The sequence below is a fragment of the Anomalospiza imberbis genome, chromosome 4 (assembly GCF_031753505.1).
Source record: "Anomalospiza imberbis isolate Cuckoo-Finch-1a 21T00152 chromosome 4, ASM3175350v1, whole genome shotgun sequence".
NCBI lineage: Eukaryota > Metazoa > Chordata > Aves > Passeriformes > Viduidae > Anomalospiza > Anomalospiza imberbis.
This window is the reverse complement of record NC_089684.1, coordinates 15241328-15529685: the sequence shown is the minus strand read 5'-3', so window position 1 is coordinate 15529685 and position 288358 is coordinate 15241328. Positions and strand designations below refer to the sequence as shown.

The 288358-nt window shown below is 37.2% G+C and overlaps 1 protein-coding gene and 4 long non-coding RNA genes across 5 annotated transcripts in view; 2 read left to right on the top strand and 3 right to left on the bottom strand.

The window, feature by feature from the left end:
* Window positions 1-54065: 54065 nt before the first annotated feature.
* LOC137472265 (uncharacterized) lies at window positions 54066-59769 on the top strand. The gene is made up of 3 exons (XR_010998091.1): window positions 54066-54123; window positions 55657-55800; window positions 57948-59769. It is a non-coding gene; the product is annotated as an uncharacterized lncRNA (long non-coding RNA).
* Window positions 59770-70818: 11049 nt separating this feature from the next.
* Window positions 70819-100621, bottom strand: LOC137473359 (uncharacterized). The gene is made up of 3 exons (XR_010998715.1): window positions 100370-100621; window positions 73152-73249; window positions 70819-70977 (listed from the first exon to the last, which is right to left on the bottom strand). It is a non-coding gene; the product is annotated as an uncharacterized lncRNA (long non-coding RNA).
* A 29942-nt stretch (window positions 100622-130563) lies between these two features.
* PDGFC (platelet derived growth factor C) lies at window positions 130564-255949 on the bottom strand. Its single transcript, XM_068187214.1, has 6 exons — window positions 255594-255949; window positions 187552-187747; window positions 169401-169581; window positions 138547-138754; window positions 132892-133109; window positions 130564-132222 (listed from the first exon to the last, which is right to left on the bottom strand). Exons 1-6 carry the CDS (start codon window positions 255709-255711, stop codon window positions 132106-132108), a joined length of 1038 nt encoding a protein of 345 aa, XP_068043315.1. The 5' UTR covers window positions 255712-255949; the 3' UTR covers window positions 130564-132105.
* On the top strand, window positions 211249-220332 carry LOC137473358 (uncharacterized). The gene is made up of 2 exons (XR_010998714.1): window positions 211249-211392; window positions 220145-220332. It is a non-coding gene; the product is annotated as an uncharacterized lncRNA (long non-coding RNA).
* Window positions 255950-270649: 14700 nt separating the features above from the next.
* The window catches only part of LOC137473357 (uncharacterized), a 23084-nt gene continuing 5375 nt past the window's right edge, over window positions 270650-288358 (bottom strand). Inside the window, exons 3-4 of the long non-coding RNA XR_010998713.1 lie at window positions 276564-276641; window positions 270650-271416 (exon numbers count right to left, since the gene is read on the bottom strand). This is a non-coding gene — a long non-coding RNA (uncharacterized lncRNA). The remainder of the gene's footprint in view (window positions 271417-276563; window positions 276642-288358) is intronic.

The window sequence follows — 288358 nt, the reverse complement described above, 5'->3', positions numbered from 1 at the left end:
GGCTTCCAAATCAAGGCATTATTGAAGAGTGGACTTATATTTTAAGAAAATTATTTTTCTTAGAAATTCCGGACTATTTAAATGTTCTTTGTAAGTAGGATCAATTTTAAAATGGAGGAAGAACCCAGACTTCAGTACACACACAGAGGTACGTGCTTTGATATATTTTTTCCCAAAACATACTCTTATGTTTTAGGTCATTTGGGCAGAAATCTGAAAATAGGCATTAAAGATTGTTTTTTCCCTCCTAAGAACTCAATTCAGCAAAAGCGTTCAGGCTGGAGTAGATCTGTAGAACACTGGGTTTCTACCTGTGCGTTTAGAGTGGTTAATCTTGTCAGTACGCTTAGCCTTCCAGTATAATTTTGGACAGAAACTTTCTGCAGTAGCTTTCTCATCTTTGACAAATATCTGAAAAAGCTCTATACTACATTCAGTTTTTACAGTAAAGTCTTCAGGCTTGTGCTTAACTTTATGCAAAATGTTGGGGGCTTTTTTTCTGATTTAAAGCTAGTACTTGTTGACATTGTTCAGGCCATTCCCATTTCATGCTTCATATTTGTATCCTGAATGTGCATCTACATTATTTCCCTTTCTAAATTTCTTTAAAATTATATGATAATGTATAACAAGTAGGGCTTAGAAATCTGAAGCTTGCTAATGAATGTGTATGTACTTTTTAGCCTATTAGACCTTACCTTTTATTTCTACTCTATTTGTTAATATGAAATTAGCTATTTCAGGTTAATTGAAAGAGGTAATAAAGTCAAGAGCTAGAAACATGCCAATCTAAAAATATTTCAGAATGAAAATATTAAATGTAAAGGCATATTAACAAAAACATCAGGATTGATAAAGAAACAAATGATAAAATGAGTTCCTTTCTTATTTATTTCATTTAGTAAATTTAAATATCCTGGTTTTTAATGTTTCATTTAAGTCCTGGCTCTCATCTCTTTGTGTGTTGCTGTGCATGTGTTCCTAGGAATACCACAGTGCTTTAGCAACAGAGGAACTAAATAGCTCACACTAGAATACTGGACATTATCTGGATTTGTATAAAGCTGGCTTAGGGAAAAATATTTTGTGATAGGGCTATAGCTATGACATCTGTTTTCAATCTGCTCATTGATACAAGTTAAATATTGATAGCCTTACTGAAATATCAACTACATAATTACTAGGGGAATGTTGCAAATTAGGTAGGAAGCTACCACTAAAATATGTGGTTGGGAGGTGGAAGATATGAATAAATTTAGAGCAATTCATAAATTTAGAACAATTTTTTTCCTTACACTTCACATGTAAATCCTTAAAATGTTTTTGTTTTGTTTCTTTGGTTGGAGGAATTTAATAATTTTTATAGAATTGTTGTGAAAAATAAGATTCTGATGATAATAGGCTAGGTGTATATTTTGTGTGAGCATGCCCACAGAAAAATATTCTTATTATTAAACAACTCATGCAAAGTCAAAGGTACTTGAATATGTAATGAAAGAAGGGCTCTGTTCTTGAACAGTTTCTTGCAGCAGAGGTCAGAGCTGCAGTAGCTTTAAAAACTGCTAAACCCTTATGTATCTTTGTAGTAAAGTTGATGTGTGAATTCAGATAGTTGCAAACTGACTTTCCAAGCCCTACCTAGCCTAAGCAGGGCTATTACACATATTTTGATGTTCCACTAAAGTATTGCAAAAGTCCAAAATTACATTTACTGCTTTCCTACCTGTCATTTGGATCTTATATCTCTGCTATATCTGATTAAAACCCAAAGATTTCTGAACCTGGCTGACTAAGCCCCAGATGAAAACTGCTGTTAATTGGTTTCATGATTATCTAGGTTTTTAGGTCTTCACCTTTGGCCATACACTTGCCTCTCAGTCTGAATTATCCTCCTGTGATTTCCCTTCCAAAATCAGTACACTTCCACAAAAAGACTGTATTTTGAAGAATTAGAATTTCTTGATGTTTGACCAGAAATTCCAGACAAGTTCTAACCTTTTTCAAGACCCACCCATTTTCTACTGATTATTGCTTGCCTAACATCACACTACAAATATGTGAAGGAGGACATGCCTGCACTGGCACATAGAGGCAGGTCTGTGCTCCCTTTGGTTGTGTTAGCCTGCAAAAGCCAGGGAAAGACTGGGCAGAGACACCTATGCAAGTACAACTTTATTCAAACAACCTTAGTGCTGCACTTTCAAACAGCCTAATCTAACCAGCTGAGAACTCACTGTTAGCTCTTTGTGTTCACAACACCGTGTAGAACGTGATAATTTCACGTGTTCACCATCCTCTGTTTAGGAACAGCTCCTCCCAACAAACATACCTTCAAAATGGCCCTTTTTTTCCATCCATTCCAACGAGTCACCAAACCAGTGGTGAATGGTGTTCTCTCTTATCTGTGTGTGACTCTTGTTTGTGGAACACTGGAAATGAGTGATTGTTTTCATTACTTGAATTTTCTTAAACTAATTCTATCCCCACTGATCTTAGCTGGTAGATCAGGAGAGGTACAGGGTAATTACACAAAACATCTACAGTAAATCCAAAGCATGAGGGGTTCTGAGAGTGAATTGTGCAGATACTGGCTACAGTGCCCATTTATCATGGCACTTTGGCTGGAGCTCAGATATCAAAAATCTCAGACAGAAGCACAGCACATTGTTGTGTTAATAATGGAGGCTAGGATTTCTTACATACTGGCTCCAGCGCCCCTGAGTATAAATCCAAGTTTGATTAATGAGAAAGTAATATAATTAACAAGTGGCATGTAGAGCTGCAGCATGAATGAAGCTCCATTTCCTATGGACTGGTGCCTTGTGGTTTTTTGGCCTTGATGGTTAAGGTATGAAAATTCTGTGGCTTTTCTTACAACTGAATATTTATAAGTGCTGGCATGCAGCTCCTTAGGTATCATGAAAATTGTGATCTCCTTCTGCAGCCTTTTCTTCAGCCACAAACTTACAGGATCTGATCTCAATCCTCAGTTTTATATTTCTATAGAATGTATGGAAACATAATCATCTTTGAGATCAATATCCTTTTGTATCATTTCCAGTGAAAGCAGACTGTGAGCTCCAAAGCCATTTAGGAAGCACACATGGGGATATGTATGGAGCGTACTCAGACAGTGTTTGACAGCAGAGCTAACTATGGCAGAAACAACACTGTATTTTTCTCGACTGCCATTAGTGAAAAGTTAGAGTGTATTTTTCTTAATTCTGGATGTCTGTAGGGGAAAATTGTTGCCTTAAAAATTTCTGTTTTGACAAGTTTGGACTAAATCTTGATTTGTGCCTTAGGAAACAATGCCAAATGAACTAGCTGTCTTGGAACTTTCAAGACACAGAAATAGGATGATGGACAATAAAGCAGGAGATTACAAGACTATAGACTTGCTAAATTTAGATTGGTTTAGAAGCTTCAATTTGGCACTAACCTACAACCCAATTGCCTGAAGGTCATAAGAAATGTTTTGTTTTCTTCTACAGTAAAGTTGTCTCTTCTTTCAAACAATAATTTGGAAGTCGGTTCTTAATATTTTATAATTTTTATGACTTTTAAGCCTTCCAAAGTAAATCCAGATACCTTGGCTAACTTTTAAAGATCAAAGAAATAACTTTTTAGGGGAAAGTAATAAATATCTCTGATTGTGTTTATAACATTGATTTGGTACTGAGTAAAAGAGAAAACCTAATTTTTCTCTGAGATATGTCTGTGATGCATATAAATTATGGTTTGAAAAATATAAGTTATCAGAGCCTTTAGCACCAGTAAAATATTATTCTTGGCAGACATCAATTTCAGTGAAATTTGAACCTCAGTTTATGCAAAGTTCTCATAAGAAATTATTGCATTCATCTGTGTAAGTCTGAAAAAATCAGACCAGCAATGACCTGTGCAAAACGTGAAGTGTGGAGAATGAGCCCATGGAAATGGCACTGATTACCTGCATCTCACTGCCTCTGCACAGCTGCTCACGTCTAACACGGCTCGCTTTTCCTCTGCTTTCGAATGTGACCACACAACAGCCCTTTCTCCCTGCCAATGTTGTCTCGTGATGCTGCCCCTCTGATTGCTGCAGATTTATGGAGAAATCTGCCAAGAGAGAGCTGAGTTATGAGGCAGTATATTTATTTCTCAGGGGAGTTACCTCATTAGGAACCCTCTGCATTTGCCAGTTCAATGCACGTTTGTTCACTGGACAGCGAGCAGGCACTTACACGTGCACTTACTTACACATGCATATGCACAGAGGAACAGTAGCTTTGGGTCTGCATCCTAGAAGCAAAAAGATCATATTTCAAACTCTGCATTTGTGAATTAAATGGCTGTTTTTACAGCTGAACCTAGTACTGAGATATTTGCAACTCATTTACCATACTCTTGAGGTATAGAACAGAGAAGTGGGCGTTTCTGAAGAGAGAAAGGGAATATGTACTCTGGTTGCCAGCAGCAATAGAAAAAAAAGCTATATTTTTGAGAAGAAAGAAGTGTTATTTATGCCTGTTTTTTTTTTTTTTCTTTTGCAGTATGACTTATATCTGTTTTAATTTCTAACATCCTCGCCCTTTTAATTTGATCTCAATGTTCAACCAAGCCATATTCCAAGGCTTACAATCTAATAACTATTAAAATTCAGGAGTGTAAAAGAAAGCTGTTAAAACTCATAATCAGAAACTAGTGATTTCCAGATTAGTATGCTACATCTATTCTAACTTCCAGCTATGGACAGTATTATCTTGTGGCCTTGATGAACAGTAGAGGATACTGAGGAACATGTGGAAATCAATTTTCTATGCCATAGGGTACTTCTGGAAAGCTGCACAAACCCATGAAGTCTCAGATGCATTCACAAGCTCTATCAGTAACTTTATTTTTTCTGCTGCAATTTTCAGATCTCACTGGAATATCTGAAATTAATGATGGTAGACTGATAATCACAGATAAGGTGCTTTGTTAGTCTATATCAAGGTACAAAAGAACTCTTTGAAGTTCTTTCAGCATGTCCAGATAAAAAAAAACTATTAAATATATCTGAACACTGAAGTTGTATAGTGGTGACTTTTTCTGATTGCCTTTGGAGCTGTCAAAAATATAATACATTTTCTGTGCTGTCTCGAGGTCCTGCTACTCTTATCTAAAAACCCTCTCAATTTTCATGTTATTGTCTCTTCTGAGTAATAGGATTTGCTAAAGTATCTCAATTACTTGGATTGCTAAGCCCTTTAAATAGTTTTGGAAAAGTTATCTAAATAAATTCAATTTCCTAAGGGTGTATATGAGAAAGACCTGTAGAAACAAAACAAAAAAAGATGATCGGGGTAGGAACACCTCTCCTGTGGAGTCAGGCTGAGAAGAGAAGGCTCCAGGGTGACTTTAGAGCATTTTCAAGTACTGAAAGGAGCCTACAAGAGAGCTGGAGATTGACTTTTTACAAGAGCATGTAGTGAGAGGACCTGGGGGAACAACCTTATGCTAAAATGAAAGAGGGTTCCTGGAAACATTCAAGGTCAGTTGTCCATGGCTCTGGGCTCTGATCTAGTTGGAGATGTCCCTGGTCACTGCAGGGGGTTTGAACTAGATGAGCTTTACAAGGCCTATGGCAAACCCAGAACATTTTATGACTCTGAATAATTTCATTTTTCAACACCTGAAATTTAGTCTGAATAACATGTGATATTGCATTCCTATGTTAACAATTACTGCAATGCACTTATTTTTGGAAAAACTTGAGTTGGTACTTTTAATCAATGTTTTCCAAAGGCTTTGGTGAAGTATATGGAAATGCTTTTGACGATCAATATAAATCTTCGTGAGACTACATTTTAGCTTGATGATTTAAAAGCATTGGGATTTTGAATTTATCTTGATTCTCTTTGTACAATAGTCAGACTATTTAGAAACACAGGAACCATGGCATCTGTGATTTAGGGCTGGAAGAAAACTCAGGGGAAGTATTGTGTGTACTTGCTCTGTTCTTCTGCTCCTCCTGGACCTCCACATTTGATCACTGTCAGGAGTAAAATATGAACTAGACAGACCTTTGGTATGACTCAGGTTCTTGTAAATACTTTCTGCCTTTTTTCTGTCACTTGAATTGCATTCCATTACAGTAGTGAAGCCTGTAAGCTCAGAGACTGTTGCATGTTTTTTTCACTATGCCCAGCATAATGGGGCATTAACCTTTGCCACCTGTTGATTCTGCCCTGGAAAAATAACAATAACATGACTAATATCATATACTGCATTATTTTCTCTGTCTAACATAAAACTGTAGGGGATTTTTTAATGAATTAAGAGAAATAAAGATGAACTTCCATGAAAGTGATGGGAGTGGACTTAAAGAGTAAGCTCAAACACTAAATCAATGTTCAGGTAAGTATGTGATCTTTTTGCGAGTTTACTGAACCTAAAATAAGCTAGGACATTTGGGCTGCACTTTGTATAAACCCATAATTCCAACCCCTGTATTCATGTTTTAATGCTGTTATTTTAGTAATCCCAGATCCTTCAACCAGATCATGACATGCTGGTATCCGCTGCTCTATCAGATTTCCAGTTAGTGTGGTGGTTTTTATAACTGTGTAAATAATTTGAAAATAAGTCTTGCAAAGTTAACTGAAAGTAAACCAAAATATGTGCATCAGCAATATGACTGACAATTTGGACTGAAGTCTAAAAATATCTCTGTAAGATTATTCTGTAATGAAGTAGTCTTTTGGCTTAGAGAAGCTCTTGAGGAACTGGACGGATGTGCCAGTGAAGTGTTTCTACATACTCACACTTCCCTTATGCCTTAGTTGGGGGTTGAAGATACAGGACTAAGTGCACATTTTCTGTGACTCAGAAAACCTGTTCATTCCCTAGACTGTAGCATGCCACTGATACATGCATCTCCTCTTTCCTCCCTGCTAATTTCACCAAATGAATCAAGGTTTCAGATTACAAGGTCCATTGCAACTTCTGATAGATCAGTGCATTATTTGAATGATTCAATATCACTGGCATAGGATTGGATGAGTTGTTTTAAGGATCAATGGAAGCATGCATAATAGAATAGAAATTAATTGCCATTTCTCTTGTTCATCTTGACTGTTTTTCTAGAATATACTCTATTGTTTTACTGTTGAAAGGCTTTGTCAACCCATGCTCACCTTTTAAAAATAATCATGCTAAAGAAAACAGAAGTAAGTTTTCTGTCACCAGGCTTGCTAATTAAGTGAAATTAATTTCACTTAATTACTTAATCACTTTCAGTTTTGTCTTGCTGACTGTTTTCAACAGTTAAGTGACATATCATCAAGTGTGGCCCATCTAAGTGTGTCAATTTCATTCTTTAGCAAGGACTCTTAGGACATACCACTGCTGCCAGTAATATCCTATATATCTATGAGAACTGGTGAGTGTAGTTTCTTCTTGAAAGACTTAAAATGCAATGCTTATGTCTAATTGTAAAGCATATTCCTAATAAAGTGCTTATCTGGCAAAGAGACACTTGAATATTTCTTCCACAATGACATGTGGAAGAAATACAAAACATATGTTAAATATATGGGCTGTTTTTTATTTATGGCTGAATGTATATAAATTAAAAAGTGTACCAATATTTTAAAATATTCCTGATTCTAATTGAGTTGAATTGAAACAAAATTTGGCACGTATTTTTGTATTATCTTACAGTAATATTCATGCTGCAGAACAAAATGTATTTCCCAAAGTTTCAGACCTTGCATCTGGCCTTTAAATGTCCTTTCTTGAATTCTTACATTTATTTAATCTTTTACAGTTCTCTAAGGCAGAAGAAAAATTATTGAAAAATAATTCAATTCAATCTGAGAGACTTTACCAGATGGGATGCAATGCTGGATCTGATGGTCAGCAACATAAGGGAGCAAATCAGGGACTTCAAGTCTGAAGGTGACCTGGTGGAGTTGGTGCAGATTTCAGTCCTAAAGAATATGAGTCAGGTAAGGATTAGAGTTTGGCGCCTGAGCTTTAGGAAAGTAAACATCTAGCTCTTTAAGGAGATAGTCGGTTGGATCCCCTGAGAGACTGCCTGCAGGGACAAGGGAGTGAAATGGAGCTGGCAGATACATAAGGATGTCTTCAGTAAAGTGCAAGAAGTCACAATTCCCAGGACCAAGAAATTAGGCAAGGGACGCAAGAGACTGGAATGGCTGTGTAGGGAACTGCTGATCTGACTGAAGGGAAATAAGCAAATGCACAAGCAGAGGCCGGGTGGCCTGAGAAGGGCACAGAGTTGATGTATGGTTCTGTACTTGGAAAGAATAGCAGGAAGTGCTTCTACAGGTATGTAAACCAGAAGAAGAAAGTCAATGAAGGTGCGTTTTCCTGATAAATGATACTGGCAAACTGGTAAAAATTGAGAAGGTTGAGGTACTCAACACGTTTTTTGACTGAGTCTTTCAAATCCTGTCTCCTCTGATATCTGTGGCAAAAATCGCAATGGAGACAAGATTTCACCATGTTTTTTCAGGCTCAAAGGTATTCCTTGATGTTTATGAGATCCCATTATGCAAACAGAATACTATAAAAGTTTCTTTTGACAGCAATTTCCTGTCCACTGGCATAAAAGCAGATCTGGTTTGGCACAATTATTAGCAACTGGCACAAGCCAGGGTTGCACCCATCACTTCCAACCCTAGAGAGGAAAAACATGCATAACACAACCATTTTACCACCTCTCCCTAGTCCTGACTTCCATAGGATAGATCTGAGCAGACACAGAGAACTGCATAATTTCTTCCAAAAAGTACTTAAACATTGATAAATTACTTCTCCAATATGCCATATGTTGTCTAGAGAATGCATGTGAATGTGAGGTATTGTAAGGTTTTATTAACACTCATTTAGGATGACCTTACATTTTTCACAATTGGCAAAACCACAGGTGAGTCACCACAACGCATGGCCATCCTAAATGTACACCAAGAAAGTCTTCATGCTGCACTGCACCAGAAAGGCCACTGAGTCATCAGTGAGGCACTTATTAAGTAGTTGACAATTGGTAGTACTTGGCTCATTATGGAATACCACAGGAGAAAAAAAAATGACACTTGCTTTTATTTCTATAATGTGAAGATGAAGATTTGATTTGCAGATATTTGAATCTAATCAACAAACTTAGGACAGGCCAGCTTAACAGACTTTTGAGCATGGAAAAAATAAAAACAACATACACTTTTTTGTACACTAATGGTGTGCTTATTTATCAGTCAAAAGCTTCAATAAAGATGCAAGTCATGGAACCACGTATTAAATAAAACAGTTAATTCTAGTCTGCAGCATTTTGCAGGATATAGTTGACTCTGGCATTATGCAAGTTGGCATTTTGCAGGATATCTAATATGTGAACTTATGCGACTTGCAATACGGCTGGCTTTATAATCAGAAGAAAAAATAGTTAAATTTATATCACTGTACAATTATGGAGGGGAAGACTGCTTCAGCAAATCTTTTACTTTCTGCTGTCCTTCTAAATTCTGTATGCAACTCTTCTGCTGACATCATTAATGTGACATACTGCTCTTGAAAACAGGTATCAGAATAGTAGTTTCAGTATATTTGTATTCTTTCCTTAGTGAGTCCCTCTATTACCAGCTTACATTTCCTGGTCAACTTTGATGTCCTATTTTGAGTCATGAGTTTAGAATATTCCACAGTTTTGTCCCCAACTGTATAGGTGCTAATATGTAAAAGAAAGATTGAAAGGGTTAGACCTGCAACTTGTTTGAGATGGAAAGAAAAATAAAACTTTAATTTTGGTTTACTATGGCCATACAATTCATCCTGTGATAAAAGGGAATAAATTGAATGTTGAGAATTGTAACTGTAGCTAGATCTTAGATAGTGAGACCATCCTGTGACAAAAATCTAATCTATTCACCTCCATGTTGATATTACTTGTGATTTACGCTTGTTCTTCTTTCCTACATATGTAGGGCTTCTTTCTTACTCTTTTAGTTTTCAGTTATTTCTGATTTTCTCACTTTTGCAATGTTCCCTGTAAATTCCCTTATGAAAATCTTGTTCAGACTGGTAAGTTTTGTAACAATGACAGTATTTTACTTTCAATTGCAGTTTCATCCAGAATACTTCACTTCATAGAAATAAGACACTTTTCAAAAGCAGACACCTCTGGGAATGCGAACAGGTGACAGTATAATGATAAAGATGCTAGACAGTAGCAAAGAAGAAACCATTATTATTAAAAAAGTTGTCACTAGACTGTTAATACTCATGCAAAAATTTACAAAACATATTTATTTTGTTACCTTATTTTAATGATGCTGCCATTCTGCAAGATTTAGTCACAATTGCATTCACAATATTGAATTTATTCCCCCTATGAGTATTTGGAGTGCCTGAATCAGTGAGAGCATTTGATTCTGTGGTGCCAGAAAGTCTAAGCTTGCTGTATTAGGATAACCCATTCCTGATTTCTTCTTGCTTTTTAATGGTGTGACTCTCTTTAGATTTACTTGGAAACTCCTATCTCTTATGGCAGAACATTTGGCAGCTACTTGGATGATTTACTTAGTTGTGAATTTACTATCTTGCTTTTAATCCCAGTCAAATGATCCACCTGCCTGATATTCACTTCCCTGTTACTTTCTCTAATAAATCTCAGAAATAGGATTGGTATATTGGTTTGTGTGTTATGGTGACTTATTTTTCCTAAAGTCTGCTAATGTTGTGTATTTTTTTAGCTTTGCAATCAAATAGTTTTGTTCAAATAATATGCAAAACCAGTCATACTCTGCCATTACAACTGCTATAGAGCATGAGATATCCATAGAGTGACCAAAGAACTCACATAACTTAGCAATAAGTTAAACGTCTATTGAGTTAGTATTTAATCAGATAGGCATAAGCCCACATATTAGGAGGAGAGATAGCATGCTCCAAATCACAGAGCATGTGCCATGCTACAGCATTCTAGAGCAGTTAGAGCTCTGCTGATGATCAGGGCATTGATGCATATCCATGCTTAGAGAGAGGAAATATTCCCTGCTCAGAATGTCAGAGATGCTAAGTGAGTGTATCACTGTTCAGGAGTGAAGCAGAATACTTCAGAATGGAGCATCATCTCCCTAAGAATCTTGCCAGGGTCTTGCCTGTGTAGCATTTGTAGCATTTATCTTAAGGTAGAAGATTAAAAAAAAAAAATCATTTGTGTATGTTTTTGTTATTTTCAAAAAAACTAGCATCCCAGATTAAGTAAAGTGCCTCAGAATGGTATTTGTAGCAACCAGTAAGTTGAATGGATGTAGTCTAGTAGCTAAACTGGAAGTAAGAAGAGATTTCTGCACCCTGGTTGCTTGGCACGTAGTTGTTGATTTTGAAGGAAATGCAAATCTATTACAAAGCTTTGGAGCTATACCCTTAGGTGATGAGATATTTTTTTTTTTTCACAAAAGTTGAGCAGTGGAGATATTTACGAGAATGAAAGTAATTTTGTTTCAATCACCTTCTGTTTGACATAGAATGGCTTAGAAGAGCTTGAAGTTATTTCTGTCATGTCTTAAGAAATGTCAGGTAAAGTGGCCGGTCTGGGAGCATTATTTCCCAGTCTCTCAGATTTTGTAGAAATAAAATTTCTACAAAATTTCATTAATTTCAGGAGTCACTTAAACCTTTCTTTTCCTTGACATTAAGTGTCATGGTTATGAAAATAAAGAACCACTTTCTCATATTTGATGGTGTGGGTGTTTCTGTCTGTACATGTCTGTCTCCTGCCATCATTCAATGACTGTTTTAGTTTGGGCAGAGGAGAGACAGAAAGTGTTGGATGAGCACTAAACCACTGAATTTTTGTGTAAAATTAGAAACAAAGCCTCTCCTAAAGCCGGTTTCATCTCAAGCTGTTTTATGGAGGTCTCACTGGTGAGTATGCTTTCAGAGCATCCTAAGGACTCCAAAGAACAGATGATTGCAAAATCTGTTGGAGTGATTCACACCAGCAACATCAGAATTTGAGAATTTCAAATATGTGATGACATAGGGAGCAAATACTATTTTAGACAAGTTGACCAATTTTGGATCACAGGGAACCAAAGTATTTGTTCTCCAGAGTAACTGTGCTTCAGACCTTCTGACAGGAATGCAATTTTTAAGTCGGAGGTGATGGCTTTTTCACTGCCTTCTTCACAGATGCACTGCTGTTAGTTTACTGGTAACTGTTTTAATCACAGTAGGTGGCTAACCTTGGACTATTTCATGTTATTTTCTCCAGTATAACTTCATAAAGCAATAGAATTTGGTAATTGGTAAGGAAAGATAACGTGGCACATGTATTACAGGAAAGAGCACTTAAAATGCAAGATGAAGTTTTCAAAATACTTAAACAGTAACATTTTCACACTTTTTTATTAACATCAGGGAGGTTTTTCAGATTATTCATTAGGATTTTTTTCTTTAAGTAGAGATCTTATTATTGCAATTAATTTCATTTTTTCTCTGCTGTTATTCATGAATAAATATGGTTGTTAGTTGGAATCCAGAACAACCTAATGTGCAGACTAATGGGAGTAAAATATATTCTGCAATGAGCACATCTCACATCTAGTCAGATGATGACAGCAATACTTCTGTTGTAATCCAGATTTTCTGTGCTTTTATCTCAACCTTTGTTTTGCTTTTCTATGCTCATGACAAAGTTGCAGCAAGGTTTGTGTCTTCAAAGGAGCTCCTTTGGTTTTGAAGTTCAGTCCACTTAGAAATGGATGACACTTTATTGATTTAAAGGCAGAGTTTCAAAGTTTTTATAATGAGAAGTTCTATGTTCAAAATATAAGCTTTTTTGGTGTGCTCAGAGAATCAAACATGTCCAAGAAAACTGCCACTTTTTTCCTCTTTTAGTGGTGCTTTAAGAGACACTAAATTATTTCAGTTCTTTCTGGAGGATTTTGTGTTGAAAAGCAGCCTTTGCTGAGGACAGAGTCATGTTTGCATAACTACATACCATATTTTTCCAATTTGCACCACAAGAGAAGAAATAAAGTTTATAGCATTTATCAGGCCCTGGGTAGAATGCTAAATCCCAGACAAGGTTTTTCTGAAGTCTGCACATGCCAGGAAGGTAATGGATAATGGATTGGTAGTAAAATGTTGATGCCAGGGGAAAATACTGGCCTGCCATGAAAGTCCCAAAAGGAAAAAGGAAAGCTGTAGCATAAGAAGTCTATTTCCAAAAAGCAATGAGATCAAGCAAATGAGTGCAGCTGCCAGGCAGCAACATGAGTGACATTTTTATGGTTGTGAGCCTGTTTTTCTAGTTCTGACCTTCCAAACTGAATAAAAACACACGAATGTTAATTCCTCCCATCAGGCCTGCTGAGGTGCTCTCTCCCAGTGGTACTGTGATCACTGAATGGGAGCCATCAGCACTGGCCCAAAGATGAAACTTCCCTCAGCAGAGCCACTCACAGGTTGGATAAAACAAAGGAGTCCTATGAAATAGACAAAATTTATTTTCCCTCCTTCAATAGTTCTGTCATAGAGAGCCTCATTTCTCTTCATGTTCACTGTTTACATGACACAATCACATTTCAGCTTTCATATTTCAGGTATGTTTACCATACCACATAAGAGACTGCTGAGCCTCTGCTAAAGTGGAAGGTTGGAGGTAGGTTGTTGTTCTCTGACTTATAGGTTTATGTCAGATCTGATCCATGACACTTCATTAAAAGAAATTGGAAAGACAGAGACTGCCAAACACAATGGGGCAGTAATTATTATTTTTTTTTAATTCTAGCTTGGTTCACTGTGATACGATAGTGTATAAGGTGTGAAATTCAGCTATTTTCTTAAAAGAAGACAGCCAGTATATAACACAGTTGGCTTTAAACAGTACTAAGAGCCAAATTTATATAAAATTGAAAAGCTGTAAAAACCAGAAGTATTTTTTCTCAAATACTACTTTTTTTTCTGTCCTTAATATTGTATATTTCCTAAAATAATGTAAACCACTATTATTTTGGAAATGAATTAAAATTTAGTCTTTATGGCATTTTACATGTGTTCCAAGCACAGAGGTAACTTTTTGGTTTGTTTTTTGTTTGTTTGTTTGGTGTTTGGGTTTTATTGCTTTTGTTTTTGTTTTTTTTTCTTTTCTTTTGCTAAAGAGAGAATTTAAAGGATTACTTAGTATTTCACCAGGCAGAAAAATCAGAGAAGAAAAAGCAAATTCCATAGGTAAGACCCTATCTGGAATTCAAGAGACAAACTAGACTTGCCATGCTACCGAACACTTCCAATACATTCCTGAATATATTGCTTGGTTTCTCTTGCACTTTAGCTTGGCTCAGCAGCACTCCCATACCTTGCAGGCCATCCTGAGTCAAAGCTGCAATAAAGGCTTGGGAGAGCTCAGCTCTACAGGCACAATGCAGACATCTTCTATTGAGTCTTGCAGGTCTTATGATGTGATAAGGAGAGACCTTGCTTAGGGGACAGATTACAGAGAAAATGCATCATAATCAGGTAGCGTGGGCTACAGAGCTTCTAAAACTCATTAATAGCATGGAAACAGGAGCTCAGGGTTCATAAAAATGAGTTTAATCTATAAATGATGGCTTTTGTCTGTATCTTGTTAGGTGTCCCAGCTGCTATTCAAGCTGGTGTTTGCAAAGGCCTCTGGATACACAAGTGTCTCCACAACCAGAAACCAAATAAAGGAGGTGATTGCATGTTGGTTTTAACAGTGAGGAGTGCCTAAATTGTGATAGGAAATCATATTTTTTTAACATTTAACCAGATAATGCAGATATTCTTTGCTGTAAATGAATCTTGCATGTGCTAAAGATGCCGAGTTGAATGCTCTACAATATGATGCGCAGGGGTCATTCTACTTGTATCCAGAGATGCTGAAGGAGCTCAGCTCCACCAATCCCTCTCCCTGAGAGGCAGAAAGAAAGGAAGGTTTCTTGTTTGCATGCTGACCCTCATTTGCATGCCTATGCAGATGACAATTTGGAAACCATGATTAGTTTACCAGAATAAACTACTTCTTAAAACTCTTCTGGGAACTGGTGCTGCTGTGTCTTGTTCTGAGATTTCCAAATAATAGATATTCTAACTTGGTTCTCTGGTAAGTAATTCTTTTGTATGTCTGTCATCTGCCTATATTTATTACTTTTTAATCCATAGTAGTAAGGATTTGCAGTGAATAGTTTTGTCTCTAATAGTTTTTGTCTCTAAATATCAGGATTAAATTTCTGCTGTATGTTCCTTCTCTTGTTGCTGTTGCTCTTAATTACAATCTTGCTTCGTTTGCTCTTTTAGTAGATATGAGTATTATCTGGGATTCTTTGATATATTCTAAAATAAAGAGAAAAAATGTATATATTATTATATTGTAATGCATTGTATTGATAAAATATTAGTAATGTAATTTACTCCTAACTAAGCAATAGTGGATCTAATTTTCTCTTAGAATGTGTAACATTGAATTGATATGAAAAAGAAATGTTGAATGTAAGTGATATATTTTTATGATAATTTGGTAGTCCCCACAGCCTGACCATAGCCTTGGCTGTACTTGAAACTGTTACATTACCTTAGCTCTTTCCTTTGCCCAAACATCTGCTATTTCATATTCCATGTTTGTTTTTAAACTAACAAAACACTCACTGCAATCTCTTTTATTTTCTTATGAATCATATTCCTCACAAAAGTAAAATTGAAATATTTTTTTGTGTAAAGTCTCAATGGGTACGCGAGAGTTGTTTTTATGTCTCTGAAACTGCCTGACTTCATTTTTAGGGATGATTAGGAACAAGAAATAGTGTAGAAAAAATACCACAGTTTAAAAAGATGTGAAGGATTACAATGTGTCTCATTTCTCATTTGGTTCAAGCTCAGGTGTCAGAGGTTACTGGTGATTGATGCTGATTAAGGCTTCAGGCTGGGGTAGTTTTTTCCAGCCTAGATCTGGGAGAGGTTTTTCTTCTCAGTCTTCTCTTCTATGTTGTTTTTTTGGATCAGCAGAAGTGAGGACTTGCAGTATCAAAATGTTTGCTGTTGAGAAGACCTAAGTTTGATTGGTTTATTTGTATGTGGTGGCAGCCTGTGTTATTCCTAGGAAGCAATGGTAAAAAGGAAGTCAGCTTTGGAGACGCATCCTGAGACTCACAGTAAACATACCATAGGTAAGAAGAAAGGTAGATCTAGGTTACACTCAGCAAGCATGTTCTGGAGGAGGGTGGCTTTCTACTTGGTCTGTGTAGTGCTCACGTGTTGGCAATACTGCAAAGTGCTGGAATGTGGAATTGTCTGGGAGAGAGGAATCCTGGCTTTTGTGTGTCTCTTCTTCTGGCTTGGAAAAACGTTCATATATAGAGTTGTTCTGATCCAAATATTGCTTTCAGTCAATATCATTAAGGGTAAAGGATGCAAATTGTGAAGGAGCATCCCCATACCAGGAACTGCTTGTTTTAACACAGAGCCACATATTTGCTCCTGTATAAGCTGTGTCACTGTTACTAATATTTGTTCTATAATTATAGAATTAGGGAAGGTTTTACCTTGTTTGTCCTAGAGCCAAACAATTTTACACAGTATAAATATTGATCTCCTCCCTTGCTTTATTGAATATTGAACATTCACTAATGGAACTGTACATATGATCTTCGAAGAGTATCACACTTTTTTCTTTTTTCACTTGGAGAATCTAATTTGGAAAGGATGAAGCAATAGGTAAAATTGCAGCTAAAATAAGTCTGTTAATACTGAAAACTCTACAGAAGAAAAACATTATTATTTTACTCTCTCTTCTCAAGTGTAAATCATATGCTTCATTGGGAATTTTGCTGCTTGGTAAAACTTTAAATAAATCCTTACCAATACTAAAAGCCAGAGATGAAAAATACCCTTCCTAATTCATGAGACTCTGAAATCAGCAAGTAGTTTGCTTGTTAGACTTTTTTAATCTATAAAATATATGACTTCTCGCTTGGTACATCTAGCCAAAAACACTGCACAGCTTCCCCTCAAGATGTAATTGCAGTTTTCTTGAGCTTTCTGATATAAATAGATTTTCTTTTATGTCTTTTAAGAGGCATTAAAATGGAATTATCATATTCATGGGAGGTAATGTGAAGTTAAAAAGCACAGGGAATAATTTCTTGGAGCTTCTTTGTTTCTGTGGGCCATGGTGACCCAGCAGGATCTGCGTAGCTGGTAAGTGAAGGCACCTGCTGCAAATTCCCTCCATAATGTAGTTCTGTTTTTTCCAAATCTGCTCTTTGGTTCTTTGCCAGGGGGCCTTCTCAGTCAGTCTGTTTTCATTCAGTTGAGACCAGACATGTTTATTTCACACATTTTCCATGTTTCAGTTGTTTGTTTGTTTTTCAAGATTGCCTGACTACTTGATGTGGGCACATGCTAAAAGAGCTGGCAATTGGGATTTGTTATCACTTTATGAGGAATTAAATATTAATTAGTGTTGGTGCTTTAGGTTACAGAAGGAAAAAATAATCAATATCTGGTTGTGAAGAACAATAATGAAGTTTTGGACGGTAGGGAATGTGTTTAGACATCATGTTTATCATGTTAATTACTGTGCTTTTTTAATAGTGATGGGGGAGCACATTATACTCGAAATAGCTCATCAAGGCTGCTTTGAGTTGTTTTAATTTAGAGAATTAAAAAACTTTTAATGGGAAAGTAGCCTCTCAACAGAGAGAAAAAATGGAAAACAGTAAATTATTTTGATTTTCTTTGTCTTGTTAAAGTACAGTTGTGTTGTGTTTATATCTGCTTATTTATATTTACACACTTACATGAATATGTACATATCATAATGAATTTTACCAGGATGTCAAGGGTTGGTGGTACTTTTTTTGGTCCTTCCAATAAGTGGCACAAGTAGCACCCAAAATACAAGTGCACCATTGGGCATATTTAGAAACTTTTAAGAACTTTCTCAAAATGACAATTTTTGGTCAAATGCTGCATCTGTAGGCTTTGGTACGGAATGATCTTAAGAATTTTCATGCTGTTTAAATAATTGCAGCAGCATGTATGGACCAATCAGTCACACATTTTCTTTTCAAGCTTGTAAAAGAATTTCAACAGCAGAAATTGAACTGTCACAACAGTGGCAGATGTAATAGAATTGAACTTTGCAATAATTTTCCCTTTGTACTATTACGACATTGGACATTGTGAGCCTCGGCAGGCTCAGTGAGTGAAAATAGAACATCAGGAAAACTAAATTCCAGAGCTGTCAAATCAGGACACAGAAATAATATTAACTCTTGTAGCACTTTACATTGTATAAGTCTTCTGTGTAGCACTCAACATGGCAACAACTTTGGTGATTGCTAACTGGAACTGTGTCTTGGTTCAGGCCTCAAAAAAGCAGTTATGACAGCCTGAGCAGAAAGAGGGGGGTTTGGAGAACTGGATCGCTTCATTTCAGAATTATTAGTTATTGTGGCAGTGTTAACTGAGATTTCCATCAAAACAATGCAAAAGGCATTCAAATGGAACTAATCTTAACTAGTCTAAATGTCACAGGCATTGTAGCCTCTGTTTGTTAGGAGTTACATAGCCTAATGAATTAGAAAAAAAAAGAGAAAAAATTAAGCATGTCTCTGAGTACAGGCTTCATTGATCTGTCCTATTAATTTGTGTGCAGAATTGAGAGCAGATTTAATGTTGCAGGCCTTCCAATTTGAATTTTAGGACAAGGCTAGACTTCCAAACAGATTCACTTGCAGCCCACTCCAAGAGCAAGAAAAATTCCTATTGCCCCTGGAGATGTTGTAAGAGGCCTCTAGATTTTGATCAAAATGTAGAGGTAAACAGGGTAGAACCAACTAAGTATAAGGCAGAATAATAGCCTTCAGCTGAATATTCAGAGAAGCTGAAGTATCTTGGCCAGTAAGGCTTTTGACAGTCTTATCTGTTTGTCAGCTTTGAATCTGTGTTGTCAAAATCTTGCAAATCACTTGCAAATGGGTATAGTTTTCAGGCAGGGCTCTTTAAAGGTAAGTGACTTTGAATTTCGTGATTGCAAACCAATCAACAAACACGACTGCAGTTGCCATAAAAATTTATCTGAAGATTTAATATGGTAGAAAAAGTGACAAAACTTTGGATTAAAGGAACTTAATGAAAACTATTTGTCATATACTGTTTTAAAAGATAGACATAAGCAAAACCAATAGAACAATCATACAAGCATTCATTTTCCTCTGGGCCATCTGCAGTCTACATAAGATGCAAAGAAACCAATATAGGCCTGGCAAAATTTCATTTGCCAGACATTTATAAAGAGAAGCCTTTTACTTTTAGATGAGGTATGCCCACAGTCTGGGGAGGATATCAGAAGTGTAAGCAAAAATTTCTGAAAGTAGACCAAGAAATTTGTTACACTGCTTTAGTCATTGGCCTGTCTTATTTGAAATACTTTAGTTTCCATAGAGCCTATAAATTCTTTCTTGAAAGTTCAGTAAAATTTTGTAGCCCTATAAACATCTGAGCTACAAATCAGACTTTGTTCAGAAGTTTGGGTCTGTGACAGGAAGAAAATAATTAAAACGATTCCCTGAGAAGAAAGGGCAGACTGAATATTTTGGCAGAGCCTAAGACATTTTCATTACTGGTATTAAGAGACGAAGGTTCCCCTTGTGGCAAGTATACCTTGGGCTCTCCAGCAAAAGTGACTGACAATGAAATTTATAAGGGAATGAGTCTGGCAAAAAAAAAAACCCAGCAAAAAAAAAAAAAAAAAAAAAAAAAAAAAAAAACCAAAGAAGGGAAGGCAGTAGAGAACATTTGAAATGCAGCTGAATATGCTTGTAGATATTAAATGACAGTAGAGGAAGTAGGGCTCTCATTACATCTGAATCTATTTGCCTGGGAAGGGCTGGCAAAAAAAAACTTTGGAAGTTCCTCACAGAGCTCTGATTGCTGTCATCCCACTCTCCTCACAGAGTCTAATGCTGTATTTCACATAACTTGATCTGGGACCTATAAAGTCTTTTGGAGAAAAGTGGTAAAATTACTTCAGCTGTTGCTGGATTTGGGTTTGCTAGTTTATTCTAAGTTTTGAAGAGTAGTGCTGCTACTGTGTGTAGATAATTTCAAGTGACCTGGTAGAAAAAAAGACTGGAGCCATTATGACATTACTGTTAGTGGTTAAAAGAGAGGGAAGTGCAAAGTAGCATCATTTGCCATCAAGATGCTTTCTAGCTTAGGAGACCTAACGTGATTTAAGCTAAAAATCCTTGCCTTGGGAAGTACTCTGCTTACTGTTGCCCTGAAGAAACATCCCTTTCAGTTCTGAGTTCGTTAACAAAGAACATAAGCTCCATCACCCAGCACATGTAGATCACCTTTTATGAAGTTAACAGAGCCAAATTGCTCTGAAAGGAAAATGGAAAATATGGCAGATCCTTTTGTAGAGTTACCAGTACTGGAGACAGTAGATGTATATGCTCTGACTCACACTAAATTGTTGCACTTCTGCTCCTCCCCACTCTCTGCAAAGCCATGATTAAGTGCTAGAAAGAAAGAAGAAAGGCTGTGTTTAAAAAAAAAAAAAAAAAGCAACTGGTGGCTTTAAAATGATTTGATGCTTTTGCATACATGACAATTTGAAAATAGCTTTTTCTGAGTCTGGAATGTGGAATGTTCCATGTAGGACAATGTGCACCTTGAATAACTCAAGGCATAGCCTCAAGTGTAGTGTATTTATGCTTAGCATAGCCTCAAGTGTAGTGTATTTATGCTTATGGTATCTGGGCTACATATCCCTTGGAAGACACACGTCTATAAAATCTGACCCTTCATCTGATACAGAAAGAAATCCCATTAAGATGGGTTTTTTTTTTTTCCAGATTAGCTGCTTTGGGCAATTGTACCACATCCAGGAGCTTGGAGAAACTAAAGAGATTGAGAAATATAGATTTGCTCTATTTGACAAGTTTGTTCCTTCCATTGTTAATAAAAGTTATCTTAGGAGTCTTTCTGTAAAAAACTGTACATTCCTGTGTTCTGTGTTTCAACATTTTAGAATGTGATACAGAAATGTCTGGTGTGGAGAACAACCTAGCCTGGTAGTAAGAGTAGCACATCTCAATGCTGTGCACTGTGGCTAAGGTAATAAGCATTAATTTCATGCTAAGAACACAGCATGCTAAATGCCTTTTTCTTTCTTCCCCCCCCCACTCCTCCCCCCTTTTTAAGTTGCTGGAAAACATGGCATTTTTCATCCTATTTTTGGGTCAGGACACAAGTGAAGATCTATTTGAAGGATGTGTGAAATAAATTATCTTTGCATGTAAAAATACTTATATAAATACTTTGGCATTAAGATTAAAATTTTAGCATGTTCCATCTCCCTGAATGTTGCCTTCCCCCTCACTTCTTCCTCCTCGCTACTTTCTGAATTTGCTTGTCTTCAGGTGACCTGAACTATGATACTATTCCATACAGGACTTTTGGGCAAGGCTGGTATCACAGGCTGAGCTCCTTCAGTAAAATGATACCTGTGGATATTTTTTTCTCTGTAGTAGCTAGCTCAACACAGGTCAGAAAGTATGACAGAGTAGTTTTTTTTTTTTTTTTTGTAATTCATAATAGATCCAATAGGCTTTTTATAATTCTTCTGCAGTTTGCTTTGTCTCAGAATAGATCTAATCTAGCCTCCACACACACCCCCACCCAGCAACTGAAATGGTTTTAAAAGAACAGATAAGGTTAAATTGGCCGTGTAAGAATGTGTTGATGTGACTTCAGAAAAATTTACGTGACCCGTAAGTACAAAGTGATGAAGTCTGTTTCCATCTGGAAAAGACAGTCTTTCCATGTGTGAGGTGGGAAAGGAAATGGCATTGAATGCTTTTTAACAGTAGTTTCCTTGAAATCCTTCAGATGCAACATCCCCAGAGACCATTTTGCTGAGAGGAACAAGTATTCAGTGACTTCCTAGGGAAAAAAAATAAGCCAATGTGTCTGTCTTTGAGAAGTTACACTGCAGTACATATGCCTTTTTTTCTCTCCTGTGTTTTCAAACTGCCTCCCAGGGAAGTAAAATGAAAATTTTAAAATATTTTTGTGCTGTCTTCAGTAAATATGATTGCCCAAGATATTAAACTCCAAAGGATGTTATTAATCAGTAGAAATGATATATTTAACGCCAAAGAATATTTGGTTTTCCTTTATGTTCACATTTTTCTCACTTAAAATATAAGTTTTGTGGATCATCTGGGACAAAACTATTTCCCACTTGAGGCCGTTTCAATTAGTTATCACAAATTTGCAATTTTTTTTTCTTCACAGAAAAATAATTTGATAAAAAAGTAAAAGGGCACCAAATGGAAGAAGCAATCATATTTTCTGCAACACTGCTAAAATTCAAGGTGGTATATCTTGATTTTGCCTACAGAAATAAGCAGTTTTCTTTGGACAAATATGTCTATAAATTCATGTTCTTATGTGTCATCATCAGCTTCACCAGATTGCTTCACATCAGGCAAGGCATTGAGAATCCTAGGGACGCAGGGTGAAAAAATGAGTCAACCATTCCAGAGACTGGAGAAGATGGGATCATGATATTTGTTGAGAAGCAGTTTTTAGAGGGACTTTTCCAAAGCCCCTGTTTTTGTCTTGTTTTGTTCATTTGGTATTTTGGAGACTCATTCTGTCAGACCCTATTGCTTGCAAAGCACTGCTGATGGGTTCCGAAACGCAACAGCGAGTGAGGTGAGCAGACTGTGCCAGCTGGGGAGAGGTTTGGTGAAGCCCTAGACTGTCCAGAGGCATCAAGGCATCGTTCTTGTGCTGCAGCTCTGTGTGAAGTGCACTGGTCTCTGAAATGTGAGTTGCTCCAAACAAGGTCTGGATTTCTTGCAAGGCTGTTCCCAGGCTGCCCAGGAGTGTGTGTCTGTGATGGGTGTGCTGCTGTGGGAACTAATGGAGTTCAAAAGTCAGCAGTAAGATTTCCTTCTGCTTTGATTCCCTGGGGAGGATGAGCAAGTCCTTTTCAAATGCAAATCTTCAGTGTGCAGCCTTAGTAGAGGGAATAAAGATGGGAAGGAGAATAAATCTGTATTAAGCTCTGGGCATTTTAAAATTGCTTGTGCTACTGGTGCCCTTTTATACCTTTCTTTTTTCATATCTGCAGAGCGTTACCTTGCATAAGCTCTGCTATGCTAAAATCAGTCTGATGTTTGGGAGTGATTTTTCTTCTCTGTGTGCAGGAAGTTGGTGGTTTTAGTGGGAGTCTACATTCTTCTCTCCGCAATGATGGGGAAGTAGAAAGCTTCCTGCTCCCCCAGAATGATCATGTGCAATTTTTGACCTTTTCCAGTAATGCACATTGTGGGTTTTTTCTGTTTGTTGATTGGGTTTTTTGGTACGGTTTTGTGGCTTTTCCCCCAATGTAAATAGAAATACAGGACGTGGCATGAATCCTGCCAGTTTCAATTCATAGATCTCTTCTAACTGGATTCAGGGAGTTACCATTGCCCTTGGTCCCTTCTTTTCCTCTGCCTGTGACAGCCCCTACCTTATGGTTTCATCATTGCCTAATACTGGCTTGCAGAGAATTAATTTTAGATTTCCTTTTTTGACTTGCAGAAATACTTTGTTCTGCAACTTGTCATCAGTGCTAAGTTACTAATTACAAAATACATTCTTCCAATGTTCGCAAAATATTTATTTCCTCAAAAGCCTGCAAAGTGTTCAGCACCTTTCCTGCAAGGATGTGCAGAAGCCTATAATTTGGGACCCAAGCTATGTTCAGTGGATGTTTAATCAAAAGTTGAAGCTAAAAGATGACTGTTGTTACTTGCAAAAAGATGTCTGCTTGATGCTTTGAAAGCTGCCTTCTCCCTGAAAGGCTTGCAATTTACATGCTTTAGGAAAAACTCTTAATAGCTAGGCCAAGATTGATGCTCCTGTTGGAGAGAAAGTACTTCAAGTGTTGCTTCTGTGTTCCCTTAACCTGGGACTGTCCAGTGAGTTCCTTTGAATAAACCAGCTTTTAGTACTCTCTGCTTCTGCCACCAGTGCCACTATGGGTCCTTGAACTAGAATCATGGGGTAGGGCAGTAACAGGTAAGTGCAAGAGAGGGCAGTGTTGCTGGGAGGTGCAATACCATTGAATGATAGAGAATCCAGGCTGAGGGCAGATACAGTTCTATAACTCTTCCCTGAATCACCCAAAACCTCTCTGAATAACCCCAGAAATGACCTGGATCAGTTAAAGGAGGAACAAATATTGTCTGTCTTTCAGATGGGGCAGTTTTGATGTATCTATTCAAATGAATTATCAATAAATTCAAATACAAGCTTTACTTATCCAGTAATCATTATCAAGGCTATTCAGCAGTCTTAATTTGGGGGTGCTGTTAGGATTTCACTGCTGTAGTTCCATTGACTTCTGCTTCTCAGGGGAGCAGAAAAAGTAGCTGGACTCATGTTTTCAAAGTTTCTTTTAATTCTAGTTACTAAGTAGGTCATGACTTTTGCTTACCATGTGTTTCCCATAAAAGCCCTGGCTGCCTTGAGTGCTATATGATAGGTTGTCTAGAAGCTGCAGACAAAGTGCATGCACTATGCTAGAAAGACTTTCTGAAATATTTTGTGTACAGTAGCTGAGGCTGCCACATGCTGCTTGTGCTGCAGTGTCTGCGTGTGGTCAGTTGCAGTGTTCACACCGCAGCATTCTCCAGAAAAATATCCAGTGATGAAAGGGCTTCAGTGCATACAGGATGATGAAAAAAAAAAAAAAAGTTAAAAAGAAATCTGTGAAACATCTAAGAAGAGGAAAAAGAGATTGCTTTAGGGACAGTGGCAGGGAGGGGAGAATTAAAAGCACATGCCAAAACAAATACATTGAAAGATACAAGAAATAGTCTCTCCTTTGAGATTTATCTTTTGCAACAGAAACCAAGACTGAGAGTTAAAAGAAAACTAATCTCTGTGTTATGTAGAATAGCATTGACATAACAAAGCCAGCACTTTACTGAGCTATTTTATTAAATGTGCCGTTTATTTGGCACGTGACAATACAAACTACCAGGGTTTTCATGCTGGGGAGGGTGTGTGGGAAGGGTTGTTTTGGGATTTATGTTGCCACTTTGCTAATGGTTATAAAATTCCAAGTCTGGAAAACTGATCATTTGTGTAAAAATCACCATCATGAAAGAAAAAAATAAGTTTGCTTGGTTTTTTACCTTTATTCCGTTCTTGAAAGACTATGCTTTTTTCAATCTTGCTGACTTCAATGCAAAATCTTCCATTTTCACTTATCATAGGACACTATTTGATGTTCACATCATCTCAGTCTTGTGGCATCGGTGGTCTTGCAACAACTGCTGTGGTTTCCTTTCATGGGGCAGGCTGTGCTGCATACAAAAGACGCATCCCTGGGACAGCATAGCTGTCTCCAGTGGTACTCCAGAAGGGACACTGATGACTTGGTAATATTTCTGGGAAGGGAAGGAGAAAGGTCTGCAGCAACGATTGCCCGCAGTGTCGTTGAGCTGCAGAGCAGACGGATGAGCTGCTGGCATCCAGTGTGCTCCCCCTCAGCAAAGGTTCAGTGCCAAGGTGTGACATCATGGACTGATGGATCAGGCTGGTGCTGGTGCATCAGGACTGCTGCTTCTGTCTTAAGAAACAGCTTCCTGCAAAGGCCAGATGTGACCTTTGATGAAGGATAAAGTCTAGGCAGACAAATTTTGGACAGAATCCTGCAATTCACTGCTTCTTGAAAGAGGCAACTGAGTAGCCACAGTCTGGGCTTTACCCTATACTGGTTAAAATTTGTGGACTTTCTGATGAAAAAAAAAAATTGAAATTACCAATGTTGTTGGAATTCTTAATGGCTTTGAAGGACAAAGATTTAGAAACCAACATTCTTGTTATTAAAAAAAAAAAATTAAAACAGCAGTGCTAATTCATGTCTGTGAGGGATCTCTTTTTGGTTACTTCTGTACAAAGTTTTAATAAATTGCTCTGTAATTTAGGAGAAGGGGAAGAGAATAATCCCTGGCATGGAAAAGAGAAATTCTGAATAAAGATGATGACAGTAATATCTTTCTGTCTGTGCTCTAGTGTGGCTTTCACCATCTGACATATAGATATGATAACTGAGGAAACTATGTGGTGGTTTAAGTGCCTTTTGGAATAAGGAGCCTTTCCTGAACAGACAGAACCTTGGATGGATGGATCAGGAAAAAGGCAAATGTCATGCTGAAAAATCTGTCTTCTCTGCATCTAAATGAAGTTGGGACTGTAAGGCTTTTATGAGGAAAATCTGATGATTAAGTCTTTTCAGTGCACATAAGCACATAATAAATCTGGATCTGAACTCTGCAATGTGACTGACTGTACAGCAGGGTGTATCTGAAAAGCTATAACTTTGAAATCTGTGGAAAGATTTTGCAGTCCATTCTCCAGTTCTGCACCTTGAATTAATCAGTTGCAATTTATACCTCTGTTTTGATTATGGAGCACTTGAGTAACTTACATAGCAGTGCAGGAGCCAGATTTATAGTGGAAATGTATTAATCCTTGTGAGATAAATATCTAAAATCCTATTTGTAGTCTGAATAGAAGGAAAATGTGTGGGAAGGTGAGAGGGATCTGGCTGTGTATTTAGACTTTGGTATCTGTTTAGCAGGGCTGTTCATAGATAAATAGGAGCAGTCTACTTTGTTGCAAAGAAAATTCTCACTGGATTATATGAATTTCTTTGTTGTCCAGGTTTGTTTTGTAGAATTATTCTGACTTATTCATCAGCAAGTTTACCCTGACTAAATGAGTTCCAGCTCATGTTTTCTGTAATACGGTAGATGTTAATGGTCATGTTATGGCCAGGTATATTTGATCTGAATTCATTATGTTAGTCAAACTCACTTAGTAACTGTTATAAACCTCAGGAAACTATTCCAGAGCATAAATGGCATATTTTTTTTTTTAGGTGGCTAAATCTGAATATTGATTAAATATCACAAAAAACTTAGAAGTAAAGTTGAAGGAGCTCCTCTGAACACAGAGGGGCAGAAAAACAGGAAAGTTTGGAGGGTGGTTTAGTTTCTACCTGAGATTTTGTTGTTGTTATTTTCTTTTTTTTTTTTTTTTTTTTTTCTTTGTTGTTGTTCTGGTTTTGCTTTGTTCTGTACCTCTGTGTCAGAAGACTTAATTCAAAGAAGAGATTGAATTTAAGACCCAAAAAAGGAAGGAAGGCAGGATGCAATTCTCTAGAATTTTCTGTTATGTAACTTCGAGAAGAAAAATGGATATTTTTCCAAAGATAAAAGGGTTTTCTTGTTTTTCTTCTTCAAAGAGTTAGTTAGCCTCCTGTCATTGTCAACAAATGAAAATAAAATATTCGAGTTTTACCTTGCTAAAGTGGCCCCATTTTTTTTTTTTCCTGGATTATTTGAACATTGATCAGGATTCTCTTCTGGAGCATTATCAAGAAACCTTGATGTATCTGTGGTAATGTTTTCTGACAGATGTACATCATGATGTGAGGAATGAGTTGATTGTACCCTTCCCTGTACTAAATTTCTCTTTACTCCTCTGCCTATGCCTCAGACATTTTACCATTTCTGTGTGGAAATTGAGGCCTGTCCACGTTTGTCAAAGCTCTTAAAGCTGTCCTCAAGGCATTCTCCCATGTCATTGGTAAATGTGACTGGTCTGGTGTGTAGAAAAAATGAGCATAAGGAGACAAGAAGGGGTTAGTGTGTCCCTTCCCATCTAAATTACTGCAAATCTACCAGAAAAATAACTTCATGGGCTAACACAATTATGCAAAGCAACTATTTATGTTGTGTACCCATCTCACTGGTTCTTTTCTCAATAGATACAAAATATTCCCCTTCCTGCAAATTACCATGTGGAACTGAGGGTCCACATGAGATGGAGCAGCATGAGATGTTGTACACCAAAGTAAATGTAGTCAGAATGTTTTGTAGCTGTGCAGCAAAGCTAAAAGATTACTTTTTTCTTTTTTTTTTTTTTTTGTGAGTGAAGAATGCTGCTCTATCAGTCTTCATTGTACCTATTGGATTCTGTGCACACACACACATCTAGTTGATTATGCAGTTAGGATATATGTGCTTCATTTTATTTATCTTTTGTCAGGATCAATTCTTTATGATTGTATTTATCCTTTAATTTATAATTGGTTTTCACAAATTTACATCTATCCTGAACAGACCTGTTAGCATTATTGGGTTTGAATGTCCTTTAATTTGCTTTATTATCAAAAGAGGATATACATATGACAGAAATATTCATGTCTCATCCTCTTTCATTTTCAGTTTAGGCTGCATCAGTTTTATTCTATTCACTCTTAGTAGTCTAAGGGCCATTATAGAGCTGTGAATACAGTTCTTTCAGCAAAAAAATTAGCCTGAACTTTGGCTCTTTTTTTTTGGTAGAGGTTTCTTTTGTGAGGCCACTCAGAAGTATTTATTTCTTTCAAAGCAAATTTTGGAAAAAGCAGGTTGGATGCTGGGAGCATATTGACCTCCTTGTCCTCACCACACAAGTTCTAAAGGATTTTTTCTCCCCAAAGTGTCTTGCTACATAAACAGATGACCTACCTGTTTACCAGACTCATTCCTGGATATGAAATAAATTTCAGTGACTCAGTGCTTCCTATTAAGCAATATTACCAGTGTTCAGAGGAAGGTGGTGGAATTTTCCATGCTCTCTGTGGCAAATTGTTTATTTCCAGCATGTCTGAAAGACTTACTGCAGATGCCTCTCTGATATCACTTCCTTTTAGAAACTAAAGAAGAGATATTTAGAAACTTTAGAAGAGACATTTTTGGTATCTCAGGACCAGGTAATATATGAGTTTTATACATTAATAATATTATATCAGTATTCATTTCCCCAGCTGTAAAATGAATGGAACAGATACAAACAGACAATTTTCAGATAGGCCATAAGAAATGTGAACACAATATGAACAATTTTCTATGGTCACAATATGAAAGTCTGCTGCTGCCAGTGGACGATTCTGTAGTACACTGTTATTTTGTTTAATCATAATATTTTATCTTTTGCAACACCATTCAGAAATTTTGGGTGGGGTCCTGCACTTATGTCTAAGGGATGACTTTGTTACTGCATAGATCCCCATGTGGTTGTTGTCGAGGCTGTGTCTATGTGTGGCCATTTACATGACAAAAATGGACCTGGGCATATAGGGAATTTTGATCCCATGTGTTACTCGTGAGTGCATTTTTGTTTCAAAGAATAAGAAATTAGTAGGATCCTAGTTTGCCCTTTTGTGTCTGCTTGGGTACTGCAGTTTCTTTTATCAACTTGAAAAAGAGGTAAAGAGCTCAGTAGGCAAGAAAGCTGAACTTTTAACATTTATTTTCTAGGATAAAGGCAAGCAGGAATGTAATATTTCTATAATCTCTATTGGTGAAGATTCCTCTGTGAGTCTTTCCTAAATTGTGTGCTAAACAGTTGGAAGGGCATGGGTGTGTATGTGTTTTTTATGTCTGTACTTAGATGAACAACAATGGATATTGGGAGCTATTTCCAATATATTTTGTCTGTTTGGTAAAAATTATACAGAGATCAATACTGGCTGGCTAATTCCCATGAATGCAGTTTGCAGAGGATTCATACCTGGCTGAATGTAATGTTGGTGTAGAAAAATAAGTGCTAAATCACCTCTTTGGTTAAAAGGTCTTACATAATAATCAAGTCCCTTCACATCAAACTAAACTACCTTTGCTTCAGGTGTGATTTAGAACTTACCAAACCCTGTGCTGGGAGTCAGTGAAGCTGGGTGAATTTGCCCTAGCTAAAGTATCAGAACTTTATCAGTTTGCATCATGTTGTGTATCATCTCCCAGTAGAGTCAGCATCAGGATTGGTTTTGGTGGAATTCATAGCTGTCCTGCTGTAACTGCCCTCCTCTCCTTCAGATTGTTTTCATAGATCCACTGAAGTGTGAAAGACAGATCTCGTTCATGATCTCCAGTGTAACTTGGAGTGATTTGCGTGGTTGAGTCGTTGATCTGACTTACAGTGACTTGAGGCTTGATGTTTAGCAGCGAATGGAGAATAACTGAACTGAGGGCAGTGGCACTGGATGTCAAAAGGGATATGGAAGACTAATAAAGTCCTGGAAAGCAGAATGAATGGATATCTTGAAAAACAAATTACAAGGCTGAACTAATTCTTTTGAAAAACAATTTGGCTGAATTCATCCTATAAAAATCTTGTGTGGCCATAGCCAAAGAAGTGGTAATTCTTGTCTTGGCCGTGAGTTTACAGTGCAGTACTTCTAATGCTAAGTATAGAGAGATATATTTAGCATGTATATATAACAGTAGCTTTGAATAATGTATTGTGCTATTATAGCTAAATGTTTCACCCAAGGATTAATTCACAATAGATTAGTTTTTCCTCCTCTAAAAATTTTGATTGAATGTCAACTTTATCATGAGTAACAAAACACTTATTTGATAATTTAAAATCTGGAAAGTGGATCTCAAGTGTCAGACATTGATTTTAGTGAGGGGTGCAATATTCTTAAAAAACGCTACCTCTTTTCCTCTGTGTTTCCTTGTGTACACCTGATTTACTTGATCATCACCATATTTTTAACCTGTAGTTTTATAGGTATTGTCTGTATTTCAGTTAAGGGATTGGAGGGCTACAAAAGACTGTCCTCTGGAATGTTTCCTAATTTTATTTTATTATAAAGTACTAGAGTGTAGTATGTGTTGCAGCATTCTGTATCCTAAACAACCTGAATGATAGGCAGCCATTACCACTATTATCATTATCATTTCTTCATGACTGATTTCCTTAAAGTGAAGCTGTGACCAGTTGGTCATTTATTTAAGGAGAAATACTGTTAATCTGTCAATTCTGTTATGCTCTGAGAATGCATGAAATTAATTCTCCTTGTATCTGCTTGCATACTTGCTTAGTACAATATATTTTTAAATCATGCTTGGGGTGTTACTGGATTTTTTGGTAGCTTACATTAAAATTCATCAAAGCTGTAGGCTTTTTAAGCCCATAGTCTCTTTTAATCAGTGAGCTATATGTATTTCAATTTACTGAGCAGTTTATTTTCTTCTAATTTATTTGAAAGGCCACCTTACCTAATTTTAAAAGTAAAAGTAAAGTTAATTTTATTTTCCATTAAAGGGTTGCAATTTCTTGTGAGCTGCTGCAATCTTGTTGCAGTGTTTCCAGGAAGAACTTCAACTTCAATAAATGTCAGATGTAGAATGCCATGATATATAATGACATTGCTTCAGCAAAGCTTGTAGACTTGTCACATGTGCCTTAGACCTTTGTCACCAAAACTACCTGGGGAAAAAAAATCCAGTGTATTTTTCATTTCTTTTACTTTCTTTCCTCCCCAGAGTGATCCCTTCTAGACACCATGCCTAATTCTTCTCATTAATATATTAAGGTAAATGAAGACTGAAAACATCAATGTCATACCTGTAGTAGTGTTGTTCTTGTTGAAGGAGAGAGGCTTTTGCCTGAGAATTGTGATGATTCAGCATTGGCTACTTTTTCTGGAAGAGTAATTTTTCATTGAAGTGTTTTAGTGTGTTTTTTTTTTTTCTTTTTTTTTTTTTTTTTTTTTTTTTTGTTTGCTTGCTTTATTGTTTTCTTTGTTTCGCTTTTGTGTGTGGTGGTGGTTTTGTTTGGCTCATTTGAATTTTTGCTGTACTGATACAGGGAAGGTATGAATTTCTTCAATTTCTCTGTACTCCATGTGTTATTCCCTTTTGGGAATGAGAATATTGTGTCTTCTCAAAATTAAATTAAAGTCTAGCATCAGTCACTTGGAACAAATCTCAGTAATTTCTGTCTGGAGAAGCAGCACAGACATGGATCACATTTACTCCAACCTGTTGGGTATTCTGAAGTTATATATAAATGCCTTAAAAGTCAATTTGATCACTCATGAGGTTGTCAAAGGGACTTGAATGACAACAGCCACCATTTAAGTATCAACAGCTGCCTCCAAGCAGTTGACTTCCATCTAATGCTGCTATCCATGAATCTCTGTGCCTTCACTGTGGCCTGCTAATAGCCAAGGGACAAATTTAAGTGGCACCTTTGCCTCCTAGCTTTGGGAAGGGGAGCTTTCACAGTGTGCTTGTGCTTCGTACTTCAGGAGAGGTGAAGGTTACAGTGGGCAGGACAGCCGAGCCTTTGGATGGAACAAGGGAGAAAAGGAGAGTTTAACTTCCTGCAGAGAGACCACCTCATCTGGATATTTGCCAGTGTTTTAGGACATCAGTGTGCCACCTTGGAGCTTTGTAAAGATAAGGGTGTTGTCTACTCTGCAGGCAGGCTATAGAAATGCATGCTTTAATTTTTGTATGTTGGTACTACTAAATTTTTGTATATTGGTACTACTACCTTGGTGCCAAGCTGGTGACCAGTCTCTGGGGTTCACCATGCATCTCCTCCAGGTTTTGTTTTATTTTCTTTGTGATATACATATGTATCACAAAGATGTATCTACATATATGTATATATGTATCAAGTGTTCTACATTAATTTTACAGGCAGCTGTAACACTTCTTCTACTGCAGAAAAATGAGCATAATGTAAGACTGGCTTTCCTGACCTTTTTAATCATGACTTTTCATGATTTTTCCCTGTAGAGTCACCATGGTAACACTTGTCTTTTAAAAAGTGGTAGTTGCATTTATTAATAGTAGCTATTTATAGAGTCATTGACCTGCTAGCAGAGGGGAAACAAGTGCCTTCAAATAAAACTTTATTTGCACAATCCAGATGTTCAATAAAACCCAATTTCCTATATAACTAACATTCCTTGACTTTTGCAATTTTTCATTTGGTTTATCCTACTAATTGTTTTAAATCCTGGGTTTTAACTTGTGCATCCTTGTTTCCAGAGCACCAGCAATTTAAATGACTGTAAGAAGAGGATATTCTGTTTCTGTTACACAAGAGGCAGTGTCTCTTTCACCTTGTATATGTGCATTTTTAAGTGTGTATAACTCTAAAGAACTTGCTTGCAGTGCAGTGACAACTGCATGTTTACTCTGTAGTAAAATCTGTAGCTATTAATTATTTTAATAACTTTATTTAAAAAAATTAGTTGAGCTTTTTCATCAAAAAAAAGATATGGTATTCATTTCTAGTTTACTTTTAGGGACAGGTGATGCTGGAAAATGATGTAGAACAAGAATGTAGAATGCAAAATTAATATTCTTGTCATCTCCACAAATGCATGTGAGGTTTTCTAATTGTATGAGGTGCCATGTTGGAGGGGTTTTAATTCCTGATATCTATTTAGTTGAGTTTCTGCATTGCACACATTGAATGTCTTTTGTCCTTGGACTCTTCACGTTTATGTGTATAAATATCTCCCTGCAATGTTTACAGAAACTTTGTATGGCAGCCACATTCATGTGGAGTAAGGGTGGGGTCTCTGCCGAGGATTTAATACAACTGTTTCTCAGTCCTTGAGAACTTTGTCATACCTACTTGACTCATTTGTCTTTTCTTCTCTCCTCTCCCTGCCATTAATAGAGTTTATTTGAATTTAAATATTATAAGTGCAATGTCATCAGCTCAGCTTAGAATAAAAAGAAAAGCATATCCTGGTGGGCAAACCAGAGACAGATCTCCATTGCATATTATCAGTGATGGTGGGAGGGTGTTATATGTAGCTTGGAATTACAAAGTTTATGCATCTGTTTAATATAGTAAAGTATTTTAAAGAACAGGAGATAATGTACAAATTAAAAAAAAAAAAAAAAAGGAGTTCCTAGACAATGGTGATCCTGTAAGAAAAGATAGAAGTAAATATGAGAGGACAACAGGAAAACTAAGTAAAGAAAATTATTTGGTTTGGTTTTTTGTGTTTTTTTTTTTTTTTTGTTTTGTTTTTGGGTTTTTTTTTGTTTTGTTTTGTTTTTTTAATTTATAACTCTAAATAACTGATGCTTAATCACAGAATAGTTAGGATTAAAGGGGCCCTCTGGAGCTCATCTAGTCCAACTCCCCTGCCAAGACAGGGTCACCTCAAGAAGGTGACACAGGAACTCTTCCAGTTGGGTTTTAAAAACCTCTTGAGAGGGAGGCTTCACAACCTCCTGGGTAGCCTGTTCCAGTGCTCTGCCACCCTCGAAGTAAAGAAGTTCTTCCTCAGGTTGAGGTGGAACTTCTTGTGGTCATTACACCTTGTCCAGTCTCTGGGCACCACTGAAAAGAGTCTGGCACCACAAATTATTCTGAATTATCCTGTAAGGAATCAAAATACATTGATCTTGTGCCTCTGTAAAAAAATATTTTGTATTGTGTCATGGAACGATAATTAAAAGCAAAACTGTGCTGAAAGGAAACAGCCAGAGGGAATTCTTTAAAACAAAATACGTGAACGAGCATTTGAGCCAGAGTTGCACAACAGTGAGTGCCAAGACTAACTATTGCAGTGTCTGTCAAATTTGGGAATGTATATGTTATGCCAAAAATGAAAGAAACCTTCACAAAGAAGTAAGAAATTTCACTGTTGCCAGAACTGCACAGGAGTTCATTTAGATGCTTTGCAAAATCTCACCAGGGTAATTCACGGTGAGAGTTGTTTAGAAAATGTGAGAGCTGTAACTGTTCAAACTATTGTAGAAAAATTATAATCTGAAGACAATTCTTTCACTAAAGGCAATCTAATGACCAAGCAACTGAACATCAGTAAAGATTTTACCTTGAATATTTAACATGAAGTGACTTTTTATGGTTGATTTCCCAGATAGCCAGGAGTTAATGAGCTAGGAGGACAGGAGGGATGTGACTGATGTGAGTTTTGCATTTGTCTGTCTCTTCTAGGTTTGGGGATGGTGTTTGCCTCTGTTTCTCTGCTTTTATACTTTCACTTCTGGAACCTAGGAGACTATCTTAGGATTTAGGGAGGAGGGCAAGACAGGTGTGCATAGCTGTGTCTGATTTTTCTCCTCTAAAAGACAGACATGATTTTGAAATTCACAGTGGAGAAGGGCAGGGAATTTGGAAAGTAAGAACTTGAAATAACATGCAGGTAGAATTTCTGTCACGTGGAACAAATTTTACTCCACAGTGGATTTAATGTAATATGTGAAAGAAACTACCATTGCAAAATACTGTTACTGAGATTGTTCTTGATTCTTTATGGGATTGTTCAGCCTCCTAAAATCAAACTGTTGGTCCAAAATCATAGCTCTTTTGACCCTAATACAGTATACATGTGGAGTCGTATAAAGATGACAACATATGCACAATGGTAGTTGGTCTGGGTGTAAATACATGAGTCTGAAATACTGTTTTGTGCCTTTTGGTACCCTTTAGCTGGTTTGTACTGATATTGTACATTTGTTGTTTTCCCGCACCTGATTCTAGGACAGTTAAAATATAATTTGGCTTTACATATAAATCTAACATGAGGGAGCAGGTGGAAGAGGGAGCACAAAATATAGTAGCACATTGGCAATTACTATATCTACTTCCCAGCTAATGAGTTTTCATTCTTCAGTGAACAGAGAGCAAGTGAACTTAAAAATTAAAAACTTTTCAACTGTTGAAAACCATGGCTGCATCCACTGAAAAATAAGATCAAAGGAGATGCTTGAACAGCCTCTCTCTGAAGACTGCTCAGTCACAGCCTTACTTGTGGAACACAGAGCTTTGAACCCCTGCTCAGTTCTGGCAGCTGGCAGCAGTTTATAAGGCTGTGTTTTTACCCTCCATCTGCCTTCCCAATGCTATCTTTGGTCTGGTTCCATGATATCTCAAGGATTAGCTGTGTGCATACTCCAACAGCTTTGCATGTCTCTCGGCAATATCCGGCTTTAAACTTAATACAGTAGGAGGTCATTCTTCCCATTGCTACGCTTCTTATTTGTTTAGATTTCATGCAGTCACTGGATCTGCCACAAGCTTTAAATTCTTGCAGGATTGGTTGGCCAGTGAGAGCACGTGTATAACTTACTGATAAGTGACACATTTTTGTCATTGTTTCCAGACTGGTGTAGTTTGTTACGCCTGTCGATTTGTGTTCAGTGGTAATCTCTTTCAGCTGTTGTATGCTAACGTGTCTTAATACACTATTGCTTCGGACAAAGTACCTGAATAATTTCATTATGCTTACATAAACAATTATCTTTGTTGTTTTAACAGTTATCTTTCTAAGTAGAGATGTTAAGGCACAGCTGAGATGAGAAAGCAGTAAACTGGTTTTCAGGGCTCAGAGTTGTAGAGTGTGGGTATGTGCCCACCACCTCCCTCACACCTGTTCCCAGTGAGGATAATGGTAAAGAGTCACCTAAGGAAGCTCAGAGTTGACATTGCCTTAAAAATTTTCATTATGCAAGGATGTCTGTGGAATTTTATTTACATGACTTTGTACTTACTAGAGAAAAAGCAGGTATTTGTCCAAAGGAAAAAAGGGAAAATATCTTCTGTGATACCCCTAGCTGCTATAAAGAGAGGTGTAAGGGCATCACCAGGAATTTTGACTCTGATCTAAGAGATAAAATAAAATATGTCAGAATTGACTAGTAATAAATATTCTGTTTCCATTTCACTTTGCCGAAGTCCTACAAACATAACACTGTAAAAATGGTACTGAATATTATCAAATAATTTTGACTAGGCTATTACTTAAGGAAAGCTCTGCTCTGACTCCTGTGGTATTTAATCAGAATGAAATGTGTCAAGAACCTCTTAACTCTAGCTGATGTTGCCAATTGTTTTTCTAGACCATGATTCCTTGCTTTAAACTTGATGACTTGCTGAAGCACTGTTACAGTTTTACTTTGTTCAAATTTATTTAAAGCCTGACATTGTCTCCCTCTAATTTGGATTTCTTCTTCAATAATTTAGTATTAAATAAATGCATTTCAGTCCTCTAATGTTTAAGAATAGATAAACTAATCTTCCCTACCTTGGAATAGCGGTTTTTGGTTTAATCTTGAATATGCACAGCCACACTTTGGAAATGCCACTCACCCACTGCTAGCTCTTTCCAGAATGGAACAAGAAATTTCATTCTGAGATTTCTGAAACCATTAGCCACTAGTCTCATGCAACTGTATAAAAAAGAAAAAAAAAATAGTGCATAATTAACCAAAACATTATGTCTTACTCAGATTTTGTATGCATTTCAATTTGAAATCCACACAGGGTTTCCCTGCGTTTTGCAGATTGTGTGGAGAATTTCCAGCTGATGCCTGGCTGTCACACAGTGATGGCTCATGCCCCTGAGCAGGGCAGGGAGGCTGGAGGGCAGGGATCACACCGTGCTGTTCGCTTTGGTGGCCACCGGGTGTCATTCTAGGAGCAGGCTTTGGCCAGCCCTGGAGCACGACTGTGGCAGCAGCGCTGGAGGCTTCACACTGGAAATTGCTTTGCACCAAATCAGCCTCTAAAGCAATGATTATTTACCTTCTGTATCTATTTTTTTTAAAGTAATTATTCTAAAGAATAAACAGTGTTGTTAACATCCATCTCTGAATTCAGAATGTGAAATGCTGGGATGTAACAAAAAGTACTGAGGGAATTAAAGGCATTTGTGTTAAAATGTTCTGTAAATGCTACACATGCAGCCAGGGAAAATTCTGCATCTACACATCAAATCTGCATGAGCTTTAATACAGAATTTGTGAAGATGTTAATATATATTTTCAATGACTATTTCATGGGTAACTGTTTTGAATCTGTACATAACTGACATTTAACAGTTAAAGTACAGGAAAAATGAGGAGGTAGAATGACTTTTGGACACAAAAAATAATCTCTTTAAAGGTTTTCTTTTTGGAGGGGGGAGTTTCCCCATTTCCAACAGAAAGGGAAATCCTAGAAAAGTTCCATAGCACCTTGTAAGGCACCAATACCGGCTTAGGTGGGTGTTACACTGAAGAAAGCCTGCTGAGTTCAGTGTTTAACATATTGTTGTGCTTGTTTTATGTAATTTTTAGGAGAGGTTCACCTGGAAGGATGAGCAAGAGCGTGCACTGGATATCTACAAGAATAGAAATTGTATCATGAAAAGAGCATGTGAAGAAAAGGAGATGAAAGGTTTAATGAAGTGGAGTAAGGTCCATGGCACGTAAGGCAATAAAGACAGATTTTGGTAGGGCAGAGTTATGGTGCTTTAAAAGTGAAAATGTGAAACCTGAACTTAAAGCAGAAGTATGCTGGAAGAAAACTAGGTTGCAAACAGGAGTAGGAGTTAGGATATTGGAGAGCACTTTCAATGTACTGTAATGAGGGGAAAAAATGGATTGTTTTGTCCTGTGTGTCCATGTTTATCTTCAGCTTAGCTTTATCTTCAGTGTATCTGCTTCTTTAAGTGATAAAATACAATGAAGTCGAAAGCACTGGTGTCAATCCTTACAAATAAATCTGGCGACCCATGAAGAATGCTACTAAATTGCTGAGAAGTTTTTCAGGAAAACTGGGAATGGATTCATAGTGAGGCTTTTCAAGTAACATGTACCAGAATCTAAGGTAGTACTGGAATTATTATTGCTCCATGTTGCATATGATCCTTAAAAAAACTCCAAACCCTCCCACTCTCCCCCACCCACCTGTGAAATGTTAGTTCCCATTTATTCCACTTGGCATTTATCCTTCCACAAATATACTTGGAGTTTAAATTTTAAACATATTTGTATATAATTATATAAAAAGTCACATATTTAAATGTTTTTTTCCTAGATGACACACAGAGACCTGTCATCTCCACCTTGACCTACCAAACTGAAACCATTACCCCTTGCCCTGTCACTATCTGCCTGTATAAAATTGCCTCTCCTTTTCATGAAACTCTTTTAGGTACTGGAAAGGTGCATTGTGGCAATGATTTCAAACTGGAAGAGGACAGATTTCGATGAGATATTTGGAGGAAAATCTTTACTGTGAAGGTGATGAGACACTGGAACAGGTTGCCCAGGGAAATTGTGCCTGCCCCATCCCTGGAAGTGTTCCAGGCCAGGTTGGGGCCCTGAGCAACCTGATCTAGTAAATGTCATCCCTGCCCATGGCAGGGATGGGGGTGGGCTGGAACTAGGTGATCTTTAGGAGTCCTGTCCAACCCAAGCCATACTATGATTCTATGAATGCCCAGAGACTGTCAAGGAGCAGATATTTTTGGGTTTGATAAGTGAGAGCAAGTTTTATGATGAGTTTATGTGATGCAGGGGGTTTTGGGGTGTTGGTTGGAGAAGGCTAGACACACTTGTGGCAGCCCTGTAGAGGCTGATGCTCCTCTTGCCATCTTTGAGCTGAAATAGTTCTCATTCTCATACTTAGAATTCCCAAATGCAGCTGGGTTGATGTGAAGATTTTTTTCTGAAGCCGTTGGACAACTTGAGATTGTGAGTTTTCACAAAAACTTGTGCGTTAAGTGAAATACAAATTTTGGTTTTTGGTTGGATCAGACAAAAGAGCATTAATTTTTTTGTCATTTCACTATGGTTGTATTTCTAGAAGTGTCGGATCTTGAAAACTTGCCTCCTTTTAAACCAACAGCTGTTTTAAAGACGGTCACATCTACAGCCAGTAAGTTTTCCTCTGAAGGTACTTCACAAAAATATGGAGTAAGGCTCTCAAAGAACTTGGTTCCATTTGAACTATTTTTGCATTAGAAAACAAGTAGTTTTTAAAATCCAGTAGTTTTAAATTTCAAAAAATGTTTGTGCCCCTATTCTTTATACTTTGCACCATTATTGTCTGTACCACACAATCTGAGCATCAGCTCATATTGGGTAAATCAAGATGATTACTCTCTCATGTGGTGCTTTTCTTTCTCTTCCCTCTTGCCTCCCAGATTTCTCCCCAGTAAGAAAATGGTGTATATTATATTCCATATGTATGTTTGAAAGGTCTTAAATACACATGCTCCTGTGCAGATGCTAGAGATGGCAAAGCTAAAGTGGTGTGTTAGTTTAATTCAGAAGAGACATTCCTTGCAATAGTTGCTGATGTGAGAGAATGCTGATTTCAATTCAGGTCAGAATCTGCTTTCTGGGGATTTTGGACATTTTATGTGTCAAGCTTTTGATGGTTTGAAGGAAAAAAGCTAGGGGACTCAAAACCAGCTGGATGGCAGCTGAAACAACTTGTCATCTCTCAACAGCTGAAAGTAGCAAAACTGATAAACATACAAGTTATACAGGAGTGCAATGTCAGTGGAACCTGAGGGACAAGAGGGTGAATCAGCCAGGTGTGGCTGAGCAGTTTAAAACTCAGTGGCACAGCACTGTGCTGCCAGCTGCTCCAGAACCTTTCCTGTGCATGATAGCATATTCCTCTGCTTCAAGTAGCTCATTTTCATTAAAGTTTGAAGTAATTTAAGTATTTCTTTGGCAAAAGCAACATGATCAGTGATTATGAATGATCTTACTGCTGCTATTTTCCAACTTTTAGAGCTCTATTAAAAATTATTTTGTGTCATTTCTAATCACTGCTCTAAAGATTGTCACTTCTATTGCCAATAAAGTTGCTTACTGGAATAATGCCATCGAGAAAATACAAGCCACGTCCATTCAATGGCTAGAGATAAGAGACTGGAGGTGGATTTCAGATTTTAAAATGCATGTTGGTGTTCCTGTTCCTTCCAGGGTTTTTAACATTTTTAGTGTTTTCTGCTGGATGCATGCCATCTGTTTGGGAGTGAAAACATTTGTCAGCTTCGTTTTGCCATGGGTTATAATAATACACAGTTCACCCAGAACTGTTGGTGTGTCTCTCAACCACCTTTCCTTCGCAAGAGAGTATTTATTGACTTATACCTGCTGGAGGGAACTTCTTCCCAAAAGATCTCATGGGCAGTACAATTCCCACCAGGACTCTTTGCAGGCTGATCCTTGACAGGAAACACTCCTTAGCCCCTGGATGCTGTTAAGAACTTTAGCTTTATTTTGATTCATCTCTCATCTTCCTCCTTCTCCCCGCCCTAGCTCTAGACAGGCCCAGCAATAAAACAGAACGATCTATATATGAAATGTTTACAAACAGGATTTTTGGTTACAGATTGAAACAGAAGATATTTGGGAAAATCTTTAAACTAGTAGTTTGTTTTATATCTCAGATTCATAGCTGCCTAGCTTTCTTAATCTTCTTTCTACCCCAGCATCAATGCTAAGAATTCAGTGTGCTGTGACACCTTATTTCACAATGGTTGCAGTTGCTTCCGAATTAGTGGTTCAGTTTGTTGCTTCTGCCGTAGTGGTAAATTTTAGGAAATGGATGAATTGTCATGCAAAAAAATGACAGCTAGAAAGAGAAAAGATGGATACTTTGCAGTGAATTCAGCTGCCTCAACTGATATGCAGTTTACTGGGCCTTTAAGTGAAGCACTTTTGACTGGATTTTTACTAAATAGCTAATCATGTTTTAGCCAGTTCAAGGAATTGCACAGCAGCTGTTCACTTTGACTTAGCAGATTCATTTATATTAAACGTCACCACACACATAACGCATATCCTATGAAGTCTGTGATTTGTAAACAAATACTAAATTTATCTTGTAAGACATCTTATTGACACAGATAACTGAAGTAGCCACGCACTGTAGACTTAGATGTATCTATGAGATCTAGTCTTGTTTTAAAGTGTGTTCCCAGTGTGTCTTAATCCTGTATTGTAGAAAAAGGGTTTGGTTTCTTTTTTATATCTTTTATAGCAAGTTATGCTAAGCAGTTTGGGGGGGTTGCAAGAGACCTAATTATACTATTGTGCTCTTAATGAGACAGAAAAATGGTATGTTGCATACAAGTAGTAATTACTGGAAGACTTAGAGGACATATTTGAAAAAAGATCCACTGGTAATAGCTTAAAATATTGTAGCTGCTGCAGAGTTTGCTTTTAATTTTAGGTTGGGTATATATTTATACACAATACATCTAGTTACCAAGTTTGACTTAACTAGTAGTTGTCTTGCTTATGATGTTGAACAAACAAAACAGAAAAAAAACTACATTTTTTGAGGTTTACTTTTAGTCTTGGTTTTGTTTGGTTGTTTGTTTTTTTTTTTCCTTCTTTTTAGAGAAATAATATTGTTGAAATCTAAGAACTATAGGGTTTGAATGTGTTATCTTGGGCTGGGTACTGCTGAAGCTGAATTTCACCATCCCTCTATCCACCTTTTTCAATGTGGAGCATCTTTAGAAGATGAGGCAGAGAAATATTAGTTTTACCAGAAGAGAATATTCTCCACCAATGTCTACCTATATAGAGGCACAAAGAGAAAAATCTGCTGCTTCCACAGTGATATCAGCCTTTTCTTGAATAGTTATGGGCCACAAGAACCACAGAAGAAGGGAGAAATTTTAGGCAGGCCCTGTTAAGACTTAATTACCATGTTTAGGCACTGTTTTTTACTCAGGAGCACTGGAAAGTAAATCTTACTTTCTAACCCAAAAACACTTTTTTGTTTCTTTCTGGTAATACAATTCCAAACTGGGACCCTGCATCTGTGCATGCATGGCTTGATCTGTTCTTAAACGACAGAGGTTCTTGGGGTTTCCTCAACAGGAGAAAACTCTGTAGTTGTTAATTGTTGCATGGGATGGATGCTCCTGGTAATCCAGTGTGATGCAGTGTTTTGAGTATTGACCATCTTTACTCAAATATATTTGAAAAAGAGAATGTATATTCACATGTAACTTGAAGCATGAAAATGCTTGAATCCAATGGTGACCACCTGTCTCTATTGGAAAAATAAGAATAATAAACATCAGAAAATTAGCTCTGTCCGTCTGCCTTTTTTTTTTTTTTTAGTGTCAGGCACAACTTAGAAACTGATAACTCTTATAGTAAGATCTGGTACTTGAGAGAATGTAAAACAATTATTTCTCCTTCCTCTAGTTCATAAGACAATGCTGAGGTTGTGTAACTAAAGACTAAAGCATGAAGGTTTGTGCTTGTTGGGAAAACAGTGTTTGGTGCAAGTCTTTCTATCCCTTTAGGTATAAATTAACTAAAAGTTAGCTGATGAACCTATGCAATAAAGTTCCATTCATATAGCATACAAAATAGCTGTATTTAGTAATAATTAATACTGTGTAAATATTCCCAACAATTAACTAAGGTATGAAAATCTCTTTAGTTTAAATATTACTTTGTATGGTCTTAGTTTGCTCGCTCCAAAGCTTTCACTTCTATCTCCAGCAAACAGCCAGAATCAATATGCAATCTAATACCACTGGATCTGCGCTTCCAACCCAGAAATTTACTGCTGCTCTGATATGATCATAGCAATAATGAATGAGCCATGTGCTTCATGGTTGTGCAATTCATGCCTTTCATGGTTGATTTTGCCCTAATCCTGCTAAGTGCTGTGCAATATTTGTAGGGAGTTACTGAGTGACTGGAAGGCAACAAGTTTAGTTACATGTAGCTCCATTTTAGAATTGATTTGGTTCTCTGGAGGTATTAAGTGAAGCTTTGTTGAGGGTAGTACAGATCTCCTTTGAGGGTTAATTGTCTAGCAACGTAGAAATTCTGAGTGGCACTCATTTTATTTTTTATTTTAGAAGATTGCAGATTCTTAATCATTTTGTACCACCACCTTTTTCTATTTCCATTGGAACAATTACTCTAGTTCATCATACTTAAAAGCATGGAGTTTCATATTAGTTTGACTGATTGACTCATCTCAAATATCTGTAAAAATCATACAAATTCTCTCAGCTTTAACAGTTTTTGCAACAATCATGGCACATCCACAAGGTCAGCTATAATACTTTGGAAATTAGGCCTGGAACATTTCTTTAAATTGTGTTAAAGTCTACAAAGAAATATCTTGTCTTTGTACCAAATGTTTGAAGACTTGATTTTACAGGCTGTAGTTGCAAATCATCACAATTTGTGTGTCTGAGGTGTGGAGGATCTGAATCTGATTCTAGAACCAGATGTTTTCTCCACACTGTTTCAGCAGACCACTGATTTTTAAACTTCAGATACAAAGCAGTAAGGTAATAATATGAGTGAGGGCGAGAAGGAGAACTTGATCAAAACCTATGTAGAAAGGTAGTTGCAGTTTATGACATTGAAAATAGCAAACCAAATACACAATAAAACAGGGTTGATCAAGATTTATTTCTTGAACCTGGTTTTTTTTTTTTTTTTTTAATTAAAGTCACCACTGGAATATTAAGAAATAATTTGGGCCTGTAGGTTTTAGTACGCACTGCCATTTTAGTAAGTTCTCTGACACTTGAGTTGGAGCCATACACATCTGATTTGTTTAATTTTTGTTTGTGTTTTTTTGTGTTTGTTTGTTTGTTTTCCTTGCTGTGATCACTTGTGACTGAGACAAAATGTGTTCTTCAGCATCATTGATTGTTTTATTAAAACAATAATAAGCTAGGTATTGCTTTCTTTGATGTATTTTGCATCTGTGTATGACATGTTTTACCAGTGTAGATCATAGGGTTGCTAAAAATTCTAAGTCTTTGCTAAGGAAATCCCAAAATCAATGTTTTAGGAAAATAAGGATCAAGGGGTGGGTAGACATAAAGATTCTTATTGGGGAGAGGGTAGAAGCAGTGAGGGAACAGAATTATTACCCTTTTATTTCTAGGAAGCTATTAAATTTTCAAACAGCTTGATGCATGCTTTGACTTCCTATATATATATTTTAGTAACATAGAATAGAAACCCATACAGATGTCTTTTACAATTAATTTTTGTATCATCCCAATGAAGCCAAAAACTTATTTTGTTTCTTTGCCAGGAACTAAGTGGATAATTCTGCAGATTGAACTTCTGTGGGTATACTGGAATAAAAATGGGCTTGATTTAGATGGAAGTTGAACCATGCATTCCCCCTAGTCACTGGGGACTTGATCTTTTTCTATAGGTGATGTAATTTGTATGACTGTTTGGAGAAACTTATGGTGTGACAATTTTGGTTATAGGGAATCTGGAGTTCAGTGACTTACAAAGTCACTAGGCTTTCAAGTTAAAATACAGCTTTATACAGTAATCCTCATTTCAAGGCACTAAACCAGATGTTGAATACTGAATTTGTCTATAGCTGTTGCAAACATTTAATTGATGTGATGGGTAGCTTGTTCCAGCAGACCACAGTACCGGCTGGCACCTGCAGAAAATGGCATTGACACTTGTGTAGGGACAGGTAATAACACTGATTACATTTTGTACTCATACACAAATATACTATGCATAAAAATTTAAAAAGCTAAAACTCTCCCCAGGTCAAGTACCATTCTCTGTTAGTTCAGCTGTGTCCTTTTACAAGCTGTCTTTAATGCTTTCATTGGTTGTGTTCTTAAAAGGCAAACACTGCTCCCTTTGGAGGCAGTTTCATAATCAATAGACTTCATTACAGGCAATGTTTTCCCTCACTTTGTTCTTTTTATTAACCCTAGATGACTCTTGCAATCTCTCAGGAATCTAATCCCTAACTCTCTTTGGATCACTTCCATTCTTCAGCCCCCACCCTTATCCCACATAATTTGGAGATACCACACAATGCCTCCTAGCAAAAAACTTCAGGAATTAACTTCTCTTTGCACTGTTGAACAAAGAGTGCACTTAATTGCTCATCTGATCTACTTGCCAAAACTATTGCTTTTTTTTTTCCTTAATGACTTTGTTTCCTATTCTCTTTTACTACGTGCTCCCATTAGGAACAAAAAATATCCTTTTTTTTCCCAAATGTTTGGAAGAACAGAATTGTTCACAGGACTAGGTCTGGAGGATGCAATGGACATATAGCTGTGAAGGATGTTAGATTTCCAATTGCCTTCCTAACCAGCACTTACAATCTCTTGCAATGAGAGACACAGAGGCTAAACTGATGCAATGTAGTGGAACACTTATTAACCTTTTTCTTTTATATTCTTTGTTTGCACAATTTGATGGAATGGGTACTTTTACAAGGACAAGATTTACAGGAAGTGATCCAATATTGGTGTGAAGTGAGTGATTTTGATTTTCTTCCTCAGTAGTATAGGAAATAGTTAATGTACGTGAGGATTAGTTCAACCCAGTATGTCTCCATTTATGAAAGATCTTTAAAAGGTGTATCCTGAGGTAGTTTGACACAAAAGTGCTGAGAGGAAGGTGAACATTAAGCAATTTACTTTTCAATTAGAATATATTTATTACTTACATAGGCCAAAATATTTACAGGAATGCATTGAAACTCTTTTTCTTTCTCTAACTTGCCTTAAAAGAATCTCTCAGCATAGTCTTATTCATGACTTTTGTTCTTTAATAGCATTTTTAAACCAGAAACCAGTATATCTTTTCAGATGATGGGGAAGATGGTGTTTTCTATGGTAGAAAACAGCTAAAATTGGAAACTGAAATCCTTGAATGTTCACCAAGATGAAACAAATTATTAGCCTCTCTTTATTTTGTTATTAGAATGTAAACATTGAACCCTGTGAGAGATGAGAGTATGAGAAAATTAAAAAACAGATTTCCTTCATGCTACTTGCTTCTGATGAGGTCAGAAAATGGCATAAGCTATTTGTGGCCTGGTAGAGTAGGGAAAAAAGCAGAAAGAACATGAAAAATTGATGGTGTCTGAAATATTGCATAGTTGCCACAGATGTATCATGACATTTTTTCAGAAGAGGGCAAGAACCTACCTGATTCAGCACTGCCAGACGGGGCCACACCCCATACATTCTGCTGCATAAAGTCAGATTCTACAGTTTTTAACATAAAAGCAGTCGTAATTTTTGATTCTTGTAACTCTTTATATTGTTTCAAAAGCAAAATATAATGTCGCAGAGGAATTAAAATAAACTCTCCCTGCTCACTCTGTATTCTGAAGTACTCATATCCCAGGACCTGAAGGAATGATCAGCACAGGATTCTGCCTGTGCTGTTCAGTGCCCCGAGGTTATTAATATTTATCAAGAACCAAGCCTATTTCATAATTTACTGCTTTCTCAGTGAACAAATAAAAGTCTAGAAGTATAACTATAGTTAGTGTGATAAGGAGAATTATGACTTCCAAGTTTCTACTATATTCCCAATTAACTACCAATATTTCTTGCTAATTTCAGTTTTCCTCTTGCTTAGAAATATGAATAATCTATCTTGCTCAGCTATTTTTCTGGGGTTTTTTTTGGTGGTTTGGTTTTTTTTTGTTTTTGTTTTTTTTTTTTTTTTTTTTTATTTTCAATGGGCAGGAAAGGGAAAAGGTTAAGATACGCCTTTATTATGGGATTTAATGCTTAGACCATTATTCCAGAAGTCACTTGTGGCTTTTCTTTCAAAGACCAATCTGCTCCTCAGTGACTGAATTCAAAAGGTCACTCAAGATCCTGTAGTAAGTAAGCTGTGTGCATTGATCCAGTTCATAAACTTGTACAAAATATGATTCAGTGTGCATGCTCCCATGAAATACATGATTAATTGTGTGGAAAGTCTTCACCCTGAAATTTGAACACTGCTGTGTGATGCAGGAAAGAACATTTTACATCTCTGTGGGCTAATAATTTATTTAGAACTTAGAGAAACATCTGTCTGAGGACAGCAGATGACCGTGGCTCATCCAGCCATGGGACATTAGCATTTCTAAAGAGATAGAAGCAGTTTATATTCCAAAAAAGAATATAAACCTTCAAGCTGTTCTGTGAATAAAGAACTGGCACCAGTTTTGGGTAGGTATCCCTCTTTCCTAATGTAGTCCTGGGAAGAACCTCAGCTTTTTAAATGGAGGAAAAAAAAAAAAAAGAAAAAGAAATGGGGAGGTTGAGAGGAAGAAGTGTTTGTGCACAAACTGTGCTTCTCCTTGCTGATAGCAAAATTGAAGAAAAAGTTTTTGCAACACATGGGATTGAGTCACATGACTGAAAAACATCAGAGCAGCTTTACAGTTCAGTACACAGAGTGAGAGACCATGGGATATGATCCAAAAACCTTAACATGATTTTTTTTTATTTAATACCTTTGGTTAACCTGCCTTTGCAAAATCTTGTGTATGTTTAGAATTGCTAATGAATAGTTTTCTTCTTCTCCCAATCCCTTTATGTAAGGTTCCTTCAGAATAAGAGTAATACACATAATTCTATTTTACTCAATGAGATGATAAAAAAGAAAATAAACCAACCAAGCACCACCAAAAAAAAAAAAAAGAAATAATGGATAGCTGGATAACTTTTACAGAGATCTAAGAAAATTCTTGTTGTTATGCAGAAGAGGTTCCTTTGTGAAGCTGGAAATACATGTATGGGCATTCATAAATAAATCTATGTCTGAAACTTTTGTGGTGATCAGAAATATATTTGACATAAAAATCATAACTTGGAGGAACAATAAAATATTTTTTTCACATCTGAATTGCAGTAACAATGAAATATTTTTTGAGGTTTTTTGCTTATATGTTTTCAACTCTCACCTCCAGCTAGACTATTATTTTTCTAGACTATTGCCTTAGAGATAAGCCTGAGTTCCAAAGGGACAATTATGATTTATTTCTTCTTTGCCCAGGCATTGGTCTGTCACACAAGCCTTCTAGAGACTGCAGCTGATCACTTTTCTAAGGTATATATCACTTCTAAGGCTGCATTTCCTCTAGTCCAGAGGGAGTAAGGCACTCATCTGCAAGCTACTTCTTTAACAAGCACCTTCTCTAGACCATTTTGACAACTGTAGTATCAACAGTGTCCTTACAGCCCACCATTACAATTGAATGCTTCATTGTTCAAAGTGAGATGGTAAATAAGCTAGTTGTAATGTTACAGCACTTCTGATTGCCCTGCTTGTTGGTAGCTTGTTCTATTCCACCTGATAGAAAAAGAGGAAAAAAACTTTAAACAGGCATGTTTTCAATCTAGTAATATCAGATTAAATAAATCCTGATTTGAAGTTTATTTAATAGTCATCATGTCTGGTGACACTAGAAATGCAAACAAGTGCTCCGGCAAAGCTGATGAATGAGTCATGACTAGAAAGGTTTATTAGTTAAATGGGGTTTTTTTGTAAGTATCAAGTATTTGTACTGCTAGGACATTGTTTTGATATCTCTATGAAGTCTGAGTCTCTGGTAAACAGTCAGACTGAGTTTTCAAAATATGTATTATAGAAAAAAGCAGGCTATGTGTAGGTATCTTACAGACCTACATCTCACCTCTCTGCTGTTTCCATGTAACTCTCACTGTCTATGCTACTCCTTGCTGCAACAGGTGGTCTGTGCATAATGTATATTTTCTTGGGGAAATAGCTGAAAATAATTCTATAATTGCAAGCTTAGAATGTGCCATCCACCCTCTGTCTTTGTTGTATGTGTGCATTATACTCCAATTTTCCCTTGACTGCCAGAGTAATTTCTGTTGTCACTATGAGCAATGCATTAATTTCTCCCTTTAGATGAATCACTAGACACTCTCAGTGTAATGAGGGAAGGATATGAGTCTGTGCTTCCATTAGGATTTGGGACCCCAGGATTTATATTACTATAAGAGCGAAGAAGGTATGTTTCCATGAGAGGGCAGAGCAGCAGGAGCTGCTGTAATAGTTAAAAAGAAGTATTCATAACAGTGCTAGGTATAAGAGTCAAGCCAATAAAAAGCTGAGCCCTGGCTTTAGATGCAGAGAACCTGCACCTGACACAGGAATTTCTGCCAGCAGTGCAATTTGGATTTCCTCTGCAGTCAGGAAGTTCAAGCAGCTGCATAATGATTACCTTAAATGCACGCACTCTAAGCTGGGGGCTACTGTTGGTTATTTCTTTCAGGTGTATCCAAGGAGGAGAAGTCAGTATTTGGTTTTCTCTGTAGCCAAATTGTAGATCTATCACAATTTACTGTACATTTTTCTGCTTTTAAGGTAAATGCTGAACCCAAGAGCAGTGTAGATACTTTGGAAATTACTTGCACAATAAGATTAGTACTCCCTAGTGAATATTCTGTTGGCTTATGTAGTATAGTATCTGTGATTTTCCTTTTTTTTTTTTTTTTTTTCATTTCTGGTGGATTTTTTAGTTTTGTTTAGTTTTTACTCAAGAAATTATCCAGGCTAGTGGCTGCTGCAGCTGCCAAGCCCACTCTGCCCTGACAGAGAAGAATGCAGAGCCCTTGAACTTTATAGATACAACTGTATCAAAGGAGCTCTCACTGTAATATATGATTTTATATATTATATATTAAAAGATAGCAAAATTTTCATCCTTCCTTCTTCTTACCATTACTAATTTTATCTGGTTTTATCAAGGATTAGCAAAATATGAGCCTGGAAAGAATTATCTACTGCTTTGTTTTGAAAAGATTCCTCCTCAGAAGAATACCTTAGAATTTTTTTGCAGTCTGTAAAACCTACAGAAAATCATAAATTTTCTTTGGCAATCTTTTATTTGAACTGAAGGAAAGTAAAACAAAGTCAATTTAAATGGAAATAAAAAAGAGAGTGAAAATGGTGGTCTGATGGGGTTTAATGGAGAAAGCAGACTAAAAGGTTTGCTTTGGTTTAGCTAAAATAGATTTCCTGAGTATTCCTAAATAGCTGTCTACTTGTGTTCCTTTATGAGAACTTTTTGCCTTCCAGATTGGATATTGCATATTTAAATGACTGTTTTAAAAAAATGGAGGTGATTTATAAATTCTTACCTTGAAGAAAGAATTTTAATTGGTTCCATTCTCGTCGTGTGCTTATCAGCTTCTTTTCTCTTTTTAGCTCTTAGATGGTTAAGCTACCAAAAGTATGCACATAACACATCCTGATTCTGGTTTTTTGACAGTTAAATTACACACAATTAATATTTTGGCAAATATTAGGTTTTATAAGTTCTGCATGCATCACCCCAGTCTAATATATAAGTTAATTATACAGTGAAGAGAAATGGGCAAGTGAGTAAAATCCTTTTTTATTTTGTTATGCTATTTCATGTCTAAAAGCAATAAGCAACTATTTGGACTTTTGGTCTAGAAATGAAGGCACATCTTTTATTTCAGCTTTTGCTAGATTATTTAGTACACAAGTACATTAGCATTTATATTAGATTTTGACTTATATTTCTTCCTATCTTGCAGTTTTCTTCTTCATGGCATGCTTTGGGCATCAGTTACAGTTCAGAATAAGAACTCTGCTTTATTGTGAACATTCCTTTCACAATTATATGCTGCAGTAAAAGACAACCATCATGGCAAGCAGTTTGAGGTAAAGATGAGTATTAAAAACATTGCTTGTCTATTTTTTTGGGGGTGACCATAAACATTTAGTCAGATTAGGAAGATGACTTTAGAACTGTGTCTTTTTTGAAATGATGTGTGGTTGCTGGGAAAAGAAACGTTTACAAATGTTTGTATTGCAACAAAACGAAATACACAAACAGCTAAGCTTTGCGTTTTCCCTTGTTACTACACCACCACAGAAAGTAGACCTTACACTATCAAAACAAGCAGGAAAAACCCCTCTGTTTTGGGGGACAGTGGGTTGTTTGTTCCTTGGTTTGTTTAAGTTTTATTTTATTAAATGGAAGAGAAAGAGCAGAAAGAAACTGAGTTTCTGGTAGGTGATGAGGTAGCTATGTTGACCTGTTGCTGAAAGAACCAAGGAGTGTAGAGGTGGTGGCTGTAGCAAAGGATTTTGCTTTTTAAATTGCCTTAAAACCAGGGTTATCTGGGAAGTTACTGCATCACACTTGTTTGTTCTCACTTATCCTTACTAAAGTTAGACCTTTTATCTACCGGAGATCTGACCATCTGAATGCTAAAGTTTCTAAGAAACTTGGAAAAAGCTTTATAGACAAGCTCTTCTAAACAGCCCAAACAAAAAACTTTCTGTGGTGAAAAGTTTTTAATCTTGTAAGTTTTGAATTCAAATTTTGTAGAGATGTAGAACTCCAAACTTATGTTCATGTAAAAGCATTCTGATTTTGCATTATGTTCTCTCTGTATAAATGTTTTTATATAAAATGACAATATGAGAGTCCACAGCCCAATTTCATGTGTGTAGAACTGTGTCAACATGATTTGGCAAATACATCCAAATATATGGTCTGTGCCTGCTTTAGTCAGATAACTGATAAAAGAGAGTCAGATCTGCTGTAGTATATGTAAGTACAGCACTGAAATCCATAAAGCTAGACTTCTGCAGCATTAAAAAAGGACCACATCCCATAGGATCAATGTTGATAGTTCATCTTTCATCTTGAGGGTACTGGAGCATATTTTGTAGTCAGTCTAAAGAATTGCTCTGTAAGGTTTGATGAGGATCCAGGATTTTTTCTGCTTTAAGGACCCCACAGGACCAAACATATACACAGAAAAGGGATATTAATATCTGGTCTTTTGGACATCAGGCACTCAGTATTAAGCAGTGCAAAAATTGAGGCAGGGTGGGAAGATTGAGGAACAAGATTTTACTACTATATTTTTATATAAAAGGATTTTGTTTACTGTTACATAAGAACATAGTACTAAAGGGAGTCTTAAGGGTGTGAAACTGGTGAGAGAGAATTTTCCTCTGTGTATTCCCATGACTTTCCTGTTTCTGTGTCTCTGAATATAATAGTGTCAATTAAGCCAGTTTGCATGCCAAAAAGCATTTATTTTATTTTTCTAACTTGGTAAATATGGTCTCTGCAGTGAAAATCTAGATCTATGTGAAACAGTGAAATGAGTTCACATTGTCATATTCCAGCTAGAGTCTTAAGTACCAGGCTGTATATATTCCTTGTTACCTTTCTCTTTTATGAGACTCCAGATTTAATGTCTGGGTATGAGGAACGTCCCAGTAAAGCTTACAGAGCACATCTCACTCATGAGTCTCATCAGGACTTTCACAGATGTGGCCTGAAGGGTGTTCAAGGTATCCTGAACTATGGGGCATTAGCAGTAACTGGTCAGCTCCTCTGTGCTTAGATGGCATCTTGGAAGTGCCCTGGTCTTCCTTGAAGGTCTGTGGTGCCTGCATGGTAGGATCAGATCCCATGAGATAGAAGTAGGTAGCATCTGCTGAGGACTTGAGCCTTGACATCTGTTGAAGAATAGTGCTGTGGCAGGGACAGCTGTACGTGCATTCTAGTATGGATTAATGGTAAAATTGGTTGAAGGCTTCTGACAGACATGTTAGGGTGGATTCATTGCATGCTTCAATTCTACTGGAAAATATTAATGAATCTTTCCAAGACATGGATCTGTTAGATTCCCTTCCTCGTTTGAAGTTTTGAGTTATTCATGTTACTCAGTCTGGATTTCCACTGATATTACATTGCAAGCAAGTAATTCACAAAAGGTTCCTGTAGAAGTGAATGAGTATTGAAAGACATTATCTATATAAACATTAACTCCTCAGCAGGTGGCTAACAGGAAAATTCAAGTCTAGTTCTTGACCTGAATTAAGAACTCTTTCTGTTGTAGCTGATGAGGGCCTGCTGCCATGTTCTCCATTGCTAACTTAGAGTAGAATCAGCAGCATGAGTGAAAATAAGAGCTTCAGAGATCTTTAGTAAAGATATTGCAATATATCAGAACTAGAATTCAATTGGCATTTATGATATGGGATTTTGTAAGTTAGGTTTTGAACCACTGTGACTAGAGAGCCTTTCACCAGAAAACTGTATTGGCAATTTCACAACAGTTTTGAAGTTGTTAAAATGTTTTTCAAAAGGGAAAACCAGTTAGATTTTGTTTCAAAAAATAAGCCTAAGAAAAAAGGCCTGTTTAAACAGTCTCTGCTGTAAGAATTTCTTATGACTGTGAAGAGCTATATAGACCCTAGAACTGAGAGAGGAAAAGGGCAAGCTTGAAAGGTGGATGGGCCATATTTCATGGTTCTGGGAGTCACTGTAATAGTAAGCCTGTTTGTGAAAATGAGGATGAGATGTAGAAGAACAGGGCAGGTAAATCAGCTTCTTGTAAAAGTATCTCAGCAGTAAAGGAAGAGCAACTGACATTAATATTGCACTTGGAAAAAGCCAACAAGCTTGGAGCCTATTGCATAAAGACTTGCAGAATTATGGTAAAAATGTGTTGCCCTTCACCTGATGTCCTACTGAAGCCAAAAAAACCTTTTAATCTGAATGATTGGCAATACAAGTTCATTTTCTTTCCTCTGTTTTTAGCTCTGGGAAGTGTACTCCAGAACCCTGTGTATCGACCAGCTAAAGCTGAAACTGAAAGGAGTGGGAAAGGGAGGGATGATCTTTTTTGTTTTTATGTTTCTAAGGCAACCTTCAATTAATGAAGATGATTTTTAAAAAATATAATCTCTTATTATAAAAGTCTATGCTTGTTTTTCAGGAAAAAAAAATGCCTAGTGCAGGGAAACTTCCTCGTGGGGGGTAGCATTTAAATATTTTGGGTTCCATAAAATAATGTAAAGCACAGCACAGAATGTTGGTAATAATGAGAACTGGCAAAATCCTTACTTTGGATCACAGACTGTGCTCTGTTTTACTGAATGTACTTGCAGAGGGCTACCTAAATAATCACCCCACCTTGCCAAGCCTCATGTTATTAAGTAGCAGATGCAGGACTAGAAATGAAAGAAAGTGTTGTTAAGGTTCTGTAAGGGTGAGAAATGCAGGCTCCATGCAGAAGCAGCTGCCAGCTGTTGCAGTTTGTAGGACAGTGGTTGAAGGGGTGGTTTTGTAGACATTTCTGATCAGGTTATCATTAGGAGAGGGTGTTATGGATGGATTTGAGTGTGCTATGTCCTATCTCCAGATTTACAGCATGACAAGTTCTAAATGAAATATGGTTGCTATAGGAGAACTAATATTTTTTACATGTCTTTGTAATGTACTGCAAGATTCCATTCTTTTATCAGCAAAGATAACCCAAGCAGTGCTAAAGACTGTGAACATGAGCAAGGAAAATTAATGGAAAGTTAATTTACCAGACATTTTGAAAACAGAAGAAAATGATGGTGAGTGATGCAAATTGCTGCAGGATGCTGCATCATAAGTTAGGAATTTTTCAAAAACTCAAATGCAGAGCATTTATTTAGTGTCTCTCCTGTTAAAAGATTTGAAGGAAGATTAAAACTGATGGACTGCAGTACTTCTGCATAGTCAGCTCTGGAGATATGTTTCAATTTCCTCAAGCCAATACACAAACCCACAGTTTTTAATCTTAGGCTTTGTATCGGAACAGACCTGGCAAATTCAGTTTTTCCAGGTCTGATTCAGCATCTTCATTTGGAAAGTCTGCCTTGCTCACAATCTGAATACATTATGGTTACATCCTATACTATCCCAGTGTCTGTTTTTGTCAGTTCAGTAACATAATGTTCCAGCATCGATGTGTGTAGTTGAGGATGAGGATCCTTAGGCAAGGTAGAGTCCTTAGAGCTAGGCTTTTTTCTGCATATTATTGCATATGGCACTCCATCCCCCACAACATGCACAATTCTATTTTTCTGTAAGGGAGGTAGTAGAAGAAAATGTCTAAATCTGAATTTAAATTTACAGTTGCATAAGAGATGCATGTATCAGAGATGTTTATTAGCAGTAACCAGTTCTTGCTCAGCCTGTTAAATCAAAGCTCTGCAATCTCTGAAGTCAGTTTGCCCATGCCCCTACTCCCCTCCCTGGAGCCTAGCTACCTGTCCCAGTCTTGCTTGGGACAGGTTTCTTGAACCACTTCCACTGAATTTGGACATATCAGGGAGTTGTTTTTTTTTTTCTCAAATCCTACTGCTTTCCATTCCGTAGAGCATACTTGCCATCTGGAGGGAAACAGAAAAGCCATAGCAGTTGGCTGCTGGATGTATAGCCAAAAGAAAAAGAATTTGTAAGTAATTGTGTCTGAAATCTGTTAATTGGAGAGAATAAATGGATAATGAAGAATACAGGAAGGTAAGTGATTGTTGAAGTCTGTAAATGTATAGGAAGTGTCAAGTGATAAAACATGACATAGCACTGAAGGGGCAGCTGTATGACCAAAGCTCATTTGAGAAACTTTGTACCTTTAGCCACTCACAGAAATAAGAATAATTTTGTGTAGAGTACATAAAATGCTCCAGAGCTCTGCACTTATGCTGCACAGTTCAGTCCCACCTGAATTCTGTTTGACACAGTTCAACCATGGAGACCTAACACTTGGCGTTTCTAAGTCGTGAAGGTCTGTTGAGGAACAGCTGCTTTAAAAAAATGAAAAATATAGATAACCCAGGCCTAGAAAAATATTGTGTTCTATTCTTAATATTTGGGTGATCATCAGATAAAAGGCTTTTTATTCAAAAACATTAGAGATTGTACTACTTCTATCTACTTAAAAATGGAGAGAAAACAACTAACAGAATAACCTATTATGTAACATCATGCAAGTAAGTTAGAATTGGGCAAAAAATAATTACTACAAAACATGTGAATAAGCATTATCTGTTTGAGTCCTGTCTTGAGCTGCCTTAGCTGACTCATAAAACACAAATGTAACCGTGGAATTGATTATTTGCTGCACATTTAGGTAACGTTAACACAATAACTGGTCATGAAGATTCCTTTTGCTAATGATTTTTATATCTCTTGTGTCTGTATATTACCATGCCTTGTGCTTTAGGACATCCTGGATGTACCAAAGAAATGCTGACAAATCAGATCATTCAACTGTAAAGTTCTCCTTGTGATCCCTGCTTCTCTGTTATGGCTTACATTATCACAGTACCTCTAATTCAAGCTCTCACAATTTTATGGAGGGGAGTAAGAAATCTTGCTTAAATGATACAACCCAAGGAAAGCAGGGAAGGAAAATTAGCTTGGGATAAAGCAGGATCTAAGACACACAACCACAACTGCTAATTATTTCTGTATAAATAGCAGGTAGGCATGGGCTAAGGTAGACCTCACAAGGTAACTGTGAGGACAGCTGCTTAATTGTTGTTAAATGCATCAAAAACTTTTAAAGTAAAGAAATATTTTAAAAAGTCCAACAGCTTTTCCCTGCTCCAACCCCTTTCTGGTAAGAGGAGAAAGGAGAATAGCATCCAAATGAAATAGTCTCATCATATCTGTAATACTAAGAGAAAAAAGAGGATTTTTATAGTTTTCCATTTTAAAGAATTTTTATGGATTCGAGTACCAGCAGATCTCTTGTTAGCTGTGTTTTCTGCCAGAAGCTTATACAATCAGTACCAAATGACTAACAGAATATAATTTCAGTATATGCTATTAAATGTGAATAAGTGTGCATTGAGGACTGTTCAAAACTAAATTTCACCAATGTTACTAAGAGCTTATAGAATATAGAAATAGAAACAACACTAGAAAATGGAACATATTCCTAGGATAAGAAGGCATGTAAGGAGACAGGGCTGGAATTGTAGCATTTTCCTCTTCTTCTTTCATTGATCTGACAAAAGCTTTGTATGTGATAAGATGCTGTGCTCTTTGCAGCCTCACAGAAAATCTTATCTGTTTAAGTCATTTGCAGTGGACTTCAGAACTGCTTCATATGAAGAGTACCAAATGAAGCTCAACAGATGAATACTTTCCATAGGATAACTCAAAGAATCTGTCTTGTAACTAGTCTTGTTCATGCTGTTCAGTACAGTGAGGTATATGATTGCTGTGACCTTCAAGTGAGCATTTGGATTTTTGAAATTCACGAGTGTCACTTATTCTCTCCAAATAGTCTAAAAAAGCTAAATGGACAAGAATTCTTGATTATAGCCACACATAGGTTTTCCACTCCAATTTCTGATTTACAAGTGCTGGAACAGAAATTTATTCTTCTCCAGACAGCTTTTAATTTGGCTGTCAGATGAAAAATTAGGGCTGCTAGAGGGAACAATAAAAAAAAAGAGTGTCTGTTGACCCTCTAAACTGAACTCCTTGTCTGAAAGCTGCTTGTTGTTTGGTATTTGCTGAGTAATAATGAATGCCTACTGAGAAACAGACTCAGAAAAACAAAAGGTATTCCGGACAGGCACTTTCAAGAAAACTGTAGTCTGGCATCAGGTTCTCCACCAGGTGTATTAAGGTTTTGAGCTTTGTTTGTCATGCAGGAGAACTCTTTGGGAGCTGGACAGAAGAAAAATCTGCAGACTGGAGTTCGGCTACGGAAACGACAGCTTTCCCTCTCTGGAGGACACTGTGCAATGAATTGATCAGTGCCAACATTCAGGCTTTACATTCACCAAGGTGTTACTGACTGAAGTCCAGCTGTGAGAGACCAGAGAAATTGTCCATTTGAACTGAATGCGAGAGCTCAGCTCCTGTGCAGTGAGGTCGGATGACTCAACAGAAAGCACAGTTACTGCCAGAGGGGCTCCAGGAGCTGCAAATGTGCTCCTGACTGCTTGCAGCACAGCACGAGACTCTTCAAGATCCCAACCACGTGTAACGGTGCAAGTGACCTGGCTTTTTGAGGGAATACATGGGTCCATCTAAACTCTTTCACTGGAAAATCATTCAAGTCAAAGGATGCACCCAGCAGCAGGGATTCCTTGGCCCACAGACTGAATGTTGCGTAGGTTATTTAATGCCTGTGTACTCACCAAACCTTGATTCACCATTGCCTCAAAATGCTCTCATCCTCAGCTTTAAGAATTTTCCTCTAGTGACATCAAGAATTATATTAACTATTATATTGTCCCTAATTTTAAACTTGCATCAAATTGTAAATAATAAGCTTTTGACTACTTGAGTCAGAGGTGAACCTATTAAAACCACATTTGCTTACAATCCAAGTAGGATTACAATTTTATTCTCCCTCATGAAATCGCCACAGAAATTTCAGGCTTGGGAGGAAAATGTGAAAATTAGATGTGAAATTACACAAGGTTCTCTGGTAGGTGTGTGTGCGGCTTTTTGTGAGAGATTAGTAATGTGAATTATCTTTTTTTTCTCTTCAGGACAACACTGCACATGCTTATTTTAATATGGTAATTGGCAATGTAAATAATGGACTTAAACTGACAGTGAATGTAAATGTGTGCTAAGATCAAACTATGTAAGACAGAAGTTTGTTTTTATGTGAGTAGTTGTCTGCAGCAAAGGGACGGTAGGAGGTAATTCAATAGCATCAGTGTTTTGAAGAGTTATAGCCAAATCTGCCAAAATTACTTCTGTCTGAGACCTAGGTCCCATAATTACTACTTTCTGTAAGTCTTGAGACAGTACTTTTATACCTTAGATTTTTTTTCCTGAGTTTACAGCCAAAAGCAACTTAAGTTTTGCAGAGCTCTCTGTATCTAATAGAATGAGACAAAAATTCTCCAATTATGTGTTCCTTAATATATTGTATTATGAACATAAAAGATGCCCACCATTGTTCAAACAGGAGAAAAACTTAGACTCTCTTCCTTCAAGTGCTTCCAATCTTTGGACCTTATCCCTCCTGAAGCAGAGTTCTGCAGTTGCCCACAAAAGGTGCAGGGCTCAATTCTATATCATCCTAAAAAACATTAAGGCTCTATTAAATAAATGTGCTTTTGCTAAGGAGCTGAAGAAAAAGCCACCAGTCTAACTTATTCCATATAACCAAGAGGGTGATTAAATGTTCCAAATATGCAGAAGTCAAATGTCCCATTTCTGCTTTAAATCTTTTCCTTTTATAGGCTGTGGGTTATACTCCCTGCTTTGAAAACCTGTGCTGTTTAAGAACAAGAATTTATTTACAGTTTTGAAAACTTGCAACTAATCTTGGATGAATAGTCTGAATTAACCTTTGGCAGAGAAGTTGTAATTTCTAAGCCAACACATAGCTGTATTTTGCATTAGTTTAGGAATATTGGGTACTTTGAGGGGTTAAGAATGAAATATTTTCCATGATTCATATCTCTTTTAGCTTGAAAAGTCAACAACTCCATTCCAGTGTAGCCAAAAGGGGTTTTCAGTCCAAAATGTCTCATTGCTTGCAATTAATTTCGGCTCTTGCAATTAGAGTTTTGTATCCCAATGCATTAATGCATGAAAGCAGCTGCACAATGAGTAGTGCCACATGTTTGAACTAAAAATAATCTGTGTACATTGTTGCTGTGCAAACAGTTGTACATTTTGGTCACTGAAGATAATCTCTGTGTTAGAACAGCAGAGACGCATACGAGATGCAAACTGTACAACTGTGAGGGAAAAATTGTGTGTGCCTGCTTGTGCCACTTACCCATGCCCTGTCCGTTTTTGTCTTAGCAAGTATGCTGAATCCTGTTATTTAAATCCATGGAAAAGTACATCAAAACTTTTAGTGATAAACATATTTAAGCAAATGGAAACTACTTTATTTTCCATGAAATAAGGATTTTGGATCTTAGACAACTGAAATGCTGCTTTAGGGAGGGAGGAAAAAGGCTGTGCTAGTTTAGAATGAATTCTGTCTTGCAGATGTATCCATGGGAGAGGGTAAAAAGCCCTCTCAGCTGAAAATAGCATGCTTTCCAACTTTATAAGCTCAATCCTTCTTCCACCGTGCTGGTTTTGGCTGGGGTAGAGTTAAATTTCTTCACAGTGTCTAGTACAGGGTTGTGTTTTGGATTTGTGCTGAACACAGGGTTGATGATATAGAGATGTTTTTTGTTATTGCTGAGCAGGGCTTACACAGAGCCAGTGCCTTTCCTGCTTTATTACTGCTATGATGGCGAAGACATTGGGGGGTGCATCAGATGTTCGGAGGGGACACAGCCAGGACAGGTGACCCCAACAAACCAAAGGCGTATTCTAGACCGTATAACATCATGCTCAATATGCAAAGTGAAAGGAAGAAGGAGGAAGGGGGGACATTTGGAGTGATGGCTTTTGTCTTTCCAAGTAACCACTACATGTGATGGGGCCCTGCTCTCCTGGAGATGGCTGAGCACCTGCCTGCCCATGGGAAGCGGTGAATTAATTCCTTGTTTTGTTTGTGTATGCTGCTTTTGCTTTCCCTATAAAACTCTCTATATTAACCCACTAGTTCTCTGGCTTAGACCCTTTCAATTCCCTCCCAAGTCCTGCTGGTTGGGGCGTGAGTTGAGTGGCTGGGTGGTGCCTGATTGCTGACTGGGACTAAACCACAACATCCGTTTACAGGTCAGTGTTTTGTGGCACTATTGAAGAGTCTTTGTCTTTCAAGAAACTCCAGAAAATGTATTCTGATCCCTATCCTCTTAACATTCATGAGTGGCTTACCAATGGGTGACTCCTTTATCCAAACTTAAGAGTAACCTTTGGGTCTCAAAAGCACTTGCTTCTACTTCCAGCCTTGCACCTTAATCTCTGCTCCCCATTCCAATATAAATTATACAGAGGAATAGATTATGTCTAAGTTGTTTTTCTTTTTTCTTTTGTTGCAGATTTGCAGCCTACATCTTACATTATGTACACTGGTGGGTGTCCAGTGCAATACTGCACTAGACCAGAGCCTGGGTCATCACACATGCTGGGAACTGCTGGCAAAGTGCACCATAATGAAGAAGACCATACCATGTTCCATTAGAGGATAACAGGACTCCAGCTATCACTGCTTTGTTGGTAATAACATCTTAGATGTGTTGTCTGTCTTTGTTTTCCAAGCACAGTGCAATGTGCTTGACTGCCAACAGCCATAACTGAGAGACTTTGGCTGCTGCCTTTCAGCATGGACCCCTGTCTCCAGTCAAACAGCTTGGATTATAAATTTCCAGTGGAAATTGTGAAACTCCATTTCTGCAAGTAAGTCATGATCTTATTTGATGGGATGCAGTTTCAGGTGGCTGCTGGTCACCAAGCAAAATCTGAACAGTCTGTGTGTGCCCTGTCTGAGCACAACAGAATGGCAACATTGGTAAAAAAAATGCCTAGTTATAGTACTAGCACATAATTTATTACAGAGGATAATATAATTCTGGTTAATAAACTAGGTGCTTTTAACAATTTACCTGTCATTAGATAAATATCTAATGTTTTCAATAGTTCTCTTATATCTGTTAAGTTAGGTTAATGACAATATATTATCAAGCTGATATATGCACTTTCTGGTTTTCTTTCTTCCAAAAAGGCAGCATCAATTGAATACTGAGAGTGGAGAAAGCAGGGCTGGGATCCTGCAGCTGAGCACACAAGAAATGCAGCATAGAGACAGAGAAGTGTTTAGTTTCCCATTCAGAAGGAGTAAAGAGAGGAAGTTTTTAAGTCCAGAGTGTTAGCTATAAAGAGACTTTGATTTGTGCATAAAGAAACTGATCGCTATTGCATCTGTACCTGAAAGAATGGGAAACAAAAGGGGATATATTCCCTCTAATTAGGATTACAGCTAAACCTGGTTATTAACTACTTCTAAAGGTGAAAAACGAGTATTGGGCCCAGAAAGAATGATGGTATTTGAGTTCATCTTTCTCTTATTTCAGACATGGTCTCTGCTTTTAACTCTGTGTTCATTTGTTCCTTTAATTTGTTTTTCTTCTTTTTTTCCCTTTTGAGAGTGAGACAAGAGTAATGTGTGGCCATGGAAGAACTTGCATTGTACAAGGTTTTGTACTGCATGTTGGCAGACAAGTAGATGTGGTTCTGGCATCTCATTTGTGCTCATTTGAGTTTGTTTACTGACAGTAAACACACAAAAAATAAACAAAAAACTGTGAGAGAGCAAATTTTTTACTTGTACTTTTGCCAAGATGTACTTGCGGACTCTATGCCAGGATTTTCAGTAATGATGGCATTAAAATTTACTCTCTACTCCCTTTGGCCATAACAACTAAGCTCATTTATTTTTATTTAAATTGGCTATTTTAGAAATCCTCTTATCAGTTAAACCAGCTTCTCTTTTCTAGAATAATAACATGGTTGTGTGATGAAATATAAAGGTCATACTGCAAAAAAGATCTTGTAATGTAGAGCTAGAGAAAATAAAGCATTAATTTCATAATGTTTTAAAGATTTCTGTGTTTCTCCCTCTCTTCACCATAATAGTTTGTTTGGACAATTTTTAAGGTAGGTTTGGCCCTAGAAATTTCAAGGTGCTGAACTCTGAACTTTTTTTTTTTTTTTTTTTGAGAGTGGCTTAAAGACCCTATGCATCCAGCATTCCTTTACCCGAGTTTTGTTCTTAAACTTTAATGTATAGACCATGAATAAAGCAATTAAAATATTTGTAAACACTGGAAAAAAATAAAAGGATTCTTCAAACATACCTAGAATTGCAGGTTGTGTGCTTTCCAAAAAAATGAGTGTTAGCTTATGAACCCATGAGAATTTCTCAGCTGATTTAGGTAGAAGTTTTGAGAACCAGCCCTAGGCTTCAAAGCCTGCCTTCAAGACCATGTACACTGAGGGAAGTACTCAGGGGAGTTTCATGATGAAAATGGAATCCAAACATTTACAAATTGTCTGTTTCAAAGCAGACACTTAAATGTGTCCAGTTAATAAACTTGTAAGCATTATTTTTTGGCCTCGAATCCTTCTCTTCACTTAGGTCTTTTTTTCATCAGAATCCACATCCTAGAAGCCTCTCTTTGTAGATTGTGGAAAGAATGAAAATCTCTTTTGAATATAAAAACTTCCTTGACTAGGCTGTCTGTCCAGCATGCCTGGCACACAAGGGAATTTCCTTCTCTGCTTGAAGAGATACAGAATCATGCCCCTTCTCTTTTTTCTTTTTCTTTTTTTTTTTTTTCAGAAGATGCACCAGCCTGAAGTGTGGGAATAAAAATGCATTGTCCAGTAAATCAGAGGGTGATCATCAGAAGGTATGTGACAATTTATTAGCTTATTGTTCATCATCTGTCTGGGATGGAGTACAACCCACGTATGTCAGTATTTAATGTTAAATAGTAGATAAAGAAATAATACATTTAGTGTTGGTTGTCCATGTATCAATGCTTTTGGCTATCCTCAGATATGGAATATTTTATCTTTATTTTAGTTTTGCTAGTAAATAAATAAAGGTGGGTGTTTAGTCATAGGTGCTTATACATATGAGCTACTGTTCTTACATCTCTCTTGTTTTTACTGCCTTATACTTCAGTGCTTATATGCTACCACCTGATTTGCACTTTTTTTATTTTTTTTCCATATGCTTGAAAAACTCAGTCTTGGGGAAAATTAGATGCATCTGGAAACATTCAAAAAGTCAAAATTCAGACACAAAGAGGGGGGTTAAGTACTGAGGCATTTCAGGTTCCAGGATAAAGCAAGTAATGCAGGGGTTTTAAAAATATCAGTTTTGGATTCAAATGCCTAAATTCCATTTCATGCCCACATTAGGCACCTAGGTCTTGCTTTTTTCTAAACAAATAATAAGGGTTTTTAAACAAGTATTCTTTATAGATATAGTCAAGTTCTTAGTATTGTAATTCTCTGTAAAATTGAACACAAAAATAAAGAAATGTTTAAGAAAGGTAAAATCCCTTTTTAGGAAAGTATCATAATGCCAAAACAAAATCTAGACCCCCCCAAAAAATGTTAATATCTATTATTTCTGGTGCATAAAGAACTGGACCCACTTAACTACTGATTCTTTTAGACTTTCAGAAAGCTGTAGTGTTCTAATAAAAATATATATACTGCTCATAGTGACTGGCACTAGAATGGCATTCATGTAGCCCAACTGCTGTATGAGAGGCATTTCTTTTCCCCAAGAAAATGTGGATACCTAAACCCAGAACAGAGGATGAAACTTGGCTGCTACAGACTAGCATTTATTCCCCTCGGGGAAAGTATTAGCTAACTTCTGGATATGAGCTGTGGTGAGAAGCAGAGGTGTGAGAAATCACAGGACAACAGTGGAAGCCCACAACAGAGGAGACCGAAAGATCAAAGAGGAGCTCTCAGAAATCTGTGAGTCCAGCCCTGCATTCTTGCTGAACAGGAACACTGAGGCAGTGTGCTGAAAGCTTCTGGTGAATTAGAGGAATTGGTATTGGAACAACAGACACAAATAATTAGCAATTCTGCTGTGTAGTGCACTATTAAAATATGATTCAAGTAATGGAAGACTGTTCAAGCCAGTGTAACAGAGTCAGAATGACCTGCACCTCTCCCACTTCAGAGAAGTGGGAGAGAAACTTGGGAGAGAAAAGAATGGAGAACAGCAGATGTAAGGAAAGATTTAAAATAGAGGGTTTAAAATACATACAGCTATTTAAGCTTTTTTTTTTTATTGAAAAAGTTTAATAAAAATGGGGCACTATCTGAACAATCTGTGATTGAGCTGAAGCTCTTACTTGTATTTTACATAAGTCATGCTATCAAAAAAGGAAGTTAAAGTAATTTAACTGAACCACCTAGCAATACTGCTTAGAAGTATAAATTGGACTAAGTAAGAAAATTAGTATTCTAAAACATGAAGTCTCCCTATGGGAAATATGGCATTAAAGATCAGTCTTGATTTCCAATGGCAGATAACTGTTTGATGAGTAGTATAGAAAGCTATTGATAGCCAATAGGAAAAAAAATCTATTTATGTTTGTTTGTTCAAGTGAAATTAATTATTTAGAGGCAATGGTTTTGCAGTAAATAAATTAGTTTCTATGTAAATATAAAGAGCAGTCATTGCAGCAACTCTTCACAGAGCATAATTTGGTGGGAGTTGTTTGGCTTGTGGTTGCTGTTTTGGTTTTTATTGCTAGAAATCCCAAAGGAATCTAAATATAGATATAATCAAAAATTGTTTCCTTTCCGTTTGGTGAATTGACACACTGCAAACAATTTATGAAAGAAAAAAGGCATTTTAACTTTAAAATGTAAGCTAGCCAATCCAGTGAAACCTGCTTGAAAGAAGGAGGAAAGGAAGCATGGAGTTCCATTACTAACAGTAATGCACATTATGGGGGGAAGAACGGAATATTCTTATGCTGATTAGAAAGTATTACCAGGTTGTTTACTTTAAAACTTACAAAGATTAGTGCTTTGTACAAAGGCACCAGTGGCTTTCTCCTGCAACACCTTGTTGCCTGAGCATGGTTTCAGTCAGCTGAGATTTTGCAATCCTTTCAGGGATTGTTCCTTTTTGTATTTGGGAAAGTAAATAAGGAAAAGAAATAGTTTTATTAAGGAGGCAAAAATAAATTACCCTTTCCCATCGAAACACAGTAATGAGAGTGAGTTGTAATGAAAAACAGGAACAGGAAAGAATTTTTTCCCTGTTTGGCCAGTCTTCTGACATCCATCTGACATGCATTTCTTTCCCTAAAGAAATATTGCTCGATTTTTCCACATTTTACATTTCCAGAGGATTTCTTTTGGAGAGAAAGGACCTACTCTCTGTGCAGTATAATGTCAGGGCCTAAGGGTACTGGAGCTTATGGTTCAGGGTGCTCTGGTGCTCTGAGATACTGAGGGAGAAAGCCCTATACCCATCCTCTCCTGTACTTGGGAAACTTTAGACCCAGTAATGGCCATAGAAGAGTAATAATCCTGATGATTGCTGTGCAGTAGAAGCTACACTAACCCTTTTACAAAAAGAAAGCATTAGTTTTGAGGCAGTAATTCCTCAGATTTGCCTGTGCTTGAGCAGTATATACTAAGGCAGCTTTTTTCAGCTTTATGCTATTTCAGCTTTTTTATATTCTTATTCTTATTTTTAATCTCTGACCAGAACAAGAAGGGATAACCTGTTGTCTGCAGAAGTTATCTGGGTGTGAACAGTGGCATATAGACTTAAAGATAACAAGTAGGAATGGAACAGTACTTGCCCAGAGGAGAGCTTAAGTCTTCTTCCCAGGAAAAAAAATTGTCCTATGAAATTGCTTTTTATGCTTTTTTCTAAATTGCTTTTTAAAAAATTGCTTTTATGGCCATATGTATAGTAGATAAGATTATGCCATTTCTGATACTTCCACCAAATAATTTCTTAACAACAACATATTTTTTAATAACTTTTTAATATTTTTAAATAACTTTTAATAACTGGAAATTAACTGCAACTTATTATAATGTTTTAAATAAACATAATTACAATCCATTAGCGAGAATTTTTAGTTGATTTAGTTGGGGCTTTTTTTTCCCCAAACAGAATTATTCCTCTTCCTCATTTCTATTTTAATAACATGTAAGAAAAACAGAAAACAGGAAATTCAAATTTAACCACACTGCTACAATAACTAATGACCCAGTTTCATTGCAAGATGCAAAAATATCTGCAAAGTCTATTTTATGTTCAATATGGCTTCTGTCATTCTTAGAAGATGCAGCCGTATCTGATAGAAATATTATACTTAAATGTAAGTAGGCTTGTTCCAGTTCAGCTAGTGGAGTCTGCAAAGCTAGGAAAAAGAAAAAAAACCCCACAAATTAACATGAAAAATTACTTACTTGACAGAAATTAAGACTTTTTTAGTGTGTCAGGTTACCATCGCTTTGAGCCATTGGTAGTAACTAGAGTTTTCATACTCAGTGTAAATTAATCCTTCAAATTTAGAAATCAGTATAATGCAGGTCAGGTGCAGATTTCTTCTGTCTGTTTCTTCACCAGCCTAGAAAGAGAAAGGCAGGGGCTTGAATAAAAGTCTGTAAAGGCAATGTTCTATTGCCAGGACACCTCACATGCTACCATGCATTGCTCCAGGTAAGCTGAGAAGTCAGTTACGTTTTGGGGAAAAGCATCTATGGTGTTTTAAAATTAATTTTTAAATTAATTTCTATTTTGCTTAGGAAAAAGTAGGTGGCTGATTGTCATGGTTTGATAAATGCAGTTTTGTTGTCAAAAACTAGGTGAGCACAGAATAATTCTTCATCATAGGTACAGCCTTTCTGTGTATTAAATTTTTAGTAAAGTAAGTGGTAATTAAAAACTAAAATTCCAAATGCTATCTCACTTACAAATTTAGGTCTGGCATATGGGTTTGGAAGTGCCAAGGCAACGTATATCTACAGAACCAGTACACACTGTTCCATTTGAGGCTTCACTGCCATCCCCTGTTGCATGGTGGGCTTGGCTGTGTAGGTATTCTTAATATTCTTTTTAGCTGTCCACAGAGAGTACAAAGAAACAGAATTCTTACACATTATTCTGAAGTCCCTTTTAGAAATACAGTAATCAATTCCTATTATTAATTATGGATACATGACTATATCATGAATATATATATTATTTCATATTAACTCTATTCTCAATATCACACAGAACAATGTGAAAATGAAGGTTCATTGAAAGGATAAAATAGGAGCAGTTTCAAGAGGGTAGTTATTGTAACTAACAATTGCCTTTTTTTTTTTTAATATCCATGCTGATATTGAAATACAAAGCTCAGGTTATTCAAATGAGAGTAATGGGATTAAATCTAGAGGACTCTGACCCTTTAGAGATGGTAGTTAAAATGAAGTACCAAAAGAAATTATCATATAAAGATTTAGTTTATAAGTCTCGCTACAGACTGATATTTCAGTCCTTTGTGTGCTCCATCATTGCAAACAGTATTTGTGTTGGCCCTCCATTGTCCTTTCCCACACAGCCTCACTAGGGTTTTTGGGAACAGATGCTATAAAAAGAAGATTTTTGTCTTTAAATATCTTCCTCTCTAAAACAGCTCATAACATAAGGGAAGGCCAAGCCAAGAAAACTAATATAGTTAGGAAAGAAAGCAGGGTAGCCAAGGCCAATACACACTGGCTATCAGGTCAAGTGGACCAACTCTCTATTATGGGACTGTGAAAAAAAAGTAGAAATTCATTCTGGTGCACCTTTCCCAACACTAGTGCTTAACTATCAGAGGGAAAGTATAAGCAATAATTTAAAAAGGTCATTTTGACTATACACATTACACAGGAGAATATTAGACTAAAGAAAACCCTGACCCCATGGAAATCACTAAATAAATATTTCCTTCACAGGGAAACACTGCTACTTATTGCTTTGAGCATTAGATCTTTTTTAAAATCAAGATTTTATTCTGGTTGCAAAGGAAAAAAAATAATTTGAGAAGGTTTATCCATCAAAAAACTGCTAGTGATATCACTACTACTCTGTCATTCTCAACAGAATTATTTTCATGATGTTCTTTGCAAGCATGAAGAACAAATTATAAGACCATCTGTTATTTTGTAGTACTACACCTGTTTAGTTGTCTTCTGGTGTACAATCTAAAAAATTAAATGTCATCACTGGTATTGCAAATGCCACAGCAAAAATAACAAAAATCTGAAATGAAGGTTGTGCTGAAGCTTTAATCTACAAGTAAAACACAAAAGTTTTCTTCTGGAAACTGGAAATGTTTCTCAGCTAGAGACCTCACACTTTGCTCTAAAAATTCTAGCCATTCTAATAACTCCTGCTCTGATGACTTGTGGGTTCTTTTGCTGTAATGTTACAGAGTAAATAATAATGGCTTCATTTTTTGGGTATTGTAGAGTTTAAAACAGCATTTATAGGGAATTAAAAATGAAGTAGTAATATTGAATATCTGTATCAAAGCATATCACATAAGATGAGCATCACAGCATTGCTAACTTGCAATGAGGTGCTCTCATAATCTGTAGCTTCCCCATCCCAAACTTCATTAAAAATGGCTGAAAATAGTCACTGTTCCTTCCAAATTCAGTCAGAAAGCCACACAATGAGAAAGGGCTGCTCCTTGTCACACTGAGAAACTCCCACATGGCATTAGTATACCCCATGACAAGGGAAGATCAGGGGACAATGCACATAGGAAAATAATTCAACTATGGGAAATGAGAAAGTATGTGAAAATATATAGTAAAAACTTCCTGAGAAAGTATGTGAAAATATATAGTAAAAATGTCTATTTGTATAGACATTATATATAAATATATATTATGTAGTAGAAATTGTAGAAATGTCTATAATCTGGCAGAAATAAATAACATAATAGTTTACACATATACTACTTTTACAGTTGGTTTTAATATACCTTTTAGCAATGCAATACAAAATGATGTTTAGATGTGAGTTGTAAGAACAAGATTTCATGATAGGCATGTTTTGTCTAATATTGTTATTTATATGGATGATGCTTCAGTCATTAGAATACACATTCATAGACCTGTGTCACATCCTAACAGATTGATTGGAAAAAAATATACCTACTCACTGATACACATTTTACAAGTGTTAACAACCTCTGTCTTCCATCTTAATAGACAGAAAAATACCTTCCCACTAGGTGAACATGTGTCAGATAGGATTATAAATGTTCCATTATTATTCTCATAGTAAAAGACTCCATTAAAAAATATTAGTTTTTAACAATGCTTTTGCTGTTCTTTCCTTGGCCATTTCCTACCTCATTTGTTGGTTTTGGCTACAAATGCAAACCCTGAACTTTTATTTAATTTATTTCATACAACAGGACAGATTTTGGTGACAGAAGCTTCCTGAGTGCCCAAAATTAAATAAAAAAATGGCATTTGGCCTGAAACTATTAAGTCTTTGTTTTAGAGCTGGGTAATGCCACGATGCCCAGAGAAGGATGTCAATTTAGTGTCTTCTTTCCCAGTCCTCCTTGTTGGCAGAAAAGAAGATTTGTTATTAACAGCCTTAGGGGCTTCCTCTTATAGAGCAGCCACTGGTCAGGCAGGTGTGAGCAGGTAGGGAACAGTGACTGTAAGGGCTGGAAAGGGATGGAAGTCTGGCACAGTGAGTCCACTCAGTGCCAGGCACATCCACATCCAGGCAAGAAGAGTGGAAGCACATCAAACAAAGCTTCATACCTCACCCACAAAACAGCTTTTGCTCAGATCCTTAAGATTTTGAATTACTAGATTCTTGTTCAGTCTTTGAATTCACTTTTAATTTTCTGAAAGACAGAATTTGTTCCATGGAAAGTCGTTCTTCCAGGAGGCATAGGTATAGGCTAGAACAGACCAGTTCATTGCTCCTGAGGCACTAAGAATGCTCTGCATGCATGTACAAATTTCAAGATCTATCTCCCTCATCACTGAAAAAAATACTAAAGGGGGAAAAAAATGTGAATACTGAAGGAAAAAAAAAAAGATAATGCAAAGGGTTTAGTCTATCATGCCACAAATATTGCATTGTTTCCCTGATGTGAAAGGTCTTTAGAGGAGTGAAGCTGCATCTACCACATCTTACCTTTAACATTGTGCCCCTTGGTGTAAGCATAGGAGGCAGAACAAGATTCTCATTCAACACAGAAAAGACTTATTGGCAAATACATTTTCTAAAACCTAGAATGGCAAGTTAGAAAACACATTTGGATTTTATGCTGATGTTGCTGAAATGCTTTGTTAGCTCTGAGTTAAGCCGCTTCATTCCCTGTGGCTCCAGCCAAAAAGAACCTCTAGTTTTTCAAAAGTCTTGACTGTGGTATAATTTCTTTCCTATTAATAATCAGTCAAACAACAGAAAATTAAGTATATCTACTGTGTGATGATGAGACCCTCTGATCTACTGCTACAGTATGGGAGCGATACAGCCCCTTGCTCCATAGCCATGAAGGGCCTTTACACCATGAATGAAAAACAAATTAATAGAAGCCTTTGATATCCTTCCAATTAAGCCTCACCACATTCAAAGTCTCATAAATTCTGTTACTTGAAAAGCAACAGAACATGCTCATACTGCTTCCAGTAGAGGAGCTGCTGGAAAGGGCTGTTTCAAGAACCTCTGTAGAAGGATTTATAAAAGCAATGGTAAATCTTCCCTTCGCATCCATTAAACAGCAGAGTATAAACCACTGTTATTTGATTTCTGTTCATGCAATGGTATTGAGTTTCCAGTGAAGATGCTGAAAACAGCAAGATAGTAGGGAAAACAAAACAAAAAAATATCACTCTCCTGAACAACCCCGAATGCAGAAACATGCAAGAATTGAGGTTTTACAGAATATTACAATCATCAAGGTTGGATAAGACATCCCAGATTGTCCAGTCCAGCCTTTGACAGAGCACCACCATATCAATTTAACCATAGTGTTAGGTACCACATCCAGTCATTCATTTCTTTAACACTTCACGGATGGTGACTCCACCACTTCACTGAAAGGGTGGTTAAGCATTGGAAAAGGCTGTCCAGGGAAGAAATCCTTCCTGAGGTCCAACCTGAACCTCCCCCAGCAGAACTTGAGACCATTTCCTCTTGTCCTGTTGCTGTCCTGAGAGGAGAGACCACCCCTCACCTGGCCACAAGTTCCTTTCAGGCAGTTGTAGAGTGTGGTGAGGTCTCCTCTGAGCCTCCTTTTAGCAGGCTGATTATGAACTAAGCATAATGTAGGAATCTATTTGGAATGCTGCTCTCATCTTGCGCCACATTTTAGGAAGGAATTCTCCTTTACTGTACCCAAGTCCTTTTTTTCATACACCCAACTGAGGACTGGGTATCCCTCTGCTACTACCTGAGAGCCTGTTGTTACCTGTGGATAACCAGAAGCGTATCATAACTTTGTTTTCTACTGTCTTTAATATTTACTGAAAAAGCTGCTACAACTTTTGGGGAATAGAATACGTTAAAGAGACGTGAACTCTACTACTTAAAGTAACATTTGAAAAACAACAATCAAAGCAACCAAAAAGCTTCACAAACCCAGAAGCATGTGAATTTCCTTACATAATTTTACTGTTATGTCTTTTGACACAGCAAATGCACAAAGCTATTTTAATGATACCCATAATAATATCTGAATATTAATATTTCTATAATACACATTTTTTTTAAACCATCACTTTTAGAAGCTTTTATAGTTGAATTCATGCGATGAAAAGCAATTCGCAAAATGTCTTTTTTCAAAGAAATATCAAACAAAATATCAAACAAAGTGCTAGGGAGGTAGATTTACCTTCTGAACCAAGATACAGGAGAAATAGATATAATAGAGAATTGATAGCAGAAGGATCCTCAAGAAGTCATAAACAGATTTTTTTTTTTCTCTACATCTTTCACTGCTTTATTTTGCGGCCAGACTCCCAGACTTGGGGGCTGGCTAGTGTATCATTCCTACACTTCAGGCAAAGCTTTCATTCAAAGATATGAATACCTGACAATATGCATCAGCTTTTGCTAATGAACTACATAAATTGAAGTTCACTACAAAAATAAATATCTTTCTAACATTACAGGCATTACCTATACTTGATACATTTGTGCTCATCACAGAATGAAGTATATAGCACTTCTACCAATTTTTAGTGTTGGAATAAAAAATAAGTCTGTTTCCATAATTTATTTTGTAAAACATTATTGAATAGCAGCCACTTAATTATTTTCATTGGAGAACAGAAAATTTTCTGAGGTAAATTACACATTCACTCTGCATAAGTTAGAGAGATACTTAATAATTTCCTTCGTGCAGACAGAAAAAAAATATATATATATAAATATATACATATCAATTTACCACACCTACAGCTGAGCATATCACCTACAGCTCAACAGCAGCACCTTCATGATGTGTTTACAACCCATTGCTCATATAGTTTATACCACTGGAGATCTAAGACAAGCCTTGAGAAAGAAAAACATTTTTAAAAGAAAATAAAATAATAAATTCAAGATGTAAAAAAAAAAAAAAAAAAAAAAAAGGGAAGAAAAAAGGGAAGGGAACTTAAAGAAACTTAGTCCAGCTTCTCTTTCTGTCTGAGGTTACTTATACAATTGTAATATTCATAAACGACACAGTAAAAGGGCAGTGGCTCTTAACATGGCAAAGACAAAATAAAGCAATTTGAATTTTCTCCGTTAAACCACCACTTGGGACTACAGTGTACCCAAAACAGACAGAATCCCAAGTTCCACTTCTGACACAGAATTTCACCTGATTGATGGCACCCTGTCTCCTAACTTGGTGCTTGTCTGAGGTAAAAATCACTTTTCAGGCCTGCCTAATCTTTGGTTCACATACCACAAATGTCCCTGTAGACCATATTTTATACAGTGGGCCTTTATGTAGTTTTGTGCAAGGTTCCAAGGACACGGTTATAAGATTTTTTTCTTTCCTTCTTAAATTTATTTTGTTCAGGTTAATCTTTAAACTTTACTTTGTTCCAAAGTGTCTGTAAGGATGACTGTTTGATTGCAATGTCTGAAAGCTCTTAACCATTTCCTTATTTGCACAGGAGAAGAAAAAAGAAAAAGGAAGAAAATTTCTTTTAATGAGACCATTCCCCATCATGAGAATATTTTGAAGGGTTGCAGGCATTACTGTAACAGTGGCCTAAGTCAAACCATACACCAAATGCTTCACAATTTGTAGTTTCCTTTGCTAAGCATAATGCCTTATTCTGTCTGGGGTTCAAAACACTTTTCTAAGATGTTAAGCCACTTCCCACAAACTTCACTCTCAGGAAGTTTGAATTGGCTGCTTTTCCAAAGAGGTTTGAAGGATGCCAGTGTTCTCAGCTTTGTAAACTCAAAATGAACTTGTATTTATGTTTCAGATCAAATGAATGGCTTGAGTTTTACATTTTATTTTTTAATCACTGTGGTGGCACTTTGGAATCCAAATATCCAGTTCTCCTTTTTTTTTCTTTGTAAGCATTTGCACTCATATTTTGCCTAGTCTGTTTGACAGAACCATTAGCTTCAGACTTTACACAGCAAGAATACTCAAACAAAGATACTGTATTTCTAAATCAGAGGCTGATGGAGAATTCAAAAAGGCTCTGTGACAATAAATAAAATAATAATCAACTTAAATAGATGATACACAGTGGTCTCAACATACCTGAAAAGATCCACCGAAACCATGTCTCAAATTTATTTTCTTTTTTAAGATTATGCTTATTAAATTTGTAAACCTTAGACATTTTGATTTGAATAATGTATTAAGTAGCAGTGATAAGAGCACTAGCAGCAATGCACTTTTCTTAGCTCTGGAGGAAAACAAACAAAACCAACCAACCAAAGAAACAAAATAAAATAACTCAGTAGTTATCCCAAGTACTTCAAGAGCAGTATCGGGTCAAAAGCAAATTTTGAGGTACAGCTGCTCATGAATACAACACAAGAGAATTTTTACAAGTACCCCACATAAACAGTAAGCAAAAATTAAACTAATAATACAAAAGAAAACACACTTGAAAGTTCTTGGCATAAAAATCTTAGGTTCAAATTCTATCACAGCCCTATGGACTACTACTCTGCCTGTAGAGTTAAGAGAGGGTTGTCTAAAGGCCCAGCCAAGGGCAATCTATTCTGAAGGTATGTAGGCTTATCAGCCACGGGGCCATTTTCTGCACAGAAATAATTTGAAGCAGTCACAGTTCCTATTTTCAGCCAGGAACTAACTGAAGACAAGAGTATTTAATGTCTCTAAGCACTTCTTGAATTGCCTTGCACCAGTTTACTCTTCCACAAGAGCACAGTCCTGAATTTCACCCTCCTTTCAGATCTTCTCCTCTCCTACTTATAAGTGTTCTCAATTTTTGAAAAAAAAAAAAAAAAAAAAAAGCCAGAATGACTCAACAGTCAGGTGTGGATTTAAAAGACTATAAAAATCCCATTCAGTCACTAGATAGAATTATTTAAAATAGAAAGTGGAAAATAGAATGAGAAAAAGCACAGGGAAGCAATGCTGCTGCCTATTGATTGTCAGCTGGTGCACACAGCCCATTACACCTTTGGAGACAGCCTAACAAACTCCTCTTAGTGACTGGAAGGATGGGCAGCTGAGCTGAATATATCGATTTTGCCTTCATTCCTCATGTGCACCAGACACCGCCCTGACATAGACAGAGCCTGGGTCCTTCTGAAACATACTTGGATTCAGCATATTTATTACAGTTAATAGCAACAACTGTCAATACCTAGAAATTAGACAGAAAGCTTTCCAGAAGCTCAAGGTGTCTCCCAAATTATTGAAAGAACTGTAGGGGTTAATGTTTTACACATTTTCCCTGTTCATTTCTTTGAAGGGTTGGATGTTCAGGTGCTTAAAACAAAAAAGAAGAAATGAAAAGGAAACCCTAGAAGTCTGCAAAGAAACACTGCTACTACTAAACATAAACAGACACATAATTTAAAATTTATTTTTCATGTAACTGAGCTACACTACAATAAATATTCTGGACAGTAGACATCCTAATTGTAACTTAGCAACACCTTTTGGCTGCACCAACATATTTAAATAAAGTGTCAGGCAGTTATTGAGTAAAATCCACCTTATAAGGCAAAGCAAATACTTCAACTGGAGATGTGCAATCAGCAGTAAGCACATACTACTAGGTTTTGCTATAGAAATAAAATCAACGTTCAAAATATGAATCTGATAAAAGTTCCACAGCTGTCGGGTTAAGGTTTTTAAAAAATATATTTGTGATGTCTTAATGATATGGACATGGAGAACAATCCCTGAACTGTATTAATGTGATGTTCCCCATCAGGGAATTTCTAAATAAAACTGGTGAATTTATTCACAGGATGAAAACAACAAGGTCAAAGATAACCTGCATCAGTGATCAGTGTTGGAAAGGCAAGTCCATCACACTACGTTAACACAAAGGTCAGATAAGCCCTTTTTTATACAAACAATAGGCAAAAGTGTTCTGAGACTCTGAGAGTCCATAAATCTGAGACAATATATAAAAATGGATTCAGATTGTCTTCAGGTACCACCCAGCCAATCAGTCCTACTCTCCAGACTAAAATTTTGTTGGCCAAATAAAGGCAAACAATAATTTTATTTACTCTACGGTAAGGAAGAAAAAGGTAAAGCATGAGGAAATTCTACAAGTCGCAGTATGAAGTATAAATAGGCTTTAGAAAATATAAGCCAGGGAACTGAGCATTTCTGGATAACAAAATAAGGGCTCATTTTAGACAAATGCATGCAGAAAATCTTAAATAATTGACAGTTTTACTTTGTTGTTCTACTTCAGTTTTTCCAAGTTATTTTGGAAACTTTTGAAATCTGCCTTTTCTGTGGGGAATAAATTTCAGTTGCAAAAAAAAAAAATCCACCTTTGCATGGGTTTTTTAATAGCAAGAGACAAGCTGCAGTGCATTCAGAGTATTACCTTATCATTGTCTACAATTATTCAATATATCCAAGAGAATTTAAGTGGGTTAAAGATATCACAGAACTAAACAATCGCTCAAAGTTTGAGAACTCCTTGCTTCTGGAAAATGCCAGACATGTCAAAAGAGCTTACACAGGTCAGAAGCAAAAATTCAACAAATTTTTTCTTGATACAGACACTGTAACAAAGAAAGAATCAGAGTTCTTGACCGGTGGATTCCAGAAGTTCAGGGAAACAAAATAATACAGGCCATCAAATTATATTAGAAAAAAAATCAATTAAAATATATGTCAAAGTTGGTACTAGAGTTCAGAAAAAGATTTGAGGGTCAGGAAAACAGTGAGGGTAAGAAATTTCATGTGTTTATCTGCAATTACCATGCAAAATGAATTAATGACTGAGTAGTTATTTCCAGCTACTAATATAACTCCAGTCTAAAGCTCACAGCAAGTGCACAGTGGTCAGCACATGTTAAATGAAAAGGTTTCTGCTCTATACATTGAATCAACTACATCTCTCCTCCGAAATACCTGCAACTGTTGTTAACTAAAGCAAAGCATGCCCTGAATAAGGAAAAGGGAGTGTTCCTGGACCTGAGCAAGGCCACTGGGATCTTTTGTTTTGAATCCAACCTAAATTAAACCATACAAGTGGACCATTGTGATGTCCCTTTCAAATACCTACAGATTTTAGATGTTAATTCAGAATACAATCCATTATAGAAGAAGATAATAAAACATGTGGCTTTTGGCTGTACATGCTTTTATTGCCAGGTTATACTCAGTATTTCAAGCTCTTAAGCCTTATCAGCTGAGATAAACAGGATCAGGGGGACTGGGGGTGGTGGGAAAAGGAAACTTTCTATGATGAGCTTTTGCCTTCCTATCCTTTCTGGTCATGTCTTTGTAGCTAAACAGTTCTCTCTTTCAGTAAGTCACATGACAGATGTTAGCTGTTAACCCAATTTAAACTATTTTTCTTTCCTTTCCAGTACATTCCAATCAGCAGCATGAACCACAGAGAGTGCCCAGCAATTGGTGAGTGGCAGATGCCCGAATACCACGTTTTTCATCTTCTTTCAAAATCCTTGACTCATGCATCCTGTCTGAGCTAATGTTAGTTTCCTGATTGCAGTGTATCTACCCTTGGACTCTAAACAAGGGCCTGAACCATCCCAGAAAGCTCACTCATCCTTGCTAGACTTCAGCTTCACTGTGCTTTTAGTGATTCTTTCGCCAATTCACATCTGGAATTTCTAGATTTGCATTGATTTAGTGCTCTATTTCTTTTCCTCTAATTTTAAAGTAATCCTAGACCATCATATTAAAAAAGCATTATTCAGTTCTGACTTTATTTGACCTCTATGAAGAAAAGTAGCTGCTATCACCAAGAGCTAAACTCACCATACTCCCATTATTACATTATCATATTCCTCCACTTGAACAAAATTCACCCAAAACTGCTATGAACCAGAAAAAAAAAACATTCCTTGTTTGTAATGTACTTGTACCTTTCTTTGCCCAATACTATGAAATTCTTTAAGTTACCGTCATGTTCTAGGTACTGTAGCAGCGATTTCACACTACTTAATATTATTTAAAACTTCTGTGAGTATGAAGTGCAATGATGCTTAGTCCAAGAACCCAAGTTTGAAAGTAAAAGGATGCCTGTTAAAATAGAAGACAAAATGGAGGGGAAAAAAAAAAAAAGACAAGGGAAAAGGTAGTTTATTTTTAGCTCTGATTAAGGAATATCCAGGAACAGAAAGAAAAGGACAGAGTTACCAAGTACCAAATTTTCTTAAGTACCCTAGCTGCGATTAAGGTGCAAAGAGTTATAGCTCTGTAGCAAACTCATTAATAGCATTAACTAAGGATGGAAAACAGTAGTCTTTCTTCATCCTTTCATGCCACAAAGATAATACAAAACTTAAATTACGGTCATTGCCTTTATTTTTACATGCGACAGCAGTGGGCCATATAAACTATATGACAGGGTTGGACAAATGCTTTATTAAGCCACTAATCTCAAACTTCAGCTGCATATACTTCCATGTTCAGTTATTTACCATGGAGTCTTTTTTCTTTACCATCTGAACTTCTCACTATTTCCTTAACAATAAAAGTATTTCCCCCAGACCTTTTGACAGGGAAATACTTATACCTCTATTTTACAGAAGGAACCGAGATACAAAGTCCATACAGAAAGTGTATGGCCCAGCCAAGATTTCCTGAGACTCACTCCAGCACTTTCTCCTGTGAAGCCTTTTAGACTTTTTCTTTCTTTCACAAATGACTAATCTGTAAAAGATTATGGGAGTCCGGGTTGAGAGGAACCAGGCAGGGATGCCTTGGGAGGATTCATATGTTTAAGTCAGGGAGAGTAACTGTGTCAATTGCCAGAGGTCCCTTGCTCCCACATGTTAATAGTTGCCTGCCGGTCACCCAGGGCTCACTCCCACAGTCTAGAGGGTTCTGTGCTCCTCATTCTCCCATTGGCTCCCAAGTTGCAGTTGGTCCTCTCCCATTCTATTATCGGTCAAGTACATGTCACGCCACCTCAACTCCTCCTTCTACCCTTATCCCCATTGGTTCTTTGTACCCTGTCCCCTCCTACCTTCCCCCTGTTTATATACTTTGTATCCACCCCCTGTTGGGGCTTCTGCCACTGGCTCCTGCCTTTGACAGTTGCCTGCCCTCTGTCCCTGGCTCCCTTCTGCTGTGGTTTGTGTTCCTCGCCTATTTCACCTGCCTCCCTCCCCGCCTACCTTCCTTCATCCTACCCTTCTGGACCCTCAAGCTGACCCCACAATAAAACCCAGTTGGATTACTACACAGAGTGCACTTCTGTCTGTCTCTGGTGAGAGGAATTACTACATCCGGGCACCGGGCACCGGCAGCTGATCAGCTGGGGGTTCAGTTCGTGAGATCTGGGGTGGAGACATTGCAAGCTCCACGGGTCACCCTACAGGACACGGTCCAGGGCAGCCCACAAAAGAGCTCTGTCTTAAAGAATAGTCTTTTAACAACAAATACACACTCTTCATTATTTACAAAAACTAATCACACAAGCATTTTAAACAAGACTTGAGTCTTACCAAATTCCACCTAGGTATTCGACACAGGCAAGCTTATATGAAACTACAGGCACCTAATATTGTACACCTGTTCAAAAGTTTCAGTAAATCTGAATTCATGGCAAATGAGTTATGCTCAAAGGGTTCACAAAAAAAAGTACATAGCCATTCTTAGTTTGCAGAAGATTGAGTCATGTATGTTATTTGAGCAATGAGACAACATACAAGGTCAGAAAACTACAGACTTCCAATTCAAATGTATTTACTCAAGTACAGACTGTACATCTAAACAATAATTGCCCCAATAATTACTGGGTGGAGGACAGGATCTCACCTTAAACTATGACAACAAAGGAAGAAATAGTAAAAACAGCAGCAGCTGCATAGTCTAGCACTTTGACCACAAACTTTAGGCAACAGATACAGCTTTTTTTCATCAGTCGTGTTTTTAAACCAAGAATAATGCTATTACCCCAATGTTGAGTCCACCCAAAAGAAACAAACCCAAAAGATGAGGAAAGTGAAGGGAGGAAGTTGCAAAGCATGTTTTGCAAGGTATAAAATCATACCTTCTTCATAGACTTCTAGTTGGGAAAGAAATGATCCTATTTTCCTTTTTCCCTGGGCTATTTTCTGCCGATTACTCAGTGTTTATTCTCCCTACCAAAGGGCTGCCAAGGCATTAGCCACTCTACCACTAGTCAGAGTGGTTGTACACAGAGCAGAATCCCACTACAGAGTTCTGGTTGAACAAGACTTTCTTTTGCACCAAAATAATCCAGTAGCAATGCTAACTTTGAGACATTCACAATATCTCCTATTGATGCTATGATGACCATGACAGGTAGCTTATCCTCATTTCTGTTTTAAAGCTGGGTACTCTCCTTTATTTGTGAAAACAAACAAGCACACAACCAGCCCAAGCCCAGATTTCAAATAATGTAATTTGTTTCTGATTGCAGTACCTTTATAAAATAGTACAGATTTACTTATGACACAGCTCAGTTTACAATAATGCAGTTCAACACTGATGAAATACTGAGGAGAGTAAGATGTTAAGTATCACAATCCTGTTTACCCCAAGAAACTGTATAATTGTGTAATGCACAGCAGATTTCTATTGTGATTTTCACTCTCTTGTTAAAAGACAGTGAAAAAACCTAAATGAGTGGGCATTCTCGTTTTTTTTTCTGATTTAAAATTGTTCAGAAAAGTCTATACTGGAATCCATCCTGTGAATCTGCATTATTCAGATGGCATTTAATTGCTCAGCTTGTGGAAGGAAATTATAGCTCACAGCCCTCTTAATAGCTGCAAGGAAGCTACCAAAATGTAAGAGAATGAACTCATTATATTCCTCACAGTATTTTTAAACTTCCCTATTCTTGAACCATAGCATAGACTGCTCTTGACTATCTGTTCAGCCCATTTACAATGCATATTGTGCAGATTAAGACAAGAAATCTCTTCTTCCTGTCTGTGCAAGCGTTGATTACAATAGCACTCCTTAAGACCCATAATTTTCAGCCTCATTCACAAATTTTTTCCAAGCTGTATTTTACAGATCTCATAGTTAGACACTTCAGAAATTGATTCTTTTCCTTCTGAAAAGAGAACAGCGTGGAAGTGATGTGCAGGCAGGGAATAAGTCTTCCTAAAATAAGCATAAAAAAAAAAAAAAGGTATCTTAACTGAGAAAAAACTATAAAGTTTACAAAAACTGCTTTAACATTGATATGTCTATCTAAATATCTTATTGTATAGGTTTACCATGAGAGATGTGATACCAAAATGGGTACAAAACCTATAGAATTGAAATATCTTCCTCCGGTTTTGGAAGGTTTTTGCTGGTTTTAGGTTATTTTGGTATGGGTGTGTAGAGTTGGTTTGGTTGGTTCATTTTTGCCTCTAGTACTACTATTGCTACACTACCTTGACAAATCTTTGCTGAAGATGTCCTTTGTATGTAGAAGTGTTTTGAAAGGTTTTGTGAGTCAAAACATCACAGTTTTAGTTCATGGACATATTTGGCAATCATATTTCTTCAAATCGAAGGTCAATTGTTTTTTCTTGGAAGCTGTTTACTGTCCAGTGTAGAGTTTTCCAGGAACTGAGTTGCACAGGTATTATAGAGATATTTATCCATGTCCAATGCGACTTACTAAGAACTCTATTCAAGTATTCTGCTATTGCAAGTGCAAAATGACAGAATGTGACAGAATGTGACATTTCACATTAGCTGAACTCACAACTGAGAATAGAGCACATCTGAAATAATTCTGAAATAGCCTGAATGTTATAACTGACCACAGTTATTTGTATTACCACTATCTTTTTAAGGTATATTTTATCAGAGAATGCAAATGTACAAAGATACAGAATGCCCACATTTGTTATATTTAAAGAGCTTACAGCATACATTTCTGTGGGTGGTTATGAAGTATTTGTATGTTGCCACACACCACACAGCTGATCTGATTGTTGTTAGAGAGTTGTATTTATAAACCGGTGGGAGACTGGTGGCAGTAGCACATGTCAGACTGAGAAAAGCTTACTGGATATGTATGTACATCATAGTGTATGCTGCACTATTTTATTCAGGAATAGCCCAAGCAGGCCTGAATATAAATTACTGTTTTCAACTTAGTCTCAAGAATGTAAAGAATTTAATTTTTAAGATTTATACCTCGTTCTTGTCCACAGGGAGCAGGAGCCTTAGCAATCTATTGCTCTGGATTCCAAGATTCCTCTCATATCATCTTATTAATAAAACTGTCAGTCACAAGACTGATCTTGGCTTTTTTTTTTGTAGATTTCTTTATTTTACTATGGCAAGAAGCTCACAAAGACTATTGACTGCTACTCTATGAAAATTAAATATATCTGTCTAAGGGAAAAGTGCATTTGAAATCAAATTATATTTTAAAATGCTGCTTGGAAAAAACGTGAAGTGGTTTGAGACAGTGAAAGTTTCTGCCACGTGAAAGACTAATCTGTGGTTGGTATCTGATATACATTCTTCATTGCTTATCACCAAATTCACTGAAATCTGTACAGAGATCTTTCTTTTTCTGTTTTACATAGACTTACTGCATTTGAAGAAACCTAAATGTCTCCTGTTATTGTCATAACCTCTCACCTCAGATATTTTATAACCAATTCACTCATCATTTTTTTTCTTTAAAACAACATTCATGAACTTTCAATTTAGCTAAATAAAATCAATTGGTATAGACAACAGGACAGAAAGCCTAAGACATTTATTAGGGCAATAAAAGTATTAGAGAATGTAATAGTATATATCCTTTTGTTAAAATGTCCAAGTACCTCAACTAGGTTAAGTCAGCAAGGTATACAAATTTTAATATAGGAACAAACTTATAGGCAATGATGGGCATTTGTTACATAGGTCCTCCTTCTTACATGGCTGGTAGATACAGTTAAAAGTGTAACATCAGATTTGAATCCAAATAGGACAACATTTGGTCTCTTCTCTACGTTCTGAGCTACCTTGTCTTCCACATCTTCCACCCACAAGGTTTATAAATCACTCCATCAGAACCTGTCTCATTTTGGGGAGAAAGGGGAGGGGCAAAGGGGAGGGTAAGGAAGATGTTTTAGTTGTCCCTGTGGGAATTATCTGTATCTCACATGATCTGCTCATTAATTTGGCTTGTGAGACTGAAGCAACTCTTGCTCCCCCTTCCCCACAGAGGAGTGACTGCCTCCTTTCCTTTCTCTCTGTATGTAGATGCAGTTTCGCAGCTCAAGCCCCAGCTGCTCTTTGTACACAACCCTGCAGAGGTTCATGACTTCAAGGCTTCAGTGACAGTGACATCCACTGAATAATCCAAAAGCCAGAAGTACACGCAATTATAATTCAGCTACTGTGAGGAATAGACAGAAGATTCAATTCACCATAACTTATGAGTTTTTCAAGACAGCATGATGAAGTTACATAGACATCTTGGACTGATTTTCATTGGGGGTGAAAGCAGAACTTCCTTAGAAAAGGGTAGGCAAATTCTTAGGGATTGTGAATTACCTGCTAGATTGGCCCTATAGCTATTCTTTCAAGGAGAAAGCTGATTTTTTGGTTTAATTGTTTTGGCTTGGTCTTTTTTTCATGGGTGGATGAGCACAGAGATCTAAGCACATTTAGAATCTTATCCCAAACAACCCAAGATTTGTTCTGAGTACTGGTTATCTACTGGGGTTTTTTTTTATGAAAAGAAAAAACATCATTAACTATGGTGAGGAAAGGAAATCTGCCTACCTTAAAAATAGTTTTTAATCCAATGGGTAGATGAAAATATTCTGTAAATGTGATTAGGAAACATGTCCTGACTTGTTATTTCTATCTGCTGGGCTTAAGTCATACTTTTACTTTTCAAGCCTTAAAGACAGTGTCAATGCCAAAATGTTTTTGTTGCTCAAGAAAGAATTAAACCATTTACTCCCTTATTAATGCATTGCTCCTATTCTGAAGAAACTGAATTTTAATTGGAAACCAACTGTGGATGCTATCTTTTTTTCAGTCTAGTGCTGACGCAAGCAATTAATCCATTCCTGTTCATTTTTATTTCCATTCTCATCAAAGCTCCCAATATTCTGACTATAGACTTGGAGTAATTTGTTATTAAAAGACTGCTTCTTATGCTGTTCCTGTGACTTCTGTGAGAAAGCTACATTAGGAGTTTCTGGGCAAGAACTGACCCTAAAAGCAGTGTCTTTTCTAATTCTTAAAGTGGGCTGCACCAGCATTATCAGAATCTAACAACAAAACACAAACAAACCTTCAAGGGAATAAGGTAATTATACCAAAAAATGTCTACAACATTTTCTGTGGAGCAGCCAAGTTACTATCCTAGGAAGACATATCTATAACACTTGCTAAATCTTCCAATTATCATCATGTTGGGTATTTTTTTTTTGTCTTGTGGACTTTTGCAATCATATGCTTTTTTATTTCCAGGGGAAACTGTAAAGACACATACATATAAAGTACAGATTATCAGCTAATATTAAAAACCATGAATTCCAATGGAGCAACATCCATTAGAAAGGATTCTGTCCTCTTAGCTCAGCCTATGTACTGTAACTATCACAGAGTATAACACAATTTGAAGTAATGGAGGTTTTATATACTATCTTCTCTTAATATGTTGCCAGCCTGAAATGTTCCTTATGACAAATATAAGGATTCCTATGCTACTCTTTTTTTATATGCTTTAATTTTGAGCTCTAAACATTAATGTTTCCAGCCTGTCTGCAGTTCCTTGCAGTTCTTTTTGCTGCACATAACTTGCATCTTTAAAGTCTCAAGCCTTCAGCCACAACACATCATCAAAACTTGCAAGACTACTGCTGATCCCACACATCTGGAAACCATAGCTTCAGGACAAAAACACAAAACCCAAATGAAATGAAACAAACAAAAACCACACAAAATATCACCCCACCAAAACCAACCAGAAATTCCCACTGCTGATTTTATTTGGTCATACATAACATATATTTAAGTAGCTTTATATATCAGGATTGCACTGCTAACTTTGCAGTCCATTTCCATTTTTTATGTAGTATGCATAATACTTATTTATACTGTCTCTCTATTAAGCAAACTAAAAAAACCTCAAACAATTTTCTGTAAGAAAAAAGGTGTTTTCTGCAACTAAAACACACTTTAACTTATGATAAGAATTATGATTTTTAGTTGGATTTTACAAATGAACTTTTTGTAAGAATAGGTTTTTCCACCAAACTTATAAACAACAGATGAGAAATCAACAGAAATCGGACAGTTCCAATATCCTTTTTTGGTGTTGTTTTGGAGTATGTTATAGTCTTAGACTCTAAGATCAGGATGGCAAGAATATTTTCAGTGATAGCAAGTGCTATCACTGAAGAGGAAGGACACTGATCATCAGATGAAAGCCTTGCTTGTACTCCTGCAGCAGTCTGCATTTCATGTCCGCACATCACATCACTGGTCAAATGTCTGTAGCAGTTTGGATTTAAGTACACTTCTGTGGAGTATTCTGATATAGCATGGAAAGAGGGATGCTTGCAAATGGTCTTGCATGTGTTGGCCCATAAATAACCCTAAACCAGAGTTCCAATAGATGCTGTAACCTGATCCGTCCAGAAAATATACTCAAGCAGATATTTCTGTATTTTGTACTAAATAAACAAGCGGTTGAATAGCTCCTGACACCCCAATGCTTGGTAGAAATACAAGCAGAAGTAGTCTCTGCCACCAAAAACCATATATATAGATTATTATGTGGGGCAGGAGCCAACCTCCAAAACTAGTCATCTTCCCCCCACTGTATTTATTCAGTAACATCAGCCCAGCGTTTGAGCTGGAAGCCTCTGCTGTGGCAGCAAACATGAATCCTTAAATAAGTCAGGCAAGGTTAATTACCAGTGTGTTTATGTATAAAGATGATCTGTGACAAGAAAGATTAAACACAGGTAAAACACCAGGTTGTTTGTATAAGATTTTCATTGCTTTAGAAGCAATTTTGTATCTCATGAGCACAGCTATCAGAGCACAGTTCTTTATTTTGTTTAAGAAGACTGTTCACTCAATGTTACCTAATTTGATGAAAAATCAGCATCCACACAGCACATATTTTCCCCTTCATAGGCTATCTATGTTGCTAGGTTGGGCAGTAACTGAACACTCTCATATGCAGACGTATTGCAGACCTATAAAATATTACCACAATTTACTGAGCCTGGTGAGGGTGCTTTTGTTACAGCTTTTGTTTTAAATCCAGTACTGTGTCTGCCTCCTAGGGCCATGAAGTAAGTCTGTTTAAAAAGAGCTGCAGATTTATTCTTCCACTTTGAATAAGTGAAAATGTGTTTTGTTGAAACCTCCTGAGAATAAATGGATTTCCTATAGAATCCCCTTTTGTTTATGGCTTTGATGAAAACATTTGGCACTTGATGGTTCCCAGGCTATCCCCAGTTTAAAAAAAGAAGAAATCAAGTGTGCTGAGTGTTAAAATATTTTCAACTAACCTCAAAGCAAGTGTAATATAAAGACGTGCATCAGGTGTCAAATTAGTATGGAAGGGTAATGCTTCCTGTCTTGCCTCTTCAACATTTACACTCAGTATACTGCCCCCTTTTGCTCTTAAAGCAGAGCTAAGGGGCTGAACCTATTCGCACAGCCACCTGAAATCCAAACCTTTTCCTCTCAGTTTTATCAGCTACTACTTCTTCTATTTCAATTTCCTCCCAAAACTGGGCAGAAATTGTTGAGATTACAGACAGGTGCTAACTCCCTGCAACCAGCCCTTTAACAGAAAGGACTGCAGATTGAAACTTATTTGAACACAATGAACTTCCATTACATTATTAAACTCCTCATAAGAGATTGTTTTATGTTCTACTAGCGAAGTGGTTCAGACAAAAATTTCTAACAGAGAGATATTTATACTATAAATAAACAGAAGACAAAATAAATTGACACTTCCAAAAAGGCTTTGTGTAGGGTTGGTTAACAGCAGTCCCAGCTTTTGGTGAGAAAACATTATTTACACTGAAGCAGAGAAATAAACAAACCTACATCAACTTTTGGGACAATAATAATTTTTCATCAGCAATAATTTTTGAATCAGCAAGCTCTTTAACACATAATACGTCACGTGCAAATCTCAGAACTAACTATTCCCATTTGGAATAGTCAGGATTTTCCCCATTAATTATTTTGAGAAAATAAATATTTATAATTCTAATCTAATTCATTGTAATTATAACATTGAATTTAGCTTTCTTCTTGCTTCATTGAACTTTTTATTACCATTCTTATAAATAGATATGACACAGACCTGGCAAATCCATCCTAACTAGCAAACATCCACCTGATTGAATCAACTGTCACTGACTGGTTAAAACATCATAGCTCAAAGTCATTGGTTTTACAGTCATTGCAAAAGTGCAAATGCTTTATCATTTCTTGTTAGAGGCAAGTTTCTATACTTCAATTATCCCCTGCTCTATGTCTAAAATAACTTCACCTTTCATGTGCTTTGAGACACAGCCACACAACTGAGCTCAAAATAACTGCTAAACTTCAAGAAATAAGCAAATTATGCATAATTTCTAGTTCATGTGATCTCATTTCACTCTCATATCTCCTTAATACAGTTCAAACCTCCTGCCCAGAGACCACTACCAACTCCCAACTTATGTTTAAGAGACGTGCAAAAATAATCATGGCTGCAGTTTTATGGGCCCAGTTGATAATCAAAAGGACTTCATCCTTCCCTTCAGAGTCTTTGGGTTCTCGTTGCTCCCTTCTGTGAAACACTGAGTCAGATATTGTGTAAAATAACTATTTCTTCAGCTTAGCTTCCTGTACTACCGAGTAAAATCAGCTCACAGGAAGGGCCAATATCCCAGTCCCAACACAGGCAATCAATGCGAGTGGCACTTCTTATTTATAGTGCAGTGAAAATGGTCCATAGTATAATTCTGTAAGATGCAGAAAGAGAAGAAAGCAAGCCAGCATCTTAAAGGTACAGTGAATAACCCTATGAAGACATCAGGTCAGTGTAAACATGCCTACCTTTTCATTTTGATGCACAACTACAAGGGAAGCACAAGAGTGTGAAGAGAATAGTAGAATTGGTAAGTGATAAGGTGAATGCAACAGGGATTTTCAGTATTTGTTTCCACGCAAGAAACTATTTGTTTTCATCCTGGCAAGGGCAACATTGAAGGGTAATGTAGCAGAGTCTCATAAAAACCCCTGTACTGTGACAAAATGAGGTGAAAAAAATAATTCACTGCCTGTTTTAAAATAAGGGTTAAAGAAAGATAAGACTAAGGTCAGAGTAGTCAAAATAAACCAAAATGAGACTTCTTCTTACAGTAAAATATGTACTTAAGCTTGATGCCACCAAACTGTAACTACTCACATGTATGCTTATTGCTGTGCTTAATTGTTTGGTTGGTTTTTATTTGGTGATTTTTCATAGATTTTTGTTTGTTTTGGTTGTTTTTTTCCTCCAATAATGTGTATAAGAAAATGAATTAAATCCAAAACCACTTCCTCTGCTTTGGGTGGTTTCTGAACCATGTGTTTTCCTAATCTGTAAGAGTGTTCCGAGAAATACCACCTCCACCACCACTATGCTCTTCTCTGATACTTTTCCATAGTAAAATTATTAGGGAGAGCAGAAAAAGCCTAGCACAGCTCTGACTGGTCTGAAACATCGCTCACTGTTGGCAGACCTATGCAGAAAAAAGTGCACTTTCATTGGAGGACATCCCCAAATCTGAAAATCAACAAGCTAAAAGTTCCAGTTTTCTACTGAAGAAAAGCTCTTATGGAACATTAATTATTTGCATCATCTTAACAAAAACTTATTAGTAATGGCTCCTTTTTCTTGTTTGTTTTCTATTACCATTTACTCTTAATTATAAAAAAAAAAAAACCTCCTCCTAATGCAACTGAAATCAGGGGCATACCAGATGCCCCGTATTGAAAAAGGAGCACACTAGATGCCTAGATGACATTTCTCGATTTGATGTTCTTGGAATCTATTTTATATGCTTGCAGGCCACCCCCTCTCCCACCATTTTCCCCATCCACCCCCCCAAAATTTAATTGAAACTGGGAACAATCCAGAGACTTGCTTCAAAAGCACATCTCTGATTTGAAATGCTAGGTCAGTCCAATGTGCCATCAGTATCAGGACCATTATAAGATAAGACTGTAAAAAAATAAGGAAAGAATTTAGAGGGTATAAAACTGGATTTTTAAAATAATAATTGGACTTTAAATAACAAGTGGCCTTTTAAATAACAACTTAGATACCCAAGAAAACACTGTCACTTCTGTTCTGTTGTCTTGTTTTTACATTTCATGTTCAGTCATGAAGCAGAACTGGGAGCAAGCTTATTCTGGTGATGCGTGAAAATATCTCAGCAAAGTTGGAAATACGAGCACTGCCCCTTTAGGAATCCTTTTTACTGGTGGTAGCAAAGGAGTGCAAGTAGGAGTGCAGGTCTCACTCACCCATCATCCCAATGTCACAGAGGACACAGACAAGCATAAACACAAGGTGAACTTTTCAGTTCATCTATTCTTTTATGTTTTGCATTAAGGTTAATGTTTTAAAGCAAATGGAATAGAAATGGGTTTTTCTGTACTTTAAACCAGTACTGAGTAATATTTCAATTTGTGTACCTTCTTAACCATGGTCTGAAAGTATCTGTCAGTATAGCTTTAAACAATGTTTAACAAATATTGCCTTCATGAATCAGGCTTATAGCCAGAATATTTTATCTACTGCTGACTAAAATTGAATATTTCCGAGGAAGGTACAAACTGGATACTTACAGAATAATATGTCCACAAGACAACTTTCCCTGGGCCCCATTAACATTTCAGCACTTAAAATCTAATCCATTTCTGTTCTGTGCCCCTTTGCCAAGTACCTCTGGCACTTTCATACTTGAGTGTGAGCTAAAGCATAGCTACTGGCTACTTTTGGGATAGTGTTTCCAGTCTCTGAGGAAAAGACTAGGGGGAAAAACTGCAAGAAATGCTTGCAAATAACTCTTCGTTTGTTGCACTAGCAGCACATCTGCTTGGGGAGCAGCAGCCACCATACCTAATTAGTCTTTTTTGGCATCCCATCTCTTCTTCCTCCTTTTTGCTGTTGCTTTTTCCCACCTAAGGAGAGTGCCATATCAACCTAACTTAAAAAATTAAATCCCATTATATCTTTTTGCCCTTCATGCTGTTCCTGTCTCCTCTTTCTCCATTTGGTTCTGGATATCAACATGACAAAGCAGCAGCTGCATACATTAGCTGAAAACATTTCAGTTGTAATTGATCTGAGACATAATAACTATACTAATGTTCTCATTTGCAGTGCACTCATCAGAGCTTCAGACACAAAAAGACTTTTACAATTTTACAGATGAATTCCCTTCAATCTTGGTGTAACTTTCCAAGTGGCTTCTGAGAAGTCAGTCTGTACATTTACTGAGGAGAGTCCTAGTACATAGCAGTAGTCATATGGGAAGGAGCAACATCAAAACAAAGGAGCAAAATGAACACAGATATCCCATATGGCAGGAATTCTTCTTTCCAATACAACAACACAGACAAAGCACAATAACCACAAGTTTTAACAGTCCCAAAATGTAAATTGCTGTTTGTAATCAACTTCCTGCTCACTGATATAAGGCTTTCCAGGCAGTTCTTAGGTTTTGATTGTCATCCTGGGCCTACTGCATGTGTAAGACATATTAAAGCAATTTTCTTCTACAATCACTCCAGTGACTTTAATACATTATTTATTTTGTTACATTTATCATTAAACACAGGTACTGCTTATCCTGTGTTGGCACTTACCCTCTTAAAATATTCTAGCTATAGGCTAATTACCAGACTACTTCTGTATCACTCAAGTCTGCAGTCATTACACACAGCTGTCATGGCAGAACAAGTTCAAGATATTAAGCGTGATGGTATTATTCATGTTCACCTCTACCAGGATACAAAGTCCAAACAACAGAAATGCTGGCAATTTTGGGATTTTATAGAGAGTCAGTAGGAAAATCTTCCCTCATGCTCAAGAGTGGCAGCAAAACCCCTATTTTCTCTATTTTGAAGGACTCCCATCTCTCCCTCTGACTGTGCACATCACAATGCTACCTGAAGGCACGGACAGGATGGCCAGGGACAGCCCCACTGATGAAGACATTCACTTCAGCAACACTGAATCAGCTCCACTGTCAAAGAAAATGGACCGGGTTCACTCTCAGAAAACCTACACCGGTGCCTAGGCCTCCTTGTCCAGACATGAAAGAGAAGTGCCACAGCTGGTTAAATAATTCTGCTCAGAAGATTAAGTACGTAAGGCGGGCTGTCATGCTTCCCGTTGTCCTGATAGCCATGCACTTTACAAAAGATGCCAAGCGCTATTGCAAACAGTTTGTACTTCCATGACAGTAAGTGCTTCTCTGTGTCTTTTCATTGCCACAGACCAGTGCTTTTGATCCATCAGCAGTTCTCAGGGCACATTCCCAAGGGAAATTCTTTGAAACGTACCTTCATTTTGATCACTGACCTCAAGCTGGTCTGCACCGCAAGCACTAGTGCAAAGAGCTGCAGTTGCTTTGTGCAGAACTTTATCTGATTACCAGATTTCAAAGAAGCTAAACCAGGCTAATCCACCACATAAAAGAGTCAAACTATTTTTAATGCACGTTTTCTCTTTTAAACCTAACAAGCAACCTAAAATACAGACCACAGTTTGGCACAGCTTTTTTTTGTCCCAGAGCCAGTCTACTACATTTATCACAGAGGGTCATGCTGTATTAAGAATATTATTCTAGAGATAATAGAGCATTAGGAATACTTAGGAAAAATCAAACATACAAACAGATCTAAGAATTAAACCCCCAAAAACACAAGCAGAAAATGAACATGTAACAGCTTAATCTATTCATAAAAAATTAGCTGTTATTACTTTATTCTGATACTACTAATATATCTTGCAAAGACATCAGGGTTTTATAATTTGTTCAAATTAATGACTAACAAAGACTTCATGTAAAGTAATTCATTTGTCTACTACATTTGACACAAGAGTTGCTTCATGGTAAGTTGTGTGAATTTTTTTCACAAACATCTGCAACACTTAAAAAAGAAAATGCTTATAATACATTGAGAGCCCCAGCTGTTGTGGGAATGAAGAAATCCTAATGATATCAGAAAGCAGGAATTAAATTTCATTCATCCTTTTTGCCATGGTGAAAAGTCAGTCAACATGATCCAGATGTTTGTTCTGAGTGTTAGAGAATGTCTATGTGGTAATTATTGCATGATACACAAGCTTTTTCTTTATAGTGCTGAAATAATTGATTTAACCCAGAGTAAGAAATTCAGAAATATAGCAACCCTCTTCCATTATTTTCAGAGTAGAGGACATGGTTTAACATTTTTTTCATACTTTGATACTTAACATGAAGTCTCATGAAATTTTACAGTGACCAAAAACAACCCAAAAGGATAATGATACAAGTAAATAATGAAGTATTAGAATGGCAAGTTAGATTTCCTACCAAGTTGAATGAAATTCTGGTTTTTGGTAATATATGTAATTTGTCACTAAATTTACAACAATCTTTTGTAATTATTTTCAGTTCTATGTGAGAATCATTCTACTTTTTTTAATGGGGTGAAAAATTGAAGTTTGAAGTGCAAAGCATATTGCAACTACCCAAAATATTTTTTTCTTTTAAACCTAGTGCACTTACTTGCATCAAACCCACTATATCTGAGCTCATAAATTCCCCAATTCCAGCCCCATGAGTGTTTATGAATATGGAGAAATAGAGCACCAAGGGAGGCGAGAACTCTCTCACCAGACCCAAGACAAGACCGTTGAGGTGATGAGCTATGAAAGCACACTGGTCCTCTAGACCAGCTTAGGCTTTTGTAAATACACCAAACAGAGTCAGAAATTTAAATCAGCCATCAATACTGACATTTAGGCTGACAGAGCTTTAACACCACTACTCTCAGAAGCATCAGGTGAAGTGACAAGTATTCCTGTGTACCACAAAAGACGGGAGCAGTAAATAGCTATATTTGCACTTGCATACAAGTTTCCATCATTATATTTTAGTAGAATGGCAGAGTGTATGTTTACACCACATCCCCTTTCTTAATGTTTTACAATACCAGCTGTGACAAAAAAAAAAAAAAAAAAAAAAAAAAATCACATAACATTTTTCATTGATTTCCCCAGCTGATGATCAATGTCTCTGTGACACAGACAACCATCACATTGCACAGCTCATGCAAAGTCAACAGCAGCATAAAAACAATTATACTTGCAAAATTATTGGAGCTCCTGAGGCAGGAGAAAATGCAATCTTGCAAAAGGCCTGCTTCTCCTTGAATGGGCTAAGGATAAAATGGAATTTATTCAACTGGAGGAGCCAGACAAATCTACTAAGAGAAGCACCCAGGGAAGCACCTCTACTAAGAGAAGCACCCAGCACTCTGGCCTTGCCTCTCTTTGCTTTAATCTCCTTGCTGTTGCCTTAACATCACAGGCTTAAATTAAAAGTCTTTTTATTATGATTATTTATTTAAATGAAAGTGGCAGTGATAGTTACAAAACTATTCCCTCCCCAGAAGTGGACAATTGTCTGTGATGTCTATAAAGTCTTCTCAACTCCAGCATAGTGACAATACAGTGCAAATAATTGACAATCCAGCAGGGTGATGCCAATCTTATATGCAACATCTGACTTCAAAGGTTACACCAGATGGAAAAAAATAATGTGAGCCATAAAAAGAATAAATTTACAGCTGCAGTTAACTGAGTCCTTATTGACAAATACTGTTTGCTCCTTGTGCACCTGTATTATGCACCAGATAGCAATTAGTCAGAAATGCTGGTCTTCAGATGCTACTTCAGTGAACATGTTTGCATTGGCTGTCTATTTGTAACGCATAATTTATTGCCAAATGCTTCAGATCCAAAAAAGCTGCAATGGTGTTTGCTCACATCCAACTTATAGTATTGAACTTAACCACATTTCTGCAAAGCCAGACACACACTTGGATTCCTCTGGAAAGAGGTAGCATAAATACTACAAAACTTAAAAGCCACTCAAACAGGTCCTGCTGAAACTTCCCTGAGGTGATCAGGAGACTACAAAATACAGTGAAGCTTTAATCTCGATCACCCACCACATTCTTGTATTAGCAGTGAAAGGTGCTCTCCTAGGAAGACAGACAATGTCTGACCTCTTTTTTGGTACCAAAAATCTGTAACACTACACTGAAGTTTAACTGGGGGCTGGGTAGGAATGAACCCATTCAGGAAGCTGGCTGGAGGTTCACAACTCAGCTAAGATGCAGAACATTTCAGAGAAATAGCTAAAACACAGATGAAATTCAAACAATAAATTTCATTAACAAGTTGGAACAACAATTTTCTTTGCAAAGAAAGTTCTTGAATCAACTTCCAAAAGGAAAGACAGGCAAACAAAACAAATTAGAGTCAAATACTATTTATTTTTAAGGTGTTCAAGAAAATATTGAATTGTTCCTTGACTAATGATTTCTTCAGAGCTTCTAAGATGAGGAAAACTTTGGGTTAAATTTTTTGTTATTTACATTAAAAAAAAAAATTAAATCCAGTCTGTAACAGTCCGTGCATATGTATAAGATAAAGAATGAAGGGCAAAAAAACAAAAAGAATGCAAACAAAACCCAATACTTAAAATTACCTAAATTACTAAATTGCCCAGATTATTCTAAACATTTCTGATATTTTTATGGAGAATAGGAACAACAAGAACATGCCAGATGGCTAGAAGAGTGAAATTTCTAAATAAATTATTTATGTAAATTCTCTCCTTTCAGTCGTAGCAGCTAGCACATAAGACAAACTTCTCTGTCTTGATAAAATACCAATTTTATATTTATTTATCTAAGTGTTAAAGTAGCAGTGAAGGACCCTGGGTGGCTACAATTGTGTCAATGAATGTACCTGTCTAGTTTTGAAATAATCTCTTTTTACAGACAATAGAAAGAACTATTTCTGGGTAACAACTAACTTTTTGTCATGAAGAAGGCATCTTAAACAGGTGAGAATAATCACACCCTAAAGTTCTCCCTTTCTTTTCAAAGATTTTTGCAAGAACTTGATGAGAAGATAAGGGGTAGGCACCTACATTAGGAAACTCCTCTGCCCCATTTCTGACAAAGCCCCTAGGGTTGGAGTCACCCCAGCTTTTAGGTGCAAGGTTCAAACCATTATCATTTGGGGATTTTTTTTTTACCCCAATATACATACAAGCCATTTCAGTGCCACAACAAACACTTTGTATGCTGTTTCTCTCACCAGAAATGGAAAAAATAAAAAGCTCAAAAATTAGAGCATGACAAGTTTGTTCAGAGCACTTTACAACAGAATAAAAACTTCCCAGAAAAATAGGACTCTCTCATATTGTTTCCTCCCTGTTAAAAGATCCATAGTAACCTCCAATTATTCTGTCACAATAGTTATCTGGACGTTTAGAGAACTGTACGTCTTATAAAATGGAGATTCTGTTTCAGCACATTAAACCATCTCTAGAAGGAAAGAGGTTAGGCATCTACTTATGTAAATGAAATTCCCCAAACGAATATTTACAAGAGTGAAGATAAGTCTTCATACATGTTTAGCTTTGCAGGAGCCTGGGGAAAAAGAGAAGCATGTTTTGTGCCAAACTAAAGACATCACACTGTGTTTTTGTGGAAATCTTCCCCCAGATTCCCCATCCTGACTGTTAATATTGGGCCTACATATCTTGGCAGGAAGAGAAGTCAAGGAAAGAAAATGTGTGACATTTAGGCTCAAAGTGCAGCAAGCTCCTTTTTCATTCCAATGGAACTGCAATTCATCAAGATCACTACTCTTGTGTCTCTTATTCTTGAGGCTACCAACAGACAAACCTCATTTTCCTTGTTTAGTTTAATGATTCACCATCTCCTATAGATCAGTAGGCACACAAGAAAGTCAGGGAAGCTACATGGCCACAGTGAGCCGAGTCTTTGTGAATCCAGAGCTGTTATTATATTCAGCATAAATGTGAAGGTCATGTATCACAGCCTGACAGTTTGGACCATGGAAACCACCACCCTAGACCTTCATTATAAACACCACAGTTATCAAATATAGCCAGCACTGAAGTTCACAACAAACCACAAAATGATAGTTTCTGCAAAAGTCATAGCGGCCCTCCATTTCCACTCACACCTGGTTTTGATCAAAATATGTGCAAGCATTTTTGGCTACTTGAAGCCATGTACTGGAGATGATACTATACACAGCTCCCAATCCTGGAACAGGAACCACAGAAGCAGCAGCCCTGCCAGCACTGCACTCCCTAACTGCTTTCCCACACTCCTAGCTTTGTTCTGATATACAGGATTTTTTCCTCCCCTTGTTCACGTAGGTGAAGACAAGGAATTCTGCATTTGAAAGTCCAAGGAATACTTGGTCATGATAACAAGTCAATATCGAGGACAGTATCATGCAGGTTACTATTAAAAATCAAGCATCTGATTAACAAAGGCAAAGAAAGAAATACTAAACAAGAAAGTGAAATTAGCTGGGCTCAAATAAGTCAACTCACTAAAATCTAGACATGTTTGCTACAAATATATTTTGACTAATCTCAGGACCTTGGCAACATCTGTCCTGCCAAGGCACTGGTTCTTTTCTCACCTAATGACCCAGTTGGAACTTCATGGGTCACCACAGGTCTTGTGACTTAGTCGCATAGAAGAGAAATCTGTGTTTTCACCTATGTCCATCCACTGTTTGTATCTTGAGTGGGCAGTGCCAAATGCTTACACTCAGGAGAGGACGGCATTAGACACAGCTAACCTCAACACTATTTTAAAAGTTAGAAGCCTAGTAGTGTTTTCTCTCGTATGCATTGTGACACTTCCTAATTAAAGGAAGGTAAAATAAGTAAAAATAAATTGAAATTACCTCTGGTGGTTTTCAAACTATTGTTTGTTTCAAACTATAAGTGTGCTATTTTACTGTTGCAAAAGCTTTTGAAGTTTGATTCCCATACATCACTGACTCCTGCAAGACTTTGTAAAACAAGACAATAAATTTCTGTTTTCCAAGACTAATAAAAATTGTAACAGTGTCACATAGGATTGCAGATGACTTTTCATACAAATTATTGGAAAGCTAATTTTGGTTCCATAGAATATATAGCCATATCATTATAATTTACCAGAGAATGGAGGTGGAGGGCAAATCATACCCCACTTCATCACTCTGCTGTTTCAAGGGGTTAAACACTTTTTTTAAACCCCTTTGGTAGGAAAGGCAATAGAAGGCAAATATAAAAGCATCTCTATACAAGAGGAGAGATGCTTAATTAGGAAGCAGATTGAACAAGCTTAGTTCTTATATTCTTGTCAGTATAATACTCATATAGGTACCTACTCCGCAGCTGATGTTACAAACAGGAAAAAAAATCACTAGTTCTGAACCTAATTGAACCATTTTAAAAGGGAGTAACAATCCAGACAATTACAATCTTACTAATGTACGGGTTGGTTGAAGTGATAGTGAGAAGTACTAACTCAGCAAAACTCAATGCTCTCCCCATTTACTTAGAAACAGATATTATCTTTACTGCCTACCATTAAACAATCCCCCAAAATGCCCTATGAATTTACTCTTTGCAATTTGATTGTCTGAAGTGTTTTCTTTAAATATTTAAAATAAAATACTCCTCCCCATTTTGATATTAAATGATCAAAACATTTTCTTCAATTAAAAACATTTTTTCCAATTTGTCTCATTTAAATAATATTGAAGCAATGCTTGTAAATAGTTTTTCTTGGCATCCTTGTCATATGGCTATGGTGTTCAAAATGTAATGACATTATGCAACTTTAAAACAGAGGAATTTATTTTGCCTGATACATGAGTCAGTGGATATATCTGAAGACAATGCTTGAAATGACTGAACTTAAACAAGAAACCATTTGCAGTTTCAACTGTGATTTATTGCTTACTTCTGAAATACTGTCAGACAAATCATTCCAAGTACCCGATGCTGTGCATAACATGGCACATCAAATCTGTGGAGGTAGAAATCCTTTCTTTGTAGAACAGGAGTAGCTTAGAAATATCCATTTAACAGGCTCCAAACCATTATGCTTGTTCCTATGCTTAACCAGTAACTCACACAAAAAAATCCCTATTGAGCAGTAGAAGGCTCCTGGCAATAGTAAAGGAGAGGCAGGAGGTTTGCAGAAACACTGTTTTACTCACCCACTTATTTGCATTTACCTCATTTTAGAAAGCCACAGTTAGTGGTACCAGTTTAGAAGTAGCATAAAGATATATTCAGGCAACTTGACCACACCAGTCTGAAAGTTTCATACTCAGAGATCTCATTTGGCTCTTACCATCTTCTGTGATACCTATATTTTTGAAGGGGTTAAAGAGGTGGCTGAAATTCTTTCTGCACAAAGAGAAAGATCTTCTGGGCTTGCCTGTAACTGCCCAAACCTTGGCAAAGCTAAGTAAAGAGCATAGACAAAAGCCCTGCCAAGAAATCTGAAGGTGATCCCCTCCTTGCCAGGTTTTCTCAGCCTATGATTGTTCTTTTTTTTCCTTATCATTCTCATTTGCATTCTGAAAAAAAAAAAAAAAATCTCTACCTAAATCCCACATATATGGAGAGAAAGGAGGGGCATTCTCCACACCAGAAGCACCTCCACTGGAGCACCTAGCCAAGGAACAAAACATGACTTCAAATTCCCATCTCTGCTGAAGGTGACAGAACAGAAAAAGTAAACTCAATGGGTTTACAGGGGTGTCTGGCATCATTCTCCACAGAAGTAGCACTTGTGTGGAAAAAGTACTTCATTGAAAGTGAAAAAGAAAGACATTGTAAATCATTTTATACTCAATGACTCAATGTCAGAAAATTGGGTCCACAGAGAGCAAACGTACTGGCACAACCTAAGAATTAGAACATTTATTCAGGATAGGGATAGCTGGCCAACCACACTTTGTATTTTATATTACATATGTCATTATTTAAATGGCTAATTGAACAAGTCCACAATCAAAACTGAGAGTTTTTTATCACAGAACATTTTTCCACTCCATGGCTTAAAGCATTCCCACTGGAGACAGTTAAGTAGGGGTCAAACCTTGCCATTAAAGAAGGAATTTCAGCCTTAGCTTTCCAGAAAATGATAAAATATTTTCGCTTCTTCTTGATTTTTAGTTTCTTTTTAAAGGGGTACTTTTCCAACAATCTTTTCTTTCTGAGAAGCTTATTAAGGGTACAAGCCACTCATGGGGTGGATATACTGCAGTCACATGTTGTGGGAACAATTAGTTCATTCTTTTAAAACACCCATCTGTGGTTTTTGTCTCGGGAACAAAACTGAATTTAAAGACAGCTTAGTATCCCACTAAGTATCTGACTGGCTGCACTTGCCAGATTATCACATTCACTGACATTGGATTTATTAAATTTGATGACATGAAATAAAGGAGATTGGAAAAGGAGTGCCAGAAAACAGTACCTATCTGTGTCTTACAGTGCTTCTTCCTTAAGGGCAACCGGAGGTTGCTGCAGTTTCAAAATTGCCATTTCAAAACCTTCTGGATCTTGGCCACAGAACATTCTTTTCAAAATTGCCACAGACACAGATCACTCAGATATGGGACACACAGAGACAAAGCAAAAAGCTAGAGAGATACAGACCCACACACAAGCAGCTGCTGACTTTTGATGCAGGGCATACGTGGATTTGCCCATAGGCCTAACAAAAATATTCCTTGCCCCTCATCCCCCATTAGACATAAAAGACCATAAAATCATCTCTTAACTGTCTCAAAGGCTACTTTTAAATACTTTAAAACCTCTGTATTCTGGTATTTTTTTCCCCTAGCCTTCTCAAACTGTAGATTTTCTTAACTTAAAGTGTACTCTTACCCTTTGTGACGAAGAAGATCCCAGGCCAACAACTTGCTTCTTCAAAACAAGAATTCCTCACTGCCACAGGAATGCAAAGGAGAAGAAGAATGCAAACTTCTGAGCATTGCATCTGCTGAAGATCTTTGTGCTGGTACAAGTACAGGAAAATGCAATGCCGAGGGCTTTGCAGGAGCAGGAAGCGCAACAGGTGTTTGAAATTTCCATCAGCTGAAGAGCAGCAGCAAAATGTAATTGCACCCAATAGCTACATAACAGTTCTAACAGCAATTTTGTTTAAAAAACAACAACAACAAAAAAAGGCATATATGTCCTCCTAAGTTGAGTTTTGTCAGTACTTGCAGGCACTCCCTGTGTGAATGTCCAGCAGGACTGCTGGGAGCTGTGTAGCCAATGCCCAGATTTTGGAGAAGATGAAGGTGCTTTGCTGGAATCCCCCAAACAAGGTCAGCCCACCCCAGCATAGTAATGAACTTGAGGGCCCTAAGAAACACCTGGGGGAGTGCACAGGTGTTGCAAATTCGACTTTAGGTGCCAAAAAAAGAGAGGCATTTTAAGCATTTTGATAAATACTTTTAACATCTTAAATCCTTTTAAGGTCTCCTCTGGAGTGTACCACAATTAGAAAACATGATGTCACTTAGTTTGTTTTCCTATTGATAAAGGTAAGGGGAAATGTGAACTGCAGAAAATAAATATACAAACATTCTTACCTGTCACAGATGTGATAGGAAATACCCATGATTCTGTTTTACTACACAGGAAACTAAATTATTTACACAATACTTACAGGGTTTTTATGTTGAAAATCCTGATAATGTAACAAGCAATTCTTAAAATTAGATTTCTGAAAGGGGAAATTCTGTTTCACAAGCAAAGTACTTACAGAAGTACAAATATTTCATATAATGCTGTTACATTCCATTTCATAAACTTTGAGCAAACAGTATTACTATATCTGTCCTCCAATTTCAGATCATTTACTTGATCTTTATCTCCTTATGTGTGGTCACTATGTATGCCTGTTTTAAGAGTCTGTTGAAATCTTGAGCCCTTCACATATTAGAAAATGCCAGACTGCCAACTTTTAGGAAATGAATGTATCTATGGCTTAGTATTACAGCACTTTAAATAGTGATGAGTTTCAGATACATCAAGTCTTATATCACATATTAACTAGAAATTGTAAAGCAAACAGGTGAGTTTTCAGCGTAGAAGTGGTGGAATTCATAACTATTAGCTTTGCAATTGCTTAGAAGTGCAGAAGGTGCATATTTTTGTGACAAATTTTTGACAATGATTTATGGCTCAATTTTCCATTTGAAAAATATAGTTGCTGAAATATAGTTAAAGCTATACTATTCTCCATCTTTAAACTTTTGTAAATTAACCTGCTTTGTTACTCTTATGAAAACTGTAAGCTTACACAACTTTGCAAACTTAAACATTTGATACATGGAAAATTCTACTTTGTCACAATGAAACAGTAAACCAAAGTAATAAAGCTGATTTTCAATAATAATTTAAAATAATTGGTTTGTATAAACAGCAGTTGTTCTAACTTTTTAAAGTATTGATGAAAGAAGTAAAATCAAAACCCAGGACTTTTACTGTATAGTGTATTTCATATTGTTACCAATGTTGACAAAAAGAACAAAAGATTAATTAGGTTGATTTTTTTTTTTACAATAATTTCTGTGATTTTAAGAACATGGGAAGTTTTTGACTTTTACTTTAGATTTCCAATATTTTTTTCTTTTTTTTTTTTTTTAATGTTACTCAAGTGATGAATTTCTGTTTAGCACAAATAAGCAGCGGGAATTAGTTTTTATCAGAGGATCTTCACCTTTTCTCACCTCTTATTCAATAAGCCAAACTGGACACATTGTAAACCATGTGCAGAACACAGTTAAGCATTTCTGAAATCCTTCTTCTATAAACAAGTGGAGTAAACCTAGCCAGAAGCATAATTATTTTCAAAAATGATGGGTCATTGGGTCCGTGGAAAATTCCTTTGCGTTTTTAATAGGCTGGTAACCAAATTCAAAATGACAATGCAGAATCCTGTAGAACCAAACAGAAGATCTGAATAGCCTGGCAGTAAAGCATGGCAATGGCAGTGTTAAGATTTATCAAGCAAAAAATTGAGATCAACACCTGATCCACAGCTCAGGGAGTGCGTTTTTTGAGGAAAAAAATATTTTACAACTCTGTTGCCATCATAGCTCTCTGTGAGCCATTGAATTAGAAATTGGTCTTACTAGCTGGGATTGTATTATGTGTCACTCTCTGCATAGGAAGTGGGTCAACACAAACAGGTGGCTTTTGCATTCTTTGCTGCAAGTATGAGATATTAGTGTTATTTTGAGACTGTATATCTTGGTGTTCAGTAAAAAATGAAGGCAAATTTATTTTTAAAGCAATCTTAAACTCACACCAATACTTCTTAGAGGAATAATCACAGTTTGCTGAAAAATCAGCACAAACAAAGCAAGTCTATTTCTAGCTTTGTAATTTTTCATTTTAAAATTTGAGTGATCTATTTCAATCATCAAAGCATTAGTAAGTCAGGTAGAAAGTTTCTTTTCAGTTGTCCTTGCTGATAAAGTGTTTTTCTGGGGTTTTTTTGAATGGCATGCTGAGAGAGAAAACTTGTACTTCTGAAACACGCACAGAAACATACGGACCATCCTTGCCTCTGAAAATGCTTAATTGGTTTTCTGATGAATCAAAAATACTGTTCATCAAAATAATAGCTTACCAGATGTCCTGTAGTTGCCAGAAAAAAAAAAAAAAAAAAAAAAAAAAGCAGAAAAACATAAACTACAGTCTACAGTTTATGTGTTGATTCAAGAAAAAAAATGGAGAAGGTTAAAAATAGAATGCCCATTTACATGTGAAAAAGTGGGAGTATTTTACTCCAGAGACAGTGACTGACAGTAGATGGAACTATTCCAGAGAGTACAATTGCCGGTGAAGTAAATTCAGACTATTTTGAGTGGCAGACAAACAAATCCTGCTGGTTAGGGTAGCATAGGTGGAAATGTGGCCTGACATGATGGCGAGGGATGCAGTGTGACACGTGGACTCTTTACACATTCACTGTCGTCCATCCTACAGCTCTCTGATGTGGTCAGCAAGGGACATGGAAGGACCACAAGGACCATTCTTGCTGGCTCCTGTCTCAGCACCCACAGAGCACTGCTTGGGCAAAGGCTCATGTTACAACCTAAAGCACCAAGTTCAGTTCTCCCTACCCAGCCACACATTTTCTTTGCAAGACATTTTGTATGAATGAATACAAAGGAGTAAACAGTGAGATATCCCCTCTGTGCTACCAAAAAGAATTTGAATGAATTCTCCTTGCAGGAAATCTGTTACCTGACATGTCTTGCACAGCACTTGATTAAACTCAACCAACTTGGGTACAGATTCTTAGTTGCACTGTGGCTGGATTTTGCTACCCTGCACTGCTGCACTTCTCACCAATGAGTGCAATCAAGGAGAATTTTAAACAAGCCTAAATCAGAGCAGTCCTTAGGTTGTTTTATGGCTTGTGGAAGGCAGCCCAGTCTGCAGGGGACCACACAGCTGGAGAAACACAGGAAGTGAAAAAATAGGCCAGTGTTAAAACAAATTGGCGATTCTGAGCATGTACGAGAGTGACTGCAAACTGCCTTAACCTGGAACCATCTATCTTCACTTATCCATTTGAAGAAATAAGGAATTTAAGGCATCTTTCAAAGTAAGGAAGAACTTGACTATTTTCTCCCCGGGTCTTCATAGTGAGTAGCTCTGAGGATGGGAGTTCCATTCCTTCACACTTATGGTAGTACAAGTAAGGAAGCAATGGAGGCTGGCTTCCTGCCCCTTTTTATTTGCATTCCAGAAACCAATTTTTGCACTGTCTGTGATCCTGTTGCAATACCTACATGAGAATATAGATTACCTTCAGATTTCATTGTAGATAAGACCACACATGGCAGAAGGCATGAAGAACGAGCTCCCTGGGGCCTTATCCCCAGATGTGGCTAAGTGTCCTCCTCTTACAGGTAGCTAGCTGGTCAGCTGCTGTAAGGGCAGCACCCCCTGTTCCTGCTCCCCACATAACTGGGGACCACAGAGATGTGCTAATTTTCCCTACTGAGAAAGGAGCTTTTTATGGTCAGTCCTCTGTAATTCATGAATAGCCTTCCACACTCTCTGGAGAGAAATAAATCGGCTATACAGCCATTTTGCTCCGGACCAGAACAACACAATAAATCACAATGCTTTGTCAGGGATGGTGATGTGAATTCTGGTGCCTGGTTCAGGTGTTTCTCAGCAGCTTTCAATATAATCTGCAGAGACAATGCCTGCCTGGAGTTGCCTCTACAAAGCCATTCAGTGCATTGCCCATGGGAAGCACGTACTTCTCACATCACCCTTCTTCCCCACGCAGTGCTTTGATTTTAGTAGTATGGCAAAACACCAGACCTATCTATATTCAGGCACAGCTTTTGCATGGAAATCTCTGTATAGCAGGCAGCTTTCTGGCTTTTTTTCCATCACAAATCTTACAGGAGAAGAGCAGCGATTTCAAAGACTTTTACAAGGAAGCCTCAGGGCTTCTTTGCCAGACTTCAATGGATATGTTTAGAGCATGGTATATGGAGGTTGAACTGCCTGACTCTCATTAACATTAATAGAGTCAGAAGGCTAAATGCCTGCGCACCATTCTGGTGACGTACCCGCAGCATCTGGCAAGGAGCCTGCTGCCGTTTCTAAGTCCTTTTGGATATGATGTTTCTTTCTTCGGCATCAGGGTGGCAAATTAGAGAAGGACAGCCTACTTTCCTTCAGCTAAGACATTCTGAAAAGTAAAATAACTGTGAGGGTTCTGCCTGAATTTTAACACAGGACCTTCCACTTGCACATGAACTTAAGTGAACTAGCAGCCTTACCAAAACTAAATTCAAAACCCCATATCAAACAGACAACAAACTGCTGTCAACTTATTTGTTTAATATGAAAGAGTAGGCTAGCAGTTACACAGGACTCATGGTCTCACAAAAATTCTAGGATGACTGGATTATATGTGCTCTGAACATTATAGATAAAGGAGGTACTTTTCAAACAATAGGGTGTTGCACAGCTGAAGCAAGTAGCTAATTTAAAATTTAACCTGTTTTAATATAAAAATTCTTCATTCCATGTTTATGAACACCTGCAGTTTTTATCACACACATTTTCACTGAAAACAATCTGTTAAAACTGTAAAATTATTATAGTGTAGTCCCATAGTATATCACACTGGCAGTAGCTTTGATCTCAGCCCCTGGGAAACATTTTGTCATGTGGGCAGCAGCAGCAGCTGTAAATACAATGTTAATACTGTTGAAGTATTAAATTTCTCTTTTATTTTGATGGCTGAAGTCTGAGTGCTTATGCAATACTACATTACCCATATAACTTGCTTTCAAGTTTCTGAAGTTTCAAGATAATCTAGTGTCCAAGATAATGGACTGTCTTAGATACTTTTATAATGGTGTTAAAAGTGAAAAAAAGGGACCTCTCAGTTTCTTTAAAATCTGGGAAAATATACTTTGGCGATAAATCTTAATCTCTCAGCATCTTGATCCCCTCTTTAGCTGCTGGACAATTCCCAGCTTTTCTGCTTTAACCTGATTAGAAACAACCTGTTGGCTAAATTACTTTGTTACAACCTACAGATTACTTCATGGTTTTTCTCACAGGTTCAGTCCTACTTTAACAAAAAATGTCACTTTTTAAAATGCTCTCTGCATCCCTGGTGATTGTCTTGTCACAACACTAAAATTCTAGATCGTGTACAAACTTTGCTGTACACAAAGAGCCCAAGGATCTGCCCTTAGCCTGCCAGCGTGCTGTGCAGCCCATCAGCCACCACACACCCATCCCATCCACTCCTGATGCCAATGGCATAAAGACTGGATAATGCTCTGAGCAGTGTGAAAAACAGCTTGAGCTAGATGAATGCTACTCTAACCCCTACAATTTTATCCTGATGGAATTGCTTTGAAATAATATCTTATTTGTTCAAGTTTTATATGGGGAAATTATAAAGATTAGGCACTTTTATTGTTCATGTACTGAGTGCACATCTTCAGTAAGAATATTTCTTAAACAACATTTTAATAAAATGAGCAGCACACACATTCTGTTAAGTGAAAATTTATACACATATCAGTGTTTTAAGTGCTTTATACCTTTCAAGGGCTTTTACGTTAAAATGTCTGAGGAAAAGCGATTCTACTAAATAACGTGCAAACAATCTTAAGTGTCAAAAATATCTTGATTTAGCCTCTTCTATTCACTGCTTTTGATTCTGAATGAACACACAAGCCACAAGGCCTTTTCTACTTTGTATGCTCTGTACACACTGCCATCAAATGTGCATAATAATATGCATTTTTTGTTCATTTTCAAATACCACTGTAATAGTCAGTTGTGTGCACACAAAGCTTTTTAAATGCATACACTGTGGTTTTGTGCCTTAAGGCAAATCTCATTTCATGCTCCTTGGTATCAATATAGCTTGGGAATGCAAGGATTGAAGCCTATATTCAGGGTCTAAATCCAGAAAAGATAAAAAAGATCTGTTAGAAGGAGGTCTTTTAGGGGATGGAGGGAGGGTGGGAGAAAGAGGGGCAAGCAGGAGAGTACACTTCCTACCAAGGCAGGTGCATCTCTTTCCTCTTCAACCTCTGAGTAAAATTAGGTATCCGTTTAAGACTTAGAATAGCCAGGAGGCTGTTCATGGGGTTTTTTATTAATCAGGCATCAGGTAAAGCTTTTAAATAACCACTTGCAAGGACTGGAAGTCAGCCTTCCCCTTTTCCCAAGCAAGAGCTTCAACTGCCCCAGGACACTTAAATAGCATGACTATTTTGGCACAAAATCTGTTCACACTCTCCCCCACCTCCTCCCAGTAATGAAAAAAAGCATTCCTTTTATTCCTGCATATTCCTTCTAAGAGTAGAGCTTTTCACAGAGGAAAGCCATATTAGAATAGCTTTTACATGGAAGACTGGTGTGAAAGATGGACCTAAGCCCCTTCTGCCAGGCAAAGATTGAACCCACATTGCATACTCATACTCCTGAATGAATAGAGACTCCCATCACCTGCTTCTGCTGCTGTGCTTCATGCACAGCCTGCACCCTTAGTCATGCTTGGAGGATGCCAGCTGGATAGAGCCCCTCAGGTGAAACAGGCTGAGGAATGCCTTGGTTATGAATTCAGATTAGGTTGGATGTAAATTATGGCTGGGTCACTCCAAACTAAGCTGGTTCAGGATGTCCAGGAAAAAAGAATTTAAAGCCTTCAGGAAATACAGGGATTTTGACATGAGCGGGTGGCTAAAGACAGGTTGTGTCTGCACTCCCTCCAACCTAGCTCTATCTAAGCCTGCTCCATTTGAGAAGCTGGGCAGCCATGTCGGTGTGAAAGCTCAGAAAAATGCATGGTAACTAAAGAATTCAGGTGGCCCCAAATTTATGTGACCCTTTTATGACTTCAAGGAGCCAGAAAAGCTGCAGTTTGGAGCACAGAGCCTTAACGCAACTATTAGGCAGTTTTGTTCTTTCATATTCATCCTGTCTTGATTTTCTTCATGTTATTTATGTGGTGGAAAATCCTAGTAAAAGAGATTCAAAATTTTAGGGAGGAAAATTTCACATGCCTTTAAATGGCTTGGCAGAAAGGTTTACACAGCCATGCTGCAAAAGATGGTGGAGTGTAAAAGAACAACCTGTCAGATGTGAGCCAAGAATGGAAAAGGACAACCTACTTGACTTAGATATGCAGGTACCAGCCCTTGTTTAAGGGGGAGGGTTCCAATCACCTGTTCTATAAAAAGCACATCACATAAGGGGCTCAGTATGACTGTATCACAGCCTCCAGTGGCCCAAATCTGTTTGTCTGCCCTGAAAAAGCTGCTTCTTGGACCACTCTTTGAAGCCTGGTTCTGGGTCACAACTGCAAGTACCTTTAGCTGTGGTGGCAAAGAAAATTGTGCAAGGATGGACATGCTTCCTGAAATCTGACAGGAGCACACATCTGTGCATCCTTAAGACTAAATCAGTCAGGGATGACACCCATCAAGAAGTTAGGGAGGAGAGATGTCTCTTTATAGCTTGGAAAACCCATCTTGCCTCATATAAAATACTCTAAGTCTCCCACCTCAAAAACTGCTAGGGTATCTCCCAAGCAAAAACTCCCATTCCCTGACCACTTTTGTTTTGCAAGCACTTGTACAGTGTCATAGACTACTAGAGGAATAAAATAAATATATTTTAATAGAAATAATATTTTAATAGAAATAACTCTCAAAAAAGCTAGGATTAGTGACAGGATCTACCATTTAATCTCCCATTTGTTATGGTAGATTTAAACTATGATAAGAATCTGTTCTTAGACTAGTTCTGACATTTCTTATTCTTGTTGATATACTAGATAGACAGAGAAGAAACTATTCTATTTACTGTATAGAAATCAGCACACTGTGTTACGTACAATTTGCAATAACATAAAACTGCTTTTGTCAGAGTAAATATTTATAAAACTGTGAGTTTAGAATATTGTGGTGTTTTTTAGTAAATAATTTTTCCTGCAGTTTAGAAATATGAATTCTGGTGAAAATAATATCAGGCTGTATTTTTTCCTTTCCCACAGCACCCTGATATCTGAACTGGAACATTATGGGTGGTGGAACTGGGTGGGTGGCCTACTAGATGGGTGAAAACCTGCCTGGGCCCTGAGGCCAAAAGGGTGGGTAGTTAATGGCACATGCTCTACCTGGAGGCCAGTTGTGATTTTTTCAAGACCTCTCTTGTCTAACACCTTTTTAAGTGATTTGGAGGAGAGGTCAGAGTTCATTTTCACTGAACTTTCAGGGGACACCTAGTTGGTGCATGCAACCAATCTGCTCGAAGCCATGGCCACTTCCAGGAGCACCAGGCAGGCTGGAGGGATGGGCTGGCAGGAACCCTAAGTAACAAAACAAGGACAATTGCAAAGCTGTACCCCTTGAATGCATGAAACCCGTGCAGTGGTACAGCTGCTTGTGGAGCAGCTGTGTAGAGAAGACAGTGGTGGATTTAGAGATGAAGATGCTCTGGCAGTAAGGCAGGGTAGCAGCGTTTGGGGCTGTATAGTCAGGAACATACACAGTGGCAAAGGAGAAGTCTGTGCCCTTTAATTTCACATGTCGGCCCTATCTAGGAGACTGTGTTTGGTTTGAGGTCTCTTGAGCAGTAAAGGAAGGCATTGTTAATGCAGCAGGTTCCGTGGAGGACTGCCAAGATGGCTGGGACTGCAGCAGGAATGCAGGCATCCTGTGTAAGGAGAGACTGAGGCTTGCTCATACGGGAGAAGGAATGGTGGTTCAGAGGACCCAATGGAGCCCCCAGTGCTTATGGTAAATTTAGCATGAAGACAGGGTCACAAGAGTCCCTGTCAGGAGGGTGAGAGACAGCAGACATAAACTGAAATGGGGGAGGTCCCACTGAAAACAGGAGAATGATCTTTTACTCTGATGGCAGTCCAGCAGTGGAAGAGGCTGCCCAAGGAGGCTGTGCAGCCTTCAGCCTTGGCGGCTTTCAAGACCTAACTGGATCAAACCCTGAGCGGCCTGAGCTGACCTCAGGATTGATTCTGCTTTGAGTGGCAAATTGGACTAGAGATCTTCTGGGGTTTTTTCCAACCTGGATTAATCTATGATTCATTACACGTTTTAAGACCTTTCCTGGAGCTTTCAAATCACTACCTTCTTTAACTTTCTTTTGCTTTGGCATGAAAATCCTCTGAACTATTTCTCAAAGTACATCTAAAAGAACATCCCTCAAAATAACTGTTCTATTTTAGGTAAGTACTGTCATCATATATATATGTGTGTATATATATATATATATCTATTTAAGTTCTGGATACTGCATCTTATTTTGAAGGGCTCTTCATAAAATAATGAAAGCAAGGGCAAGCTTTTAAAAATTTAATCTAGATGAGCTATGTAGGAATGAATTATGCCTAAGGATATGCTGTCATATTTAAATGTAGAAAGGTATAATTACAAGTGTTACAAGTATGAAACAGAGCTTAGAGAAATTAGGACTTCTTTAAGAAAAATAAAAGGAATTGAAAATGTCTGTGTGGCTTAAGTTTTCTTCTTTTGTTACTATGGCTACAATAAAGAATTACCAAAGGAGAGAATTGGATTGGTACAGTATTAACGATTTAGAGTGCTAATTAGTATTCTCCTTCTATTTCTCTGATAGCCACATAATCCAGAGCCATTTATTCTAAATCACTTAACTCTGAATGCTTTTTAGCATTGTTTTGAAACTAAATGCCAACTTTATTTATTACACATTTGTCTGTATTAAAAAAAAGACTCAGTTCAATTAACATATTTTTGAAGTCTAGACTTCTTCATTTTTAAATACTCCAGATAGCCATTTATTTTCAACTTTTTAGGGATATTATTTTCTTTTGTGCAACTGTATTACCCAGTATATTTCCTTTGATATATAATAATTTCTGTGGTGCCTTCATACTTTTGGCCACACATAACTGTACATGGTATGTACATAAGATTTCACTATCCCAAAACCAGCCCTTTTATACTGAAACACATTTAGGTTTTGTACCATTTTAATTGCACATTTTATATTTTTCTAACATTATAGAGCTATCTTTAAAGCCAAGCTGTCTATTGTGTACTTAAAAACTTCCACACTGCTCTTTTAATCTGAGTGCTTATATTTCTGTCTCATTTTGTAATCTAAGTTTGCATGATGTACACACACAAATTAACCAAAAGAATATAAAACTGTTTGCAAATAAAAATAAAGGAGAGCAAGAAATAAGGTACTTTATGTGGGCACAGTTCAAATGTTAAGCCAGTTAGTGAAAAATACCACTTAATGGAAAAATCAAGAGAAGAGTTTTTTCTATGTGTTAAGCAGGCACTGATTTTGATTCAGATTTTGATTCATTCTTGGCTCTGTCTCAGACTTGATAAGGTTCAAGCTATCTAATCTCCTTCCTGCCTGAGGTGGTGGATCCTGGAGTTAATCTGACTGCTGGCTGCTGCAGCCCTGCCATCCTCCCTGTCTCAACTCCAACCCTGGCTAAGGCATTTCAGTTTGAAAAGCAGTATGAAAGGGTTTTGTTCTCCCCGCCCTGCTTTCCTCTGCTTTTTATAGCTTTGAGGCACAGAAACAGCCAAAATCAAGGCTGGACAAACTTTAGAGTTAGTGTGAAGAGAGGATTGCTGGTTTGCCAGAAAAGACAAACTGCTCTAAGTGAGGCTTAGTTATACTGCCTAGGATACCAGCTTCAGTTTCTCTGCTTCCAACATTGGTTTAGTCATGATTCCCTCTCTCTCTTTTCCTTTTTTATCCTAATTTGTTACCCGTAACCTGTCTTATTTTAGCAGTGAAACATATTTGGGAACTCTTACTAGCTATACATAAAGAACAAGAACATAGGCATAAAAGTTCTAAAGGAAAGATATTGAAAGCAGCGAAAGGAAGCAACAAATGGATTTCTGCCAATAGTGTAATTAAAGGCTTCTCGGAAGGTGTTTCAGCAGATGTGTAAGAGTATGATAAATATATGAAAGCACTGGAGAACAGTTATACTCTTGCTCTTCATCATTACCAATAATAGGTATTTTAACAGATGCATTAATAGCCCAATCTGCAATAAGAAGATCAAGCAAACCACAGGGCCTTCCTTGAAAACTTTACTGACCCAAAGACAGAACTAAGGGTCACCAATGTATGGCTGCATTTTCATGACAAAGTAATTTTTTCACTGTTATGTCTGGTCTGGAAAAAATATTCTGCTTCAGGCATGGTAAATTTGACAATATTACCACTTACTATTTGAGCACACAATGATTTTGTCTGTCTAGGTGACAGTAATTTTTTTTTCAAGGCAAAAGGAACAATTGAAGATTTGTCTGGAAGTAGGGCAAGACTGTCTTAAAACAAGTTAACAGTTAGAAAACTTATGGAGTGGAAAGAATTGGAAATCATTTATATTTGAACAAAATCTCACTGATTCCCAAGAAATAATGGGACAGAAGATACTCTTATTTTTCATTTTTTCAAACAGTCTGGAAATACCATGTATGAGGGAGGACAGTGCTACCGATCACGTGTGTTAGCCCAATGTTAATTTTCAATGCAGGATGGATAGGTGCAATTGCCTAAAAATCCCAAACCTAGGACATGGAAGTCCATAGTATGTGTGACCTGAGCATAGGTCCTAACCAAGCCCACTGACCTTGCAGAGATCACTGAGATATCTCAACAGCAAGGAGATATCACCTCACTTATCTGCACGAGTGGACAAGACAAAGATCTGTGAGAAAGAGCACACAGATAACACAGGGCTCTGTGTACCTTCCAGGAAACAACATGAGCCAGATAATCTCCCCCACAGCAGCAGTCCTTGGAAAGTTCAATGTTGTGTATAAAAACATGTATATTAAAATAATTTTTAAGTAACCTTCATCAAAGGCTTATACAGGCACTTCATGCACATTCATTACCTGTAGTAGGACTACTCATGTGTGTTGAACTGAGCCCATCTCTAAGCCTTTGTAGAAGAAAGCCCTTGGAAAGTACATGAAACATGCCAGTGAAAATGAGCTGCTGACAGTGAAGTTCTCTAAGAAACTTGTATCAAAACTGAGCTTTAGTAGAAATTCACTGGGGAAAGGACTGGATCAAATGCCACATCACCCAGCTGCTACCAACAGATGGGCAGCAGTCCTGGCACACTGAGCAGCTCTCACAATGGTATAGTGAGAAATGGGCAGGAAAGAGGGTACAGGAAAAAAAAACGTGGAACCAGAGTGGCTGGGGAAGTTGCTATGATGTTTTGCATAAACAGCAATGACCTCATATAAGAGAGGCTTTTTAATTCCTTGACAATTTGCTAGGAACTAGCAGACATAGAAAAAAGCCAACACTTGGTACAAAAGACAGGTCTTTGGCATCTACTTCTGTAGGGTCAATTGCTCGGCATGCAGACTGAAGTATCAAAACAGAATGACACAGGGTAGATAACTCTATAAATATATTATTCCATTAAAAAAAAGGCTTTGTACAGTTAACATAGCTGCAAGACATCTGCAGTATAAAAAGGTTCACCAAAACCGCTACACAGTCCTTATAAGGAACTTAAAACAGACCTGAGAAGTTTGATCTCTGGCAATTTTGAATCTCCTCCACCTTAGGATAAGCAGATACAGAATCTTTGAAGAAAACAAATAAATATATTAGTAAAGCATTAGAAACAGATTTTTTAAAAAGAAAATTAGAATTCTTTGAAGAAAATTAGTAAATACATTAGGAAAGCACTAGAACTGAGATCCTTAGGGAGACTACACAACAAAGCGAGGTGGATTCATTGTCATTGTTACCATCATCAATAGTCTTGTGTGCAGGGGATGAAGCACAGCCTCTGGCAGAGGACAGCAGGCAGATCTAGACTTGATCTCTTTTGAAAATATTTCACTGCCTTCTTTGAATAAGCCTTGCCAATATCAGTGATGCACACAATTACAGTACTACATTTAATACCACCATGTGACAACCCTGATTCTCTGCCCTATGAAAACAAAGAAAATGGAAAAAGTAGCATTCTGGAACTGTCAAAATATTTGAATTATTTTAAGGTCCACATTAGACTTTCCTATTAATTTTATGTGCAGGATACTCAGGTGTTAGAGTGATTATCTATAGTGAAAAATGCAACTGTCACATATAAACTTAATTTGGTTTACAAAAAAACCCAGTACCATCACTACCCTAACACAAATAATTCAAATAAATTTCAAAGTATAAAATAGATGAAAAAAAAAAAAGAATGTTATGACTCACCCAATGACACATCTTAAAGAGGCACGAATAATCATTATTTCAACAATCAAGCATTCTATCTTAATTTAACGCTGTTGTTGGGAATGAAATGACATGCAAGAAGAAGCATAGTAATTGTTATGTAGCATTAATTATTTATACCGCATATTGATGTTCTCTACTACAGAATTACAAGAAACTGCAATGCAGGTCCTGTACTTTCCATCCAATTTCTTCAAACCCATGTAAATCTGTAAATTCCTCACTGCAGGTGAAGTATTCACATCTAAGGTGTGCTGTTCATGGTTATATCAATGAGTCAGGAATTCTCCTAAGTCTTTGGTGCAGGTAGGATTATCAGTGCCTGGGTTGCATGTTGAAGTATTGCAGTGGGAAGAAATCTGTTGTCTCTGGTATAACCACTTTGATAGGAAAAAGGCATTGGCATGGCATGATATATTCTGTAGGTGCAGCAGCATCTAATTATAACTCAGAACAATTAAAGCATTTTTTCGCTCCTGAAGTTAGAAGCTTTTATAATTAGGATTTTCTGTTCTCTAAATATATTTTCTTCTAAGAAGTAACAAAAACAAGTGTGAGAAGAAAAAAACCATCATAGAGTCTTATAAAATTCATGTTTGCAAATAGAGTTTTCATAATTCCAATCTCTTCACAACATAATTGAATTAATATTGACTCATTAAAAAAATATATAAATCACAATTTCCGCCATTTCCCTTAAGGCTTATTCCTGAGTAACTTCTCCATTTTAAATAGAGAAAAATGTATGACATGTATTAATAAGCGAATAAAAGTTAAATATAAAGGAATAAAATATAAATATTAAAATCTTTATTTCATGATCACAGTTACTACATAAATAATGTGCGTGATTTTCAGGACTGATCCATTCTGATATCTTACCATAGGAATTTCACTTTTATGGACATATAATTTTGAGTGATAGAAACTTCTACAGACTACATTCACATGTATATTTACTTAAATAATCCATTCAACTATTAACTTACTGAATATCTCTTAAAAATTCGTCTATGTTCACTGATTATATAAGTTATTAATACATAATATACATGCATAAGATTTTTCCTATATATTTTACTGTCATTTAACATTTCTCTCAGTTTCCTTGAGGTATCAATCTTCCCTGTCCCCTCAACTCATTATTTTCTGTAACAAATAAGGCAAACATAAATAGAAAGAGAATCTGATATATGCATTATTCAGTCAGCTTCCTGTGTTATTTTTCCCTTGAAGTGGTTCACTGAAATATGCTCCACAGGGCATATGAAGGTTATAGCACCTAGTCAAAGGAAATACATTTCATAATAACTATTATTTCTTTCCTGAACTTTCCACTGAGACCCTTCTTCACCTAAAATAGTTTGCATGTCTACATTCTATCTTTTTAGTCTGATTGCCTATAAATGTCCTGAAATACAGACAGATGAACAATCAGTCTTAAGACATCTGACAGTATAGCACTTGGACAGAACACAGACACAAGACATCAATGACAGTCACTGAAGAGGCTGGTCTTCAGTAGCTTGAAGGGTACCATTATAATATCCCTGTATTTATTAACCAACTGAATACATCAGTTGGAAACACTGCATGACCTTCAAGCTTTAACACACATTAAACCACTACTGCTCCCTGAAACTTCAGGAGTACAATATTAGCAGTTTAAATAGAGAATGTGCACAAATGCCCATGGAAATATACTGACTGGACATTCTGATGGTTATTATTTCTTCACATGATTCATGTTACTTATGGTGTACTTTCATTGTTCGGTTTCTGCGCCTGCGCACATAAATGGGAAAGGGAAGTGTATTATGGGATGGTGAAAGTAATACTGTACTTGCCAATTTGAACAAATACAAGAGCTACTCAGTGAGCTAAAGATGGCCAGCACGTACCACACATAAATTTTCATCTGTCTGTTCCTAATGAAATACAGCCAGCTCTCACAGCTTGGAGTTAAAGTCTTGACCTGCTTCAGTACCAGACCAGTCATCTAAACCTTCTTCCCTCTTCTATGCTAAGTGGAAAAGATTGTTATTTATAGCTCCGTATGTCCTAAGAAATTTCCTAGAATAACTGCTAAAAAGGAGATGCTGGGAAGTAAATGCAGCAAGCAGACTTTTCATTGAAGAGAAAAACTTATTATAGTCTTACTCAGGATAGTAAACTGTTCCACTGTCACCCAGTGCTGCATTTATCATCATACCTCCCCTTGTCTTCTGATTGGGTTGTCGCCACAGCCATAACATACTTTTAGGTCCATTAAAGAACATTAAAGTTCCTCAGACTTAAGATCTTGTCTTGTCCACCTGATATATCTGATTCCATGTAGATGTTTGAATAACTTCAAGGACACCAATTCTTCCAGAAAAGAGTTGGAGTTTTTGTGAGGTATACATCTTAAATTCACAGGTTCTTAACATAAATGTCATACATAACTAAATACCCATACAAGAACATTAAAACCTGTCCTCCTGGATCTTTCTGCTGGTATTTGTGAGATGCCTGAGGATTTTTTTCACATTTTTTGGTGAAACTTCAGGCCATTTTATAGAAATATGTATATATAGAGTATGGCATAATACAATACAACCTCTCTTCTAGCCTGCTCCAGTCCGACAACCAAAACGAATCTACAGAAAAATATGGGGGATACAAAATATTCTGTTCAGTCTCTTTCCAGTATTGTAAAGCGTAGCATATCTTTTATGTGTAAATTAATGTCTCCTATGATTTTCTGCAACTGCAGACAAGATAAGAAATAGTTACTTCTAGTAATGACTGATACAAAACACCAGGAATTAAAGCTGTAGATGGAGCCAATGTGTGGGAGTTGCTTTTACACACAGGGAAATTTTTTGGGGTGAAAATGCATATGAACCCCTCAACAAGGTGGTGCACCATGATTTACATAAGAAAGACAGCTCACACATCTCACCTATTGGACTCAGAAAATAATAAAATATTAGAAACATCACACATTTGAGAGATGGATCAAAAGGTGCTATTCAGAGAAGGCTGTTACATCTCTTTTTCCCAGATAACTAACAAGAAGATTATATCAAATTGATTTTCTTTTCCAAACAAACCTAACTTCAAACAAATCAAGTTATACTGAAGTCCCAATGTTTGGAGAAAATGAAAATATTCCTAGAAAAAAGAATCATATGCTGCTTTTAAGTAACAACTGTGAGGAATCTTCTGTGATAGTCTAGTAATTATTGACTTAATTTGCTTTCCAGAGACTCCATAGTCTATAAAAGGACTGGAAATTCTTATAATGAACACTATAGAATTTATTATGCCAGCAGAATGAAGCCTGTGACAACACTTCTATTATAAAATCTTGGTTTTAAGAGTTTGTAACTTATCTCTATAAATACCACATGCCCCACTGTATAAGTCAAACTATTATTTTCCCACAGCATAAAATTATTGCAATGATATCACCAATTTTAACTGAACAAAGGTCTCAACAAAGATGAAAAAGTGAAAACAGCCTTATTGCTGTTATCAATAAAATGTTTATTTTTAAAACAGTGTGTCTGAATTTTAAAACATTCAATGCTGGTTCATAACTGGGGTAATTAGACTAAGGATAGGAAGCAGCTTTCCTGATGTCACTGAGCATAAGTGTAAAAGATAAAGTATTGAATACATTCCTTTCCTTGTAATTTTCACTCATTACTCATTCTTTTGTCAATATTATGGGTTCTTGTTTGCATGAAACTGCCAACATAACAGGAATGACAACATAGCAAGTTAATAAAAAATATGTATATAAAACAAGAATGTATTGTAAGAAGACAAAGCTAATTTCATATTAAAGGTAAGAGCTGAAACAGACACACAGGCAAACAGGCATGTTTTCACTCTAAATGCAAAGTCTAGCCTATGAATGTACAGATAAGGAAATAGGAAATACACACACACACACACACACACACATATATATATATATAAAGAAATAGCACTTTCAATTTCGAAACATTAATACCACACCACAGACATTTTTAACAATCCAGTGCCAATCTGGGACCATATGTTATATTTAAGCTGCACAGTTTTTGGGCTTTTTTAAAAATACAGTAATTTAGATACTCAGCCTCAAATTTTATATCCTTGTTGATAAGTTTTTACATTTGTAGCTGCCAAAAGAAGTATAAATTTGGATTTCTTTCAATCTCAAAGTAGTGAGAAAGAAGAAAAAGTTCTTCAGCAGATCATTTGAATACTGTAAGATGTTTTAGGTTAGAGAGAAGCATTTGCCATGTCTATAAAGAAGACTAAGAAGTATAAAATTCTACTAGTTACATCAAAAATAGTCCCTAAAAATAGGAATAAATACCATTAGCAAATCCATCCAGAAATTAAAATTATTATTAGTGACATATTGAACAAGGATTTTTGATCTATCACATACATGGTAAAGGAAAGACATCTGACCTGATGAAAACCAATTTATTTCAATCCCATTTATGCTCACATGCCCAAACAATCCATAGAAAGTAAAATGATTTCCATATTGTCCTTCAAGCTATAGGTGGTAAAAAAAAAACCTTCAAGGAAGACAAACCACTGAAAAATCAACTACTCCTGAATTCCTGGCTTTTCAGGTAATTCACATTTTAATTTAAAAAATCCAATCAAAACAAAAAGGTACCACACTTCTATTTTAATGCATTTCTGGGTTACTGTGAGAAAGCAGAAGTTTCCAAATTATGAATGCTGCACGAAGTATCTCAGCACCTCGTGAAATAATTGCCTGGGGAAATCACTGTCCTCCCCTTACATGGCAATTCAATTACATGACAAAAACTTCTGCAGTTCCATTTCTTTCATTCTGTATACGCCTGGGTTCATCTATGTGGTGTTATTCCAAACCAAATTATAACAAATAAAATTGCATTTAGCATGGCAATTCCATATTCAGAATTAAAAGTGCCTTGTAAAAAGTGGGTGCTATGACCTACATTCAACAGGGACACATTCAACTAAGAAAGGGACAGGGACTTGCTTATCAGTTCACCAGGCTCAGCAATTCATCAGGCACCAAGAACATAATGCTGATTTCCAGTCTGAAAAGTTACCAGCTTGAAGGCAGAGGAGAAGGAGATGATGTTATTACATTAAACCTGGAAACACAGTCTTTGGTTATAAAAGCACAGAATCTGTAGTTCAGAAGCACAGTCTCAATCTCTCTGTTTTCTTGTAGTGCAAGAAATGTTTAGTGTTCTGATCTGGAAAAAAGAGAAACTTTCCCATGCAAACTGAAAGGGCTATGAAATTCATTACTATGTAATCTGCCAGTTAATTAAATGTGTTTATGGAATATTGCAAGAGAGATAATAGACACACAGTTTAGAATGTGTCTTTGTCATCAAAGAAAATTTGATTTTAAAATCACTTGGAGCTGATAACAATCTAACTCCAGCCTTGGAAAAGAGTACATTAAGCAAAAATCACATTCATTTGGACAATTTTTCCTTTTTCATACTAGTAAAAAAAAAAAATTACCATCAAGAGGATCTCTCTGTGACACATATTCAAACTAGTAGACTTCCAGGGTTTGTGCACATTCATTCATTTGTGATGGAGCTATACAGGTGTACAGTGTGATGTGCTGCACACAACCTGTGTGTTTAGGTATTTACATGCACTCCTGCTTCCGAAGGGGCCTCCTACTCCATACACTGTGCAGACAGAAGACAGTGCAAAAAACAGGGCAGACTGTTTGATGGACCCCCGTCCACTTAAAATGAAGAAAATAAAATGGTTTCAATATCTGCACATTAGGGAAAAAGTCAATATAGAGAGAGACAGCAAAAGCATTAAAAAAAATGGAGAAGGGAGGTCTCCAGCCCAGCTCTCCCCAGCTGAAGGAGTGCATGGTAATAGGACTAAAATTTCACTTTGCTTCAGAGGTGTCATGCACCAGAGGTGAGGAGGTCAGGCAGCTCTGTAAAACACACAGCCCTTCTCTCAGATGCTCCCCAAAGTGCCTTTGTGCTGGCCCAGAAGGAAAGAGGATCTGTTTGTATTTGCTATTGGGCAAATGAATCCACAGTCAGATGTCTGATACAGCTAACTTGACAGTCACTAAACTGACAGGCAACATATTTGGAAATAGTTTTAAGCTCTCAGTTTCTTCTGAAAGGACAAATATATTAGGAAAAAAAAAGTATACATCAAAAAGCTTTTTAACTTTAGGTAGAAAGCTGAATATTCCACTGCAAATAAAAAAAATATTTTTAAAGATCTCTTGTAGAGTGAATGCATCATGTTATTTTCCCATGCTTCCCACATGAACCAATTTATTTCACCCATGGGAAACACAGGAAAATATATTTCACAATACATACCTCTGGTATACAATTTTGCTGGAGCTCCAGCAAAAAGAAAATTTGAAATAGCAGAAAATTAAACATAATACTTCCGATTACTGAAAATGCTGTACCTACAGTAAACAATGAAATCAAGCACAATAGGCTGAAGGAACACTAAGGAACTTCACACAGCAAACAGAAGACTAAACTTTCAAGGTAAAGATATTCTTGATTGCACAGTGGGAGGAAATTTCTAAGAGATGTATCCAAGCTAGTTTTTTAAAATTAATTTATCACTTTCTAGACTTGAGTCTCAAAGTACTCATGTCACTTAAATAGAAATTGCAGCAGCTCATTCCAGCTGCAACTAAGTTTAGGATTTGCTGAATTAAATGGTAATAGACTGAAGCCAAAGATTACATGCCCCAATAATTAGGAAATAGCCAGTATATTTATACATTTCTCTTTTTTCTGTTTAGAACTAAATATTAGCCAGTTGCTCAGTGACAGTAAACTTAAATCATAGGCCTGATCCTAAGTTTTTATGCATATTGAATGTTTTAATCAAATTCTCAGCCTCTTGAAGTCTTCCTCAGCCATATGCAACCACAACCCAGCTCTTGCCATTACAGTCTTCAATGGCTTTTCAGCAAACTGCAGAAAATCTCTCCAAATCCCTGCACCTCCTTGCAATGTTTCCCTCTATGCTTTGCAGAAAATAGACAAAGCACAACATGAAATAAGAATAGCTGAACATTTGGCTCACCACTGGGAACTGCAGCTCAAACCAGTGACATACTCTTATGGCAGAATGGCAAAGTGAGAAAAGCATTCAATGAGAAGAAAAGGACAGGAAAACATTCTGGCAAAACCTTTGTCTTTTATGACTTGACAAAGTAATGACAACCAGACAGAACCCTGGGAGGTAAGTTTCCCTCTACAGCCTGAGAGAAGCTGCACATCACAACACATCCAAAGAAACATCACCCAGAGCAGCACATTTGGTACCCAGGTGTGAAGGCATGGCAGATATCTCCCAGTACAGCATACCCTCTTGCCTAGATGCTTTCTGCCCCTGATGGCACACCCTTGCAAAGTCAGTCAGGAGTGCTCCTGCCTTTGTGGCCTTGGAGAAGACATTTACGTAGGCACCAGTGACATCCCTTCAGCCTACCAGAGTCAAGGTGCCCATTAACAGGTCTCTGTCATGCTTGTTTTTGGCATCCTACACTTCCAGGCAAACTCAGAGCAGTGTAAAACACAAGTCATCTTCCTGCAACGGAGATAGACACCCTGTCCCTTCAGAGCTCCTCAAACAATGACCACCACCAACTGCCAAACACAACCAGATTCCTTTGTAAACACCATCCTTTGCCTTGTGCTTAGTTTCTTCAGTCTTCCTACACCCCAGTCTCTTTTCAATGATTAGTTTCTGATGCCATTTTTCTTTGCTCAAAGGGGAGATTTTCAAAGGCAGTAATAAAGTAAAACCCTACAGCCCATTGGCTCTCAAGAGATGCTTACCTTATATTTGTGTCTGTAAAGTGTTCCTCTGACTCTTCCATTTTTCATCCATAGAGATACTGAGCTTTTTCTTTTTGTTTTTTGGCATGGACTAACTGCTCTTCGCCACTTACTAATTCTATTGCTTAACTACACTGACACTCATCTCAAACATCCAAAAAAGACTGCTTCTACTTTCTGAGGCCCATTAGCACAGCCTGTAGGCAGGAAGGATATGCTCAGTCTCAGGTAGTCCTGATGCACTGCTTGCAATGCAGAAGGATGTGTGCAAAAAGAATATATGAAAACAAATAAAGTTAAATATTAGATTACAAGATTTCTATTTTAATCTTGTTACATTTTCCTATGAGAGGGAAAAAATTAAGTTTTAAGAGACAAACCAATCCTAGCTCAGGAATAAGAGTCCCCTTTCTGCCCAAAGGGAACGGTGTCTCAAGCCATCTTCCTGAAAATTAAAAATAAATCTATACCTGACCTCTTCTCTTACATTCTCTTTAAATAAGATTTAAGAAGTCATGACCTCACTGTCTAAAACTGTCCCAAAGGTCACAAAGAAGTTTTTCACTGCAGCTGTCACTCAGAGTGACCTCCGAGGATTCTGCAAGGGGACCCAAAATTCCAAAATCCATTAAGGTTTCTTAAAAAAGTTGTGAAATGTGCTACCATATTTAAGGCAACAATTTTAACTCACCACACAAAGTGCTTTGACATGGTTGGTTATGGTTAGTATAGCAGTGATATGTTAATTCAGGTACTTTTATAGAGTAAATTATTTATATAGAGAACCATGTTCACTGCTTTCACACTGGTAAGAATGCTTTCTTGACTGATCTAAACATCACCTTGAGCATGGGCAAGGGGAACTGCAACATTGCTTAAAAGCTCTATTGTTTTTTCACATTCCCTTTGGGCAAAAAGAGTTTTTAAGTATTAGGATAGTTTAACTAGCTCTTCTTTTTCTTCTCCTTCCAGGAAGGCTAGGATGATGTCATTTGCCTTTACATATTTTCTCAAAGTAAATCGAGGATAATTCAACTTTGAAGAAATGCATCCTTTCCATGGCTGACTCCCAGGGGTATTGGTCCCCAGCCCTGCATCCTGTGGGTATTTACATAGTGGCCTATCTGTGAGTTGATGGTTATCATCATCCTGTGTGGCACCATTCCTGGCATTGCTGCCCCTGGACAACATGCCATAAAATTGCCCTGATGTCATTTCCCAAATGACTAGAAGTTCACATTCTCTATTTGCTCCTGTGAGGTACCTTTTGTCAGGGCAAAGTACTGCTAGCAAGTACGAGGGGAAAATGTCTATGTTCCTATGTGCTACATAAAGCAAAACGAAAACACAGAGAAACTGTTAAGAAACTTGGTAAGAGTTCAAAGGCTATTGCTTACACAAGAAACTTGATCTTACTTGAAAAATAAAGGTGTGATTTCACACAGGATATTGGCCTAGATATAGGCCATTTCCTATCACATAATGTACTATTATTTCACATCCTTATCTTCAGTTTTTATCTTGAGAGCAGTGATTAACAAAGCAGATATAAACCCTTAGAAGCTTTTTCTGGGAGAAACTGAAGAATTTATCAGATCATAAACATTACAAGGCAATTTGATGCCTAGGTATATCCTTTACAGCATAAGAAAGTACTTGACTCTCTGCTTTTTAATTCTTTGTTCTATGATGAGTTGAATATCTCAGTGTTAAGATGAAGATTTAATGTTTGTGGAAATTATATGTGTGCTACTCACAGAAAGGCTGATGTTGGAAGGGACCCCTGGAAATCATGTGGTTCCAGTCATTTGCTCAAACTGGGCCACCTACAGCCAGTTGGCCATACACATGTCCATGTGGCTTTTGAATATCTACAAGCAGGGACACTCCAAAATCATTTTGTGAAAACTCTGCCAGTGCTGTGTTACCCTCACAGTGAGAAAGCCTTTCCTGATTTTCAGAGGGAAACTCCTGCTTTTCAGTTTGTGTTCATTTTCTCTGGTCCTATCAACAACTGGGCAACATTGAAGAGAACCTGGCTCCATGTCCTTTGCACTTTCAGGTATTTGTACAAATTGATGAGATCCCCCTCAAGCCTTTTCCTTTTCCAGCTGCACATTCACACCTCTCCGAGCCTTTTTTTCATACAGGAAGTTCTCCAGTCCCTTATTATCTTAGTGGACTTTTGCTGCACCCTCTCCAGTACATCCATGTGTCTCTTGTACTGGGGAGCCCAGAACTGGACACAGCACTCCAGGTGTGTCCTCAGCAGTGCTGAGTAGAGAGGAAGGCTTGTGTCCCTCGCCTTGCTGGCAGCACTCTTCCTAATGCAGGCCAGGACACTGTTAGCCTTCTTTGCCACAGCTGCACGTTGCTGGCTCATGTTCACCTTGGTGTCCACCAGGAAGGACCTTCAGATCCTTTTGTTCAATGCAGCTTTCCAGCTGGGTGGCCCCTGGCATATATTGGTGCCTAGGGTTGTTCCTCTCCAGAATGCAGGACTTTGCACTTCACTTTGCTGAACTTCATGAGGTTCCTGTAGTCCCTTTCTCCAGCCTGTCAAAGACCCTCTGCACAGCACCACAACCCTCTGGTGCAGCAGTCACGCTTCCCAGTTAGGAGTCATCTACAAATTTGCTGAGGGTGCACTCACTCTGCCCCAACATCCAGAGCATCAATGAAGATGATGAACAGGACTGGACCCACTACTGATCCTGGGGGTATGGATGTGACAGCTTGGTCAGTGTGAGAAAACTAGATAAATTTTCTCAAGATCACCTTGTGAGAATTTAAGAAATTGAAGATAAACAATAACAATAGCTTGTTATTATAAACAACCTGTAAGTAGTACTTTCTTACTCTCTGTTTTCTTGTTTTTCTCCAAGAAAAGGAAAAGTGTTTTTGTTAATTAACCAATCAAGTAAAATGTACTGACTAGTAGACCAATCTAGTCTGTTGGTATCGGAACAGTGTATAAAAGGGAGATTTTCAAAGTAAAACAAGATGCTGTACAAACCAGCCTTCTAGTAAGTCTGTATTATTTCTTGCTCAACAGCAACATCAGGGCACACATACTGCTCTCCCACTAGAGTTTCTTCTGGCCTGACCAGTTGTCCAGTTTTCAATCCACCTCACTGCCAGCTCATCCAGCCCACACTTTATTAGCTTCTCTAACGTAGCTGTCTAATTTAGTTTCATTGATTGAATGGAATAAAACCTTATTTTTACAAGTAGGAAAAAAGCTACATTACTTTGGCATTAACATGCAACACTGATAAACTACTGGAAATGTACAATTGCCAAGGTGACTGAAAGGAATTCCTCACAGTCACAGATTGTGGTTTAGGCAATAATTTTGTCTCTTTTGTTTGAGATGTTAACAAATAATCTCTGTTTAGCAATGGCTATGCTTTAAGGTTTGCCTCCAATACTTCTTGAACCATTGTTAGCAATAGTCAATATTTCAGCACCAAAAAAAAGCTAATATTTTAATTTACCTGATAGTGATGGGAAAAAAAAATTGTCAAATGTATTAGAAAAGATTGTTCAACCTGAGTGATACCTTGGGTACAATGAAATGTATAGCAGGAAATATATATACTAACAATACTCTGTAAAATTTAGTAACATTTTTCTATCCTTCCTGAAGCTAATTAGTCTGTAGGACACTTTTATTGCTTCTATTGAACACTTCACAGTGTATGCAAGAAGTGTGCTGCATCTCCTCTGTAAAAGAGTTACTTCAAGATCCCACTGCCTTTTTGGTAGCGAAACAGCTGATCGGTTCCTTTTGAACCTGTTCAGCTTAGGTGTGGCAAAGGAAATCAAGTTTAAGACAGTTATGATAACTATCTTTCTGTGAGGCAGAACCTGTGCTGAATTTCAGCACTCTGTGGTCACATAATACAGAAGACACATCCATTTATTTAAATGGGCTGTGTTTTACAGCTCCTCCTGAGAATGTTATGGGCTGTAATTCAAACGCTAGCCAAAGGAGTCCTAAACTGCTGATCTATGGAATTTGGAAAACATAGCATACTTTCAAGTACGCTTTCATCAATGATCACCATGAATAGAGACAAGAACACTGAACTAGATGAGCACTTGGTTTAAGGCAACACAGGCCTTTCACTTGTTTTATTATTCATAGACTCCTAATTCTTCATAATCAATAACCAGTTTTCTAAGTGGAAGCCAGCCTGCCACCAAGCACCACATGCATATCCCACATATATGTACAGACTGCTTCCCAAAGAGCCAGATGCCATAAAATTGTCAGGAAAGGATGCCCTCTCACCTGCTCCCCAGCTCCCCAGCCAGGATGAAATTGTTTCTGACTGTATCCAAAATTTATGCTTAAGCTCCAAGATTTAACTACACAGCATAACACAGAGCAAGACTGTTGTTATAGTTAGTTGCTTAAGGCTTTGGAAGAAAAAGATTTTATAGCTCAGATATGCTTTGTCTTTCAGCACTTACCTTCAACATGAGACATGGAAAGTAACTAAAGAGAACCACAGGTAAACAGATTTTTGAGGCTTTGCATGTGGGGCATATCCTTTCTGGAGAACAGTGGTGGAATTTTGTTCATTTGAATTCCATACATCCTTCAGCTAGTCTGCTAGGATTTTTCAATTATGTGAAGGCACCAAAAAAGCCAATTCCTACCTGACACCTCCTCTCTGCAAGTATACCAAAAGTCTGCTTAACCTTCAAGCATAAAGATGCTACATGGTACCCAGGTCACTGATTTCTCGTTAGTCACAATAAAAGAGATGTCACCCTGAAGGCTGAAAGAACCAGGGGTCCAGCCTTTTAAAACCTGAGGCAATAGAGACTTTGTGTTTACTGTTTTTGAGGGCAATCACTCAATCTATGACAAAAGAATACAGAATTAGTAAGATATTAATGAAGGTGAAAAGGAGCCTCTCTTCTGAAATTTTGGAAAACCTCTAGAAGAGTGAAATCAAGGTTTGAATATTTTTTTCTTCTCAGTCTCTAAATGAAGCCTTTTGAACAAAACAGTGAAGTTCATTCTACGATCTTTTGAGTCTCAAAGTTGCTAATTGTTCTGATCACTGTGCGATGCTGTTTTTCAAAAAATATGGCCTTCAAACATTTCAAACATTATGGCCTTCACTCTTAAATAAGTTTCACTTTCAGATGCTGTCTGAGACAACGCCCACCCCACAGAACTGTGTGAAGAGGACAAAGACAGATAAACAAGTTTTCTTCCCAACCTTGCTAATTTATTTGGATTCTGCACAATGAAAGGAAAACAAGTCTACTGAGATGTGGTTTATCACTCACCCTAAACATGAGAGACACCAGATCCAAGTTGGCTCGGATCTGTCTTCAGTGAAGCAGAATCTGTAGAAGGTAATAATGGCTTGAGTCAAACTGGCACTTCTGTCTTTACTTAGGTAAAAAAAAGCTGGCCAAATCAGCTATATGGAAAGCCATCCCAGACTCAGAACTCCTTAAGACTCTTTGAGAAAGCAGTGTTTTGTTCAGAAAACAGGCCTGTGTGTGAAGTATTTCCATTGATAACCTTATGCACCTAATAGAGCTGGCTCAGCTGGGAGGGCCAGGCTTTGCCTCTATACTTGATGAAGACAGACCAGCTCAATGACACAGAGCAAGATTCAGAGCAGGAATATAACTTAAGTGTTATCACAGTTGCAGAAAAAGCTGTCATTCTCCCATGACTGACCTGTAAACTTTTCTTTCTTACAACAGTCTGGAAGAATGCCAGTGAGGCAACAGGCAAATTGTCCTCTCTGAAAAGTTTGTCCAATTTATGCTGAATTAAGCAGCCATATTCTTACACCGTGATTTTGGCAGATAAACAAAACCACTGTTCTTGGGTTTAAAAGGTGCACTAATGGACTTTCAAAGGCAAATTGATAAAGCATCCCACACAAGAACTGATACAAAGAGCAGACTTGCTGAAAGTAATTTAAATATCATATCACAAACAGAGTCAGAAAAGTTGGTCTACTTAGCTTCAACACCTGGTTTCAACAAGAATCTTGAAACCATGATTCTTTAGCATTTTGGCATCAGGTTTCATGAGAAAGCCTTGAATAGTAGCACTATTATTGCGTCTTCAGAATGTAAATGTTTACAGAAAGTAAATGTTTACCATTTTTATTTTCAGAATATGAGTAATCAAAATGAGACTATTTAAGCAGCTAGCATCTGAATTGCAAATTTTTAAGTGTTTCAACCCAGTTCTTTGCTAAAAAGGAATTCAGGTAACAGCTTGCATCAGATGATATACTCACTAATAAAAACCAAATATTTGTGTTTCTATCTTTTTTTCTCCACATTCTCTGTTGTATCATCTACGTTTTTTTTCTCCTCTTCTGCTGAAAAGGAGCTGTAAGCCTGTTCAACCAGGCAGACACAGAGCAAAAACACTTAAAGTCTTTTAGGAGCCAAGAGATCTGCAGTTAACGCCCTTGGTGAGTAAAGATTTGGTGCTTCTCCATGACTCCCATGCTGGCCACAGCTGACAGGAAGGTTCCAGGAATGTGAGTATCTACAGAATCCATAAAAACAAGGCTCAACATCAGTCATCAGCTCCCCCACCTATTCCTCTGGGGGGAACAATTACTTCTGACTGAAGACATTTATTGGGCATAGGATAAAACCTACAAAATCCAGACTGTGTTATTTGGATTTTGTCTGCTTACAGGAGCTACTTTATCCTACTTGGTTGTTTCCACTGTTTAGACCCATTAGAAACAGCCATTATTGCCAAACACCGATGCTTACAATAATGCAATTCAGGAATTCATAGCTTAAAATACAAGGTAACATTTTAAAAAGATCTCCACCAAGATGTAAGATCAAAACTTGCAACTTCTATTCCACATTAGAAAATCACAGGCTTACTAACCACTTATGTCCATTTCCACACATCCTTGGTGTTCAGCTGCCATTACCTGTAGCAGTGAAAGGCACTGTTAGTTGCTTGCTAGTGATTCATTATTAATATCTGCAGTCAGTTTTTAACACACCTTTTGCTTAGAAGTCACCCACGGCCAGGAGCAGCTTCTCTGCCTGGCCGGACCCAGGATGCAGCACCAAGCAGGAGAGCTGCAACCTTCACTGCTCCCCTCAGCTGGTGCCTTTCCCACATCCCCTCCTGGAGGAGAAATGAGCCTCTCCAGACTTTCAGCTAGGGAGGAGGTGGAGTGTCAAATCTCCTGAATGTCTGAGGAGAGGTGGGAAAACGAAGTCCTGGCAGAAGTAGTGAGAAGACAAAGCCTGAGCATGGAGCCGAGGGGGAGGCACAGAGCTCAGTGATGGGTGAAGACGGTACAAAAGGGTGGCAAACAGAAATGGTGCCAATTTTGGGTCAGACAAGAGAGACAGCCCTGTGAAGGCAATACAAGGAGCAAAGGGGTAAAGAGCTCAAATGCAGGTCCATAGCAAGCAGTTGGGAAGGAAACTGGTTCAAGGAACTGGCAAGGAAGAGAGTGAGCCAGAGAGGGGCAAGAGAAAATAAATTAGTTGTAACATTTAGAAAACATTACTTTCCATATCCCACATGGTTCCAGAAACTCCCCATTACTCTGCTGCCACCAAATAACTACTCCAAAATTCATGACCAGCCTTTTTCTCCTAGCAAGTCTACAGAGAGGATGAGACCTCCTGCATTTCCTGCAGTAGAATCTTCTGTAATGGAATTACATCTTTTGATTCTTCTGCTGAATTATGATGTCAGAGCCTATGATTTCTGTCTTTACCTTGACTTGCTGTTCAAAAGCTCTTTAAATAAAAACAAAAAACAAAAAACAAAACAAAAAAAAAAAAAAAGACAACATTAATGCAAAAACATCCCCAACATCCCTGAAAAACACTTCTGGTTAAAGACTCAAAACTCAAGTGAACCAGGTTTCTTGTGTGACCATAATTCTGTGTTCTGATACAGGGTTAATATTCAGACTGGAAAATTATATGTCACATTTATACCAGAATTTTTTCTTACTGAGTAGGTGTTTGAGGGTGGGGACAAAATAAGAAGCCACCTGAATATTTTCCAGAACTGGTATCAGAAAGTCATACTAACTTGTAAAAAAACCAAATTTTCATCAGAATTCATTTTCACTATGGAAACAATAACAGAAGATGTTATTTCAATCTGATGGCTTCACATCCACACAATTTTGAACATTCTGAATGTTTGCACAAATAGCATCACATTAATTCCTTTCCTTTTTCTTCTTGTGGATTTACAGTAATGCAGAATTAATAAAGCAAGTGGAAGTCCTGGCAACAGAAGACTTTTCTATTTAGAGCTGACTTTCAAAATGGTAAGGAGAAAATCACCATCCTAACTTTTCCCATTAAACTGTATAATGACAGGTACAAATATGCAACCACACTGAAACATTTATTCTCCCAAAATTAGCATTATTACTTTATTTTGTGATTCATTACAATCTGAAAATCCAATAGTCAAAAAAATAAACTAGGCATAATGTTAAAGCATTTTACAAGCAAAATACTTTACTGTTTCCATTTCAATTTGCATGGAGTGGGATAAGTGTATTGGTTAAAGAATAAAACATACAGAAGAACGATACCATAGAGTCCATCAAACTGCACTGCAGAGTGCTACATTCCTGTGAGTGAACAGCACTTAAGAGCACTTAAGCAGCTGTTTCTGTCAATGGAAAACCTTACACTTCACCACTGACACAGCTGCCTTCCCATGACCATGATGCAACATGATGGCTTCAAGCCACTGGTTCCTTTTCTTACATTGTAGGTCATTCTCCTTTAAAGATATTAAAGAGTTAAACAAGCCAGAATGCATCCATCTATGCTCATTTCTTTTCTACCTGAACAAAGGACAGTATGGAGAGGGGGAATTTTTAAATTCAACTTCAGAAACCGGTTATAGTATCCTCTGTCTCTCATATTTTTAGTCTCATGGAGCTAGCAAGCTTAAAGCTTCATCCACACATCTCTGTCTACTATTACTGTGAATCCAGGTAAAAAAACCCGTACTTCTCACTTTGTAGAAACAAACTGCAAAGAGATCATGCTTCTTTCCCACTGTAGTCACATCTCTGTTCCTCCAACTGTATAAATCTGGCTTTAAAGTCTCACAAAACTAAAAAATAGTTGATCTAGGTTGTAATAAAAAAAAGAATATTAAATACCTTTGGTAAAAATAGATATATTTGACAAGTTTAGAAAAGCAAATAGTTATATCGTCAAAAGGAGAGTATAAAAATGTACACGATAAAAAAAAAACAAACACACAAAAAAAAATCATCAGCCATAGTAGTAAGAATAAAGGCACTGATCTTTTCAATGTTTGCTTCCTTAGCTCATGTTATTGTCCAGTCTTCCTTCTAAAAGGCAGGAGCTTTACTAGAGCATATGGAAAAATCCAGTCCTTCCTACCAGCATTAGACAAATTAAATTTAATTCGGAAAAAGACAGTCTGTTTTAACCCAAGTTTATACAACAGAGAACACTTTGATTTAGAGTACGTAGAAGTAGCTGAACACAAAGATTTCAGGTGTTTTCAACCAGAGGCCAGATGTACTTGAGCTGTAGAAATGAGACAGCCAGCAGGATCAAGTCTCCATGATGTCAGCCTTCTAAATCTATTTTTTACTCCTAAATTATAAATCCATGTATTGCCAAGAAAATTGTGGGGGACAAAACAATACATATATTTTAAATCCCTCATTGATGCCTTTCTCCCATCCTTTCACTGGGCCTCCAAACAGAGCTGTCACACAACATATAATCCCAGTTTGGCTTCTCCTCTTTTTAGAGCTCACTGTAAATCTTCAAGATGGAAGATCCCCAAAGCAAACAACTGAGATTACAGAAGGAGATAATGCACAAGCCCCATAATAGAATCAGCCATTGATTGAATGTGCTTTGAAAGAAAACAGCACAATTATATCATGTTTATCCTTCAGTATTCCTTTTGCACACACAGTCACACTCCTCGTGGTGTTCCAAGGGTACATCTGTCAATGATTTATGCAATCCCCGGACACCAATCCTTGGCTTCAGCTGAAGAACCTGAAGGAGAAGAAGCCAAGCATCAAGAAAACAGCAAGTGCTTCATCACACACCTAGACTATGAGCTAGATTGCACTAAAAACCCACTGGATGACAGGAAGCATATTAAAACTGAATTTCTTCATTAATTCCACCCACTTGTTACTATTTTTGCTTTTACCTCAAGCCATTTACAAAATTGATTAAATAATGTTGAACATGATTAAATCATATTGCTTTACCAAAGAAGAGTCTTGCAATTTCAGATTTCCACTTAATTTTATTTTAGAGCAAACAGTAGAGTTAACCCAATTAGAAAATTCTATAATAAATAATTATAGCTATAAATATATAGCAATGGAAATGAACAAATATTTGTTTCTTCATAAAGTTGATATCTACCACTAGAAAAAGAAGAACAAAAGGTATGGGTGTAACGTGTCTGAAATGCACCAGTAAATACTTCAGAAATTAATTACTATGTGCACAGAAAAGTATATTAACAAGTAAGATTTCACTTTTTTCCATGCAATATCTAATTAAAATGCTAAAAAATTATTTACTAAAAGTGCAATACATAAAACCATAAAATACTTAAATATTAATGTTGATGCATTCATTTTATTAAAAATAAACACCCTGATTGGCTTTCAGTGCTTCCAAACATGAAAATTTAAAAATAGTGCATACCTCGTGGTATTTTTTGGTGACTTTTGTTGGCACACATTGGCACTCGTTGCAGCTCTGCTGACAACAGGCACAGTTTCCACCACAGCGTTTCACCAGCAGACACAGCGGCCAGAAGATGGTGTCCGTTCTCCTCAGCTCCTCCCTCAGCGACACCGAGAAGTTGCGCGGGGTGCAACTGTACAGCCGTGCCTCCTCCTTCAGGAGGTTCAGATCCACCACTGCAAAGAGACAGGGAGAACGGCGCTTGCCTCATCTGCAACCCAAGTTCCTTTGTGGCAGATCAACTTCAGCGGTGCAGAACCCATGGGGGACGTTCACTTTTGTGCAGGTTCAGCACAGAAGTACAGTACTGCAGTTCCATGAATACCATGAAACTTAAATGGAATGATGGCTACATAGAGATATCCACCAATTATTTTATAACTCTGGCAAAGTTGGTTCAAATTAAAGCAAGATTTGGCTGCTATGTTCCAGTACATATTTTATCAAAACTCTAATGGAAGTCACTTTTTTCACACTAATACTCTGAATTCCACTGTTGCTATTCTCTGGTCATTTTGGATTGGAGAAACACACACAGAGCAATTAAGAATCCTGCAAGGTTTCAAAGACATTTTTAATTCACTTGCAATAAAGCGTTCAAACTTCTTCCTTGTTACAATTTGAACTATTGCTTCTTTGCTAGGGTGTTGTAATTATAAGAAAGAATGAAACCATTCATATCTAATCAGAAGTCACTTTTATGAAATAAGAACTTCAAGAAGTTGTCATCATCAGGGAATTCTGCACAGAATAAATAACTGTACAAGACTGTATATCTATATAACTATTAGTAGGTTCCATTTTCTCCTACCTCTTCATAACAGCATATACATGAATTTCTGTTGTTTCTCTAGGGTTCATTTTCTCTTGATGTGTCTTAAATAAAAGTTCCTACTTGTAAGCAACTAACTTGAAGTGCTAGTTAAAGATATTAATATTTGGCACCAGTTTCCCTATAAACTGGTTCCACTGTATCATACTAAAGTTTCACTTTGACAATGGTTGAACAGCAAGTTCATTAAAAGATCTGAAAGACAACAAGCTTTACGTTCATCTTAGCTGCATAGTCAAGAGCTAACAAGCCTTGAAAGAAGCAGGGAAAAAATTGAATAAGACTGGGGGAAAAAAAGTGAGAAGCAATGTAAATTGAATTTATTTCAGAAAAGTCAGACTGTAGTGATCATCATCTAAGATGTTTTGTCTGAATTGTTTTTTCTCCACACCTACCATTAAGGAATAGAAGTGATGTCTAATTCACAGGGATACTACTCACTCACTTTGTTTTTTACTACACAGTAAAAAACAAAATGGTAAAGAGAAAATGAAAACCCTAAGATAACATGGCTATTGAGATGAGTGAAACAGAGGCCCCAAATAAAGTGACAATGACCTTTAACCAACTGGTTTTAAGCTAAATCAAGAAAGAAAATAGGCGGGGGGAAAGAACCCCAGTGCATTAATATAGCTTAAAAATACTTTAATGTCATCTATTCATAAATAAAAATATATACAATAAAGTTAAAATAAGTATCTGATCTGAATCACCCTCTAGAGAAATACCTTTTTTTCCCTCTTTACTATGTAAAGAGCCTCAGGAGGTCATCAAGAAGAACTTCAGACTATCAAGGCAAGATAATTCCTCCTAATTCTATTTAAACACATAAGACATAAAAAAAAAAAAAAAATTGGAAGCTGAATTTCTTTAGCAGAAATGCTCACTGTTACTCTCTAAGGAGCAGATCTTTGGGAAGGAATTTCAATCCATGTTCCTTCAAATTTTTATTTTGCAGGCATATCCATATACTGGCACCCATAAGTAAGGATTTATGGTTGTGAAAGGTCAGTTAAACACACTGAAGCCTTTTCTTTGCTTGCACTCACAGTGAATGCCAAGCTGAGGAACCTCATTCCATCACTATCAGGTTAACATAGGCTCCTAAATAAACAAACTGAATTTTAAGAGGGAGGAGTGTGTAATAACTCCAATAAAGTTACTGATAGGACACCAGCTTGCCTCCCACACTGCAAGAGCATTCCTTGGAGAAAGTTGAGAAGAGAGCAGAGGAAAAGAGAGAGAGAACTTCCAGGGGAGAGATTCACTGTGAGAAACCAGAAATTATTTAAGCCCTTCTGATCAGCTAATAGCTCTAGGCTGAGTCACTTAAAAGGTGGATATGTCTACCTCCATTAATCAAGGACTATGGACAGGAATGGAGTATTTCTTTCTTCCGTAATGTTTTCAAACATATAATAAGTGAGCTGTCTGAATGAGGATAAAATGCCTGAAGCACACTGTGAGAAGTGCTAGTTCTGCTAATACTTTCTCCTGGAAGATTGTTTCTGCAGAGACTGATATGCCTTGTGCAGTGAATTTGAAGGAGCTAATCTTATGTGCTGGTCAGCCCTTCATCATGAGATATTGAAAGTGAAAATGGGCACTGACACCTCTTCCAGCAGGCCCACGGAGCAGTGGGAGAGAGATTCTTGTGTGGTGATGTCCTTCTCCATTGCCTCCTGCCTTCTGGCAGCAGCAGAGGAATGCATCAATTTCCATACCGACAGCTAGCTGTAGGTATAGAGAAAAGGGCAACGCACTAAAATTAACAGCATGTTACTCACTTTGTCACAAAAAAGAAATTAATTTGAACTCAACCCCTCAGACCTGCAGACATTAATTTTAAAAGGGTTCTCTTGGAGAACACACAGTCAGCTCTTAGCAGATATCTTTCAGTGTGCTGTACTATTACAACAGGCTTCAGGAAAGATGAACAAATGTCATGTTTGATTTCCATGCTTTAAAATATACTAAGGTATATTGCTATAATACCTCACAATGAACCCTTGCCCTATCTTATGTAATCCAATTTCATTAAAAGGTCTGTGGCAAATTTATCTAGTGCTTATACAGTCACTTCTTTGAAGTGTGTGAATGAAGCTGTTATTTTTTCAAAGAGTAGCTGTCTGTTCAAAATTTATTTTAACACACTGTGGGCACAAAACTAAATGAGAGAATGTATATATTCCCTTAAAAGTGTTTACTTAACCACAATAAAAGGTTACGTGGATTTCCCAAGTGCACTGAGTTTCAGTACCTGTTATAATGTGAACATTTAAACACTCCTTCAACTCGGCTTCCACTCATGCATCATGTTTGACACAGCAAGTCAAGGTTCTTTTGTCTAGCACTAGCTCAGGAGGAGTGAAAGTCTCTGCAGTAGCACATAAATGGAAAACACTAAAATAAAAATAAGTGAAGGAGAAAAATCTAGATGCAGGTAGGCCTACAGTAAAGTGTATTTCAAGAGTGTGCCTACACTGGCACACACAACTGAACCAATCCATGTTCACAGCAGCCTGAAATTAATTGTGTTATGCAATTGGCAATGCAATTTTCTGGCATCTTCTGGATGTGTATCGAGTACCACCGGGAAACTTCTTTCCCAAAACATTTTTCCAGCTGGATACTGCTCTCAACGTCAGTTAAACGAATGAAATTCCAGTTAGGGCACTTGTGTGTGAGCACAGATAACAGCAGAATGGTTTTCATTCCTAAGCACTTTGGAGATGCTCCTGGGATTGTAAGTTTCTTACTGGCTTCTACAATAGGAGCTGTTACAAAATCTCAAGCAAGAAATGGAGTATTAAAAAAAAAAGTGACATAACTGTACAAAAACACAACTGCTAAGGACTGTGTTTTCACTGGGACTGGTTTTTTCCTCCTTAAGGAGATTTCAGAATATGATCTAAAGATTATACATAGATTTCAGTGGGAAGTGATGAGATAATTTTTTTTTTTTTTTTGCATAGCAAAATATATTTTATTTTTAACATGTTTAATAGTATAAAAGAATTTAGGACTATATTTTGACATCAAAGCCTCTGAACTTGGTTGTTCTTCTTTCCTGGCTAGAAGTTTTTGGAAGCATTTTATCCAGAGAAAACATCAGAGACAGAAGTTCTCTGGAATTTAGGTTGTCTAAATATAGTTTTTTCATAGAAATTATTAGGTAGGAGTAGAGGACATTTCTCTACAAAAAGTAAGATACACTTTTCATAACTTGTTTATAAAAACAGGACAGTAATTTAGCTTTTACACTGAAACACTGTAAAAATGAAACTGATCTAAGCATGAATCAAAGAGTGTGAATAAAATGAAAAATGTTAGGATATGCCCTTCTTACAAAGGTTTTGAAATACAGCAACATGTTGCTTGAGAGAATATCATGGGAAAAAAATTAAAAAGAAGAAAAAGATTTTGCTTTTCCTATCTATTAAATAGTCCTATGTCATTTCAACTGGACATATTTTCCACCTCAGGCTATTAAATTACAGACTCGGTAATGCAGTCTGAGGGTGGTCTCTAAGACAAATGTGGCAATATCATGATATGTTTATTCAGTGAAAAAATCTATTTCAGCATCTAATTAGAAGTCTTTAAAAGATTTACTCTGATAGTTTCCTTCTAAGATGTGTGTTGCAGGGAGGTTCTTTTGTCTATATAGATGTTATCCACCACCTGCATTTTGTTTTTCTCCCACTTACTATGTGCTTATGGAATGCATTTGGCAAATACTAAATCTCTTTAATTAAGGAAGTGTTAAATGACTATCTGAGAGCTTTTAAACATGTTTCCTCCTCTTTGGCTCATAATTCAGCTCCTCTATGCACAGCTATAGCACAGCAAGATGGATAGGGTACAAAGTTGATTTCTGGACTCTGATCTAAGAATTAACTGTCAAACCCTCAAATTTGAGCTATGCAAGGTTCTACTTCCTCCCTTTTCTTGCTGATCAGATTATAACCTTCTAGTTTACATTCACCAACAGGGAAGGCTGTTCAGTTATGCTCATTTGTTTTCCTTTTCATGCTCTATGGTGGACAAGGAAGGTGGTATTGCCTTCACGCTATCCATCCACATGTTATCCATAAACATGAAATAGTGGGTAGCATCTGGATGGGATGTGGCAGGAAATTCAGGAGTGTCAGATGTAGAAGGAAGAAAATGAGCTGCTGATCAATAGATCTACAAATTTTGAAAACACAGTCTACTTTGCTTCTGATGAAGTTGACAACTGCATGATCAACCCAGACACGAACACATGGTATTTCCTAAGGTGTCATCAAAGAGAAACATTTAAGAATTGCTCTCAATTCATTTCATGTAGAGACTAGAAAAAATTTAGGGAAATGAAAAATCATGCACATGATACAAATGTAAGACATTACCTACCTAAAATTAAAATAAAGTTTTTGCCCTCCATAAAAAAAGAAACCCACAATTTTCAAATATGTTACCCTATCAAGATGCCCTGCTACTTTAGGGAAATAAAGATAGCCCAGGTTCCCTAGAGGAAACTGCTGTGTTTGCTTTTTTTTTTTTTTTTTTAATTTCACTTTGCTGCCCTATCCTGCTAAATTCCCTTAAGTTTTGAGTTGAACTATTCTCCTTTTTCAAATAATACAATGGTGAGGACAGTAACAACAATGGTATCTGCTCTCTTTCTAATGTATTCCTTTCCTGGAACCAAAACTCAAGGTGAAGAACGCTCTTAATTCTTAGCCAAGAAATCATACCCGTAGCAAGCTGCAAGGCCAGACAGAAGAGTGAATTACCTCTTGACTTCCTGCCATGAATGTATGCTTTCCCAAGAAGTTGCCACGTTGGCCTGTACAAATCTTCCAAATCCAGCTGCCACCGCTCTGGTTCGAGATAGCGGATAAGGTCTTCCACGGTGCTAAAGCCAGCAACGGCGTTGTTTAATACATCCAAGGGCAAGGCTGATGGGGGTAGCAGTGATGGGCTGGGTGCTTCTGTGTGGTGCTGCAATCAAACCCAAGAGAAGAGCACCAGTCAGAGGGTTAATGGATCTGCTCTGACAAAGTGCTGTACTTTACCGAGTTACATAGCTGGGAAAGTTTATAAGCGGATAGCTTGTTTCCAAAGTACAGTTTATCTAGTAAGACAAATGACAAAAGTCAAAAAGTACCTAATTATTCTTTAGTAATAATTGTAAACAAACTTCCACTGCAGAGTTTGCCTACTTCTTATATTTCCAGCCTTGCAGCTAGCATGCCACTACACCTCTCCTTTGAAGATGTTCACTGAGTGACGGATGGGACTTTAGAAACAGAACAAAGGGTGATTTAAAAATATGGCCCCATTTACAGGCATTTCCCAAACCCCTCTAGAAATCTGAAACATTTCACATTCTGCCTCTTCTTAGAAAGTTAGCCACAATCTTTGTCTTCTTGTCCTTCAATGCAAAATATGAACATACCCCAGTACAAAGACAGCAAATATTCTTGCTCTCATCTATAAATAAAAAAAGCACCAGTTGTGTTTCATACAGTACAAAGAATTATGTTTCTGATTAAACAGTAATGAACAGAGTAATAACAACATCTGGCATAACTAAAATTATTTCTCCCTTACAAAGAGAAAAAAACATTCCAAATGAAATCAAAAGTATTTAAACATTGAAATTGAGTCCTGACAAAGCACTTTACCACAGCACAAATCTCACTGACAAGCTCAGCAGACAGGAGTACTTAGTCACAGACAATTCATGCAAAGTGAGGCATCTGTTTTTGTTTACAATCTGTTTTAAAACTATGCATTGATTTGTATTTTCAAAACAAAAAAACGGCAGGAAGGTAAGCCTAAGTAGAAAGCTGCTTCTGAAGCACCTGCAGGTTAGGCTTCAGGCTTTTCTGTATGCAGACATTACTACAGACATTGTGTCCACAGTACTGCACCAGAGCAATTCATCTAGATCATGTAAGAGAAATGAAGAAAAATTTGAACATTCTGCCGATTTAGGGGATGGAAAGGAGAAGAATATGTGTTTATATGGATATCTATATTTAAAAATCCTCATACCACTTAGTGCCAAAATGGCACTGTCAATACTGTAATGTGAAGTGTGTATATACTATAATTTTTTCCATCTATAATGTCAGATCAATGGTAGGTAGTCATTTACCTTTTCAAAATGATCAGGGAAATTGATGAGAAATGTAGCAGTTATGCTGGAAAAGGGGATTTAGTGCAACACTCAGCAGAAGTTTTCTAAAATACATATTCCTGTGGTAGCTGTGTTATGCAATAATAATACTTCATTTTCTGTCCTCTAAATTCTATTAACTATGCAGTTTTGGTTTCAGCTAAATGTGTGGTTGAAAGAGCAGTAAATGGGAGTAACCACCATGGCCTTCCTATTTTTTGCTTCAAGGCTTTCTCTCTCTACAACTTCAAGAAATGCAGCCACTAGAAGGATTTGTGCTGCTTTTTAACTGGAAGTCTTGCAACAATAATACAAAACCTAGATTAAGTGTTCTGCCACTGTTAATTTTACAATATTTTCATCTTGCTAAAAATTTCCAATAGAGTTGGTGAAACATCCTGGATGACAGTCATTTTCAAAATACTAAAATATTTCTTCTTCTCTTTACTCTATTGCCTGCATTAAAAATAGTAACATGTTGATCCATCTATTACATTATGATAATAAAGCAACAGATTCTGGTCTATAATTTAAATAGTTGCTCTTAGCAAAATATGCTGCTTAGCAAGCTTCTGCTGTGACACTGAAATTCAGATGGTCAAAAAAATAAACATTTCAAAATTTTTCTTCCTGTTTTTCCGCACAAAGCTGTAACAGTAACATTTCCTGGTTTGAAGGTGCAGGGTTTTACTAATGTGAAAAACTAAATCAATGGTAAAACTAATAACTGAAGTTAAAAAAAAAAGCTTCTATTTTGTCTTCAGCTGGAGAATTTACTTCAGTGTCTTACTTCTGCTAGGATTTTTGTTGCCAGAGAAACAGGTGGATTCCAGAAGAAAATGTATTGATCTAGAAGCTATTTCCATATTTACAACTTACAGCATCCACACTAAACAATAAATATGTAGCAAGTAATCCATCAGTTTATGGTACTCTGGATTCAATAGGCACTTGCCTGAGTAAAAATGTTGTGAGGATATTGTGAATCATTGCACTTAATGGTAACACAATTAAAGCTGCCATCACTTTCTAGTCATTCTCACAGCAAGCCAAAACGAAAGAAAAAGTAATTGAAACAGCAAAATCATACAACTTTGAATGTTTTAGAATGAAGTCTGCTTTTTCCAATAATTTTTAATGTTAGTTAATTTATATGACAGTTAAAATGTCCCAAAGATTAAAGATAATTGATATCATAAAGCTAAAAATGCTGTATATTGAATTTGTGACATAATAACCTTTATGAAATCTCAATTCAATAAACTGTTCAAGACAAATGGTACTTCTAATTATACTTTACATTGTTTTTACTTGCTAGTGGATACTAATTATTTTATAATTTAAATCTTTTGGATAGAACATCCAGGGCCGCATGAGTGGTACTCCTTCCAGTGACTAAAACTATATATTGGAATTCTCTACAATTTATAATTTCACTTGACTTTCTCAAAGTTTGTTATCTATAGGCAGAGTTTACACATACAATAAGGTTTTACTCGCAGAGTGGAAAGCAGAAATGACTTGATGCAAGAAATTAAAACGCGACTTCTTTGATGATACATACCTTTTAGAACAAGCAAATGAGGAACATCAGCATAACTCAAAAGTAACATCATAGCTGCAACTCCAAAATGCTGAAATGCTTCTTACCTGAAGCTTTCAGTCACTTTATAGTAAATCTATCACTCCTGTTGCAATTTAATCTATATTTCTCTGGGCAGTCCTACCTGGATGCCTCACTTCAGCTGCATGGCTGACGCTCACTGGTGTTCTCACAGCACCCTCTGTGCTGTGCCATGACACCAGCAGTCAGTGGGTGTCAGAGAGAGCGCTGCCATTTCACAGCAGAATGGTGCTGGGAAAGCCTCCTAGGGGGACCACTGATAATCTCTAGCTGTTTTGCTGCTCAACATTGATGGAGTTATGATCTGATAATGAAGCAGCCATCTGTCAGCTGGACATTTATTCTATAGATGGCATCACCTAATTTACTCCACAGAAATTTCTCATGTCTCCCCTAACAGGTCATCTCAAAAATAATCAACCTTTGATTTAACATATATTTATTCATCTAACAGGGGAGATACAACCCAAGACCACAGACAATTCTGCTGTCCAAATACAGCAGCTATCCAAAATATCTTTCCTGATGGAAACCATTTTCTGAGAAGTGATGTTCTCCACACTCTGCTATAATAAATACTAATTAACAGTAAACACTTATTCTGTCATAGCAACACATTCTCAACTCATGCCAATGTTTTAGGTTTGAGATCACCTTTCTTATTTTTTTTTCCCTGAGCATGAATAATTTCTGTCAAGATAGATTTGACAAATACATCAAGTTCTTTATGTGATTCCTCTATTAAAAATCATACAGTGGTTTCTTTCTGTTTTTCTGACCAGGAAACATTTTCAAATTACTTTAATAAGCATAAATATGCTTAGAACCAAGATAGAGGCAAACAGTTGCATATTTACTGTTAGTTAAAATGATTCAGGATGAAAACCAGAGCAGAAAACATTGAACTTCTGCTGGCCTGTACAACAGCCAAGAATCACAACTGGTGTTGGATCAAACAGAATTTTCTTCAGGTTTGTTTATATTGTATTTCTGTACATGCACTTAGCCCTATCAAAACAAGTACCACACTGAAATCCCCTAAGTTGTTTACAAACATACAAGACAGGCCCATAGATAAAAGTTAGGCAACAGTAAAAGTTATAGGCTTGGAAAAAAGGATGGAAATAATACAGAATAATGTCACAAGACTATCCAGCCCAGAACATCACACATAACAGTGCCCCAGAAAAAAATTTAGGGACTAAAATGCATCTCATGGTGCTCACTATGTTAGTTGTGCCCTGTTAAAGGAATCAAAACTACTCCATCTAGCCTCCTTCTCAAAGGGAAAAGAGTAGGACCCTATTGTAAATAGAATAAGAAGTCAACCCTCACTGAAGCAGCAGATCTAAACAAAAACTTCAACAAACAAATTTAAAATTATCTAGTTGAAGTTAAAGCCTAAAGTATTAGTTAGTATGTAGCCTAACTTGAAGACTTATTTCTTGTTCTGACACATATTTCTTGTGTTATTCTGAGCACAGTATTTAAGTCAAACCATCATATTTTAAAGAATCTGGAAGTAGTATCTCCTTGCTATGTCATCATGACTGTGTATATGGCTGAATAATAAACAAGAGGCAAACTTCTGAAAAAGAAAAATAGACCTACAACAACAAAACCATCACAACTAAAAGCACAGCAGCTGCTAACACAAATACAGTTTTAGATTCACTCTGGCACCAGGAATTTCACAGCATACAGGTTTGTAACACAGCCTTATCAAATCTGTAAAATGAGCATAAAGGCAATTCCTTCATCTCACAAATTCTGTGAGAGAATGAATACAACCAATTTTTGTTAGATACTCATTACTGGTTTACCTGAAGAATACAGAAGTGTGTTAGACAGATACCAGGAATAAATTTGGATATGAGGCTGGATACTATAAACTTTCCTGTTTGCCACTATCTGTCTCCTCTTTCCTTGCACTGTACCTGCTCCAAGGATAAACAATTCAGAACATAGCAGCACTGAAATCTACACAAGATCAGCTCTTAAGCACTATTATGACCTAAGATAAGCCTTCATTTTGCTCCTGTTTCTCAGGATAAGAGTACTAACACTCTAAAGGTACTAAACACTACCCTCTTCCAGTCAAAGGAGAGGCAAGAAATAGTAATGTTAGGTTGCTGCCACCAGGAGTAAGGAATTTCATGTTTAATAAGGCACGCACTAAGTTAGGACTGGAAAAACAAAAACAAGTGAGTCAAATACTTGGCATGACAGGACACTTACAAGTACTGAATACTATGCCTCAAATAATTACCTCCCCATGAAAGGAATCCCCACTTTTTTTTTCCTTTCTTGTCTTGAAGAAAATATTGTCAAGCAGTTTCTGAGTTATGACCCATTCAACCCATTCATCAGTTGGCACAGTTCAGAGAAACCAATAAACATCAGTGTAGTTTAATCTAACTAGAAGGGACTCTATTAAAAACTCAAAGGAATTTAGTCTCCCCTGAAACCCAACTAGGATCAGTAATTTGAAGAAATAACATATTTCCCTTAATGAAATATCCTTAGAGTTTTTTTTTTTTTTTTTTTTAATTATTATACAGGAACACTGCAACTCCTGCTTAGATTTAAAGATATGCTTTTGAAACTTATAGTACATGCACATTCTTGTAACACGCACTAAAGAGCCTGTTTTCTTCCTTTATAATCACAGGTAACCCTCCTACTAGCATCATTAGAAGCTCTGGGAGAAAGCAGATATCCAACTCTCTCGAGTTTGCCCCGAGGACACAAATTTCTCCGCATAACAATGGCTCTTTGTTTTCTCCCAGAAGTACATGCAGTAATAGGTGTGAAGAGCCTCTAGAAATCCTGACCTGCCTGAAAAAGCACATACTTTTACTTGCCTGCATCTATGCAGTACAAAAGAAAAAGCACTTGTGAAAGTCTCTCATTTATAAAGACATCTTCTCTGTGCAACATTAATGTGCACTGCTAAGAAAGTGTTAGTCCTGTTCAAGTTGCAAGGCAGAAGGAAGTGAGGTGATCTGTAGCTGGGCCTGTGTGCAAACACCCAAGTAGAGAAATCAAGTTCCAGGATCCTCTTCTCCTGCCTTAAGTAAAGGAATGAAAAAAAAAAAAAAAAAAAAAAAAGAAGAAAGAAGCCACAGAGACAGATAAATCAACTTAGGCTGCCAAAACCAGGAATAAGGCAAGCATGCTCATTGCACATGGCAGAGATGGAAGTCAGGAAGGCTGCCACAGCTCCCATCCACTGCAGCACTTTTTACTGCTTAGGATGAAGTTACTGTCACAGCAGCAAAGATGGCTGCATGAGAGGCACATCACCCTGGGCTGCTGAGCAGGTAGCCTTGGTGAAACAAGCTCCAGTGGCACTGAGTTAAACATCCCTCTCTTTCAGCTAGCCTCGTCTCAAGGATGCAACCTCTTCCAGTCAAATGACACACTGGTAGAGCGGTAGCAGCCCTCCTCAATTTAATGCTTCTGCAAATGAGAACCAGACTGCAGGATGACAGCACCTCTCTTTTCTGGGCCTCCAGCTCTCTGCCTTCCACAGGCTCCCTAAATTTTCTGTTCCTATAGAGTGCTATGACCTCTTATCAAAAGCTTGTTCAGGCTCTCTTCATGTGTGTGCAGAGTTTTCCTTTTATTTCACTGATGACTTCATTTACTGAGTACCCATGCATGCCCTTGCACCAATTTACATCTTAAAGCCAGAGATGGCTTTCCAATCTCTACATCCATATTCTTGTTACTAGAGTTTGAGGATTGCTTTTTGAATAGTGTGTAATCTCTACTCCATACCCACCAACAGGAGAAAGACCACAGAGATCACAAGGGAAAGTGAATACATTTGTGCCTTTCTGGTTTTGCCTGTCACAGGTGGGAATAAAAGAATAAAAGATGTGCAAAAGTAGTATTGGATAACAGTCTTACAGCTTAACTAACAGCATAACATTTCCTCAGGCTAAACTTCTGTGATAAAATGTTTAAGTATTCCCCTAAACCGAGTTTCTGTGCAATTCACAGAGAAGGCCTGGAATTCTAATTGTGCTGGAAACAACTGCAAGATGCTCCCAAGGAAGCTAGCAGCATGGAAATAGCACAGGATGTCACTAATCATCAGTGCTCCTCTGGCAAATTGCAGCTTTTTGCCTGAAGTCTATGCACACTGACACCTTTTGAAATAGACAGTATAGGTGTGAGAGACACTCTGTGAAGACAGAGCTGACACATTTGGAGCTAGCTCATTAACTCTCAGAGGATGCCATCAATAGCAATAATCTCTGTAAGATATTGTCAAAGAAACCTTTAGTGATTGGTTAGTTATCATAAATATCTATAATAATGTATTTGTACATATATAGTTGTGTTTATATATGCATAAAATACAGTTTGATTTTTTTCTGCGATCACATGTATCAGTAATCAATCACTCTAATTCATTTTAAAGGCAAAAAGCAGAAAACTGATGCTTAACTCTGTATAGTATGGGAGATTTTATTGTCAATACACTTCATCATGATAGTTTTAGAGGTTTCTATTCCTAGGAAATACATACACAGACACAACTATATTTCCAGTGTGTAGTTGCATGTCATTGATTTTTTTCAGTGCATCTGGTAAGTCTCATTGAAGCAGCATGTGCTACTTCATGAGTATTTCATAAGCAGTACAAAATTACCTGCCTCTCCTTTACTGGAAGTATTTGTTTTTTTACAAAATGACCCAGTGATTCTTGTATTCTTTAGGGTAAGAACTTTCATTCACTGATTTATTCTTTCAGCTAATTAAGGAGAGAAGAATTGTATAAACAACTCTACTTGAAAGCTGTGTTGCCAATATCTTTGGCAACTGCAGACATCTCAAGCCATGAAGCATAAACCCCTGCAAGCCAAAGAATCCAGAAAGCTGGCAGATTCAGCCAGATACTTGAAATCAAAGTTAAACTCTGATGCCTTTTTTCTACCTTTCTAATGGCTTTTAATTGTATTTGCCTGCATTAGGAATTCGTGGCCATGGTAGTAAAGAGGATTCTACATAGAAGACTCAAGGAAATGTAAGACATCTCACGACTTGGACACATTTTTACTCAGTAGGCAAAGACCCAGCCTTACTATTCTGAAAGCAGGACCTGATGAAGCTGAAATTCACTGAGTTGAACAGGAAGCATTTAAAAGCAAACAGCCTGTGATAATAGTATAGAACAAGTTATGGCATAGATTATCTCCAAGACAAGAAACTTCAAAGTCGAATCAGTATGTCAGTTTGAATCTCAAGTTACTTCCTGAAATAATTTGTCTTTTTTTATAATTTTCAATTTACTGTAGATATGCAAACTAATTTTAGGTTTATTATCCCAGAGTCAGGGTTCCTATTAAGTACACTTGTGGCAGAGTAACATTTAAACCATAACTACTTCCAAATTCTTAAATTTTAGTGAGCACTCTATGCTTTTTTATACATTTCTCTCTTTTAAATGAGACTTTAAAACAAAATTCAGAGTGAGCTCTCCCCATACCATGTAACTATATATATATATATATATGCCATAAGAAAAAGTCTGCCTTTTGTATCCTAGTAACAACTGCTAAATATTTTGATTTCTGAACCTCAGAGTAACTTTCATTATAACATTTTCAAACCAAATTTATGAAATACATTTAAAACTATCTGTCTGTTCCTATCTCATGTATGAGCACATGGGAGGACTATAACTGCAACTTTAAAATGCTATAACCCAGTAGATAATGTTAAGTCTTGTACAATTTAAATGCTTAATAGAAATATTTAGTCTAATTGAGACCACGAGCAATACTAACATCTATATACCTATTTTAAAGGGTATGAAGTGTGTTTGTGTGTTTATACAGATAAAGTACCTGCTGAAAATGACTGAAAGTAGACGGCCTATAGGCAAAATGAAGTACAAAAATAATTTACTGAAGTATAGTTTCTCTCATCACAATCTTATAAAATCTTTCTTTGGAGAAAGATCTTGTCATATGCTTGCAGCAAGGTGCTAAAGCAGGCAAATCCCCCAATATCTGAGAAATCATAACCTTCATGTCTGATAGCATTTTCTTTTTTAATTCACAACAAATTAACAGCTGCAGTGAATCCTTACAATGTGTAGAACGTGTGAGGGAACATGCAGGACAGGTGGCCAACTATTCACATCTCACGGGACTGCTGCTAATTGCTGCAGGTTGTTTTGGAAACACAAAATACATTCTTAAGTAGTAATCTGTCCTCCCTGCCTTAGTGCCTTCCTTTCAACTCTTCCTTATTAACTACTCATCACAGTATTTAAGGACATTTAAAGTTTATTTCCTGCTTAATCTAGCTCATTGTTAAGAGGTCATTCCAGCCTTGTACCCATTTGCAGGGCAGAACTCTGTATTTTCAAAAAAATGGGATATTTTCTCCTCATACTGCTCTCACTGAGGAGTTAAAGTGGAGCTCTACAGAGACCCCTCTAAAACTACATCAATATTTCATTGCTTGATGACTTTCTGAACATACCCACAATTACCTTTTTATGTTTCCACCCTAAGCTCTTAAGGTAGCTTTGTTTTTGTTTTGTGCTTGAACTGTCCTTGTGATTAAATCAGTAGGGTATTTAGTGACTGTTTTAAATAGTAGTGACATCACTTTGCACTAAAATATTCCTTCATGGACATTCAAGTGCATGAGTTGACAGCTAAATAGGAAGTGTTTTTTTTTTCAAATGCTGCTATAAATAAACCCTTTACCTTAATTTTGTGACTATAAAGTTAAATGTAATTTTCTAGGTTGTTCTATTTTGATGAAAGTTGTATTATGCCTGCAATTCCTTTCTGGAAGGGAAACTTTATCAAGATTTATATATCAAATACTGGGAACAAGAAAGAGAATATCTCTTCTCAATATTTATAATGATATCCTTATATTTTTTAAAAGTTTTTATTTATTGCACAGAGATCCTGGCTCCAAGATTTAGCTAAACTTTAGCAGAATAGGATTCCACGACAGTTTAGCTTCTTTCCCTGAAACTTTGATAGTATGCAAGCTCAGTAAACATACCTGAAGGCTGAATTGTGGAACACCTTTTACTTCAGCCAGGAGAACATGACAACCTGAATTTTCCTTACCATATGAAATTATCATCAAAAAGGAGGAATAACATTGTAGTTGAACTGACAGCAAATAAAGTTCCCAAATGAATCAATGCAAAAAGATTCCTGCAATCAGATGGCAGTGGGCATGTAGTCTTATGAATGTTTGCTCAGATCGCATTGCAAATGGGGTTACTGTGACTACTAATCACTATCATTTATAGACACACCTAAAATTCAAGCAGGAAAAAGTTGAGGCTGCTATATTTATGATTTACAGAAGCCTTTCTTTTATTTTCCATACACAAAGCTCCAGTCCTTAGTTGACTGACAGTAGCTGACAAGGAATAAACAGCCAACATAAGTGCACCTGTTCTGAATAGAAAACATTTTTGTACCTTCTTCTGTGACAGGGGATATGGCCAGCCATAGTTAGAAGACACCATGTCTGCAGAACTTTTTTAAAATTACTCATTTTACTCAAAAGACATATAACAGCTGAATCAAATTAAACAACAATAAGCGTTTGGAGTCAGTGAATGAACTGCTCTTTAAGTGCCCTCTAAGAACTTCCCCACTGGAAATGGGTAGGTGTTCTTAAGAAAATGTTTACTTATCCCAGTATGTTCACAGGAGGTTCAACAAACCTTAAACACTCGGAATGAGCGTTTGTTACAACTGGAAAGTGTATTTCTGAAGGACAATGGAAATCACCTCTACAGTGAACACTACTTTAATTTGATCCTTGAGTGTACATGTTAAATTGCATTCCACAACAGCTTTGTGTTCATTTCATATCACAATAAAATGAACACACCCAACATTCCTGTACAGCAGACATTGCAAATCAGAGCTTGTCCTGCCTTGAAGGTAAAAAGTCCTTGAACAAAGCATTACTTTGCAGGGAAAGAACCTCATCTCTGTCCTAATATACCCATTCTTAATGTTATCAAACATTTCATGTTACCTCATTATATTTTGATACATATTATGCACACAAGAAGAGTAATGTGATTGCACAAAAAATAAAAGTAAAAATTAACTGGGAAAGTATGCTTAATAAGAGAAATTTAAGAAAAAGTATTTTGAAATCCCTTGCATTTAGGAGTAAAATAATAAAAGCATAAATACAAAATCATAAGTAGAGTTTGAAGCAGAATAAACAACGTTACAGAGACCAAGACCTGAATAAGAGATGATGGAATCCTGTTTGAAAAAATCAAATCTCATTCAGATATTTTCAGAACAATATCATAAAAACAGATATTGAGCTGCTAGAGAGGTCTCAGCAGAAATGTAGTGTTCAGATTTATCTCCAGCACTTGTGAGATATAGGCAGAGAGAAACAGGATATTCACATGAAAGAGCAAGATGAAAACAAAAGAATGAACTATGATAGAAGATTAAGTGATACAACTTCCTTTCATCTCGACAAGACCAGGCTGACAGGAGATAACAAACATGCAAAAGAGCATCAGATGATCAGCTGTTCCCTAGTCCATCAATGACAAGAATTATTTAAGTGTTTGAAAAAAGTTTTATACAATGTTAAAGTGTGCAACAGATGACATGGGGAATCTCTGAAATCTTCATCCCTGGACTTCAGGAACAGCACTAGAATCTAGCAAGAATGAGCTTAGTGTGTCTGCTCCCCCTTTGGAGCAGGACAATTGCTCAGAAAAGATCCAGGCTGAGTTCCCTTCCAGCCTTGCATCTCTGTGATTTTATTGCAAAGCATCTACCTGGTAATCTTGATCTTTCTAGAAGATGAGTAAAATTATGCTGAGGGACGTGCTGAATTTTAGAAACAAATTAATTCTAAATAATTTTGAAATCTGTTTTTACTAACTATGCCAGGAGCGCTTCTGAATACTTAACCAAACACTTTTTTCCCTCAGTATCTCTTTGACCATTTGTACATTTCAACCCTTTGGATTTAGTAAACTAATGGTACCTATAAAAATAAATAACTGCATGCCAGTATACCTAAATATAGAATATATGGTAGAAAAATACATTTGGTTTTTTTAACTGAATGTCAAACCACAAGCCCTTAACTAAAATGAGAATGAAACTACTTCAGTTTTGGACTTCTATTTAGCTACTATCTCCTGAAGAAAATTAGGGAGTCACAGGTTTTTTATTAAAAGTTGGTTCCTTGGGAGTAGCAGAAGTTCCTTCGGCAGTATAATTCACAATTTATTTGAAACCTCAGAATAGTATGTAATATAACGCACTTGAGAGGATGGTTTTAGTATCAGCTATAAAATAAAAGTAGATGCATTTCTGCCATGCTCTACTTTATCAAAACTATTTAAAATTGATCCTTCAAAGATGGTTTGAAAGCAGACTGCTTCATTCTATTTCTAATAGTCTCCCATGAAATTTGGTGCTGCTTACAACATGAACAAGTCCATTAAAAAAGAATAAGGTTGAATTTTGAGGCACCACAATAAACAACTGCCTCAGCTCAATTCTTGGTGTTATTAAAAATGACAAAAATCTTTGAAACAGTTTAATTACTTTTACTATAGTGAAAAAAAAAATAAATTTTCCTTTGTATATGGAATTCCTTTTTAGCCATTTCCTGACAAAAAAATAAATGAAGGAAAAATGGCATCTGCCAAGTAATAAACCCATATTAACAAATTATTAAGTATTGACAAATCAAATATTTTGTAGAGAAAATACCATTCTCCTGAGGACTTCTAGTTCATCAGCTCTCTTCCATTAAGCCTGATATCTTCAGTTATAACAAGGTCACTGTCTGCAGATGTGACCAAATCATCTCTAATTCATCTGATGGTCAACTAGATCAAGTATCTTAATATAGATGGATAGACAGATAGATAGACAGAAAGACGGCCATCATTATATTCATTTGGGCTTGCTGTCATACTATGGGTATGGGGTACTCTTTTTAACAGAAATGATAGCAAATTATGCTGCTTTATGTCCTCAACCAGGCCATTAATCTTCCTTGTAGTCTTAAGTCTATTCAGGCACCGACTGTGGCCCCAGTCCTGCCACCAGACTGTTCATAGCAGTGACCCTGACTGAAAGGAAAGTTCCCATGAGCACAGACCTTCATCTGGTTTCCTCCTTTCACACTACTCTGGTTTTGCACTGTGCTGGAAAGCTAGCAAGTCAAAATACCTGCACTAGAAAGGAAGGAAGTGCTGCAAACTAACACTGCACTAATCATAACCCATTTACAAACTGCTGCTAGCTGCTGTACCTTACTGTCACTTTTGAAAGAAGTAAAGGTTTTCTAAAAGTTTGTATTCCAAAAGCATAATTTTAAGAGTTGCAAAGACTTTTGAAGAGGCACCTTTCATTCTATTCCCCTCATGTACCCTTTTTAAAATCCATTTGAAAAATTAATATTTATGCTCTTAAACATACTTTTCTGCTTGTATACTCAAAATTTCCCTGTGTCTCTTATTTTTCCATTCACTGATTGAGCAATACTGTCAGTTTCTGATGATTTAATGTCGAATATATGGAGCTAATTACAGAACACAAGATATCAAAAACTGTGGTTTTCTAAACTTTAGTTAATTGTGGTTTCACAAGCTGCAATCTAGGAAGTGGTTAGATGTTGGGCTTATTATCAGTTTAAGTAAAAAGCCAGAGTGTGAGGCACTGGTTGCACCTGAATTTTCCAGCTCTTAAGAAATATGACGTTGTGTGAACTGCAGACATTATGGGGTTCAACAGAGAGTAAAGAAAGTGATTTGTTCCCTTAGCCTACTGGACTGAAAGATACTGGCTAACCACAGGTCTATCTTTTGAACAAGTCAGAAAATTTACTTCACAGCCATATCAGTGAAAATGCTCTTTTGCATCCCCAACAAAGCACCATCTCAGAAACAAGCCAAATAAGAAGATAATTTAAGATGATATTAAAAATGCATTATTTACAAGCAATGATCACTGAATATATATTGTGGTATGGTTTTTCTAGGGCATTATGGACAGACACTGCAAGAAGAGGGGGGAAAAAAAAAGAGGGGGGCAGGGGGACGGAAGCAACTTTGCAAGGAAAACAGCAGTCAAGAACACTCACTGAAGAAATCTGCATGGCTAATTCTGGTGGGATTTCTCCCACCCGCCCTACACAGTGAAGCCTCATGAGATCATCTTTTTGTTTAAATAAGGATAAAAACACATTCTGAAGATTATCAATACCAAAAAATGAAACATAATTGAGAAGATGTTCTGCATGAATTACACTTATGAAGCAACGTTAAACAAGTGGACTAAAGTGACTGTGGTGACTGCCACACTTTGCTGAAGGAAGGCTCAGTCTTGTATTTGGAGAAAATATTTTCTGGTTTTGTAAATATTTATACATTTGAGATACCTAATTGCCAAGAAGATAGTACTACCATGTTCTTAGCCTTCTTTCATTATTTACTATTTAATTGGAAGCTACTTTTCATCTTTCAGATTATCTCTGCATTCCCAGTGGACAAACAATGATTTGAATGAACAAATTAGGTTGCCTGAGCACTAACCACTTGGGGAATGGGAGGGAAGACAAATTGTCATTTCAAGTACATCACCATAAACTTCATGTAAATTGTCTGAATTTAGATGAGCATAAATTCCCTTTGTAAGGTTATATTTCAGTTAAGAAGTCAGAAGAGGACATTTTGCTATTTAATAATTCAGGTTATATTCTCTTCTCAAACAATATACTGGTATTAGATGTGGGTTACCTTAGCAACTATTATGTTGCCAAAGAGAATTCTGAGAAACTCGGATGCCTTAGGAAGCAACTAAAACACTGACAACTCTTTTCTTTTTTTATCTCCTACAATTCAATTTCTCCCACAGAAAATTAAACCTCTTTTTTGGGATAACCACTGACTGTAATCTCAGAATGAGGGCATCAATACTGTTTTTAACCTGATTACACTCAAAGTTTAATTCCTCCAAGGAATCTCTACTTCATTACTGAATCTGATCCATGGTGTATAATTTACTTAATTAATAGATTAGAGGAATACATAGATGCTGGGCAGAACAATAATCTCAGTGTAATAAATACGTATAGGTAAACAGTTATTTGTCAATTAATTAATTAACATATTTAAAAAAAAAAAAACCCATCAAAATCTATTTAGGATTGAATAATGTGACCATTATTGTGATGGTGTGGTCATTGTTTTTCAGACTCACAATACCTAATATTTCCTGTTGAAGGCAATGGGAACTGCATGTTTAAAAATCTGTCACCAGCCACACTGTAAATGACAAAAAAAAAAAAACCTAGAATCAAAACTTCCAAATATTTCAAGCCTATAAATCAGAATGTATATAATTCTTATTGAAATTTCAGTAGTGTTGCACATGAATAGAAATAATATTAAAATTTCATGGAATAATAAATTCAAGTTGGTACATTGTTAAAATAACTTTAAAATACATTTATTCACCTGATAAAGCCCACAGGAATACCATTTGTAAACAAAATGGCCTAACCATGACAATTTGGCACTATAGCAATTGCCAGTTAGCATCCCTTGGGTAACTTGACTGTTGTTTTCACTTTCTCCTCTGAACCTCAATACTTGGCAGAAACAAGCTGCCATCCTTTTCCTGCAGAAAGAAAAATAGCGGAAATTGCCGTTCTGCAAGAAGCCATGGCCCACGGCAGACTAACTGGGGACAGAACACTGTGCATGACAAAGTCAGAGCTGGGTATAAAAGATCTAAACTGAAAAATTCCTGTGCTGTACCCCATGCAAGACGTGTTGCTTCCTTGTTCTCTTGGGGGATTCTCTAATTGCTTCATTACTAATTCTCTAATTGCTCGATCAGAAGATTACCTTTTGTAAGTATTTAACTAAGGACAATGGCGAAGTCTTTCAAAAGTAATTGTACTCTCATAATTTATCAGGGAATCAAATTTAGAGAAAAATTAAGAAAGTAATGGTGTTATTAAATCACAACTTATTTGAAATGGCCTGCACAGAAAAGTTGGTCCTGTTCATACTTTGATACCTTTTAATGGATTGATTTTCCAAATTCCTTTGCAATTTGTAAGTTTCAGGTGATGAAATATCAAACTTTATAATGGAAATTTTATAATGGAAACTTTATAATGGAAATTTTAATTTTTTTTCCTCTTTAACAGAATTTTATTTTCCATATTGAAGAGCTGAAAATCTTTCTGAAAATCTTTAGTTGTCTTTGTACTGTTAAGTTGACCATTTATCTTTGATTTTGGTGAAAAGCTGAGCTATACTCTGAGGTTTTTATACCAGCAAACAGTTTCAAAACACTATTATGAACCTTAATTCCACATTAATTTTGCATCAAAGATATACTGCTGTTTTAGACACCTAATTGAAAAGGGTTTTTTCCTACATGAAAGGTGCCTATGACTTTATTAAGCAGAAAGGAAATTAAATAAAGTAAATACAGTATTTAAAGATATGTATATTGACAGAGTGCAAACAGAAGGAGATCAATGACAGAACAAACAAACTAAAATACAAGCATTCCAAGCCAAAAAGGCATTACACAGATGAGTTAAGAATAGGAAGTATTTTATTATTAACATTTGATTACCCAGAACACCTCATATTGAAAAGCCCAAAGACAAACATGCTCACACAAATCAGAAGAGTTCAGCAGATCAGAATGATTTTAAAAGATAAGCAAGGGCTACCCTATTAACAGCTTACATATTAAAAACCTACAATTATGTGGTGAACTGTCCTTCTAGTTAGAAAGTTAAAAAATATTTTTTAATAAGAAATATAGATGATAACCCCTCAAGAAATATAGATGATGACTGAGAGGGTTTGATAATTTGGCTCAACTGAGTTATCTTACTCTCCTTGGCTACCTAGTCATTTTGGTTTTGTCAGTCAGCAGGGAAGTTCGGTGTTGGTTGCATAGTTAGCAAAAATTTGTTTTCAAATATATTTTAAATCTTAGGGGTTTCCAAGCTTTGAAGACATAGGCCTTTTAAACACTCACATGCAGGCACAATAAGAAAAATAGTGAAAATAAAACACTTGAAAATTCAAATTCAGGAATTGCATTTACTATGCCAACCATTCAATAAACTATGTAGATACTGATTTCTAATAAAATTTCCTTGGCACAGTATCTGTCTTTTTAAAGATGGTCATGATTTCTAAAGGGTGCTTGTCATACTATTAGAAGAATATTTAGAATAAGAGATGTCTACTGACAAACTCTGAAGATAAGTGCTACCAAAAGACACCAGAGCTAGATTCTGAACAATAATTCACCACATTGATTTAATTATCTACACTACACTTAAAATCTCCTATCCTCCTAACACACTCAGATGAGACCAAGAAGTGCTGTAAGGAATGTCAGGGTGGAGTTACTAGAGAGTTCCCCCAAGAAACCCTTTCACAGCTGAAAGGGAAAGGCTATTAGAATCCACCAACCTCCACAGTGCCTGTAGGATTATATGCAGAATTTCTTGGACAGGCTGTGTCATCTGCTTTTAAACCTCCACCTTTCAAGTGCCTTTAAACCTGGTCTTTCATGCATTAAAACATGCCCTTCAATATGAAGATCAGCATTCTATTTCTCCTCGTAAATGATCTTTACTTTTTCTGTTCCTGTGATTTATTGCTCAGCTCAAAAGCAGAGTGAAATTAATAGTCAAGCCTCTGGAAATGTCTTTGGTCAAATAAACTCCCTTCCATTTCCATGTGCTAAGTTCTTTAAATTTTGTTTTGTTTTTAAACAATTACTGTTCTTCAACAACATCAGCCAGCTAGGAGCAAACATGGAAGCAGCCTTCCTGAATTCCTTGTCTACTACCTTAGCCTGAGATAATTGCAAGAACAGATGTGACAGCTTTGTGATTTTCTAGACTTTCCCATGAAAACAAAACTGAAAGCTTTTCAACAACAATCCTGGATTCTTCAGCCAAACCTTTCATCATCATCATTAAAAAGGTTTTGAGCACTTATAGAAGCTAACAAATGACAGCTCATAATCCCCATCTGTAACACCAGAGGCCAGGTACTGCAAAGACAAGACAGGTGCAAATTTTGGAATTCCCATAGTGCTTATTATCTACCCCTTTTTAGAAAGAAAAGGATTTGTCTTAACACCACTACCAATATTCCACATTAATCTTCCCACAAGCAAACTCTTACCCTGAAGCTACTATACAGTGTCATTACTCTGTCAAGAATTTTTCTCCTGGATTTAAAGAGGTGCCTCTACCAACCTGTGGAGCTAGATTGTGCTGTAAGCTATCTACAGAAGCTGCTCCACAGCTGAGTTTATCTCAAATGTCTAGAGCTGTCCCCTTCAGAGCTCTAGCATGTGAAAATTAAATAAAACAAATTGAGAAGTTGCACTCTCCTGTCCCAACATCTTTCATTTCATTTCTGCTTTTGCCTTTTCCTACCAGAATCATAGTAAGAAAATTTAGCGTAGTACACACCACTCTAAGTAGTTACTGCCTGTTTTATTGGGGTGAGGCAATGGATAGGATTGTGGCATGACTAAGACACTAATAATGAACAGGAATGCACGTAAGTGGCATAACTGAAAACTATGGTGGTGCCTGAAACCTAGTATCAAATGTACATTTGCTTTCCTTTTTTTCAGTTAGCAACCATGTCAGACACAATGTCTCAGTGTGATTTGAAAGAAAAAAAAATCAGGACTGTGCCAGTTACACAGGGGATTACTTTCAGAGTGGGATAGAATCACTTTGTTTGGGAATTTGTAGAGAAGCCATCAGCATGCTTTCTCAAAAATGCCAATCCTAAAAATTGGAGAAGTGACAGTCAACTAGATGATTCTATAGTACTTGAAGTATAAAAAAAAAAATGGATTGTTAAAAAAACTTTGGGGAATAGGAAGGTGGTGTTGGGAATTCTTTGTGGGTTTTGTTTGGGTTTTTTTGTGGGATTTTTGTGTGTGGACATTTTGTTGCCTTTTTTTGTTCAGGGTTTTTGGTGGGAAGATGGTTTGGGTTTTTTTTAACCAAACATATCAAATGAAAACTAGCTTATAAAATATTTAGCAAAGGATTAAATGAAAAATTACAAATAATTGAGACACTGCATTCTTTAGAATAGATATGATCAATTAGATTGAACAAATCAACTTGAACCATGACTACAGAAAAATCTTGCAAGACTAAAGGAACATTTGAACATCACTGTGAAATATTTCTGTTGGAGTAGTATCCAAAGCTCCAATTATATTATATAATTGAGTTTACAACTGAAGAGTGACATTTTTATATATATATATAGATTGCTCTTAAGTCACAGCCTGGCTTAAAGGTTTTTTTTTTTTTGTTTGAGGACCCTCATATAAAACTTCAACATTTTTGAGAACAGCAGAGCACACAATATTTAAAATTTACACAAGTAAATGATAGACCACAAAAAACTCATTTCCAAGTTAAATATTCACAAACCTCTCTGCTGAAATGCTATGAGACACTAATAAAGTTTTTAAATACTAAAAAAGAGGCCCATACAACATAAATATTCATTACTAAATGGAAATTTCATAAAAGACTTTGGGTAATTTATAGAGAATGAAGAAGAGAGATTGTCTCATGTATTTGAAATACTCTTCCAATACAATTTGTAAACTTTTTCACTTTTTGGGGTATTTAATTGTTTCCACTGAATCATTCTATGGTCTGCTTTTATCTGGGAGGAGAGAGTTAGTATGTGATCAAAGACATTATTTGGGACAAGGAGAAATAAAGGTTGCCTGTTTATCCTTGACAGATGCATTACCCCATCTCTTATTTATGGTAATAATTTCTGCTTGAAACAAGTTGACAGAGAGTGATCTAACTTGGACATAATGCTGGGGAAAACTAAAGGGAGAGTAGTTTTCATAAGCTCTTGTCCATGTCACTTGTTGTGATTGCCCCTCAATAATTTCTTTCAAAAAAACTCCCCCAAACTCAAAAATTAAAGAATATTAAGAGTTATATTAACGTTCCATAAAAAAACCACTTTGATACTTGCTGAACACTCCTGAATTTTTCAGGAAGAAAACTTGTACAGAATTTTTTGTAAAGAAAACAACACCAAAGCATGACATTTGTGGTAATGCAATTGCATTTAATTTTGAAATTACTGCTAGTTATTTAGAAACAAGAAAATTAGCTGATTTTTCATCTCTTGCCTCAGTGATACAGGATGTGATATTCAATAAATTTCCCAAATCAATGAACTTAAATCTTAGTCAAATATATGATAAATTTGTAAAAAAGTTTAATCCAAGGAAACTAAATTACTTTTTTTCCACAAACAATGAAACAATTTGTTATTCTTTTCCACCTCAGCCACTGCAAGGCCAACATCACAGAAAAATACGAAAGAAATGGTTTATACTACATGTGCTACATGAGAAACTGCATTCAGATTTTGGCCAAAGGGAAAGGAAAAGAACTTGCTATCAGATAAGTATACTCATTCCTTTTAAGAACTAAATGACAACACCAAAATGGTTCAAAATGTCACTCTTCCTTTTAGAGGCTCAGAGAATCCTCGCTGACACCTCAGCTTGTGGAGGTTAAGGATACACTTCTATGGACTTCTGTGCAGGTTCATAATCTTGCTAGATTCCTCTCTAACACTGTCTCTCTGCAAGTCTGCTTCGCACATGTAGATCTTTAAACTTTTTATGATGTCCATGGGACAGAATGAGATATGGTCACAAGAAGAAAAGGCATTATGATTTAATTAGACAGTATGATTTAATTAGACAGTATACTTCAGAGGTTCTTTTGCCTCAAAGTTTTTTTTTCCCCACTACTCATTTTAGTCCCATGGATAATAGCCACTCTCAGTTTGTACTTTTTGCATTTTTTTTTTGTTAACTGAAACATTTCACTCCTATCTGTGTATTTCTGGGTAATACTTAATGTCTCATTTAAGAAATTATCTCATCTAAGATGTTAAGCAAAACCTAAATGCAAAATGGAATCTCCAAGGAAAGAATTAGTTCCAAAACACCTTTGATTTACAATGAATTTTTGCCACGCAAAAGAAAATTAATACATGAAATTTGCACACTGGAGCATCTTTAGTAGCCTGTTCAATTATCCAGACTAAGGTTTCACTGTACCTAATCAGTGGAAAATCTGAACACAGAGGTTTTGTTTTAGAGTCCTTCCCACCACATGAAGGATTTTCACAGTTCCTTTTCACTTCATGTAGAATTGCTAAGTGCTACATAACACTCATCCACTCCCCGACTCTTCCTACCACCTTGGCTTAAACAACCCTGAAATAATTTTATTTCTAAAACCTTTTGACCACTTCTAAAGAGAGTGTAGAAAAAACCTTGTTTACGAGATCAATAATGTCCTTTATGATGTTTCTGGATGGATTTCCAGTTATTGCAGGCACAGTTAAGCATCTCTTCGGCTAGAGCACAGACACGTGAGAAACACAACTGATTGCTGAGAAATCCGGAGACTTGTGATAGGAAGCAAAAGCAGGGTATGAGCTTTCCTCTCTGTTCTAGTTTTATGCACTTTTTCTATTTTAATTTTATTTGCCTGTTTCAATCAACAAGCTAAATTAAAAAGGTTCCACAAAAAAAAAAGTAATATGCCCAATCTTTAAAGAGCAAAGCTTAGCCAATGTGGATGAAATCAAGGAAGTATTATTACATAGTTCTAAAAAGCGTATCTATTTAACTTTCATTACTGCTAAAAGCAAGAGCAATACTAACAAAATACCTGCATCAAAAGGTGAAAAAAGAAAAGCAAACCAAACCAGACCACTCTCTCATATTGACACCCATGTAGCCAAACAGGTATTGCACCAAAGTCCCAAACCACCTGCTAAGTCACTTTTAAATCAGGTCAGTCTTTAGACAGCTTCTTGGAGTTTCATCTTTGCTTGCATAAAAGAGGGTTAAGTCTGTTCTTTTCAAAGATCTTTGGCATGATCTTTGATGACAAATGACATGCTATCATATGCCAAAAAAGAAGGGGAATACAGTCACCCCCAGCTTCAACTTTAACTGGAGCTGCTTTGTTCTGAGTGCCCTGAATAATTAATAACTACTTTGGCAATCAGTCATGCATTCCTTAATGGCACCTCAGGCATCAAGTATCCCATTCACCCGCTTCCCTACTAACAATGGACTTTATTACATCAAGTTTCTCTGCCAAACTTGTAACTGACATAGTTTAAACTAAACAAGTCACTAGGAAGACTGAGGCCCAAATGTATATTGTAAGAGTTTATAAGATTTCCCTCAATTTCATGTGGCTATTATATGGGGCAAGTGAGAAGAAGAGGAAAATAAATGAAATATGGATTGTTTTTGCAATAAAGTTCTAGGAGGGTTTAGGTGGCACAGTGCTACTAAAATACTGACTTTTAATAAATGGATAGCTGGTCAAAACTGAGAACCATCACTAGGCAGCCCTTACTTAAGCAAGCAGCTCACCAGTAAGCACAGAGTGACAGGGCAGAGCATGAAAGAGTGACTGAGAGTAACAGTTGTGCTGAAAGGAGCATAATAATTTTGGAATAACATAAACTATGTTTGCTTAATAGGAATAAGCTTTTTCAACACTTGCTTCCACTTCATGATATCACAGACAAAATTAACTTGTAACTATAAGATAGAGGAAAGAAAGTGGGAGTAAGACCAGAATTACAGAAAGTTCCAGATGCAGCCACGGTACTCAACTTAAAATGGAAGAAATTCAAATTATTAAGATCTAATTAGTTAGAATCTGAAGACAAGTGTCGTGTTTCTCTTGGGGAACATTCTGCTCGTATACAATATCTGCAATGCTTTTATTCAGTGTCTTCAAATCCCACATCAAACCTTTCTAGAGAAAGATGATGGATCCACTGACATTGGCATGTCTGTGAGTCCTTTCTTTAGAGTGACTAAATCCCAGAAATAAAGTGATCAGATCAATAGCCATTCTCCTACTACTTATCATGCAAGAAGTTGGTTTGAAATATAATATACAAAGTAAAAAACAAACAAAAAAATTATATATATACATATACACATACATGTATATGTATACACACACACACATATATATATATATATACATGATGAATTACAGCAGATCTAAACAAAGCCATTTCTCTTGCTCTTTAAAAGACCTGAAAATGTGTCCAGTGCCCCTCACTGTGTGTGGCCTTCAAATACAGAAACAAGCTTGCACTGTTTTATTTCAGTTTTGCTTCATTTCTCCCCAAACAATCTCTCACTTCTAGTCTACCAGGCATCTCCCCCTCCCCACTACTTGTGAAAAAAAAAATGAGCAAAAAAAATTAACTGTTTAGGACCAATTCATGGAACTGAATCTCTTAGTGAATCAGTTATGATTTTACAAGAATTATTTAAAATTTAAGCTCATTTCTATAGCTGACATAGTTTTGTGGGGATTTGGGAGGGGGGCTGTAAATTTTGTTTTCTCTTGAAAAGCTGGATAAGATAACTTTATAGTCATAAAGCAAGCTACTTTTTTTGGCATTGGTTTTAAATTGCTTTAGGTACAAGAAGAAAATTTAATCTTGGAAATAAACAATATCTATTTAATTTACAATCTACTGTCTGAAATGCATAATTGTATTCTGCATGTCTGAAATGTGTAATTGTATTTTGCATTCTGCAAAAAAACATATTTTTTGTTGAAAAAGATCACAGATCTTTTAGTGGAAGATTTAGAAATTAACTGATAAGAAGTTGCTGTACTGCACATTGTGGGACTCATTCCAAATTCTTATGACAGCAAGTGGGCTGCTCTTGTCCCTTGCATGTGTTAGGTGTAACTAATCTGAACATTAAACCATTGTTTTGTGAGTGTTGGTAATTTAAATATTTTAACTGGTTTTCCTATCAAATATGCAGGAATAAACTCAGTCCATTTGTACAGCATGACACAAAAATAATTATACATATACTCCTATTTTCAAGTGCCTTTGTTTAATCAGTTCTACAGACATGGGATCACACATAAGTTAGATAGGTACATAGCAGGTAGGGTTTAATATTAGAGCTGTGACAACAGAATTTGGCACCAGCCCCACAAATAGATGTATTTGTTGATTTTCTTTTACTATTTTCTAAAAGTAAACACGCTTATTACATTCTGCCCTCGGGTGTACTGATGTTTAAACCTGGCCTTATTTCAAGTTTGGAGACTGACATTTTATTTAATTTTAAAGTTTACTACTATCGGGTCATAATATTCGACTAACAAAAGTTATTCTAACTCATAAAAGAGTCAAATATGCAGAGCAAACCTTTAGTCCCTTTAGAAGTAGTTCTTGCTTAGGCATAATTAGTTAAAAATATTTATAGGAAAACAACACACATAAATAAATAAATAAATAAATAAATAAAGCCAGCCAAGTGCATTCTGAGTGAAGCACATGTCAGTGGGGTCACAATATGAATTCTTTTGATCAGTTTTTTATTGAGCTTGGAGATATTTTCCACCAACCAAATACCACAGACCACGAGACTACTTAGGAGATTGAAGGTGAATTATGATGAATTTAACAAAAAATACTCCTTACTCTCTTTAAATATGGAATACCTATTAAAAAAAAAAAATCAACTCCTGTTTTGCTCCATTAGGAGTAAAACCAAGGGTGAGGAATCCTGAGTGGTGTGGGAAATGGGAGGATATGGGCCGAATTTTAAAGGAGTTTTCTGATCCTATAGTCTGGGACTTTCCATCTGAACAAATTCAGAACCCAGCTGAGGTGGTAAAGTACCTGAAAGAGAGGTGCCATGGTAACCCTAAGGCGGAAAGGATCATTGCAGTGAGCTGGGCCCTGGCACATGCTTATCGCACCCTGCTAGACACTGTAGGGCAGCAGACAGAGGAAAGGGAACAGGGAGATAAGTTAGTTACTATCCCAGTCACTCAGGCTGCAGCCAACATCCCAGGCTCCCGGCCAGTAGTTAAACCAGAGAGTAAGCCTCAACCAATGGCTGTTGCTGCTAATACAAGAGGTGGAAAGTGCAAAAGCAAGACTGACCGAAGGGTGGAGGATGATGATGATGATGATCCAAGAGAAGGACCATCACCAAAATCAGAAACCACACCAAATAGCACAGATTCCGGAGCCAATATTGATTCCTTCTCCCTGAAGGACCTTTGAGGCCTAAGGAAGGATTATAGGCGACAGCCCGATGAATCTATAATTAGTTGGCTTTGGGATGCGGCAGGGGAGGCTACCATTCTGGATGGCACTGAAGCGAGGCATTTGGGATCCCTGTCACATGATCCTGTGATCGACCAAGGCATGATGAGGGGGGCTAGCCCTCACAGCCTCTGGGAACGGGTCCTGGACAGCATAGCACAAAGATACCTGTGTGCAGATGACCTCTATATTCAGCAGATACGGTGGAAGACCATAGAACAGGGGATCCAACGCCTGAGGGAGATGGCAGTGGTAGAGATAATTTTTTCAGATGACATAACAACTAGGAATCAGACTTCGTACCGTGTACAACTGTAATGTGGAGGAAACTTGTGTGACTTGGGCCACCTGAATATGCTTCTGCTCTAGCAATAATGAAGTGGGATGAGGTATATGAGACTGTACTCGATATGGCGAAGAAGCTTCGAGCATATGCGGATGCTGTACATGGCCCGACTCATGCCAGAATTGCAGCTGTGGGAACACGACTGCAGAAATTAGAAGACAAAATAGAGGAAAGTCGTAAGAAACTCAGGGAAGAGATTAAGGAGGACCTCCTCCAAATCTCAGCTGTACAAATTAGAGGCCCTGGTATCCAACGCAGACATTCCATTGTTGGGGAGAGAAGGTACACCCCACGAGCTGAGTTGTGGTTCTTCCTACGTGAGTCTGGAGAAAACATGAGGAGATGGGATGGGAAGTCTACTGCTGCTCTGGCACAACGGGTGCGTGAATTGAAGGAAGGTAAGAAAAGGGAAGCAGCTCCAGTTGCCCATAGTCGAACTGTCAGGCATAATGATGACGATAATTTGTCCGATCCCCTTGAAGGAACCTCCAAGACATACGTCTCAGGAAAGAAGGATAACCAGGCTTAGAGGGGCCCTGCCTCTAGCCAGGTAGAGGTTAGGGAAAACCGAATCTTTTGGACAGTGTGGGTTCTATGGCCTGGCACATCGGAGCCACAGAAATATAGAGCTTTGGTCGATACTGGTTCGCAGTGTACCCTAATGCCTTCGGGACATGTGGGAACAGAACCTATTTCCATTGACGGGGGGATCACAAGAATTGACTCTGATGGAAGCTGAAGTGAGTCTGACCGGGAAGGAGTGGCAGAAACATCCGATTGTGACTGGCCCAGAGGCTCCATGTATTCTGGGCATAGACTATCTCAGGAATGGCTACTACAAAGACCCTAAGGGACTCAGGTGGGCTTTTGGAATAGCTGCTGTGGAGGCAGAGGGCATTAAGAAATTGAACACCTTGCCTGGACTGTCAGAGAACCCATCTGCAGTAGGACTCCTGAAGGCAGAAGAGCAACAAGTACCTGTTGCCACCTCGACAGTGCATCGCCGGCAGTATCGAACGAATCAAGATGCTGTGATCCCCGTTCACAAGATGATTCAAGAGTTAGAGAGCCAAGGGGTGGTTAGTAAAACCCACTCACACTTCAACAGCCCCATCTGGCCTGTGCGTAAATCTGAAGGAGAATGGAGATTGACCGTGGATTACCATGCATTGAATGAAGTGACACCACCACTGAGCACTGCCGTGCCGGACATGCTGGAACTCCAGTACGAGCTGGAGTCCAAGGCAGCAAAGTGGTACACCACAATCGATATCGCCAATGCATTTTTCTCCATTCCCCTGGCTGCAGAATGCAGGCCTCAGTTTGCTTTCACCTGGAGGGGCGTGCAGTACACCTGGAACCGACTGCCCCAGGGGTGGAAGCACAGTCTCACCATCTGTCATGGACTGATCCAGACTACGCTAGAAAAGGGTGAGGCTCCAGAACATTTACAGTACATTGATGATATCATTGTGTGGGGAAACACAGCAGCAGAAGTGTTTGAGAAAGGAGAGAAAATCATCCAAATTCTCCTGGAAGCCGGCTTTGCCATTAAGAAAAGTAAAGTTAAGGGACCTGCTCAGGAGATCCAGTTCCTGGGGGTGAAGTGGCAAGATGGGCGGCGCCAGATTCCTACTGATGTCATCAACAAAATCACAGCTATGTCCCCACCAACCAATAAGAAGGAAACACAAGCTTTCTTAGGTGCTATAGGTTTCTAGAGGATGCATATTCCTGAGTATAGTCAGATTGTGAGCCCTCTTTACTTGGTTACCCGTAAAAAGAACGATTTCCATTGGGGCCCTGAGCAGCAACAAGCTTTTTCCCAGATCAAGCAGGAAATTGCCCATGCAGTAGCCCTTGACCCAGTCAGGACGGGACCAGATGTGAAGAACATGCTCTACTCTGGAGCCGGGAACCATGGCCTGTCCTGGAGCCTTTGGCAGAAGGTGCCTGGGGAGACCCGAGGCCGACCACTGGGATTCTGGAGCTGGAGCTACAGAGGGTCTGAAAGTAACTACACCCCAGCGGAGAAGGAAATCTTGGCTGCTTATGAAGGAGTCCAAGCTGCTTCAGAGGTGATTGGTACTGAAGTACAACTCTTCCTGGCACCTTGACTACCCGTGCTGGGGTGGATGTTTAGAGGAAAGGTTCCCTCCACCCACCATGCCACCAGTGCTACATGGAGCAAGTGGATTGCCCTCATTACACAGCGCGCCCAAATTGGGAAACTAAATTGTCCTGGGATTTTGGAGATAATTACAAATTGGCCTGAGGGTCAAAACTTCAGTCTCACTGGTGAAGAGGGAGAAGAGCAAGTGACCTGTGCTGAAGAAGCTCCACCGTATAACCAACTGCCGCCAGAAGACATACGTTACGCTCTTTTTACCGATGGTTCCTGTCGCCTCATAGGAATGAACCGGAAGTGGAAAGCAGCCGTATGGAGCCCCACACGACAGGTTGCACAAGCTATCGAAGGAGAAGGTGGATCGAGTCAACTTGCGGAACTCAAAGCTGTTCAACTGGCCCTGGACATTGCTGAAGCAGAGAAGTGGCCAAAACTTTACCTTTATACTGATTCCTGGATGGTAGCCAATGCTCTGTGGGGATGGCTGAAGAGATGGAAGGAGGCAAACTGGTAGCGCAGAGGAAAACCAATTTGGGCTGCTGAAGAATGGAAAGACATTGCTACCCAGTTAGAGAAACTACCTGTGAAGGTTCGCCATGTAGATGCCCATGTCCCCAGAAGTAGGGCTAATGAGGAACAGCAAAACAATCAGCAGGTAGATCAGGCTGCAAAGATAGGGGAGTTGAAGATAGATCTTGACTGGGAGCACAAAAGAGAGCTGTTCCTAGCATGATGGGCCCATGATGCCTCAGGCCACCAGGGTAGAGATGCCACCTATAAGTGGGCACGAGACCGAGGGGTGGATCTAACCATGGACAGTATTTCTCAGGTTATCCATGACTGTGAGACATGTGCTGCCATTAAGCAGGCTAAGCAGGTGAAGCCCCTCTGGTATGGGGGGCGGTGGTCCAAGTACAAGTATGCGGAGGCTTGGCAAATTGATTACATCACACTGCCTCAAACCCACCAAGGCAAGCGCCACATACTAACCATGGTAGAAGCCACTACGGGATGGTTGGAAACCTACCCCGTGTCTCATGCTACAGCCCGCAACACCATTCTGGGCCTTGAAAAGCAGGTCCTTTGGAGGCATGGTACTCCTGAGAGGATTGAGTCAGACAATGGGACTCATTTTAAAAATAATCTTATTAACACCTGGGCTAGGGAACATGGCATTGAGTGGGTGTACCACATCCCCTACCATGCACCAGCTGCAGGTAAAGTGGAGAGATACAATGGATTGTTAAAAACCACTTTGAAAGCATTGGGTGGGGGGTCTTTCAAGAACTGGGAGCAGCATTTAGCAAGGGCCACCTGATTAGTTAACACTCAAGGTTCCATCAACTGAGCAGGTCCTGCCCAGTCTGAGCCCCTTAATATAGTGGATGGAGATAAAGTCCCAGTGGCCCATGTCAGAGGTTTGTTGGGGAAGACAGTATGGATTAATCCTGCCTCAAGTACAGGCAAACCCATTCGTGGGATTGTCTTTGCTCAAGGACCAGGTTATACCTGGTGGATAATGCAGAAAGATGGGACAACCCGTTGTGTACCTCAGGGAGATCTGATTGTGGGATGATATCATTGTTTGCTGAACATTACCACCATTGTCTGTACGTTAGATCATACAGACATGAGACAGAAGGAAATGTGAAAGTGTCAAAGGTCTGAGCAAATAAGATGGAAGGAAATGTGTATGTGTGGAAGGTTTGAGCACGTGAGATGAAAGTTTTACATTGTGTTCATTAACATGTTCACGATATGGGATAAGGGGTGGAATGTCCTGGGTGACAGGACATTTTCATGCTTTGTATCCCAATCGTGTATTCCTGTTCCCGTGCTCTCAGTTTGTTTTGTCTATAGCCGCGCCTCTCCCCCGGCTGCTTGCTCTGGCTTGCTGCTGCTAGCTTTAGGCCCGCTGTGATTGCTCTGCTCTCTTGCTTTTTTTTTTTTTGTTTTTTCTTTGCTTGCCTTATTTTGCCATTTTCCTATTTTTGTTTTTACCTTCCTTCCTTCCTCCCCTTCCCTGAAGACATCGGACCTGCTTCGGACCTTGATTCGGGAACGTCAAGGAACTCCTCCGGAGTCTGCATTACAGAGAAGCTCAGCACCCTCCTCAGCAGACTGCCCAAGCCGTTTGGCCTCTCCTGGACTTGTGAAAACGTTTGTTGTCATCTCGGGCTGCTTTTCTTGTGTTGGGGAGTGTTTTTTGTTCTTGCTTAATAAACAAGTTTTTTCCACTTTTCCTCCGAGGAAATTCCTCCCGAACCCGGTGGTGGGGGCGGGGAGGAGTTGTGGAGGTTTGTTTCCTTTAAGGGGCTCCTTTGGAGATTTTCCCCTAATTTGTCCTAAACCAGGACATAAAGTTTCAGGACATTATCTCACCCCGAAAATTCTGTAAACATATTTTTGCTATCACAGGTCTTTCATTTCACGAAAATAGTAACAGAAAACTGTTGACAGTGAAATTAGTCACATTTTAGACAATGACTAGTTTAATACCTGTGACTTATAAGCTTTAAGCAACATTCAAGAGAAGATTAAAGTACAGTTTACAAGGAAAATGCAGTGAAAATTTAATATTATGGATTGTCTGGTTTGTCTCTATAATAAAACTACCTAGAATCATGAGATCTCTTCTGTTTGGGAACTAGGTATAATCATATGGTTGAGTATGTCTAATAGCAGCTGTCTAATAAAAACATTAATCTCTTCAGTTTCTTTTTTGTAACTTCCCAATCCTCTTTCAACATCACATTGCTGATTCATAAACTGATCTGTCTTTTTCTCAAAGCTGGAATTCTTTTCTTTTTTTTTTTTTTTTCCCACAGTAAAGTATTAGGAATGCAAACATTATACAGAATTTTCCATGCAAACAACGGAGCCCACAACTTCCTAGTCCAAAGCTATCCAAAAAGAACCACAGGAACACTCCGTTAAAAACAGAAACAAAATGTACAGTTCAGGAAGACAGATTGCACACTATTATTATTATTAAGAAATAAACAGTAATTAATCTTACCCTATTAAAATATTCTTTTGAGCTACCACTTCAAAGATTTTGTATCTTGAAATGTTTCAATCTGAAACATCTTACTTACTGGCATAAGAAGTGTATAATGGATGCAGAATCCAGGTTCAGAAGGAAAATATTCATCAGACACAAATCTTATTCTGATCTGGTTTCCTTTGGAGATTTGTCTGCTTGGCACAGTACTGGAACCACACCAGCGTCCTAAAACAGTGCCATCACTAGGCTCTTCAACTTCTACAAAGTCATACCTGAACAGAAAAGAAAATAAAATGTTTATTTACTGAAAAAATTCTATAAACTTCCTAATTTAACCAATAAACTGACTCTGCATTTTTTTACCACTAAAAGTATGCAGCCAGCTATTTTAAACTTAGCTCCCAAGTTGCTACTGACTTACATACATAATAAAATCATGCAGTGAGGTTAAAAAAATAAAAGCAGAGTTAGCATTTTGAAGAGACCCAAGTGTATGATTTTGCTTCTTGTACAGAAAGCAATTACCACATGTGTGACAGAGCAGAATAAAATCAGAGAAAAAAAAGGCTGTAATTGCCGGAGTGGCACAGTGGAGCATGTGCTGCAGTGTCACCAGCAGTACAGTCCATGCCACCAGGGAAAGTTCAGGGGTTTTTGGTACTGAAAACCTGCTTTCCTGGAATATCAGAGGTGAATAACTTCCTAAAGGTTGTTAAGGCTTAAAGAAACTTGGAAGGAGTTGATGCATATCCCAAGAAGACATTTGTTGAGCAAAAACCTAGACCTCACTGCATTTCAGAAAGAACCTGGTATTGTGGAAATATTGACAAGAAACATATGGGTAGGGAACATTGAGAGAATTAAACATACTAAGTTTGATTCAGTTTCATTGCTTTTAACATGTGGTCTGGGTATCCCGGGGGATCAGTGAACAACTTCAACCAGATCCATGGAAGGTAACTAAGACATGCCAGTCAATCCTCAGTAAGCTTCAGTATAGACAAAGGTCCTCATTTTCCCTGGAAACGTTTAGTGGCTTCCCAAGTCATAAAAACATGGAAAGCCACTGCTCTAGAAGGTACATCTGGTTTCAGTGCTTTAACCTGCTTCATGTCAGTTCCCCAGCCACCCACTGACAGAATAAACACTGAACATTTCAGCTGCATTTTCCCTGATCCAGCTTGAATCCCCCAGAGCCCCAGTGGCAGCAGAGCCCGGTGGTTTGGGAAGGTGAGTGTGTGCTGCTTAAACCAGGGCAAGCACTCGGCTGTTTTCAGCTGCAGCTTCCCCAGCCAAGTTCTTACTTTTAAACCACAGTTTGTATCCTAAGCATGAGCATAACAAACCTCTAAGGAAGTTTTGAGGTTTCTGATATTTTTATGTCCTCTTGCATGTGCAGTCATATATTAAATACATCTCACATAAATCTAAATTTGTAAATAGCAGAGTCTTTTCAAGGGTACAAACAGTCCTACCTCTGATGATAGCAAAGGCTCATATTTTAAAAAAACATGCACACAAACACACTCTACCAAATATGCCAAACTATATTTAATGTGAAAATTATTACCTCATAAACATTTTCTACTAAAGCTTTTTCTGGATTTTTTTTTCAGTAAATCTAATCTTTATAATGATTCCCAGTTCCCTAGTTAGACAGCAGGCAATAAATTCTTGTGTTGCATGTTTGTGCAAGACTGACTCGCACATTTATTATCTCCATTTAAAGTACCACTATTTTTTCCACTTAATTAAAAATGAATGCAATGAATATGCTCATTAACTGTGTTCAAAATCCATTACTGCCATGTACCACAGTTTTAAATCTTGGTTGAACTTATGACACTAATTACTTTATCATTATCTTTTCTCCCCCAAACACAAACTAATTCCTTTAACAGATCCACCAGTGTTTTTACTTTATGATCAAGTATACAACTTATTACAAAGGCAACGTGTACATTAATTGTACTAAGGCCTCAGGGCTCAACACATTTATCAAATTTATTTGGAGTGTTGAGCTTTTTTTCTTTTCAAGATCAGCTTCTGAAATTTCTAAAGATAACATTTTTTATTTTTCACTTCAGAATATGAAATAATTACCTACCTTTCTGATTTTTAAAGGGTGAAATAAGCTAATATTTACATTTATTGACTTAGGTTTAAGATGTTGAGGGGAGTCAGGGGGCCTAGTGCCTCTACCTAACTTGCAGTACTTTTTATTGCACTCTTTGGTCTTCTGGTATACCTGAAGTAAAAGAGAAAATCACATTCCACAGTTTACCTCCTAGACCCTTCAAATAAAAGCTAATTAAATTCATTAGTAGAGAGGTAACCTTGAGGGAAATAAGTAACCTGAAAAACCAAATAAAATTCAGCTTGGATAATGACATTTTTAGCCAATAACTTGATTCCTGTCAGTTATCTAGGCTAAATGTGCTACAAGAGCCTGCCAAAAAGCCTTCTATGAGACTAAAATTCCTCTCATCACACATCTGGACTGATGTCTGAACTTTGTGTAAAAATAACAAAACAAAGCTGTTCAGATGCTTTAGCATTTACATTATTGTGCTACGTAATTTTCAGCTGATGTCACAGAGCTAAGGAGCAGCAGGGACAATAGCACAGCCATGGAAAATTATTTCCCCATCAAGAGAAGCTGGTACTTGAAACACAAGAGAACTAGAATAACCAAGAACTGAGATGCCATTTTTCAACTGCAATGGAGTAAGAAAATGTCAAAATGCATGTTGAACTTACCAATGCAGAAGCCTTCTTTTCTTTGCAGTGTGCAAAGCAGCAAACACAAGCCTCTTTGAAAGTGACTAAAGAAATGCTCTGGTGCTGTATCTGTAATATTTTTTAAATATTACTAAGTAAAATTGATGCCAAAAAGGCAGTCCAATCTCCTTTCCTGGGACTAAAGATGCTCTGGCCTTTAGGCATGATGCCCACAATGCCTTCTGTTATACCTGTTCTTGAAGATCTACTCCCCTCCCCTAAGGCCTGGCTGCCTGGGAACATGGACTGAATTAACAACCTGAGCAAAGACAATTTACTGGAAAGAAGCAAGGAAATAACATAAGCAGCTCAAAGCTTCAGCAGCTTTCCAACCAGGAAATGTATTTTCCAAGGGTATATGTTTTTCTCTCATTTCTTTATGTTTTTCTGTGGTTTATACTGTCATTTCCCAAACATATTCTGACAGGCTGTTTATCTTGGCTTGAAGTTTTGTGACCTTTCTATGGCTTCTCTCTGCTTCCAGAATTCCACAAATATATCAAAAAATGTAAGAAGCAAAAATCCACCAGGTAAAACCCTTTGTCATATCAGTGGTGCTGAACCTTTCCATCTGCATAGAGATGCATGCTAGACAAAACTGTAGAAAGCCCATTAACACAGTTTGTGACAGGTGAAATTTATTCTTCCTTTCCCTTTTAATATAAACAAGTTTCTTTTTCTTTAGCTAAGAAACAAGAAGTTGTTAATAATCCCTTATGGATTTTTTAATAGCATTTTGTGGGGCAATGTAATGTTTCCATTCCAACTTGTTTTAAAGCACATAGAATTCTGAGGTTTTCCTGGTGTTGGCATAGCACACTGACCTGCAGACCCAAAACATCCAAGGTCCTCTGGCAGTTCACCAGACAAACAGTTGTAAAATAGCACTGAAATGGTTTGGACAGCTTCAATTTTGGAAACACTGGAAATTACTAAAAACTGTAATCAGAATTTTAACACCATCATTCTAAAGAAAACTTTAATTCCCTCTTCCACCTCTATTTGAAATAATTTTAATTTCTGCTATTGCAATATTTATATTTCCTATGAAACAAAAGTGTTGGTTTCCATCATTTGATATAACTGTGCTTTTGTATAGACAAAAGTGTGAGGTACTGGTGATACCTTACATAGTCTTCATTTCTTAGATCAATTTCAAATCATATCTGTAAGTAATAATATTGCTCTTTGCAAAATGAACATATTTGCCTATAGAGGAAACCAAGTCCAAACATTTAGCTCGACAATATTTTTTTTCAAAGCTTGGCAGATTCATGTTTATCTGAGTGGAAAAGGGAACACTGGAGCATGACAGAGGCACTCAAATCCATGGTATCTAATAGCAGCTTTGTTATTCCCTGCAGGCCAATATACAGCAAAGATGTGTGATAGGGCAAGAGGAATGCAGAGTTTATGATAAAGGGCAGAGGGAAAATAGGAGGGTCTCAAGAAGGAAGAAAAGGACAGAGTGGCATGCTGGAGTACAGAAAAAAATTTATTCCATGTAAGCAACAAGCCTACAGACATAGCAATACAGTTGTAAAAAGAGAAGCATACTCCATCATGCATTCAACAGGTGGAGAAATTTCTTTTTTAATACCAATACTGCCCCTCTCACTGAGACAAAATTAAGTTTTCCTCAAAGACAAAGGCACAGAATCGAAAGATACATCATGTGAGATGAAAATCAAAATGACACAAAGTTTAAATCATTGGTAATAATGAAACTGCAGGTACTTGTGCACTAGTTTTCAGTTTATGTAAGATGAAATTTTAACTCAGGTATTATTTTTTTAATTTACAATGTGACCACGTCAGGCAACACAACTACCTATTGCCCAAGTTTGCAAGCTTCAGAAGAGCTATTTAATTCCATTGCCTTTCAAATGCATTATTTGACACCATAGTCTTCTGCATTTGTTGCCAGACAGAAATATCTATATTAATGTCAGACTGGCCTGTTCAGGCCAGTCCCCCATTCAGCACAAGATTCCTGGAATTGAAAACCAGTAGCAGTGCACATCAGTAAAAGTTACCTATGAATAATGTCACTTGCCAGATAGGCAGCAAAGAAAAGAACTCAGAAAGCAGATTTCCTGGAGGTACAGAAGGGAGATTGCATCTTGACTGAAATGGTAGCTCTGTGACAGCACCAGCAAATACTCCGTACAGAGTAAAAGTTTAGTAAAGATTATTCTGCTCAACATCATCAGAAATATTTAACTGGGGCTACTTTGGGTGACAGTAAAGTCAGGAACAAAACATTTTTCAAAAACTAGCCAATACAAAATTTTAATTTTTTTAAATATTTCCTCTGGATTTTGTTTTTCCAATATGAATTTCCAAACAGTTACCCAGAGTCATTTGACTGCAGTTCCTGAGGCTCACAACACGGGTGATTTACCCCTATGACTCAACCACTTTAGGAGGACTTGGCAGTGTCTTCTCATGCAAGAGGAAACTCCTTTGGATATCATTACAGATCATCCAACAATTAAGAAAAGACTTACATTCTATGATTTCTGTCATGAAATCATCATGCTTGATGTTTTAACATATAAACAGAGAAAAGATGATGGAACACCAGTGATTTGATGAGAAATAAATTTCCATAGTAGTTTCTGTATTTGCTGATCTTATACACACTGTGTCATAACAGTCACTGGAAAGAAACAACAAACCCAGATATAATCCAAATAAATAACCGATGAGGTCAGTTTTTGTACTCAGAAAATTATGTTTAATTATATACAAACATCACTTCTAGCAGTAGACATCACTTCCAGCCAACGAATGAGCATAAAAGTATCCCCCAAATATCCTGGCCTGCTACATTTTCCATGAAATAAAGATACTAAAGGTATAAACAGAGAACATTTCTAACTGCCATTCCCCAAATATGGATTGTAATTTTTGCGCCAACCTACTTTGAGTACATCTCTTTTAGAATATGCAGTACTGCACATTAGGAACTGCCCTATGGAAACACAGATTCATTCACAAATGTTACATGGTTGCCATGGTTCTCCCTGTTTAATCTTTTCTCACACTGATTAAAAACAGCCTGAAGCTTCTAACACAACCACACAGCTCTCTCTGTATTTCTACCTTGTTATTTAGAATACATAGGGAAAAAAAGTTTAATCCTTAGATTTCAATTCCCTTCCCTTTCACTCAGTGCAAGCCAATTTGATCATAAATATACACTTAACCACACTACAAGTGGAAAGGAAAAACAAGACAGATTTCAAACCCCCAATTCTACTCTTCAAATATTCAAACCCTTTTTATTAAAAGGATGCACTGACTGTTTTATTGGGAGAAATTAACTGCTGTATTACCACACTCCAGTCTACCAGAAAATATATTTTCCATTTTCTGTGGATCAGTACCATGTGAAGGTGACAAATACACATTTTGCAAAGCAACTTTTGTCCCTTGGTGAATGCATTTTTGGACTGCATGCAAAAATAAGAAGCTCAAAGAAATGTATGTCTTTTCCTCAAAACTCCCATTTATATCAAAAGTTTTCTTCAATGCCATTTAATAAACTGTGTATTGTTGAAAACATTTCCCTGATGACTAGGAAGCTGGCACACAACTTTATCTAGGAAATAAATCCTCATGACTGATATCTAAGTGCACTGATAAGCACTTATGTTTCTCAACCATAAGCACATGAATATTCCATAGCCTCTGAAAGTGACATCTGTCTTGTGGGGGCAAAGGAACAAGAATGAGAAATTGCAAACTAGATACATCGGTAAATGTACTTCAGGCTTTGAAACAAAAACAATTTTAGCTTGTTCAAACAGCAAGCTTTCAACTATTTAAGCATATATTAAACTACTGATATGGATTAAGCACATAAACAAGTAATTTCAGGAATACAGAACCACAGAATTCAGCCTCTGCTACAAACTAATTTATATGCATCCAACTTCTATTCATACAGCATTTCAAGCACTTGAATAAGAATCTTATAGAAAGAGACAGTATAATCCTGCAGATCAGAATTGGAGGCAAGGAAAGAAGATATATTTATCCTCATTGTATTACAGAATGACAGTATTCCCAATGCCAGTCAGAAATATGCTTAGCTTTTTTTTAAACACAGATTAAATTTGGTCCAAAAATGGCATGTTATGAGTAGAACAGACATATAAACCAAAAAAGTGCATGACATTTCATACCATCACTATTACTATATAACAAAAAAGAATTTGGGGAAAAAGGGTGAGCTTGGAAAAAATGTAAACATACAAATAAGCCTGCAAATGATGCTCCCGTCCATGTACGTACTTTGGCCTTTATCTTTAAATACAAATAATTAAGTTCTGTGTCGATGAAGATTCCAAGGATTTCTAACACTCATAGTTAATATGCTACAGTTACCTTTTTTCTATCTGACCACAAGTTCTCCTGTAGTCTTTTAAAATACAGCAAATAAAAAAGATATGCCACAAAATTAGAATTTAATTGGAAAGGTTATTTTTCAAGGACTAAAAAATGGGTAACATTTACAAGAAACCCTTTCCTGTGCTGTTTCACCTCTGTCTACTTTGTGCTATTCACTGGACCTCCTTAGTATTCTGCACCAGTTATGAACTAAATAATAACACACACAACAAACAGTGGTAATTTGACAAAGTATTCTTACTGCTTTGTACAGCAGTACTTCTATTATTGGCTTTATCTTCTGCTGTGGAAGGCATTACCTGTTTTATAATTATTATGTTACAATAAAACATTGTGTGGAAATGAACACCAAAGTTCAGGGTCCTGCTGCACTGGACACTAGACTCTCCAAAGCACTTTTGCCTTCATAAAGATGCAGCTGCTGTCTCTCCTCACAGAGTGAATCAGTTTAATAAGTATCCTGCACTGTACAGTACTACACATTCCAGATTTTGGAGAGCTAAATGCCTTACTAAATTTTTCCCAGGACTCCTCTGTAAAGTCTGGTATATTTTATCTTGGGAATTACGGCAATCACAATAAATCACATGTTCCTACTGTACACATCAACATTTTGTAGAAAACCAGTAACTCTAATGGGCCTTAGAGTTCACATTTACAGCCAAGGTTGTAAAGCACTATTTCTAATCCACTAAAAAATTTCTTCCTCTACTCACACTGTTCACAGTGGTCAATGTATCTGTTCCAGATTCTGTGAATGCACAAACACGTATTTTACCATTGTTTTTCAAGCAGCATTAGAAATATTTATTCTAGTATCCCAAAGAGTAATTTCTTCTTTATGCACTCTCCAAGATACTCCAGGATGTAAATCCTGGAATACAGCAATGGCTCGAGTCAATGATGTGCAAACTACTGGCTAAGCAATTTCCTAACAATATCCAAAAGTATAGTTTTGGGTAAAAAAACCCATAGGGAGCACAAGGGGCATTTTAGCAATGTGAAGATTCTGCCAGGGCAGTGCAGGCTGCTTCCCTTCCCCTCAAGCAGCCTCTGATATTAGAACACCATTACATGCCAGGATAAGTTTCTCATATTCTCTTCCCCTCCTCCCACCTACTTCAGAGGAGGCTGGGGCTCTATCTGTGTTCATTTAAATGAAAACACCTTTATTTTCTTTAGCTCACAATAACATATGGCCTCTTGGCAGCTACACCTGCACATAAGATTTACCAATCCAGGACAGAGCAGTTGTCACAAAGTCTGACATTCTGCTTCAGGACAGGCTAGTAATTGCTACTCAAATAGAAGGTGAAAAAACCCTGTAATGAAACAGACCAGTCTGCATGAGCCAGAAAAAAAAACATATTCCCAATCCCAGCAGGAGATCACTTTTCACCTAAGGAGTGTAAGAAGTTTTTTCTCACTTCAGTTTTACTAGTTATAAATTGATGGTCATAAAATTATGCAAATCTGTTTTCAGTCCAGCTACAGTATATGAATCAAAGGGTAATCTGAAGACATATGTCTTAATAATTGGTGCTACAGCGTTGGTCTCCCTCTTCACATACTACTTTCAGAAAATGAGATGTTCTAATAATTTTAGCTCATAAAACCCCTATGATGCTCCCACATGACCACCTAATATTTTTTATAATAATGCGTCTTTCTTTCTGCAGTTTTTGATGCACATGCATCTTCTCAGATGTCCTGATGATCAGACTGATGTAAATTGCATTACATTTTACTTCTACTTTATCCTAATGGAGCAGCATTGAATGCAAGACTGGATTGTTACTAACTTGTCTGACTGAAAATATTTGCTGTCAATGCTGTCTGACTAAAATTGCATGCGAGAAACAAACTTAGTTAAAATATTTGATGATACACTTAAAGAAGCAAGGACAGCGTTTAGGAAGAGGGCAAGTGGAGAAATGTAAAAGGAAAAGCTGCACAACAGGTGAAGAAACACACTGTCCATCTAGGAACAGGACAGTTGGAATGTCTGCTATCCCTGTTTAATCCTGCTTATATGCCTGATGCTAAGTCTAACATCAAAACTGTACTTAGACTTTCATTAATCAGAAAACATCAGGAAGGGAGTGTATGCTATGCTTAAACTGACATATTTAGACACTACACGGGGTAACTTTAGATTATGCTGCTGGTCCTGACTCTGCAGCTTGCAGAGTCTTGTCATCAGGAGCCAAATTGAGCCTCAGCAGAAACTACAGGGGGCTACAGGGTCGGTCTTTGTCCCTGAGCTCAGGTGGTGGTGGTTCACAATATGTTTTTCTGCCCCTGAAAGTAGAGATTTACTTCTGTATTTTACTAAGTGGTAGGGTGAGAGCAGAAGAACTCCATCAATTACAACTGTTGCCAGAACACCCTAGAAAGAAACAAGACCCATCAGTTCCACATTCATATTCAAAGAAAGTAACTTCGGTCTCCACCACTAGAAACACTGTCAACTACGGTAACATAATTTTAGAAGCAATAAATTAGGATTAGGATCATTTACAAAAATATTTTGATAGTGTGGACACAGTTTACTTTATTCAAACAGATTGCTTGAGATTGAGAGGACCAGGAAGAAATTTTAAGAAGCCTAAATTTTTTTTTAAGTCAATAACTCTGGTGTGAAAAAGGAGTAAGGGATTATGTCAACTGCCCACTTATCAGCAATCATTCTCCTACACACTCATCTAGGCTGTGAAAACAGGTGTCAAATTACTTCCAAAATAATATCTATTATAGTGTTCTCTAGCAACAGTGGATACTAAAAATGAATGCTGAATTTACAGAAATTGAGGGTAAAGTGGGTGGGTGAAAATGCGGTCTCTAGGTTTGTGCAGAGTGCCTTTCTGATCACATCACCTGTGCTCTGCTGTCCTCCCATTCCACCCAGAGAAGCCTCTCCTCCACTTTTCCTTTCTTATGTTGCATTCTGATTTGCTTAGAGAATAAAATTTTGCAGCTTTAAGACCTTTCTGTACAGTAGAAGAGTTTACTCTTCTTGTAGCCTAGGAAATGCGTGTTACGGAATAGCCTCAGTTATAATCACACTGAGCTTTGCTTTTCTGATTTGTTTTTATCGTCTTTTATTGCCTGAGATATCGGCTTTGTCACACTTATAAATCTCTTATCATGAGAATGGTATTAAGCAGCTGTCAATAAGCAGTAGAGAACCCAAAAGAGAAGATATACTTCTGGATACAGTACACACCTATGCCATACTGTGAACAGTGGAGAGTAGCTAAACCAAAAGGATGGGACCAGCTGAAAGATGAGTTCATGTTTGAATTATGTGGAATGTTTTTTTCTGGAATCATGCAATATCCAAAAGGAAGACATTTCTAAAAAAAAACCCAAATAAGCCAAACCACCAAAACCCAACAATAAAACAAACAAACAAAAAATACCACTATAGTTTTGTTCAATGAAATCAGAATAGAAAAGAAAAAAATCCAGGTATTTCTTTTTACATGAAAAATCCACTTATTTTTTCTTTAAAACACTAAGAAAGCAGGAAGCATAAGTCTGTTGGATTATTCATTAGAATTCTATTCATTAAATTGAAATAAGGTTACATTACAACTCACATGAGAGAAATAACTCCAGTAGTATAAAACTATTTTCTTTATATATAAAAGAACAATTTTTAGATAATTAAAGGACTCTGCTCCTAAATCAATATAACTTCTTACAAATTTTGATCCCCATCCCCCACTCTCATCTTCCATTTATCTATTTAGCATCCAAACCTCTCTTGTACTGGCACTGCTTTTCAGTTGTCTTGTAAATGGATTGAACAATTAAAAATCAAAACCATAAAAAAACACTCCACAAACATCAGAAGAAATTATTCCATCAGCCTATATTGACACAAGCTTTATGTAATTTTCTACACACTCTTCCTAAAATGCCACCTTTCTGCTACTGATAAAACATCAATGCTGCTACAAAGGACTTCAGATTAAATTAGGTACTTCTAATTCTCTGCCATCACTATTTCAATTCAACCAAGGCACTTGAGTGCTAGAACTCATCCCAACCATTTAAATTATATGTCCCCCTTTCAGACTTTGAATAAAAATTATTAATGAGTTATTTATGTGATGGGAAAAAATTAAATATTTTGTATTGAGGAATGAGAGTTCATATGCTTTTTTATAACCCTTTACATTAATGAATCATTCCTTTCCAAATGGATCTGCGTCACAGAACAGAGCTATAATATATTTTAACTCAGTTATGGTTTCATTTTTGCAGAAGTTACAGCCAATTATGAAACACTTCAGTATCACTGATATGTAGAGTCACCTAAACAGAGCCCAGTCCACCCATGTGTCAAATCTCACAGCATTACAGAATATTCTGAGTTGGAAGAGACCCACAAAGACCATTGAGTCCAACTCCTGACCCTGCACAGGACCTAAGAGTCACACCCTGTGCCCAAGAGTATGGTCCAAACAGTTCTTGAACTCTGTTGGGCTGGTGCTGTGACCACTTCCCTGGGGAGCAGTTTCAGTGCCTGATCTCTGGGTGAAGAACCTTTTCCTGATATCCAACCTAAACTGCCCCTGACACAACTTCAGGCCATTCCCTCAAGTCCCATGGTTGGTCACCACAGAGAAGAGATCAGTGTCTGCACCTCTTCTGCTCACGAGGAAGTTGTAACTGCAATGAGGTCTCCTCTTCTCCAAGCTGAACAGGCCAAGCAACCTCAGCTGCTCCTCACACACCTTCCCCTCCAGTCTTCCCCATCCTGGTAGCCCTCCCTCTGGACACTCACTAGCAGCTTACTTTTTTTTTTTTTTTTTTAATATTATGGCACCCAAAACTGCACACAATGTTCAATGTGAAGCTGCCCCAGTGCAGAGCAGAGTGGGACAATCCCCTCCCTTGCCCTGCTGGTGATGCTGGGCCTGATGCCCCCCAGGGCAGGGTTGGCCCTCCTGGCTGCCAGGGCACAATGATCACATTCAATTGCCATGGACCAGGACCCCCAGCTCCCTTCCTGCAGCGCTGCTCCCCAGCCTCTCATTCCCCAGTCTGTCTGTACACCCAGAGTTGCTCCATCTCAGGTGCAGAATCCAGCACTTGCCTTTGTTGAGCATCATATCATTGGAGATTATCTCACAAAAAAACAGGTGGTTAAAACTGAACATACTGAAATTCTAAGGCAACAGCTGTAAGAAAAGTTTTAAGGATTAGTCTTCCCTATAACTTTCATCTCTGCTTTCAGGATTCTGTGGGTTTTGGTACTCAATGTTTTAGGGGTTTTCCCAGCTTGAAGCCTTAAAATTTTTGGGGACTCTTTTCTGCATTCTCAAATAAACGTGGCAGCAGCAACCCCTTCATCTTCAGAAATATGTGAGGAAGCAGTAAAATCCCAGCAGCCCAGGTACTTAGCAACATGAGTCACCGTGAACATTGTCTTCACCAATTCCACTTTAAATACAGAGTTCACTTATCCAGTCCTTATCCAGTTACTCAAAGCCAACTTGAACTTTGTACTTAGGAGATAACTTCACCCTCTGTAACCACAGTCAATGAGAAAAATTTAACACTTAGAGTAAAGTCAGCCCATCAATTGTGTCCAGAAAACAATTTTCTTGGAAACTAGACTTTGATAAGGAACTTGCTGCCCTCAAAAGCCCCAGATAGAAGTAATATTTACTTTATGTGAAGAGTTCTTTTTTTATTTTTCCACAAATCTATGCTTGATATTGGTGTGGTCTTCACACATATAACAACATTGACTCTATAATGCACCCAAGGTAAAACAAGAAAAACAAAGTTTTTTTCTTCTCTAGGGGGCAGGGTGTGGGATGGAATTTCTTCTGAATAGAAGAAAATAATGCTGATCTTATAAATTCATGCATGCACTCTCTTGGTGTTGCAAGGTGCTTCCATACAAAGGAGCAAAAGAGAAGCAAAATTTCTGTTGTCTTTTTTACTGAGGCATTAGAGAGCCACAGTTATGCATCCCTATTTTACTCCACATACTAAATATTCAGATTTGTAATAATAACAAGAAAGAAAGTTCCACATGGTGCAAGTAACTCATTGTGTCTTATATTACACAGAAAGGTATCTTTGGAAAATTACATAACAAAATGATTAGTCTTTTTATTGTGTTTACTGTAAATTATAACTGTCTAGCATCCATTTGAAACAAATTATGTAAAAAAAAAAAAGTAAGAAGACTGCTAAGCAAACATTTTCCTTCTTCATAGCCACAGATGAAAGACAGCGTCTGTATGTTTGCTCTTTAGTACATCTTTTTCAGTATTGTCAGACTAAACCAATTCTTCTAATTCTTTAATTCTTATAAACAATTTCCCAACAATACATTCATTAGGAACACATATGACTGTTGAAGCAGTCTGGATTACAGTTTCTACCACAGAATCTTGATGTTCCATGAATGGAAGGCAATAGCTCAGTCACAACAGATCTGCAGAGAAGGAAAGTAGCTTAAGGAAACATGGAAAGGGGAGGTAGTGAATTTAATACATGTGGCACTGAATAATAAAGTATCATCCTAAGACTCCTCAGAGGAAGAATATTCCCAGGATTAAAAATTAAGTATTGAATTTGACAGGAAGAGGAAAACAAGTCACATAGATTTTACCCTGTGTCAGCACTGATGACTGCCTTCAGCTTAACTAATTTTCTGCAGGAAAAAGTTCCACAAATTACACATATCAAGTAGACAAGCTTTTAAATCTCTTTCAAAACATTATAGGTTAATCCTTTACTTATACATGTAAATGAACAGACTCATATCTGCAGCTGCTAAAAGCCTCCCTCCCCCCTAACCAAACAATCTATAGTTGATAATTTAAATTATTAGAGAGTTGGAAATTAGTATAGCCATCCTAAAATGTAGATGTTGCTAAAATGGTATTTATTATTCTACTATCAGTTAGTTCCATAGCTTTTTACTTGTGTATTTTATCCTTATCACCTTATCTACAGTAATTGCACTTTGGATTTGTGACACATTTCTGTATTTTGTTATATATAATAAAAGTCAGACTGTAATCACCAGATGATTAGAAAGAACATCTGCAACCTCTACTCAGATGAACAACTAGAGCCACTCCATGCACAGGGAGAGAGCAAGTCTGATACATGTTCCTGATGGAAGAAAGGTTCTTTCTTTTCCCTTTCCTATTTTTGCCTTGCATTGTAATGCTCCTACCAACTCACATCAAACTTCCCTTCATGGTCAAGTGTAATATCTATGCTCCTGCTGGAAGAAAGCTAAATCTATGTCTTCCTGTCACAGAGGAGTTAATCATAAAGCTGTTATCACTTCATGTTCTTATTGACAGAAAGCAACAAATTTAAGCAACAAGCAACAGCTGAGCAAAAGGCAGTTTTTGGTCATGAAGAGTTATTGCAGCTCCCTGGCAATAGGAGCTGTCTGGCACAGGAGTCTAATGCCTTTATAATTAAAACAGGACTGAGGGGCTAGCATCATGAAAATAATGACCTGTCATATCAGCTACCATATCAACAGCAGAAAAACTGTGTTTTTATTTCATCAGAAAGGGCATGCATATGCAATCCAAATTTGCAATGCCTCTGCTAGAAATTCACGGTCACTTTTATCATGTAAACAGTACTGCACAAAACACCCAAGAGTTACATTCTTCTCTTTTTTGTTTGGTTGGTTTGAAGGGGGATTTTTTGCTTGTAACATTTTTCTTTTGCAAGTCACAACTGAAATCAAACACAGTGTATGAAACTGAAATTACCATAATATGGCAGAGATTTATATATCCCTCCTGTCAACCAAATAACCTACATCTCTTCTAGACATATGCATGGATCTAGTTTACAAAAAAAAGTGGTGTTTGTGTTCACTTTGGAAAGGACACAGTGGGATTCTTAACATTTTGTCTATAGGAAGGATGAAGCGCAGATAAAGTAGAACTATTGTGATAAAAACCAAAAAACAAAGCATTTACTATCTTCAAAGGAATGAAAACATTATGTGCATGAATTTCAAGTACATCACCATTGTAAAACCAAGAGAAAAATCATCTGGTTAAATACAGGCAAAATACCAGAATTTTATTCTAAAAACCCTGTAATTTAAACTTACCCAGCAATCATGCTTATGACTGTTGAGAATTAGCAGAATGTGCACATTAATACAGGTGAGGCTGAGTCAGAAGGGCTGGCCATAACACAGAATTTTTTGTAATGCAAATTTGCTACATTAGTAAATACTGTAAGTTGAATAGCAAGTGAAAACTGAGTGGGAAAAAAAAGCCATGCAGGATCACTTTGATTTGCATTTGGGAAAATATTTGAAGTAGAGCCTAGACTGGTACCTGCAAAATATCTGTAAAATGTGATATTTGCTCTAGATGAAAAGACTTCACTGAATATCTTGAAATGTCAAAACTGACTTTGAAGAAATCCAAGGTCAGATAAAGGAAAAAATTTGCCATAGCTTCAGGATACATCTATGACATATTTTTAGTTACCACAACTATTGTACTCCTGTTATAGAACTACGTTAAACAAAAAATACTTGTACAACTAGATATGTTTGAGTTTCATTTTTCTCCAAAGTATGAGCAATATTTGAATTATTTTGAGATGTAAAACCTGCTAATTATCTTAAGCTGATATACTCCAGAATATTCTCTCATTGGCCCTATGAGCAGACACCATAGGGCACCACAGTCTGCAGAGATGATGGAGAAAGTTCTGGCATGAGCAGCTTAAACAGGCAGAGAGACTGAAAACTGTGACGATGGCCACAGCAGGTAACTCATGAGGTTATCTCATACAGAAGGGAGAAAATGATATCCTGATACACACTGCACACTGCTCAGGAAGTCTGATGTTTACTGGCTGCAGTTTTTACTTAGTTTCAGTCATATGTCAGAGCTAAAGGTATAGAATTATGGTAGATTAAACTTCATGTGACATTTCATTCTGTCCTTTGTCACATAAACTTGCTTTTGGAGAAATCGTTGAGCACTCTACATCAACAATACTGATTTGTGTGCTTCAAGATAGCAGAAGCACAGTATAGTAATAAATTCTGTGGGATGTAGTCAATAAAAAAAAAACTTAGTTTTTCTACTGAAAGTATTGGAAGAAGTATAAATAATTTTATTAGGAACTCTAAGGGTAAGAAATGCAAGACACAACTCATAAAGAGATATTACTCAGGTAGCTGGTAACTTACTTGACCTGTGTAGAATTATTTTACATATTTAATCTGTCTCTTAGTTATTTCCTCAACTTGTTAGCTATTTATACTCCCTTTACATCAAACAAGGTGTAATTTCTCTTCTTTTACTGAACTTGCTACTGAAATTAAAGTTCAGAGGAATCTTAGAGTCAAAATCAAAAATATAAATCGTTTCCAGAGACAAATATAGAGACTCTTTTTAATCTTCCAAGCCAAAAAGCCCAGTATTTTTTCAATAGGACACATAAAAGGAATTGCAGTCATACAACTTCCTGGTATCCCTGCACAAATACGGGCATGATAAAAGTCCAACTGAGTGAAGATTATGAGTGACTTGTTACCGTTTCTTAATTTGTGAGTCCTTTTGTATTTAGCACATTGTTCACTTAAATCTACTCACAAATAAAATACTATTCTAGTTATAATATTATAAAATATTTTAACTTATCTTACTTCTCTTTTTGCAAGTGGACGAATGAGTCACCCTACCTGGATTTTCTTTCACTTGCCACTTCACTCTGCCATGGGCAAAGAAAAGAAAAAGCAAGCTAAGTTTTTACTTGAAGAAAAGACTTATTGTGCAAAGGGAGTGCACTCATTCAAGCAAACCTATGTTTATAGTCGTTAGTATAGTACTGATATGGCCTTGGTAATTACTTCCTTTAGAATTATGAGATAAAAATATTTATCAGTCTGTTATAAACACCTTCTCCCAAATTAAGGATAAGTGCAAAAAAAACCTTTAAAAAATTCAAATTTGTTGTCAAAAGTTGATACAAGATGTAAAACCAATGGAATAACAGTTAAATAGAAAAACTGAAAAAAAGAATCAAGTCAAATGTGTGCATAATGTACACAAAAATAGAAATCAAACCAGAAAAACAAAAAAAAAATCCAAAAAATTACTTTGAAACAAAAATCTTGTGTGAAGTACTTCCCCAGGAAGACATCAAAGGAGAAAATGCCATTTAAATGACATATTTTATTTAATTTACTGAAGAGTCCACGCAATGTACAATTCACACATCAGGACTTTTTATGATGTGTTGCTGCCATGACAGACAGATATAGGATACAAGAGTTTGGGATCTCTACTCTTTCACCCTCCCACAGGAAATGTATATGTCAGTGCTACTGCCTCACAAAACATCCAAAACTTTACCAACCACATGGCTTGGTTCAGAACTACATCTGTGCTGATGCCTGTTATGTCACAACTGTTTCTCTTCCAAATTACAAAGCCTTCAGCTGAGAATCCTGGAAGGAAACAGAGATTCCACAAGTCCTACAGAAACCTTTGCCAGTGACCGAGCATGCAGATACTTATTGAAATCAGGGAAAAACCAGTACCACTGAAGAATGTCAATTAGCACAGTACTTTAAGTGCTGTTTTTCATAGATAACTTGACAATTAAAGGCCATTAAAATATTGTAGATTAGTGTGTGGGGGTGTCTTAAACAGCTGTGTAGTACTTTGTGTACATTCATAATTCTAACATCCTGTCAATAATATTTTCCCAGATGTCAAAACTTTTACTTGAGGGGGAGATTAAATATGTCACATTTTTGAGTAGTTATATATCTATGGCCTAGATACTGAATGCAGAAACAAAAATGGGAGCACCCCAGAACTTTCAAGCATAAAAATCTCCTCTAGCACTATAAAAGAAAATAATGAACAAATACTTTAAAAGATGCATTTTATAGATAAATGTGCAAGTGTCGATTTTTGCAAAACTCAAGCAATACTTTTTTTCCTCATCTCTAATCACCTCCTTTCAGAATTTCCTAAATGAAATGGAAAGTAACTTACTTGCAAATGTCATCTTCTGGGTCCTCAAGCCCAAATCTTTCATCAAAAGTAAGTTGTATCCATACATTTTCATCAAGTGCTACTAATCTCCACACTAGCACAGTGTTCCGTGGGTATGTATGTGGAAACTTGGGGCTGTGAATACTCCCATTAGTAGTCACAGTAATTATCTTCTCATGGTGAGGGTCCTGCACACCTACAGGAAGGACAGAAAACAGAGGCATCAATACTCATTCCTTCTCCTTTTCCCAAAGTGTTAGTATAGGATGCATAGATAAAGGCACTTTTGTTTCATTTGCTTTTCTTAATCTGGCAAGAATTTCTGCTTGAAAAGTCCATATAATAACAGCAAGACAAGAGTTTTTCTAAAACCTGCCTGTTGTCAGATTGGTATTTCACTCAGTAAATGATAGAAATTCTCAGAGGTAGCTATTAATACATTTTGTAACAAAATAAGGTCATAGTTTTATACGGGAGATTTTATATTACTTTCTTTTCAGCTATTCATTGTTTTTTTTTTCAGTTAGATATTTTACCTTATTTTTCAGACTTTTCTTTATAAACAGCATTCTGATGAACATTCATTTGAATTTATAAAACACATACTTCAGTCTACTATGAAAATACACAATGCAATTGTACACCTCAATACAGCCATATATAAAGGTCGACAGCTAAATGAATGTAGTGCAAGAAAAGAAGGCCATAGACACTGCATTGCTATTTTAAAAGAATGAATCTATACTTAAATATAATTTACAGTCTGACAAACTCTTGCCTTTATTTTTCTGGGCTTGTGCCTTCTACTTTTGGTATGAAAATGGGAAATTTTCTTTTAAGCAGAAAGGCTGCTTATATCAAGCTAATGGATTGTGGTCTTGCCAACATCCACACACACTTGCAAAGGACTGACTGCAGTAAGAGAGGACAGCAAGCAGTAATAAGAAAAAAAAGCATGAAACCAGAATTCCTACTTCAGATACTTCATTGGGTTTTTGTTAGCTGAGTCACAGACATTTTTCTATAATGTACAGTCTCTCAGCTGAGAGCTGCTTGCTAAACACAGGAGCCAACAATAATAAAAATTACTTTCCCAGAGATTAGTGCACCAGACTGCTATTTCCAAAGCATTCAAAGGACCACCATTTCAGATAAGCATGTCAAAGTGTGGTATCTGATGACACTATACTTAGTGGTACTTTTTGTCCTTAAAAACACAAACAGAATTACAAACCATGATATATTTCACAACATTAAAAAATGTTTTTGTTTGCATCATCAGGGCACTGATAATAACAGCACTGAAATTAAGGACTGTAAATAGTCCAGGCATATCATGAATGAAAAGTCAATAAAAAGAGGGAAAGGAATGAAGACATGTCTACTTATTTAGTGAACTGCATCTCCAGTACCTTCAAGTTCCCCCATTTGTAATGGAAAAATATATGTTTGCTTTACACACAACAGCGTTACATGAACATATCAAATTTCCACACACACCGCATGCTCCATTTTAAATATTTGCTTTTGCACAGTGGAATTTCTTCTCTTACAAAAGAATTATTTTGTATGACTACAAAGGCAAGTAATTGCTGTCATTGGAGAATTAAGTTTGTTATTTCTCTTCAGATAAGCTGCAATATTCCTTTTTATGTGTTCTACAAAATTAGTACCAGTGTGTCTCAAAACTCTAGCCTTTTTCTATTGAGTTCAGGCATGGTCTGAAAATTGCTTTTGAGTAGACTGTGAAAAGCACAACTACCTGTGCATGGCTAAGATGAGACTATAGTTTTTGATCTTTGTGGAATGACTTTGCAACTCCTGGCTTTATTTTAGGTATAAATCAATCCAAATTACACTAAAAAGGCAGTAACAAGCTCACTCAGATTTACAGCAGTCAGGTGCAGGACTCCAAACCTATATACATAGCTGTTGTGGGCTGTCTGCCTTTCTATGAACAACCATCCTCCCCATGCTCATCCTGATATCCCTTCACTGTCCAAAAAAAAAAAGAAAAAAAATTATTACTGTACAAACAGCATTGAAAAACTCTGAAGCATCAGTTTAGGCAAGGACTGAGGTAGACAAGGCACCATCTCAGCCAGGAGACAACTGGGAAAATGGGGACGGACAAGGACCAGAACAATGTATTTGCATCTTTAGTAAAAAGCTTCAGCAGACGATGAGCACCCAAGATCCTATTCAGGAGAAAGTCCTAGAAATGAGTCAAACTAGACAGGAAAAATCCCTGAGTTGACCTAGAGACACAGTTACATTTATTAGGAAAGGACAGCACACACTTAACATAGCCTGAAGTTGAAGAATGAGTCGCCGCAGTCGTCTTTGATGTGGTACACGATGCTATCACCAGATTTATACATCCATCAGTGCAGAAAGTCTGCCCCTGAAAATTACAAGATTCCAGGCATTCTGAAAGCACGGCAGTGCCTAACCCTTCCACCCATGTAGTAATGCAGATGGAAAACCACAGTATCACCAAACAGATCAGTAGATGCCACTGTAAACTGAAATTAAACCCACCGACTAGACAAGCTCATTCCTGCCTACTTCAAAGTAAGTCTCTTCCCCCATGGGCACAACACATTTCACAAAGATCAGCACTGACACTTTTTAAATATAGCAAATACCTCTTAGTACATTGTAATCTCTACATTTTAGCAAAGGTCATGGTTAAAACTCAGAGAAATTGCATGCAGTTCAGGAGGCAGAAGAGGAACTGCAGAAGAAGAGAGGAGCTCCACGGGTGGAATAATGACCTTGGCACTGATACACTTAAAAGTCCCACACAGTTCCGGAAAAATTAGTTTTTAAATCCTTTTGTTAAAACTACACATTTTCTGCAACAGGGCAACAGTACTGCTAATCACGCAGTCTTAATATATATTATTTGGTTAATTTCATGTGATAGCCCTAAATTATGAAAAACAACTTTTAGACCTTCAGAAAGAACATTAGCTCATGTGTGGATATCACTGCTTAGAAAAATAAAGCCAAATCCAAACATAAAAAAAGTCTTAACTCCAAATATTTACCAATAAACATTAGAAATTATTCAGATATACAGAAATGTTTCAGTTTGTGAATTTTCTGTTTTAAAACTGAGAAATAAAAGGTGCCAGTAACTATTTGGTCATTACCATAGAACTTGGGGGAAGATTTCCAGACAGCATTCCCATATAATTTTTATAACACACCCATCTGTACAGAAACTGAGACTTTGTAAAGAAATTTTCTGAAATGTAACATAACATGCTACTTCTTCCTCTTTCACTAGACTTTCAAGAAGCAGTAAGCCTGCTTTCAAAAGCAGTAACACAAGTCATACAGGGGCACCTCTTTCTGTCCTGTCTCTGATTCAGTTGCCTCCAGGCACTTCTTAGCTATTATTTGAATACAACAGTCAAAAGAAATTTAACTCATTTTGCTAGGCACAAAAGAAAAACTGGGAAATTATCTGTTATTGGCAGAAAATTAAAGACAAATACCTCTGTTCTATATTGTTGGCATAAAATGGCTATCAGGGCAAAGTAACCCAAAGCCATACAAATGCTGCTATGCAGAGATCTCTGGAGACCCCCAGTCTCAGCTCCAGCTTAGGTCACAACTCCTGCTCACACCAGAGCAGCTCAGGCATTGGAGGGTTGGCATTTTGTAGACAATGCTCTAAGCCCCTCACAGATGGAAACTCCACAGTGCCTTGGGATAACTTGTTCCATTGCTGCACTACCTCTCTAGGTAAGATTTTTTTTTTTTAATATTAAATTTTATCCTCTCAAGCTGCAATTTTTTAGCCATGATTCTTTCATTGGTTTTGTGAGGCTTTTTTTGGTTGTTTATTTGTTTTGGGATTTTTGGGGGGGAAAGGAGAGTTGGTTTGTGGGTTTTTGGGTTTTTTTGGGGTTTGGGGGTTTTTGGTTGTTGTTTTTTTTTTTTTTTTTTTTTTTTTTGGTTTTGGGGTTTTTTGTTGTTGTTGCTGTTGTTCTGGTGTTTTTTTTTGTTTTTTTTTTTGGGGGGGGGGGTTGGTTTTCAGGATCTGTTCTGGTGTTCCACTCTGTACCTTTTACTAGGAAGAGTTTGACTAGTCCATGCCTTGCAACTGCTCTTCAGGCAATTGGGGACCTGCTATGGCTGCTTCACAACGTTCTCTTCCTCAGACGAAACAATCCCAGACTCCTCACTGTCCATCGTTACCTGCCACCAGCTAGCTGAGCCTTCAAGCCTGACCATCCAGCCAATTTTCAACCTAACTAAGCAAGCAGTCTATTCTTCCCAGAATTTTGCCTCAAGTTGCACAAGAAATGTTTTTGATGCTCACAGGGTTTGCTTTCATCATCAACTTTTCCAGTACTAATGATAAAAAACCTTAATACTGACTTGCTGTGTCTCCTAAGACAGCTTCCCTAAGCAGTATGGTCTGCACCTTTTCTGGGATACATTTCTAGAGATGGATCTTCTGTGGATTTTCCATTTTCAGTTGATTCTATGGTACAGCTACCTATTTTAAGTCTTGACATGATCCTTCAAGTATTAGCATAAAACTAGAAAGAGAGATGAACAGTACTCACACACACACAATGTACACGTGATCTATCAACATCACAGCATGATAAATTCAACCTCTAACTAGAAATGTGATAATTTGCACAGTTACATATTAACCCAAATTAGAAAATTCAATCTATAAAGTGTCATATGGATACAAAGTAACAAAGTAGGAACACATAAGATAAATATTATATTTTGTTTACATTACTCTGCCCTCTGACACATACTTAACTCACACATTTGGAAAGAGGTGAAAAAATTCTTGTTCACCCAACTCAAGATGAATGCATAGAAGAACTATATTTGTTTTTTTTTTTTTTTTTAATCCTACGATTTAACCTATTCATTTTTTCTTCAGTTACTATTTTGAGTTCAAACTTGTACTGTTACTGAATATCATACACTGACCGCTGGCTAGAAGGTCTTTCTGCCTTTCACATTATGTTAAGGACTGAACACAGATGAAGTGAGTGGAGAAAAAAATGTTCTCTAATTGATCTTCAGGAACCCTCAGTTTTGGCAGCTGGCTGCTCAACAGGGAAGGACAAAAGGAAGAAAAAGAAAGGGAGGACAGAGGGGTGAAGCAGGGGAAGACATCAGTGGGTGACAGAGTATGGAACTGCAGTAACAGATTTAATAAAGTTTCCACACAGCTGTGTGATTTAATGTCCTGCAGAAGATAATAATGACTAATCAGAAAGTAACAAACCTTTTTCAATTCCAAACTGCATCAAGAAACAAAAATGAATTTATACTTTAACTTTACAAGCTCATACTTTATAACCTTTGAATAATCTGCCAGCACTTTGCCTAGTATTCTGGCTTCTGCTCAAATAAGAGAATGGCAATTAAACAGGGGTGCTTTTTTGGTGGGGGTTTTTTGGTAGGTTTTTTTTTTTTGGTTGGTTGGTTGGTGGTTGTTTCAGGATTTTTTTTTCCTGCACAGTAAATCTTCTTGCATTAAAAGTAACCTCTATTGAGATCTGCTTTCAGACCAAATTCTTTTGTAAGGCAGTCTTGGTCCTGAACTTCTCAGTATCTTTTAAAACTAGATAAATACAACATTTTAGCCAAGATAAAGAATTCCTACTGCTAAATGTTAGATGAGGTAACTTTTTGCTGTTATCACATGCTCAAAGATGTAATTATTGTAGAGTGTTTCAATAAGCATTTATTCCAATGTCCACAGGTAAAGTCTTGGCTACAATGGCATCAATATTAAAGCCCCTGCTGACTTGAATATGAAAGAAATTCCATCTATGTTAAATACATAAACTTGTTAGAATTATTTTATAATGGACTGATAATAATATGATCTGCTTTCTTTCTCCTGAAACAAATAGGATTATTAGTACATTGTATATTCACAAGACAAATACATACACTGGTCATTCAAGAATTAACAAAGTAGTCTGTAATACAAAAATTAGCAGTTAAAGTTATTATAAACATCTTTCTTTTCTCTTATGGATGAAATAAATACCAAGCCTATCCTTCTGATTTTTTTTTTGTATTATTTCTTGTCTCAGTAAAATTATTATACAGTAAGTAAGCATCACATAAGATACAGTCTCTCTGTCTCTGTCCTCTAGCTTGAGTGACTGGAGTCATCTTAGACAGAAGAGGCATCACTTAAGGAAAGAAAATTCTGGCCTCTTCCTACAACAAATGCTATTAATATATTTATCAAAATAATCCAGAATTATGATTTTTTTTTCTGAAGGTGCAATGCTATAAAGAAGAAAGGATATCAAATGTCCAGCAGAAAGTGTTTTAGAAATTTTAAAGGCACTATATTATAGTTCATTCCATTCCCATTTTTATTTTTTACTTTGAATGATTTACAATTCATTTACACATGTGGGTATGGTCTCTGAATATCAAAGCAGTACCTGAAAGTGTGATGACAAAAACAAAGCCAAAACATAATAGATGGAGAAAGGGTGGAAAAGAGAGAGAGAGACAGAGAGGAGAGGAAAAGGGAAAGAAAGTAAAAACCATAATTCTGAGTAGATCACTCCCCGTACCGTGACAAGGATTGGCAGACAGTAAACAGATCTATGATCAACAGTGTGCAGGGCACACAATAAATGTAATCAGCCTAAATACCTGCTTTCACTCATCAACACCTGAGCTCTTCATGACTTCCTCATCTTCCTGCAACAAGACTACTCTTATTATTTTTCTCTTCTGCTATATTCCAGAGCAGCAATCTGCTAAACAATATATTTTATGTTTTCCATTTCCTATTTTCTCTTCCCCTGCTGAAGGGAGAAGCATTTTAAGTAATCTCCACTCAAAAGTCCCTCTCTGCAAAATTATTTCAATTAAAAACTGTTGAAACTGAAGTAAAGCATAACAGTATGCAGTAATGGATCAATTTTCCAACTTCATCTCCTGGAAGGCTAGAACATCAGGCTCAGTCTCCTTTAATAATGAACAGGTAAAATGGGTGGTCCTGAATGATAACAAAACTCAGGAAGGGAAAGGCTTTTGAAAGCTGCTCATCCAGGTTTTAACAAACACATGATGAAATGGCACGGGATAGAAGGAACTGCAAGTCTTCTTGGAAAAGTACAACTTGCTCTACATGAAAAATCTCAGTAGTAAAGACCTGCAGGAACATTTAATGCTGAGAGGGATGAGGAAGCAAACACAAACAATTAACCAGGAAACCAGGAAAAGGTTTGCCCAGCTGGAGATATTTATATCTATTCAGAGATAACAAAGTTATTTATTTACTTTATAAAGAAGAAGAAGAAAAAAGTATTTTTAAAGTCTTACGTGTTTGGGAGGTTTGGGTGAAGAAATATTAGTACTTTCAAATCTGTAATCTTTCCAATTCTGTTACTAAAAATAATTGTTTCTTCTTTCCTATGGGAACTGATTTAGAAAAGTTTTGAAAAACATAATTCTGACATGTAAACAAACATCAACAGGAAGTACAACTATAAATAGTATCTACAGCAACAACAGAAACTCAAGTGAATGTAAAAATCATCACATATAACTGTTCGAGCCCAGTGCTTCCAAGTTGTTTTCAATTTTATTACAACAGCGCTTAGAAGCTACATCCAAAATTAGCTTTGTTAGTACTGGAGACCACACACATACCCACACAGTATCAGTCAGTCTGTCTTGAAAAGCTGTACATACCAGCTGAGATAGGAAGGGACAGGGAAACAGAGCATTATTACCCTGATTTTCCAGACTGTGCATGGCACAGAGTGGTTACACATGCAAGAAGATAACTTCAACAAAACAGTGAAATGAACCTTGATTTCCTTTCATCTCCATTAAAAACATTAGTTTCAATGCCATTTATTAAAAGCTACTTGCAGCTCATTTCTTAATACTAACTATGGCTCTTCATGTGCTTTTAAATTCACATGATTCATATCCTTTATAGAAAAAACTATTTAAAATCCAAACCATTTGAAACTTGCACTTCTTGATCTTAAGTCAGACTTTGCTGAAAAGCAGGGCTTAATTTTATTATGCCTCTTTTCTTTATGGTGCCTTCAGTTTATATTTTGCAGCACTTGTTAAGAGCAGATACTAGTAAACATTTGGGAAAAAGATTATCCATGGTCCATGTGGAATTCAGTCTGAATAAATAGACTCTATGGATACGGAATGTGTTCAACAGCTCTCTCATTTTAAGTATTATTCAGAATAAAAAAATAATCCCAGACTGATCATGTTTCAAGAGGTGGAAAGAAGAAATAAAAAAAAAAGATAAAACTACCACTCTAATCTTTAGAAACACCAGCCCTGCAATGCTTTGGTTTGCTGTTTGCATTGTTTTGCTATTTGCATGGATTTTATTTTTTAATTTTTTACACAGTAGAGTATGTTACATATATATCAATTCAAACATTTATGAAGATCATCATTAATAGTCTGAGTTCTGAAAAAAAATGTGCTGCCCAAGACCATATTGAAAAGCAGTACTGCAAATGCTTTTAGTCAGAAAATTACAGTGATGAAGTCCTGTAAGAGGGCACATAAAAGGAAACTAGAGATTGAAGGGTTTGTGCACTACAATTGAAGGCAGGAATGGAGCACATTTTGGGCTAGTTTTACCTACACAGTAAGAGTAACTGTGAGAATGAAGCCCACGTGGCATTCAGTTCACTGTCAAAAGTGCAGAGGGTCCTAAGCAAAACTCTTAGTACAGAAGTGACATTGCTACTGGAAACTCCAAAAACCAGCTGAAAGTTGTCCCAAGCTTACCTCACATACACACAATACGTACCCCCAGAATAATCTTGTGTTAAAAAGGCAAGAGAAACAAAATACAAAGAAATCATTTGGCATCACTATTTTCTGAACTAGATTACACTATACTTCCAAATTCAGAGACACAAAAGCATTACATCTTTAATGTCCATTAATGCAAAAAAGTATTTTATCTGTTATTAGCCTGTTAAAACAAAGCTTTTGGAGTAATATGATGTCTTCACCTTATTAAAATTTGATTCCTAGAAGATGATTTCACAGGAAACCGTCATGCATTATCAATACAGATCTGTAGAGATGAATGCAATGCAACTGTTATTGAACTGGAAGACTTTCAGGCAGACAGCACTCAGTACAAAATCAAAATTGAAACATTCATTTCCAATGTCTTTGAACGGAAGGTTAAATCATGCAACACGTAACAGTATTTGCATGTGTAGAAGAAATTTAGAAAGGAAGCACAAGTCCAGGTACAGCAGACAGTCTGTTGATCTGCAAGGACAAAATGAGAAAGTTTTGTAGGTTATAAAAACACCATATGGAGAGCTAATACTTTTTACAACTCTGTTATCATGCATCTCTGATCCTGCTGGCTATTGAACTGATGCATATGTGAAAATCAGAATCTGTTTTTACAGACAGGCCACAGTGTCAATAATCTGATATTTAGACAAACTGATGAGAATTTTCCTAGGACAGAGAGATTTTCTAGCTTCAGGGAGAGAACTTTTGCCATTCTAAATAAGTAAAACACTTCCCCTTTTCAGGTAATTGCAAGTGGTACGAGCCTAACTGATCATTCAGTCCATACTCTTCAGGGATGCCAGATGAACAATAACATCACATTTGCAAACAATTTATCCTTATTTTCCTGTGACCTCTGTATTTTTCCAAAGACCATAAAGGCATAATGGAATAAGAGACATAGGCATAATCCATAAGAGACCTGTATCCCATAGGCTAGTGGGTTTAAAATACCATAGGCATATGGTATTTTATATAAAAACACTTCAAAAAGACCCTTCTGCTAATCTAGCATAGCAGGTGTCTTTGAGGAGGACTGACAGCAGGGCCCAAGCAGCATCAATCACAATTTATGCCACTGAAAAGTTTACATGAAGTGCTGCAGTCTTCAGATATATATTGATACACTGATTTAGGCTTTACTCCCCAGAGCTGCCAATGTTCATATTATTTCCCATGTTAACTTATGATTTTATTTGTTCACAAATAATTTAGGATTTTTTTCACACAATAAGACTTTCGACACAGACAGACTCTGACTCCCAAGAAAGCACTGCATTTGACCTGAGGCCATGGAACAGGCTTCCAAAATTGATTGATAGCACTGGGATTACAGGTGTGTAGGTGGTTAGAAGTGTGGAATATCACAGGGTGAAAACTATCGTCTCAAGCACCTTCAATCCCGACTTCAACAGAGGTAGAAAAAGGAAGCCGAAAACTGGTAGAAACCCATCTTTCCACCAATAAAAAAGACCTGCTTTCCTGATAATTTATCCTAGGTGAACAGTAAACTAGGTTAGGATACTTAATGAAAACCACTTTCCAGTCTCTTCACATACATTTGGAAGGGGTTTTGGATGCCAGTTTGTATTGGCATTTGAACTCCTTGGGGAGAAAGGTAGAACTAGTTATGTCACAGGCACAGAACTGCACTTTTTAAGAGCAGTTTGGACAAGCTGAATTCAAAGTTCACATCACATCACATGAGTCTCAAGACAAGAAGGAAATGAAATGCCAGAACTCTGTTTACCAAAGAGAAGGTAAATAATTTTCCCCTAGTTACACTTGGAGTCACTACAGAACGACTCAAGTGTTAATCCCCGTGCTGTAATTGGAAGAGTTCTTAAGATTTTAAAATAGAAGAAAACTATAGTAATTTCAATTAAATGGAATTGTGCCTTATATTAAGGCACTGCATTTTTCCAGAGCACAGCAGCAAGATACTATGTGAAAGAGAACAGCTTTTGTAAAGATTCCTATCTTGATGCACACTTCATTTATAATGTTATGTCTAAGAATTCCAATGCATCCCCAACAGAAGGCATTTATCAACAGCTTCAACACTAATAGGTGAAGCTAGTAATTCAATGGCAAAACAAGCAAGATAGGAATATCAAGCCCTCAGGTTTATGCCTTCCTGTAAATTAGAAGGAACAAAACAATTAATACATGCTTAATCTAATCCAGCACTGCAATTAACGGGATGTCTGAATCCCTTGGTGATAAATGCTCTGCAATAAATAAACATATATATACATTACACATGATGGCTGAAGAAGAAAGTAAATATTTCTCTTATCTAATCAGTTTCCCTCTGCAGAATTTTAGCAATATCAGTGTCTACAAACTTTGATGGTCCATAATGTTGTTTACTCAGTCCACCATAGCACTGCACGAAAAAGAATTCTATACACGTAGAATGCTTAAGATGAATCTGAAGATTGTTAATTAATAGCTTAGTGATATTTCTAGCCATGCAAATATTTTTCTTATTTCTAGGCACCGTAGCAGAAGCCTATTTTATTAAAAACTTGCATAATTAAAAAAAATAAGTAGAAAGGTCCAAAGTTTTATGGCAGATGTTTTGTTTGAAATTTAAATGTTGAAGTTAAGATTATAATATGCCACAGGTAGAGTATTATCTGCACATCAAAGCATCACTGCTATAAAAGAAAAATGAAGCACCAGATGCCAAATGTTCACTACCTCCACTGTGAAGCTGAAAAAGAACCAAAGGCTGCTGAATTAAAATCAACTGAGAATATTAAGGATTTGGGGGAGGTGAGGGTGATCTTGTTTCAGTTCCTGGTTGTTTTAGAGTTTTTTGAAACAGGATATTAACATGTTTTATATATTTCAGGTCTTCTGTAAAAGCAGAAAAGTTACATTATCACACTAGCAAATCTGACTTGATGGTTACTGATTTCACTCTTTTAAGATTCCTTCTTCACCGACTGGATTTCCCTCACTGAGGGAAGTAATTGATTTATCTTTAGCTGGTTGCACTTTAAATTCACACAGTTTGGATTTGTAGTCTCCAAATGAAGAAGTTTGCTTCTGAGAACATCATTCCCTCCAACTCTTTTAAAACATGGACATCATATACAATTTCTTTTAGGATTATCAAAAAAGCAGGGTTCAGGATAGTTTTTTTTTTTAATCCAGAGATGTCTTAACCTCACCTTGCTTAGGTTTAGATCTTCAGAAGAAGCAGAAAGAGAAGGATTGGTATTTCACAGTATCAACTATTTGCATAAAACTTAATATAACTGAAAGAGTTGATTTCACTGAAAGTTTAGCAAATTCTCTGCAATGAGAAAAATTTTCAAAATAACCTTTAAGTTGAGCTGTTACTGTTCAAAGAACAGTGCACGACCATGAGCACTAAAAAACCCACTTTGAAACATGTCTTCTCTTTTAAATCTAGCAAATACAGACTTGCTAACAGATATACATTCCTTCATAGGGTACTAACTTTATTCTGGTTTCAAATACATTATTTTGTGTATTTTAGGAGAATTAAAGCTGACTCTATGAAAAGTAATTAGACTAATTCTTTTTAGATTATCAGCAGGACACAATGACCTGATGGTTTTATTACTTTAAAAAATTCCTATGTACAGAACTTTCACCTAAACTATTAAAATATTCTTATATGAAAAGCAGGATGGCTTATGAGTTGCATTGTTGCAAAGACAAACCATACGCATCCATATATAGGCATTTACTGAAGAACTGGTGGAAAACATATACATTCTTCCACCATTTAATACTATTACTTATTTCACAGTTCAGCAGAAGTAGTTCTGTCTTTTCAGATTTAATGCTGTTTAAAAAAAAAAAAATTCTTGGATGGAGATCTTATCCTAATCTTTTAATTTTTTATGGTATGTCTAATTACTGCTAAGTGCACTTCTGGAAGTAACATCAAATCTACTTGTACGACCCAGGGAGTTCATAGCACAAGGGAAAGTGAGAAAATAATTAAAAGGAGCAACAACAAAATAAGTCATCATCTTATTTTGAAATCGGCCAAATCTGATGAAGGCTAAAGTGATCACATACTCTCAGCTCATGGGAATGCACATTTGCCTCTGGAAGCTTCTTGTTGAACCAAACTGGAAGAGGAGAGCAGAAACTGTTTCTGCTATCTTTGAAGCTGCAGGCCTAAAACTAATAAAGATGAAAGTCTTTGTGCCCACTTCAGAAGGGATGGATGTGAAATATATCAAATATCAGAGGCATACATGAAGTCAACAGTGCTAACAGCTGTATTGAAACAAGTCCATACCATTAGAATAATTACTAGCAGAAAAAGAAATTGAGGGTAGAAATTAAAAATGTGCCAGATTCAGACTAGCACAGTTGCAGGGATTTTTCAAATTACAACCCAAGGATGTCCTCAGATCAGAACTAACCAGTCTTGGTATGGAAAGGTCAAAAATATGCTCCAGTTCAGCAGAGACTTGGAGGTATGTTAAACAGACTTTAAGAGTATCAAAAAGAACAGGCAAAAAAAAATCTCACCACCAGCAGCCCAAGTGATTCCACACATCAGGAGAACAGAAAGTGCCCCCTTTTCCTCCCACAAGCTGGATTTCCAATTTGGTCCATTATTGTACCCCAGCCTCCTGCAGCTGTGAGGATCTCCACATCGGAGCCCTTCCGTGGGGTGCGGGAGGTGAGGCCAGCCCCGGGACAGCACCGCTCCTGCTCCTTCCTCTGCCATGCTCGCTGGAGTCAAGCCTGGCACCAGCTGCACTCCAGGGCAATTCTGGCTTTAAGGCAGTTCACATCTCTTAGCAGCATCACCTATGCACACCATCAGACAGCCACCAATACTCTGGTCAATATCTTCCTTTTCACACAATGATAGAGAGCAATGCCTTTAAGTTTGCTGGCTGGAGCAAACAGAAGCCCTCCTGGATACAGTTATTCATTCCCATGAGCTCAGAGTGTTCCAGCTGTTCTGGGTGCAGTTTTCCACACCATAATTATCTCATGTACTAAAAGAATGGTACTTCACTGTGAGAGAACAGATAGGAGAATGAAGATGTATTAGGGCATTTCAGACATTTGCTGTACTGATAAGCCTTCCTTTAGGAGACTTCCCACAAGGACTGGAAGTTTCCACAAGGGTCTGCATTTGCACTTTGTCCAGTGCTGCTTATTACCCTCACTATTTCTAGAGACTGGTCTAGGAAAATATTAGGCAAAAGCTCAATTGAAACAAAGTAACCTCTGTAAAGTAAAAATAGTATAGATTAATAAAGGGTCTAGAAGCACAGTTTCTTTCTTTATTTTGGCAATTCTTCACATACAACTCCCTCCAACCCCCAACAGCTGGAAGACTGGGTTTTCATTCTGTTCTCTGGTACATCCTGCAGACGACAGTAAACCCACTCTATCCATTTGCAAAATCACTTGCTTTCCTTGCAACTGCTGTTAAAATTCAAGCTGATAACAAAACCATCCTCCTTCTCAAGGAGACAGCATTCCCCAGCACATACCCCTCAAGCGCTAACGCCTGGTGCAGAATGGGATTACTAAGGATCAGAAGTTGGCAAATCTGGGTATCTACTCACAGCTAAGTCCAAAGCCATTCACAAAGACAATATTCTGGGTCTCACTGAAGGCATTTAGTTATAGCTGTTCTTGTTTTCAATTATAATAATTCCCTTCACAGGACAACTTTTTTTGTTAGTGCTACTAAAAAAGAGTGCCACATAAATTTTGAACAAAGTCAATACTTATCAGCAATTCCCAATTAAATATCCTAAGGACTTGTTTAATTCATCCCCTAAAGCTTTTACAGTTACGGTATGAAGAGGAAAGCAAAAGCCACTTCCTTTTGTGTTATAAATTTCTATTTAATTTTATTCTAATTCTGGTTACAAGCCAAAATAATTGTGTATCATTGTGAAAAGGCAGGAGTTAAAATAACATTTCTAAATGAACAAAAGTAACTAATGATAAATACTTACTGCGCCTGTCTACTCTTGGAGATAAATCCTGAAAGATGATGAGAACCCCATCCCCTTTTCCAGCAGAGCATGTAATTATCTTTTAACCCAGCTCATATTACCAACCAGTCTGGGCTGGAACACCAGTCTTATATTGCTAACATAATAAAATCTTACACCTTTAGTACAATGGAATTTATCCTAAGTCAAAGCAAAAAAACCGAAAACCTGCAAACATTTAATGACCTCCAAAGCTAAAGAATACAACTTATTTTCATTAAGTGCACTAAACAGTTCACCATTAATGTCTAGATTTTAGTGCTACCTTAACATGAGAACACGAGAATTCAATTTCATCCTCCTTTATCACTGTCATTTATTTCTATCATTACTGGGGAGTCAAAGCAGGTAGATGTTTCCTTTTGTTTTCCTTTAAATTCAGAGTACTGTACCACTATTAATACCTAAATGTTTAAATTAGTCATAGTCATTTGATTACACAATCTACTGGAATCCTACTCTTCTTCTCTTTCCTTCTTTTATTCCATGTACATTACAGCTGGTAACGTGGATGAAATCCAGATGTTATGTAAAACAGCTGCAAATATGTGCTTCTATTTAAGCCTCCAATACTTTTACTCATATACAGAAAATGCTTATACACTCAATGTCTGTGAGATCAGTTCACTGGAAAAAAAAGTTAAGTCAGCTGCTATGCCTTGTTAACTGAAGTCAAAAAGAACCCTTATCCAAACTCAGTTCTTAAAGCTGAATACCACTTGGCTTATTAACTTATTCATTCAATGACAAAATATACTACTTTGTGTATTATTTTTGTGCTTTTCTTCCCCCTATAAGCTCACTATTCACCCCATTTTATTTTTGTATTTTCATCCATACATACATAACAGCACTATATAAAAGCTGACTACCTGTTCTCTTCCAAGGTTTGGCAAAGTTTTATCTAAATCTGCAGTCCTAGTTCATTAAGGCAAATTAAAGCTCTAACTTTTCTCCAATTCTGTTGTTTTAGCACAGAATCATATTGTTTCTATTCATAACACACGTTTTAGGTAAATTAAGCAAGGAAGGAAATATTCATTAATCACAGCAGAAAAATTAAAAAAAAAATAGAACTCCAGTTCTAATATATGCATAGAATAACACCACATTAAGAACAGTTTAGAGAAAAAAAAGGAAATAAGAGGGAATTGATGAATTTTATTTTATTCTCATGTAAATATCAGATTTTTGAAGTTCAGTGTGAAATTATCCAATATCAGTGTTTGTATACTCGCAAATGTATCAGCAAAAAAAGAAGGGCTATGGAGAATCTCCACTTTTATGGATGCATGGGGAAGCATAAGGAAAAAGGATAAAGACATTTTAATTGTTAGTCATCATGCCAGACTGTTTCCCAAGACTGGCTTCTTTAACAAAGAAAGGAGAGAAAGCAACCAGGAAACATGTTCTGCCACTTACTATGCAGAACCCAATAAAATATTTGTGCCAAAGTAAGATATATTACTTCTATTTATCCATGCATGTGTATGGACACACACAAAAACACCCTGTGCACAATTCTAAATAATCATGTTTGTGAGGAGGCCTGTGCATATGTACTCTCTAAGCACACAGTTCTGTCTAAATAGCTCAGAAAGGATCACCTACCTGCCTGCAGTACACTTAGCCCTCAGATGAAATTCTGGTGAGGTATCATGCAGGGACTCTGAATAACAAAGCAGCTAAGCTGCCCAACTCTATATCACCAATTCCCAATTTTTAATGCAGAGTGGTCTTGCAGAATTTTAGCCTAAATATGCAGCTGAGCATAGCCTGAGACAGCTGAATAATAAAAAGCGGAGCATGAACGCAAGGAACAGTGAACCAGTTGACCTGCGTGAGGGTACAGAGAAGTTCTGAATCCCAGAACAGGTCTAAGTTTAAGGAACAAACTGTCCAAACCTTTTCTATAAATGCAGTCCTGCAGTAGCCTTCTCCTGTATGAGTGACCAAGAACAGACAGCGCATTTAAGAAAACTTTGATAGGTCACTATCTCCTGACTAGTGAGTATCTAAGACAAAAGAAACTCTTCCAATGAATAAAGATGAACAATGTGTGTCACAACAGAGAGAGCAGTGTAACAGCCAGAGCAGCAAACACCTTTCCCATTTCCACATGTTGCCATGCAGTAGTTCTGTGCAAAAAACCCACAGATGTAATCTCTCTCAAGTTATTTCTTTTTTACCTTTGTCAGATCATAATTTTACTGCATTTGTTTGGGTTTGGAACAGTAGATTGCAAAGGTTTTCCAAGCAGAAAACTATTTCATGTATAATGAGGGTTCTCAATTATGCCATTACAGCAGCAAAACTGGGCACTGCTCAACAAGTACTGACTGACATGGTTGGTTATAGACAGGATTATTATTATTATTATTCTATTTTTCACTGAAATGTAGGTGAGATTATCAAAATGGCAACGTGTTTAGTTTGTGGAGTAATGGTTTACGGACTACTGTATTCAGAAAAAAATGTAGAAGTGTGAAAATATAACACAAAATTCCTAAAATTCTGAATTCGTGATTGTTCACCAGTTTGGACCAGGAAGAAAATCCTTGTAATTTAATTCCATATTATCCTATGCTTTTTGGTTCTTGGTTTTTTAGAACAAAATATCATTTTTACAAGACATAATTCAGTATCAACTGCAGTCAGTCACTGACAGTAGTGGTGAAATTTTCAATACACAGATTTTTAATAAAAGGCCTTTTTTTTCTTCCTGAATTATACTCTTTCATATCCCATTACTCATATTTTCCGCTTCCATTTCCAAAAGCAGGAGCTTAAATTTCTTACTTAACAAAGAAAAAGCGTCACTCTTTCTCCTTATTTTAGTGTTTATGATTTACATCTCCTTTCAATTTTGAAAAATATTGAAGTGAAGGATAGAAAAAAAAGTCCATTTGAAAAAAGAAGTCCCTGCTTTCTCTTATGGGGAAAAAATAATAATTAAATTTTTTATTCACAATGCACTTTTTATTCTTCTTTTCCCATCAAATGAATAAGAAAATAAGTACAAATATTTTAATCAGTAATTAACAATTTTTACAACTTGAAACATTCCTGGTTTGTAAGGCCACAGCTTTAAAATTTAAGCTTAAAAGTAATTTTCTATTTTCCATTTACATGCACAAATTAAGTTTCATACATGTGAAGAAACCATGGAAATAGCAGATATTCTAATTTATGAAAAGAAGTTAGAAGGTTTTTTAAAATTTAACCAAATTACACAGACAAAATGAGTTATACTACCCTACTTTTTGTAGATTAACTCTATTTTCCAAAATAAGACCTCCCTCAAGTAGCTTTCCATTGTTTTAGCAGATTCATTTAAACTACTTTCATCTCTCTTGAAAGATAAAAATCTAGTCAACAGCAGAATATAGATCAAAAAGCCTTTGCCTTCAAAGGCAAACAACTTCACATTATAGCTCAGAAAACAATAACACACCAAGTTTATAAACTGTGTCTTTGTTTCAGAAAGGTGTTTTTAGGTATTCTTCCTGCATGTTCACCTTCTTTTCTCCTACGTAACTACCCTTGTCACTAATAAGTCTCAAAATGCAGTGAAATCAAACTGTTTCAGGGACTTGGAAATATCAGGATGGAGGATTACTACACACATGCAAGTGTACAGGTGTTTAAACTTTCCTAATTTAAATTAGCACTCTCTGGGTGCTTCTGCAGCCACCAAGAAAGTGGTGGGAATGCTTTCTGATCAGATACCAAGATGAAACATTTCCATACCAGCTGCCTCCCTCCAGAAGGACATGTGTGTAGTTAGGAAGCAGGCAAGCTAAACAAACTATTTTTGCAGCTTATTCTTGCAGCTGTCTTCATTCTCTTAATACAGCTGTGCAAGCCATGAAAAGTCTACGTCATAAATAACTACTATGTTTTCACTCTTCATCTCCTCTATAAAAGGCATATAATCAGTCACTTTTATGCTGAAGCTTCTAATACACATCAGTATAATTACTGCTATCGTATTTAAACAAAACTTAACAAGTGGTATTTAGTCAGAATCATGGTGGCGCTTACAGTGTTAACTAATGGCTGCTGCTGCTAGTGACAAATTACTCTCAGTAGATACTTTATACAGCAAATGTCATTTCTCTTTTGCTTGCATTACTATCAGATAATGAGACTGCTTGTGCTTTTTGGCTTTTGTTTTTTGTTTGTTATTTAAATAACTCCCAGAAGAAAAAACTCCTAACATTTCAAGATTAATTACAGGATACTTATGTCCTGTACTGCTTTGGTGCTGTTCCTATTACAAGGGTAATTCAGCAGGGTTGTAACATCCTGCTGTCACCTAACTTTCTGTCAGACTATAGGTAAAAATTCATAATTTTTTATATAGCTGTATTATATAAATACACTTTTTTTAAAAAGCCTGTTTAAAATATCTGAGAGCTTTTCCAGTCTAAATATTTATTCTCACTACTACTTTTGAGGTCTCCAATTTCTGTAGTCACTCTCACAACATTCACCAAGGTCTCATTGATGCACTGTCAGCTTCTGCCATCTCCCTGGAGATTCTCAGACTAACACATTCTTCATAATGATTAAATCCAGTGGGATGTGCTCCTCAGGAATATCAGACAGTCTGAATTTGCAGCATCTTCAAAGAAAAAAAGGTCTTCAGAGTAAAACTACTTCTTCAGACTACATCTACCCAAAGCCCAGCATAAGTCTAACAAAATTAAATAGTTCTGTATTCACGAATGGCAAGAGCCAACCTTTGTCTCACAGAATCCAAGCTGCAGTCAGGAACATTATTATGAGCACACTTGCCATCTGTACTCAAATGCTAATGGCACAACTGGATTGACTGTATATGGACAGAAATGGTCTCAGAAAGATTTGGATTACAAAACAGATAAAATATAACAGATGTGCCCATCAGCAGGCAGGCTGGCATTCGCTCCGCAGCAGCTGAAGCTTCCAAGAGTAAGCATACTGGAGTAATTCATCTCTTTCAAGCTTTCAAGTCACAAAAAGCTTAAGTTCAAAAGTACCCTAAATATATAAGAGAAGAAAAAAAAAATGGAAAAAAGATGACTTGTTCCTTGAACCATGGATTGATTATAAATAAGCTCTAGTTCCAAGCCCTGTAGTATTATTCTGCTCTGGATCCAGACTCAGCCAACCCACTCTACAATTCCTGAGTGCACCTCAGCTCCCTGGTGAGCCAGGCAGAGCAGCTCCCTGCCAACAGGGACTCTGGGCACACCAGAAATGGGGTGAGACGAGCAAACACCATGGTGCAAACCTGCAACAAGCACTCTGGCACTGCCCTCTCGACTCGAGGTTTCAGCATTGCAATGCCCACTGTCCCCAGTGCACCCATGCTGAGCAGCAGACTGGAGAGCAAAGCAGAGTGTTTGGAAGAGTTCTTCCCCAGGGTGAGGGCACTGCCTAGAGCTGGCTAAGGGGGGCACAGATTGCACCACTATGCAGCCAGCTTTGGGCTCCTGCTTCAACTGAAGGTCAGCATCACACACTTCTAGCAGCATCAAAGGGCCACCTTCCTCATGGGAAACTGGAGATGTTTGAAAATCCTGGGAAAATCTCATTGGGCTAGGAACTGATCCGTTTCCTAAATCCCATGCAAGTTTGTCAAGGGAAAGGGAGGGGAACAGCCACCATCTCTTCGTGTAATCTTGCTGCTAAATTACCAAAGCCAGTGACAGATTTACACCAAAAATTTTTTGACAGTATGTTCAGATGGTGTTCCACTTTCAAAGACCATAATTTATTGTGTATGTCACCATGTTCAAGAGGGGGGAAAATTTTAAAAATCCATCTTTTAATATTTGCCAAGCTTTTACCAGACTGGCAGACATCTGACAGTTTTATCCTACTTTACTACTTTTGGGAAAAAAAAATGCAACACATAGAAATACTGTTTCCAAATGGAAAGACAGAATTTTGGAAGAATCCCAACTTTTTTCCACTCTACTGATCTGAAAATGACATAATGACCTGATGAAGTCAACTGCCAAATACTTCTGAGGCAGACTTCAGGAGCTCCAGATGGCATTATTCAGAAGTTCTTATAACCCTCATCCTACCGGCTGGCTCAACAGCATTAAAAAATTGCTATTTTCCGTATGAAATCCTACTTCTGAACACAGTAATATTTCCCCAACAAAAAGGATACCTGCTTAGAGATGACATAAGGCAGATTGGATTTTGTCTAATATGTCTCCAGTCTTCAAATAAAATTAATATGTCATTAGATGGCATTATTATTTAGCATCAAAACTAATATTGTATCTATATTTAAATTCTAAACAAGTACACAATTGAAAATCAGATGTTGAAGATTATACACATTCCAATCTTGTCTTGCTAGTTCCAACTCTGGAAAATTCAATTTCTCAGATGATTCAGGTTAATGCCAGCATTGCTTTTAGTTTTATACAAGAACACTTTATTATACCTCTACAAAGGATTCTCCAAAGGTTATCAGAAGTACTGTCTGGAAAGGACCTGAACGTCAGAGTCTAAAGTCAGAATTCAGGTACTGTAGAAATTGGCATTAAAAGCAGCACAGTTTTCAACAGATCAGGACATAGCCAAGCAGGAGGCACTTTCAAAGGTTTTCTTCTCTCTTCTCAATGCCAAACAAAATATCAGCATAATTCACTTTGGTAGAAGTGAAACTGGGCTGGCAAAATGAATGCAAGGTAAAGGAGCTTCAGCACTTGATTTTATGTGGTTTTCTTGTGAGGTCTGGTCATTTACTTAGAAAAAAAAGTTAAAGACTAAGAGCTAATAATGCTGTTGGCTACTATTACTCCACCCCAAGGACGGATGTCCTGCTGGACATTATCTTTGAGAATCAATACATAAATATACAGAATAAGAATGCAAGTGATTTATAAAAGTAATTAATTAGCAGTTATTGTTAAATGAACCTGTTATGCAAAAAGAAAAGCTAATGACAATACTCTGGCTGTGAAATAGTTCACCTCACCTTCTATTCCTCTTGCTCTTCACCCTTCAACTTGAGTGAAAATTTTAGTTTGACCTTCCAGCAATTCTCCTCTCATTGCTACATAATCTGCTGATCTTATTTCAACATTCCTAACTTTTCTTTGCTCAGATCTCAAGTGGCCATTTGTGAAACAGCACAGATGAGTAGTAAAGATGAGAATTACCAAGCTAGCTGAGCAACATGAAAATATCTTCTAGCATATGGTCTAGGCCAGGAGGCTGCATGTGAATACAACTGCCACTTCCCAGAGGAGCCAGTGGGACACGGGGCAGATTGCACTTCCATCAGCAGCCCAACATCAGACCCTCCAGAGGAAAATCAGAGGTGTAACTACTCCACTACAAGACAATGATGACAAGGAGATCAAATTACCAACAAAGTGCAGTTTGAGCAAAAATATTCCTGGAAATATTTCACCAATTTATATGAAATACCCAACAAAGAAAGGTACAGAAATAAATTTATACTGAAGACATGCAGCAGCTGGGGAAGTCTGATATTTAGTAGGGGATCATTGTCTTATTTCTCTGAAGTCAGCATAAGCAAAAAGTAGTGCAAATTTTTGTTCTTTGAAGATTATATTGTGCTCTTAATTTTGATCATTCTGAAATAAGAAAACACTGTTGCAATGCCTTGGTATGTTAATGGTGACCTTAATAAGGTATTTATGTGAACTGTAAATTTACAAAATCCTTCAAATAAACAAACAAACAAAAACCCACATCAATAAGACCCATTTCTCCCCATAAAACAGCTTATTATTTACAACCTCAATTCTGAAAACACTTATTCATGTGCTCAGTGTTAAAGACTGCAGTTAGTACCACAAAGGTCAGTGAAGCCATGCAAGTAAATTTAGATCTTCACACAAAGCAGGCACAAAAATGAATAAAGCGGTTTTAATGGAAATTTTTGTTTTGGTAGAATTTATGTAGAAGTCTTTATTTTTTATTTTTTTTAGATGACATTTATAAGAGTGACTTAGGTCAGAAGTGGTTTCCCTAAAGAATAATAAATAGCAAATTCCTGAAAATGAAGGGTGGCTATTTGGGGGGTTTGAGAGGGATATTTTGTTACTTGTTTGGGGCTTTTTTTTCTTTGCTTTCTAATTTAAAGACAACCATGTGGTCCCTCAAGAAACAGTGCTGAAACTACCATTGCTGGTCTATTAGTGATTTTTTTTTAAGTAGACCAGGTTAGGCAGGGGCAGTTACTGATACAAGTGGTGGCTTTGCAAGGAAGGTCCTGGGCATTGTGGTGGGCAGCAAAAATGAACAACAGCATCCTTGCAGCAACAAGGGCTAAACACCCACCTGAATGCATCTGAGGGTGAGACTGCTCAAAGTGCTCCTGTGTTTGCAGCAAATTATACAGGAGGAAAGACTGAAGGACCTGGGTTTGTTAAGCTTGGAGAAAAGAAAGGAAAGGATGCATCTCATAGCAGTCATCCACAACCTAAACGAGGGTCACAGAGGTGTAACTTGGGACACAAGTAACACGACAAAAACCAGTGATGGCCAGCTGCAGGAAGACAAGGTCTGGCTCAACATGGGAATAATGAGGGTTCACTGTGAAAATTCAGCTGCATAAGGCCTGAGCTACCCCCATCTAACTTCCATTTGCTGCAAGAAGGAAGCTGGACAAGGTGACCTGCAAAGTTCCCCAGCTAAAACTTCAGAATAACTGGCATGGAACAGCTTCATTATGCTTCAGTGAAGCTGGAACATGGTCAAATTTCAAGACCAAAGACTACAAATGAACTTGTTAAATCTATTACATAGTGATTTCTTTAAACTCCAAATACTCCAAACAATGAACCTCAAGCATGATCACACTTGAAGTCTGTTCTTGGTCTACATTCCACAGCACATCTTACCTGCATGCAGACACAGGCTGGCTCCTGACAAATTCAGTGCTCCAGGCACAGGGACAAAGACCGTGACAGCTGATGGTCAAGTGAACTTTAAGTCACACCAGGTATTTCTCATGTACTCCTTTAACTATCTAGAACACTGAGGGTAACCCAGAACACAAAAAGAACCTTCAGAAATATTGTTTTTGCATGTGTGCAGAACTATCAAGAAAGATATGTTTAACATAGTCTTTAACTATGTTAAAGATTAACATTGCGCTTATAGAGCTTGACATTATTTCGGAGAACTTTAAAATGGTTTCAACTTCAAATCATATAATTGCTTCACACAACATAATATGACAAAAAGCAGAATTGCTTGATAAGTTTTATGCTATCCTAAAACACCAAGATAACTTCACTACAAAAAGAAATCATATTTTTGAACAGGTGACTCTAAACCCCACAAGAAATTCAAGCACTGAATCCCAAAAGCCAAGGTACCAAAAAGACCATGCCCCATGGGTACCAATTACTCTATCCTTATCAGCAATATTAATTTGTAACTGCTGCATATATACAGAAAACACATGCCTATGTATTAATGTATACACTAGCAACTATTAAATGCAAGTTCTTTCCAGGTTCCAACTTCTCACTCTACAGGCAGACTGAGCAGAAGAGAACACAAAACATTTTCTGATGTATGCAGTACTTACATTAAAAAAAAAAATACAAAAATCTCACAACTTGTGCCCACACTAAAGGCAATCTGCTGGAATTATTATGCAGTCATGAGAGAAATTTAAAGTCTTTAACAGAACTGTAGTTATCATGAAACCTCATGTCTAGTTTTGGAAAAAAAAAATAGTCCACAACTTTATTTGGGGAAAATCAATAATAGAAAAAAGAGTAAACAAAAATTTAGGGTCACTTTCTTTAAAAAATTCTAATCAAATTCTCTCTTCCTCTGTATTTTAGAACTCTAAACAACAATAAATTTTTCCACGTTTTGGAACTAAATTAAGGATAGGAAGGTTCTTTTGCTAAATATATATATATATATATAAGAAAAGCAGGCACTGCTTATGCTATGTTAAAGACAGTGGAATGACTTTTCCTGCATTAATAGCATTTTGCATAATTGTTGGTGTCTTTAATTTTGCACAAACAGAATTTACAATAGGACTAAATATTGAGACAGTTAAAAAGAGATGTAATAGAAAGAAAACTTCTAAAACTGCAAGTACAACACAGTTCTTCCCGTTTAAGATCATATTTCATGCAGAACCATGCAGGAATGTCCTGCAAGATAATAAGTAAGGTTCTCTGTAATAGTAAAGAAACAGACAAAACAATTATTATTGAAAAAGCTTTCAGATCTGCTTCAGAAACCGTACTAGGTAGACAAAAACAGAGAAGTAAAAGAAGAGTAAGGAAACACTTTCCATGGAATTTCTCCTTTTAAAGCTCTAGAATACATTCCTGGAATTTCACACACAGGCTTTGCTATGCACATTAAATATAAAAGTGAACAGAAGCCTCATGATTAAACCTCACAGAATTTTTAATTAACCAACATTCTGTGATTCAGAATCGTGACCAGTTCTGCCAACCAACACACTCATCAGTGTCAAAGTTACCTTGAAAACATGCCAAAAAGACATCCTTTAAGAATACAACCCTTTCTCTGAAAATTATAGATTTACAGCAAGTTGCAAGAAATAAGTGTTCCTTGGACCAGCAAGCTGCTTAAAAATGAAAAAGGCACATTCATGAAACATTTACAGCAAGGACAAAGAGGAAAAGTTCTACATTGTATGGAATTCATAAATAAATGTGCTTTAGAAATGTTTCAGTGAAACAAAGGAACAAATGAACAAAAATTGGTTCCATCAGTCAAAAAACTTGTACCTACACAACAATACTAAAACATTCCCTAAATACTGGTTGTCTAAATGGGGAAAAATATCAGAAGAGATAAATATCCCTCACTTGGCCTTACCTACCACTGGTCCAACTCCACTCAAAAGAACAAATAAGTGACTGATTTTATTTTTAACATGTAATGTGATCTAATTATCTTTTTTCTTTACTTTTAAGCTAATGTATTTTTGTACTCACGCAATTCATGGCTTTTGCATTTAACTGGGCCTGAGTACAAAAAATGGATCATTTCTCTGCATCCAAAAGCACATAAGAGGAGAGAATAGCTCTATTTCTCTCTTTCCTCATTAGGCATGCCACTTCTTAAGCTGAAATGACACAGGGGGAATCTTAATTTGCATAAGCTGTCATCTTTCTATGCTCAAATTTTTGTTGAGAATTTGGAAAGTGACAGTACAGGGCAGATAATAACTTATTTCATATGGCCTCTAGCAGTGACTGAAGTGACTGTGCAATTTAGTAGATTCTAAGTGAAAAATCTATAAAACTCAAATGTTCAATCAGTGTCTTGAACTTACCTTCTCTGTCTCATTCCATTTATCTTATTTCCTCCAATCACTGATACAGTATCTAATTCTACACCTACCACCACAAATATTTACTGCCATAAATTGTCACAACATGATAAATTGTAAAGTAATTGTACACTGCCACAAACTTTATGACTCTCTAGGCAATGTTAGGAAAGATCAATAAATGAGTAATCACGAGACTTATCAAAGGCACTGAAAATATATAGAACTGAATTGGAGAAAGATGCAAATGGCTATAATAAGATTAAGTAACAAGGATTCTCTTTGCTAATTCAGAGGATTTTATGTTGATGGTGGCTGGGGAAGACCTTGAGATTGGCCATATTAAATTAAATCCTGTGCAATCCCAGCCAGAAATTCTATCACTCCTTGGACTCATCTCTTTTCCTACACAATGCCCAGCTACTTGGCAGTAAAGCAGATTTATAGAATAAAAACACACTGCTACTATTTCTTCCTGACTCTTGTTTTCTTCTGATTATCTTCTGAAAGCTTTGTAATAGGGCCAAAGGTAATTTATAGCCAAATTTAAACAAAATGAATAACAAGCAACTGCAAAGTATTAGATTTCCTTACAGGGTAGCACTCCAAAGAGCAGACAAAACAAGCTGGCCTAGGGAGGCAGCAATAGTAAATTATGCTTCATTAAACACATGAAGGCTTTAATTCTGTTCAATAAGCTTTTGTTAAATTTCTGCTTCCTTGAAATTAAAATGGTCATAAAAAAGGAAAAGTGAGGCAACTTTAAAAGATTGTAGCAGGAAGGCATCTGTTGTCCCACAGACATTCAGTGCATTCATCCTCTATTAGTGAAAGGGCTGAGAAAAGTGATGGAAGTGCCAATTTTGCAGCAGTACAAACTGTAGAGCTCTTCAAGCTGGGCTTCAATGGAATGGTCAAAGGAGGTTAATGATTCTTCCTTTGAGCATACTTACCCAAAACTCAAGCTGTGATCATTGCTCCTGGCATCAGAACAGCAAGAAAACCCAAAACTATTTCCACCAAATTTTATGCTATGAACAACTGAAGAAATGAACCTGCCAATACATCCATAAAGTAGTCTACAAAAAAAATTCACAATCTCCACTTTTTAATGCATATGTATTGCAAACACAGGAATTTGCAAAATCAGTGCTACAGTGCTTCAGCCATGCTCACTCAAGGTAAACATGAAGATTCAAGGACATTTACTCCTGCAATCATTTTACAGCATCACCATTTGCAATTCCACAAATTTAGATTTGTTACATTAATATATATTTTCACTAGCCTCACATTTCTTCCCAATTAGCCACAAAAGCATTCATTCAAAAACATTATACTTCATGTGCAACCAGATTGACAAATAAGACTGGAGGAGAAAAAAAAAAAGCACACACAGAGAAAAAAAAATGTAAAGCAGCAACACAACAACACAAAAGAAAATAATACTTTTTTCCCCTCTTAAAGGCCACAGTAGGTCAGCCACTTGTAAACTAGAAGTGACACAAATATTGCAGAGCAGGACCAGGCACAGGAACACCACAGGAGCACCAAATTGGCAGCTAAAGAGCATGGCAAGGTTTGTGCCCTTCAAGTATTTCCATTTCCTTAGGATAAGACCGGCTTGTAAAATGGACAGGCTTCTGTCGCAGCACAAGGTTCACAGAAAAAGGTGTGTGAGCAGAGGTTCAATCACTGAGCAACTGCAGGTAGTAGGCCCAAAAAAACAAAGAATGCAATTCTTTACAAAAATGCATGGCTGACCTGTAAACATCTTTACAACAGAGTCCTGTGGGTGCTGGAAATATACAAAGAGTGAAGTGGACTGAAAGCTGGACATGTTGTCAGAATAGAAGTTCACAATGCACAGAAACTGCCTCTGGTTCATGAGCTATAGCCTGGGAAAAAATTCATACATAGTTTATGTTTATTCTCTTTCATATTTAGCAATCTTTTTATCTTTAGCCACTTCTCAGACAGGGCATATACAGGCCTCTAAATATGCCTATGCTCATGTTTAAAAAAAAAAAAAAAATGGAAGTTATGCATGTATTTGCAGATTTTTTTTATTTCTTCCAATATTTCATATTTCCATAATAAAAAAAAATTATCCTGCGTGACAGACTAATGTAATGCATAAGAATAGCATTGACTTTTACCCTGTTAATTATTTCAGATCAAATTGTATTTAAAGAGTGTATTGTCCTTATTCAGTAAAATTCAGCACAATATCATGGGAAGATTCAGAAAAATAAAAATTACTGGGCTAATAAACAATGTCTTCTAAACTGCATCCCTGTTAGACAAAGTGATTTAACCATGTTTTAGTTCTTCCACAAACACCAATCTAGTCTAGAATTACCAAGGTATCTTATTTGCCCAACCTGTGCATTATTTTTTTTTAAAACACAACTATAGAATCATAGATAAGTTTGAGTTAGAAGGGACCTCCAAAATCATCCAGCTCCAACCCCTCTGCAATGGGCAGACACACCTTCAACTAGATCAGGTGGCTCAGAGCCCCACCCAGCCATTAAACACTGACAGGGATGGAGCAGCCACAGCTACTCTGAGGAACCTGTTTCAGTGCCTCAACACTCACAGCAAAGAATTTCCTCCTTATATCTAATCTAAACCTACTCTCAGTTTAAAGCCATTCCCCCTTGCCCTGTCATTACACACCCTTGTGAAAAGTCCCTCTCCAGCTTTCTTGAAGGCTCCCTTCAGGCACTGAAAGGCTGTAATAAGGTCACCCTGGAGCCTCCTCTTCTCCAGGCTGAACAGCCCCAGCTCTCTCTGTCTCCACAGAGGAGACGTGCTCCAGTCCTCTGATCATCTTGGTGATTCTTTGGACTCACGCTGACACATCCATTTCTTTCCTGTGCTGAGGACTCCAGAGCTGGATGCACTAGTCCAGGTGGGAAATTAAATAAATGCAGAAACAATAAATGCAGTAAAGTAACTTAAAATATTTCAAACACAACAAAATACTAGGTTGCTATCAATAATACACCAAGAATTTGTGATACGGTGCAGCTTAGCCTACCGAACGTGTCTAACCAGACATTCTTCAACACCCCAAAAGAGTATTTTGAAAGAAATATCTTTCAATATAAGCTTTCTAACGTGAACACTACATGTTTTAATAGCTGAGGAGGGCTCATCTCTCATACTTGGATGAATACTCCTAATAGTAGGAAACCATGGTAAAATATGAGAGTTGGGACAATTTCTTCTTCCAGACTTCTCCCTTTCAGGAAGAAATAAAGTACCTTGCATAGAAGGCTGCCTCACATGCCAAAGCAGGCATCCAACTATTGCTAAATTTTATATAGGATGCAAATCTTAGAAGGTCAAGGAACTAGGCTTTTTTTTTTTTTTTTCTCAGGTGAGAAAGGGGATCAGGAACAGTAAAGAAATAACTGTTTGGTCCTATTTTTACCCAGGCAGGCCAGACACTGTGCCTGTTCCTTTTCAGCTTGACGAAGATAACCAAGTACATATTCTTTGCTGCCAATGATGAAAAAAACCACATTACTTAACCACAAAATCACATTCAAGTGTTGACAAGATATTGAGATACAATTTACAAATAAAATGCAATACACATGACTGGATTTCTTCACTGAAATTTAGCTGCTATATATGAAAAGGACCTAAAAACCAACTAGAGAAATTGTATGCTAAGAAACATCTGTTTAAAGAACTACTTTATTTATAGCCTATTAATTTTAGGCAGATGTCCCCAAATCAATATTTATAGTATTTTTAACCAAGAGTTGTTTAAAATAAATTTTTTCATTCAAAATCTATTAAAAATAAATCCCACAGGCTTGCAACCTCTGCAGTTTTATTACTGCAGCACCAAGCATTGATACCAGTGTGAGGAATGCAGGTGCTGAAGAAGAGTGCAGATGGAAATACAGCCCTTCAGAGAGTTCGCCTCAAACCTATTTCAAGCTTTGAAGATAAGAGTATTTCATTTCTCCACAAATGGGGGAAGGGGGACAACAAACAATCTTAACTCTTCTCTTTCAGTAAGTGTTTGACTAATAGGGGTAGTGGTCTCCTGGGCAAACAATATTTGAGCCTGGGTTCAAAGTATTCTCAGAAATACACGGGCTCCTTTTATAAACGACAGACTTGGTCTGCTCTGTAGTTAAGCACACAGAGCCCTGTATTAGCTTCTCAGAAGGGCAATCTAGCCCATGCAGAAAAATCCTGGTCCTCAGATTCCTGGATAAAGCTGTACAGGGCAGAAAAAAAAAAAGCCCTTGTAAGTCTACTGAAGTGCACCATAGATTCACATCACTTTAAAACAAAACAAAGACCCCCAAAACTTTTCTGCCATCCAACTACACTTAAGTCTGCCAACATGCATAGGGAGTTGTGCTTTCTTAGTTTTAATTTTCTCCTTAAAAGGACATTCTGCCTTAAAGGACATTATCTCCACGTCCCCAAAAAGTCACAGAAACCAGACCAAAATGTTATTTTGGATGTTAATCTATTATTTTACTTTCTAATTTAAACAGCTATAAGAAGCACCAAGTTCAGATTTGGTTTACACGCATCAGATGCTATTTAACATAAACATCTTTCTTACATCCAGTAAGGACTGCCATGTCATTTTCAAATGTATCAGGCCTGTGCACACTGACCACAAACAACCATTCTTAGCCTAAACTACTGAAGTGTTTCTTTCCAATGTAGCAATGACTACATTACCACACTCTCTTCGAACAGCAAGCTCCAAGCTCACCCATCTCAGATACTTCTAATTAGAGGACAAAACTAAGCTGCTGTCTAAATTTAACAAGAAAGGCCAGAGCTGGGGATCATAATTCTGGTCTCAAGGGCATTTCAGTCATGTCCACTGCCTCTAGCCAGAACCCACAACTCTCACATCCTCCAGCTAAGTCAGTAACACAATTTTAGAAAGCTCTGTCTCCTCTGTCTGCAAGGCACCATTCTGCAGAAAAACTGCTCTCATCAGCTTTAAGACAAGCCATAGAAAGCCATTAGACCTCTTATCTGCAATTTTACTTGTCATCCCAAATAATATGTAAATTCTTGAGAGAATCCCTGCAGAAGGAATTCTCAAGAAGTGTGATTTGTTCTACCCATCACATACACAAATATAATTCAGAAAACATTGAATGGCAGCCATTGTGTTTCCATTCCCACCCTCTTTATCCTCAGGTACAGCAAAATATGGGCGTAACTTAAGAAAAAAAAAATTGTCACCAAAAAAAGTAATTTGTAGCAATTCCTGCATCTTACTTTAGATGATTTGCAACCTACCTAAAAGGCAGAATTTCTCAGAAACATTTGTTAGCAGGTATATACTAAAACACTGAGCTTATGCCCCATCAGCAGAATTTGTGATATACAGCTCTTAAGAACTGTGGCATAACTGCCACTGTATCACTCACCACATATCAAAGTATTACATAAAAAGTATTACATAAAAAGAATTTATATCACAGATCTTTCCACAATAAGAAATAAAGAGCATGTCTGCAAAATATTTAGGTCTGAACAAAGAACAAATATGCTTGAAAAAGACTGACTGCTTGAGTCAGGCATGGCACTTGAAACATGGTTGTTACAGACAAATCAAAGAACAGAAACACAGTCTCACCAGAAGATTTAGAGTTGGATTATCCATTTTGAACTATGTACCATCATATAGTCCTTAATTCACTGCCTTTTAAACTGCTTGTTTCCACACTGTCTTCTTGATCTGCTTATAGCCCAGAATAATTTTGTTATCAGTCACAGTATTTATCAGTACTATTTCATCTATATTTTAAGAAGTGCCCCTCAAAAGATGCAATTTTGCAAGAGAAAGGTATACTATTCATTTGTATTAAAAGAAAAATTTGTCAAGAATTAGAATCACAAATATGTTGAGAGAAAGTAAAAAAATTCCTTACACTTTTTTTTATTTAAAAGCCTTACCTTTATTTTTCAAAATATTTTTTTTTAATTCTACATATTCTAAAATAGAAGGAGCCATTCACAATAACCCAGGTTTTGCCCAGACTGCACACAACCATAACACGCTTCTAAATGGAAAAGGTAAGAAGCAAGGTAAATTTCCTGAACTGCGTTGCATTCTAATTAAACATGGCGAGAAGTTGTGAGAAAAATATTGGAAAGACAGATTGATTTATAGTTGTTAAAAGCTGAGAGGAGCACAAAGGTTCTTCTTTGAAGTTTTAGGGAGGCAGGTATCATTTCAACATTGACTTCAATAACTCCTGCTTTGCAATTGGAAGTCATATTTCTTACAAGTCAGTCTTAGCGTATCTAAGCATTTTACTGATAAAAGACAGGATAACCTGAAATAGTTCAAATTAAATCTGAATGGTCCACTGAACACTTAATGATGTCTAATCCCTTCCTTTTTGAGATTGTGGATGTATTTCCAAAAGGCTGTTGAAAAGACTATCTTCAAATACACCTGAGAAGCTTCTGAAGTCTCTAAGAGATTCAGAACAAGACAGTAAGCAGATCCAACATACAACCAGAAAAAACTGCAGCGAATAAACCTACCTGAAGTTGGTATAAAATACAATAAAATATGTCATGAATATTAAACAGTATGGTTTACATACATGTTTCAAATAATTATTTCACAAAATTTCCACCCTGCAACATCTTTATTAATTAGTATTATCAGAATCAGAACATCTGGTATAAGTATTAAAAATGGTTTTGGATTGCAAACCTTTTGCTGATTTTGCTGACTACCATGTCAAATAGTCATCAAACCCTCCTAGTTCTAGTCACAATTATCTTGGCATTAGTTATTAACCAGCTTGTTTAGAAAATTTCACACTTCAAAAATAGAGAACCATTAATTTGTAGATGGATTTGAATTCATGTTTTTGCTTGTATATGTAGCATAAGCAATAAGCTAAACACAGCTTTAAAGTCAAACATTTTATCAACCAGTTAAGAGCTCATGAGACTAAAAAGCACACAACTAAATTAATCCAACATATGTGTTTTGCTACCTAGTAATGTTACATGATAGCATCCAAGAAACTCCTGTTTTAATGTTCTTGGAGAGGCATTTAAAGGTAGCATTGCACAAAAGAGGAAAATACTGTTATTCCCTGTGCATATTTGGGTGCTGAAATAATAAACACAAGAGACTATATTCCAAATTACCAGGAACTCAACTATTCCTGGAAAGAAAAAAAAAAAAGAAAAAAAAAAAAGGAAAAAACAATCCAAATATTGATGAATGCTGTTATAGGCATAGACCTTGCAGTGAAGTTTCCTACAAAGGAATCTTCATTAGGATACTGACACAAATCCCTTTACTGAAAGTTTCTGCTTACTTAGCAGACAGTAAGAGAATCATCTTATACATCAGGTAATCAAATTCTAATTCATACCTACCTACCTTAGCTTTTTATGCTAATTATATTACTTAATTCACTCTTTTTAAAGGATTGTCCTTTTAATAGCTGTATATAATGTTCTACATGCAATAATGTTTTTTTGTTTTTTTGTTTTTTTTTTTGCTATTGGAAGAATGGCTAATCCTAGTCAGATTTTAAACATGCAGTAATTTATCCTATGACTTTTGAAAATGTGTTTCTGCAAATCAGCTCAGTTGCTGAACTTTCATAAGATAAATATATTATTGACATTTCAAACATTGCTGAAATCATCTTACAGGCTAGAAAATGGGATTATCAGTAGCCAGTTTCTCTAGGGGAACACATTGGCATAATTTTTGCATTATTAAATTCAATAAGCAGTTCAAACACACCTTACATTTGGTTCAGTGCCACATGGAGAAAAGTTGCAGTACATGCTCCTTGCTGCCAGTTCCTCTAGAAAAGAAAATGTCCAGCTTGCTCAGATCATGCCTAATCCCAGCAGTATCAGCTGGGGACTACTGAAATTGCAGCAACCACTACAACAGGTAAATCTTACATAAGATTTACATAAATCACACACTTTTGTGAAAATCTGAGGACTTGTCATGACACAGGGATGAATTCCAAAAGCAGCAGCACAGTATATGCATATTCTAACTGTGTTTTAACATTCAGAGTCACATGAGCTTAAAGTAAAAAAATAATTGTAATTCTTTCTTAGTGCCTTAGGAACCAAGGCATCAACAGACATGGTTTTTGCTACTAGGAAAGCTGTTGGTTCTTCAGATATTGAGCTTGTTGCTACTGATTTTCTCCCTGTTAAGTCACATTACAATCTTCATTTTATATCACTCTTGAAAAAAATGGCATTCACAATTTTCACCATCAGCTTACTATTCTTTACAATTATTTAAAAATAATTTTTATAGAGCAGGACTTCCTAAACTTTCAAAGAATAAGAGGCAACCCTGAGAAATTTGATAATTTTTCCCCTTTTAAATATATGTTTGTTTAAGCTTTTCTTGAGGGAGTTGTTTACCACTCCCTTAATTCTCCTTCTCCTACTGCAACTCCCCAGGAACTTTCAACAGTCAAACCTTGCAATGCTGATCAAAGGGGTTAAACCAAAACTTACATTGGAAAACTGAAGTGAGAATTTTCTGTTGTACCTCTCGCTGCCTCAGGACCAATTCTGAACAGCATACATGGGAGGAGAAAACAGCATTATAGGAACAAACATGCACACAGGGATGCTTAAAGCTTTCACAGAGCTGCTGCTCTGCAGTTTGAAAAAATACATGCAATTATTTGGCAGTCTTGTGAGTGAAGTGGAACCTGCATCTTCAACCCATCACTTGACAACCTCAGCTCTTCCCAGGTGCATTCAGCAAACTAGCAGGACAATTTGTCACTTTTCAAGCTGCTGTACACTGACAGCATGAACTACATTTGTTTAAGAGGTCTCAAGTTCTCCAGGTCTTTCATAGGCTAAATAGTTATGGATTATTCTGCAGACTTAGAAGGTGAAGTGCCAAGTATTAATACATCATTATATTTCGAGATAAAGGCAACTGAACTTGTCCCTCTGCAAGTTAAGGGCAGAACAAAAGCTGCCCTCTCATTTCTTTTCAGGCAAAATGGAAACAAGGAGAAAAAGCAGGAGAAGAAAAGCATGTGTGGTTGCAAACTTCTCCAGTAAATAGATTTTCCACTTCACTCAGAAAACTAGCACATAATTTAATGTATTTTTTCAAACTGCATTTTATTCCTCACAATAATGTCTCATTTTTTTTCTTTTTTCCTGTCTGTCTAGCTACCATTTCTTCTCACACCCACCTAAATATTTTTCCTTTTTCCACAGAACTGAAGCAATTTCAATTGTTCTAAGGTTTATTACATTTGCCTTAGGTATTGCTTAGCTAAAATACACATATTCAGCTCATGATTTGCTATAAATAACTCTGCAACTTTCCTTTGAGCTTCATCCAAGTCATAACAATATCTAGCTCCAAAACCAATCTCACCGGAGTCTCACACTTTAGACAAGATAAGTTACAACTGCCCAGCATCTCTGGAAGTTGAAAAAGTCTTTCTTTGCTACCACATGACTTCACATTCTGAACTGACACCACTGTTTTCACTAATTCTTCTTGGATTGAATTTCTGTGCTCCATTGCTATCAAAGTGGTGTTTTCATCTTCTGTATTTGTTTCTTGGTTCTTGGCTGTCAGGTACTCATTTTTCTTTATCTGTCAATGAAAAAATATTCAGAGAAATTCTTCACTTTTGATTCTACTGTAAGCATTGCTTTTGTGGTCTTCACAGTTTGCAGGACACATTTTCCACCTCTTTTTCTGATAACAATACCAGGAAACCATAATGCAATATTGCCACCGTGCTTCAGCCTTACCCTTCTCAGATCTAAGTGAAGTCAGCACTTCTGAACTTGAATTGCCTCCTAATTTGATATTGCATGTAGTAAACTCAGCAGCAAACATCTACTGTATTTCATTATGTGCCTATTCACCTCCTCTATACTTTTCACCTCCCTATGGTTCACTAAAGGAATTTCAGAGACCAAAAAAACCCAAAATAAATCAAGAAAAATCTGGTGCCTTTAAAGATAGTGTTGGATTGATTTATCAAGAAGATATGCAGCTTAAAAAGAACAAGCTGAGGCATCAAATTCCTTACTTCTATAAAAATAAGCTACTTTTTAACGACTAAAACTTAAAATGATAGAATGCTCAACATAGAGATACAGAACATCCAGTCACAGAGATGGTGAGGGGCTGTCTGACTAAGAAACCTTTTTTTTTTAGTACCAAAATGAGAGTTAAGGATCCATCCTAAAATTCATCATGGGTAAGCCTCAAAAAAGCTTAAATTTATGGTAGAGGCTCTGAGAATTTATGTGGACACTGCACATTTAAAACTCAAGGATCCACAACACACACAAGAGAAAAAAAAATTTTTTTTTTCCTCTTTTGCCCTATTTGTATTCTCTTTTCCAATACACTACCTAAAACTAAGTGAAAGTTTTAAGGAGTACAAATCTGTGAGGCTGTTTGACTTATCCTTCCATTATAGACCCACTGCAAAATAAAGCAAAAATGGCATTGCATTAGGGCTGAGCAATACTTCAATCCTCACAGTTTTAAAACTCTGTATTTAAAACAACTGGATGTGACACTTAGTGCTATGGTCTAGGTGACAAGGTGGTGACCAGTCAAGGACTGGTCTTGAGGATTTACTCTTAGAGGTTTTTTCCCAACCTACATGATTCTGTGAGTGCTTCTTACACATAAGAAGCCTACACAGAATTTCTTGCTATACATATTGTATGAACATATAGCAACAACATGACACCCTTAATAGGAATTACTGCTTTGAAAGAAAAGTCATCCTATGGAAAAATAACTTTTCTTAAGGAAGACTTTAGATAGAAATATACCTCCCTATATATATATATATATATGTATATATATATATGTATATATATATATGTATGTATGTATGTGTGTATGTAATATCTTCCAAATCTTTCTTTTACATATTAATGCTTCAGCAAAATGTTTTGCCCTAGCAAACTAGATGATTAGTTTACACTAGATGAACCTTGGAGCCTTTCAAGACTAAAAGCATACATGAATGTAACTCTGAGGTAACATTTTGCCATAATCCAAGATTGGGACATGGATGATACAATATTGAATACCTCAGAAACTTGCTCAAGTCTCCACATTCTTACTTCAACTGCAGTAAAGTACTACTTCTATATCAACTATCCTACTTTTGTTACTTTTATAATCTCTAAAGTGTGGACCTAAGCCACAGAAAGAAAAATAATTATTAACATAATAGAGAAAGGCTAAATCACACACACACCCTTACAGTGTAGTCATATTTACAGGGTTTCCAAAAGAAAAAAAAAATAAAATTGTTGTTAAAATAATGTGAGCACTGGAAAAAAGCAGCTAACCTTACAATAAATATCACTGCTACTTCAGGTGTGTTTCCTGGTATCCCATGCTGCCAGAGATGTCAAAAAATTGCAGATTAATTCAAATATTTTCAAAAAGCTACTGTGCCTCAAACAGCAGCCATGAATGGAAGGAAGCCTAAATTTGCAATGTTACACAATTAAAAACTACACAAGGACATTTCCCCCTCACACCAAGTATATCTAGGAAAAATACAGATACATCAGAATAGCAGGTGGTCTGCATTAGGAAAACTTTACCAGACACATTGCAGTACCAAAAAGCCACATTTTCTTACTACTGAGAATAACTGGTTTGTACCTGACATTCTGAGGAAATTATAAACTGTATTCCACTTTAGAAATCTGTGTTATACAGAAAATATCTGTATGTACTACAACAGAGAGTAAATAACTCTGTTAAAAGGATCAAATAATAATGTAACTGAAGTACATGTCAAATCAGTCATAGTTCTTGAGTGATATTTTATTTCTGAAAAAAGGTCTAAACAAAAGAGAGAAAGCAGACTTAATTGTATTTGTGATAAGAAGACATTGAAATATTAAACAATGTCTAAAATGTCTTTTTAGCACAGCAGTCTACTTCATCTTCTCAAAATGAGCCCTGAAAATGGGCTGCTTTGCAGAAGAGCAATATATCTGCTTTTTCCATATTAATTGTTTTGACCTACAGTAACCACAGGTTAAGTTGAATGACACCAAATTATTTCAATCAATTGCAATTTTATCCTAGTCATCCCAGTTTATCCAGTATTTTGCCTTTCCCAAGAAGGTGTATTTATCATCTTCTCATCTGTGCTTCTTTATCTCCCATTTCTTTCATTTTGCCATTCCTCCACAGTAGAGGAACTGAAATCTCTTTTCTCATGCTCCCTGATTAGTTCTCACATTCCTTTCCATACCAGTTTCTCACATATTCCCTATCTGTCTATATCCTTCCATACAGGAAGTCATAGGGACCAAATCCAACCACCACAGTACCACTTGCTAACACATTTTTATCTAGAATTTTTTCCTGCTGTGAATTCAGCATAATTCATTTTAAGCACTTTGGGACTCAGAACCAAACCTCTAGTAAGCAACCTCATAAAATTCTTCAAGTGACTGCTACTGCACACCAACACTGCCCAGTATATTACTCGAGAAAAGTAATTTATGGGGTGAAGGGATGGAAACAGATATCCTTCAAATCCTGTGCTATTGGCTGTTGGAAAAGAGTAATGAGCAGCTGGAACAAGGATGGATGAAAATACAGTGTTATGAAGAAACAGAACACATTATTTTGCAGCTTAACACTGAACTTGTGACCTGGCTAATGAGGAGCAGCACAGACACACCTCGCTGAAGCAGAGTCAGAGAATCCTCTGTTTGCAAGAGGAGAACACAGAGCTGGAGCTTAGCTGAAGTGTTTATCTACAGAACTTCAGATTTATGCAGAGATTAAATCCATTACTTCAGAGCACTCAACCACTGCTTCTCCACGGGGGGCCTGGTACTAAGAGGTGCGTGGTGGGTCTCTGCTGTGGAAACAGCTGATTACAATACTCAGGTCAAAGAAGTCACCTCCAACACACAAGGGAACAAGGGAGCTGAACACCACTGTCTAAGGCTACCCAATAAATGCCAACTTTATCCTTGCAGCTTTGTTTAACAAAAAAAGACCCCTTAGGATTTTTAAGAGCAAAATGTTTTCAAGAAACATATTCTTTGTCTCTGTTTCCTGAGACATACACTAGCAGGAACTCCTTGGTCAGAGCCATGTTCTGAGGTCCAAAGAAGTATAACAAGGATCACTGGTTCACTGGGATCAAGGAGAAAATTCCCAACAACTTCAGCAGGCACCAAGTTGTATTTTCTATATCCACAACCATTGTACACAGCTGATGGGGTTTTATTTGTTTATTTATTTGGTTTTTAAACTACTAGTCTTAGGTTACTTGTAGCTTAAAAAAAAACCAAACAAAAAACCCATAACTAACCAAAAAACTGGGTCTTCCATAGGTGTAACATAGGAAAGAAAATGCTTCACATCCAGTGAAGCAATTTTTCAGGCCAACACATTCACGTGCTACTATATTTTCCAGTAAAATAATTAACTCCAATTTCACATGGACATGTGAATTAATAGATGAAATGCAGGCTAAAATCAAGAGAGGTATATGTTTCAATTGTCAGAAGTTTGTCATTAATGCAGTAGTCAAGTATACAGATTCCTGATCCTTTTATCATTAGCAGGAGATAGAGTACAGGTACTGTTACAGTGAGCGACACTGAAATTATCACATTTGTTACTTTCAGGAGAAAGCAAAAGCATTACAAAAAATAGAAAAACAAAGCACTGCAACTCTGTCCTTGCAACAAGCCTGAAACTTTGTCACCAGGTTTAATTCTAATATGGCCAAAAAAAAAAAAGAAGCTTTAAAGCAGGATACTCATGCCACATTTATTCTGCAAAGGTGACAAGGATGCTGTTTGTTCACTGCAAGTTACTGAGACAGCAAGGCTAAGCCAGGTGTCTTAGGCACTGCTTCTGGCCTTCGTCATGGGAAGTCTTCAGAAGGGGCTGCTGAGGAACTACAGCAGGCTACAAAAGCACCAGCTCAAAAAAGATAAATACCCATTATTATAGCTGTAGTACTTTGCAGATTTTATGTCACAGACACTAATTAGGAGACTGATACTTTGCAGGGCATCTAATAAAGCCGGAAAATTAACAGTCCACTATGACGGTTGCCTGACAATGAAGCAGGTATTCTGAGGTCATTAGGATGATTTTCATGCAGTTAAAACATCCTCAAGAACCCACAGACAATGCAGAACCCACAGGTAATGCAGCTGCAGTCACTACACAGCGTGGAAGAACTGACCACTGCAGCTATTGGCAAGAAAATCAGCTTTATATATAATACCTGGCACAGACCTGTAACTCTTGTTTTGCTTCCTGTAGCTCATGAGACTATTTGTGTCAGGTCAAACACAGCCACAGAGCTATAGGATTCACCCAGGTAAATGCTGAAAATGCTGCTTTGCAACTGCAGCAATCTCACCCAAGCATAAGAGGACAAGGAAAAAAAAAAAAACAAACCAAAAAAAAACCCCTACCCTTTTATTTCCTGGGAAAGAGTCATCTCTATGTATTCCATATCATATCAGTATGGGATCTAAATCCTAAGTAATGGAGTGCATAATGCAACAATGGCACTTCAGTGAAAGCTGAGATAATACTGACATGTAAAAATTTAAAACCAGTTCAAAATATTCTTAACAAACCTTTCACTATTCTGCTGGATTTTGTGGGTTTGGTGTCCTTAAAAAAAAAGCCTCAGTAAGCCTTCTCATATATTAGCTTTTAGGAAAAATGTTTATGGGATTCAGTGTTTGCTGTCCAGGGTGAAGTTTTGAATAGCACAATGTTAAGATGATAAATGTGTGACTAATTCATGGATTATTTAAATAGCATGCACAATATTACACGGACACTGCTCAGATTTCTAGAGTTAAAGATTTGCCCATGTTCCTTCAGTAAATTCCTTCTTTTACAGGGATAGAGATTAGTATTTTGTAACCAATCTGGAATGGAATGGTTTACAACATTTAATTTCAAAAGGATTGCTAGTTTTGCATTTACATAGATACAGAACCAAAGATTCAACCATATGCATAAATACATGCATCCCAAAATTTGTAGCACCTTGTACACAACCTGTCACTTCACCACATTTATTTCTAAAAACTTAGCTTTATTCTAGACAAGTTCAAAGGTTTTCCTTCAAAATCATCATCTAAACAACAAGTTTTGCTGTTACAGCATTTAACATAAAATATTTAATATACATATGCTCACATACATATTTTATATGCTTTTTTTTAATATATATAAACATTTATATAAACACATACCCTCAAGGAAAACAAAAAAAAACAAACAAAAACCAAAAAAAAACAGGCATTCTGTTATTACATTTTTGCCCAAAACCCTAGTTGTATTAATAGTAACAAAAAAAGTTTTTGTTGTTTTTTTTTTTTTCAGGTCAATTGAAACACACACACACTCACTTTGGAGTGTTTTACTTTATTTTTCGCCGGGTGATAGCTTAAAAAGGAATCTTTATCTCTCAAGGCCCACGAGAGTCAGGAAACTGCAACAGTGGCTCTGGATGGGCCAGCAATCAAAACAAGACGCTGTGCATAAAACAAAGTAGCAAGATATGCTACTGTTGCCAGTTTCATGGACTTTCAGAGTCTGCAATTACTATTTTTGATTTTTCATTCATCCACCCTATTCTACACTGCAAGACAGTTCCATCAGCACAGTTTCTAAATTTCCCATTATTTTTAGCGCATATGAAGAACAGTTTGCAGAACATTTCTATTTTAAAACATACATACTTCACTGACAGTAAAAAGCAGAAACACAAAAAAAACAGATTTTAAGGTCACGGGCCACATAATATACATATTACAAATTTGTCCATGCATTCACTTTGAACAGTTGCTTTAATTAGTAACATGCTTAACATATCTCCACAAGTCACTTTTTATTTTCTTTCAAGCCAGAAAAGCTATGGGCTGGAAACAGAACTCCATCAGCCACTGGTCACATGATCCTGAGGACTGTTCAACAAACTTTACCCTAAAAAATAATATGTTAAAGTAAACTATCACCGCTATTAAGGGGTAAACAGGAAAGACTGGTGAACCAATTTGCCAGATACCTTAGAAACATACAACTCATGAGAAAATTTTTGCTGCTGACTGATCTTGTATCCCATGTGCATCCCAGAATGTTTTACAAGTTACATATAATTTATTGCTCTCTTGCATAAATCCTGTGTAAGGGTTTCTAAGCAAGATCAGTCCTAAATGTAAAAACCAGCATTATTCAGGCAGTCTCTTTATATTGGTCAAGCAACTACTTTTATAGCCTGAGACAGGACCACCTGTGTGAGCTTAAGTAATAAAAGTAACACTAAAAAAGAAAGAAAAATAGGAAACATGAAGAGCTGACAGGACAGACACAAGAGGGAAAATGAGAGTCCTAAGATTTATTTTGTAGATGCAAAAACATTGTGTAATTTGTAAACAGCTCTACTTATTTAGTAGTTTCTCACCAAAGCAAGGGGTAGTATTTCAGGACTCCAGCCACACTGCAAAGCCTACTAATTCAGAAAAGGTAATAATCAAGTCAACAGGAAGCACCAAACTTAACAATTCTGTTGTTCAGTCAACTCACCTTCCTGTGGAGAAAAAGAAACTCATCTCACTCTTAACATCACACCTTTTAAGATATGCAGGTGTTCTGAACTGTTTCTTCACTTACCACCTAACCTGGTAGGGTAAGCATGACCTCAGAGCATAGCAGACAAGATATCCTCTAGATTCACAGATCTAGAGCACAATCAAAATTTACCAGCTTAGCAATTACATGTGACATCTGATGCTATAATTTCTTAGCCAGACATTTCACTGGGACTGACTCCATAGGCTTTGAACGATCCCACTACTTGTGTAAAGCTGTCTTCAAGACATCAGAGGCTGGTCATGCCAAGAGATGCATGCCCAACAGGGTCTCCTTCCTCTTCTATTATAGAGGAGATCAAAGACTGATTGGGACAGTGCTGCACTGCTTCACAGGCAGGGGGACAACATTCACCTTTCTCTCATGCCAACACAGTATTTTAATGCTGACAGCATGTCTTATGTGTAAAATTTAAAAGCTTTTTAATTTATCATCAATATCTCTGGTTTAATTTCTCCTCAATTTAAAGCAAAGAACTCTCCTTTTATGGTATGATACAATGGGTTTCTGTAATAGATGTTTTTAGATTAAATTCCTTACCATATTATTTTTTTCATGTACATATATTAGAATTTGGTGGACACTGAAAAGCTACATATTTATCCATGCTCCAGTTCTTAATAGGACCACCATAGTAACAGCCTACTTTTCTACTTACAAAACAGACCAAAGAAGACAGCAGTGTTAGTACAAACTTGTATGTTGAAAAAAAAAAAGGCCTATGTAAAATATCTCAGAAGTCAGTGATATTTACATCAAAGAAACCTCAACAACATGAAAGCAACAACTGGAAATTGAAGTTACCCATCACCTTTATGAGAAGTTGCAAAACCCTCTTATTTACATATACACTGAGCTTTCAAAATTTGTAGCAACTAAATTCAGTTTTAAGTTGGGATAACACTATGACAGTCAACCCCAACCTTGAGTTCAGTTGAACTGGGTGCATTTCTAACATCACATTAACTACAAAATTAGAAACTCAAAAGGCACAATTCAGAACTGCCTCAGTTGACTTTCCTCCCACTTAGATAGGCCAAGAATGCTTTTTTTTCAGAATAAAAACAGGGCACCAGAAAAGCCACCAAGTCACAACTTTCAAAGTATCCATTTTATAGGTCTGTCCACCAGCTGCTACGAATACTGAAGTTGATAAGGTATAATACTGTTTATTCACATTTAAATTTGTGAGCTTAAAAGACTCAGACTCAATATTACATTATGTTCATACACAAGAAAAATAAGACATTTGTTGTTTTATCTCCACCAAATGTCTGAACGAGAGGGTCTCATTATTTTGCATTCAAATCTATAATACCTTTTCAAAAAAGTATCAATACAGCCTCATAACTACAGAACAATTATTTCACACTCTCACAGTATCATCCAAACTGTGACAAATACACTATTTCATAAATTTGTTTTGCTTGCTTGTTTCTAGAAACCAAAGCTGTATCAAATTCTCTTGCAAATTTGATGACTTCTTGAAACTTGAAATACCTGAGTCTCTGAAGATATTAAAATACTTCAAGGATTAAGCTTTAATTATATTTATTATCTGTTACACAGGCAAAATTCCCTAAGTTTTGTATTTTACTTTACTCTTAATAAAGCACAAATGGTCAGCTGCAAAACAGATTTCTGGAAATCTCACAGTCAATGGGCCTCAAGTTACACTTCACTGTAGGCTTTATGCAAACAAGAAGGGGGAAAAAAAGGGGCTGGAGGGGAAGAGAATAATGGTGAAATGAAGTCTACAAGCTGAAGTGACTGACAATCTCTGAATAGAGTACAGCTATTTTCTTAAGTTTGTATTTAGCAAATGGAATAAAACGAAAACAAACACATCTCACCAACAGCAATACTTATTATCTACTGATATTGAAATGTGGATTATCGAAGACTAATGTTTAAAATATTATAAATCTATCAACATGACTACATTTTTATAAGCTCCTTGAAAATTGAGATCTTAAAACCATGATTCACAGATCTATGATTTTTTCCTCACTACAGACTATTCTTTCCACAGATTAGAATAATTTATAGAACAATCTAAATCAAAAGTGTAAATTTTACTTTTACCAAAAATAATGCCAGACAAATGCATGTGCTTTGTTTTTTGGGGTAACAGGGTATGTTCATTGTTTTTGTTTGCTGATTGGCTTGGGTTTTTCAAAAGAAATGGAAGCTACTATCAATCTTTAAAAGAACCATATAAAAACAATACATTCAAAGTATGAATACGTGAAAGGAAAGTTACAAATAAAAAAAAAAAACTCATGAGCACTGTCATACCTAAACGTTTGGCACATGGACTGGCTTCCAAACAAATCTGGAAGCCTGTATTACGCTCCTGGAAAGAAAAACTTTATTTAAAGAACAACAAACCACACACTCATGCCAGTTCAAATCAGTATGTGTACCATGAAAAGACTTAAAACAGACTCAAGGGAAAAAAACTACCATGGTGGAACAGGACTTTTTGGGAGTTTTGCTTTGAAATAAGCCCCTCTTCTCTCAAAGATGTCAGTGCTCCACTCAAAGCTGATCTACTCAGATCCTCAAGTCAAAAACTCCTCCTGAAGGTCCTAAGGTATTTAAACATCAAGACTATTTAAGTCACATTTTAATTCCACTCAGTCAGAAGATATGTTCAAATTTATGAAATTATATACTCCTGGAGGGATTCTGAAATGTCATGCTACAGCTTTTCTCCAGGAAAATCAGATATAAGGTTTGAAGTCCCTCTGATAAAGGAAAAGTCCTGGATCTGTCTCATCACGTGCTAAGCTTGAGGAAAGATCATTAGATTTCTTTACTGTGAAAAGAGACATGGCCATTGTCGTTTTCTAAGAGCATACATATGTAAATATGAATAAAGTACAGACTAATAGTCAATTAAAAGCCATCCGGGTAGTATAGCAAAAAAAAGATCATCTGCATTTGGAGACAGGTCATGATGAAAAAGCATCACCTCAGCTCACCAGGAGCAGAGTATTTCTGGATAAACACAGGAGCCAAGATTTTTGGGTAGTCAGCAACTACTAACAAGAAGATTATCAAGACACATTAGCTTTTATCTGCTCTCCTATCTTACCAGCAAAGATAGAACAGTCATTTTGCAATGGCAAAGATGATATGCACAAATGACAATAATTACCAAGTCCAGAACTGCAGGATAAAAACTCTAGAAAACCTTGAGATTGAAGTAAACCTTCCAGCCAAGGTCAAATTCCTTAAAACACAACAAAAACTTACCTTTCCTCATGCCTATTCTGTGAATTACATGCAGTTTAACAACAGAAGACAAAAAAAAAAAAAAAGAAGACAAAGAAATTGCTTCCACTTTGAATTATGTCAGCTCCAAAATATTCTTCTGTTTCATTACAATTTTAATAAATGAACAGCCTTAGCCCTGAACTTGAGTAGTAACAGAGGATACCATTACAAATATAAAATTGGCAATAAAATCAACTTTAGCTGAGTCTAACTTAGTAATACTTCACTCAGTGTCACATTCCCTGCCTCATCAGTTTAAAAACAGACTTCAATTTTCCCGTCCAAAACCTTTAAAATCCTATTTTCATACCATTTTTCTCCATCCCATTAAAAACCCCACACATAGTAAGAAAAAGCCCACCCACACCACAAAAACCCAAACCAATCACCATCTGGTGGGAATGCAAAAGAGGTTGACTCTAAACAGACAAAACTGAAAGGACTTGTGAAAGCAGAGGATGCAACAGCTCCACAGTTTTGACCTTTAGAAGGACCCAGCTTTTCAGCAAACATGAATTCCTTTGTATTGGAGGTGAAATGGCAAATATTTCCTGTTATTAAGGAAGGTTTTGGATTACCTTCTCCTCACTCAAATACAAGACTTCTGATAGCTAACAACAATGACAATATAAAGACTGTTGAGACTCTCCCAAAGCTGAACTTAAAAGCAGATCACATTGCTATTGGGAAGAACAATAACGCTGCATACAAGGCCATCACAAAAATTGCATTAAGCTTTTTTGATGGTGCAAACAATTTCAGGGTTCTGACAGCTAGGAATTGTTCCTCTCCTAATTTCAGACATAAAACCAACAACCATGGAACATGAAAACTAATGACCTGCTGCTTTAAAGGTGAAGATATCTGAAAATAAAGACTGAACTTTAACCCTTTGCTGCCATCATAACCACAGCTCCCACAAATATCCCAGACTTACAAATACAGCTTTCCTATCAGCTTAGTTTGGAAAGAGCTACCAGAATTTTTAAAAGGGCTTTGAAACACATAAGGGTTTTGTCTTTGGGACTTTTCACTGGTGATTCCACAACTGCAGAGTTTTGTTCCTTTATTCCCTCCATACCATGTTTTCAGATTCAGTGGTAACAGAGGATGCCAACTGGTTTGCTATCATTTCAAAGCAAGAGGTAGCCTTTAAGTAATCAAACAAATTTTTGTGTAGTTCAGAGCAAAAACCGATGTCACATGCACAGAGCCCATTAAAAAAGCACAGATAAGATGCAAAACAACAAGGCTCTTCAGTTCAGTATGAAATCTGGTACTTTACCTGGGTAGTCAAGTTCAAATTACTACTTTGTAGCCAAATTTGAGTATGCAGTTATAATGCACAGGCTGTTACATCAAAACACCTTATTTTATCATACCTTTACAGTTTAACTGCCACTAGTCACTGAAGCAGAAGAAACAGATCTGAATCTACAAGATACTCCACATTCTGACCCCAGTCTAGCAATGCACCGAAGCAGCAGCTGATCTTTCAGCACAGAGTCCCTCTGAAGAGTTTCCTGACCAGGATCAAAGTACTCACATCATATCTAACATAAGAAAATCAGCTCCTGCCTAGTAAGTCATGCATGTGATTCGCACCTGAAACATGAATCAGCTCCATGATGCTGAGTATGGCTAACTGAGGAGCAAGTTTAATATGTAATCACAGGAAAGAGAGGTCAATAAGACCTTTGAGAAGTCACCTAGGTCATGCCTTCAGCAATGACATCAACTACAAAATCACACAGAGGAGAAAATAACCCATACTGTATAATTATATCAATAACAACCATAAGCAGCTAGAAATGGGAAAACAGCACAAAAGGTAATTAAACTGATATAAAGAAGTAGGAGAAACAAAAACTAAAGAAAAAAAGGAAAATAAAAATATAGTGTCCTGGTTTCTAGAGTAATACTTCATAGAAGACCTAGCTTAGTCTAACATCAAAAGGCAGCTCTAACTCAAAAATTTGTGGATTAGTTATTTGTAACTCCAGCTAATTGCACATGGCATGCCCTGTGAATCGAGAGATAATTAAACACATTAAGTGACAACAATTGAATTCTAAGAATACACTTGATCCCCTAGAGGCCCAATTTTCTCTGTTTTAATCCTGCTCACTTATTTCCACTTAAATAATAGCTTTGCTTGCCTCTGGCTGAGCAAAGTTCAGGATTGCACCACTAATTAACTAGTGGCACTGGGATTTCTAGGCCTACACAAAGTAACGAAGACTTAAATTGAGCAAGTGCCCTAGAAACTCTGCTATGCCACTGATTTTTACTTCTTTGGAACAGAAATTACTTTCTTGGTTCATCTGTGGTAGGGTTACATATTTTCAAAGATTACATAGCACCAGTCAATGCAAGAACATGACCTTGGAGAGAAAGCTCCCTATATTATGAAAACCTCTACAAGGTAATCTTAATTGTCTGAATTCCTACTTGTATGGACTGATTCTGAGAACTTACACACAGCCCATTTGCAAATTTTTAAGCCAAACTCTTTATGGATGTCTCCACTGACTGCAAAATTAGACCTCTATGAACTTAACTGCACCAATTTTGCCTTTGCAGAATGGTATGACCAAAGGGAGCCTAAGTGAAAGGGAACTGGCTATTACATGCAATTCATCTTTTCCGAGTAGAAAAAAAACCCCAAGCTTCCCAAAGAGTTTATCTTGATTTGAAACTGAATGTTTAAAACACCTAAAAGCACTCTAATTGAAAATATATTCTAAGCAAATATGACACATACTGTTATTACAATGTTCAGCTTCTTGTCATTTTACTTTGACATAATGAAACAGTCCTGAAATAAAGAACACTTCCATGGAAACTCTGACATCTCACTGCACAAAGATACACGTGGTACAATGCATCTTTGGGAAACTAAGTGGGAATTTTGAAACCTACCTCTTTTAGTATTCAACAAGTACCATTCAACTCTTCCTGTAGGCATTTTCCTTTTCCAGAAAGTATTAAAGGGCTTTTTTCTGATTAATTCAAAGACAGCAAGTAACCACATTTAAGAAAATCTATTTTAAAAATTTTAGTACAAAAGCTAGAGTGGAGTACTGTGTGCATCATGGCATAAGAACTAAAAACTGTCTAGCTCTTGTACCATATTTCAAGTGTTTCCAATTGTCCTGTAGCTTCAGACTATTTGCAGTTTCCAAAACAGTGGATGGAGAATTAAACCACACCTAGACATGTTTTACAGGGCACATTACAAGTTCCCTAAAACACTTCACCATTTCACATAAAAGAAAGAACATATTCATTATGCTCTCTGCAGCTAAATTGCTACGCAAGTAAATTATTTTATTTGTGCCTTCTCAAGACAATAATACTTTTTGACAGTGACATTTAAATATTTTGCATTCATCTTACAGAGCTTGAGATCACTCAAATTGAATCAAAATTTCTTTGATAGGCGAAATAGGCCTCCAAGCAATGACTAGTTTTGAAATATTTCCATTTAATCTAGGTGAATTTTTTTTGTGAGGTTTTTCCTAGTATTATTGCTAGATACTATTGATCCACTATGATTAACTGACACTGAGTATCTAGAAAGAGTTTTAGATATTTTAAAAAGATATTATCAACTGAATCTCTTGATAAATAGATATTTTGAAAAGACGACACACAGTCATGAGAGCTTGATTTAAGTGCTATTTTTATAAGTAAACCTGAGTGAGGCAAATCAGGTTAGCAAAACACATCAACTTCAAAACCTATTTGTTTATCTTAAAGTATTTTTACTACTGGAGAAAGAAAAAAAATTACTTTTTTGCCTTTAATCCCCCAAACTTCTTTATTTAAACTGAAGTTTACAAAGTATTAGCTGTAAGTTTCTGAACTGCATACTTGGAAATGTGTAGTTCTCTGAGCAGCTCACAGACAGAGGGAAACACCCCTTCCTGACCATAAAAGGTCTGAGTGCATGTTCTCAAGGGGAAAATGTGTGGGATCCTATTTACAAACGTATAAATACATGCCATTCCTTTGCGCTCACAGGCACAGTTGAAAGCGAGCCAGAAAAGGAAGTACTAGCAACTTGATCTGAGATTTCTATTACATTTGTCTGGCATGGTACCACTTCAGCCTGTATTTTCATAATTTTCTAATTATTGCAGTGAATAAGGTCAGAAAATATTGTCCAAATATGAATTGTGTTTTTCAGTCTGTGCTTCAAACATCTATTTCTCCTCATTCCTCCCCCAATACCTTTACACGCTCCTAAGGCAGCGACAGGAGACCTGGGGAAAAGGCTCAAGAGATCAGTACTGGATCCAGCAGCAACCAAGAAATGAGCCTCTCAGCAAGCAGCTTTTCCCTTGGAAAGGGTTTCCAGCAGCCAAGAGGCACTGGCAAGCAGTGTGGCACTGGCACTGTGCTCAGGGACACCAGTCCCTGCTCTTACCACTGCCTACCAAGAACCAGGCTTGCTTCACTACAGGCTTGACTTAACAGGGTCATCCAAATTTCAGCAGAGCATGCTGTTCATGATTGCAGAATCCATTCATTCTCCCAAAATCCAGTAGAGAGAAAAAACCAAAACAAATAATAGTTCAATTGCTAGGCTCTCTCTAAATATAAAAGGCAATCTTGAAAATTATTCTTCTAAATCATCTCAAAATAAATTACAAATAATTTTCCAGGGTAAATTTAAAGGTGACTTTCAATTTGACAATTTAAACAAAATAGGGCCATGTCATTTTCTAGAACTGCAGATTTAAAACTACTACTAGAAAATAAGTACCTAGATCATATCTTGTTATCTCTACCTGATGAGGTTAGGGAGAATTATCATTTGAGCAGGTGTTATTTATTCCATGCATAAGAACTGGAACTTCAGAGCACAGAACAAACCAGAGGTACACAAGTTCTCTATTAATTTACTTTTCTAAGGATATTTTTAATTTTGGTTGCAGTCAACCCCATACCTAAATGCAGAATGGCATCCAAATGCTGGCTCAGGTGAAAATTGAAAGATAGATAGGTGAAGCATCTGGTATTCTAAAATATGTTTTTCCTAATGTAAGAAACCCTAGAAAATATTCTGTTTAAAGAGGAGGGGGGAGTGGAAATCAATCCCTATCCACACACAAGGTAGACAAAGGTGGGGTTACCTCATGAGAGAAACTCAATAGTAAAGAAATAGTAAAGAAATAAAATTCAAGTCTAAAATAGGACAAGGAACAGCAACCAGCAACTCCTTTGCAATATGTTAATATCACTGGCCACACTGAAGAACCTGCTTACCCCCAGTGGCAAAACAGGATCTAAAATACTCAGCAAGGAAAAAAAAAAAAAAAACCAAAAAAAAAAAAAAAAAAAAAACAAAAAAAAAAAAAAAAAAACCCTTAAATCTGTGCTCTTAGGCAGAGACATAATGGAAGAATACAAAAAAATGTCTATGGGAAGAAAACCAAGGCCAAAACAAACAGAACACTACTTGACACCACAACCTAACACTAGGAAAGAACACTTGAGAAAGTTTACTTTCCATTTTTACAGTCACCACCTGATTTACAGCATCTTTCAACCACATTAACAATGATATACTTGAAGTGGAACATTGAAATGTCTTGATCTTGTGAAATTTATGGCTTTGACTCACTGCAGTCTCTATCTCTTCCAGATCTGAGCACAACACAAAGCAATTTCTGAGCATCTTTTCCCGTGTGCAGAGCTGCTGTCTGTCCTTCTGGGTCAGGACTACATGGCTGGGAGGAAAACCTGAATACTAAGAAGTTGAAGCAAAAGCATGGAAAACTAGAGAAAACATTATTACTGTGTTAATGCAGGGTCTTCTCATATCTTGAATACTGCTTCTCAGTTTTTCTTGAGACTTGAAATACCCGAAGATACATGCTTTATGTGCATTTTTGCTATAGGCAAACACACAAACACTCCACAGAACAGTGTGGCAGATCCAAGGCTTGGAGAAGCTTCTAGCTGAGGCTCCACAATAGCTGGTCAAATCTAAAAGTCATAGGCAAAACCAAAGAGCAAGATGATACTGAATAAAATGAACCAACAGTGTGCACGACACAACCAAAATAAGATATTTATCAGTTATGTGGTTAAACTTTCTCACTAGAAACTGTAAATAGCAAAAGTTTTCAAGACACCAAAAATCCCTTGGGCTACCAAAAACCCAAATTCTGCCTTCAACTTATAAAAATTTCTGACTCCTACAACACTGGAAGGCAGGAGAATACTCCAGGGAATCATTGTTACATTCCTTACTGGCTATTGTCAAACAAAACACAATGAGCCAACTATGCCTTTAATTTGGCCTGGAATGGCCGCTATTACCTTCTAGAACTTTCTCAGGGAATTGCCTTGGCACACAGGTCTCACTACTAGTGCTTTCTTTTAATCTACAGTCCTGAGATCACAGCATTATACCTAACCTTATCTCTTCCCTTTGGCCTCATTACCATTTGATGATATTCAAAATGCACGTATTATTCCATATCTTTAATTACCTTGCCTACCTTTAATAAAATTGTTTCATCTCAAATGCAAAGCACTTCTTTTTGAGTACAATCAACAACATTTTTTCTTGAATTCTCCTCAGCCCAATATTAATTACATAAGCTACCTGCCAGTAAGTTTTACTTCTTTAAAAATATCCAAATTGACAAGGTAAACTGATAATTCTTATTTAATTTTTTTCTTGGTAAATAGGAGTCATGTCTCAGTGAACTTTGCAATTTTTCTGCCTATAATTCTGTTCCATTTCTCTTCTCTTTCTCAAATATTTTACTTCTCTTTTCAAGCCCTGGTTCCTACAGTTTCCCCAAATTAAAAATGAAATTTAACAAATTGACCTTTAGTCACATCTTCCATGTAAATATCTCAAAAAATACTAAAACAGATCCAAAGTTGTGTAAAGCTGGGCAACAGAACAGCAATTACATTCTTAACAGATGCAAATAGTAGATAAGAACCTCAAAGTAGTTAATAAAAGGTTGCTCTAATTGCAGACATTATTGTAGAGCAAGAAAATTAAGTGTTTACAAAGGAATTTATGGGGACCAAAAGCAATTCTCCAATTTCATTTTGGTCAAAACAGTGTGCTAACCTGCAGCAAGTGATAGGGGATGTCAGTTACTGTCTCAACCCTCCAGCATGAATGGGGAGAGAGAAAGGCAAAAACATAACAAAACAAGCAACAAAACAGTTAAAGAAGAGCCTTCATGTCCCCTCCAGTACCAACACAGATGGAAGACCAGCACAGTCATCAAATCCTCTTCATCTAACACTCTGTATTTCTTTGAAAGCCTACTCAGGTAGTAGCTAAACCTAATCTCAACTAAGAGACAAGAACAGGACCTCAGCCTTGTGTTTTCAACTGCTAACTGCCCATGCTTTGTTACTACATCAGTGATGCCATGATACCAGGAAATATAACAGAAGTGTTACACGCAGAGACTGTCATTAAATGAAGTCCCTGGCAACATTTTTGCCTCAAGACAGTAATAAAAAGGTCTTCATGATCCTGGACGATTTCTGCAAGTGCTTCAATAAAGTTGTTGACACTACCTAAAGCCTAATATACAGCTACAGCTTGACAAGGGTATATTTAAATTGCATATTAATACAATTGTTGGAGGTGGCATCTTCATCATTAGATAACCCTCTGCAGAGAGATCAAGATGGTAAAATTCTAAAGGAAATTATGAGAAAGCTATGAAAATGAAACAGAATTATTCCTAACCTCAGAAATTAACAACATAGAAATATTTTACTTTACCTTAAAAAAGACAAGTAACTATGTGAAGCTATTTAGAGAGTCATTTTCTGGACATAATCCCTTTTAATGTAATATTACTTATTTGAACTGGTATTTGTAAATAGAGGTTTGAAGAAGTAGGGAAATATTGCACCTAGAACCAATGTACCAGATACTCTATTTATAAAGGAATAAAATTCAGAAAACTTGAATTACATGCAGAAGGATTCAGTTGTGGAGCTGAAGGAAATTCCAGAGCAGGAAGAATTTTAAGAATAAGGGTACTCACCTTAAAAATAAAACACAAACATAATTGTCAGAGAATGAAAGTAGTTTATTTGAATTAGATCTTGTTTGCTTATAGACATTCTTAAAATCTATATAGCATTACTACTTTTGCCTTGCTACTGTCACTACACTTTAAACACCGAATTCATGGAACTGCAAAAGACAAGCATCCGAACAGCATCTCTTCCTCTACGGAAGAGAAAGCATTTATTCACATTACCTGGCTAAAAACCACCAATATCTTTCATGGAAAAGATCTAGAGAAAAATTATTTAACAGATATAGGATTTTATTGGATGCCCTGTTTTTAAAACCATCTTTCTTATGGTGCTTCTCTAGTCTTTGCTACCACAGGTAGCAGTAATGTAAGCATCTTGGTCCTTTGAGCAAATAATCCCATTGTGTTTATGGGGCATTCTTTGTTATCAAGTCATCTGGAACAACAAGACTAATGACTTTTTGTTTTGTGCAGTCTTCAGGAACTGCACCCCAGACAACTCCAGCAGGATGCAAGACCTTTCCCTCTACCTCCTTCTAACTGTGACAGAAAGCAGATGCCAGCTGAGCACTCAAAGCCTTATGCCAACCATTATAATTGTTATTTCTGCTAAAGGTGGTTCCAGAGGCTCCAGGGCTGTTCACAGGCAGAAAAATTACCAAAGCTCCTCTTCCTCCTCTTTTCCCCATCCATGTATAAATACACATCTAACTATTTCTGATTTCTGATCAAAATGGTTTTGGCAGGTGCAAGATGCTGACCTTTCTAATCAAAAAGCAACTCTCTCACCACTGTCTGGTTTGCACACTTTTTCCTTAGGGCTCAGTTTATTTAAAAAAAAACTTCCAAAATGCACACATCAACAAAAACAAAACAAAACAAAAAAGTCAGGAAGAAGAGAAGAAGGGAGGCCTTGGATGCAATTTTATCCTCTGAAACATTTCAGGCATTATGAAATAATTTTTTTTTAAAGTGCCAGGATAACAACAAAAAAAGGTCGCAGTGAATCTATACTGGCACCAAGGCACCACTGAGCAGTTTGTAACATTCTATCCTCTGTCTTTAAGGATCAAGTTCCCAGTGGCAGCAGAAGCAAGTGTCAGAAAAGTAATTATAGTGAAAATTTTCAAAGAGACCTATGATTTCCCAATTGCCGTTAGGTTTCATTTTTTAAATGTTTCGGTCTCGATTTTCAGAGGTATTATAATTTCCTCTTGTTTAAAATAATGACAAGTATTGGTACAAAGCTGTCCCTGAAAGCCACACTTACTGGCCACACAAAAGACAAGCAATTTGAAAAGCCATGTCTGATACCTTAATTTTGGTGCACCAGAAAAAAACCACAGGAAAGCAGAGATTGCTCATGTTATGAATCCAATATTGAAAAAAACCCCTAAGCATCTGCTACTTTATCTGTAGTTCATCAGACATATAAATGCTACATGACACTGAAAAAATGTTTTAGCATGAAAAAATTGTAACAGCTGAAAGAATGTTTCTCTCTTCACTCCCTTGGATATGAGCCCTGATTACCTACATGTTTAAACCACCAACACTATACACACCCTATATTTTGAGGAACAGCCCAACAAAAAGAACTGTCAGTAATGCTGAGGACAAACCAAGCCAGCATATTGCAGTGTTTATCAACTGGTCGCTGTCTTTGCTGTTTACAGCTTCACCTCCTGTACCAGTGAAAAATTTTTCCAAACTCCCCTTTTAAACACCTCTACATGATAGAAAAATTAGGTGATAACAATCTAGAAGTATAAAATAAGTTCCTCATGCACAACAGGATGAAAAAAAATAATTAACCCCATTCAGTAATCATCAAAGAAGAGCTACTGTGCTGGAGCCCTTTTGTTCATTCTTCTACTACAGAAAGGAAAAAAGATACAGAGAAAAACAATTTCCATGTAGTGTTGTCACAGCATCTTGGTTTCTTCTATTGTTAACTTTCAACACAGACTTCTTTCACATTTCTCTCTTTACCTGTCAACATATACCCCTTCCTTTATGATTTAGGCATTCAATGCTGTTCCACTATTTTGCCAATTGCAAAAAAGAGCATTTCTCCCTTGCCATAAAAGCAGAAGCATGGGGGGGGGGGGGGGGGGTTGTTACAGTTTTCATCAAAATTTTAACAAGAGTATAGATATTCCTATCTGTGCATTAGAATTTTACTGTAAATGGAGTAGAGATCCTGTTTTTCAGCATACAGCTTGGATTCCTTAGCTTACCAAGTATAAGAAAGCTATAAAAGAAAATAAAAGTCAAAATATAAAAGCATGACTAGCTTTTATCTTTCAAATACTATTTTACATGAATAAACTTTATTACACTTTAACCATTATTAGTTGGGGTTTTTTCAGATAAGAAGTAATTCAGGTACAATAAATTATTTTTATAGCTAGACAGACACAGCCACCATAGCAAACATGAACACAATTGCTGACTTTTATTTCATGTTTAATAGACATAATCACAAATCTGAAAAAAAAGTCATCAAGATGCTTCCCTTTTCCAGGCTTTGAATTAATGACAAGGTCTTGATCTTGCAAATGTGCATCATGTAACTTTTTCATTCTAACTAGATCAAATCACTTCCCAGCTTCAATGGAATTCCTCATACAAGGTCAAGCCCTTTTGTGTATTTTAGGGAACAACTCCACAATACATCTTTGCATCTTTTACATCTATCCAATCCAAAGTACTGTCAGTGGGGAAGTTCAGGGATTAGAGCTAGTCAGCTGGTAACACACTATTTTTAAAAAATGATACATACTTAGTATGCATAATAAATTGCTAGTGGATATAACTGCATACTTTATAGCAATTAGCAACTTTAGAACTGCTTTTATGTTAAGGATTTGACTAAAGTAGAGACAGAAATTAATATTTTTGATAACATCTTACTTTTATTTAAGTATGTTGTAAGATATCTTTTAGAGTAGCCTTTGAGCTTCAAAGTAATGAATATTCAGCAAAACAATGGAAAGAAAAATGTAACAGAAAAACCAGCTACTTCTGAAAATAATTATATTTTAGTTGACTCTGAAGTCTTAAATCAGCCAAGGGATTGCAGTAGAGACAGCAATAAAAATTGTTTTTAATAAATTAGTTATTAACAAATACATGATTGTGCACTTAAATTTAAAAAAATCCAAAACACTGAAAAAGCCAAACAAAAAAAAAGTCCTACATATTCCGAAGTTATTTTTGAAGATCCTAGAATAGGGCTAGGGAATCAGGACCCAGAAACCAATAGCTCCTATATTCTGTATTCAGTAGCAACATCTGGGTACACACAAATTCCAAGACCAGATGCTGTGAACCCTCTGCAGCCACGTATTATCCCTCTGTGGAGCAGAGAGCTCAACATGCAGCTTGGATGTGGCCAGTGATACACATGTTCAAAAGCCACTATTGCATGGAATTGAATGATTTTAAAAAGAGTTGACATGCAGAAGAGCAAAGAAGATTGCATTCTTCCCAAATCCAAGAAAATGAAAATAAAATGTAAATATTGTCATGTTACCTAGCATTAGTTGACCTCCATGTAAATATAAAAGATTACTATTTAAACTCTACACAATTTATTGAATGTTTTAGGACCTATTAACACACGGATAGCCCACCTTGAATTCATTCAAAATACTTTTAGCTCCAATATTCACCACTGCGTTCCCAAGCCAACTTAAAACACGAGATTCTCAGATTTTCACTTTCTGAAAAACTAGAGTTTTCATTTCATTTTTTTAAACTATGTTAAAAGCAATAACAATTTGGAAACATTTCACTGCTACTTCATTGGGTATTAACACTACACCAACCTCCACATGCATCTTGACAAATGAGGCACATCAGAGTTTTGTAAGATTCTTGCTGATAAGGCAGGCACACACTTTAGAAGCATGTTTATCTTTCTACTTGACAACTATACAAAACCATCTTTTTCCCCACAAGCAATATGAAAGTTTTGCAAATCAGGTAGGTATTTAAGCAACAGAGCTCTCTTTACTGTTATATTTTGCTGAGGTGTGGCATTCTTGAGGTGTTAGGTAATATCAAAGACAACCTCAGTGGTTTCTCTTCAAATGAAAATTATTCAACTTACCTCCCTTTCAGATCCATTATAGTTTCACAAGTAACAGAAATGTTGGTAGGTATGAACCTCCCTGTGTAACAACAGACCAACTAAGTAATAAGACATGGAAACCTTTAAAGATTAAGATAGCTCACTTCCCCAAAATTTCTTTTTGAAACACATATTGTCAATAATAAACATATAAAGCTTTTACACTTGAGACTGTCTGATGCAAAATTCATCCGAATCACTTTCTGAGGGACTTCTTCAAATGCTGCATAATCACACATACACACTATCCAGGTAAGAACTGTTAGTTTCACAGGCACATTATCAAGCACAAGAGAGATACATCAACAGTTCATTATTTAGCACTGTACATACAAATAAAGACCTTCACCCACGTACAGTTAATTACTACTAACTCCAGACTCGTGCTTAGCAAAGTTATTTTCTTTCTGAAATGATCTGCAGATTTTAGTGCATGAACAGTTATGAAAGGCAATTGAAGCTGCTTTGGGAGTCAGAGAGCAAGCACATCTCATGAGAAGGCAAGCACCCCATAGTAGCTAACACCAATATCCTTCCTCCAAATGTGAGAAAATTGTCCATCCTCAGGCTTATATTTACATCAAAGCAAATAAATGACCCACAGAATGCATCTTAAGACGCATAATTTGTAGTTACATATTTTTCACTCCTCCCCAACAAGCGATAAAATTGGGAGGGCCTTGCAAGGTGACACACCATGGATAAGATGTTCAGTGCTTCAATGAAATACAACATACTTTTCTGTCACTAACACGGCTTAGCTTGGATCAGTCACTGCTGTTCTGTGCAAACCTATTTATACTGACAGAGCAGAGAGCCAAAATGGTTGCTTTGTAATTAGTTCAGGCATGTTTGAATCCAGAAAGGAAACTCTTTTAGTTGATTTTCCCTGGGAATACTACAAAGTTCCACTACGGCTTCACAGTGTAACCATGAAGATTAAGAAAGGCTCCTCATTCACCTAGAAGAATAACAAATCACAGTACCGAACTGTTCTTCTGCATCTTGGCTTTACTCTGAATGCACTGAAATGTTTGAAAACACTTTTTCTGAAAATTTGTCATCTGTAGTGTCAAAGGCATTCCTGGCAGAGAAAGAAAATCTTGTTGAGGGCAAAATTCAGTCAAGATGACTGTAAAAACCTAATCCACACCTTTGAATTTGGACTGAATATCCATCACTTAAACATCTTGTAAATGACCCAATTTGTTTACATGGCCCTGTAGCTTTTTATGACTTTTCCATAAAGAAGTTATTACATCCATTCCTTTTATTTTGTTTTAGAGCATTTGAATGAGCCCCAGAACCACAAGCAAGTGAAACAGATTCTCTGCAGATGGAAGTGGCCTCATATAACTCTCCACTACCGGTGAAATAGTCAGAACAACACTTCCAGTTTGGAAATGCCATACCTTCACACACAGCAAAAGAATTTCCTGTGCCATATGTCTTTTTTAATCTTTAACTATTGCATTAAATGAGTTCTGCTTTCCCTGTCAATCCAAGGAGGAACTTGAAGCCCCTAGGACTAATGCCTTGGATTGTTTGGAACAAGGGTGAACACAGTTGGATAGTTATACAGAGAATTAACACTGGGAGGGGAAAAGTAATAAAATAGATATTCTAGCTGCTATCATACAATAGCTCATCCAATGAAGCTCCCTAAATAACAGTTTAGTAAAAGACTGGACAACTGATTTTTGTGAAAAAGACTATAACTAAAGATAACAATTGAAACAAGTGATAACTGTGCATAAATTCAGAAATAAGTACCTCTTCCAGCAAGGTCATTTTCCCACTTCATGTGCTTTTAAACAAATAAAGCTGAAAAAGAGGCATAGAGAAATTAGGAGCTACAGATTGACAGGGATGGTGTGTTAAGAGCATCTCCAAAATAATTTTTCCAGTGTAAACTACTCTTCAAACATTACACTCCCTAGCATTTTACACACACAGAAACTTACGACTTTGCTGATATGTGCCAAACTGAATAATGGCTTAAGGATGTAGAATAGTGAAACTACAAAAGGGGCACCACTCCTTTACCTTTTACTGCCTGAACCTAGTTTGAAGGCCATTTATCAGATTACAGGACCAATTCTCTAATTACCTGCAGCATCTAACTCCTTTCTCCCCCACCACCTTCTTACATGATTTATTGCCAATTCTTAATAAGAATACTAGAGCAGCAGCAATATAAAAATTAATTAACTGTATAGAAAACACAAGCAACATCGTTTCCTCTTCCCAAGACATTCTTTGCTTTTTCTGAGACAGATTAAGGTTTCAAGAAAAGCCACATAAGGGTGATAAGGGATCCAGCACCCAAAATTATCGCTGGCTATGCCAGACATTTGCTGAAACTAGGAAGACCTCCCCCACTTTCCTTTAGTAGTACTGTTGTATCATAGGGAACATATTAGGATAGGTACCCAACGAACAGCACTGTTCATCTAGAAAAACCAAGCCCTAAAAAATTAAAACCAAAGACTTTTAATTCCTGCCATAATGCATGACCAAAGGAAAGCCCCAGCCTGCCTGCTTTTACCAAGCTTTATTCAGACTCAGTGGTACCCTCCACTTTAGGTGGAGAAATCAGCACAACAGTGATCAAACTAAGCCATGCCTGCATGCTGTTTTAATGCAGTTAATAACCAGTTTTAACTAATTCAATGAGAAATTTCAGTGTTTTGGACTTTCAGGGAGGTAGGAACAGAGGTGACCTTCAGCCTAGAAAAATCACCTTAAAACATCCATGTTTATAATGATACCTTGAATGAATTTACCACAAAACGGCAAGTTTAATGAATAATTTATGGGGACTTATTCACTAAAAGGCACATTACTGCAGAAAAAAAAAGGTGTTATTGATTATTCCCCTGAACTCTCATTCTTGGTAGTATAAAAGGATGCCACTTCATGGGAAATAACCTTTGAATTTTTTTTATTTCATTTCTCTTTCTGCCTGTATCGGATTGGATTAAAGGGAGGTTAATTCATATCCTCTTCCCCCAGCTCCAAACACCTGCATATACAAATGGCAGAAAGAAAATAAAAATCCGAAAACAAAAGCAGCAACCATCACTGTGAAGATCCTCACTGCAGAGTTAACCTGCATAGTCTTAAATTCGCCACGAGAATGAGAACAGCCACACAGTGAAATAATAATCCAGTGGCTGAAAGAGACTTAACTAAACAGCTGAGGAGTTCTTTTAACATTAGCTGCAGCCAGCAGGATCTGGTCAGCAAAGGTGAAAGCACATTGCCATGGCTTGGAGGTGGCACACACTCACAGGACTTGAGTGTGTGCAAGAAGCCAAGCAGGGTCTGAGCCCAGGGCAAACATTAGGTCAAGCCTATGCAGGGAGAACACCAAAGTCCAAAACTGAGGGTATGCTCAATAAAGATGGAATAGCTGGAAGAAAAGTAAGATCAGAAAAAAAAAACCAGCACTTGCAAACCCTCATGCAGAAGGCTTGCAGGAGGTTGAGGAATTAGCTGGGCTTCCTCCTTTGTTTATAGTAGTTTTTTAATAGTTCTTATATTCTCTGTGTCTAAGACTTTCTCCCAAAGCATCCAGAGTCCTGCTTTTTGTCACCCAGCCAAACAACTGCTGTGGAAACTGAATTAGTTATGGAAATGTAGTGACTTGTTATTGCATACATGCTTTGTAAAGATGAGGTACCTTCACACATAAGACTGCTTCGTATGCTGTAGAATCATGAAATTAAACACAAATAGTCCAATGTAACACTGAAGATTTCTTTGAAAAATCTCAGTAGAATGATCCCAAGAAGAGGTGATCAGAAGACAGATGAGCCCTAAGGCTAGGAAGTCTACAGATGGAGCCAGGAACAAATTTTCCAGGCATTGTCACCTTAAAATAACATCCTACAGACTAAGAAAGCCCTTTCAAAACACTAGTTGATATTTTAGCTTCACAATAATACATTATGAATTTTCACTTACCTACTTAAATAAAAGCATTTCACATTCAAACGCAAGCTGAAAAAGCTCTCCCCAAAAGGGAATGACAGGGCTGAGTAAGTTTTACCATGCAATTAATTTCTCAGAAACTTTGAAACATGAAAGCACTCATACAGCCACTTAAGTGCTACTAAAATAACTATGTTTCTGTGTGTAAGCTCTATTTCCTTTCTGTTCCAGTAACTTTTTCTAAGTTACACTGGTTTATGCTAAAAGGCTACATCTGTACAGGCCAATTCTTAAGATGCTTACACACCAAGAAGTTTATTTCCCATGGCATGCACTTTGGGACTAAAAAGCAAAAGCATGGCTCTCTGGCAAAGCCAAGAGCTATCTACAAAGCAATTGAAGAGGCTCATTTCCCGATAAGGGAAGTGGGCTTGCTCAGCACATCCTCCTTCTAGTAACCAGGAACTGCCAGACATAGCAAAAACCAAAAGCAGCAACCACCCAACAGAGACAGAAACCCCCAAAACCACTGCTATAATTCACAACCACTGCTGTATGATGTAAACCAGTACTTTGCTATTACATGTTGACTATGTCATAATTAAGACTTAAAGGGTCTGGAAAAAGTTATAAGATATAAAAGACATTATGTTTATGGGAAGACAAAGTTGAACATAAGCTTTTTGGCAATATAGCTGTCCCTGACTCAAGGTATGCCTCATGTTTCTTCTCCATTATAAAACTCTATCTGACTGATAAACTAAAAACCCCCCAAACAATGTGACAAAGCTTTGAAGTCCAATCTGCAAACTTAACAGGAACTACTTAATGCAAAAATAAGATTTTACACTAAATTCCATTCAAGACTCCATTTTACACTGAATTCCATTTCAACCCTAAAAAAATACATGGACAGGTTGGAATGACTACATATTTGAGACAAGGAGTAAAAAGTCTGTGCTTTTAAAACCCTTACTTTACCTAACAGAAGAAACTGAGAGAAGCAACAGGATTAAGGAGAAGTCCCAAGCATCACTCGGCTCAATGGCAAACAACATGCCAGAAGTCAACTACAAACACAAAAAAATCCAATTTAAAAACTTTCTTCCTCTGCAATTTGTTGTTGCATTGAACAGCTTCTCTAATTTGTCACAATTTTCTGCTTAAAGTCAAAAGAGGATGTGCTGTAACTCATTACTTTTCAGGAAAACAGCTTTAAAACATTTCAAAACAAGCCTTGGACTAGGCAGAAATAGATTTGACTTGAAAAAAATTTGCATAGCTATCAAGTTTCCCTTTAAATGACACATCTTATCTATTATTCTTCCTTATCTTCTCAAAACTAAGACAATTTCTGCTACCCAGCAGTAGTCAATAGGCTGTGCTGGCACTCTTCAATTCAACATGAGCCAGTGGAAGTGGCATTACAACAGGATAAAGTATCTTCAGTTATAAGAGAGAATTTTGCAGTCAATTTTTTTTTTTCTGTTTTCAAGCAAAAGCACTGACATTCCTGTCTGCAAGGATTCAATGTGCTGCATCACTTGGACATCCACACGTTTTCCTGATGTTCAGCCCAAGTTAAATGAACTTAATCAGAAACCTTTTTTTGCGATGCTGTCCCACTCCCTGAATTAACTGGGAGCTCTCTTTGAACATACACAAATCAGGGAATCCTCTATGTGGTTCAGAGTAGGCGTGGTGATTCTCATCACCTCGAGAATCTTCCTCTGGCACTTCAGCTACTCACTCAGTTCCAGCTGCATCCACCAACTTTTCCTAAGGATGGCCTGAAATATGCAAGTTTCAAACTCTGTCTCGAGGACACATTTTGGGTTTGGGTTTTTAAGCTACATAAATCTTTCCCATTTCAGAAGATTTAAGAAACAGATTATGAAGTGCTCAGTTAATGAAATTTATTATTAGGGGTTTCCATTCATGTGAAGGAAGAAGAAAACCAACCGAATTCCTTTTAAGATCTGCGAAAAGACAGATCATGACAGACACATTACCTGTGCTGCAGACTTGACATAAATAAAGTAAGTGCTTCAGTTTTCTAAGATTTACTTCAGCAACTCTATTTACTGCAGTTCATTCATACTTGAAACTGACTGCAGGAAAATCAGTCTTTTTAGTTGGTCCTGGTGAGTTTCTAACTAACCTCAGGTTCTTGGCCTTCTGAAGTCATTCAGTTCTACACTTGAAACGTACACACCACATAAGCTGTACACATCATTGCTTATGGCATCCAACAGTAGTTTTTACATTATTTTCTATATATACACTCATAATTTCTCATAGAAAACATAACAGCTAATAGCTTAGCAAAATTACCTTAAACATTTATTGCATCTTGTTTTCAGGCAGCCAAGAAAACAGGTCTTAGATTCTCCTGCCATGTCATGTTGTAATCAAATCCAGATTAAACTAATAACATCACATAAGCAGGTGCACTCGAGACTAACAGAGTTAAGTCACTAGAATTAAGTCATTCACAATGCTCAACCTACCAATAGCCCCCTCAGACATTTCTGAAGCTACAGAAACACCATGAAGATAGTACATCAAAAACAGCTGTCAAAAGTAGATAGAAATGAAGAAAGTAGAAGTAAACCATCCAATTAATCAAATTCAATATAAGACATTTAGTTTTGTGATTTAAAAGAAACTGAGCATTCAAGTTTTCTTGACTCTTTGCTTCAATATGAAAAAATTATAGTAAATACATTAAAGAGCCATAAGAGAAATGATAATGCCAACTAAGTATGAAAAACCCTTCAAAGTATAATCTGACAAAGAATTGTAGAAATGAAATCCGCCCAAAAAAACAGAAGCCCTCACTACATGCACCATTTACTACTATTTTACTTTCCAGAAAACTGTTGCATAAACTTCTTTGATCCTCCAGATGATTATTTACTCAGTGGAATAAAAATAAAAACATTAAATATAAATAGGATTTTTTCACAGAAATCACACAAAACCCCTTGCTGTCAAGCAGAGTTACAAATAAAACCTGTTAAAAGAAAATCTCACAATAACAGAGGGCAGGCAAATAAAAATATGGAGGTAGTTTTCAGTGGTTTCAAATGGAGCTACACTGGCCCCACAACAACGAACACAGTGAATTTCCAGGAGGTACCAGGAAAACACTGTGTTCTACAATATTTAATTTACAATTGCAAAAAAATATTTACACTAGGAAACAAAATAATATTCTCTATGCAGCAAAACCAAGAGAGTTTCTTATGCAAATAATTAGCAAGTAAGTCAAATTGTACTTTTGAAAATAATATAATTCAGCTATTAAATAAGTAAATATTAGTTAATCCTTAAGCATATGCTTCATCCTTTGAAACACAAGTAGTCCCACTGAAAAATAAGATGCCTGGTCACAGGCATCTTCAGCATCACCTTGAAGCAATAGCTATAGCACCCATGTGTGCAGCTGAGTATCACTGAAATCCATTCTAGTGCAAAACTTCTTGGCCACTTAGCAGTTTTACAAGTTGAGGACAGAATTTTTATTTGTAGACTGCATGAGTAAAAAAATCTCCCTCTCTCCTGACCAGAGATTATTTGGCACATGAACAGCAATATCTCATTCTCATACTCCAGGGAGTTTTAACCTGCCTCTAGCTAGAAGCTATACAATCTTTAGATTGCAGCAGAGTGTAAAAATCACTCTAATTAAATCAAGTAAGAACTGGTTCGACTAGTGTTACTGATCCCCCAAATAATTAAAATCAGTTAAGAAAGTCAGAGGTTGGTACTTAGCTATACCTAAACTTGTGCTAGTTTAAGTAAGTTTTGCAATTCAACAACTACAAAGCAAACTTAAAGTAAGCTATAAGAGGAACCTGGACTATTCTGAATATAAACTACCACATAATACAGTTTCAGGACACTTTTTTTTTTTTTTTTTTTAACAAAATTTCTCCTGGCTTTGCATTTGTTCTAAGATGTAGTGAATGTATCTTAGAGCATGCCAAATTTCATTGCAAACCAGCTGAAGCCTGACCTAAGGCCGCTGTATTTCTGATATATGTGAACAGAATCTAGTTTGCACTGTCACATATACTTACACCTATTTACAACAGTTTTGCTTCTGTACTGTATGATCTACGTTTTACACTGTTGTGCTCCCATTGTTGCACCTCGGAGGCCTTTCAGGGCCCAGCTGCATTATCCTGAAACAAACCTTTTAGAGGAGACTGACAGCATAGCAGGTTTCTTTCCAGTCCTGACGAAGTTAAAGCAAAGCAATGACAATACTCTGTGTGTTGATAAGCTCCATATGCACACCATGCAAATTTAAGAGAAGGCAGCATAACAGCACAAGACATCAGTATATAATTGCCAAGCCCATTTTGTCACATACTGGTGCCCTAAAGCCTCTAAACACCAGGTACGATAGGAAGGGGTAGAAAGTGAGCGATTTCTCACACAGAGCAGATAATTTCCTGTACTGTGCACAAAGTCTGATTGGTTTCCTGTCAGAACAGCCCGGTCTCTAAGTCTTTTGATCACTTTCCTCTGGCCCTTCACAGTTGCTCTGATTAGAGATTGATCCCCATGCTGCTCTTTGATCAGCAGCTCCAGCAGTCTGCAGGTGCCATATATCATCACATTAACAGGCTACAGCAGTATTAATCTCCCCCTTTTAAATTTGTTAGTGCACTGCATATTCTACCCACTCAAAGAACACTCGCAGGGGTCTCTGAAACTTTGCTTTCTATTAGAAGATATGACATAGAATACTTTTATCAGGGGAGTCCCAAGTTCAAAGTTGAGAGAATTGAATTAGTCTTGAATCTGCGTTTCTGCTTTATTTCATTACAGTTCAGAGAGTTTTGAGAGCTCCCAGCTTGGCCTTTTGTGTTGGTTTGTGCCCAGGGAGAAAGCTTGTTCTAGCTGACATGCTAAGTACTAAATTTTTCAAACACACCCCCCCCCGCCCCCCACCCTGTACATTAAACACCAGGGTTTCCACGAATGTATGCAAACAGCCTTAATTTTAGATATTCTACACTAAGTGTGCTTTCATGCAGTATATAACTTTACAGTTTGTAAAGTATTCCTTAAAATGACTTCATAATAGCAGATCAAGAGGAAAGGCGCTTAAAAATCTGAATAATGTAAATCATATGGAGTTCAGAGGCTAAGCAAATTACACACCCCGAAGCTGCCCTTGCTGTATGAAAGGAGTCTTTCTCCAGCTCTGCGCAGCCCCAGCCCAGGGGAACTTGCATTTGAGAGTTTTCTAAACATTTCAGGTACACTTGAAAGTTGAAAGTAATTCTCATTTCCTATGCAGGATTAGTTCGTTTCCAGCCCGTACAAAACACCACTCATTCACGCACAGACACGAAAACCCACCCCCCGAGAGCGAAGCATTTAGGGTACAAAGGTGCGCGGTCCGTTGTTGGGTTTAGGTTGCTGGTTTTCAGTTTGCTCGGTTTTTTAGCAGGGCGAGGCGGCGGACGGGAAGGGGACACATTCTGCACCTCAAGTAGCGCAGAAGAGGGAGCCGCCGGGCTCCCCCCGCGGCCGCCGAACCGCTGCCCTTTTACCCGGAGCCGGCGGGCAGAGCCGCGCTGCCCCCGCGCCCACCGCTCCGGGGCCGCGCTCCTGCGCCACGGCGGGAGGAGAGGAGCCGGGAGGAGAGGAGCCGGGAGGAGAGCTCCGCTCCGATCCGCGCCGGCCGGGCGCCCGCCCCCGCCCTGCCCCGGGCTGCGCAGCGGCGGGCGCTGCGGCTCCTTACCGTTCTGCTCCTTGGCGCCGGAGAAGGCGAACTTGCTGCTGAGATCGGATTCGGCGACGGCCCCCTGCCTCCGGCCGGCCAGGGCAGATGTCAGCAGGAGCAGCCCGAGGAGGAGCATTGGGCCGGCGGGGCGAGGGGCTCCGGCACAGCAGGCACTGGCGGCGCGGCACCGAGGCCCGGGCGTCTCTCAGCAGCGCCCGGCGCGGGCTGCGCCGCTGGGGAGAAGGCAGCACTGAGCCTGCTCTGGCAGCGGAGAATTGCAGGGTAGTTTCCACATAATCCCATCCAAAACTTTTTCCCTTTTTCCTAGAGCCCTTTTCTGTGTCTCCAGGTTTTGTTTTCCTCTGTTTTGTTTTTTTTTTTTTTTTTCCCACTCTCCCTCTTAAAAAGCAAAAAAAAAGAAAGGATCAAAGGAAAATCTGGACCCAGACCAGCTTCCCAAGGACTAAACAATCCGTGGCCGTGGCGGGCGGGGGTCGGAGAAGCCGGGGCTGCTGCGGGGCCGCCGCTGCCGCCGCGGAGGAGCGCGCACCTGTCAGCCGGCAGCGGGGGCGGGCGGGGCCGGGGGCCGGGCAGCCCGCGCTCACACACCAGCGCTTCCCTCGCCCGCAGCTCGGCGGCCGCGCTGCCAGCTCGGGCCGTGCCTGCCGGCTCCCCCCTCCCTCCCACGCCCGCCGTCCCATCACGGCGAGGGCGGCACCTGGCGCGGCCGTTTACGCCCCGGGAAGTTGTCGGTGGGAAGAAGGAGGCTGGCGGGCTGCCCCCTCTCCAGCGGCCAAGTGGCGGCGCAACAGGTGCTGGGAAGGGAACCGGGGGGGCTCCCCCAGCGCCGTGTGCCCCACGAAGGGGGCTTCCTCCACCGTCCCCCGAGGAGGACCCGAGGTCAGCGCGGTCCGGAGTCAGTTAGTGTGTTTGGTAATTAGGGCGAGATGCTGACTTACCAGTATTTGTTTACTGGGTTGTTATAATGGTAATTGGGTTTGTGCTTGAAAACTTGGTGCTTGGTTAAGCATTTCGTGTAAAGGATACCCTTGGTAGTGGGAACTAAAACACTGAGAGGAGGTTTTAAAAAGTCTCTGAATACTTTTTTTTTTTTTCTTTGCTTGTTTGGGTTTGTTTGTTTTGGGTTTTTTGTACTAGAAGTTGTTTTGGTTACCCTGAACTGCGACATCTAACAGTTGCATAAGCAGATGGAAACATAGGTTCAACTCTTTGTAACTGTCCCTGGCTTGTTGCAATGCCTTGTGGTACTTGGTGAAGTAAAGCTGACAGGATTGGGTTCCTTTTTGCTGTTTCACCAGAAACCAGAACTGAGATTATGTCAGGGAGTATTCACCTATTAATGCTGGTGAGAACTGATGATGTTCAGCACCCATATAGATGTTTGCTAGAGATGGCATTTCTAGTTTGCTACAGAACTGGAACTGTGACCATGTGGTGGGTCTGGGTAACAACACAGAACGCTAACTGGATACCAGGAGGGCAAAAGAAGCAATTAAGACAAATCTCTTTGTCTGGATTGAGAAGTTTTGGGAGGGTTTCATAATTTTTTTTATTTCAGCCCCCATAGTTCTAAGATTGTTTTGGGGATGAATGGGAGACCCATACAGCCATATATATTTTTGGGGGGCCTATATAGCCATGATATGTGAAAGACATACAAGAGAGAAACGGAGTCTGCATTGCTAGAATCTCAAGCACACACTACATAAATTTCTTATCCTTTGACCCAGCTCTTTCCATTATATAACTGAGCTGATTCTTTGCCTCAGCTAAAGTAACCCTTGAGACAGTGATAAACAACCTCTCTGTTCCTAATAAGTGACATATTTCCAGTAGCAACTGAAAGCTGTCCAGCGAAGCTGGGCTGTCTTCTGAAAAGCAGACTTGGAGCATACCGTAAATAGCAACCCTTCACTTACAGAGCGTGAAGACAGAAATGTACTGCACAAAGTAACTACTATGTAGTTACTTTTATTATTGTTATCCTTATAATTTTTTTTGGCTTCACCATTGTTATTTTTAAATGGAAATAAAAATAGCATGTACAACTTTCCAGGTCTCCTACTCTGATGATTACAAGCAGTGTTTTGGAGTTTTTTAAATCAAATAAATGAAGTATTACACTGTAGCTTAACCTTCATTGCCTGAGGATTTTGTGGGATTCTTTGTATTTTGGAGTACTAGTGGCAAGTTCACTCTGAAAAACATGGACCTAATGTCTTATGCTGTGTACATGAAAAATAAACTATCCATTGAAAAATCTAGGCTGCATCAGAGCAGCGTTTCATCTGGAGGTGCTGGAGCATGCCCAGAGAAGGGCAGTGGAGCTGGTGAAGGATGTGGCGCACAGCTCTTAGGAGGAGTGGATGTAGGGTCGTTCTAGCCTGGAGAAAAGGAGGCTTGGGGGAAAGACTCTATTGCTCTCTTCAGCTGCCTGAAAAGGAGGCTGTAAAAAGGTAGGGGTTGGTCTCTTCTCCCAAGTAATGAGCAACAGGACAAGATGAAACAGCATCGCGTTAGGTCAGGGGAGGTTTAGATTGGATATTAGGAAAAACCTCTTCAGAGAAAGGGTTGTGAAGCACTGGAACAAGCTACGTGGAGAAGTGGTGATCATGATTCCTGGAGGTGTTTAAAAGCTATGTAGTTATGTCACATAGGAACGTGGTTTAGTGGTGGACTTGGCAGTGCTGGGTTTGTGGTTGTACTTGGTCATTTTGGTCTTTTCCAACCTAAATTATTCCATAATTCTGTTGTCAGACTTTTCAAAGGAAAATGCAAGAACCCACATAGTGGATGAATATGGAATAACACTGCCTAGGGTGGAAGCTTCCATTCTAAACCTCCTGTAATTAAAGGTCAGGGGTCAGGGTATATTTTTGATCATTGAGACTTTACTTCTCTAAAATCTTTTTGTTGTAAATTCCACCCAGAATAACATATGAGATAATCTCCATCCTTAAATGTGTCCGGTCTTCTCTGAAATTCATGCTAAACATTTATCACCAACTATGTTTACTTTTAATGTTATTGCTCTCCAGTTTCATGAGCTATATGTATGTGCTTGGGTTTTGAAAATAAATAATTTATATTTGCCTCCTTTAACCTCTTCATCTTCTGTGTTACCGCTGTATCACATCCTTTCCCAGCTTGGCATTTTCACTATGGTTTTCACATGAACACCTCTATACTTCTAAGGTTTTTCAACTGCCATCTGTTTTTGTTGTGCTTTATTTTGGGTGGGACAAACAGAACATGACATTCCAAGTGAAGGCCTAATCTAACATTACATAGTGAATGAAAATAGAATGTTTCATTGTATATAGTATCTGTTGTTTGTATCTTTAACCTTTTATATGATCTACTCATGTAATAACCCATGGAAGTATTGGCATTAAAATAGTAAATGTCTAGGTAATTATGACAAACTAATGTATATGTAGTTCAGATAATTCCTGCCAGTGCATATTGCATTCCCATACTGAATTTCACTGGGGACCACAGCACTAATGCAGCTAAGAGTTCTGGTGACTCAATGCCCAGTAAAAATTTCTCTGGATATCATTTTTTTCTACATACATTATAAATATTTTTAACTACATAGAGCTTTATGTCCCTAAGTTTTTCGGCGTGCTTAGAATTGCACTTCAGTTTTTGTCTTTTTTTAACAGTCACCTCACCATAACTCATCTCACAATTATTTCGTTGACACTGTAGACTTTCAAAGACATTTTCCCCCAAATGTTTTGTAATGTAGTCTATAAAGTGTGCCTCGAGTATTTTTCAACTTAAATATTGCAACAGATGTTTCTCTGTAAATTGCGATATTCAAATTGTCTGAGATGCCAACTTTGCTCTGTAGAATAGCCTCACTGATTTTACATATTTTCAGATTGTTTTATGACTCTGTTTTTTATGCTCCTCATTGAGAACTATATTTGAATAAGTATTTCTTTTACTAGAATAAAATTTGAACTATCTGGATTATCCCACAGGAATTTATTGTGTTGAGACTTAGCCACCATAGAAGGCAACAGAAATTTGGCCTGTTAGGATATCAGACTTACTGTGATGCTTTATAGCCTTCCTGAACTATAAATATCCTTGAAATGAAAAGGCATTCTCTGTGATTATTATTAACTGAAAGGGTTACCATTAAAACATACATTCATCACACACTCTTTAAAACCTTTACTTCTATCGGCAAATAGATTTCCCCACACCAAAGTCAAATTAATATGGTCACAGTGCCAACAGAGGTGGACAGTCACACGTGCTCCACACCTTGTCCCTTCACCACTTTGCAACAAAAAAGGTTCCCTGTCACTTTTGCAAGTGGGCTGGAACTGGCAAGGTGCATCAATGTTCACAGACTACCCTTTGTGGTTTGAGCTGATGCCAAGAGTTATGGACTGATTTCAGGGAGCTCTAAATATCCCAAGTTCACTGAGGAAGTGTGCTATTTCCTTTTCTTAATATGCTGTTTCAGAAAGACTTTTTTCTCCTCCAAAAGGTTTGCAATGACATAGGCATTTCTCATGTGAGAAGGAATAGGATAAGAAATAGTGTTTGGGGGCAAAATAGCAAAAGGCTGAGATATAAACCCATTTTTAGGCATGATGAACCAAAGGAAAATGCTTCTGGAGACTTATAACTCTGGAAATGCAGTAACTTCTATCAAATTCAGTCTCACAAGAGTCAGAGCTCGACATTTGTGTACCTTTGGAAGACTACAACCCGCTGTTGGGAAAAGAAGATGGATTGATTCACTTTTCTCTCCAAAGTTTGTTTCATTTCCTAATAAAAATAGGGAAAAATGAATTAATACATATGTACTTTTATAATCACATATATTCCAAATGTACCTGTATAATCCTTGTAAGTTCATAATAAAGGCAAAACAGTATTTTGCAAAATTTAGACTATAATTTAAAACTAATAAATATCTGCTCATCCAGGCACACAGGCAAGTGTCCACATTTGTGCAAAGTGCTCCTGATTTCAGTGTAGTTACACATTAATTACTTACTGGTATAAAAGGGCTGAGCTTTAAATTGTTATATTCATAATATGGAATTATTTTTAATTATTAAATTAGTTATTAAATATGTTTTTTTAAAATCTTTTTATGGATGAGTGATAAATATGAAAACAGAAATTGCATTACAAACATTGCCTTTTAGAAAAGCAATAATACAATTTTCTACTCTCATGATCACTGAGCAATTGGAAAAGAGGCATTTCTACAAATAAACATGCCTCTTCTAAACTTACTCATCTGAGGTGCTAAGGCTGTGTGTGGAATTGAATAGAACATCATTCCTATGTTAGAAAGTACTCCTGTAAATAAGGTAATGATAAATTTTAGGGTTTTAGTCTTATTGTCTCTTCCTGCTGAATTTGTAAATGAGCTGAAGATTTGTTGTCCCATTTCCATGCTGCATTCGAAAATATAGTAAAGAAAAATGTGAAGTCCAAAGAGGCTTCAATTCTGTTGATGCTTGTGTGGTATGGATTGCTCAGACATAAACAGAGGAGAAGGAACTCTAAACGTTGTATGATCACTTGAATTCCACCTCTAAATAAAAGATGCCATTTCTATTTTGCAAATCCTAAAATGAGACTTGGATGTTTAAAATACACCTACAAATAAGCCTTTGAAAACAGATTTCTAAGCATATCAGTGTTCTGCTCAATCATGCATAGCTTAATCATTTTTCAAAATGTCTCAAACATTTGAGATCAAAGTCCTTATTGTGCTTTTGTGTGGTTTCCACTTATAAGCATTGTTTTAGAGCGGTCACATATAAGAATTCCAATGATTCAGTCAATTGCATACACATATATAGTCCAAGTTACAACACAACTTTGCTTTGTGTAGGCTGTGGGAGCTACACTAGGAGACAAAGAAGGAGGCCCACTAGAGGTCTCCCAAACTGTGTAAAAGAACACTACCTACTTTTGGCATGGCACCGGCTAGCTCATTTGGGTCTTGATGGGCTTCCAAAGTCAGCATGTAAAATGTGGGATGTGGAGGTCACTTTTGCTTTGTGTTTGCTGAACTTCAATGTGGACTAAACCCAGCCTGAAAGGGTGGCAGTTCCCAGTCTGAAAGTCAGTGTTTCCCCATGGGATATGCAGGAGTGTTCTGGGTGCCAAGGTGTCTCTGTCAAAGCATTCACTTTCTCCTGTATGCTTTCAGAGTAGAAGCTCCTGTCATTTTACACCCCTGTTCAGATACACCTCAGTATTCAAATGGCATGTGCTCTTAGGCACATGCTTGAGCAAGTGTATAAGGACTTGAGTAAGTGCCCAGACAAAAGGCTTGCTCAGGTACTCATGAATGTTTGACTGTTTATGACTTCGTGTGTGGTGACTTTGGTTATTTATGTCAGAAGTAAGCTTATTGGCTCCTTTTCAATCGGATGACATCACTTATTGATCACTAACATCTTTGGTTCAATCAACGTGCATGAAATCCTGTCATGATCAATACTGAAGTTGGCAAGTCTTTAGAGCTGTGTCAGCTATTGAATTCTGCGTAACTACTGGTCTTCCTGCCTGTCTTCCTTTCACTGAGCATTGCAAGATACAGATAGGCAATCAGAATACAAATTCTGGTTAGTATTTCTAATCATTACTAACCACTGCTATTTGAACAAATAGTATGTGTCATGTAGTTTTAAAGTCACATCACTATATCCAGATTCAATAAAATTAAGGGTAAATGTATTATTCAAAACACATATAAACCGATTATTTCAAACACTGATAAAACCCACTTATAGCATTACAAGATTTTTTTTTAATACTGAAATAATTCTAATCTATTTGTATATAAATATTCAATGGCTTTGAAACTGCTCTTCAGAGATATGAAACTCAGCTGAGGGTATTTGTGGCACAGCAGCATAATTTTGCTACCAATACTTGCAATTTATCTAGATCTTAACAGCCTGAATGCAGATTGTCTATCAAATAGTTATAATAAGATCTGTCACATTTATTTGAATGGAATATTTGTATCTATTGAGTTTGAAGCAGAAAAATAACTTGTCTTGACTTACTATATGCTGCAGGAATTTTATGTTTATAACATTTAGAATAGTATTGATACTAAGAATTTTGGTTGTTGAACATGTTTAAGTGGACCAGAATTTTTTGTATAGGTGTTGCACTACAGCTTTAGTCTTCTGGTACTTCAGTCCCGACAGAGCAGGAGTAATGCTGAGACAGTTACACAGCTATGAGCCTTCCTTTAGGTACTGATTCAGCTGAAGAGAACAGGAATCATATTCACAACATCAGCTTCCAAACAACATTGAAGGCTGTACTGAGGTTACAGTTTAATTGGTCAATGAGATCCACCTAAGAAGATATGGAAAACAAGTCCATAGGTTAGGGAACATCAGGAATCTAACAGAAGCAGAGGAGTAAAGGTGAACTGAAGACCTGGAACAACCACTCAGGAATGATGAGGCACTGGAGCAAAATTTCTGCTACACATGGAGTGTCTGTCTTCCCTAACCCTGATTTGTCACTTTACATGTCCTCTCATTTGTCCTTTCCATGTCTCTTCCCTGGTCTTCCTCTCTTTCACCTCCTCCCTTTCATCCTTCTCAATTAATCAGTTACTACTTCTACTGCACTCATTATTTAATTAAAGTCTTGTCCTTCAAATCTCATTTCTCCACTCTTGATTTAAGTCCTGTCTTTCTTAATCCACCTCCTTTCCTTCATAGCTGGTCCATCAATATTCCCTAGCACTCATATTTGTTTCCTCTTTGTAATCTGCCAATCTCCAGGACAGATTTTCTTACCACAGCAAACATTTTTATCCCCATTTTCATCACACAGAATGACTTTTCCACACCTTTACTCAGGCCTTCGTTGCATTGACTCATTCAGCATGGGCTAGTGGAGTGAATCAATTGGTGCTGCAGACCCAGCACCCACACCACGAATATGTTGAAGAAGATCTTTCAATATGCTTCCATAAGAAAGTTCTAATTCTGCAAGACAGCTATGAGATGATAATCAGTGGTAAGATATGTCTCAGGTACCTTTCTTCTCAAAACTAAATTCAGTGTAAATTACCTGCTATTCTGTCTTCCCCCACTCTTATGACACCTTTCTGAGATCACTCTTATTTTAACTTACAGTACATGCATCTCCTTATTGAAGGAGTATTTCTGCCTCTGAACAGCTTCCCTGTTCCACACTGCACAGAGTCCACTGGAGAGAATGTGTTCTATCAATTCACCTGAATCTAGGCTTGGCATCATCCACAGAAGCACACCAGAGTGTTATTTGGGCCATCTGAGGCTTTTCCAGAGAAGAGAGGAAGAGCTTCCAAGGGGCTGATCTGTAATATTTATGAATGTGCAGATCAGATGCAAAGTTTCATTTTCCAAGTTTCTTAAAATTTATTATTTTATGTAAAAAAAAAAAAAAAAAGCATCAGGCTCATGTTCAAAGTAGTTGATATCACTCCCTAAAACATAAACTCATCTGAAATTTTTAAAAAAGCTTTAACATGGGGGACGTACAAAATCACAAACTCTGAGTTTCTCACCAGTTGCTTCATTCACAGAACTTTCTAAGTTATTTTGGCAGAAATAAAGTAATATGAAGGCTTTTATCTCATGTATTTTTCCAAAGTCAGAAATAGTAAGAATCCTTTAAAATATCAGGTCACTTTAGTAAAAAGCAACAGTCTTTATATTTTCAGATTTTTTAAAAAAGATTTCATTTGACCCCTTTATTCAATAATAAGTTTTAAAAGCAGACATAGATTCTACAATTTCTTTTTCCATAAGATAAAATGTTATTGGTAAGGGCTGAGCAGCTTAATTCTCCCATATTTTTTTCTGCCCCTTCCTACATAAATATAGGTAGAATTTCTGCATATTATAAATATATTAGAATAATCTGAGATACTGAAGAGCAGTTTATTAGTTAGCTATACTGAAAAATAACACAGAGAAAAGCCTACTCCAGTTTCATTATTTCAAATCATACATTGCTTTTGGTATCTGGAAATCCAGGTAATTCTTCAGCAACTGGACTGCCAGCTGGACAAGAGTATGAAGAATATACAAATGATGCATTCTTCATACCAATATATTCTCATTGTTATTTCCTTGCCAATTCACTGAATGGAAATACAGTACAAAGGAAAATAATTTTAAAGCTTTTTCCAGTAATTTTTCAAAGCTATCCCACAACGATTCACTAGAGTTCATGTCATCCAGTTAAGAATGCACAATATTCCAGAGTATTGCCAACATTTTTCTTTATTGATCACACACTAGCATCAGTCTCTTATTCACATAGCACCATAAAAAATGAGAACTTCAGCTTCACAGCCATGTGGATCGCAGATCATCCCATAAAATATGTTTAGGTTGACAGTAGGTCTTTGAACTACATATTTCATAATATGTTTCTAACACTGTTGTATGTTGTGCCCTGTCACAATCCATTTTGAAAAGAATACCACTCCATTAATGTTGAAATTTATAAAAAATACTCCTTTCTCCTTAGACTATGTGTCTAGTTATGTATTTAGAGCAGATTTGCGGACGTAAACAGTGATATCGTCATTCCCTAGTGCTCCTTCAGCATTCTGGTTACTGTCAATAGCCCAAAATTTTACATGGGCTAAAGGAGATAGAGGAGCTGAAGCTGCTGAGGTTTTCAGTATCTTTTTGGGTGGAACTCAGTGCCTCCCAGGATCATTCCTTCCTTCAGAAAGCACATCAGCAATGCCCAGAATGAATAGTGTGAATAGGGGTGGACTTGAAGAAGCTCTTAATCAATGCAAAAATTATTACAAGGACATATTTCAAAAGAGTAAACAAATTTTGAGATTATAGTTCTTAATTTACACAAGGGCTCCTGATCTAAATGGATTTGTAGGACCCGATTCCTAGTCCTCACCCACTACACTACTGGACGAGAGCCTAAAAACTCTTCTGCACGAGGAGTCCCGTCACACACATAGAAAGAGTAAGCCTGTTCACGCCTGAATAAAGCAAATATGACTTGATCCTTTGTAGCTCAACACATTTCTGCTCAATCCTGTGAACCACTGAACTGAGTAATGTTAATTCCATTATATTCATTAAAAAATCAAAAACAAAGCTAAGAAAGAGTGCTCAGTCCCTCATGTAATTGGAAATTAATGAGAAAGATAGTTCAATAGTGGGTTCCCCGCATTCAATTCAGCTGTCCTGTTTACAGCCTGATGAATGGATTTTGATCTTTTTTGATGCAGGAAATAATGAAGGCTCTATTTTCAGTGCCACACCTGGTCTTGACCAGCTAAGTCATACTAAAGCAAAGTGATCACTGAGAGCAGGTAAAGCTAAAGAAGCTGAGTTATTACCTCTTTGATTGTCCAGTTTGCATTCCTCTCCTCAGTTTTCAGGACTCTGGCATATCTATTATTTTCTACCCATTCTATTATTAATTGCTTGTGTATTTATTGCTACCTACAAAAATATTTTGTCACATAAAATTAGTTGTTATGGTTGTATATTTCAAGCAGAAAATTTTTGTGTGCAGTAAGTGATTATAGTAATAGCTTTCTTGTGCCTGTTGAATATCTTATGAAAGGAGAAGGGATTTTTCTTTGGCAAAGACAGCAGATGATGGCCAATAGACTGTCCTTTTTTCTTCTATTGTAATACAGCAGAATTTTACTTATGGACAGATAAATCTGTGCTGGTTTTGTAGTGGAGGCTAGTTATTATTTTAAGGGCATTGTAAATATAGACTGTATTTATTCTTCCAGCAATGTCCTGGAAAGCTCTTTGTGAGGATCATTCAGTCAAACTGGGACTACTCTAGCCACTGAAAGATGATCATTCAGTCAACATGCCCCTTCACCCTGCAAGCTAGGGGCAGACAAACATCCTTGTACTCACAAATACCAAGCTACTGTAAATGTACTTTTAGCAACTGCAGTTTTTAGTTAAGACTAATATATGGCTTTAGGTAACTTAGAGAAATTAATGCAAATTGAATAGATGAGAAGAATGTTATTCATTGCACAGACTGATTCAAAACTGCTAATGCAGTTATCAGATGGAAGTCAGATTTGTAGTATCAGTTAAATCTTATATGAATATTATGGCATTAAGAATAGCTGCTACATGTTGAAACAGTGGACAACTCTAAATGCTTTTTGCATTCCTGTTCCATTTCTTTTTCCAAGGTTGTTAGCTTTGATTTGTAGTTCTTTATCTTATACTGAGTGGATTTTTTCATGCAGGACCAAGTGCATTAATAGCTTAGGGCAATATTATGAGTTATTTTAGGTAAATCTGCCCATAGAACAATGTTTACAGCTGCTAAATAATACAATTTTGGTTCTCAAGGTTATTAAATCAGGTTCTAACTTGTAAAACACTATAAAAGGAACATAAAAATATAATAAACTATACAATATTTTGGAAATTAATGAGTTTAAGAATCTGTCAAGTATCCAGTGTATAAAATAAACATTCGTGCCTCACTTTGCAGATGTGAACTTGTTCATTTTACTGTATAGCAGAGTACAATATCCAGAAGGAAAAAATAAAAAAAAAACCCAAAGCCTTCCAGCAACACATTTCCTTTTCTGTAGTCACTCATCACTCATCTCTAGTATATCAGGGACAGAAAGCAAGGGGAGTAAAGTATAAGAATCACCAAGTGATATCTGACATTTATTCAATTGGAATTGCTGAAACAGCTACAAAAATATGAAAACAGAATGGAAAATTTCACTACAGAGAAATCACTATGGGGATTAAGTGAGGTCTAACCAATTTGCATGTGAAGTTGTGCTAGCATGATCATGCTACTTTTTGAATGTCAACTTGTGTATTTTTGCAGTGTTGCATTCTGCCTTCAGGAGGTATCAGTCCTCTCAAATACCTACAGCTTTTTCATCTGGCCTGGCTCAACTTAAATCCAGCCTAATCTTGTTCCTCCCCATGACAGGTTTGTCTGGATCCTCAGTTTGACAGCACCATGGTGGGGCAGTCCACAGGCTCCCGTGGTACGTGGCAGCACTGTGTGCGCAGGTAACAGCTTATCTGCAACAAGCTTAATCAACACAACATTTTGAAGCATTATGCTAAGATATTATCTAAAATTCTGGGGAAAATAGACTTGGGCCAACTCAGCACCTTGCTTGAGATGGAAACCATTACTGCACTGAGACCATTGTGCTCATAGCATGTATCTGGTATTATGTGTAGCTGACTTTTTTTGGCTCTAATTTAGGCTTTCCTACATGATGATCTGTTAACGGGATTTTAGAATCTCTGTTTGATTGTAAGTTTACCTTACCATCACCTAAGTTATGCTTTAGAAAGCTTATATTCCAGCCTACTAAATTCTCCTGATATTCATACCAGCTGAAAAAGAAATGCTTCTGCAGATATGGAAAGGTCTGTGTTAGTACAGCATCAAAAGTGAAGACTATACACTTTCTATTCCCAAAGTAACTGAGGAGACTGGTAAGCAGCAGCTACTAAAAATAACCATCTAAATCTTACTGGATGGTGCCCAACCCAAGAAACTTGTCTCAAGGGAATTTCAATATTTTTGTTAATTTTGCTTAAGCCTGGACTAATAGAGGAGATTTTTAAAACTGGAAAAATCAAGTGGTTATGGTTCTACCTTGATGAGAGTAGGATATAAAATAATCATTGCCACATCATGGCCTGTGGCAAATTAAAGTCTGAAGTTATCTGTAAATCTTAAGTTCCTTAAAAAGGGGATGAATGAGAAGTTAGAATGATCCAAGTCAGATGAAATGTGTTAGCTTGACTTTGATAAATTAATAGAGTACTAAGGGTGATTATATTTTTATCCATTAATTGAAATCATTCAACACTGTTTATGGCAGAAAGGATTTGATGCCTTTTTATTTTTTAGTAAGAATACACACTTTGTTGCTAAAAGCAATAGTGTTGATTGTGTTGATGTAAAATGCCTCATAGAAATTTGAGTGTATGATGTGGTATAACAAAACATCTTGATTAAAAGACTGGAATGTAAAATCAACAAGGAATGGAAGGAAGAGCTGTTTGGAGCCCTAGGGGCTGAAGGCAAGAACAATATCTTAGAATAAGTTCTCATTATTCTGAATCTTCATGATTCAGCTCAGAAAAGCAATCCTTCATGATGCCATTTAAAATCTCAGCCAGGACACATGACCCAAACTGACCAAAGGGATATTCCAGACCAAATGGCATCGTGCCCAGTATATAAAAGCTGGGGAAGATGAAGGAGGGGAAGATTTGGAGTGATGGCATTCATCCTCCCAAGTCACCATCACACATGATGTGGCCCTGCTCTCCTGGAGACAGCTGAACATGTACCTGAGGGAAGTAGTGAATTAATTCCTAGTTTTGCTCTGCTTGTGTCCATGACTTTTGCTTTCCCTATTAAACTGTCTCTATATCTCAACCCATGAGTTCTCTTGCTTTTGCCCTTCCAATTCTCTCCCCAGTTCCATTGGTGGGAGAGTGAGCAAGGGGCTGTGTGAGACTTGGTGTCTGGCTGGCATTAAACCATGATACTGAGTTGTAAAAACCACCAGAGGACAGAACATTTAAATAAGGTGCTGCAATTCTCAATTCTGTTATGAATCTTCTAAAAAGAGTGCTTTCTTTGATTACCAAGCCATTTTAAGTTACATCACAATGTGACCATGGAGATCAGACATAATGTACTTATTAAAGCTGACATCTGAAGGCTTTTCCAAAAATAAATTCTCCCTTTGCAGAGAGGATTTCTCAATCACCTTAATCTTCTGTGGTATTTGAGGATAAAAAGACTCTCCAATTACTGGAAAATTTCCAAAAGGATGTCTGGAAAATTGCAAAATAAAGACCTATATGTGATTCATGAATTGGCTATTCATTTATGAGATTATCCTTTTGTACATTCTAGCTGAGGACTGAAGGAAACAGGCACTGCATTAGTCAGCTTTCAGGTTCTGTGTCTCCATATACTAGATCCTTCCCTGATACATCAGGAGGTGTTCTTCTGCCATGTGAATCACCCATAAAGGATGTGCCTGCCCCATAGGGAACTCCCTCCACTGCTGGCTTAGCGGTTTGAGTACCTGGGAAACAGAAAATCTAGGTTTAATTACCTTTTCAACCTCATGGTGGCCTGATCACACCTATTCCTCTGAGAGGCTTTGAGAAAAGATACGTTCTCTAAGTGTCCTGGTAAAGTGATGTTTGTGTTCAGTAGCAGATCCCAGTTTCACTGGATGACAGGAAAAAACATTGACTCCGTAAGTCTAGCTACTATTGCTTAGTGTGGGCGAGAGCATACTGAACTCTTACTTTGCATATTTCTTGTTAGAGTTTAGTGGAAACTACGAACACCAAACTAGGATTTTCCAACTCTGTTTTCTCTTTTCAATGCTGTAACAAGTAGATCATAGAATCATGTTCCTGGTTGTTGTTTGGGGCTTTTTTTTCTCTCTCTTCTAATCTTGTATCCTTTGCACAGTAATATTTATTCAACAGAAAAGGCTTCAGATATTTCTGTTGTTTTGTATTGGAAAGGACTCATATTTTGTGTATAGAATGGGAATTCCAGGAAAGTGTTCTATGTACTCTACTCTTTCCAGTTTTGCTTAAGAAACTCTTAATCTCCTGACTGTTCTTGAAGCCTGGGAATCTTCCCAGTCCATGTTGATTCTGAACAGAAAGAGAGCACCAAGCACCTAAAGAAATTCAAGGGCTCATAAAAGGAGACAACAGCAAGTTTAGGTGCTGCTAGTGTCTACATTAAAGCTACATGGTTTTGTTTTCTTTAGTTATAGTAGCAGGTAGAGCTACTTGGTTTAGTCACAAGTTGTGGCATTGGACAGAGGCAGAGCAAAGTTCTTCATTAATTATTCAAGCTAATGAGTATTTACTTAGCTTAATTATGTTTATAAAACTGGGTAAGTAACTTCATTGTTTCTCAAATGGGGAAGCTAAGGAAAATAGAGAAAATAAGGACCTATTTTAATATAAATGTTCTCTGCTCCTAGCTCAAAACAAAAGGCCAAATGTATTTTTTCCCTGCTTTTTCTGGTCAGGCTTTTAATGAATATTAAATAATTAAATCATACAGTGAAGTTTGCCAAGAGGCACAGAAATTAATACCTAGAAGAGACTTCCTGCACCACTGACAGCTCCTGTATCTGATAGCTTTGTTTTACAGTTGTGTTCCTAGAACATTGCGTACAGTATTCCAAATGAGATTTCCACTTGCTTTAATGCTTCTCCATCACTTCTTGAAACACTAAATCTAGTTGGAAACCACTAGTCCTCAATGCCACTAATACATTATAATCTTTTCTACACTGGAAATCCTAATAGGCCTAATTCTTACAGTTTCTTGTACAGCAGAAATTCTTAATAGTATCTTTTTCTCTGTGTTTAAATTAATATTATTTTCCATTTCACTATTATTTTGTTAAACCTCATAATCATTCCTTATGTATAATAAGCTATTCTCCCCTTTCTTCATGATTCCCTTCATCTTCAGTGTCAGAAAATTTTGCTAACACAAAATCATTAAGGAAATAAACATCACTTAAGGGAAATACAAATTAAAAATCTAAATGGAACACAGCTCCAAAGTTAGTTTAAGACAGTGTAGAACAAATAATTATCTCTTTATCCTTTTGCTCTCAGCAGAATACATTCCAGTTGTGGGATGGATTTAATCAGGATTCCAACCATATATTGGAATCTTGAAATAAACTACATATAATTAATATTCCAGAAGCTCCATGCTGCTGTATGCTTCTTGTCTGGGGTAAAAACCAAACAGAAACACAACGGCATATACCAGATTCTTCTTCTTCTTCATCTTCTTCTTCTTTTTATTATTATTATTATTATTATTATTATTATTATTATTATTTAAAAATCCCACTTGTAACTCCAAATACAGAAGAGGAAAAAAATGTTGGTCTTCAATAGGAAGCAAAACTGGGTTAGAAAAAAGTCTGGAAAAGTAGTGTCATAACTACTGCATGATACAGTCATTCTTAAAAAACCAAGCCAATAATGAACTCATTTGCCAAACGAACAGCTCACTGCTTATGCTACTGAAATGGTGTTTTAGGGAAAACTGAAAGAAGCTGAGGGAAATTTTTTTTAATTCAGTATTTTGAAGAAAGGTGGAAACAGTATTTAGGTACTTTCATTTAAGATGGGTTGATATTTTCTCACCCAAACTCATAAATTTTCCTAACTCCTTTATGATGAAACTATATACACTTTACTGAACTTTAATTGAGTAGGTAGAGTTGAGTTCCTACAGGGCTTGCCAGACAGACAGATTGGCAGTAACAATAGCTACCCCTGATGTTTTCACAAGGGATTTGGGTTCTCATGGTCCAGAGAACTGAAGTAGATCTGGCCAGGCTGTGTTTATGTGCTGCAGATCCACATCTATAAACATCTTAGCTTCAAAGAGGGAACTGGAAAGCTGTGTCTCACCAATGCAGGCAGGTTACATTGCAAACCAGTGCCAGCTTGGGCTCGCCTGCAGTTTTCATTTGCAGCAGGTCAGAAGCAGCTGAGCATTAAGGTTCATCCTCTCTGCCTGGTGTGGAACTGAGGGGTAGGTGGACACGTTAGGAGAAAGAGACTCTGTTATCTCTACCTGTAAGCAGCCATTCTAGAAGCTCAGTCCTACATGTGAGTTCAGTCAGGGGACAAAAAATGGAGTGAGTGCAGCTGGCTTGCCATGCATGGTGTTCACTCAAACACTACAAATGCAGTTTCTAGTAGGGAGGTTTCCTGGAATTTCTGGTTGCAGGTCCCTGGAATGACATTAAAGTTACAAAATACTGGAACTTCCCAGTTTAACTCACAGTATGAGTCAAAAGCAGATCCCAGAATTAATTGCAGTTTGAAAGAAACCCCTTTTGCAAGAATTGTTAGTAAGAGATAACTTTCCACCCCACAGCACCAAGAATATCAGTACATAAAAATGTTATACAGACACCTGGAGCTTAAAATTTAGTGAGAGTTAGGGTCTCACATTGGCATCTACATGACGTATTTTGACCAAGCTCAACCTTGAAATAATGTTGCCTCATGTAAGATCAACCTCCATTTTTCTTTCCTGGTTACACCTCTTGATGTTTTCAATGTTTCTTATTTCTCTAAACTAAAAGAGATTTCATTTGGTCAGGATAACGTGAACTCATAACTCAACAGAATACATCATTTAAGCTTATTTGACAGCATTGTGAGGTAATTTCTTCGAGGATGTTACCTGCATTTCTACACCTGTTCTCATCACACACCTTCATGCTTATTTCAGAATGACTAAAAGCAAAGATAAATACATAGATAAATAGATAGACAGATAAATACATATGTCCAAAACTAAATTTGCTTAATAATACTTATCTCACCCTGCTCTTAAAAGCTTTTTTTGGGGGCTTTTTTCCCTCTGATTAAACATATCTGCGTTTCCATTTCCTTTTGAACTGAGATCCAAGTTAGTACCAGAGCTGCAAACAGAATACAGAAACCCTATACATTGTTTCTGTGGTGCTGTAGCCAGAAAAAAAAATCAGTAATTGATTAAACAGACATAACATATGTTGGTAATCACATCACTTAAATTCTGAACTCTAAACAATAAGGCTAGGAGGATATACTTTAAATAAAATACTTTAAAAATATTTTCTGTGTTTCTCTATCTCATTGAGACCTTTCCTAAGTTCTTTTAAAGATTGCAGACAAGAGACATAATTGGATTTCCAGACCTGTCTTTATTACTTGAACTATAAAGAGAGGTCCAGAATGAATGGTCTAACTTTCTGCCAGAATGGATTCATAACTTATATGAACTGACTCTGGTTTTGCTCATCCAGGAAAAGGGCCCTATCACATTTATGCATTTAAAGGAAGTCTGCTGCTCAGTCTTAGAGACGTAACAAGCAAAGTAACTAGTTTTAATTGCATACTAATCTGCAACATTTATGTAGATGCTCATTCAAAATTAAAAAAAAAAAAAGACCCAACAAATCAAAACTCGAAAAGGAGAAAGACTGAGAATAAAACAAGAAGTAATAGCTTTTAGAAGTGTGTAATTTTTTGTTGTTGTTGTTTTAACATTATATCTTTCTAAACTAGAAATTTTATCTCCAAAAGCATACTCAGTCCGACATTCTGGTTCATTATTTTTTAGCAAACTTGCTGCTGTCTCAAAGTAGCAGAGATCTGTCTTGTTCATTTTCCATCAGAGATTTCTTGAGTTATTCCTAAGAACTAGGAATCCATTTTGGACAGAGAACACCAGCTCCATTACAAAAAAAAAAAAAATTAAAAACTTAAAAGGATGAAGGTGCATTCTTTTCTATGTACACAAAATAAATTACTTCCTTAGATTTCCAGTAGACTTGACTAATACATTTAAGTGATTTTTGACAATGCGCTGCTGAACGTTATAGGTTCCTACCTGTATTGAGAACAAAGCATCTTTTCAGACTGAGCTTGTACTCCTAGCTCAGGGAGTTTCCACTATGTCCGCTATAGTCCCCATTCCCTCAAGGGGAATGGCTCTGACTTTTCCATGATTCTGCAGATCTGGACACCTGAATGGACTCCAGTATATGTCACTGAAGTGCTATGTCAGTGGCTTCACATTCAAACTCTTTGCTAATATGGGAATTTCCTAATTCAGCCTCTCATCAGATCCTACAAGGACTGAAGTTAATTGGTTTTTTTGGTTCAGGCATCATCATTAGAGCATGAAGCAGAAATATCTCCCTGTTGAAAGTGTAGGTAAATATGATTATACTGTTAAACTAATTCTATGCATGTAATAGGTGTCGCAGGAAAATCTAATTTACTCTCTTAAATTGGTCTGTTACACTAACCAGATTAACATGCAGACAGAGAAGTAAATATATGTTTTAATTCTGATTGCAATGGGGGATACATCTTCATAGCATATGATGCCAACTTTATATGACTGGAAACAACCTCTGAAATTATGGATGGGCATAATATTTATTTCAAATCTTCTTTTTTACATATTCTTTATACCTTGTTTCATATCCATCCTTAGATTAGAAATATATTTTTTAACCCTGGAAAGCCTTAGGAAAGACATACTCTAATCGAGGCAGCAAAATGTGGCATAAATGCTGGACAAATAACGAAAGGTTTTCAGAGGTTTCTAGCCCACATCAATTGGATGGTCTTTGACCACTTTAAGTAAGCTTCAAACAAATGCCCTTCTTCAAATTAAATGTAAGCTTCAAACTTCCTAGAGAATTGCCTAAAAAAAGTATCTTGGAAATTAATACTGCATGAACTTCTATGTGATGGTATTATTTGCATTGACCACTATCCAGGGAGAGGACTTTTAGTCTGCTTTGCTCCAAATCAAACATAACTACATTGAGAGAATTGCACTCACAACTTGAAGTTAGAATGGTAGATTAAAAATATCTTAAGACTTCCTTCCTTTTTCCACCCACAGCTATGAACCTGATTATAGTGTCCTTAAATTGTCTGAATCTCTGTTAATTTTGCCAAAAGTACAGATTATGAAGCAATATTAAACACTTTTTATATCTAAGGAGCTGTTACATATGGACACAATTATGTGCTGACCCCTTGGTGAAAGAATATGGTCATACACAAAATATAAGATGGTATCAAAACTTAAAAAACAATGCACTAAAAGAAAGAGAGGTGGCAGTAATTTTTTTTTCTTTCTTGAAAATTACTAGAAAATGCATTTTCTTTTCTTTGGAATGTGTCTGAATGATGCCTGCAAATGAATTGTGCTGGGAAAGAGAAACATGGCTGGGATATGACAATTTTCAGATAGTTTACCTAATTTAAACATAAATTTATAAACTATCTTGATGATGCCTTTCATCCTCTCTTAATCTAGCTTCATTTTTAATCTCTTTTCTATTTTCCAGCTTCACCAGGTGAAGAGTCACTTTGTATTACAGAATAATATAGACTACCCAGAATGAATGCTTCTGGGGACAGTTTACAGCCAGGTCCACCTACAGAAACAAACTCTCTGCTGACCATAAGGGGTTTGGTATCAGATCTTAGCTCCAGTGCCCTGTTTTGAGTTTTTCAAAAAGCAGATTCTACTCCAAAAAGAAATTAAAGGAAAAAGAAGAATGTTTGTGACTCAGCAGATATTAACATTCCTTGTAGGAATTCCTGGCTAAGGAAACCGAACCTGCTCAGTCTTTGTCATACCCATGAACCAAAAGAAAAAAGAAGAGGGATGTGTATCAGTATGAAGCCTTGCATTTCTAATACCAGGCCTGAGCTGAAATTCTCTAAGCAGGAACAGGTTTTTTTTATATGAGAGAATGATTATGGCTTCCATACTGGCATTCATTCTTCTGTATTTGAAGATAATTTTATTCTTTCTGCAGTGTTTTATTGTACTCTGTCAGTTTTTTTTTTTAATTCAAATCCTCAAAGGGTCATGAATCTGCAACAGAAAACTGTAAAACTACAGAAAATGAATTCCCTGACTAATTAAAACTTCTGCAGGGAATGTTTTACCTCGTTATAGAATAAGGCTTGCCATTCAGTCCATCACTGTTAAAAGAAAGTCCTGGTCTTTCCCTGATTCATTGCTTTCTATTCAAACCAGGACTGCTCTCTTTGGAATTAACTGAACTTTTTGTCCTCTTTTGCTTCTTGTGTATTCAGAGATCACCCTTGAACAAATCTCCCCAAGGAAGAGGCCTGTGTGACAGCAACTTGAAACTGACCCCTGGAATGAAATGACATTTAAAATTAAATTATGTATTTGTTTACAGAAATGTTGACTGACTAAACGCCCTAGGACTGCCAAGGTTCTCCTGTGTTGCTAAAATGGTTTTAGAGAAATTGTGATTATGTAACATCTGCTTGCTCCTGTTCATTCATGTCCAGTCTGGTCTACCTGGAAATCCCTCCATGACCTCCTGCAGCCAGTGCTGCCCCTGTGACTTTGTCAGTTCCTTTATCTGTCAAGGATGTCCTGGTTCAGAATAAACACACAAGGCAGTTATAGCACAGGAAGGAGCATGGCTGCTGGTGACAGACATGGCACCAGAGGAATCTGTGTCGTCCTTGGCTACAGTCACTTCCAGCCAGGAAAACAATTTTTTCTTCCTTCATCTTACAACTCCCAGCTTTCAGGGCAGGAATTTCATTATACTTTTCATGGGTGAAAAAACTATAAACAAATGCCTGTGGCAGGTAGACAGGAAGGTTGCTATAGCCTGTCAAAGCAGAAGAAACAACAAAAAAAACACCTTAAGGTTTCAAGAAAAACAAAAATTTTTTGAAGAGTTTTACGAAGCAGCACCGCTTCTAGCTCACTCAGCACTGTCAGGGTTGATGACTCTGCAGCCATCCCTGCTGTCAGGAGAGAAATGAGAAGTCAGAAAGAGCCACTAGCTATGTCTTTTGTGAAACACCAGGAATAAATTGCTTTGTATTTTGAAACCACAATGTCAAATATTGCTTAAATGAAAATTTAGAAAAAGTGAATGGAAGACTTGCCCCTCTTAAGTAATCTAGTAATCTAATTAAGGTCTTCTAAGCATACCTAACAGTTTGTAGCTGTTAAAACCAGTGGGAATCAGAACAGGACATGTACTTTAATAGAAGTCACACATCAGACTTCAGTTTGGTTTGAAAGCTGCTGGAAGGGTCTAGCCTTATGTTTATTTTAATTAATATTTTCTGTCCTTACAAACATGCTAACATTTCTCTCATCAAAATAAGAGGCTAACTTGAGTAGTGAAACCAAAATGGAAAAAAAAAAAAAAAAACCAAACACAGCAGCATTTGGGAACATTTAGTTGAAAGTGAATATTTCTGCACTTGCTCATATATGGCTTTGAGCAGGGAGCCAAGAGCAGAACTGATGCTTTTTCACATCAGCATTCTCACAGATAAGCCTCTGGAGCAGAAGGAAGTTCTGCATCATGCTCTCTCAGCTTTCTATGAAGCCCACTAGAGGCTCTTCTGCAATCCCTCCAAAAACCTCCTAAAATAGAAAAAGACAAAACAAAAGATACTTGGTCTTCATTAGATCTTCAGTACAGTATGATGGTGCATTTTCTATCCTGTTCCTATGCAGCATGGTGGAGAACTCTTTCATGACTAAAAGATTGTAAGCCTCTGCTGAAAGAAAATAATTCTCTTGTAGATATTTTAAGTAACAAGCACTTTTTCTTATGGCAAGTTTTATTTTATATACTCTTTTTTTTAATTCAGATCTCAGTTGGTTGAGTTTATAGTTTTGAAATCTTGAAATCAGAATGTGAGTTGCCAATTTTCATTAAAAAATGGAAAAAACTTCTAAAAGTAACTTACATATTTTAACCTAAAAGTAACTTCTCTGTCTTGTTCTATATAGACACTGTACTCATAAGACCTAGGTCTGAAATTATAGATATAATTTTTATCACGTGCCTTAAAGCACATAAGATAGACTGTAGCCAGACCAGCTGTCCAAGTTTCTATGTAAACAAAAAAATATAACAGCAATCTTTTTATGATGGGAGCCCAACTTTCTCATTTAATCCTTAACAGTCCTCTGGACAATTCTTTGGTAATTTCTGTCTCTCCTTGAAATCTGAATCACTAACTATAACTACGAGTGAGATGGGGATGTGTTTCTTATGGACACATTGAACAGCCTAATGCTGATGTGCATGTGAACTGGTTCATGTAAGTAGTCCCACCAAAGTCACTACTGAGGACAGGAATATGCTGACAGCAGTAAATGCAGAGCAAAGGTATTCTCATAAATACCTCCCCTTTCTGATTTGAATACACTTGCTAAAAATGCACTTCATGCTTTTACATAGAGAATCACTGTTACAAGTTTAAATACTCACAATTGTAAATATATTATTCAGTTAGAGAAGGAATAACCATGACCCAAACTTTCATGAAGAAATAACCTTTTTAGTCTGAAATCTTACTCCTCCTTTATACCCTTGAGTTTCTCTGAAGCCTGTACTTAAAATAAAAATAATTAAAAAAAAAGCATTGCAATACCTTTTCTTCCAGTACAGAAAAACAAATATTCAAAGAATATCTGAATAGTCTTTCAAAGTGGTAGTCTAAAGAGGTAATTTCCAACAAGCTTGTCTGCTTATTTGCCTTTATTGCTCTAAGGTGATAAACTGGTTTACTTTTAGTAACATTTACAATTGTTTAGTCTGACTTCTAATAAAGTAATTCAGTCTTCAGGAAATTAATTTAAACCAATCTTTTTTTTTGTTTTGTTTTGTTTGCTTTTTCCATAAAGCTTCCAAAAAATCTTGTTGACCAGGAAATTTCTGAACGGTTGGGTAAGGTTATGAAGTCAATAGCCTAAAGAGGAAACTGCAGCTGGCAGTTTTGGGTATATTGAGCAATTGCATTTTCAAGAAATCCTTGTTTGTTTTTAGCTTTTATGGTAACTGTTCATGAGGCTTCATGTGGCTGATGTTTCTTGTGTAAGGAAAAAACCTGCCTGAGAGATTTATTTTTGATGTTTTCTTCTTTTGTGACTGGAAAGTAAATAATAATTACTTTTGTAAACACAATGATGCAGGAGCTCAATAATAAAAATAGGGAAGTGCAGAGTACCATGTGCATGGATATCAGGAATATATGCAATTTAAGAAAGTAGTTATGGGAATTTGGCAAATACTTTTCATTTTTCTCACATCCTTCTCCTTTCATGATATTCCTGTGGGACTTGTTCATAAAGAACTCCAGAAAAAATTTAGTTGAAGCCCCTCTGGGACTTTCTCTGAATTTTGGTTCAGACTAAAACTTGTGCTTGATACCAAGGGAACAAGAGGCCGGAGAGCAGCGCTGCAGGAAGGGAGCTGGGGGTCCTGGTCCATGGCAAGTTGAATGTGAGTCATTCTGCCCTGACAGCAACGAGGGCCAGCCCTGCCCTGGGGACATCAGGTACAGCCAGACAAGGGAGGGGATTGTCCTGCTCTGCTCTGCACTGGGGCAGCCTCACCTTGAGTGCTGGGGGCAGTTCTGGGCGCCACAATATAAAAAAGATATAAAGCTATTGGAGTGTCCAAAGGAGCAGAACAAGGATGGTGAACGGCCTTGAGGAGAAGGCATATGAGGAGTGGCTGAGGTCACTTGGTCTGTTCAGCCTGGAGGAGAAGAGACTGAGGGGAGACCTCATTGCAGTTACAGCTTCCTCGTGAGGCACACAGCGGTGGCAGGCACTGATCTCTTCTCTGTGGTGACCAGTGGCAGGACCCAAGGGAATGGCCTGAAGTTGTGTCAGGGGCAGTTTAGGTTGGATATCAGGAAAAGGTTCTTCACCCCGAGGGTGGTTGGGCACTGGAACAGCTCCCCAGGAAATTGGTCACAGCACTTGGGTGACCACGGACAGAATTCAAGAAGCATTTGGACAATGCTCTCAGGCTCATGATGTGATTCTTGGGGCCATCCTGTCCAGAGGCAGGAGTTGAACTTCAGTGATCCTTGTGGGTCCTTTCCAACTCAGCATATTCTATGATACTGTGCTCAAGACCAATAATGAACACTAGGATGGACTACTCTACAGACACTGCTATTTATCAAAGTTACAAAGTCAGGTAGGCGCTAATATAAGAAAAAATCTGAGATTGTACTTTTATCTACCAGTTTCAATTACTATAAATTCGTGGACTATGGGAAGGATGAGCTCTAAAATGCATGTGTGAGAGAAGTGACCTTGTTTTTTTATTTAAAAAAACCTAATTCTAATAGAATTCAAGCATCAAATAGTTATCTTTTTTTCTTTTTTTTTCTTTTTTTTTTTTTTTTTGAGTGTGATCTAAACGAAAGATAATCTGGAAAATAGATACAAAAGACACTTTGAATACCCATATCAACAGAAGCTGTTTTTCAGAATTCTTAAGGTTTTGAATAAAGAAAAGAATCAAGTGATGTTAAATTAAAAAAACATATCATAAGGTATATGTGTCATAATGCAATCTTTAAAAATAGCAAAATATCTAGCCAAAAAGTTACCTCATATCTTGAAAGCACTGGAACGCATTAGTATTTCCATATGGAAAAGTTCTGTCACTGGTAGGGCCTTGCATCATTTATCACTTTCTTTTTTTTCCATTGAAAGCAAGAGGCAAAGAGGGTTAATTATGAGGAAAGAATAAGTGTAATGCTCCAAATAAGAAAGAGGTGGAGCATATGTTGATGAAATCTGTACTGTGTATTAAATATGTGTAGCCAAACTCAGGCCTGGCAGCAAGCGAAATGTTTTAGCTTTGAGCAAAAGAAAGAGGTTAAAATCCAGCTAGTGAGTTAAAAAAAAAAATCAACCCAAAAAAAAAAAACTACAAAAAAACAACCCAACAACAAAAAAAAAGTGTATTAAGTTAAATGCATTAAATTTTCACTGGAAGACTTAAATTAGTGGATTAAACATAACTCCTGTATGTGAGAAAATCCATCAGACAACATGACAGGCCACAAAATAGTGCTTTCTGCCTAAGTGGGACTTATCTCTATTTGGGGTCTAGTTTCTCTTGAATTCCATTCAAGAGAATGGTAACTTGAGCAGGTAAACTCTCATTTTGGAGGTCAAAGACATATCACCATCATGACAACTGCCTGAGAATGTCTCCTTCAGCCTGCAGTCCTGTATATAGGTATTCTGAAAAGTACTTCTAAACTATGTTTCTGTCAAAGCTTTTTCTCATTTTCTTCCTGGAAAAGGTATGTATTCTGTATTCCTTAAGGTTTATCTAACTAATGATTAATACCCAAGGGGGAAAAACTAATCCTATACTTGATTTCGTATTGATCACACTGATGTTTGTGTTGCTTATTTAATTATCATAGCCTTTGAAACAGACCTAAAAAAAAATTTCCAGGAACTTTGTCAAAATGCTCTGACCCTATAAGTCTCTACCAAGCATTCCAGCAGAGCATCTTGCACAGTCACATTTTCCAAACCATTAAAATGTGGCTGTGTTTGTCTTTGAAATGATGCACTTGTGTCCACTGGAGCCTGGAATTTTGGAACTGAAGCTAAGCAGAAGATAGGGACTGCACACTGGCCAAGGCACTGCCAGGTGTCACCAGTGAATGGCATTGTGAGCAGGCATGGATTTCTTTAACAATATCTGTTCTTCTAAAAGGATGGCTGAGGTTGTAAAAGGTTGTATACTCTTCCTTGTTGCTCTAGTGTTGTTTTGGTTTTTTTGAGAGTTTTAAAGTTTTTCTAAAAGTTTTTTATGTTTTCTGATGTTTACATCTTTTTACTGATTTTTTTTATACTGTTTATATAAACAATGATTGTTTTGTATTTTTTTTTTGTGAGTGGAGAGAACTGATGGACTGTTAGTTTGATTAGTGTAGTTAGAGAGGTAGTCATTTCATTTTTCAATCCACTGTCACTTTTGATATTCTATATATAGTGGAGTCAGAAAACAAAATCTTTTCTTTGGGTTCTTTTCTTTCCTGTTACATCTAACATTCGTGTGTAAGTTATATCGTGTCATAGTGTAACACTCTACTAATAAGACTCCTATGGACATCAATGGAATTATGTCTTGGCTCAAAAGCAGGGAACAGAGTAGTGGTGGAAGAATTAGGGCATTAATTTTATTTAATTTGTTCCTGCTTGAAAATGGGACTTAATAATATTTTTTTTGAGAACACTTTAACAGATAAATGCAGGTAGAATCTGTTGATGGTCATATGTCCTTAAGGATGGAAATAAGTATTTACTTGTGCTCTTTGCCAAGTGAAAAGATTGCAAGATTAATCAGTGACTACATGCCTGCCTGCCTTAGAGACCTGCTCTTCTCTGCTCATCTGCCACACCAGTTTGCATTTTAGCTGTGATTTTGACCATATTCTTCTTCATGTTGATGGTGGTTTCTTTAAACTCTTGACCATTCCTCTTTGCATAAGCTACACATTATGCAAGACACAGGCAAAAAGGATCTCTTTTTCTTCATATATGGTAGAGACTTAACAAAACAGAGTACATAAGTGCCATTATTTTTCCTGTGAGGCATTAGAAGTTTTTATGGTAATCACACTCCTTTTCAAAGAGAAACTCAGAGAATGAAGGAGAGGTATTGAAACTACATCTTATCTGTCTGCTGCGAATGATTTAAGCTCATAAAGTTTATACAGCAGGGAAAGTTATTATTTAAGCTTTCCAGATCTAAAACACGAGAGCTAAACATTTCCTAAATATGAGAAGCAATTTTGGCAGAGAACAGAGGAGAAAGGAAATGTTACCAGGTGCTGCACTGTCTTTTCCTATTTTTTGAGGTAGCTGTAGTGAGGTCATTGGCAACCATGTTCTCAACCACACAGGGTTTTCTGCCATTTTTATGTGTGAGGAATTGTTTAGAAAACTGCCATTATTTGAAAACTAAGCAGACTGTCATTCTTGCTTTTAAAGCTCTCTGCTGTTTAAGCCATTATCATAATCCACCTGTATGTCAAATTCAGGGATCGTGTTATAACATCTTTACATACATGGAGGTGCCAGAGACTGTGCAAAAATCTCTTTACTTTGCCAAAGCAAATAAATGAAGAAAGTCTCCAAGAACAAGAGGTGAGTGGAACAGATGTGATAGCTTTACTTTACATTCGCCCGCCTCATACATAGGCGCCACTTAAGAAATACAGTTTGAGTGTTATACTCAGCCAATAGTCAGCAATATTAAAGGCTCTTTTAGTACGTGGACAGTCACACTTAAGTCATGTATGTTTGTCTTGTGCCTAACACTGCTGCAAATTATTCAAGATGCTGAAATTTGGATAATTTACAAATCTCCTTCTGAGCCGAGGCATACAGATCAAGTGTTACATCACTTGAAAAGGGAATTGAATTTTTATCCTTGTAATCTTGTGCTTCTACCTTTTTCACCCTAATAAAGTGGGAATTTTTTTCTATTGCAAAACACAAAAGAGAAGGAAAGAAAAAAGAAGTTGCCAACTGGCTGATTTCCAGTTTGCATGGGTATAACTGAATACAGAATCAGCCCAGTATTTGGCTTTATTTAGAAACATGGGCCCTTTTCCAGATCCCATTAAGACTGATGAAAAATGCACTTCATTGATTTTGCTGACAGTGGATTGAGTCCATTAAGAAAAATGAGTTTGGTGTCAAGGATACTGACAGTTTCTGTGTAAAACAGAAAGAATGTAATAATTTTTACACCAAAGGAACATATTTTCACAACTTTAATATGAATTCCAAACAAAATTTTTGAAATTTAATTCAAAATTAAGCTAGTGCCTGTGCACTGCTAGTTTTTTCTTACTGAGAAACACTTCTGGAGGAGTTTAATGTGTCTCCTAATTATCTATCAAGAAGACAAATATTCATAAACACTATCATCCCAATATATCATTCAGTGTGGTTGCAGTAACTTTAAAGAGAAAACCATTAGCTGTGGTACACTTCATAGAACCATTTAGGCTGGGAAGGATCTCTGAGGTTATTGAATCCAACCATTAACTCAGCACTCCCAAGTTCACCACTGAACATCCATACATCTTTTCAATACCCTCCAGGGAACCATTCCCTGGGCAGATTCACAACCCTTCCTGTGAAGAAAATTTCCTAATTTCCAATTTCAACCTCCCCTGGCACAAACTGAGGCTGTTTCTTCTTGTCCTGTTGCTTGTTATTTGAGAGAAGAGACTAACCCTCACCTGGCTACTGCCTCCTTTCAGGTGGTTGCAGCAGGTGATAAGGTGACCCCTGAACCTCCTCTTCTCTGGGCTGAACATCCCTGGCTCCCTCAGTTGTTTCTCACAGGACTTGGCTCCAGACCCTTCACCAGTTCCATTGCCCTTCTCTAGACTTGCTCCAGCACCTCCAATCCTTCCTGTAGTGAGCAGCCCAAAACTGGGCACAGGACATAAAGTGTGGCCTCCCCAGTGCCAAGGGGAACAGTCACTTCCCTAGTCCTGCTGGCCACACTATTGCTGATCAAAGCCAGGATGCCATTGGCCTTCTTGGCTGCTCTGGGCCCCAGAGTCCTTTTCTGTTGCATCCTGGGTTTGGGTTCAAATTATGGGTTTTTTCTTTGTTAGTTTTCCAGTTCTCTGTACCCTCGTGCATCCCCCGAGTTTCCCCCTAGTGCGGTTTCCGTGCCCGTCTCCCCGTTCTCGCGGTCCCACTCACCCCAAAGCCCCGTGTCCGCCCCTGCCGTGTTCCCATTGGTTGCTGCAGTACACGTCATCACCACGATGTCTGTACCCATTGGGTAGGAGGGCTCCCTGTCCGCCCTGTCCCTTCCCTATTTGATCCCACTCCTCGGCATGCTCGAGGCCATTTGTGTCCATGCGAAGCTGGGAGCGGGCTGCAGCTTTTCCACCACAGCTCTCGCAGCCAATAAAGCATCCAGCCGCCACGCGGACAGATTTGGATGAATTCCCTGCCTCTTTGTTTCTTCCCTCGCGCTGACGGCGAAGCATGGCCAACAGCCCACCCTGGAGCGTGGCAGCAAAAGCGCCCTGGAACAGCGGCGAGGCCCGGCCCCAACGAAAAGCTGAGACGCCCAAGCCGGGCACTCGAGAGCTGACCGGGGCCGACAAAAGTAATGCAAAGCTGCGCTTTTCCACTGGCCAGCTTTCCAGCCACTCTGCTCCCAGTCTGTAGTCCTGCACAGAGTTGTTGTGACTCAAAAGCCAGAACTTGGCCTTGTTGAATATCATAAAATTGGTCTTGGCCCATGATCCAGCTTGTCCATATTCCTCTGCATATCCTTCCCATCTTCCAGTAGATGAACACTCCCATCCAGCTTGGTGTCGTCTGTGAACTGACTGAAGGTGCACTCAATCCCCTTGTCCAGGTCATTGATAAAGACATTACACAGGGCTGGCCCCAATACTGAGCTCTGGGGAGCTGGTCACCACTGGGTCTGGCCACCCAGCCAGTTTTTTACCCAGAGAACAGTGCACACATTCAAGCTATAAACAGGCAGATTCTCCAGGAGAATGCTAGGGAAAACAGCATCTAAGGCTTTACTGAATTCCAGGTAAACAACATTCAGGGACTTTCTTTCATCTACCAAGTGGGTCACTTTGCCAGAGAAGGAGATCAGGTTGGTCAAGCAAGACCTGCCTTTCATAAATCCATGCTGGCTGGATGCTAATAGGTTATTTGTATTCCACAGTCTTGGGAGAAACAGATAAAGAGCTGGTATTTTCTTTTACTGACACTAAATGGCTAACATGAAGTTAACTTGAAATGACTGCTTTGCTCTGGGGGAAGCATAGCTGCACATTTGTTATTTAGAGTACCAGAGGGGTTGAATATGCCTTGCACTTACGACTGGAATCTTGCAGGATGTGCCAGAGTGTGTGACTGCCGTGCTGGGAAATGGTTTCTCCCCTGGTGGAACCAAGGTTGAAGCCACTTATCAGAGTGCCCTTGGCTCACTTCACTTGCAATATTACCTCTTCATGCACGTGCAGTGCATGCCTGCAGATGTTTGCAGAAATATAATTTTTCTTAAAAACACATACCCAGTCCTAGGACCGTACAGAAATACAACACATCTGCACCACTTAGTAATGTCAGTGCAACACCTTTGTGTCCCTTAAAATAGGATTTTCACTTCAGCCACCAGACAGGAACCATATGTCTAAATAATGTCTTCAATTTGCAGCAGCCTGCAACAGTGAAGCCCAAATCACAGCCTAGTTCATGCCCATGAATAGAGATCTATACTTTGTCAGAATCAAGGAAATGCCCAAGTTTCTTAAGGAGAGCAAGAATCTAGGGACAGATGTATTATGGGAACGGTAAGATTTTAACTTTTTTTCTCCAGCAATACAATGTTCTCACACAAACAACAATAGTTTTGAAGACTTAATGCTCACAAAGGCAGTGAAAACAAGGTGAGACTCATGGAAGTCCTGAGGAGATTTTAGTAAAGAAAATGCTAATAGGAACTTCACTGCTAACTCATCTCAGAAAACAAACAAACAAACAGGTTTGGAGAGCCTCTCTTCCCACTGATGTGGATAGCCTCAGTTATCAAGTCAAGGGAAAAAGGTCATGTATAGGAGTTCCATTTATAGTCCAGGGTTTTATCTAGAAAGACTGATTTTTTTTTTCCTTTGCCCCTTTCCCCTTTGTTTCCATTTTTCCTTTTTTCTCCTTTTCTTTTTTTTTTTTTTTCCTTTTATGTGCTCCCCTCTCCCTTCCCCCACATGCCATAATTTCTTTTTTGTTGGTTTGGTGGTTTTTTCCCTTTTTTCTTTACTGTCTAAATCAGATTCCAGGCAGAGTTTGAGTTCATTCAAGAAGTGACAAAACCTGACCTCACTTCTGAGCTGAAATCACTGCTGGGATATATGAGGATTGTTACTCTGTCCCAAGGCAAAATCAAACAGCTTAGCTTTGTGTGGCTTTCCCCTTTGACAGAGGAAGAAAGCAGTGCTTTCACAACTGGGAATCATCCCTTGCTAAATATCAGTGGCCAGCAACACTGTCTCCCAGCAGATCTGGATGGGAGATCCCTGGGTGAAAAGAGTTGGGTCTGCTTTGGATGGCTGGATCTCCTTCAATACAACTGTCATGTGGTCAGAGCAGGCCAAGTTGTGGGCCATGCTTGGGTGTTTCGTCAATCAAATTGCACGTGCAACTCATATTTGGACTGAATCATCAGTAAACATCTGAGACTAGTTTCCAAAAAAGATATATTTTTTAATTTAAGATTTTTTATGTGGCCTTTTTTCTGGCTAAGTTAATAAAAGGTTTTGGTTACATTTCCTTACACTTTAATGTTTTCATTTGTTTATTTTCCACCACTTTAATAATAAAACTGTTGCTCTGAACTTGTACTGTAAATATCTGACTGGCAACAAAGTTGTTTTGAAAGACAAGAAAAACAATTTAAAAATCCTTTAATCTACACCGACAAAGATATTCCATAACTAGAGCACAAAACCCTGGTTCACATGAACCAAAAGGGAATTTTTTTATTAACTGTGTCTGAGCAAGGGCTCTCCATACTTTTGAGCAAGTTGTCAGGTCTTTTTTTTGTTTGTTCAAAAAGTTCACTGGAGCATTTCAGAGATAATGATAACGTGTTGCATAGAGTGATATGAGTTATATATGGCTTTTTCACTCTCAGTAAATCACAGTGAGCATCTCAAGATTTTGATGTTTTGCTGTGATCTGTATCTCTTCAAAGTTCCAAGGTAAGGTACCTATTAAAGGGAACTGTTCAGTTAATTTTGAAATATTTAATGAAATAAACAGCAGAGTTATGCATTGTTAAGTAGCCTTATATCCATTTTATGCCAAGGGTCATCCAGTACTTGAAGCAGACTTAATACGACTGTAAAAAAAGGAAGCCACTTCATTTTTGGAGTGACTAATCTATCTACTAATGTGAAAATTCAGAGAATTAGTACTAAACAGATTTTTTGCAATTTTGAAGTTAGCCACATATTTAAAGATGGGAAATAAGACATTGCTGGAACTGCGAACCATGTGCTGGTTGAATTCTATTCAACTATCATGAGAAGAGAGCAAAAGAGGAATGTGGAATTCTAGAAAGGAAAAGGGCATACCATATTTGTTTCATCAAATTGTATACACCTAAAAGATGAGGTGCTAAGAAGCATGCAATATGGGCTTGTCTAAACACACCATCATAACCATTCACTGGCAGCGCACTAGCCTGCACTGGAAGTGAATAAAGCATCAGTGAAATCATTTGACTT

Excerpts from the sequence above, each read along its gene's own strand:
- PDGFC (XM_068187214.1), bottom strand. The coding sequence starts at position 255,711 with ATGCTCCTCCTCGGGCTGCTCCTGCTGACATCTGCCCTGGCCGGCCGG. Across the intron at positions 187,748-255,593 it reads CGGCGCCAAGGAGCAGAACG|GTGTGCAGGACCCTCACCAT; the intron begins GTAAGGAGCCGC and ends TCCTTCCTGTAG. Across the intron at positions 133,110-138,546 it reads TCATGGCAGGAAGTCAAGAG|TGGTGGATCTGAACCTCCTG; the intron begins GTAATTCACTCT and ends GTCTCTTTGCAG.